Source organism: Phoca vitulina, unplaced genomic scaffold (genome assembly GCF_004348235.1).
Source record: "Phoca vitulina isolate PV1807 unplaced genomic scaffold, GSC_HSeal_1.0 scaffold10, whole genome shotgun sequence".
Classification (NCBI taxonomy): domain Eukaryota; kingdom Metazoa; phylum Chordata; class Mammalia; order Carnivora; family Phocidae; genus Phoca; species Phoca vitulina.
The window spans coordinates 19,908,767-20,126,150 of NW_022589713.1; the positions used below are offsets into that span (position 1 = coordinate 19,908,767).

General features: G+C 38.9%; 3 protein-coding genes, 1 non-coding gene and 1 pseudogene across 7 annotated transcripts; 1 reads left to right on the plus strand and 4 right to left on the minus strand.

Annotated features, from left to right (window-relative positions):
• Window positions 1–482: 482 nt before the first annotated feature.
• IL20RB (interleukin 20 receptor subunit beta) lies at window positions 483–41,937 on the minus strand. Its single transcript, XM_032409166.1, has 8 exons — window positions 41,929–41,937; window positions 38,973–39,054; window positions 18,356–18,482; window positions 16,446–16,636; window positions 11,697–11,821; window positions 9,816–9,966; window positions 6,217–6,359; window positions 483–894 (listed from the first exon to the last, which is right to left on the minus strand). The coding sequence occupies exons 1-8, from the start codon at window positions 41,935–41,937 to the stop codon at window positions 787–789; spliced, it is 936 nt and encodes a 311-aa protein (XP_032265057.1). The 3' UTR covers window positions 483–786.
• Window positions 41,938–47,515: 5,578 nt separating this feature from the next.
• Window positions 47,516–123,833, minus strand: NCK1 (NCK adaptor protein 1). Of its 3 annotated transcripts, none has more exons than XM_032408635.1 (4): window positions 123,687–123,833; window positions 67,969–68,215; window positions 53,110–53,822; window positions 47,516–50,389 (listed from the first exon to the last, which is right to left on the minus strand). In XM_032408635.1, the coding sequence occupies exons 2-4, from the start codon at window positions 68,192–68,194 to the stop codon at window positions 50,195–50,197; spliced, it is 1,134 nt and encodes a 377-aa protein (XP_032264526.1). In that variant the 5' UTR covers window positions 68,195–68,215; window positions 123,687–123,833; the 3' UTR covers window positions 47,516–50,194. The 3 variants fall into 3 exon arrangements, with proteins under 3 accessions (XP_032264526.1, XP_032264527.1, XP_032264528.1); XM_032408636.1 differs by having other exon boundaries at window positions 49,453–50,389; window positions 123,722–123,820; XM_032408637.1 differs by lacking the exons at window positions 67,969–68,215; window positions 123,687–123,833 and adding an exon at window positions 65,657–67,955 and having other exon boundaries at window positions 49,453–50,389.
• Window positions 78,974–79,127, minus strand: LOC116635373. The gene has a single exon (XR_004300155.1). It is a non-coding gene; the product is annotated as a small nucleolar RNA SNORA62/SNORA6 family (small nucleolar RNA).
• Window positions 107,989–114,731, plus strand: LOC116635233 (annotated as a pseudogene).
• A 5,682-nt stretch (window positions 123,834–129,515) lies between the features above and the next one.
• Window positions 129,516–170,311, minus strand: SLC35G2 (solute carrier family 35 member G2). 2 transcript variants are annotated; one of them, XM_032408638.1, is made up of 2 exons: window positions 170,094–170,311; window positions 129,516–132,888 (listed from the first exon to the last, which is right to left on the minus strand). In XM_032408638.1, exon 2 carries the CDS (start codon window positions 132,868–132,870, stop codon window positions 131,632–131,634), a length of 1,239 nt encoding a protein of 412 aa, XP_032264529.1. In that variant the 5' UTR covers window positions 132,871–132,888; window positions 170,094–170,311; the 3' UTR covers window positions 129,516–131,631. The 2 variants fall into 2 exon arrangements, with proteins under 2 accessions (XP_032264529.1, XP_032264530.1); XM_032408639.1 differs by lacking the exon at window positions 170,094–170,311 and adding an exon at window positions 134,034–134,820.
• Between the last annotated feature and the right edge of the window lie 47,073 nt (window positions 170,312–217,384).

The following is a 217,384-nucleotide window of genomic DNA, read 5'->3' on the forward strand; positions in this document are numbered from 1 at the left end:
ATTCTATACTTTAACAACTCTACAGGTGAAAGGAACACAGCAAACACCACTTTTATTATCGACATCCCTCTGTATTCTCCTCTCCTCGAACACACACGTTCTACCTGCTGCCTTCAGTGGGCATATGTTATTTACCCTTTACGGTATCTCATGTATGCACAGCACGTCCCATTTTCCACGGGCCTGTGGCCTCCTTCTAGGTCATGTATTGTAGAGCTGGCTGAGCCATTAACCCCTGCACAGGCATTTGGCTTGAAGTGAAGTCAACACTGTTGTACCCAGCCTTCCTTTCCTCATCAAGGTTTCCTCTAGGAAAGTGGGCTCTCCAAGCCAACTGGTGTAAAGAGTTTTTATCATTCTTGTTACAATTTATATCCTGCTCTGCAGAAAAGTTGAACCAATCACAATGTACAGTACTGCCAGTTTCCCAAAGCTCTGCAAGTGCCGGATATATATAGTGGTTTCACAGTTGTATGGTTAATTCCCCCATTTTACAGATGAGAAAACTGAGGACCAGAGAAACCAAGCTACTTTCTCCAGGGTCATTCAGTCAGTGAAGAGCAGACAGACCTAGTTCTAGAGGTCACATCTCCTGACCCCCCTCAGTGCTGTGTCTGCCAAACCAGTCTGCCTCTGACAGTTGCCTCTAGACATGGACACAGCAGGCTCTTCTTGCTTTTCTTGTCCTTTGCTGGTGGTGGAAAACAGCTACAGGGCCTTTCCCCTCATGGCTCCTGTGCCGTGCCAATCAGATTCTCAATTTCAACGGAGACCTTCCCCAGCCTGCTAGAGCCAGGCCCTGAAGGGTTCCTCAGAAGACAGCACGGCGGTGGCACAGGCTTCCACCTCTTCCCTTCTGCAGCTGATTAACTTCTGGGGTGAATTGGTGATTTTCTGGAAAAAAAAATAATTTTCATCACTATTCATTAGAGGAATGGTAGCAGCAGTAGAGTAGTAGTCACAATTACAGAGAATGTCACAGAAATCCCAGCTACTTGGTTAACTTTCAAGCAGCAAAAAACCCCAAAGACAGTTCTAATCCCTGGTTCAGGGGCTTCCAACATTGACTTTGCTCATCCCCCAGTTCAGTGACCGGCAGATCTCTTGGGGCCCTGCTATGTCAGTGCTCCTCTCTCTGGGACGCTGCCCCACAAAAGCCCAGAAGGTAATTCTGGTCAAAAAAATCTAACCTTCTTCCAGCAGAGAACTCTGAAAATAATGACCTGGGGTGAGATGCTCAATGTACAGCACATGGCAGTGTGCCCAGTCCAGAGATGGGACTCCATGAACAGGAGTCCCTTCCCACTCATATTCATGTTCCTACCATCTTCTCTCAGCAACCCCAATAAAAGGCAGGTGTCAACATTTCAGAGAGACTCTCCCCACTGTTGCTAGCCTGCTCACCCCCACCAAATTCATTAGGTTCTTCTACAGTTCTTTCCCATGGCCCTTCCCATCATCACTCCAAAGAGGGGCACATGGACACAGCAAATAGGCACAACAGGTTCCTCAACCTCTGTCCTGGGAAACATTAGCTTCATGGAGCCAGGGGCCCTTGATCCTTGTTTGTAAAGAGGCGGCTGTGGAGCTCAGGCCTAGTGTTCATGAGCAAATAACAGGGAAGGACCACGTACACACAGGCTTCACTGAGGGGGAGTGTCAGTGTGGAGAGCATAACTCACTGCTGCTGGTCCAGTCAGATCCTTAGGATACCAGCCACCTAAATCTGCAGTGATTCTATTTGATTATTTTTTTTTAACTTTAGAGAAGTACTGTCCAATGGAAACATAATTTGAGCGATATAAACAATTTAAAATTCTCCAGTAGCACATTTTAAAAAAGTAAAAAGAAACAGGTGAAATTAATTTTAATAATGCATTTTATTATTAAAATATTATTTTAACTTATGATCTATATAAAAACATTAATGCTTTTTTTTAAATCCATGTGTACTTTACAGTACATCTCGATTTGGACTAGTTACATTTCAAGTGCTTAAGAGTCACCTATGGATAGTGGCTACCATATTGGACAGTGTAGTTCTAGAACATGAAAGTAAGACACATAATCTCAGAAGTTCCGAAGATGTAAAACTATTGTCCCATAGGTTAGAATAAACTTTCAAGCAAGGTTCAGTTGATTTTTTTATTTGAATTACTTTTCAACATTTAAAAAATCAGGAGATCTCTCATAAATGTTTGGATTTCTGGCTTCTCATTTAAAACTTGGAGATCTGGTGGGGTGCCTGGGTGGCTCAGTCAGTTGGGCATCTGACTCTTGATTTCGGCTCAGGTCATGATCTCGGGGTCATGAGATCAAACCCTGCATCAGGCTCTGCACTCAGTGGGGAGTCTGTTTGGGATTCTCTCCCTCTCCCTCTGCCCCTCCCCAACACACACACATTCTCTCTCTCTCTTTCTCTCTATAAAATAAATAAATAAATCTTAAAAAAAAAAAACAACCTTGGAGATCTGGTAGCATTGGCTCACATTTCCTATTAGCAACAACATGCTAGAGCTGAAAAACAGCTGCCTTCTTCAGCTGAAACATGTTTGTCATGGTCCCTACCATCTTCCCCTATCCAATTATGTTCACTGCGGTGCACACTTTGTGTGTGTGTGTGTGTGTGTGTGTATACCTCTCTGGGCCTCAGAGGCATCAGAGCTCACAAACTCTACTTCCTATGAAGTACACAAAGCCAAACTTGGGATGACCCACTGAAGAATGACTAACTTGGAGCCATCTTTATACTTGCTCCCTACATTATAGTGGAATGTGACAGCAAAAAGAGAAAGAATAAAGTGAGCCACAGCAAGGAAAGGGAGACCCTTCAGTACCAACGCCTCCATCCCCATAAAGAAATTATGGATGAAAGACAATGAAAAGAAATAATACTTTAAAATAGGGACTATACACTGAGCATTCTTGATGTAATTTTCTTTGCATATATATCTTTGCTTTAGACTATTACTTGGTAATATAAATTTGAATGGAAAGAAAATCTTAATGGTGTATTTCAGAGTGTAACCATCACCAACCGTGAAATTATAGATGTGGACATAAAATGTTTAATCCAAACAGATAAATTAAACACACACTCAATAGGGATTTTTGAAGAATTGTCAAGGATTTCCACTTGGTAATTTCCCATGGTTTAATTGGAAAGATGCATGGGTTTTGCAAGGATGGCTGGAAGTTACTTTTTAATACTTTGGAGGATTATCTATAACTAAGGTAAATGTTGCAGTGCAGCTACGCTATGCTAAAGTCAAGGCTGAGGCAGAGCAGGAGTAGTGGTGACATACAGCTCCAGAATCTGTTTGGGATTTAATGGACGCTAGTGATCAATTTCTCATACAGCATTGTGGGAAATACATATACTCAGAGAAATTGTCCACTTAAAAAATTGAGGGAGAAACAATAAAAATTAAAAATCTTATGGAAAGAAATGCACATAGAACAGACACTAGAACAATGTAGGGAGGATGGTAAGGAGAACAGAGAAGCAAAAGGTAGTCAAGGGTAGTGGTATCTATCTCCAATGGATGAAAGTGGTCACACACTCTTATAGAATATCCCTGTTTCTGGTCTCCTCTAAAATTGTTAGGTTTTCTCCAAAAGCTATGTATAGGGTGTGGCTCATAATGTATTCGGATCCCTAGGAGCTCTTGCCATTTAAGGGCTCTTCTTGTGTACCTGAAATTCTATAAGCAACTGACCCTTTACATGGTTCTCTCCCTGGCCCTTTGCTCTGTCACTCACTATGGGTCCTGGAAGGATTCTACTGCCCCTGACCCTGAGGTAGGGAGGAACTTCTGCTGAGCTGCTGAATGTAGACCCAGAAGAAGAAAAATGAGAGAGGGTGTTAGGAATGGAATACCCTGTGAATAGAGGGTAAGCATGAGGAAGAGAGTTGAGAGGAAAACCATAAAAGGTGACTAATTGATGGAGTTCAGCTAAGGAAGGCTGAATTTTTTTTTGCCACATGTGGAAAAGAAGAGCTGTGACCACCTCAGCCAGGGATGCTCCCCTCCCATTATCATTTTGGGTTGGTCCAGGACCTCTTCTTTGACTCCAGGGTGCTGCTTCTACTTACAGTGGAGGAGCACCAATCAGACCAATCCTCCTACAGATAATAACTTTAAAAGCTGATCAAGGGGTGCCTGGGTGGCTCAGTTGGTTAAGCGTCTGCCTTCGGCTCAGGCCATGATCCCAGGGTCCTGGGATCAAGCCCCTCATTGGGCTCCTTGCTCAGTGGGGAGCCTGCTTCTCCCCATCCTCTGGCTTGTGCTCTCTCTCGCTATCTCCGTCTCTCTCAAATAAATAAAGAAAATATTTTTTTAAATAAAAATAAATAAAATAAAAACTGATCAGAATATAAAATTAACTTCCTTAAGTCGCTGGCAAGCAACCAAAAGTTGCCACTTGGTAGGAGGTAACATCACTGGGTGAGTTTCACAGTTCCTTGTCTGAGGGCAAGTCTGAGGTGCCACAAACAGTGACAGATACAGGTACAAACACAAAAGTTAGAAAGTGAGAGGACCGGGGTTAAGTGTTAATGAACCAAACATTCCAATTAAATGGCAGAGATTATTGGAATGGATTTATTTAAAAAAAAAATTTTAAGACCAACATATGCTGCTACAAGAGACATACTTTAAATATGAGGACACAGATACGTGTAGAGTAAAGATGTGGAAAGAAGATATGCCACACAAACAGTAAACAGTGGAGAGCAATATTGATAACAGGATAAGGAATATTGCCAGAGATAAAGAGGAACATTTCGTGATGATAAAAGACTCAATTACTGAAGAAGACATGTCAACAATGTACGCAACCAAAACAGAGCATCAAAATACATGAAGGAAAAGTTGACAAACGTAGAAACAGACACATCCACACTCCTAGTTGGAGATTTTGTTGTCTCCCTCGCAATGACTAATAGAACCATACCAAAATATCTGAACGGGATTATCAAACACTTTGACCCAACTGATATTTATAAAACACTACTCCAACAAGTGCAGAATACACATCCTTTAATGGTCCTGGCAATTTTTAGCCCTGGGGTTCTTGCTGAAGGGGAAAAGGCCTGCCCTGCCCCCCTGTGTTCACCACACCATGGTGCCTTCATGGTTAACAGTGAACCATTTAATCATTCAGAGTGGCTGGCAGGGCGCTGATGAAATGCACATTGGTAAGCAATTATGGAAGAGGAAAAATGAAATGAGTCAATGTACGTAAAGCCTTAGAACAATGCCTGGTGCTTAACTCTGCCCTAGCGTCGGCTAAAGTTACGACTACATAGAAGCGCTGGAAAGAAACAGAGAGATGACGTTAGGATAACAAGGTGAAGGGGTGTCCTGGAGAATGGGTCACAGGGAGGATTACTCCCCCGTGCAGCGAGACCATGGCACTCACTCTCAGGGCCATGCGGATATCACAAGAGTGACTCCTTCCAGCGTGACTCCAGGCTGATAAGGAACTACAGGCAGTTCTGAGTCTAGTTGCCTCTGAGAAGCCGACTGCTACCTCCCTCTTCCCAGGAGAGAACTGTGAGAAATCCCTGAGGTGACAGGGATGGGTTTGTTTTTGTTTTTGCTCAGTTTTGTTTTGTGCTGCTTTATGTGTTGCGGTCTGGGGGTGGGTGGAGGGCACAGGAGGTAGGAAAATGGAACAAAGGGAGCTGCTGGAGGCCTGCTTTTGCTTTTCTCCCACCCTGGGGTGGGCACAGGACCTACCTGCACTGGAGACTCAAACCTGTGGCCCAGTGCCCACAGTGCATGCTTCACACAATGCACTTTGCCCTGGGAACCGATGAGGCTCTTGGCGTATGAACTGAATATGCTGGGTTGGAACATACTGGATGTAGCTGCTGTTTTAATTATGGCAAGGGACCAAGAATCCTTGCAGGCCAGTCTAGAAGAGTAAGGCTGCGCGTGACTCTTGAAATGCCGAGCATCCCGGCTGGTGTAACACACCTGCTCTCCTGGCTGTGCCAGGTCCTAAGGGCAAGCATCAGTGGCCTGACGGGAGCCTGAGGACAGTCACCACTCCCTGGAGAAAGGGGTTCTCTCCCAGCCCCACTGATTAGAAGTGAATTTCTATAAATCCTCTTCTCTTCTCTTCATGCAAATGCTTGTAAAGCCACAGACTAAGGCTCAAACTGCATCTGGTCAGCGTCATGCCAAAAGGAAAAAAGAATACCATTACCAAGGTGTCGGGGAGCACCACCACGGGGCAACAGGAGTTCCGGAGCAGCCGCCCCATTTTCCAGACGGAAAGGGGCACAACCACAAGGATCAGCATGAAGCCAACAAATGCAAACAGGGCCAGCGCCAGGGGGAGGGTCTCTCCTAGAGATGAAAAGATGAGGGCAATCTTAGGAGACAACAGTGAAGAGGAACTCACCAATCCTGGCCTCTCTCACTTTCCTGGAGCTGGCTCTGCACGTCGGCTGAGATGGCAGATGCCAACATCCTGAGATTTGATATATGCCTTAGTGACTAAAATTACCACCATTAAAGCCATTTTTTTTTTAGAATCCAGAGGAAGGCATTGTTTCCAGAAAGCCCCAGGGGAGATTGAACTCTTGTTCTTGGGAAGGGAAAGGGAGTTAAGCCACTGGCTGTGTTAGCACGAACCTCGGCGCAGCTGCCAGGAGGAAGGCAGAGGGCCAGGGCCCCGGCAGGATGAGGGGGAGGGGCCGGAAGAGAACAGCACCGAAGGGAGCTGGGCGGTAACTGAAAACAAAGTGTGTTTCACAATTTGCTCTTGGCATTGACTCACATTGTGGAGGAAAATCCTGACTTCAGAAAACAGTCACGTGGTAACTGCGATCCAGCGAGCCCCTGCTAATTGTCATGTGACTTACCCCAGGTCACACAGGTAGCCCTGGCTCCAAAGCCCAGGGTCATTCTACTAAGTAAATGTATCGGAAAGTGCCAAGTGTGAGCATCTGGAGATGCAGAAGGGGTGACCGGTTACGTCCCCATCTTTCTGTTCTATGTAACGTGGAGCAATCCTGCAGCCCCTCTAGGTCAGACTACTCACCCACCATGTGAAGGGCGCACAGCCAAGGAGGCCGCGGAGAAGATGGTGGTATCACATAGGTGGCCGGGGGCACTGTACTTTCTCTCAATGCTTTTGGAAAATACTTCGGCAGTACACGTCAAGAGATAAACAAACGTTCGCACCCTTTCATTTACTCCTCTGAGTGGCTTCCAAAAAATAATTTCAAGGAAGGAAACAATTATATGCATAAAGCAGTTCCTAGCAACATCTGGATTAGGGCAACAGCCTCACAACCAGTCTCTGTCCACCCACAGCGGCATACCTCCACCTCCAGGCATGCTCTGGTGTGTTTTGTTCATAGCACGTCCCACCAAGTGAAACCATCTCATTTGTTTACTTGTTTGTAGCCTGTCTCCCCAGCTAGAGGATCAGCTCCTATGAGGGCAAGGACTTCCCTGCTGCATCCCAGTGACCAGGCCAGCATTTGGCACACAGTCAATGCTCAATAAGTAGTCACTGAATGAATGAATCAATCAATCAATCAAGGAACATCATCATCATGACCTAAAACATAGAAATGATCTAAATACCCCCAAATAGGAGATGATTTAATATATTATAAGACATCAGCATGGTAGCTCAGGAAGTCAGCTATTAAAATGGGAATTGGGATATAAACCAATTTGTTCACCACGGCATGATATAGTGGCAAGACTGGAAAGCACAGAATATATCTATTAGTAGGAGGATGGTTACATCTATTTTGGCACATCGATAAATTCACTTATTATGCATCTTCTTTAAAAAATGAGGTAGATCCACATGTACTGATATGAAAAGATGATCCCAATATACTTCTAAGTGAAAACAAGTAAGGTGCAGAATGGTAAGCACAGTACAGTCCCATCTGTGCCTGTGAGCATTGGTATCACACAATGACGGGAGGATTAAATGTCAAACCTGCCAGAGGAAACCTCCTGCGTGGTGTGGGGGAGAATGGAGAACATGCACCTCTCACTTTACATACTTCTGTGTTGTTTGAATTATTTTTTTAAGATTTTGTTTATTTATTTATTTGATAGAGAGAAAGCACAAGCAGGGGGAGCAGCAGGCAGAGGGAGAAGGAGAAACAGGCTCCCTGCTGCACCCCTGTGTTGTTTGAATTCGCTAACAAACTTGACCTAAATGATTTTTAAAAGTAGCATAAAATAGTAATCAGAAAATCCATGTGGAAATATGATGGATGTGATATTTGTGAAAAAGCAAGCACAGAGTGTGTGTGCAACACGACTACAGTGTGTGTCTATACATGGACGGTGATGGAACAATCACACCACCTTGTAGAGCAGTCTGGGAACAGCGGTCCAAATTCAAATGTGCATGCCTCTGACCAAGCAGCTCTACTTCCAGGAATTTATCCTTCAAATATATACACACCAGCAAAATGATCCATATACAAGGTAATTAATTAAAGCATTGGCTGTAAGAGCAAAATATTGGGAAAAAAAGAAACGCCCACCAATGAAAGACTAGTTAAATTTGTTATCCATCCATACAACTATATACTGTGAGGTTGTAAGGAAGGATGAGAAAGTTCTTTATCAATATGGAAAAATCTATAAGATATATAAAGCAAAAAGGACAAGATCCAGAACAATGCATAGAATATGGTACCATTTGTGCTAAAAAGAAGGGAAATATATATATTCTCTCATTTATTTCTTATGCATTTAAAAAGCTTTAGAAGGATGGGGCACCTGGGTGGCTCAGTCAGTTAAGCATCTGCCTTCAGCTCAGGTCATGATCTCAGGGTCCTGGGATTGAGCCCCACATCAAATCCCACATCGGGCTCCCAGGGAGTCTGCTTCTCCCACTCCCTCTGCAGCAGCCCCTGCTTGTGCTCTCTTGTTCTCTCTCAAATAAATAAATAAAATCTTTTAAAAAAATAAAAATAAAAATCTTTAGAAGGATATACAAGAAGCTAATACCTATGGGGGAGGGGCTGGAATTGCAAGGATTGGGGAAGAATAGAAAGGAGTTTCCACATGTATCTTGTATTTTTTGAATCATATGAAAGTACTAAATTTTTTAAATAATAATTCTTTAAAGGTGAAAAAGTTATACACAAAAATGTCAGTGGTATTTGAGTAGCAAAATCGTGGGATGTGGGGTTTTGTTTTGTTTCTTTTCAAAGGAATTTTTAACACTGTAGGGTTTCAGACTATAAAAAATTCAAGGGATGTGGTGCCTGGGTGGCTCAGTCGGTTGAGCGTCTGACTCTTGGTTTCAGCTCAGGTCATGATCTTGGGGTCCTGGGATCGATCCTGTGTCAGGCTCAGCTCTGAGCGCGGAGTCTGCTTAGGATTCTCTTTCCCTCTCCCTCTGCCCCTCCTGCTCATGCTCTCTCTCTCTAAAATAAATAAATCAAATAAATAAGTAAATATTAAAAATTGAAGGAAGAAAAATTAAGTCAAACAGAACTCTGTAGACTTTCCACCAGGTCCCTTCCAGCGGAAAGCAGCGATGATATAGAGCGGGGGGCCTCCTTGCAAGGTCTGACTCTCATACCCCAGGCTGCTTCTCTGGCACCTCCAGCCCACTCTGGTTCCCAGGCCGTTGCCATCGGGGTAAACCAGACTTTCACCACACTTTCACCACAGACACCCACTCGGCTGGGGGGCAGGTCAGTGAACCCTAGGGGAAACTCAGAACCAAAGGACCCCAGCAGGCAGCCAAGCATCCACCAGGAGGGGCTGTGGCCTGTGCAGGACTCCAGGGAACAGGCAGGCCATCCATACCTTGCACCTTGACACACTCTGCCTGGCTGAAAGGACTGTGCCTCCTGATGGCCTTCACGAACGTCTGGACCTTCACACAGTATGCAGCCCCTGGTTCCATGGTTTCCAGGTGCACCGGAATGCCCCTGCTCCTCACCACTTTGACATGTTCCTTTAGGAGACCAGAAAACAATTACAGCCTGGGGGGAGCAGAACAGGAAAGGGCAAGAAGAGCCAAGGAAGGAAAGTTCTAGATATTTCCTTTCTGGGATGCATCGAGAATGTTCCCTCTCATTCATTTATTCATTCATTCTTATTTATTTATTTATTAAGCACCTCCTACATGCCAGTTTCTATTATAGGCCCTGAGGTATATAGCACTGAACAAAAAAAGTGCCTGTTCTTGTGGAGCTGATGTGGCGGGAGACAGACAATGTGTGACACATGTCAGGGGGTGATGGGGCTGTGAAACAAAAGGAAGCAGGGCAAGGAGGTAGGAAGAGGAGGAGGCACTCAGCAGAGTGGTTAGGGAAGTCCTCTCTGATAGGGTCACATTTGCACAAACACCTGAAGGTCAGAAACCTGATGAGCTGGGGGCTTGGCATGGCCAGTGCTGCCTCGGGGACCGGTGCATAGGAGCAGTGGAGCTGGCGGGCTATGTCTCCTCCCGCGTTCATCCATCTACCCACCTGTCCATCCATCTGTATTCCCCTCCATCTCCACCCGCCCACGGAAGCCTGGGCTCCACGTTTGAACCTGTGGAGGCTTATCTGGGCCAAGCCCCTGTGACTCAGGGTACATGCTCCTCTCCCGGCCCTGGCCCTGCCTGTTACCGAGGCTGAGGAGTGGGCTCCATCCCAAAGAATCTGAGGGGGCTGCATGCTTCCTCCTGCCCAGGTCCTGATCTGTCCCCCATACTACTCCATCTGCCTGGCTGGCAATGTCCTGTCCTACCGCTGGGCCCTGACCCAGCAGGAGTAAGTACCGGAAACCATTGTTATTGCTTGCCCTACCTACACATATCACCTTTCAGGGGATCATCCCTGTCGAGTAGGTGGGAGGACATGTGCTTTGCACCCCAGATACTGCTATGAGGTCAGGGGTAGCCTAGGCCAGCTCTGTTCATAGATTCCGTGAAAGCCCCTTACTGCATCCTATCCAGACTTATAATAAAGCCCGTTTTCCTTGTGCTGGCAGGAATAGCCTTTGCAAATCATCTCGGACAGGGTCTCCAACAGGTCTGACTATCCCTCAGTTCCTGCTCAAGCTCTAGCCCTTCTGTTTGTTTGGCCAATCACTCTGGGAGTGCGGACATCCCACCCAACCCAGTCGGCAGCCAACTATCCCAAAGGAGGATGGGCAGTGCCCCACCTAGGCATTCCGGGTGGCCAATTAGCTGATAATCAGACAGGTTTATTCACAAGCCAGCTCCTGGCTCTCTGCCCCGACTTCTGCACCCTACCCAGATACACACCCTCGAGAGGCTTGTGCCAGTTTCATACACTTTTGAAATCATCTAGATGATCTGGAACATCCTGGTCTGCTCCACCTAAACCTGCCAGGGAGAATGGCTGAGAAGCCAGGCTGAGGAGGGAGAAGAAATGCACTGAGAGGTACTGTAAATCGTACTATGTTCGAGTTTAGGGCAAAGAGGCAACCCCCATACTTCAGCAAATCTGACCTGAGCCTGCGGTGGACCAACACAATTCTTTGAAGAGGAGGCTCTAGGATTGTCAGTGTACTCACATCTCTCCTTTCCCACCCCCTGCACCCAGGCCTGCTCGTGCTCAGGCCACCCCTAGACAGTGAGCACTTCAGGGGACAGCTTTCCTCACCCACCTCTCAGAGGTCTGTGTCTCCTTCCCTGAGGCCTGACTCCAAGGCCAAGGCTGGAAGTCTCACCTTGGCACCAGGCTCCCTCCTCCAGTAAGCCACAAGGAACTCAAACTGGGGCCCCAGGTCTTCCAGCTTAATAACCAGGTGGAAGCCATCCTTGGTGACCTCCATCACAGGCGGTGTGAGGGTGGCTGTTGGCAAGACAGGGGGAGAATCAAAGCCAGTTCCAGACAGGGCTGGTTTCTGTCCTGAGAGACCAGAACCAAGTCATCAATAGAAACATGCTGGGGTTGTAAGGAAGGGGGCGGGGTATGGATGGAACTCCCCAGCATGCAGAAGCTATACCATCATCCCCCTTATCTGAGATCTTGCTTGCTGGGGTTTCAGTTACCTGTGATCCGGAGGGAAGCCCATGGTCCTCCTTCTGATATATGATCAGAAGGTCAATACACAGTGCCTGCGTCATTCCCTTCACTCCTCCCCTAGGCATTTTAGCATCTCACATTATCACAAGAAGGAGGAGGGCCAGTCCAGCACAATAAGATAACTTTGAGACAGGAGACCACATTCACATAACTTTTATTACAGTGTATTGTTATAATTGTTCTTCTATTATTAGTTATTGTTGTTAATCTCTTACTGTGACCAATTTATAAATTCGACTTTATCATAAGTATGTATGTACAGGAAAAAACATAGTATATATAGGATTTGATACTATTCTCAATTTCAGGCATCCACTGGGGGTCTTGGAATGTATCCCCTGCAAATAAGGGGGATACCGTATACCAATACTCTCTTGTATTTAGCAGGTACTCAGTAAATGCTTTTTGAATGATGAGCAAATTTTTTTTAAGTGACAAAGACTTAAAATACAATTCTCTTTTTTCACTCCTCTCCTCGACCATAGTAAAGTCTTCTGCTCCTTCAGGAGGCACACATACTCAAGAAAAGTGACTGAATACTCAGGTAAACATCTCTTTCTGTTTTAAAATTTTATAACCCGCGCTCCTCTTTTTACTTTTTTGGCAGAAACTGTTCCTCACCCTGACCCATCTAAGTGAGCAGATGCTATTTCTTAATGCTTGCCAAACACCTGCATGAGCTGAGGTCTATATTGAACAGTTGGGTCCTTTCTTTGCCCCTTAGGAATGAACATTACCTGCAGGGACATGTGTATCTCTGTAGCTCAGAGAGATCAGTAATATATACCGGCTGCTGATGACTTTCAAGCATTAGGAAATCAGCAGCCTGTGGATGGGTGGGCCATTCTATTCTCAGTCCAAGAATTCTTCACTTCATATTTCTAAGGGGGATGTTAGAAAGTCAGAGGGCTTTACAAATTCCAATAATCAACTCTAGAAATTACAGCTTAAGCACAAACACCCATATTTCACATTGTTGGATCCCAAACAGGGAGGCCAGCAGCCGCTGTGGATTCTTTCCCGTCAGCAGACCAAGAACAGAAGGGCACACACAGGCAGCCTCCAGTCCCTGGCTACTGATGACGGATCCATACTGGCCTGTCAGATCTAAGCACTGCGGGACCAGAAGGGCTACCCCAATGGTTGGCCTTGGCTTGGGAAGTGCAGTGGGGTGTGTTCTGGGTTAAATCCCCCTGCACTGGGGTCAGGGGGGAATTTAGAGGAAAAGCAGTTCCCGGAGGGAGTTTTTGGAGAGCAGAGCATTTCCTGGCATTTGAAGAGCTGCCTGGATAGGAGACAGGAGAACTGGGGAAGTCAGAGACCAACTGTGCAAAACATAACCAGTTCAGTTCAGAAGCTTCAGTTTTAAGTAAACATGATTAAAACTGGATCCTCTCTTCTCCAAATTTATTGAGAGTAGAATTAGAGAAAAGGGCCTAACATCATTTCAGTTCAGAGGAAAATTTCTGATGGCATTGTGGCAGGAACCTCTGTCCTGTGACTCTACATACTTATTTCATCCATCCAGCAGGCTTGGGAAGGCACACACTATTCCTGTTGTTCAGATGACGTAACTGAGCCTCAGAGAAGTTATGTGACTTGCCCAGAGTCACACAGTGAACAGCCAGAATTTGAGCCCATGTCTTTCCACACTTGTAGACTCTGCTGTCTGGGGGTATTTAGCCTCCATAGGAGTGGATCTCAAATCCAGCTATATATGAGAACAACCTGAGGAAATTGTAAACTCCCAGTAACAGAATGCACACAGATCACTTAAATTAGACTCCCTGGGGATGGGCCCCAGACAGGTGGTTCTAAAGCTCTGCGGTAACTGGGGAATGTGTAATCAAGGTGAAGAACCTCTGCTCTCAACAAGGCTTCCCCTGAAGAGGAGAGCCTTTTCAGAAGAGCCTTAAAACAAGATTTTTCACATGCCTGCGGAGAAGTTGGGGTGGCCTTTTTCAAAGACAAAAGAACAGATGTATTGCCCCTATAGGAGTCAGGACTCCATCCTCACTCCATAGCTAACTCTGCCTGCACACGGATCACATAGGATGACATCTTCTACCTTCTGGTGCAGATCCAGAGGCTCTTTCCTGTTCCTCAGCTTCTCCTGCAGTAAGACCCTGTTTATACTGGTCTTCTCAGGCACGAATTGTTACTGCACACCCCTACCCATGTAGTTTTATAAGCACTTTAGCTCCATCTGACCTGTACCTTCCTTTCCAATGATAGCTGCCAGTTCCCAGCAATGGTCTTGACTAGAGCCCCAGGCTCCTAGGAGCTGAAGAGAGGTGGTGCTGGGTGCTGCCTGGGCACTGCACCCTCCAGTGCCCCTCAGCCTCCCCCAGTGCCTTGCACTGGGATCCCACTGCCTCTGCTGTATCCTCTCAGTGACTGGGGAGAGAGGCCTGGGCAGAGAAACCCACATTTTGCACCAAAATTCCTATCGGTATCCCATTCTGGTGGTCCCACTCTGCCCCCACCTCTTCCCTCCTCTGCTCTCTGGCTCTCGGCTCCAAGCATTCGTTGGGCAATAATAATAGAACACTCACCAATAGCTGAGTGCTATGATAGGACAGCACTGCCCTGAACATTTACACATCTCACCTTATATAGTCCCCAAAACCACCCAGCGAGGCCCTACCTACAGGTGAGGAGGCAGCGAGTCAGCTATCGAGTGGCTGAGCTGGGATTTGAATTATACCTGTCTGACTCTAGAGGGCCAACTGCCCCTTCAAATCTGTCTTCACCTTCCTCAGCCCCTTCCAGCTTGGGCTCCCTGACCTGCTGAATCCTCCTGATTTCTACCCAATCTTATATACTCCTCAGTAACGTTTGACTCATCCTATTACTATAGATGCTGCCCCAAACCTTTCTTTGTCCTCACTCACAGCAGAGGATCTTCAGCTACATCAAGAAAACAGAGATCACCAAAGGCCTTTTCCCTTGCCTTTCCCCCAGCTCCAACCTGGTCACATTATTGCCTGTGCCTCTCAGAGGAGGAGCTACCTTCTCCTTGCCCCCTCCACCCAATCCTCCACCTAGCAGCCCCACCGCCATCCCTAATATTCCATGAAGCCATTTTCCCAAAGACCCATTTAGGGCCCTCCTTCAGACCTATCAGCAGCCCTTCTTCCCTCCATGATGCTACCTGCCATTCCCTCCATTCACTTTTTAAGCCCCGAGGTTTCCCAGGATCCTGTCCTGGGTTCTCTTTGTCCTCATATCTTCTCCCTGGACAATGTCATCTGTTCCCAAGCCTTTAGCTATTAATTTTGTGTTGTATCTGATCTTGGCCTGTCTGAGCCCCAGGGCCTGATTTCTAGCTGCCAATCAGACATCTGTGGCATCTGTCTTGTAGGAGCCTCGATCTCAAAGAGCCCAAGGCCAGGAGTGTCTCCTATTCCTCCTGGGTTTTCTGTCTTGGATGACGTTCTCACCAACCACAACTGGAAGCTGGACAGCATCATCGTCTCTCCCCACTCCATCTCCCAATAACTGGTTCCCAAGCTCTGTCCTTTCTAACTCAGCCACGTCTCTCGAATGTGTCCTCTCCTTCCTGTCCTGTCCCTCACTTCTAGGATCAGGACCAGCCTTGGCTCAGCTGGAATGACAGTGCCCTCCTCACTCTTCCCCTGCCCTGCAGACTTGTCCTACTTCAGTCCACTTTCCACACAGCATTCAGAGAGATTGGTGTAGAAAACAGACCTGGCCTAAACCCCCTCTTCTTCCATGACTCCCCTCTACTGATTTTGATAAGTTTCATGTCAAAGCCCTTCACCACGTGACCAGCCCTTGCTCCTGCTCTTCCCCAAACAAACACACCCTTTTATACACTGGCCATTACTTGCACTCTTGCCATATTTGGCCACGCATCTGGATTCTTCCCATAGTTTTTTCTCACTCATTTTCCAGGTACTATTACTGTAGAAAAGTTATTCATTTCCCAGTGACGGTTTCTGGTGAGTCTGATAAATGTATAGATCCTATTGCACGAAGAAGCTGTTCACACAGGCAACAAAGACAAGGTTAAGGAGGCACCAGATGGGAGGCAATGTAAGATGTACTGAGGCACGATCAAGGTAGGAAGAAGCAGTGCTAGCTCTACCTCCCCACTTCAGAACAGCTTTCTTTCCGTGTTCCCCACCACCTGCCGACCCCGACAGAGACAGTCAGGAATGACTTCCAAAGTCTCTTTCAAAATGAGAGGGTGTGTGGGAAGAAGTTGGTAATTTTTTAAATGGACCCATTAGGACTGTGTGTGTTCATGGTACTCTGGCTTTGCAAGGCCAGTTTGAGGCTAACAAGAATCCTGACAGTCTCAGCGAATTTGGTTCCTGAAGATGAGGCCAATGGGAGTGGGAGAGTAAGAAGAGAAGCGCCTTACTTGAGTTTCGGTTAAAGGGATGCTGCAGGGTGCTCCAGGCTGAGGTCTGTGAGCCCAGGGTGGCCCTGACACGGAGCTTGTACGGCACAGTGGCAGTGATGTCATCAGTGATGTCACACTCAGGACCTTCAGTGGGTGAGCACCAGCTGCTGGGGATCCAGATGTGGCTCATGTACAGGCTCTCATACTCTCTGGCCAAGAAGGGGAGGGCACAGCGTCACACCAGCCCCTTTTACCCAGGCTCAATGACAGGTGCAAGTAACTGCTTCATTCACCTACTTTTTATGGGTCAGCAAAACAAGCATTTGCTCCACACTCCAGTTCCTCCACTCTCATCCCTCACCAACCATCCATTCTTTCTTAGTCCTTTTATCACCAAACAAGGGAAACGTAGGCATAAACCCCAGGCTGTCCTGGCTTCTCCATCTCTGCAGCATCCCCTCAATCTCAGCTGCTGTCATCCCTGGCCTTGCTATGGTCTCCTGACTGATCTTCCAGCTTCGACTCCTGCCATTCTTTAAACCATTCATCACTCAACAGACCGTGACATTTCTCTCCTTAATGGCTTCCAAAGCACTCAAAATGGAATCCAAACTCTTTCCTGTGGCCTGGAAGACTCTCTGGCCTTCTCTCTCACTCTGCCCCTAAACATGATGTTCCCTCTACACTGGCCTCCTTGCCATTCCTCCCACATGCCGAGCTCTTGTTACCGTAGGACCTTTGACTGCCTGTTCACTGTCTCAAATGTTCCATCCCTGCTGTTCATTGGTTGGCTCCTCCTGTCCTTCAGATACCAGCTTAAACATCACCTCCTCAGAAAACATCACCTCCTACCTTCCCTGACCACCTAATTTTTTTAAATTTAAATTCAATTAGCCAAGGTATAGTACATCATTAGTTTTTGATATAATGTTCAATGATTCATTAGTTCAGTATAACATCCAGTGCTCATCACACCTGAACCTAATTAAAAGGAGCCTCAGAGTCGACTCTCTATTGCATCAGCCTTTTAGCTTCCTCTAGCACGGAATACTATCTGAGGCCACCTCGAGCAGTGCTGCCCAATAGAACACGTTCTATATCAGTGTTGTTCACTATGGTAGTCACTAGCCATGTGTGGCTATCAAGAACTTGAAATGTGACTGGTATGACTGAAAAACAGACACTTTAATTTAATGTAATTTTAATAAATTTAAATTTAAATAGCTCTCTGTGTCTAGTGCTACCACACTGGACAGTGCAGATCTAGTGTATATATTTCTTTACCCTTTTACTGTCTGTCTCCTCTTCTAAATATAAGCTCCCCATATCTAGAAACCTTGTCAACTGTACCCCTGAGTCTAGAGGAATGTCTACACACATAAGTGCTCAGTTTGTATTTACTGTTCATGAAACAGATTGAGCGCCTTCTGTGTCCCTGTCCCTCCTCAACAGCTCTCAGAGCCTGGACACCTGGAGAAGAGCAGAGTCCTGCTTGGCCCCAGGTCCAGCTGACCTTTAGGGTCATGATTTATTTTGGTTCCTACGGACATGCTCTAAGTCAGGAAAACTGAGGTCTCCTCCCACTTCCAAAGGATCTGCATCTCCAATGATTTATCCACCTCAAGTCAGAGTCAAACTCATTTCTCAAGATTTTCTTTAGCATTGGACAGTTGGCTCACTGTTGAAAAGAAGCTCTACCAAAATGTGTTTATACACACTTATATTCCCAGAGAGTTCATGGTCAAATCCACAGGACAATTTTCCTTGCTTCTTCAACTGTCCTAATGCCCATGCAGAGGAGGAGACAGTTCATGGGAAATAACCTATCTCTGGGCTCACAAAGTCTCCTTGAGCTCTGGAATGAGGACTGTACCTCCAGGAATCAACTACTCTTTAAAGGGAGAAAAATTAGAAGCAAAAAAACTCACCCCTGGTACTCGACAAAATAGTATATTATTTCTCCAGGCACAATCACTGGGCTCCACGTCAAGAGATGCTTCATGTTGGTTGATTGTACAGAGAGGTTCTGAGGGGCAGGCAGGACGGTCACTCCATCTGGGTTTGAGGCATTTAGACAGGCTGACATGTGGGTTCGTATCAGAGGAATGTCACAGCTTCAAATTAGTTTCTAATGAAAGGCCTCACATGTTAATGAATGAGAAACAATTCTAATTTCATCATACTTGTGTTGATGTTAAATGTTTGCTATCGTCATTGTAATTCTGCCTTTGGTGATAAATGGCATATTAACATTAATAATAATAATGGCTAATATTATGAGTACTTACTATGTTCTATCTAGGCCACATGGTAGATTGTTACATGATTATCTCATTTAATCTTCATGATCATAATCTTCATGAGGTAAGGACCATTGGTTTCTCCATTGTACAAATGAGAAAACTGAAGCACATTATTTGCAACTTTTCTGTCAGATCCACCTAGATGCAGGCCTTGGCTCTGCCACTTATGAACCATGTGACCAAACCAATGCAGGCTCCTGCCACTTTCTCATTACCTCCTTCTCCGCTACTGCCATCCTCGGGGACGAAAACACATCCCTTCACATCCCCCAAGAAGCCAAATGGGGCATCAGCTGCCAGCTGGGAAGTGCAGGTTCAGGTCTGCTGTGGAAGGAGTCCAATCCAGAAGGGCACCAAGCCAGATCAGAGGCTCCACCAGGCAGACCACAGGACCCTAAGCCAGGTGGGACCCACACATCTCCTCACACAGGTGTGTGTGGTGTGCCCAGAGTGTGCCCAGAGTGGGTCTGCAGTTTTCACGCAGAATCAAAGAGACCTGTGGAAATGAACCTGCACTCCTAAGGAGGTGGGCAGTCCTGGGGTCCATCCTTGCATGCAGCCCAGGGTGCAGTCTGGATCTTCTGTTATGGCCCTTCTCCTCCCACTTTTACACACTTCTCTTTTAATGCCTAACACCTGCCTCCCTTTGCTGTTACAACTGCAGTGATAACATCGATAACAGTGTGGGAGGAATGGGGGCCCTCACCCGGGGTCTTTTCATCTCTGTGCCTGTCTCCAGATTGGCACCTGTTGTTCGTTATCAAGCCCTGTGACCACGAGGGGATGGGGAGCTGCTGGGGACATCCCGCCTGATGCCCTTTCTTCTCTGATGTAGGACCCTGGTGATACACCTCCATCTCAGTCACAGCATCCATAGCCTGCCCTGCAAGGAAACACCTGGGGTACCCATAGGGAGGCTTTCTACCCTCCCCACTCAACTTTGCAATCACCCAAGGGGTGAAAAGGAAAAGAGCCAGCTGCAGTGGGATGGCACAGGAGGGTGGAGCATGGTCCTCTCCAACATCCTTCCTCTGGTAAAGTATACAACACATTTCTCTAGTCAGATATATGGGTATTATATAGCTATGTCAATATACAACTATAATTAGTGATTTTTAAACTCTCAAAAATTAAATCTCCAGGCCCAGATGCTTTCACTGGAGAATGCCACCAATTATTAAAAAATAAATAAATAAATAAACATCAATATTATACAACCTCTTAAAAAAAAATAGAAGAGAAAAACTTTCCAACTTATTTTATGAAGCAAGCATTACCCTGAAACCATAATCAGACAAAGATAGTGTGTGTTTTTAAAAACAAAAACAAAACCCAACAGAACAATATATCTCATGCACTTAGATGCAAAAATCTTCAACAAAATACCAGCAATACAAATTCAATAATGTATAAAAAGATCATACACCATGACCAAGTGGGATTTATTCCAGGTATGCAAGGTTAGTTCAACATTTGAAAATCAATTAATGTAATCCACCATATCAATAAACTAAAGAAGAAAAATCACAGTCAATAAAATCTAACACTCATTCATGAAGTAAAAAAGAAAACATCTCTCTTCAAGTTAAGAACAGCAGGGAGTTATCTCAATTTGATAAAGATCATCTATAAAAAACCTACAGCTAGTATCTTACTTAATGGCGAAAGACTAAACGCTTTCCCCCTAAAATCAGGAACAAGGTAAGGATGTTTACTCTCATCACTTTTATTCAACATAGTACTGAAAGTTGTAGCAACTGCCATAAGGCAAACAAAAGATGTAAAAGGCTTTACAGATTGGAAATGAAGCAATGAAACTCCTCCTGTCTGCAGTAACATGATAGGCTATATAGAAAATCCCAGGGAATTGGGGTACCTGGCTGGCTCAGTCAGTAGATCATGCAACTTTGGATCTCAGGATTGTGAGTTTGAACCCCACACTGGGTGTTAGGAATACTTAAAAAAAATAAAAGCAGAAAGAAAGAAAGAGAGAGAGAAAGAAAGAGAGAGAGAAAGAAAGAAAAAAGAAAGAAAACCCCACGTAATCTACAAAAAACAAGACAAAACAAAAACTTCCTAAAACTAATAACTGAGTTCAGCAAATTCATAGGATACAAGATAAACAAAAAATTAATTGTACTTCTACATATTAACAATGAACACTTACACACCAAAGTTAGAAATACTATTGACAATCACTCAAAAAAAAAGAAAAAAGAAAAAAGAAAAAGAAATACTTAGGTATAAACCTAGCAAAACATATCTAGGATTTGTATGGAAAAAACTCCACAATGCTGGTGAAAGATTTCAAAGAAAATCTAAATAAATGGAGAGACATACTGTGTTGATGGATGGGGCAATTCAACATAATTAAAATGGTAATTTCCCCCAAATTGATATACAGGTTTAATGTAATTCCTATCGAAACCCATCAAGGGTTTTTGTAGATATATAGACAAGTTTTTTCTAAAATACATAAAAGGTAAAGGAACTAGAATAATTAAGACAATTTTGAAAAATAATAAAACGAGAGGAATAAATCTACCCAATTTCAAGACTTACAGTAATTGAGACTATATGGTTTGGCAAAAAAAAAAAAAAAAAAAAAAATAGACACTTAGATCAATGAAACACAATAGAGGTCCCAGAAATAGACCTACATAAATATGCTCAAATGATTTTTGGCAAAGGTACAAAAGTAATTCAGTAGAAGAAGGATAGCTTTTTCAACAAACAATACTAGAGCAATACGACATCTGTAAGACAAATAATAATTCTAATAAATCCCAGCCTAAATTCCACACCTTATTTAAAAATGAACTCAAAATGGATCATAGACTTAATGTAAAATGTAAAACTCTAAAACTTTTAAGAAAAAACATTAAGAAAATTTTCAGGGCCAAGCAAAGAGTTGATACCAAAAGCAAGATTCATAAAAGGAAAAATTTATAATTTAACATTATCAAAATTAAAACCCTTTGCTCTGCAAAAGAACCTATTAAAAGAATGAGAAGAGAGGCTACAGAGTGGGAGAAAATCTTTGCAAGCTACGTAGCTCACAAAGGACTCATGTCTAGAACATATAAAGAACTCTCAAAATTCAATAGTATAAAAGCAAATAATAATTAGAAAATGGGCAAAAGACATGAAGAGACATTCCACTGAAGAGTACATACAGATGGCAAAAAAGTACATGAACAGATGTTCAACATCCTTAGCTATTAGGAAAATGCAAATTAAAACCACAATAAAATAGCACTATACAGCTATCAGAATGGCTAAAATTTAAAAAAAAAAGCCTGGTGAGGATGCAGAGAAACTGGATCACTTACACATTGCTGGTAGGAATGTAAAATGGTATTAGCCACTCTGGAAAATATGTTAGCAGTTTCTTATAAAACTAAACTTGTGATTATTATATAACCCAGCAATTTCACTCTTGGGCATTTATTCCAAAGAAATGAAAACTTATATCACAAAAGATCTGCACATAAATGTCCATAGACAAACTGGAATTAGCTCATACGTCCTTCAAGAGCTAAATAGTTAAACAAACTATAGTATATCCATCCATGGAATACTATTCAGCAATAAAAAGGAACAAACTAATGATACACAAAACAACTTAGGGAATCTCCAAGGAATTTTGCTGAATGAAAAAAGCTAATCCCAAAAGTTACATACTATATGATTCTATTTATATAACATTTTTGAAATGATAAAATTTTAGAAATTGAGAATAGATTAGTGGTTACCAGGGGTTAGTAACAGTGGGGAAGGGAAAGCGGTAAGAGGGAGGTGGGTATAGTTATAAAAGGCAACAGAAGTTATCATTGTGATGTTGGAAAAGTTCAGTATGTTAACTGTGGTGGTAAATACACAAAGCTATATACACAAATGAGTACAAGTCAAACTGGAGAAATCAGAATAAGATGGGATTATATCAATGATGTCAAAATCCTGGTTGTGATATTGTGCTATCATTTTGCAAAATACCACTGGGGGAACCTGAGCTCCCTGTATTATTTCTTATAATTTCATATGAATCCAGATTTTCCTCAACAAATTTTCAATTAAAAAATACAACTATGAAGTCATCACACCTAAAAAAATTGTATTAATTATGATTATCTGAATGACAGGATATATTTTAAAAGATCATGATGGGATAAACTCAATATGAAATGTACCTAGGAAAAACAAATAAATAAAGTTCTACAATTCGATCCAGTCAATTAAATCAGTGACGGCGACCTGTTTAGGGAGAGTGACCTGATGATTAGGGCACTCAAGGATTTAAGCAACACACCCTGAGGTTGAATTACTGGGTATGTCTTTCTTCATGTGGGGGCGCCCAGGCGGGAAAACAGCAAAAGATGTTCCAACTTTTAGGTGGCCCCATTATGTTAATGCAATAATTTGCACTTGCGTTACTCTCTTCTACTTGTGAATTTCCAAATCTAACTTGATTATGGGCAAAATACTCAGTGTCATTCCTGTATCAAAATGAAAACTGCTGCTTCTTGAGGCACCTGGGTGGCTCAGTTGGTTAAGCATCTGCCTTCAGCTCAGGTCATGATCTCAGGGTCCTGGGATCGCAGGTCCACTTATACACAGATCTCTTTTGATAAATACAGTACAATACTATAATGTATTCTCTCTTATGGCTTTCTTAATGACATTTTCTTTTTTCTAGTTTACTTCATTATAGAATAGAGGATATAATACATATAGCATTCAAAATATGTGTTAATCAACGGTTTATGATAAGACTTGGTAAGACTTCTGGTCAATAGCAGCCTATTAGTAATTAAGTTTTGGAGAATTCAAAAGCTATATGGGAGGGCACCTGGGTGGCTCATTGGTTAAGCATCCGACTCTTGATTCCGGCTTAGGTCATGATCTCAGGGTGGTGAGATCAAGCCCCAAGTGGGGCTCCATGCTCAGCAGGGAGTCTGCTTCTCTCTCTCTCTATCTCTCTCTCTCTGCTCCTACCTTTGCTCGTGTGCTCTCTCTCTAAAATAAATAAATAAAATCTTTTTTAAAAATCTAAAAAAAAAGTTACAATGGATTTTTTATTGCACCAGGATTGGTGTGTTGTTCAAGGCTCCACTGTATAGGCAAGGGGAAAGAGGAGAGTAAACTTCAAGTGTGAGCAGGAAGGACAGACTAGCCACAGCAAGGAGGGTAACAAACCTGGAAGAATTACATCTTCAGCCACGTTGGATGAGGGTTCTCACCAGAGTTGGAGAGAGATGCTGGAACCCTCTGTATAATCTTTTGGTTCCTTGTAAATATTTGTGCTTTTGTTCCTATAGAACATTGTCCTTTTCTCATTCTAGCAGTCTGACTCAAGTATCTTAAGAAAGATCACTGGGTGGAGCTCCTTTGGGTGTTTCCAACAGGGACTTGAGCCTGGTGACAGTGACCTATTAAGATTCAGTGTGGGCAAAACTAAGCAACATATTTTGCACAGAGCTTCATTCACAGTGCTGATCTCTCTCTCTTGCAGCTTATTAAGTGTTCTATTGCTGTTGTAACAAATTACCACAAATTTAGCATCTTGTAAAACAACACAGATTTATTATATTACAGTTCTGTAGGTCAGAAGTCTGACACAGGTCTCCAGGAGCCTGTGAGTTGGCAGGACTGCATTTCTTTTAGAAGCTCCGGGGAAGAATCTGTTTCTTTGACATTCCAGCTTCTAGAGGCCGCCTACATTCCTGCTCAAGGCCCCCGTCCTCCATCTTCAAAGTCAACAATGGCTGATTGAATCCCTTTCATGCTTCAAATTTCTCCTGCCTTCTCTTCTGTCTTCCCATCTCTCTCTCACTGCATCCAGAAAAGGTTCTCAGTTTTTAAGGACCCATGTATTAGATTGGGCCCACCCTGATAATCCAGGATAATCTCCCCATCTCAAGATCCCATACTTAATATTAGTCACATCTTTAAAATTCCTCTTTCCAGGGGCACCTGGGTGGCTCAGTCGGTTAAGTGTCTGCCTTTGGCTCAGGTCATGATCCCAGGGTCCTGGGATCAAGTCCTGCGTCAGGCTCCCTGCTCAGTGGGGCCTGCTTTTCCCTTTCCCCCTGCCCCACCCTCCCCCCCCTCATGCTCTCTATTTCTCTCTCTCAATAAAATTCCTTTTTCTGGGGCGCCTGGGTGGCTCAGTTGTTAAGTGTCTGTCTTTGGCTCAGGTCATGATCCCAGGGTCCTGAGATCAAGCCCCACATGGGGCTCCCCACTCCCCAGGAAGCCTGCTTCTCCCTCCCCCACTCCCCCTGCTTGTGTTCCCTCTCTCGCTGTGTCTCTCTCTGTCAAATAAATAAATAAAATCTTTTAAAAAAAAATTCCTTTTTCCATGGAAGGTGACATAGCACAGGTTCCAGTAATTAGAGCATGCACATCTTTGGAGAACCATTTTTCTGCCTACAACATGGGGCTTGCACTATAGAGGATATTGGTACTATAAACTGACACTATGTGCTCAAATTTCTTCCTCAAACATAGTCAATTATTGCAAGAGAATTACTTTGTATGTGACCAGAAGAAGAAAAGACCAATGCTGAACTAGGACATGGCTGCTAAGCAGGCTGCTGGTACCACTTGCTGCTTGAGTAATTAATGCCTACATCCCAGCTTCAAAAGGTGTGTAAATTCATGCTTCAGGAAAGTGATAGAATACTTCATGGTCTTAAAGTACAGTCTTTGGATCAGCAGCATCACATTACCCAGAAGTTTATTAGAAATACAGACTCTCAGGGTGCTTGGGTGTCTCAGTTAGTTAAGCATCAGACTCTTAATTTCAGCTAAGGTCATGATCTCAGGGTTGGGAGGTCAAGCCCTGCGTCCAGTCCCCCAAGTCGGGCTCCATGCTCAACGGAGAGTCTTCTTCTCTCCCTTTCCCTCTGCCCCTCCCACCATCCTCAAATAAATAAATAAATATTAAAAAAAAAAAAAGAAAGAAAGAAATATAGACTCTGAGGCGCAACCTATGCATTACTGAACCAGAATCTGCATTTTAACAAGATCCCCAGGTAATTCATATGCACATTAAAGTTTGAGAAACATGGGTCCAGAAGCCATTCTCAAACTTGGCTGCCCATTAGAATCACTAGAGAAATAGTTTTGTTTTGTTCCTTAAGTCTTATTTTATTTTTTAAAAGATTTTATGTATTTATTTTGAGAGAGAGAGAGCACGGGGGGAGTGGCAGGGGCAGAGGGAGAGGGAGAATCTCAAGCTGACTCCACACTGAGCGCAGAGCCTGATGCAGGGCTCGATTCCAGGACCCTAAGATAATGACCTGAGCCGAAATCAAGAGTCCAATGCTAACTGACTGAGCCATGCAGGCTCCCCTGTTAAGTTTTATTTTTAAATAATTTCAGACTTAGGGGCACCTGGGTGGCTCAGTCGGTTGGGCATCTGGCTCTTGGTTTCAGCTAGGGTCATGATCTCAGGGTCATGGCATTGAGCCTCCCAGTGGGCTCCCTGTTCAGCGGGTAGTCAGCTTGAAAGATTCTCTCCCTCTGCCCCTCCCCCCACTTGTTCACGTGCTCTCGCTCTCTCTCAAATAAATAAATCTTAAAAAAATAATTTCAGACTTAGAGAAGAGTTGCAAAAATAGTACAGAGAACTCCCATATACCCTCTACTTCAGCCTTCCATGTATACATAATCATAACATAATATGAAAATTAAGATATTAACATTGGTACACTATCATTAATGAAGCTTCAGTCTTCATTTAAATGTGACCAGTTTTCCCCCTAATGTCCTTTCTTTTTTCCTAGGAACCAATCCAGGATCCCACATTTGGTTATCATATCTAGTTAGTCTCCTCCAATCTGTTCTCAGTCTTTGTCTTTGTGATCTTACCTTTAAGAGTACTAGTCACAGGGGCACCTGGGTGGCTCAGTCGTTAAGCGTCTGCCTTCGGCTCAGGTCATGATCCCAGGGTCCTGGGATCGAGCCCCGCATCGGGCTCCCTGCTCGGCGGGAAGCCTGCTTCTCCCTCTCCCACTCCCCCTGCTTGTGTTCCCTCTCTCAGTCTCTCTTTCTGTCAAAATAATAAAAATCTTAAAAAAAAAAAAAAAAGAGTACTAGTCAGGGAGAAGAATCCAAAATCTCGGAGGAGGAGGAGACCTTAATTTCGTCTGGTCCCAGGGAATTCAGCTAGATAGCTATCAAATCATTCTGAACACCTGCTAACTCAATCGGAGATCAAAGAAAAGAACAGCAGAAATTCTATGAACAGAAAAGCGACCACTTTCTGGAAGGTAAGACGTTCAGAGAAGTGAATCTGAGGTGATATTTGGGAAGATAGACCGATGGGGGAGGGAGCCAGCTACTGGCAAGTGATAGAGCAGCAGAGCACAAAATCGGAACTTTGAGAAGTCTGCTCCAGTTTGGGACATCACTCAGGCAGCTAAGGGTGGGGGGGGGGGGCTCGCTGGGACAGTGGGTCTCAGGATCCTCAGGGTCACAGAAAGACCAGGGGTGCCTGAGGTGTGGCAGAGCTCCCAGGTATCAGAGCAGGGAAGCTGGCTGCAAAGAGTGAGCCCAGGAGTGGGCTCTCAGTTCACCATAGCCATAAACCTAGATCATGGCAGAACCGAGGAGACCCTACTTCCTCCCCTGGGAGGAGCAGCCTGGGAGTGCGCTGCAGGAATCTGCTGGGTTTGGAAACTCCAAGGGGTCACGTGCCTGAGATAGAAATGCTTGGTCACAGGCCAGAGAAGCACAGAGTGCGGCGGGAGACCAGGGAGAGAGAGAAAACTGAGGGCTCACTGAGGGGTGGGGCCCCGGGCTCTTGGCTCCTCCAGGGCCAGAGACTGGGAAGCCACCGTTTTCATTCTTGTCCTCTAAAGCTGCACGGAGAAAGCCTTCAGGGAACAAAAGCCACATAGAGCAAACCAGAGAAGCTTACTTAGCCTAGCCCCTGGCAAGGGTGGTTCAGTTCCGCCCAGGGCAAAGACATTTGAGAATCACTGCAATAGGCCCCTCCCCCAGAAGATCAGCAAGAACAGCCAGCCAAGACCAAGTTTACCAATCAATGAGAACGGCAGAACTCCAGCACTAGGGGAATACTGCACATAGAAATCATAGCTTTTTTCCCATGATTCTTTAATCTTTCAACTTTAATTTTTTTAATTTTCTTTATTTTTTAATTTTTCTTCTCCCCTTTTCAATGAGCTTATTTTATCAACTCCTTTTTAAAATCTCTTTTAATTTTCATTTTTGCATTTACATTCTATCCCTTCATTGTATTTAATCTTATTTAAGTTTTTCTTTCTTTAAAATTTTGGGATGCAGTTTCTTCTAACAGACCAAAATACACCAAAAATCTAGTATATGGCTCTGTTCTATTCACCCACCTGATCATATTCTCTTTTTTTTTCTTCTTCCTTTTTTTTTTTTTGTTCAATTCTTTTTAATTTTCATCTTTACAGTTACATTCTATCCTTTCAATGTATTTAATTTTATTTTTGTATATAGAAGTGTTTCTTTCTTTACAATTTTGAGATGTAGTTTCCTCTAACAAACTGACCAAAATACACTCAGGAGTTAGTGTATTGCTCTGTTCTGTTCACCTGTCTGTTTATATCCTTTCTTTTTTTTATTATTGTTGTTGTTCTTTTTCTCTTTTGATTTTCTTGTCTTTTAATTTCCATTTTTACAGTTACATTCTATCCTTTCATTGTATTTAATTTTATTTTTGTACATATATAAGTTTTTCTTTCTTTATAACTTTGGGATCTGTTTTCTAAAAAACAGACCAAAATATACAGAATCCAGTGTATTGCTCTATTCTGCTCACCTGTCTGATTAAATTCTTCTTTTTCCTCCCAGTTTTGGGTCTCTTCTGATTTGTTTAGTGCATATTTCTCTGGGGTCGCTGTTGCCATTTTAGTATTTTGTTCTCTTGTTCATCTATTCTTCTCTGGACAGAATGACAAGATGGACAAACTCAACTCAAAAAAGAGAAGAAGAGGCAGTACTGACTGCCAGGGACCTAATCAGTATGGACATTAGTAAGATGTCGGAACCAGAGTTCAGAATAATGATTATAAAGATACTAGGTGGGCTTGAAAAAAGCATAGAAGACACTAGAGAATCCCCTTCTGGAGAAATAAAAGAACTAAAATCTAAACAAGTCAAAATCAAAAAGGCTATTAATGAGGTGCAATCAAAAATGGAGGCTCTAACTGCTAGGATAAATGAGGCAGAAGAGAAAATTAGTGATATAGAACACCAAATGATGGAAAATAAAGAAGCTGAGAAAAAGAGAGATAAACAACTACTGGATCACGAGGGCAGAATTCGAGAGATAAGTGATACCATAAGATAAAACAATATTAGAATAATTGGGATCCCCAAAGAAGAAGAAAGAGAGAGAGGGGCAGAAGGTATATTGGAGCAAATTATAGCAGAGAACTTCCCTAATTTGGGGAAGGAAACAGGCATCAAAATCCAGGAGGCACAGAGAACCCCCCCAAAATCAATAAAAATAGGTCAACACCCCGACATCTAATAGTAAAACTTACGAGTCTCAGAGACAAAGAGAAAATCCTGAAAGCAGCTTGGGAGAAGAGATCTGCAACCTACAATGGTAGGTTTATTAGATTGGCAACAGACCTATCCACAGAGACTAGTAGGCCAGAAAGGACTGGCATGATATATTCAGGGTGCTAAATGAGAAAAATATGCAGCCAAGAATACTTTATCCAGCTAGGATGCCATTCAAAATAGGAGTGATAAAAAGCTTTCAGGACAAACAGAAACTAAAAGAATTTGTGATCACCAGACCACAAATACAATAAATATTGAAAGGGGTCCTCTAAGCAAAGACAGAGACCAAAACTAACATAGACCAGAAAGGAACAGAGACAATATACAGTAACAGTCACCTTACAGGCAATACAATGGCACTAAATTCATATCTCTTAATAGTTACTCTGAATGTAAATGGGCTAAATGTCACAATCAAAAGACGAAGGGTATCAGACTGGATAAAAAAGCAAGACCCATCGATATGCTCTCTGCAAAAGACTCATTTTAGACCCAAAGACACCTCCAGATTTAAAGTGAGGGGGTGGAAAATCATTTACCATGCTAACAGACTTTATCAAAAGAAAGCTGGGGTGGCAATCCTTATATTAGACAAATTAGATTTTAAACCAAAGACTGTAATAAGAGATGAGGAAGGACAGTATATCATAATTAAAGTGTCTATCCAATAAGAGGATCTAACAATTGTAAATATTTATGCCCCTAACATGGGTGCAGCCAATTATTTAAGCCAATTAATAACAAAATCAAAGAAACATATTGATAATAATACAATAATAGTAGGGGACTTTAACACCCCAATCACTGCAATGGACAGATCATTTAAGCAGAAGATCAAGGAAATAAGGGCTTTGAATGACACACTGGACCAGATGGACTTCAAAGATATATACAGAGCATTCCATCCTAAAGCAACAGAATACCCATTCTTCTCGAGGGTAAATGGAACATTCTCCAGAATAGATAACATCCTGGGTCATAAATCAGGTCTCAACCAGTATCAAAAGATTGGGATCATTCCCTGCATATTTTTGGATCACAGTGCTTTGAAACTGGAACTCAAGTCACAAGAGGAAAGTTGGAAAAAACTCAAATACATGGAGACTAAAGAGCATCTTACTAAAGAATGAATGGGCCAACCAGGAAATTAAAGAAGAGTTAAAAAAAATTCATGGAAACAAATGAAAATGAAAACACAACTGTTCAAAATCTTTGGGATGCAGCAAAGGCAGTCCTAAGAGGAAAGTATATAGCACTACAAGCCTTTCTCAAGAAACAAGAAAGGTCTCAAATACACAACCTAACCCTACACCTAAAGGAGCTGGCGAAAGAACAGCAAATAAAGCCTAAACCCAGCAGAAGAGAAATAATAAAGATTAGAGCAGAAATCAATGAAATAGAAACCAAAAGAACAGTACAACAGATCAACAAAACTAGGAGCTGGTTCTTTGAAAGAATTAATAAGATTGATAAACCTCTGGCCAGACTTATCAAAAAGAAGAGAAAGGACCCAAATAAATAAAACCATGAATGAAAGAGGAGCGATCACAACAAACACTGAAGAAATACAAACAATTATAAGAACATATTATGAGCAACCGTATGCCAACAAATTAGGCAATCTGGAAGAAATGAATGCATTCCTAGAGACATATAAACTACCAAAACTGAACCAGGAAGAAATAGAAAACCTGAACAGAACCATAACCATCAAGGAAATTGAAGCAATCATCAAAAATGTCCCAACAAACAAGAGTCCAGGGCCAGATGGCATCCCAGGGGAATTCTACCAAACATTTAAAGAAGAATTAATACCTATTCTTCTAAAGCTGTTTCCAAAAACAGAAATGGAAGGAAAACTTGCAAACTCTTTTTATGAGGCCAGCATTACCTTGATCCCCAACCCAGCTAAAGACCCCATCAAAAAGGAGAATTACAGACCAATATCCCTGATGAACATGGATGCAAGATACTACCCAATAGGATCCAACAGTACATTACAAGGATTATTCACCCTACCAAGTGGGATTTATTCCTGGGCTGCAAAGCTGGTTCAACATCCGCAAATCAATCAATGTGATACACTACATAAATAAAAGGACAAGAATCGTATGATCCTCTCAATAGATGCAGTAAAAGCATTTGACAAAGTACAGCATCCTTTCTTGATTAAAACTCTTCACAGTGTACATACCTCAATATAAAAGCCATCTATGAAAATCATTCACAATAGGGAAAAGCTGAGAGCTTTTCCCCTAAGGTCAGGAACGTGGCAGGGATGTCCAGTATCACCACTGCTGTTCAACATAGTACTAGAAGTCCTAACTTCAGCAATCAGACAACAAAAAGAAATAAAAGGCATCCGAATTGGCAAAGAAGAAGTCAAACTCTTACTCTTTGCAGATGCCATGATACTCTATGTGGAAACTCAAAAGACTCCACCCCAAAATTGCTAAAACTCATACAGGAATTCAGTAAAGTGGCAGGATATAAAAATCAATGCACAGAAATCAGTTGCATTTCTATATACCAACGAGACAGAAGAAAGAGAAACTAAAGAGTCAATCCCATTTACAATTGCACCCAAAACCATAAGATACCTAGGAATAAACCTAACCAAAGAGGGAAAGGATCTGTACTCAGAAAACTATAGGACACTCATGAAAGAAATTGAGGAAGACACAAAGAAATGGAAAAACATTCAATGCTCATGGATTGGAAGACAAATATTGTTAAAATGTCTAATGCTACCTAGAGCAATCTACATATTCAAAATACCATCAACTTTTTTCAAAAAAATGGAACAAATAATCCTAAAATTTGTATGGAACCAGAAAAGACCCCGGATAACCAGAGGAATGTTGAAAAAGATGGTGGCATCACAATTCCGGATTTCAAGCTCTATTACAAAGCTGTAATCATCAAAACAGTATGGTACTGGCACAAAAACAGACACATAGATCAATGGAACAGATTAGAGAACCCAGAAATGGACCCTCAAGCTCTACAGTCAACTAATTTTTGACAAAGCAGGAAAGAATGTCCAATGGAAAAAAGACAGTCTCTTCAATAAATGATGTTGGGAAAACTGGACAGCCACATGCAGAAGAATGAAACTGGACCATTTTCCTACACCATACACAAAAATAGACTCAAAATGGATGAAAGACCAAAATGTGGGACAGGAATCCATCAAAATCCTTGAGGAGAACACTGGCAGCAACCTCTGTGACATTGGCCGCAGCAACTTCTTGCAAGACACGTCTCCAAAGGCAAGCGAAACAAAAGCAAAAATGAACTATTGGGACTTCATCAAGATAAAAGCTTTTGCAAAGCAAAGGAAACAGTCAACAAAACCAAAAGACAACTGACAGAATGGGAGAAGATATTTGCAAATGACATATCAGATAAAGGGCTAGTATCCAAAATCTATAAAGAACTTATCAAACTCAACACCCAAAGAACAAATAATCCAATCAAGATGACATGAACAGACATTTCTGCAAAGAAGACTTCCAAATGGCCAAGAGACACATGAAAAAGTGCTCAACATCACTCGGCAACAGGGAAATCCAAATCAAAACCTCAATGAGATACCACCTCACACCAGTCAGAATGGGTAAAATTAACAAGTCAGGAACTGACAGATGTTGGCGAGGATGCGGAGAAAGGGGAACCCTCCTACACTGTTGGTGGGAATGCAAGCTGGTGCAGCCACTCTGGAAAACAGTATGGAGGTTCCTCAAAAAGTTGAAAGTAGAGCTACCCTACGACCCAGCAATCGCACGACTGGGTATTTACCCCAAAGATACAAATGTTGTGATCCGAAGGGGCATGTGTAGCCCAGTGTTTATAGCAGCAATGTCCACAATAGCCAAACTACAGAAAGAACCCAGATGTCCAACAACAGATGAGTGGATAAAGAAGACACACACACACACACACACACACACACACACACACACACACACACAGGAATATTATGCAGCCATCAAAAATGAAATCTCAGGCGCCTGGGTGGCTCAGTTGTAAAGCGTCTGCCTTCAGCTCAGGTCATGATCCCAGGCTCCTGGGATCAAGTCCCACATCGGGCTCCCTGCTCGGCAGAAAGCCTGCTTCTCCCTCTCCCACTCCCCCTGCTTGTGTTCCTGCTCTTGCTATCTCTCTCTCTGTCAGATAAATAAATAAAATCTTTAAAAAAAAAAAAATGAAATCTCACCATTTGCAACAACATGGATGGAACTCGAGGGTATTATGCTAAGTGAAATAAATCAGTCAGAGAAAGACAATTATCATATGATCTCACTCATGTGAGGATCATAGGGGAAGAGAGGAAAAAATAAAACAAGACAAAATCAGAGAGGGAGACAAACCGTAAGAGACTCTTAATTTCAGGAAACAAGCTGAAGGTTGCTGGAGGGGAGGGGGGTAGGGGAATGGGGTAACTGGGTGATGGACGTTGGGGAGGGCACATGATATAATGAGCACTGGGTATTATATAAGACTGATGAATCACAGGCCTGAACCCCTGAAACAAATAATACATTATATGTTAATTTTAAAAGAGTAGTAGTCAGTTGTTTTGTAGAATATTCCTCAGTTTGAGTTTGTCTGATATTTTCCCATAATTTGACTGAGGTAATACATTTTTAGCATGTATTCACAGGGAGTACATGACGTTAATGTCTTATTGCAGGTGATGTTAACCTTGGTCACTTGGTTAAGGTGGTGTCTCTACTATAAAAGTTACCATTTTCCCCCTTTATAATTAATAAATAACTTAGGGGACATACTTTGACACTGTGTGAATATTCTGCTTCTCAAACTTTTATCCATTAATTTTAGCACTTACTAGTGGCTATTATTGCAACAATTATTGCTGTGATGTTCTAATTAACCATGATTTACTATTTATTAATTGGAATTCTGTAAGGAAGAGCTGTTCCTTCTCCACTATTTATTCACTCATTTATTGATTCATTCATTCATTCAACTACTTATATTAGTATGGGGTCATGAATATTTATTTTATTCTATTGTTACTTTGTTAAATTATTCCAGCTTTGGCCATTGGGAGCTCTTTCAGATTGTTTTTTTGTTTGTTTTGTTTTGTTTTTTAAGATTTTATTTATTTATTGGACAGAGAGAGAGCACAAGCAGGGTGAGTGGCAGAGGGAGAGGGAGAAGCAGGCTACCCGCTGAGCAGGAAACCCGATATGGAGCTCTATCCCAGGACCCTGGGATCATGACCCGAGCCGAAGGCAGATGCTTAATGGACTGAGCCACGTAGGTGCCCCTTCAGATTGGTTCTTGTGTCCTTTTTATTTACTCCCACTCCTCAATCTCTTTTTACATGTTATTTTTATTAATAGAATTTTTATTTTTGGAATAATTTTAGATTTACAGAAAAAACTTCAGACAGTACACACAGAGTTTCTACATATCCTCACCCAGCTTCCCCTAATACTAACATCTTACATAACCATGATGTATTTGTCAAAACTAAGAAACCAACATTGGTACATTACCATTAACCAAACTCTACACTTATTTGAATTTCGTCTCTTTTTCCACTAATGTTCTTTTTTCCAATCCAGGATCCAATCCAGAATACTCATTTCATTTAGGACTCCATCCTTTTTTGAGTACTTTCTTACTTACCACAAATGCTCCAGACTTGTCCTGTATTTTCTCTGCCCAGTCCTGGAATAAACCACTTCTCTAAGGAGCCCCAGCCAGGAGTTTTGAAAAATTCCAATGCCCAGGAAGCACCCTAGATTAATTAAGTCAGAATCTCTGGCTGTGAAACCCAGGCATTCATAGTTTTAAAAGCTCCCCAGGTGATTACAATGTGCATTTGAGACTGAGTACCACTAATGCAGACCTTACCTCTCATTGCCAAAGAATAGCTGAAACTATAATGTTAGGTTCCCAAATGTCAAAGACTTAAATGTATTTCCCAGCAGGCTCTATGTTCCCTGAAGACAAGGGACTCCAATTTGTTCTTCTATAATCAGCCCCTAGCCCAGAATCCAGCACACAGAAGGTACCAGAAATACCAAATGAATGAAAACTAAGTAAGTGAATCAGGTCTTGGCTCCCTTAGTGAATTTAGCCTCAGCCTGACTTCCTTTTTCCTAATCCCCTATCTATCTTACATTAGACAGTTTTGCTGCTAAGTAAAGGCTACCCACCTCAAAGCCCTTGGGCAAATTTTCCAGGCAGAAATCCTTGTATCTCCTCCCTAGAATGATGCCAATGCTGGCTTCCTCCCACTGGGTCTACTATCAGCTCCTTCATTTGGGTCCCCTTCTGCCACTTCTACTTCTAATAGCCCTTATAGCAAATGCTCAGAAAAGGTAGCAGCATCTTTATTCCCTGTACTTTGTCTGTCCTCCCTTTTCCTAGCCTGCTTCAGTGTCTCAGCTTCTGCAGAGAGCACAGGCTCTGGAACCAGCCAAACCAGAGTCAAATCTCAATTCTCCCACTTACTAGATGTATACATTTGGGCAAATTACTGAACCTCTCTGAATCTCTGTTTCATAGTATGTAAAATGGGGATAATACCACGTACTTTGCAGGATTGTGAGAAGTCAAGAGAACATTTTTGCTAAACTAGAGCACAGTGTGAGCTCAGAAATGGCCACTGTGATTGTTGTTGCTGCTACTGTTATTGATGTTGTCGGTAGTAGTAGTAGTGGAAATACTAGTAGTGGGAGTGGTGGTGGTGGTGGTGGTGGTAGCAGGGATCAGTTTCCTGAATCACACACTATCATTTGGAAGGGTCAGGGCAAGGCAAATGAATTCTATAAAGGTGAGCAAGAACTTCTACCCATCTGTCCAGGGATCTAGAGTAACTAACAGAAGTTCATTTAGAATTTGCAGAATTCATTGCAATCACCTACACCATCCAGAGGAAATAGTCAAAATTGCACAAAGGCAACCTCAGCTAAAGCAATTATTTGCTGAGAACACCATCTGTTTACGTAACCCACAGATAATAATAATTAACATGGGGGGGTGGCACACATTGACATCTTCGGAGTGCTTTTGTTTGCATCATCTCATTTAATTAAAACACCTCCCAATTTCAAGGTGGCTTTTTTTTTTTAACCATTTCATTGATGAAGAAAATGAAGTTGTATGATATAGTCACTGAGCTAGCGAGCGATGGAGTCAAAACTCACACAGGCCTCTCTGGCTCTAACATCCTTGTGGTTTCCTCTACTGGTTTGTTTTTGTTTTTTCTGTATAGGTTTATAGGTGGCAGAAGAGCACACTCATTTCCAGGTCTGTTTGAAACAGGAGTTTCAGGAAAGGCTTAAAAGACTGGACTGCCTCACTGAAGAAAATGTCAAATTTAAAAATGGATGAAGGGAGTCAAAATGTAAAAATTTCCAGTTTTAAGTGAAATCGGTTAAGTGCTAGGGATGTAATGCACAGCATGGTGACTAAATAATACTGTATTGCATATTTTGAAGTATTTAAATAGTACTGTATTGCATCACAAGAAAAAAAAATGTGTAACTGTCACCAGCAAGACTCCAAGACCTGCCATTTACTGCCCACCTGCTTATATAACTCACTAACCTTCGTCTTGTATTTTTCCTTAAGCTTTCTTTTTGGCTTACCTCTTAACTCAGGCAAATGAAACCCAAAACCACACCCAGGGGATGGCGACTGCCCTGACAACACCTTCCACTGCCCCAGACCACCCAGACTGTTTGAGCTAAACCCCAGGCTAGTGCCTACGCAGATGGACCATGGAGTGACCTCTGGAATGACCGGCAATTACCTTTACTTCATTGTAATACTAAAATCTCCGCCCAAGGAGGAGCACTTGCCTCATTTATATAACATACAATGTGGGCCTAGGCATGTTTCCTTAAGGCACATGTGCAACCTTATGCCCACCTCTATATACCATGACAGGGCTTTCCTATCTAAAATATTCATTCTAACTCTAAACAAAGAGAACCCATTCACCCTGGGAGAGTAACCGCTTTGGAAGCCATTCACCATGATCTCCTTATTTGCTGCAAATAAAAGTTTTCTTTGTGCAACAAATTAACTTGGTGCAGTTTCTGACTCGTCAGGAGCCAACTCACATTGGTTCGGTTACATAACTATGTATGATGGATGTTAACTAGATTTATTATGGTCATCATTTTGCAATATATACAAATACCAAATCATTATGGTGTATACCTGAAAGTAATATAATGTTATATGTCAATTACACCTCAATAAAAGAAAAAGAATCCGGGAAAAAAATGTTGAGCCTTCCCCTTCTCATTTAGCCTCCCCATATTCTCCCTCTGGCTTAGTGGGGGTGTGTTTTTCTGGCAACTTGTTTCACCAATAGTCAGTCAGCTAACTAACCAAATAACCAACATGATTAGCCTATGCTAGCAGCTGTGAGGACACCAGAAAAGATGTCCAGGCCTTTCCCTCAGGCCAGTGCAGGAAACAGAAGTAACCCACCTAAGCAGAGTATGTGGGGTCAAGGGTCAAAGGAGAGAGAAGTCTGGGAAGAGTCTAAAGGGGGAGGGAATGATGATGGGAGTATGGGCTCGAGATGGGGAAAGGAACTGGAGATGGTGCTTTGGTAGGGAATAACAATCATAAAGCTGGGAGGAGGAAATGAGGGTGTTACAGGTCAATTGTAAAGACAGCAGCTACCTGTGGTTCCTATTTGTTGTCAAAGAACAGTGGGGAATAGAGTTGAGGCCTGAATAGGCTGGGTCATGAAACAAACAGCAGACTTGAATGCCATGTGCTGAACAATTGGGAACTGCAAAGTTTTTGAGCTAAGAAGGGACATTATAAATTTGATGTTAAAGCCATTCTAAACATTTGCAAATCGCTTTAGACTAATTTGTTGCCTGATTTAAACTAAAACAATTAGTCCTCAGTGTTGAAAGAAAGAAAGAAAAAAGAGAAGACAGAAAGTACTCAAGGCTCCCACCAACACTGCAAAGCGCCCAGTAACTTGGAGCATTAAAATTAGAAATTTCTCTTGAAAGTGTTTTGACATGAAGAAACATCAAAGACTAAGGAGCTTCAGTTTTGGAACAACAAAGCATGTAGGTACGCAGCCAGGAATGGAGCAGAGAAAATTATGTAATCTTACTGGTAGGGAAAATACCCCAAACCAAATTTTTAAAAATGCTATGGAGTACCTAACCGCTACTTTTTCTGCAGTGACCAGGAGAAATCCAATTTTTGTAAGTCTTATACCCAATATTAAGGTTGCCAATTAAGCCTTTTATTCATGTATATTTTGTTAGAATCTTTATTTTACTTTAACCTGTCCTTACAGTTAACATCTCCAAGGCACACACAGAAAAACCAAGATAACCATGTTGTACTTTTAAAACCAGATGAGATAAATAATAAAATGCATGAAGCTCTGCTAATCTTTAGACTATCTGTTTTGATACTTTATCTTTCCAAATTGTTCTGTGATCATTAGGAATGAGATTTCCGAACAGAAGGCAGGCTTTTGCTTTGTGAGTGGGGATGAAGGTTTAAGATGTGAGAAACATTCTTAAAAACAGACATAAGATGTTCTACACATATATTGAAACTCCAAACTCTGCTAAAGTATTTTTCACCTTCTTAACCTATATTTGAATCCCAAGCTATTGGCTATATTCTAATTCATACTTACCTATGAGTAAACAAGGTATCAAGGCGTAGAAAAACCACATGATAAGACTTGTCAAGATTTCTTCTAAAACCACAGAGAGGGTCTGTGTTTGGTAGATTCAGCTCGACCTGGGACATTGTTTCCTTCCAGAATGAAGCATTCTGCCCATCTCAGCCATCCTTGCTTCAGAATGCAGATGTTGGAGCTGAGGTCTGAGTTGCCGTGAAGACTGAATTGTTCTAGAAAGAGGAGCCAGCCCAGACAGCTCAGAAAAGAGGAGCCAGCCCAGACAGCTCCCTCCTTTCTGTCCAAACCCAGATATTACATCAGAGGGAGTGGCCTAGGAGAGTTTCAGAGAAAGGGTAACTCTGAGGAGCTTGAGAATCTGCCTAGGAGAGATAGCTGACCAAGGCTCTGTCCTGGGGGACCCTGGATGTCCCTAGAAGCCTCACTTGCGGTGAGCAAGCAAGATTATTTTACCCTCTCCTCAAATAGCTATCCTATCTTCTTCCAAGTCTCCATCTTGTGAGTTCATTCAAACTGGGTACTTACTAGCTCCTTTGCTACATACTCCAGAAAAAGTAAAGAAGTTAAAAAAAAATATCTTTTAAAAAGTCAGAAGGTGAATATTATAGCTTTATATTTGTTTATATTTGCAAAAAGAAAACCTGGAAGGAGATACAGAAACTAACAAGATTGGTTACCTTGGAGCAGAGAGTGGGAATCAGCAAGATGGAGGAGAAAAATGGGACCAAGACTCCTTGCAGTATATCTTTGTTTGTTTAGGGATTTTTTTGAAATTTGTTTTTTATTTTGGTAAAATACACATAACATAAAATTTACCTTCTTAACTATTTAAAAAAATTTATTTAAATTCAATTTAATTAACATACACTGTATTACTAGTTTCAGAGGTAGAATTTAGTGATTCATCAGTTGCATATAACACCCAGTGCTCACTACTTCAAGTGTCCTCCTTAATATCCATCACCCAGTTACCCCATCCCCCACCCATCCCCCCTCCAGCAACCCTCAGTTTATTTCCTAGAGTTAAGAGTCTCTTATGGTTTGCTTCCCTTTCTGTTTTCATCTTATTTTATTTTTCCTTCCCTTCCCCTATGTTCATCTGTTTTGTTTCTTAAATTCTACGTATGAGTGAAATCATATGATATTTGTCTTTCTGACTTCCTTCTTAACCATTTTTAAGTGGTATTAATATATTCAAATTGTTGTGCAACCATCACCACCATCCGTCCCTATAAATCTTTTCATCTTGTGAAACTGAAACTCCATACCAATTAAACAGTAACTCCCCATTCTCCCCTCCCCTTAGCCCCTGGCAACCACCATTATACTCTCTGCCTTTATGATTTTGACTACACTAAGTATCTCATATAAATGGAATCATGCAATTACTTGTCTTTTTCTATGACTGATTTATTTTGCTTAGCATAATGTCCTCAAGATTCACCCACGTTGTAGCATATTACAGAATTTCCTTCCTTTCTAAAGCTAAATAATATTCCATTGTATGTACATACCACATTTTGCTTATCCATTCATTCATCCATCAATGGACATTTGAGTTGCTTCCACTTTTTAGCTATTGTGAATAATGCTGCTGTGAACATGGGTGTACAAACATCTCTTCAAGACCTACTTTCAATTCTTTTGGGTGCTGCATATCTTTTTGTACTGTTTGATGTAAGCATTAGTGGGGTGCATTAGTGGGAGAACATGGGCTTTAGAGTGCCACAGATTTTGGTTCCAGTTTCAGAATTTATTTGCATTATACCCTTTGGGAAAGTTATTTATTCATTCAACAAATATTCACTAAGGGCCTACTGTGTACTAGAATCTGGGAATTCAATAGACCCTGTCCTAAACCAATAACTTTTCAACTGGTGATGAATATAGGTATGGGAATAATCATAAATCAATACTGAAGATAAAATGACAGAAATATCCACAAAGAAATATAGGAGCATTAAGGAGAAATACCTAACCTAGCCTGGAGGATTAGAGAAGGCTTCCTGAAAGAGGTGACTTTTAACCTGAGTGTTAAATGCTGAAAAAAATTAGCCAGGCATGGTGTACTTAGGAAACCACAAGAAGTTTCGTTCAACTGAAGAGCAAGATTGGGTGGCAAGAAATGAGGCTCAAAGGCAGACAGATCCAGGATTCCAGACAGCTTTGAATGCTTTGTTGAAGAGGTTAAGAGTTTATCCTGAGAGCAATGAAGGTCAAAAGAGGGGTTAAAACCTCAAATCTCATCATGTTATTCCCTGAATTGGAGGTTTAAAAAGTTTATGACTAGAGTGGAGAAAACAGTGGAAGGGACAAAACTGGAGGGAGGAGGGCAAGGAATAAACTATGCTGGTCAGTGAGGTGAGAGATACTGTTGGCTTCCACTAGGCTTTCCCAGGTCTGTAGAGAGAAGTGACTAAATTCAAAAGATGAAGGAGGTAGAATTGATAGCTCTTAGATATAGAGTGGATTAGGAGGGTGGAGGAGGAAAACATGACTTTCAGGTTCTAGGTTTGAGTAACTGGGTGGATGGCAGCACCTCAATCAAAATAATGGAAAGGACGGGTGCCTGGGTGGCTCAGTCGTTAAGCGTCTGCCTTCGGCTCAGGTCATGATCCTAGGGTCCTGGGATCGAGCCCCGCATCAGGCTCTCTGCTCCGCGGGAAGCCTGCTTCTCCCTCTCCCACTCCCCTTGCTTGTGTTCCCTCTCTTGCTGTGTGTCTCTGTCAAATAAATAAATAAAATCTTTAAAAAAAAAATAATGGAAAGGAGGAGGGAGAGGTGAGGTCAGGCTAGGTAGGGTTGGGGGTGGTACAGAAGAAGGTTTCATGTGTTCACCTTGATACACTTCAATTTGACACGCTTCTATGGGCAGCAGCAGTCTCTAGTATGTTAATGATCTTTGCCTCAACTCTTATGTGTGTCAAGGATATGGCACCATTTCCCCTACCTTCAGCATTCCAGCGGTAGCAGAGACCAGGAAGTGGGTGAAAACATGCAAGGAGAGTATGTAGATTAAGGAGACACGTGAACGTGCTCTTGGAGAAGACCTACATATAAGGACCAGCACAGGAAAAAAGATATGGAGATATAGGGAGAAAAAATAGGTCAGAGAGGTAGCCCTGGAGCAAACTGTGGTCCTGGAAATGATGAAGGATGGGGAAATCATCAAGGAGGAGTGCAGAAGAGTCATTGAGTTGATCACTGAAAAATGTCCCCTCGATTTAGCCCCTGGAAGGCCATTTGTAATCTCAGTAAGAAGAGTTTCAGTGGAGAGCTTGGCTCATGGGATAGTTGTAGGTTGAGGAGTGAATAGGAAAAGTAGTACTCCTTTGATGTGAATGGGAAGAAAGCAACTCCATGAGCCTCATTTTTTCATTTACAAAATAGATAATGTCTTACATAATAGTTGTGGGATTAAAGAATACAGGCAAAGCACAATTAGCCCAGTGCCAGGAACACAGTAGTCTTCACAAATGCTGTATTAACCATGTTAACAATAGGGGCGCCTGGGTGGCTCAGTCGTTCGTTAAGCGTCTGCCTTCAGATCATGGCTCAGGTCATGATCCCAGGGTTCTGGGATCGAGCCCCGCATTGGACTCCCAGCTCGGTGGGAAGCATGCTTCTCCCTCCCCCGCTCCCCCTGCTTGTGTTCCTGCTCTCGCTATCTGTAAAATAAATTAATAAAATCTTAAAAAAAAAATGTTAACAATAAATACACGGGCCCCTGGCTGGCTCAGTCAGTGGAGCATGCAACCTTGATCTCGGGGTTGTGGGTTCGAGTCCCACACTCGGTGTAGAGATCACTTAAAAATAAAATCTTAAAAAAAAAAAACACAATATATACATTGGGTATTATTCACTTTGGCTGGTCCTTTGCAGGCTCCCCATCTTACGGTTCGGCCCCTGGATCAGCAAAGAAAGGCTTCCAGTTGAAGATAACTATTAGAGGGTAGTTAAAAGAAGGCTCTGTAGACAACTGTCTGGGTTGGCATCTAGGCTCTGCCACTTACTAGTTGTATTTTTTAGGAAAGTCATTTAAACAGTCTGTTTTAGTGTCTTCATCTGTAAATTGGAGACCATAGTACCTAATTCATAGGGCTGTTGTGAGGACTAAATAGGATGGTATACTTAGAATGGGATCTGGCAAAGTAAGTGTACAGTAAATATTACCTGTATATTTTTTACTACATCATGGTCAAGAACACTTGGTGCATGTTCTCCCTGATCCCAGCACTGAGTCAGTGGCCACATCCGTGCCTTGACCTCTGGTCACCAGCTGCTTGTACACAGTCTCTCACTGCTCTCCTAGCTTCTGATCCTGGCCCCCTCTGCCTTTGGGTCTGGACACGCCCCAATTTGGGAGTGCTTCATACATACTGGCGTTAACACCTGTCCCCACTTTTACTTTTCTTCTCCCACTCCTGGCTTCCTGATTCCTCTATCCTAAGTCCATTTCTGCCCACAATTTCCACATGTTAAAAGCTAACAATAAAAGTCAATGAGTACTGGGTATCTACTACCTGCCAGGAATTGTCCCTGAAGGTTTTCCATAATTATAAAGACATTATACAAGAGACAAGGTAAGATTTGATTTCCAACTTTTCAGATGAGGACACAGAGCTCAGAGAAATTTATTTATTGTAGATCACAGAGCTAATCAGGGATGGAGACAGGAATTCCAACTGAGGTTTGCCTAACTCCAAGTCCTTTACACTCACCTTACTGCCCCACAATGTGTCTGAGGAGCACAGTGGGGTAAGTGATCCCGGAAATTAGCAAAGGTTTTAGGGAATAGACAAATCTCAATATGGAATCCTAAGGATCTACCAATTTAGATTTGGGTAGGAGAGATGCACTCAGTTTAGCCACTGGGCCAGTGGCATGAGCCAGGCTCAGGACCGAAAAGTTAAAGGGAATACAGACTGAGGATGGAAAGGAAAAGGTCCATAAACAGAAAATGACAGACAGAACAACACTCATTTACTTATGCTGTAGGGGAAGCAGGAGAGTTGTTCAACAGAACTTGGGTCTTAGGATAGTTAGCTCTACTTGGGCATGGGTTCCTGTCAAGATGCCCATCTGCCATGCTGAGCAGGGAGCCCGATGCGGGGCTCGATGCAGGGCTCGATTCCAGGACCCTGGGATCATGACCTGAGCCGAAGGCAGACACTTAACGACTGAGCCACCCAGGAGCCCCTGTCTTATACTCTTCTAACTCCTGCTTCCACTGAGTCTGCTCCGGATGTAATTTCCACTTTCAAGCTCTGGTTTTCAGGGTTCTTGTAGCCCTTTTTCACCTCCTCTGAATATACTTTTCAATTTCCTAAGTTTATTGTCTGGCCACCAGCGCAGAGAACCAGGAATTTAACCTTCCTTAACCTCAATTCTTTCCTTCGGGTGTGATCAATTAAAAACCTTGTCTGTCAAATGGTTCTTCTTCCTGTAGTTAGAACTGATTTTTTTTTTCAATGTGACATCCCCCAACAACTCCTCTTAAGATGGAGAATCAAGCTTTATTTAGAACAGCCCTTTGAGTTAAAAGTTCTATACTTAAATGCCATTTTACTCAATTTTAAAAAATTGAAAACCAGAAACAATGCTCTGCAATAGTGAAGATTGTACTATAATTTTTAAATGGCTATGGTTGCTGTATTTTCACTCAACCACCGGTTTAATCCTGGTCAGTCATCAGTGATTCTATTAAGTGGAGCACACAATATGCTCAAAGGTCAATTTTTTTTATTAGAGGCGTCCTTTGATCACCCTATATATATTAACACCCCACTTCTCACTCTCAGCCTCCTCAACCTGCTGCTCTATTCTTTCTTTAGAGCACTTCACTGTTAGGCATCTCATCACTAGCAATATAAATTTTATGACAGCTTTTAGACAGATTTGTCTATTTTCTTCAGTATCATATTGCTAGCTCAAAACTCTGACACCTGAGCATTCAAATATTTGAGGTGAGTTGGTTGGATGGCTGGATGATGGATAAATATCTCCAAAAGCTAAACACTGACATATAATCATACATATAGATATAATAGTTCAAATAATATTCTTTTCATCTTGGCACCAAGTGATTAGCATATACCCTGAGGAAATCAGTATTTGTTTTCTATAACATTCCTCTTATCTATAGTCTAGAAAACATATCAAAACAAGTAAAATTTGGCATTACATACTCCTAGAAACAACGTGCTTATTCAGGGACTACAAATTTCTTCCATAAGAGCCCAAGAAAATCAATTCAATAATCGTTCTTCTAAAACAGGTAACACTTCAGTCTCATTCTGGAACCCAACTATCTCCATAATTATCCAAAGGCTATCTGCAACTTCTCTATATAGTCTCAGATACAAATCTTCTTAGAGTCAGCCCAGAGATTTATTTAAAGCAACTAGGTATCTTTACCTTAGGTGTCTATTTTTAATTGTCTACTTATATTTTCCTGCTTGAAAGTCATTATTATTCCAAAAGGTACCAAAAAACATGGACAAAAGGAAATTGACTACTCTGTCTTCTGTAGTTATAACTACAAATGAAATTTACATTATTCCAAAATACTGAGCCCAGTTTTACCTAGCCTTAAAAGCTAATTTGAGTGAAACATTTAAAAATCAGCCAGACCAGTAGATAAATTAAATGTTTGTGCTAAGCCACTGTGAGCAACAGACCAATTCTGAAATATTCGATAATAAAAGTACTCTGGCCAGCAAACATAATCTTAAAAAGACACTTTGGTTTAAAAATTTACCTCTATGAACATGGCCAATTGTAACTGAAACTTCTCCCGTTCTTCAAAACCTCACACACTCAATTTAGGTTCTACTCATTAAACAAAAAAGTCTCAGCAAACTGTATACTTTCAGATCAAAAAACACCTCAGTGGTAAACTAGAAAAATATATTTTGGTTCCTTTCGGTTACATGACTTGGTTTAGGTCATGTAACAGCAAGAAATTAGGGTGTGGAGTATGCATAGTATGCTGGTCTGCATGTGTTTAAAAGATGACAGAGTTGAGTCATATAAACTCGCTAAACCAATAGAACCAGCTTATCAGAAGAGAGGAGCTTCCTACCTTTCTTCACAGTAGAATCAAATAATGGTTTTCCCCAGCAATGTTGCATTTTTTAAAAAGTCCACTGGATGCTGTTCAGAACATAAAATGAAGATGTCATCTCTTATATCAAATGTCCTTTAAAGAAGTGACTACAGTTGTGAAGCCATTTGGAAACAGTTAAAAGATCTATCTAATCTATCTATCTATATACACAATACAAAGGGCCCCCTTATTGTGGAGGAAAATATTAAAGTGGAAAGGCTAAATCATGTTGTAATGCTACATTCCTAATTTGTTGATTTGGACATTGCATCTGAGGTGTTTCTGAAAAATAAGTTTCCAGATTCTAAACCAAAAACTCCATTTACAGGAAAGATAGGGCCTAACAACGACTGCATTTGGAGATGTGAACTAGGGAGATAAGGGTTGGAAAGGAGACTTTTACGCTTTTTTTTAAACCATGTACATTAATAAACATAAAGGGACCATTCACATTAGGTTCCATCCAATAGTCACCTTGTGGGAATTCAATTCCAGGACTGTCAGCTTATTACTCAGGGGAAACCAAAACTAAATTTTATGTTAAATTCCCCAATTTTTAAGTGTGAACAATTCCTTTTTTTGTACTGTGTGGGCTGAACTGTATTCCTATTTGGTTGTACCCTGAACAGGGCACCTGGCCAAGATGTGGGAGGGGGCAGTGGTGAAATTTGGACTTTTCTACAAGGAAAAAGGCTGGTCGTGCGTTTGGGCAGGCGGTGAAGGGTAAGAGGTGCCTTTTCCTAATTCTCACAAGTTACACTGACAGTAGTGCCCCTGCTTCTTTGCAATCTCTGGAGTAGAAGACAGGATGGGAGCATTAAAGCTGGAGATAATTTATGTACCTGTATCTGTAAGGATGGCCTTTTTCTACCAACCCAAGTTGCTCATCTGCCAGCAATAGCAATGGATTAGTTAGCCTTCCTGTTTTTAGTGATATATCTGTGACACTGTCTTTAATTGTGCTACGTACCTGTGTTACTGTGTATAGTAAAAGATACATTGTATGTGTTCATACACATTCAGCTGAATCCTAAGTACCTATGACCAATTAATAGATACTGCAACAATAGCCTTTCATTACTGAACTTATATAAAGTTCTCAAATAACTTCTTCCAAGATTTTGGAGAAGTTATTTATAGAAGTGGGTTAGGCAGGGTTAAGTGTGTTATCTGTGTTCAAATTGATAGCTAAGTGTCTCCTCGTATGTAAAAGAAAATTTCTGTAAATCTGCTCTTCCCAGAACTCTCTACCTGTTTTTTTTAATATAAGACTTAATTTATTTTAGAGAGAGAGAAAGAGAGAACGAGAGCACAAGAGGGAGAGAATCTCAAGCAGAATCCCCGCTGAGCAGAGCCCAATGCAAGGCTTGAGCCCATGACCCTGAGCTTATGACCTGAGCCGAAACCAAGAGTTGGACACTCAACTGAGCCACCCAGGCTACCCCCAGAACCCTGAGTCTAAAACAAGCAGACAGATGGCAGTGTGTCCACCAAACAGAATGTTATCAGGCTGGGAATAAGGAAACCTGGTTTCTAATACAAGCCCTGCTACTCGCTAGCTATATAGATGTTTTTTAAGGTTGTTCTAATTCTTAAGAAAATTGCTTCAAGTAAAATTTGGGTTTATAAAAACAGTCATTGATGTAAGGGTTGGTTCAAGACTTTTAAAAAATCGATAAAAAGTTTAAGTACAAAATTCCGTAGTTCCCAGTGAGGTTTTTGTCCCAGTATAATAACAGCACACAATAGGTATTACTGGTTCATCAACTCCCTGGCATTTTGCAGCCCACCTGTGCATGCACAGGAGAGGGACTAAAGAAGGACTTGAGAAACTACAGGATACCTGAAAGAAGAAAAATGTGGCAACAGAAAAAGAAGAGTGATGACACCTTTTATATCTATGTGGAATACATTTTCTCTTGCCTGATTTAACAAATGTTAAAGTTCTACAGCCTGGTTTGCCTGCCTCACGTCCTGGATGCTGTTCAAGCTCTGTTTTGTTGAACAACCAGATGGCCAACTTGTGGAAGATTAGTAAATGCAGTGCTTGTTAAAATGGTCATGTGGGCTATCTGGGAACTCTCTAGTTATTATGAATCTAATTATGGCACAGAAATGTGCAATCTACTTCCAGTGCTACTCCATTCCTAGCTGCTTTCTCAAAATCCTTAACATAAGCTCAGTGGGGTTTGCTATAAATACAGTTCATGTCTGTGATACAAAAGATTAATTGCTTTTTTTTTAAACAAACCTCTTAAAAAAAAAAAAGGAAGACTGGGGGAAAAACAAAAAAAATGGAGAAAAAGAAAGCATCATCAAATGTTTGTTTAAATAAAAAGATGCTTACTACCTAGTCATATTTTAACACTTTGAAACTATTTTCTTCAACTTATATTCAAGTGATTTTACAGCAAAAAAGTAAGCACACGACTTTTATTTCTATTACACTGTCTACTAATAATCATTTCAATAAACAAAGGGAGACTGACAAAGATAATGAAATATGAACTAAAAGGCTTTAAAAGCGGATGTAATGAAAATGAAAAATTGTACATCAAAGTCTTAATTACATTTGCTAACTCCTGTTGCTTAGTGGGAGAAGCCAGGGCTGCCACCCAGTGGCAATGTCAGTCTTAAATGATTTTAAGATTTAAAGAACTAAATATTTAATATTAAAAAAAAAACCCAAACTAAAAACCTCAGGAATTAGACAACTTCAATTTTAACATCAGTAATATTGGTATATTAAATACTTATCTATAACATATTAAAGAACAGAAAACATTCATTTGCTTAGGCAGCACTGGGGAAATTTTTGAAAATACCATATGATTTCCTACTAAGTTATATGATTTTAGTAAGTATTTTAATTAAAATATTGAAGGTTACTTTGCTTAAATTTAAATTCCAGAATTAATAATGGGGGGGGCTCACAAAATACAGTTGTTTTCTTCTACAACCTGCAGAAGTAGATTCAATACTCCATAAAAGCCTCTCATCCATACACCCAAACTTCTGCTTAGTAAACAAAAACATAACAGAAACCCTCCAAAAAGTAAGATTTTAAAAATAACTTTCTCTAACCATTTGGCACATCCCATCTTTTCCTCAGGTATAATCCATTTTAGTGTCTTAGTCAACAAAACCCAAAGCTGAAAGGAGGAAATGAAAATAGTAGAAATACTATGCCTGATAATTACTGATGTTTAGAGGTGGGAGGGAAACCAAGTATCTCACTGCCTCCTATTTCCCCAATATCTGGCCACAGCTTTTTTCACACTGACACAGATATACCCCAATACAAGATGCTTTGGTAAAATAACACTAGGGGAAAAAGTAATATATAACACTAGAGCATCCATTTACAGTTTGAAAAGCTAAATATCTCAGAGACTGCTTTATTCTCTTGAATAACCAGAAAAGAAGCACCCCCCAAAAAATCTTAGAAATTTAGAGATTTTTGTTTCCAACAGCTGTAAATTAAAAGTGTACAAGATACGTTTTCAAACGTATGTCCTATTTGTTTTGCTTTACAATGAAGACAATGAATAAATTTTTTAAAATGGCAGACACAACATACTTGATATTTACAATGGCTTACAACAAATACCTGAAAATAATTTCTAATTTTCCATTTATTATTGCTATTTAGTCACAGAAAAAAACATTGTCCAAGAAATTTATTTTAGCATATGCCATATACTGATATAATAATTTTATATGAAGAGAAACCATTGCAGAAGTGACTAATATGGTGCCCGTACAAGGAAATAAAGAAAATAAACCAATAAATTCTTCCATGTAAAGACCTTTGATCTGCATTATTTTTTTCAAAATATAAAACCTTAATATTAGAAGCAAAGAGAAAAACAGCAAAGAAAACAATAAAACAGAAGACCAAGGATAAGGAACTGCTTTGTGCAGATGCTTTGCATACGTAGTATATATGTATGGGCTGAGTCATAATAAAAATACTTATGTATTATAGTCAATTCTCATGTAGGGTCAGAAAGCGATTTCCAATCAAACATGACTGGACTGACATTTTCTCAGTCTTTAATTACATGACGAATTATAGCTGTGAGGCAGTCACTTCTGGTCAGCATTATCATGACAAATGCTTGATAAGATACAGTTTTTCTCCTTGTTCACTTGTGAAAATTGGTGCCTTTTTGTAATGTTCTACAAGTTCTTCCATGGTGCTGAATTTACGCTGCCCAATGCAGTAGACAGTCTCTTTTAGTTGCACTTTAAAATGCTTGTTTTTCCCTTGTGCTTTTAGTGATACAGAGAAATCATTTGGCTAAAAGAGAAAAAAAACACATAGGGTAAACATTTTTTTTTTTTTTTTAAGATTTCATTCATTTATTTAGCAGAGAGAGATAGCGAGAGCAGGAACACAAGCAGGGGGAGTGGGAGAGGGAGAAGCAGGCTTCCCACCAAGCAGGGAGCCCGATGCAGGACTCGATCCCAGGACCCCGGGATCAAGACCCAAGCCGAAGGCAGACGCTTAACGACTGAGCCACCCAGGCGCCCCAGGGTAAACATTTTGAAAGACATCCATTTTATATTAGACTAATAACAGTAAGTGCTCAAATTTTAGCTAAGTACTAGGCACTATGCTAAATTATTTACATAGATTATCTCCTTTATACCTCCAACCAACCCCTTTCAGAGATGAGAAAATCCAGGCCAAGAGAAGCTAAATTCCTCAAAATCATCCATCTAGTTAACAAGAGAGCCAGAATTCAAACTCAAGCAGTCAGACTCCAAAGTCTCTTTTTTTTTTTTTTTAAAGATTTTATTTATTTATTTGACAGAGAGAGAGAGACAGCGAGAGAGGGAACACAAGCAGGGGGAGTGGGAGAGGGAGAAGCAGGCTTCCCACTGAGCAGGGAGCCCAATGAGGGGCTCGATCTCAGGACCCTGGGATCATGCCTGAGCCGAAGGCAGATGCTTAACAACTGAGCCACCCAGGCGCCCCAACTCCAGAGTCTCTTAAATAATATGCTCTAACACCCACAGCAAATCCTTTAGTTTAAAGTTTAACATCTGAAGCACAACAGCTATCTTCTCTCCTGCCAGACAACTGGAGAAACACATGAGAAAACATGAGCTAATGTGAGCTAATAGTAGCTATCTTACAGACTAGCTGAGACAATGTTCTGAATTCTCAAAGATGACAGACACTAATGAGAGGTCATAAACTCAAATGCCTATAAGGGTAAAAAGACATGTAAACAAGTGACAGTGTGGATAGAGAGAAGGAACAGTGCATGGCCAATCTAAAGGAGGTGGCCACTTAGCTGTGATTGTTGTCTTGTAGGAATAGGGGTAATGCTGGCAGGCCTTCCAATTTTAAAAGGAAGTCTGTCATCTGAATTTTTATAATAAATCTCTCAGTATTTAAATACTGGTAACAAATTCAAATGTTTAAAAAACATTGCTCAGGTCAAACACAATATGCCTGTTTGAGACCTTTACTTTAAAAATTCTACTGCTAAAAATAATGGTGTATTTTGGATAATATCTATGCTCAATTACCCACCACAAGAAAATACAGTGTTCTGTAATGAAGCTACTTTCTTAGGTTTTTTGTTTTGTTTTGTTTTAAGCTAATACTTTTCTGAACAGTCTAAAAAAGTCTCCTTTTATATAATTACTGACAAAGTTTCAAACAGTGGGCTTCTTGGAAACATCCTATACCTATGGTTACTCTTACCACCTGCTCTGAGGTCACTCACTTCCTAACCCCTCTTGCCCATTGCTTGTCCTGGAAAGCAGGGTTAAGTCAGGCATCTAACAGAAAACAAATCCCACCACTCTTCCCTATCATCGATCATGCTCTTCCTTAGGGGGTATGTATAGGCCCCATTTCCTGAACTTCATATCAAGCAGTTCAATTAGCCTTGGTTTCTCCTTCTCTACTTTCTTCCCTCCCTCTTATAAACATATATACACCATATGCATGTGCACACACACACACACCAAACAGATAGGTTTTCTTCCGACTTTCAACCTTTTACACAATCACACGTTCACTTTTGTACAACTCATACACAGAAACAAAACCAGTACTAATGTTTTGAAAAGTGGAAAAGTAGTGGTATCCTTTTAAAAGGAAAAATAAAGACCATTTTAAAGGGAAATAAATATCATCAAATTCTAATATCCTAAACATTAACCAAAAGAGCCCATATAATTATTATTCAATTTTATGGTTTTATACTTTTACTGTTTTACTAGTATTGGAAAAAATGTATCTTTTATTGCAAATGCATTTCAAATACAGTGAGTATTAAAATAGGTTTTTGAGGTAAATAATTTAAGGGTTTCCAACTTCCAAACAACCAATCTATGAAGAAAGTTAAAACTTAATTTTTTTTAATTTAGGGATTTCCTTTACTAAGCATGACAGCACATCCAATATGCAATTTAAGAAATGTTTTCCCAGGTGTGCCTGGGTGGCTCAGTCAGTTAAGCATCCGACTTACGATTTCATCTCAGGTCATGACCTCGTCTCAGGTCATGATCTCAGGGTTGTGATATCAAGCCCCACATTATGCTCTGCACTGAGCATGAAGCCTGCTTGAGATTCTCTCTCTCTCTCCCTCTGCCCTTCCCCCCACTCATGCTCTCTCTCTCTCTCTCTCTCTCTCTCTCTCTTTTTCTCAAAAAAAAGTATTTTCCCAGTTTAGTTCATTGTGTTGTTTTACTCTGAAGAAGCCATGGTTCAGTTTTCTCCATTTTTCAGTTTAACGCAAGAGAAGATATTTCAGAAAGGCAAGACAAACAGAATTAAACAAGGCCAAATAATCCAGTGTAGTTATCACTGCTAGGGCTATATTTTATCCAAAATAAATACAACTGTGAAGAACACTGATTTTAGGTTCAGAACATCTAAATTTATGTCCCAACTTATCACCTGGTTAATTTTAGGGAAGAAACTTAACCCTTCCAATCTTCTATTTATTTTTTTTAATACTCAGAGCTCTATTTCCATTTATTTGAAAACCAACTTACCGAAGATTCACTATCACGAATGAGGAAATCACCTTCATGCCCTCTTTCATTTAATGCCATTTCTGCTTGATGCCTGGTGACTTTCCCATAATACCATGGATTGCCAGCAAACTTTCCAGTGAGTGAAGGCCTAATGTAATCACACTGCGGAGGTGATGGTTCCAAACCTGAGGTTAATGGATTATTCTGCATAATGGTAACATAGTTTTTTGGCACCAGACCAACCATTCCATTGATCTTCCTGCATTTCCACCATTCAGGGTCATTTTCAGGCTTTTCAATAACATCCATTACATCTCCTTTCTCAAAATTAAGTTCTTCATCATTGGACGAACTGAATGGGTAAAGAGCCTGTACCACATGCAACACTTGCCCAGTATTCAGGTTATTGACAACTGCTGCTAATTTCTCTGACAGAGAACCCACATGGTCACCCAAAGGACTGTCACCTTCCTCAGTTACATAGTTTGAAGGGAACCATCCAACTTGTCCATTGTAGCTACCCCGCCACCACCCATCACTGCATTTCTCCATGACGATCACCTTTGTCCCTTTTATCAATGATAATTCATCCTCTCTCTCTGCCATGTAGTTAAATTTCACATAAGCAGGCATGTTGAGGTCATAGAGACGTTCCCCTGGGTCAACAAAGCTATCATCAGCAGGAGATGCAGAATCTGGCACACTATGTTTTCTTTTCACTTTTCCAATGCCTGTTCACATAAAAAAAGAGTAATAAGAAGAGAATATAAGATAATGAAAACCAAAAAACCCAATTTATTCATTCTTTAAAAAGGATCTTCACCTCTGTAGCTCTTTCAGCCTTTAAACTTAATAGATAACAAATTTCTTTTTTTCCTTTATTTTACATCTTCATGACTTATTTTATAATTGGAAGTTGTACCTTTTGACTTCCTTCACAAATTCTTTTCATAACCAAACATGTAAATGCAGTTATTAAATGACAGTTTACCTTCTCACTTTTCTCTCAAAGGTGCTGAAATAATTGTATAACATAATGACAGTTTTCCTAAATTTAAAAAAATTTCTTCCAAATGTAAATATAGATTATTTCTCTCATATCCACAATCTAAGTACATATTCTTGTCTTACTTTTATCAACCTAATTTTGCAATTAGCTGTATGGAAATAGAACAATAAATTACAACTTGATATGTAATATAAGATTGTAGTTATGTCTGGGTAATCCTTCCATTTGCTTTCTTAGTTCCCAGGTCCATGTTGCTCTATTTTCCTCATTATGTTTATTTTAAAATAATACATTATTTCCTTGTTTGTATACCCTCACCCTGTTCACATGCAAGCTACAGAAGAGCAGGGATTTTTGTTTACTTTGTTCACAGATATAACACCAAAGATCTCAGACAGTGCTTAGTATACAGTAGATGCTTAATATATATTTGTTGAAAGAAATGAGAAAAGCACCACATGGTACTACCATCATAAATGTATGCTACGTCAATTTTTGTCATGTGTTTTCACTACTGATCATTTCTTAGCACATGATTTTGTGTTCTGCTTTTACTGAGAAAACAGAGGCATTCCTAGATAAAACTTCTTGTACCTTCCCACAATCTCAAAACTTTCTTATTACCCTCACTCTTTTTCTTCATGCAAGTTTCCAATCTCTGATCCTCCTGGGTTTTTAAATATCACCTTTCCTGCCTCTTTTGGGACTCTTGGCCATCCTTGTTTCCCTCCTACTCAGTCCCTTCTACTGTCTAAAATCATACTCACAGATCACTTCTATTCCAAAATAAAGTTACTTCAATTCTGCTACTCCTTTTGAATTACACCATTCTTTAAAAAGCTGCCTCTTTTTTTCCTTCAACTTCTTCACCATTCATTCACTCCTAACTCCTTATGATCTGGTCCTTTAATCTCTACCATTCTACCAAACTACTCAATTAAACCATTCTTATAAAAACTGTGTCATCTCTTTACTGCCAAATCAGTACTTTTAGAGCCCTCATTCTTTTTAAACTCTCTATGCAGCAACCAAGATCATAGATTATTCTATTGTTTTCTCCTTTAACTCCCTTGAGAGTCTCCTGTCTTACCTTTTTAGATATTCTTGTGTATCTCTGTCTGGGCTTCTCTAAACCTTGTTACAAAATTGTATTGTACTTATTTTCTTGCCTTCCTTAATATGAGAGTGAGTTTCCTGGCAGAAAATTGGATCTTAATACCTTTCTTATCTCCAGCGCCCACACAATAGGAACAAGTGAATGTTTGCTGAATGAAAAAGTGAATAGATTCCTCAGTTGAAAGTGTTTCCCAAGATATGATGCCTGGACTTCCTTTCTACTTCAAGGATATCTTATACTTTTATTTTCTGTAACTTCTGTATAGAAGGTTCCAAGGTCTCTTTGCAGGTCTAAGCTCTTTCTGGAATTCAAGCACTACAATTCCAACTGTCACTAGACATCTACAGATTGTACTATTAGCACCTCAAATACAACACTCATGTTCAAATAAAAATAACCTCTCCCATGCCCATAAATCAATTCCCTGCCTCCCAACTTCCTTACTAGTGGTTAATGATATCCTGAAAAATCCCCACATCAGGGATTTCTGGCAGAGTAGGGAATTCTAGGGCTCCATCCATCCAAAAAAAAACAATTAATATGAGCTGGCAGATAATGTCAGAATCAACTTTTACAGAACTCTGGAATCTAATAAAAAAAAACAACCTTACAAAAACTAGGGCAAGGATTAGTGGGAAAAGAAGTTGCTGCTTTGTAGTAAGAGAATGCTGTGGCATTTTAAATTGCCTGTCTACCATCTCTTACATCCCAAATCAGTAGTGGCTTTGAGGACAGCAACTGGCACTCCTAATGCCAGAGAAAGCAACACAGATCTTATTCTCAAAGAATTGTGATGCTGGGTTTCACAACCTATCTGGCAGCCACGTGAAGGATTGGCACAAAGGCTTGCCTTGGTTTCACTGGACCTGGAACATTCTCATTCTTTTACTGAAATCATTTAATTGATGCAGCAGCCTGGGGCAAGGGACAACAACTGGGACAAGGAACAGACAGAATGAAAACGCTGGAAAGGAAAAGACAGAACACCCAACTTCAGAGGCCACACATGACAAAGAATACAGACTTTACAAAAATAGCTTAGAAAACTCACTAAACAAGCAAACAACAACCTATAATAAAAAGCAACAAACCCTAGGAAGGGGGCAGAATCTGATGATAGAAGAAAAAACTGTCAACCAAGAATTCTATACCCAGCAAAACTGTCCTTCAAAACCAAAGGAAAAATTAAGACACTCCTAAACAAAAACTGAAGGAGCAAGAAATGCTAAAGAAAGTTCTCCATGCTAAAATGAAAAGACATGGGAGCCTGGGTGGCTCAGTTGGTTAAGCAACTGCCTTCGGCTCAGGTCATGACCCTGTAGTCCCAGGATCGAGTCCCACATCGGGCTCCCTGTTCAGCAGGGAGTCTGCTTCTCTCTCTGCCCCCTTCCCCCTCTCATGCTCTCTCTCTCTCTCTCATTCTCACTCTCTCGAATAAATAAAATCTTTAAAAAAAATAAATAAAATAAAATGAAAAGACACTAAACAGTAACTTGAAGCCATATGAAGAAATAAAGAACAATAGTAAAGGTAGCTTCATTCATAAATATAAGAGCCAGTAATATTACATTTTTGGCTTATAAATCCTTTTTTCCTATATGATTTAAGATACAAACGTATAAAACAGTAATTTTAAATCTAGGTTAATGGGCATACAATGTATAAAGATGGAATTCTAGGGGGAGCCTGGGTGGTGCAGTTGGTTAAGCATCACCCTTGTTCAACATCAGCTGGCAACATGTGCATCAGGCAACTCAAGATTTTTGCCACTCTGTACATGTCCACAAAAGCACCACAATTATCAATTTGGGCTTAGAAATAAATTTTAGCAAGTAGGCAAATTCACAAATATGGAACCTGCAAAAAATAGGGATCATCTAAACATTTTTTTTTTTAAGATTTTATTTATTTATGTGACAGAGAGAGAGAGATAGCGAGAGCAGGAACACAAGTAGGGGGAGTGGGAGAAGGAGAAGCAGGCTTCCCGCTGAGCAGGGAGCCCGATGCAGGGCTCGATCCCAGGACCCTGGGATCATGACCTAAGCCAAAGGCAGACGCTTAACGACTGAGCCACCCAGGTGCCCCCAAAATAGGGATCATCTATACTAACAAACAATATAGCAGCATATTCATAGGAATGTATATCATGACAAAGGGATATTTGTCCTGGGAATGGAAGAGTAGTTCATCTATTCAACAATATGAAAATCAATATTATATACCACATTAATATAAGGAAGGAAAAAAACACACGTGACCATTTCAAATGATGTAGAAAAGCATTGGATAAAATCTAACATCCTTTCATGATAAAAAGTATCAGCCAACTAGGAATACAAGGGAATTTCCTCAACATCATAAAGGGCATTTATTTAAAAAAAAAAAAAAAAGTTACCATCACACTCAATAGTAAAAGACTGAAAGCTAAGATCAGGAATAAGACATGGATACCCTTTCAGCCGCTTCTATTCAACAGTGTACTGGAAGTGCTAGCCAGGGCAAGTAAGCAAGAAAAAGAAATAAAAGAGATCCAAACAAGAAAGGAAGAAGTAAAATAATCTTTATTTGCAGATGACATGATCATATATACAGAAAATCCTAAAAAAACCCACACCAAAAGAATGTTAGAGGAAACAAATTTATCAAGGTTGCAAGATACAAAATCAACACACAAAAAACAGTTGCATTTCTATACACTAGCAGTGAACAATTTGAAGAGGAAATTGAGAAAACAATTCCATTTATAATAGCATTAATAATAAAATACACAGGTTAAGTTTTTTAATCAAGGAGGTACAAGACCAGTATACTGAACACTACAAAATATTGCTGAAATTAAAGTATACCTAAATAAATGAAAAGACATTGTGTTTATGGATTTGAGGGTTCAATATTTTTAGATGGCAATACTACCCAAAGTGATCCATAGATTCCATGTAATCCTTATCAAAGTTCCAATACTCCTTTTTTGCAGAAATGGAAATGCTGATTCTAAAATTCATATGGAATTGCAAGGCACACCAAATAACCAAAACAATCCTACGAAATGAAAACAATGGGGCACCTGGGTGGCTTAGTTGGTTAAGCAATGACTCTCGATTTCAGCTAGGGCACAATCTTAGGGTTGTGAGATCGAGCCTCGTGTTGGGCTCCATACTGGGCATGGAGCCTGCTTAAGATTCTCTCGCTCTCTCCCTCTCCCTTTGCCCCCAACCCCCGAAAATGAAAAAATGAAAACAAAACTGGAGGATTCACACTTCCCAATTTCAAAACTCACTTCTAAGCCACAAAGTAATCAAAACAGTATGGTACTAGCACAAAAGGACAGACATATAGACCAAAAGAATAGAGCTGAGAGTCCTGAGATAAACTCATACATCCACGGTCCATTGATTTCAACAAGGGTGCCAAGACCATTTAATGGAGGAAACAACAGGCTCTTCAACAAATGGTGCTGGAAGAAATGGATATCCATGTACAAAAGAATGAAGCTATACTCCTACCTCGCATGACAAAAAAAAATTAACTCAAAATGGATCAATTACTCAAATGTAAGAGTTAAAATTTTAAAACTATCAGGGAAAATCTTTATGACCTGGGAGTTAGCAATGAATTCTTGTGACCCCTAAAGCACAAGCAATAATAATTTAAAAAAGATTACAGTCTAAGGTCTATATCCAGAACATATAAAGAACTCTTAGAACCCAGAAGCAAAAAGAACCTACTTTAACAACAGGCAAAGGACTTGAACAAACATTTCCCCAACAAAGATATACAAATGCCCCCAAAACACATGAAAAGATGTTCACCATCTTTGTTAAAATGCAAATCAAAACACAATGAAATACCACTTTACACCTATCAGGATATCTATAACAAAACAAAACCAAACAAAAAAAAAAGAAAATAACAAGTGTTGATGGGGATATGGATAAAACTGGAACCCTTCCTACCCTGTTGACTAAAATGTAAAATGGTACAACTGCTGTGGAAAACAATTTAATGGTCCCTTCAAAATGTTAAAAAACGTAATTACCACATGATCCATTAATTCCACTCCTAGGTATATACTCAAAAGAACCAAAAATACATATTCAAACACTTGTACACAAATGTTCATAGCTTCACTATACACAGTAACAAAAAGGTAGAAACAACCCAAATGCCCATCAACAGACTAATGGATAAACAAAATGTGGTATATATATATCCATATAATGGAGTATTATTCAGCCATAAAAGGGATGAAGTACTGACACATGCTACAACATAGATGAACCTCAAAAACAGGATGCCAACTGAAAGAAACCTGACACAAGAGATCACATATTGTATAATTCCATTTACATGAAATAGCCAGAATAGGTAAATTCATATATACAGAGAGCAGATTAGCAATTGCCAGGGGATGAAGGGAGGGTATAATGGGGAGTGACTGCTTAATTGGAATAGGGTTTTCTTGGGTGATGAAAATGGTTTGGAATTAGACAGATGTGATGGTTGCACAACACTGTTAGTATACTAAATACCACTGAAATGTACACTTTAAAATGATTTTGTTATATGAATTTTACCTCATAAAAATTTTTTCTTAAAAGATTCCCACATAAAATCCGTACTTCCTTTCTGCCAACACTTTCCATTCCCACTATTCCCATGCTATTTCAGGCCCATTTTGTTGTGTTTGAGTCTTCAATAACCCTCTAAACTAGTTTCCTTACTAATCCAATCCATCCCACTCCAACCCATCATCCATAAATACAGTTGCAATCACATGACATTATTGCTCAGAAGTCAACAGTGGCTCTTTATTGACTATCAAATTAAGAGAAATACTCTTCCTAGAATCTATAGCCCTCTCCAGAATGTCCTCACTCTTCCTTTCTAGGCTTATGGTATAGAGTACTGAAAAGAGCAAAGACTTTGTAATTTTTTTTTAAAAGATTTTATTTATTTGACAGAGAGAGAGAGCACACACAAGGAGGGGGAGCGGCAGGCAGAGGGAGAAGCAGGCTCCCCGCTGAGCAGGGAGCACGATGCAGGACTTGATCCCAGGACCCCAGGATCACAACTCAAGCCAAAGGCAGACGCTTAACCGAATGAGCCGCCCAGGCGTCCCAAAAAACAGCATAGACTTTGAATGAGCCTTTGGGTTCAAATCCCAGCTATACCACTTACTGTGGAAACCTGAGCAAACTATTTCACTTTTCTGAGCTTAGAAATGGAGAAAACACCACTTACTGTCACAGTGTTATAAGAAGTAAATAAATTTTTAAAAAGTGAATAATGTAAAATAATAGCATATTACATATAGTAATTGTTAAATAAAATATTCTTTCCGTAATAACCTGCAATGAAACTATCCTAAATCTCAATAAAAATGGGCCACTTAAAAACCCAGGAATAAATAATATTTCAACCTTCAGTATTTCGTTTGCCTTGTTTGCTAGTTTCTTTCCAAAACCTATTAAAACTTCTGCCTATTGGGGTACCTGGGTGGCTTGGTTGGGTAAGCATCTGCCTTAGGCTCAGGTCATGGGATCCCCGGGTCCTGGGATTGACCCCCCGCATCAGGCTCCCTGCTCAAAAGGGAGCCTGCTTCTCCCTCTCCCTCCCCTCTATTGCTCCCCCTGCTTGTGTTCTCTCTGTCACATACATACATACATAAAATCTAAAAAAAAAAAACAAAAAAAACTTTTCCTATCAAAAATCTACCCATTCAAGAAGCGCCACTTCAAATAACAATTTTATTTTATTCACTTCCCATTTTGTGTTTTCCAACATCCTTCATTTCCCACCATCATCTCCCAATAATGTAAGCTCTCCTTTTTAAAGCACTCTAGTACTTTGTACTTGTGAGGTACTTGTATTGTAACATTTCTTGTGTTTGTCTTTTAAGCTTATCTACTATAGCCAGCAGCTTCCAGAAAGGAAGAGCATTCCATGTCTCACTGATCTTTTTCATTTCCTATACTATTTAGAACTGTGCATATACCAGATGCTCAATAAATGTTAGGTTGATTAAAACTGAAGAGTGATATAAGCAAATACAAATTTAAACTTGAAGCTAACGGCTAGTTCCAAAATGGTTTTTTTTTAATTCTGAAAAAGATGCCTAAGACTAATTATATATTGTCAAAAAAAAGAATGAAGAATTTTTGGACAGACCCACCCATTAAACTTCCAAGTGGAAAAACACCAAAAACAACCTATTTTAATTGCAGAGGCCAGAAATATTTCAGGGAAAAAAACAAAAGCTTAGAATATTTGTTTCCTATGCAGCACAAAGCCCTCTGTGATCTCATGAGCATTTCTTTAACCTCATACTAATGCTAAGACATATAAGCTCCTCAGTACCCCAAAGCCCCAGATCTTTTCAAGACTCTGAGTCTTTGCCTATGACGTTTTTTTTTTTCACCTCAAACACATGCCCCCTCATTCTTCAAGACTCAAACAAGGTATCTTCTTCTCACTGGAGATTTCCCTCTCTCCCCAAACAGAACGGATGTATTTCTCTTTTGTGCCATTACTATTCTTTGTAAATATTTTTAATGTACTGTTTGATCCTCTGTATACCAATATTTACTTCTTTGAGAACAAACACGTGTTTAATCACTGCTCCATCCCCAATGCCTAGCCCATATTAAGTGTTCCATTAGTGTTTATCATGTGACTGACTGACAAATACATGCATAATCAATAGGCTGCTTTTCTCTCCCCTACTTACAATTCTTTGAGAAGAACCTGTTTATTGCCCTTTTGTCTCTACTGCTAAAAAATGGTCTTTCCAATTTCCTGGTACCAATGAGAGAATCCATGGAAAAGTACTTTACAAAATTATGCAAATGTAAAATATCAGTATCTCTTAATTTCTCAATCAGCAACAATGAGATCATCCACAACAAGCAGGCGCCCCCCCACCCAGATCAAGGTATTAACTTTTCTAAATTCTTCTCAACTTCATAGTTAGTTCACAATCCTCCTAATCTTAGTCCCCCTTGCATCAAATCTTTCTAATCCATTGCTTATCTGATTCTAATTCTTTCTCTACTCTTTAGTTGTAATGGGTACACTAGGAAAACTCTAACAAAATTTTAGTCCTGCTACTTACTGGTTCATCTGATCTTCGTTGAGTTATTTAATCTTCATTTTAACTCCAGTTTTCAGGTTTGTGAAATGGTGGTGTGTAGAAGTACCTACCTTCCAACATTTGTTTAAAGAAGTTTATACGTAAAGTCCCCAGCACAGTACATAGCACAGAGCAGGCACTCTGTTAATCAATGGTAGTTATTACTCCTAGTGCTTCTGGCATTTAATTTTTCAAAAACACTTAAAATCTTTATTATTCCATTTTATAGCTAGACTTGGCCAGGGTTGGGAGGGAATGCTCAGGTCTGAGCACTGAAGATGTGCTCATTCAACAATGAGGTAGTCATTTTTATCATTAGCTTTGTTCAAAGAAAAACCAAGTGTTAGTATAGCTTCCAATCTGCCCCTCACCCCTACCCACTGATCTTATTTCTCTCCTCCTATAGCACTGTTTCTTGACCAAAACAATGTATTATTAACTCCTCCAAGTTTTTAAGAATCTGTTTAAGCATTGTGAATATTCCACTCACATGACAGTTGTCTTTTTCCTAAGGCAAATCTTTTTACACATAACTACTTTTATATAACCTGGTTTCCAAATCCTTGATATGCTGGATGCCAGTATTTGGAAGCATCCAAGTTTCTCAATACCACTGTTAAGGTATACCTATCCAAAGTGGATAAACTATGTCATGTCTCATTTGGCCAGCACACACAAAAAGTAGCTATTTGCATCCTTTCACTTGAACGACATAGATCTATCATGCACTGCATTGAAATTCTTTAGCACCCACAATATCATAGCAGTCTTTCTTTTGTTTAATTTTTAGAGCAGGGAGAAGGGCAGAGGGAGAGGGAGAGAGAATCTTAAGCAGGCTCCACACCTAGTGTGGAGCCCAATGCAGGGTCAATCCCACGACCCCGAGATCATGACCTCATAGCAGCTCTTACTCATATAAAATCCTGCCAGGCCAGGTTCTCAGTAATCTTTTCAATTCCCTTTAAAAACTTAATGTAGAGGGGCGCCTGGGTGGCTCAGTCGTTAAGCACCTGCCTTCGGCTCAGGTCATGATCCCAGGGTCCTGGGATCAAGCCCCACAACAGGCTCCCTGCTCTGTGGGAAGCCTGCTTCTCCCTCTCTCACTCCCCCTGCATGTGTTCCCTCTCTTGCTGTGTCTCTCTCTGTCAAATAAATAAATAAAATCTTTAAAAAAAAAAAAAACCTTAATGTAGAATTTTACATTATAACGTCTGTCCCTATTCACCTTATTTATTTCTATCTCAGTTTTTACCTTTCAAATATATATCTGAACTAAATTTATTAGTTATTCTTTTGGCCTCAGTCTTCTTTTCTTTAAGCATGTCATCTTCCCTCCATCTAAATCACTGACTAAATAAATGTTCAACAGAATGAGGCCAAAGAAAGTATTACTGATTCTAATTCTTTAAGGAACTGTAGTTCTGGTTTTTACATTCCTACTTCTTCAAAACCAGCTTCTCCCTCATGGATTTTCCCTTGATTTCTATCACATGTAAGACTTATCAGTTGTTTTACCAGGACTGTAAGACTTTTAGAGTTGGAAGGGACATTCCATGATCATCTAGTCTTGCCCAACTCTCCTTCACAAATAATAAGAAATCAGGAAAGTTTAGTTATATACCCCTTGCCACATGGTTAAATAAGTGGTACATCTGGGAGCAAAACTAGGGAATTCTAAATACAAATATATGGTATTCTTTCCATTACAAGTTTTTATTTAAATTTTTGTATTTTTATCTGTTCATTTCATCTACATGAAATAAGATAAATTATTATTTTTTATTATTCTCTGTTTTATCTAAAATACTGTACCCTCTTTGTTTACTCTAGCCACCACACAAGGAGCACATTTACTGTATCTTCTACTGCAAAGCAAAATAAATACAAATTTTGGGTTGCTGCAGGTAACGAAAAAAGGAGTATCTTGGTTGCAAATCTCAAACCCTGACCCTCAGGTCTACAAATGTATGTAAGATTATCGACTTTCTGAGACAACAGAGAGAATGATAATTTTATCACTGTACTGATGGTATATAATGAATCACTGTATCAATGATTCTTTTTACACCATTTCTGGTTGATTTATGGTCACTTATGACCACCAAGTGACCATCACTTATGACCAAACCAAGATATGAAATCCACTGTATTAATATTAAATAACAACCTCCATCTACCTCCTCACCATGTAAATTCTATGCAAGTTAGTCTTAGTTTTTCATTCTATGATTTTTGTCTGGCTTGCAGTAGGTTCTCAAGAAAAATATGTTGATAAAACAAATGAATAAATTAATAACTTTCCAAAAGGAAAACTAACCCAAAAAGTGGATCTAAAAATGTATTAACTTTCCAAAAAGTAAACAAAAGAGAGATATTCCAGGATTCACTTGGCCACCAAAGTTAACTAAAGAAACAAATGAATCTTAATATTACAATTACATATTCTTTCTCAACAAAGTACTTGCTCCTTTTCCATTCTGACTGAAAATGAAATCTCAACAGGTTACTCTTTGTTTCCTTAGATTCCTTATGCATGAGACTTCTACAACAACTCCTCTATTCATTCTTCTAGAAACACCAAACAAATGTTCAAAGAGATCAAATCAAGTTCATTATCATAAGATCATAAAAAGGCCATTAGCAAATATACACATTAGGCTCTGGTAAGTTAGTATCAGTATTACATTATGACCTGGACTCAAAACAATCCCAATAATTCACTAGTTTCTTTCAGTGCTTTCATTTTCTTTGTATGCAGCTGCTCTCAAGACTCATTTCAAAATATCAAATCTCACAATTACCAAAAGAGCCATTTCTAGCAATCCTACATTGATTAAATCAAAACATTCTCTTTACTGCTTTATTAAATGTTATCGTCTATATTGTTCCTCTAAAATCTAAGTAAAAAGTACTAAAACAATGTTAATTTAAATACTGAGGATGAAGGAACTTGGCTCACCTAATACTTTCTTTCCTCATATTTTTAATGTTATAATTTAATTCACTTCAAACGTCTATGCTAAGTTCAAAGTTACCAAATTAAAACTGCAAACTCATTTATATCCTTTTTCTCTTTATTTTTAAACACTGATACTAAAACATTTTAAAACCATATTACTTATCAAGTCAAAACTAATATTATTTGAAGTATCACCAATCATTTAACTTATGTTTCATAAACAGTATAAAGCACCAGTCTATTATATAAACATACCAGGTTCCATACAGTTTTTCTTTAAATTCTTTAAAGTGAAAAATCGAATTCAAAAACTACAAGAAAACTATGGATTTAATAAACAAATGAACTTACTGAAAAAATCTTTAAAGACGTTTAACCAATCCATTTTGAATAAAAATCCCGTGTTCTCTTTTGTCAGTTTGTTAACACAGCTCAGGATAATTCTCAGTGAGCTTCCTGGTCTGTTCTGCAACACTGAAACTCCCCACACCCAATCCATGTGACTTGGCCTACACCCAGGCAATAGAAAGTTTTTCTGAGGCTTCTCTCTTTCTAAAACTTTCCCCCCACTGAACTATAACAGAACCTGTAAAACAAGTATATCATCATGGCCACAAATGTTACCTTATTATTCAAACTTATTTTGGAAGACGTTTTAAACCATATATTTTCAATAGTTGAAAATATATTCATACATTCACTCTCTCCTTTGTTTTCTCCTTTTCTTTCTTATTTTTCAAACAATGTCTCCACCAGCACAATCATTGTGAAACAAATCCATTAACCACATAGGACATTTAAGTTATCAAAAAGGGGTTCAGAAATTCTGAGAAAAAGAAGGCTATCTGATACAAAAGCTGGAATTACATCATTATATAGGAGAACTAAAAGATCATTAACTTAAAACAATGTTTTCAAGTATCCTGCAATATAGGCAGCAATAACTATAATATAGTAATAAAGTTAACAGAGATATTCTAGGACTTAAATGGATATAGTCTTTCCAAAATCGTCTCAATAATATCAGAAAATAGTATGGAAGGTTTCCCAGGCGTATTAACAAATAATAAAAATTCTATCCAGTTGGGCTTTTTAAGTTTATATGCAGTAATATCTAAAACTGGGATATATTTCCATTTTGCTCTATGATATTACGTTTTTCATGATCTTCTGTTTAAACATTTGCTCTAGTCCCAGGAAACTAGTATCCTTTTAAAAAGGAACAAAAAAGTCTACCTAGGGTAGCCCTAATCCTTTTTGTGCCTTCATCACTATGAGGCATAGTTCCTTCATAGAAGTTACCTTAATTTTCCCTAATATCTCTGATCTACATGCTTTAAATAAGTGTCCAATATTTACAAAATCAGAAGTTCCTGGCTCTAACTATGGTCTCTTCAGCTTGTCAAGGATAATCTCTTTCTGATTTGTCCTTCACTTAAAAACTAATAATAATGGTCTTATTTGCTAATTATTAAAATCTTAATAAAAGGTAACCTCAAATACAGCAGTTAAAACTCATGGTGAAAATCCAGATTAATAACTCCCTTTATTAAACTACCTTTAGAATACTAGAAATGTTATTCACTCACAAACCAATATTAAAATATTTTATATTTGAGTCGTACTATATTTTGGTTTTGGCTATTTTACAGTGTTAAAAATAAAAGATTTGTCATCTATTGCTGGTATCTGAAAGAACACTCTAGAATAACAATAATGCTGAATAAAAAATAAAGCTAATATAAAGCAGTTGGTCAATAATATTTCATATTTGTCAATCATGCCACATTACTCCCAAACTATTTCTGCAAAGAGAAATTTTACTTTCTCATCCACATATATACAAAGAACCATTAAGTAACAGCATGTTTGCCTGAATACCAAAAATGAAATTCTGTCCCTCCTATTCCTTCCTGTCAGCCAAGTAGGAGTTTAATTAAAAGAAAAAAGAAAGAGGCCAGTCCTCATCTGTGCATATTTCCTTCCTATCAGCTCAGCCAAGCCCACTGTGAAGCGGGTTCCATTATCTCTGGCCCTAATGGAGAGCTAGTAAAAACAAACAAACTTTACAGTTAGAGGAAGAAAAAGGGGGAAAAAAGAAAAACAAAATAAGAAATCAGCTTTGTAGATGGTAATCTACAGTAATAATCCACAATTTAAAACTCTCTTATCAAATGCAAAAACAAAATGATGGTTTGTTTTTAAAAGCAAAATTCAAAATGTAAGCTATTAAAGGTTAAAATACAGCAATGTGCCATGTTAAAAAAAACTGCCTTAATGCCAAGGAGGCAATTCTGAATCTCCCTCATTTATCCCGGTCTCAATTAGATGCAGAATTTACCTAAACCCCAACAGGCACTCACAGTTCAAGGGGTCCCGGCTAGAGGATCAGATTCAGTCCGCTCATGGGCACCACCCTGGTCTGGCCCTTGAACACCAGCTAGATTTATAGAAACTGCCCACTAACACTTATGGCCTTTACTGCTCTTCTGACTTGGCTGAATCCCTGCTATGAGCAAACCTACCTGGCCTAGCTGAAATTCTAGTCTTGGCCTTTTCTAGTCAATTCTGCCCAATGCTGCCAAAATTCTATACAAAGAACCAAGCTCTAGCATCCATTTAAAAGAAAGTATTATTGGTGTTTTAATACAAAAATAACTTACCTAAGGTATCCTTTAGATTTTTTACAATAGATGCTTTCCGAGCACTGTTTTTCCTCTCCACATAGTTAGAAGGCACAAAACCCGTTTTATTCATGGAGTTTCGAACTCGCCACCAGGACTTAGAGTCATCCAGAAGCCATAATCTCTCATTCTTCTTGATGTCCAGCTCTTGTTCTTGCTGGGCCACATAATCAAATTTGGCTACTACCACCACTTCTTCTGCCATCTTTCAGCAGCTTCAGCTACACTGCAACCACATATAAAACATTTTTATAAGGTCTAGGAGTAGTCTACATGCTTTTCAAAAAAGATACACGTAAAAACCTAAGAGAACTGAAAGGTTGAAAGGAAAAAATATGAAAAAAAATAAACAAAAACAGGCAATACTAATAACTAATCAAGACAAAACTGGTGTAGCTATATTAATAATACACAAAAAGAGCAAACCATTTAGGCAAACCATTACCAGTAATAAAGAAGTTCACTACACAATTGAAGGTTTTATTAAATATACATAACAGCCAAACTTATATGTACCTATTAACATAGTTCCAAAATAGACTGACAGAACCACAAAAAAAATGTGACAAATCCATTGTCACAGAGGACAATTTTTAACCTTATCTCAGTAATAAGGATACAAAAAAATTAATAAGACTAGATAAGAACTGACATCAAAACCATTGAGTCTGATCTAATAAATAGACACCAATATTACTTCTAAGCAGAATACATATAATGGAACATATATAAAAATTACCAATGTGAGGTGATAAAGTCTCAATAACTTTCATGTACTTGATATCCTACAACCATATTCTCTGACAATCATTATAAAAAGAGCTTGTTAAAAACCTCCTGTTTGGGAACTTCTAAAACTTCATGTGTCAAAGAAGAAATTATAATAGCATTGTGAAAATACTCAGAGGACTAAAATAATAAAAGACTTTATATAATCAAACTTGTCGGATGCAGCAAAAGGAATATATAGAAAGAGATTCTAGTTGTAAATAGTTACATCAGAAAAGAAAACCTTGAAATAAATTAATGAACTGGATGTCTTAAGCAGTTAGAAACACAGAATAATATAAAGTAGAAAAAATGAAATAATACAAATAAAAGTAGAATTTTATGAAACAAACCGATATAGAAGAAAGGCTCAACAGAACAAAAAGGTAATTCTTTGTCATGACTAACAAAATGGACATAGTTCTGGCAAGACTTATAAATGAGAAAAGGAAAAAACACACCCAAATACTAGTAATAAAAAGGGAGTCATAATTACAGATGCTGCAGATATTCAAATCACCTGGCAATATTAAAAATAACTTTATCAATAAATCTGAAACTAAAATATACAAATTCATAGAAAAATAAAAATTAAAAAAGTAGTAATATTTAATCAGTCATTAAGAAATCTTCCCATAATGAACATCTGGACCACTCGGTTTACATGCAAGTTCTATTAAAATTCAAAGAACAAGTAATTCCAATTTATACAAACTCTTTCAGAAGAAAGAAAGGAAAATTACAAGCCTAACTCACTCTTGAATTTATAAGATGAGCTCCCTGCTTTCTTCAGAGAGATTATTTTACATAAACAGCTACCCCGGCTTAACAAGCAAATCAAATAGTTTTGGATCTTGAATTGCATTCTCTTTTCTTTCTTTCTTTTTAAGATTTTATTTATTTATTTGTCAGAGAGAGAGAGAGCACACACGCACAAGTAGGGCGAGCGGTGGGCAGAGGGAGAAGAAGGCTCCCCCCTGAACAGAGAGCCTGATATGGGACTCAATCCCAGGATCCTGGGATCATGACCTGAGCTGAAGGCAGAAGCTTAACCAACTGAGCCACCCAGGTGTCCCAGCATTCTCTTTTCTCAACAACGAAGCAAGTTGTTCAATATTCTCAAAGAAATGCATTTTAATCTACAATTCAACATCCACTAGTATTAAAGCGTAGATACTTTGTGTTTATAAGGTAGATGCTTTTTGGGTGGCATTGCAAGGCCTCAAAAACTACCACACATTCTTCTGAAAGAATGGCTCAAGTATGTACAGCAGTGAAATTAACTAATGCTAAAATAAGAGGATGATGTGGTATTCAAAAAAAATGAACAGAGAAACCAGAAAAATCAATTTGTATTCTTGCATTTTTTTCTGTTTGAAATTACTTGCAAATAAAAAGTTATAATCAAGTCTTAATTATTACTAGCACATGATGCAAAAAATTTACAACAATGAATGATGACTTTCTGAGGCAATAGAAAGCAGAGAGGGTTTTTTTCCAGGCATACTTGAACACTGACTCTGATTCCTTCCCTGTGGGAACCTGCACACACACACCCTTATAATTAATCTATAAATTTAATCCTAGGCCCCAAAGGAATTTATTTTGAAACTTGACAAACTGACTTTAAAATTTATCTAAAAGAGTAATCACATAAAACCGGCAAATGACATTCTATAGAAAATTAGAGTTGATAGGACACTGAAGGTTGTATACCCAGAATTTTCTAGTTTCCTATCAACATCCCAATGATCCTTCCAGTTGTCACCTTACTATTATTATATTAGCCATGCAACTTGTGGGGACTGACCCTAGTTTCTAAGCTGTATTTGGGTTAGTCAAAGCTGTCTCCTCCAATCAAAAGGATAATAAGGGAATGCTACAAATAATCCACACACACGAATTCAACAACTTAGAGGAAATGGACCAATTCTTCAAAAAACACAAAGTACCAAAACACACTCAATATGAAATAGATAATTTGAATAGCCTTGTCACTATGCAGGAAATTAAATTCATAACTTGAAAACTCCAAGTTTTCCCCGCAAAAGAAATCTCCAGGTCTAGATGGCTTCTCAAGAATTCTACCAATTATTTAAAGAATTTACACCAATTCTACATAATCCCTTCTAGAAAATAGCAGAGGGGAAATACTGCCCAATTTATCTTTGAAACTGATATTAACTTATGTCAAAACTACACAACAGTATAAAAAGAGGAAACTAACAATCAATATCCCTCATTAAAACAGATGCAAAAATCCTTAACAAAATACTAGCAAATAGAATTCAGCAGTATATAAAAAGAATTAATACTCCATGACCAAGTAGGGTTTTTTCCAGGGATGCAAAGCTGGTTCAATATATAAAATTAATCAGTATAATTCACCACATTAACAAGCTAAGAAAAATCATATGAGCATATTACTCAATGCAGAAAAAGCATCTGACAAAATTTAACCCCCATGATAAAAGTTCTCAGAAAAACAGAAATAGAAGGGAACTTCCTCAACCTGGTAAATAGGATCTACAAAAAACCTACAGCTAACAACATACTTAATGGTAAAAGACAGATGCCTTCCTCCTACAATCAAGAACAAGGCAGATACCCACTCTCACTATTCTCACTCAACAAAGTGCTGCAAGTTTTAGCAAATTCAGCAAGGCAAGAAAAGGATATAAATGGCATACAGATCAGAAAAGAAGAAATAAAACTCTCCTTATTTGCAGATGACATGACTGATTACAGAGAAGATTCTAAAAGCTACAAAAAAACCCCCAAAAAACAACCCCCCCAAAACCCTCCTAGTACTAACTAGTGAATTCAGCAAGGTCGCAAGACACAAGATGAACATGCAAAAATAAATTGTATTTCTATATACTATCAATGAACACATGGACACCAAAATTTAAAATGCAATACCATTTATAATTACTAAAATAAAAAAGGAAAAAAAATGAAAGAGGTGCAGGGGCGCCTGGGTGGCTCAGTCAGTTAAGCATCTGCCTTTGGCTCAGGTCATGATCCCAGGATCCTGGGATCAAGTCCCACATCAAGCTCTCTGTCCACCTTTTTCTCCCTCTGCCTGCCGCTCCCCCTGCTTGTGCGTGCGTGCTCTCTCTCTCTCTCTGACAAACTCTTAAAAAAAAAAAAAAGAAAGAAAGAAAGAAAAAAGATAATGCTATTCAATATCCAAAACTAAAAGCTGAATTTATTTGCTCCCTGCTCTGTGGGGAGCCTGCTTCTCCCTCTGTTTGTGTTCTCTCTGTCAGATAAATGAATAAAATCTTAAAAAAAAAAAAAAATGAAAGAGTTGCAAACCTAACAAAACATGAAGGAGACTGTACGTTGAAAACTATACAATGCAGATGAAAGAAATTAAAGAAGATCTAAATAAAAGTGTTTTTGAAATGGAAGACTCATAAGGATGCTATTTTTTCCCAAATTGATACATAGGTTTACATAATTCTTATCAAAGTCCCAGCAAAAGTTTTTTGTATATATAGACACTACTATTCTATAATTTAGATGTAAAGGCAAAATAACTAGAATAGCTAAAACATTTTAAAGTCAAAATAAAATGGGGGGAAACTTATTATATAGCTAGAGTAGTCAAGATTGCATGGTATCAGCAAAGAAACAGACATGTATATCAATGGAAAAGAGAACCCAAGGGGCGCCTGGGTGGCTCAGTCAGTTAAGCGTCTACCTTCAGCTCAGGTCATGATCCCAGGGTCCTGGGATTGAATTCTGCATCAGGCTCCTTGCTCAGCAGGGCGCTTGCTTCTCCCTCTGCCTGCCACTCTCCCTGCATGTGCATCCTCTCTCTGGCCCTCTCTCTGATTAAGGTACAAAAAGTAATTCAGTGGGGTGGGGGGAAGCTTTCTCAACAAATGTTGCTAAAGTAAAACGACATCAATAACCCCTGCCCCTGCAAAAAAAGTACAAGACCTAATCTCACACCTTATACAAACACAAACTCAACATGAATGACAACCTTAAATGTAAAATTATGAAACTTTAAGAAAAATATATAGGAGAAAATCTTCAGGATACAGAGCCAGAAAAAGAGTTCTTAAACGTGACACCAAGAGCAAGATCCATAAAGGAAAAACTCAACAGTAGAAAAACAAATTCAGTTAGAAAACGAGCAAAAGACATGCAGACATTCACTGAAGAAGATAAAATAGAGATGGCAAACAAACACATAAAAAGATGTTCATCAGGGCGCCTGGGTGGCTCAGTCATTAAGCGTCTGCCTTCGGCTCAGGTCATGATCCCAGGGTCCTGGGATCGAGCCCCGCATCAGGCTCCCTGCTCCGCGGGAAGCCTGCTTCTCCCTCTCCCACTCCCCCTGCTTGTGTTCCCTCTCTTGCTGTGTCTCTGTCAAATAAGTAAATAAAATCTTTAAAAAAAAAAAAAAAAAAGATGTTCATCATCAGCAGCTATTAAGAAAATGCAAATTAAAACCATGTTGAAATGTCACTACACACCTATCAAAATGGCTAAAATAAAAGAGTAATAATACCAAATGCTGATAAAGATATGCTGAAACTGGATCACTCATACACTGCTGATGAGAATATGTTAAATGACACTGATGCTCTAAAAAGTTTGGCAGCTTCTTATAAAATTAAACATGCAACTACCATACCAAACCAACTGTATTCCTGGCATTTATCCCAGAGAAATGAAGACTTTTACTCACACAAAAACTTTTACATAAATGTTTATATCAACTTTATTTGTAATAACCAAAAACGGTAAACCACTCAGAAGTCCTTCAACAAGAGAATGGTTAAACATACTGTGGTATATTCCATACCAAGGAATATCACTCAGCATTAAAAGGGAAAAAATGATAGATACACACAATAACCTGAATGTATCTCCAAGGAATTACGCTGAGTGACAAAAAAACAAAAACAAAAACAAAACCCCGAAATAATAAAAATACAAAAACAAAACACCAATCCCAAAGTTTATATACTGTGTAACTCCATTTATATGACATTCTTGAAATGACAAAATTATTTTGATTGCCTGGGGTTAAGGAGGGAGTTGGAGTTGGAGGGAAGAGGGGGTGGTTATAAAAGGGCAACATCAGGGATTCTTGTGGTGATGAAAATGTTCTGTCTCTTGACTGTATAAATATTAATATCCTGGTTATTATACTGTACTATACCTTTGCCAGATGTCACCACTGGGAGAAACTAAGTAAGGGAGACACTGGATCTTTTAGTTAAGTTGTAAGATTTCTTATGACTGCATGTAGATCTATAATTATCTCAAAATTAAAAGTTTAAAATAAAATACACTGATTCAAGATAAAAAAGCAAAACAAAAAATAAAATACAGAAATAATATGTTCACATTCCTGAAGTAAGGAAGTCTTTTAATACCATGATTTCAGTGTTAGAAACTATAAAATGAAAAATGTTTAACTTTTATACAGCAAAGGACATTAGTACCTACTGCTGCTGTTAACAAATTATCACAAACTTAGTGACTTAAAACAACACAAATTATCTTACAGCTCTGGAGGTTATAGAGGTATGAAATGGGTCTTATGGGCTAAAATCAAAGTGTCAGCAGTGTTGTGTTGCTTCCGGTGGCTACAGGGGAAAACCTAATCCTTGCCATTTCCAGGTTCTAGAAGCTGCCTACATTCCTTGGCTCATGATTACATCACCCTGACCTTTAGTGTGATCCTCACATCTATTTTGCTCACTTTAACCCTTCTGCCTCCCCCTCATAAGGACCTTTATAATTTACAGTGGGTCCATAACAATAATACAAAATAATCTCCCCATTTCAAAATCCTTAACATATGCAAAGTCTCTTGAACTATGTAAGGTAACATATTCACAGGTTCTGGACAATAGGATGTGTACATCTTTGGGGGAGCCTTTATCATACCTATCACCAACATCAACAAACAATGAGACTAAGTTTAAAAATTGACAAAGAACAAAGAGCAATTATGTAAGAGAAAGGACAAAGATCCTGAATGTTCTTATATAATTAAAGAAATGAAAACGAAAATCAAGGTTTTATTCTTTGTCAGAGTAACAGAAAAAAACCCAAGGCTTATTTTGTAAGAATGTACAAAATAAGCCTTCCACTACATACAATATTGGCATTATTAAACTAAAAATTGATATAAAGCTTAACTTTTTTAATTATGTAAATTTTCAACACATACAAAGTAAGGAATAGTATAATGAACCCCATATCTATCACCCAACTTCAATTATCAATAATCTGACTTTGCAATTCACTGGAATCCTATGATTTCACCTATAAATACAAACAGATAAGAACACATACCCCACAAAAATTGACAAATCAAGGGGTCTTTTACCTTTTTTGCCATGGGCCCCCTCCCCATAGCAAAAAGGTTAAGTCTGGTAAAACCTATAAATCCTCCTCAGAATGAGGTTTTAAATGCATAAAAATATATGACATTGCAAATAAACTATACTGAAATTCAGTTAACATATTTTTTAAAAACTTGTACTGTTAAAAATATTAAGTACTTCTTTATTAAGAGCACCTGCAACAATTCTTTCATTTCATCTGAGTGTATTTAAATAAAAAGTCTTTTATAGTTGGTCTGAACTAGGATCTAAACTAAGTCTGTATATTAATGTTTTATATCTCCTTAATCTATATAACACAGTTCTCTTTCCCCACTATTTTCATGCCATTTATTTGTTGAAGAACCTGGCTTCATTTGTCCTGTAGCACTTCCCACACTGTGCATTGATTGAGGTACATCCTCATGGTATTCCTTTATCTCCCCTATTTCCTGTAAATTGGTAATTTTATCTAGAGGCTTTACTGCCCCACTCCCACCCCAGATTCTTTTGTTGCTGTTCACTGCCCAGATCTACCATTTCCAAAATGATTTGCTAGCTATACCTGCTTTTAGAAATTGCGAATGTTTTACTAAGAACATTTTGATTACACTAATACACAGACCCTACAAGAAAGGCAGAATATATGTTTCTGTGTTTAGAACACCAACTAACTAGATAAACAGTTAGATTCATTTGTTTCCACCTTTTGGAGCTCACTTTATTTTTCCTTTTAAAAATTTAATTATTTTTAAAGTTTATTAATTTATTTAAGTAATCTCTACACCCAGTGTTGATCTCACAAACCCAAGATCAGAAGTTGCATGCTTTTCTGAATGAGCCAGTCAGGTGTCCCTAAAATTTAATTTTATTTCATTATTATATAAAGCATTTAGATGGTTCTAAAAGTATATCAATCAAACAAGGTACATTCAGAGAGTTCTGCTTCCATACTCACCTTCTCTCTCTTTTCTCTCCCTCTCCCTACAGGATAACCATTTTTTATTGGTTTTGGTTTATTGTTGCTTTTCAAAGATGTAAAAGAAAACACATGTAAATTGGAAATTCTAATTTTCACACCCCCTCACAACAAAACATGTACACACACAAAGGGAGGGGCACACTATGTACTGTCTGAACCTTGCGTTAGGCTTAACAATATATCCTGAACATCATTCCACAGCAGTATGAGTTCTTTTCTAATATAACTACTGCACAGTACTTTATCATTATGGAAGAATCTCAGTTCCCTCAACTAGACCTTACTGATGGACAATGAGTTGTTTCCAGCCTTCTGATAAAAACCAGTGCTGCAATGAATAGTCTAATATACATGTCATTTTGTTTTTCTGTTAGTGTACCTTTGGGTTAGAGTCATAGAAGTAAGAATGCTGAATTAAAGCTTAAGGTTTACATACTTTTGTGAGATAGTGCCCAATACCCTGTCCATAGGTTCTTTAACCTTTTATATTTTCCACAATATATGGGAGTGATTATTTCCTCACAGCATTACCAACAAACTATAGATTTTGGATTTCTGCCAGATAAGGAAGAAATGATATTTCAAAGCAGTTTTTAATTGTATTTCTCCATCACAGTGAAATTAAGCACCTTTTCCCAATTTAAGGGACATTTTCTTTTGTTTTTCTGTGTGGACTACCTGTTTACATCTTTTGCCCATTTTCCCAAGGTATGGCTTTTCTTTTCCAATTTTTAGAAGCTCTTTATATAGTAGGAATACTTGCCCTTTGTCTTTGATATAAATTTTTTTCAGTCATGTGTCTTTTTAACTTGGGTTATTATATTTTACGTACAAAATTTTTGAAGACCAACTTGACAGTAATTGTCAAAATCTTACATGCACATTTCTTTGAATCAGCAATCTACATACTACAGGAAAAAATAATGCAAGTATCCAAAGTCATGTGTGTAAGAATGTTCGCTATGGCAATGCTCATAACTGTGAAAAATAAGGAATAAAATGTACACCAAGAGTGTCTAAATTGTAAGTACTGGCATGGTAAAATGACCAATAAATACTAAGCAAAAATGCAAATTCTAAAGCAACAGGATTATAATTCTATTTTTAAAAAAAACTCCCATTCATGTATTTGTTATGTGCATTAAAAAGTTCTGGGAGGATATACATCAAATTGTAAAAGTTGCAGCCTCAGTGAGTGGTAAGACTGGTAAAACTTAGTCCATACTCCACAGATATGTGTGGTTTGAATATTTTACAAAAATATTACTCTACTTTTAAAAAAAAAATTACTATAAAAAGAGAAAACCAACTGAAAACTATAACTAATAGGAACTGGAAGCCAAAACACAAAGTAGGTGTGAGGAAACATGGAGAAAGTATGAGGAAAAAGAAATGAGAGGGAACGGAGGGAAAAAGAAATGAGAGAGAAATAAGGATATAAAGTAAATCTGTTTTATCATAGAATCACAACTAAAACCTATACAATTAGAACCTAAAGCAAAAAAAAAAAAAAAACAACCCACAAGAAACAAAAACATACAAAAACAAAACAAAAAACACTAATAAATTAACTTTCCTTTGATGACTATTTCTTCAGTTAAGTAGCAGATAAAAGAGCTAACTTGAATTCAGAGTCCAGATAATAGAGAAAACTATCTTTAAACAAAGAAATAGGGATATGACAGGCTTACACTACAAGAGAAGCAGCAACTGAGGCCAAATTATTTTAACAGCCATTTCCCTACTGATCTTTTAGTCAAGCTTAGTTCAAATTATATAAATTGAATATGGTATAACTGCACTATTCTTTGATCCAGCCAAGAGGCCTGGTTGTAAAGGTGGTCACTTAACATTCTATATTCTCCTACAAAAGTTTCAGCTCCATGTTTTCAACTACACTCATGAAATTTATAGTTGGACGCTCCTGGACCCTACTCTTGCTTTCAAGAACTGGATTCCTGGCCTTTTGTTTGTGTCCTTGTACCTGGCACCTGAACCCAGGAGCCTTACCAACCAGTGCCCAATTCCTGCCTGATATCAAGTATCAGCTTTCTTTGATAGAACGTGAACTGCCTATTTTGATCCCCACTGATTGCCTGCCCTGCTCTGATAATACAAGTATCATGGACCCTGGAATTGACATCAGTCCCTTTACAGTACTCACATCCTGCTTGCCTTTTCTTCCTGGGATTATTTCCTGATCTCAGTTTGTTTTTCAAATTCACTTCCAATCTCATTCCCAAACTAGACCTATACACACTTGCTGATCATACTCCTGGCCTTTCCTGATCTGGATATTACAAGAATAGGACCAAACTGAAAGTAAAGAACTCAATTATTTCAGTGTCACTAAGGACAATACAGATTTTACTATTCTAGAGACCTGCATAAATTATCACTCTTTATTATTGGAAAGGGATCAGCAGATTAAATTGCAGAATACCTACTGGTTTACAATCAGAGGTCTTTATAACCTTTCACAAAGGCTGGGAGTTGTTAAAAATATGTAACTCTACACCAACGAATGTTTACTGAATGTACATAATTCAGGTATTAACCTAGCATTTCCCTCACAATAATCCTTTGAAGTATTATCCTCACTTTACAAAATATGATATAAAGAAGTTAAATGACTTTTAAACCTTAGAAAATAAGTGGTAGAAACTGGGAGAAAATGCATGTTCTTTTCACCTCCCCAAAATTCATATTTTTTTTTTTTTAATTTTAATTCCAGTACAGATAACACAGTGCTACATTAGTTTCAGGTGTACAATATAGTGATTCAACAGTTCTATTCATTACTCAGTGCTCATCATGATAACTGTACAAGTCGGTGTACTTTTGATTACCATGCTGCTTTTTTCTTTTTTTAAATACTTGTAGCAAGAATTACTATCAAACTCCACTCACTGGGCCAGAGACCCTTGTGGTGTTAGTGAAAGACTTACCTCTCATGTAGCACAATACCTACACTCATGAGTTCACTGGCCAGCCAGTGGCCTCAACTCTAAGCTCTAACAATGTGTAGCACCATGCTGCCTCTTAAAGACCAGAAAATAAGGGTACAGGTTATAAATGCATGGAAACCAACTGCCTACTAAATCAGAAATTCTCAATCTATTTAGTCTCAAAACCCCTTTACATACTTACAAATTGAAGACCCAAAAAGGTTTTGTTTATGTTGGTTACATCGATCAATATTTACCACACTGGGAATTAAAAGTGAAAAAATGTTTGGATATTTTTAAATTCAATTAAATATAATCATATTTAATGCAATACAGAACATTTTTATGAAAATTATATTTTCCCAAACAAAAACATTAGTGAAAAGAGTGCTGCTATATTTTACATTTTTGCAAATCTTTTTAATGCCTGATTTAATAGATTCTCGTATGTTTCTGCATTTAATGTACTGCAACATACTATTCTGGTTGAAAAGAAAACTTGGTGTCACACAAATGTGTAGTTGGAAAAAGAAGAATAGTTTTAAGAGTCTTTTCAGATAATTGTGGATATTCTACACGAAAACTTGACAAGTGGTACAGTTTCTTAAACACTAGTTTGTAATGTGGAATCTAAAACTTTACCAAGTAAACTTTCCCACACAGTTATGTTAAAATTCATTGGCCTAAGTATTTTTAGTTCCAGGGGAAATGGGTGTAAGCCCACTGCAGCCTCTCTCTCCAACTGATTACAACTAAAATCTCCAGAAAAAATACAAAGAATCAGCTCCTGAGGACTCTGAAAGGTAAATAATAACAGGCAGATTGGGAAGGGAAATCAATCTGAAAAAAGACCAATACATCAACAATAAATTTCCTTTTGGTTCTCCCCTTCTGTTTTATTTTCTGGCTTTGACCCAAAGGTAGGCATAACAGGAAATTTAATAGCAGGTACAGTCAGGAAAAAGCTCAAGAGAAGCTCATTAGGCCAAAAAACAGGGGGGAAAGGCTCTTGAAAGTCAGAAGACTGTGGGTTAAATCCTTGAGGTTTTATTTCTTCTTTTTTCCCCCTCTCCCAGTGCTGTCCCCAGGCTAGCCTCAGTTATGGATCTGCACCACTGCCACAATGGTGGAGATGTCACATACAATAAGACCCCAAGAGAAAACCTGTCTTTCTGGATAAAGGAAGATTAAAAGTAACCAGCTGGTAGTGGGAAATAACCACTATCTCACCAATTCACCCTGAAGTTGAGCACAGCCATACCCAGAATTGAGTAACAACATGAAAGACTAAAACTCATAATAAGAAAACCCAACCTTTCTGGTAAAAGGAACCAGGAAGAGGATTGCTGAGGATAGGTAAATATGGGGAAAACTGCCATGAGAAAAGAGCTGGTGAAGGTAATCTATGACAAAGACTCTCTTCTCGAATAGTCAGGCTCCTCTAAGCCCTCTTCTTGGCTAGGCCTCAATCTTGGCCTATAAAAACTGCGGGCTCTTAGCATAAAGACTTTGTCCACACTCCCACACTAAGAGACTTGAACAAACACTAGCATCGTTTCTAATGGGTTAAGGCCACATGCCTTGGATGACAACTCCAGTCCATAAGTCCCTGCATGAGGAAGCTCGATATTGCAAGAATTTACTGTTTGCTCCAGCCCAAACTTGGTGATAGGAAGAGAGGTACCTATAACCCCCTTAGAGCAGTTACTTTAGAAAGCTTGAAATTATAAATATTTCCACTGCCCCTTTGAAATATAAATCTTCTACCACCTAAAGGTGTCTTCTCAGAACTGAGAGCCATCTCTTTAAAATGTAAACATTCAACGGGGCACCTGGGTGGCTCAGCTGGTTAGGTATCTGACTCTTGGTTTTGGTTCAGGTCATGATTTCAGGGCTGTGCGATCAAGCCCCACATTGGGCTCCACGCTGGGTGTGGAGCCTTCTTGGGGTTCTCTCTCTCCCTCTCCACACACACTCCCTCAAATAAATAAATAAATAAACAAATAAATAAAATGTAATAAATAATTAGATAAATAAATAAAATGTAAACATTCAATGAGATATGACTCATTCTTGCTCCCAGTCCCTGTAGAGGGTAGGGGCCCAACTTTGGTGGACACCTTGCTCTAATTTGTACCACATCTCTTGTCATAAAGATAAGTTTGTTTCTCCTCTGGGTAAGTGTCAATTACAAATCCAGATGGCCTAGTCAGGTAGACTAATTAAAAAAGCACTGAAAACTTAAGTACAAAATAACTACCACCCAAGTTCCAGACCATCCCTGACTATTATAGATAACATACAGACTCAAACATTACAGCAAAGGTTTAGAAAATGAAACTGATGCTGGCACTATTGCCCACAAAAAGCAAAAAGATTGGTTTGAATCTAATAAGATTGATGCCTGTTAAAACAACAGCAAAATAAAAATTCTCCAAAGGATTTTAACAGGATCCAAAGTCTCACAAAATTGTATTTAAAATGTCCAGTATACAATCTAAAATTATCCAAAATACAAAGAAGCAGGAAAATCTGGCCAACAAGAGTGGAAGAAAAAGACAACCAACAGATGCCAACCAAGAAATACCCCAGATGTTGGAATTATCAAAAGACTTAAAAGCAGCTGTTATAAAACAAACAACAACAACAACAAAAGCAGCTGTTATAACCATGTTCCATAAGGTAAAGTGAACACTCTTGAAACAGAAAGATAAATCTCATCTGAGAAGGAGAAGCTATTAAACAAAAACAAATGGAAATTTAGAACTAAAAATCACAATATTTGAAATAAAAACTTCACTGGAGAGGCTGAATAGCAGGGTCAAGACAACAGATGTATTAATTTCCTACAGCTGGTGGTTTAAAATAACAAATTAATTGTGATAGATCTAAAGGTATCAATCAAGGACTCAATCAAGGAATCTGAAATCAAGGTGTTAACAGGGCTGTACTACCTCTGAAGGCTCTAGGGAAGAATGTGCACCTTACCTCTTCCAGCTTCTGGTGGCTGTGAGCATTCCCTGTAGCTACATCACTCTAACTCTGCCTCTGTGGCCACACTGCCTCTTCCTCCTCTTCTATTAAATCTCCCCCTGCCTCATTAGGCCACATGTCACTAGATTTGGGGCTCAACAGATAATCCAGGATATTCCCTACCTTTCAAAATCCTTAACATCATTAATCACACCTTTTGCCATGTGAAGTAATATTCATAAATTCCAGGGATTAAGAAATGAATATATCTTTTTGGAGGTTGCCATTCAGCATACTACAACAGAAGAAAGATGATATGAACCTGAAGACAGATCAATACCAATTATCCAAGCTGAAGAACAGAGTAGGGAGAATATTTGGAAAAGGAACAGGGCTTCAAGGACCAAAGGGACAATATCAAAAGAGCTACTATTCATTCTGTGAAGTCCCTAAAGAAAAGATAATGGTACAGAAAAAAATACTTGAAGAAACAGTGGTGGAAATTTCCTGAAAGTCTGCGAAGGACTTAAATTTATAAATTTAAGAAACTAAGCAAACTCCAAACAGGACAAACTGAGACCATGTCCAGGCACATCATAATCTAACTGCTAAAAACCAAAGGTAAAAGGAAAAATCTTGAAAGCAGCCACAGAAGAACAACATAGTATATACATGGCAGTGGTTCTTAATTGGGGATTATGTCACATCCAAGGAGATATTTAACAATGTCTGGAATCAATTTTCATTGTCACAACTATAGAGAAGGGGACAGGATGGTGCTACCAGGGGAGGCCAGGAATACTGCTAAACATCCTATAATAAACAGGACAGCCCTCCACAATAAGGAATAATCCAGTCCAATGTGCTAAGGTTAAGAAAACCTAATATAGGAGCAATTTGAATGACTAAGGATTTTTCATCAGAAACCATGAACTATATCTGAAAAATGCTCAAAGCAAGCAACCAACAACCCAGAATTCTATATGCAGTGAAAATATCCTTCAGGAATGAAATGACATAAAGACATTCTCAGATGAAGAAAAACTAAGCCATTCTGTTGCCCAGTGGACTGCCTCTAATAGAAATGTAAAGGAAGGTCTTAAGGCTAAAAGAAAAGTGATTATCAGAGGGAAACATGAAACTTCAGCAATGAAGGAAAAGCAAAAAAATGGTCAATATCTGGGTGAATATAATAAGATTCTTTTTCATCTCTTAAATTCTTTAAGACACACAAAGCTCTTAAAAGGGAATATTATAATACTAACACGGGGGTTTCACAAATGTAGAATTCATATGACAATTATCATATAAAGTGGGGAGGGCAATGGGACCTATATGGCTGTAAGGTTTTATGTTCTATTTTAAGTGGTAAAATATAAATTCTAGATATACTGTGAAAAGTATATTATAATCTTTAGGGCAATCACTAAAAAAAAAAAAAAAAAAAGGTAGGACAAAGAGATATAACCAAAAACCAGTAGATACAATAAAATGGATACTAAAAAAAAGTGCTCAAATAATCCAAAAGAAGACAAGAAAAGACCAGAGGAACAAAAAAACCCACAAGAAATAGATAACACATAATTAAGCTCAAATATATCAATAATTACATTAAATAAATGATCTTACATTAATTAAAAGACAGAGAGGTGATCAGACAAATTAACAAAGACTCAACTGTCATCAGAAACCTATTTTGAATATAATGATACATAGCATAAAAGTAAAAGGATCATACAAACAGGAATCAAAAGAAAGCTGGAGCTGCTATATAAATATAGACAAAGTAGATTTCTGAACAAGGAAAATTACCGGGTAGAGACACATGAGATAATGGTAAAAAAAGTCAATTCATCAAGATGACATAACAATTCTGAATGTATATATACTTAATAGAGCTGCAAAATATATAAAGCAAAAATGATCAATATGGAAAGAAGTAAATCCACTATTCTTGAAAACTGCAACTACTTTCAGTAATCCATAGAACAAGTAGAAAAGCAGCAAAAAAAATAGATTTAAACATCATCATCAACCAACTGAATCTAACTGACCTTTATACAACACTGAACTCTACGGCAGCATAAATGTCTTTTCAAGTGCACATGGAATATTCACCAAGACAGATATATTCTGGACCATAAAATAAACTTTAATAAATGTGAAAGAATTGATATTGCACAGCATACGTTCTCTTGACTGTGATGGAATTAAACTAGGAAGTCAGTATCAGAAAGATAACTAGAAAATCTTTAAGTATTTGGAAATCAGACAACACACTTCTAAACGACTCATGTATCAAAAAGGAAAACTCAAGAGAAATTAGAAAATATTTTGAACTAAGTAAAAATGAAAACACAACATACAAAAATTTGTTAGATGCAACTAAAGTAGTACTTATAAGGAAATTTATGGTATTAATTGCCATTAATAAAATGTTAGAAAACAAGTCCCAAATCAATAATGTTAAGTTTCTAAGGGGGCACCTGGGTGACTGTCGGTCAAGCATCCAACTCTTGATTTCAGCTCAGGTCTTGATCTCAGGGTCATGAGTTCAAGCCCCACACTGGGCTCCAAAATAAGTAAATAATAACAATAACAATAATAACGTAAGCTTCTGTTGTAAGAAACTAGAAGAAGAGCACATTAAACCCAGAGGAAACAGAAGGAAGGACATAATAAAGATCAGAGATCAGTGAGACTGAAACAAAAATTAGAGAAAACCATTGAAACCAAAGACGTTCTCTGAAAAGACCAAGAAAATTGATAACTCCGTAGCAAGAATGACTAAAAAGACAAATTTACCAATGTCTGAAGTGAAAGAAACATAAAACATAAAAACATACTAAGAGAATACTACTGGTATGGTCTGAATGTGTCTCCCCAAAATTAATGTTGAAACCTTAATCCCCATAAGGTGATAGTTATTAGGAAGTAGGGCCTTTGGGAATGCATTAGTCCCTAAACTGGAGCTCTGAACAATGGGATTAGTACTTTTGTAAAAGAAATCCCACACAGATCCCTAGCCCCTTCCACCATGTGAGGATATAAGAAGCCTGCAACATGGAGGAGGGAGGGGCTCACATGACCATGCTGGCACCCTGATCTCAGACTTCCAGCTTCCAGACCTGTTTTCTGTTCCAGAAATAAGTTTCTGCTATTTATAAGCCACCCAGCCTACAGTATTTTGTTTTACTAGCTCAAACATAGTAAGACAGAAAATTGGTACCAAGAATTGAGGGTGTGGTTGTTAAGAGATACGTAAAAATGTGGGAGTGGCTTTCAACTAGATAATGGGCAGAACCTGGAAGTACACACTAGAAAAATTCTACACTGCCAAGAACAGACTGTTAGGTGCAAATTCTTCTGAAGGCTCAGAAGTGGAGAGCTATAGGGAAAGCCTCAATCCTCTTTTTTTTTAAGATTGTATTTATTTGAGAGAGAGAGGGAGTGCACACACACACAAGTCAGGGGAGGGGCAAAGGGAAAGGGAGAAGCAGACTCCCCACTGAGCGTGGAGCCTGACGCAGGGTTCGATCCCGGGACCCTGAGATCATGACCTGAGTTGCAGTCAGATGCTTAACTAACTGAGCCACACCCAGGTGCCCCAAGCCTCAATCCTCTTAAGAGAATACCTAAGTGCTCATGAACAGAATGTTAGCTGAAATACAGACAGTGTTAAAAAAGGACATCAGGGGGCGCCTGGGTGGCTCAGTCGTTAAGTGTCTGCCTTTGGCTCAGGTCATGATCCCAGGGTCCTGGGATCAAGCCCCGCATCGGGCTCCCTGCTCGGCGGGAAGCCTGCTTCTCCCTCTCCCACTCTCCCTGCTTGTGCTCTCTCTCTTGCTGTGTCTCTCTCTGTCAAATAAATAAATAAAATCTTTATTAAAAAAATAAATAAATAAAAAATAAAAAATAAAAAAGAGACATCAGGCCCAAATTGGAGTTGCTCCTGCTAAGCCCCACAACAACAAACTAAGACTAAGGCTCAATACTTAACATAATTGCAGTTTCAGTCTCTCCCAGATATGTAACCTTTAACCAGTCAATCTGGAATTACCTGGTCAGCACCAGTGAGGTAATCCACCCAACAGACTCTGCCATCCTCCAAAAGGAAGGTGACCTTATCTGAAACAATCCACTCTTTGCTAGAAACTTCCTTCTCCTGCCTCTCTCTGCCTATAAAAATCTTTAATTTTGTATAGCTCTTTGGAACTCCTTTCTATCTGCTAGATGAGATGCTGTCCAATTCATGAATCGTCAAATAAAGCCAGTAAGATCTTTAAATTTACTCAGTTGAATTTTGTTTTTTAACAACAATAAAGGCCAATCTGATGTCTCAGACAGAAATGAGGTACATGTTATTGGAAACGGAAGGAAAAGTGATCCTTGTTATAAGATGGCAAGGCGCTTGGCTGAACTTTAGTCATGTCCTAGTGTTTTGTGGAAGGGTAGAACTTGTAAGGATGAAATGACTGAGGCCATTTCTAAGCAAAGTATTGAAACTGTGGCTTGGCTTCTCTTGAATGCTTATAGTAAACATGGAAAAAAAAATACCTTAAAGATGGAATTGTTAATCAAAAGGGAAATTAATTTAAAAGGTAGAAAATTCTCAGCCTGCTATAGTGCAGAAAAAATGAGAAACACATTCAGAACCAAACACTAAGAGTGTTCTAAGAGGCAAGATCCTTTGACAGAGATTAGTATGGGTATGAACATCAGATTCAATCAACCGCCCCAGCAGGAAGCAGCCAATCTGAACTCGAAAGAGACAAGAAGGAATTAAGAAAGATTGTCAAGTTTTCTTGATTGTACAGGATGCAACCACAGAACTATTCCACTGCAAACATGAGCTATTCTTCAAGACAAGGGAAGAAGGACCCAAAAGGTGGCTCAGAGATCATTAAGGCTGCTTCCCCCATTTCAAAAGAGGAGGCTATCACCCGGGTTTCAACAGGCCGGATGACTCCCCGCCCAAAGCTGTGGAGGCCAGGCCAGTAGAGCGACTGGTATATTATTCCGCCCTAAGGAGCACTGCCTCAAGCTGTGCTCAGAAAAGCCATGGAACAAAAATATTTAAATATTTAACATTTTTAAACTGTCAAATACTTGAACAGATACTTCACCAAAGAAGACAGAGGTTTCTCCCACTATCTGAAAGTAGAGCATTCCTATGAAACCTTCCAGAAGCCAAAATGACATGAAGTGAAGCATATCCCCTGCTTTCTTAAAGTTCAAGTCACACCACTTTGCTTTTACTAAAGACCTACATTAGTACCTGTTTTCACCAAACAAAAGAAATCTGAAGAGGATTTTCACTTTTACCAAAAAAAAAAAAAAGCTGTTACCATACTAATATAGGTCTTAAGTGGCATAATGTGAACTTTTGGAAAGAGGGAATACTGTACAAGGATGAAATACAAGCACATGTGAAGATCTTCAACATCATTAGTCATTATAGAAATGCAAATTAAAACCACAAAGTGATATCACAACACAGCAAATTAAATAGCTTCAAAAGATAAGAGAGGTAGTAAAGAAAGAAGAGAAGGGAGGGAGGGGAAAGAGGTAAAGGAGGAGAGAGAGAGGTAACACAAACAGTACCAGGTGCCAGTGAGGATGCAAAACAATGGGGGAACTCATACATTGCTAGTGGGGATGCAAAACAGTATAGCTACTGTTTTATATAGTTACTAAGGGTAACAGTTTAGCAGCTTCTTATAAAGTTAAACATACATTACCATATATGATCTCATCGAACCAGACTCAAAAGGCTATGTATGACATTCTGGACTACAAAGCATGAGGGGTGAAGAACTGTTCTGAATTTAGATGTGGTGATTACATAACTGTGTCAAATCTCAATCACACTCCAAAAAGTGTCAATCTTACTGAATGTAAACTAAAATATATAGCAAAAATATTCACTGCTCAGTCTTGTACTTTAAATGGACCTGTTTATACTCACTTATGATTTTGTATCATCATGCAATATACATTCACTAAGTTTTGCAGATCTTCAAATGTTGACATCTAATTTATTATAAAATATTGCATTCATACAGCCTCTGGAAACTCCAGAGTGAAAATGGAAATTAATATTTCAGTATAATGAAAATAGTCTGGCCTTGTAGACTCCTTAAAAGGTACTTTAAGAACCTCTAGAGAATTGCTAATCTAAATACAGAAATCATAACATCAGGCCAAACACCTAAAAACATATTCTTCCCCAACCTACTTTTACAAATTCATTGGGCATATCTATATATTAAATGACACTAAGTTTGTCAAATCATTTTACCAAATCATATTATGTATGATACGTAAACTATAAGGAAAGATATAGTTTGCTATGTATATAGGCCATGATAAATATGACCATTTTTGGCAAGCCAGTTGTTACATTGGAAAAGTAAGGAAGCAGCTAGTGACAGAAAAAAATTCTAAAGAGAAATCTCTCATGCTAACACAAAGGCAATTTTAGATTCTTTTATAGTTTAACACATAACTTGACAATTTCCTGTTTCTGATAAAAATCAGCAGAGTGACAATACCCAAGTGACTAACTCCGGAAGTTTGGTTGGGTTACAGATCTTTCGGTAAACAATGAAGGGGGAAAAAAATCCCCAAATAACTAACTTCAATGTACTGTAAGTAATGCAAAAAAGACAGGCAATTCATAAGATGATTTTATTCTATTCAATGTTTTAAACCCTACTATCTTATCAAGTAATTTTAATTGTTAAACACTCTTAGAATGAAACAACATGGGTAAGAATCCATCATGGGGAAAATAAAAAATTATAGGCTAGTCTGAAATAAAGGCTCCTTTAAAAATCAAGCTTTTTTTTTTTTTTTAAAGAATAGGTCAAATAAAATGCCATCTTATTCTATTTATTTTTGGAAATATCACTTTGAAAATCCAGTATAAGCAAACACAAAATACAACACAGGCAAAAGTCCCGTGCATATAAAAATTTATTCATTTATTCATTCGACAAAATGTTTACTGAGTAGTTATAGACTAGGAGGACACAGAGCTAAGGCCTGAAAGTAAAAAAAGGCATATCAAGCAAAACATGCTCTCAAAAAATATCAACCGTAGGGGCGCCTGGGTGGCTCAGTTGGTTAAGCGGTTGGCTCTTGATTTCAGCTAAGGTCATAATCTCAGGATCCTGGGATCGAGCCCTTTGTAGGACTCCCCACTGAGTGGGGAGTCTGCTTCAGGATTCTCTCTCCCTCTGCCCCTCCCCCCTAAAATAAATAAATCTTTAAAAAATATCAACTTTAATTCTATTTTTCAACAACTTATTAATGCCTTACATACATAAAGCATTACTCCCTATATGATTATTTTGTCAGGTACCACAAAATTTTACTTATTACTCTGAATTATAGTAAGCTGTACCAAGATCACCTTAAGAACATATCACCATTCTATAATCTGAAGAATATTACATTTTATATAATCTAAAGAAGAAGCCATTATATGTTACCACTGAAGTAAAAGGAATGAAATAATCTTGCTAAAATTGCTAAATGATGAGCAATTATTGTATAATCCACCAACTATGAAAAAATAACATAATAAAGAATTTAATGTCATAATTAATACAACAAATATAAACCATTAACTGATTTAACCCTTACTGTACTACATGGCATTTAAACATAAATGGATGGATGACTGACTGTACTCACTTTTTTTTTCTTAAAGATTTTATTTATTTATTTGAGAGTGAAAGTGAGAGAATGGGCAGGGAAAGCAGCAGAGGGAGAGGGAGAAGCAGACTCCCTGATGAGCCTGGGATCATGACCTGAGTCAAAGGCAGACGCTTAAACGACTGGGCTACCCAGGCGCCCCTGTACTCAGGTTCTTAATGTATATTTTTACAACTGTGGTACATGTGATGGGCTGAACTTTTTCCCGTCCAAAATCCAGATGCTGACATCCTATCCTCTAGTACCTCAGAATGTGACTCTATTTGGAGATAGGGTCTTTAAAGAGCTAATTAAGTAAAATGAGGTCATTAGGGTAGGCCCTTATCCAGTATGACTGGTGTTATTATAAGAAAAGCTGATTAGAATACAGACACACTCTGTGGGAAGACCATATGAAGACACTGGGAGAAGACAACCATCTACAAGTTAGAGAGAGAGGCCCTCAGAAGAAACCAACCCAGATAACAACTTGATCTTAGACTCTAGCAACCACAATTTTGAGACAATAAATTTCTGTTGTTTAAGCCACCCAGTCCATGATACTTTGTTATGGCAGCCCAAGCTAACTAATACACTACAAATAAAATTTACCATCTGAACCATTTTCAAGTGTCCAGTTCAGTGGCATTAAGTACATTCACAATGTTGTACAACCACTATCACTATCCATCTCATGAATAACTTTCATCTTGCAAAACTGAAACTCAATACACTTTAAATGATAACTTTCCAATACAGCCAAACTACCAATTAAAATTAAGTGTAAGAGATGAATAGCCGTTTTTGGGCAGGCATCCTCAAAATATTTAATTCCAATTCACTTTGACTTAAGAAACAACCAGAGGATATGTTCCAGCAAATCAAAGGAGTAAAACAAGAAAAAAGAAGACAAAGGATCTAAGAAGCAGGAAAACCAATGAAGAAAAGCAAAAGGAATTTTCAGAATGCTAGCAAAAGTAAATTAAGATCTGAAGCAGATTAGAATAAATAGTCCAACCTGGAGTAAGATTCCGGAAAAAAAAAAGAAAAAAAAATGGTAAGATTATCTGACAGGACTATGTGAAAAATTATATACAAATACAAATTTTATAGAACTGCTGGAGAGTGTGGGAAGACTTAGATATAAATTCAAAAACAATGAAGAAAATTCTAAATGTGAACCATATAAATTTCTTATAAATTTCAGAAAAACTAAATTACACAAGAAAGACAATTTAATAATAGGAGGTGGGTCAGCTATAAACAATATGTTTCTGTAGTCATAATGATAAAAATTCTGAATATGAATATATAATTTTATTAAGACAATGGGGCTAAGAAAGATTAAGAAAATAAATGGGGGCACCTGGCTGGCTCAGTAGGTAGAGCATGTGACTCCCAATCTCAGGGTTGTGAGTTCAAGCCCACGTTGGGTGTAGAGATTATTTAATAAATACATACATGCATACAAACCCTTATTTATCTTAACAGAAAATCAGTAGATGTCTAAAATTAACGAATCTGGAGATAATACTAACAATTATATGCTTTTTATTTATCAAAGTAATACATGAACGTAGTTTAAAATGTCAAATAATGCTATAAGGCCTATAACAAAAGTAACAGTCCTTTGTTCTCCTCCCGCTTTTTCTTCCTGCTTGTCTCAAGAAGTAATCACTTTCAACTTTTTAAGCTATTGCTTCTGGAACAGCTCAAAAAAGTTTAAAGTGATTACTTCTTGAGGCAAGGGGGTAGAAAAAGGAGAGCAAAGGACTGCTGTTTTTGTTACTAGGCCTTTTAGCACTATTTGAAACTTTAATCTGCATTCATATATTACTTTGATAATTTAAAAAATTAATTTAGAAAACCTCACTGATCCCTTAAAAATCAAAATTAAATCAAAATGTTAAATAGCTAGCTGACTTTTAAGCTGTACCAGTATCTATTTTCTCTTCTTTTCATAATAGTGTCTCAACTTCGTTCTCAGAAACTATCCTCTCCATCCCCACCCCCAATTCTATTTTGACATTCTTTAAGTGGAGTTCCAAGACCTCAGGGGTACTATATGCAATTCATACATGGCCAATCAGAATATTAAATTCCCTTAATTCCTGAGACTAGTGACAAATGGGCTTAAAACTCAAGTTGTTCATTCAGAAAGACTCCTGGGATGTATACAGGGGTTACCGGTAAGATACTCTCTCTTTTCCCAACAGACTTAAACCTGAAAGCAGAGTAAATGTCACCATACAGAACCTGACAATGAAGGTGAGAGGTGCACAGAGATTAGATTCCATTTTTTAAGCCTCCGAATCTAATTATTCCTCAACCTAGAACCTATCTCTGGATATTTCATTTCATAAGCCAAAATTACTTTTCTGTTAAAACAAACAAATAGGGCCAATATATGATAACAGGTACCTGAACAGACTATCAAATTTATTTTTTTGAAGTTTATTTAAGTAAGCTCTACACCCAGCATGGGGCTCCAACTCACAATCCTGAGATCAAGAGTTGCATGCTCTTCCAACTGAGTCAGCCAGGTGCCCCTAGAGTATCAAATTTAAAAGAAAAAAGAAAACTGTATAAGGAAGATTTCAGACAGGGGCGCCTGGGTGGCTCAGTCGGTTAGGCGTCTGCCATCGGCTCAGGTCATGATCCCAGGGTCCTGGGATCAAGCCCTGCATCGGGCTCCCTGCTCAGCGGGAAGCCTGCTTCTCCCTCTCCCTCTGCTGTTCCCCCTGCTTGTGTGCTCTCTTTCTCTCACTCTCTCTGTCAAATAAATAAATAAAATCTAAAAAAAAAAAAAAAGACTTCAGACATAAGAAAAATGCAAAAACAAGAATAAAAAAAATGATGGAGATTAAGGAAACCCAAATACTAGCAAGTATAAATATTCCCAAATTTAACAACTGTGTGTGTGTGTGTGTGTGTGTGTGTGTGTAAACACTCTGGAACAGGTTTAATGTAAGCTGATACTGAACACTATGCGGAGCTTATAAACAACCAAATAACTGATTTTACCAAGCTTTCAACTTGTTTATTATTCATCTTCGGGCCCTACTATGTGCGAGGCACAGTATGAGCTATCCAGCTTACAAAGCTAAATCTTACCCCTAACCCTCACAAACAAACATGTCCTTTACTTAAGAGGAATGGAGCTCAACTAGGTGACTGCACCCTCAAAAACAAAATGGAAGTCAGAAACTAGAGAAAAAGGCCATGACAGTAAATGCAGAAGATTTGGGTTAATCTCTTAGGTCTTTGTTACTATTACCTCTAAAGTGTTTCCATATTTGGCTGTGTGAGCTATAAAAGAGAAGGAATGAGAGGTATGTCTAGATTCTCTAACTAGCCAGCCAAGTTGAAAGAACCCCCAAGGGGTTGTGGATGAAAACAGCTTTAAAAGCACAGAGGAAACTACAGCCTCTGAGATCTGATTGAAGGAAAAAAAGGAGTACAGGAACCAATCCAGGCCTGAAGACAGAACACCCCACACTGTTCTCACAAAACATGAGGTAATGCTCCACAGGTACTTGCAAACCGTTAGATTACCACATACCGAGGGCTAGGTCTTAAGGGATAATTCTCTTCTACATCACTCCATCTAGCTTCCTCAGGCTATCCTTAATCTGCAGGGCTACCACTGCCTTAGTAGTAACGAAAGCAATTGCCTCCTTAAGGGGTCTCTCCATTTCCATTCTCACACTGTTCCCAGTTGGAAGCATTTAGTTTTCTTCTTAGGGGGAAAAAAAAGAGGATCAGAAACAAGAATTCCTCCTTTAAGTGTCTGCTATCTAAACTTGAAGGTCTCAAATGTATTTGCTTTGAGGTATAATCTGGAAAACAAGGGGAAAAAGATTAAGAACTCTTTGAAACTATAATGAAACTTTCTTTTGTAAAGTTATGAGAAGATTCTGGGAAGATGGTGGAGTAGGAAGCACCAAGAATACATCTCCCCACCTAGACAACAATGTACTAGCAGAATCTGTCTGATTTAATGATTTTAGAACTCTGGAGTCTACTCCAAGGCTTGAAACTTCCAGAGGAAGTTATGGGCTGTAAATTTTGGTTAATTTCAGCTCTTAGCTCAGCAATGGCTACACATCTTCCACTCCCCAGGCACATATAAGGTAGCTGTGCATTAGTTCGAAGAACAGCTTGCAGGAACTAAGGTGAGCAGTAAGGATCCTGTCATCCAAATATCAGGGATCTATGTTCTGACAGCTGCATGATGCATCTGATCACTGAGGTGCTGACAAAGAGGCAGTCACTGATGTGTCTGTGTGCACACACATACACACACACACACACCCCAATTATGTAAGCCCTTCTCCCTCAGGCTGAGGGAAATCTAAAGGGCTGGTGCCTTTTTTAACTTTCTCCTTTCAGGAGCTAGACAATAAAGAACTAGTATTAGGGGAATTAAGAAAATCACCACACATATCCCGAAAAAGGCGCAAGTTCTGTGAAGATCTGAGGAAAGTTTAAGTTTATACCTCAAAGTGATTCCTGGCACAGAGACCGCCTACGACAATAAAAACAAAACCCCAGCAAAACCTGGGGAAGAGAGACAATCTGATTTTCAGATTTACCACATAATACTAGATTCAAGCATCCAGTTTTCAACACACACACACACACACACACACACACACACACACACACACACACGGGATTCAAAGAAACAGGAACATATGGCCCATTCAAAGGGAAAAACCAACAGTAACTATCCTGGAGAAAGACCAGCTAACAAACCCACTAAACAAAGACTTTAAACAAACATCTTAAAGATACTCTTTGGTTAAAGAAAGATGTGGAGAAAATAAAGAAAATGATCTAAAGAAATAGAAAACCTAAGAAATTCTCCACCTGAAAGGTACAATTACAAAAATGAAAAATTCACCAGAGGGATTTAAAGGCAGATTTGAACAGGTGAAAGAACGAATCAGAGCATGGAGACACGGAGAAAATGACTTAAGAAAAGTAAACAGAGAATAAAGGATCTGTGGGATACCAGGAAAAGAACCAACAGATTGTTGTGGGAGTATGAGAAGAAAAAGAGGGAGACTAAAGGGCCAAAAAGATTATTTGAAGAAACAATGGCTGAAAATGTCCCAAATTTGATAAAGTACATGCATTTAAACATCCAAGAAGCTAGGGGCGCCTGGCTGGCAAGGTCAGTGGAGCATGAGACTCTAGATCTCCGGGCTGTGAGCTTGAGCCCCACATTCAGTGTGGAGATTACTGAAAAAAATAAAATTTTTAAAAAAACAAACAAAACATCCCAGAAGCTCAACAAACTCAAAGTAGAATAAACTCAGAGATCTATACTGAGATACACTATGAATGAAAATACTGAAAGACAAAGAGAGAATCTTTTTTATTTTTTAAAGGTTTTATTTATTTATTTGAGAGAGAGAATGGGATAGAGAGAGCATGAGAGGGGGGAGGGAGAATGGGATAGAGAGAGCATGAGAGGGAGAAGCAGACTCCCTGCTGAGCAGGGAGCCTGATGTGGGACTCGATCCCGGGACTCCAGGATCATGACCTGAGCCAAAGGCAGTCGCTTAACCAACTGAGCCACCCAGGAGCCCAACAAAGAGAGAATCTTGAAAGCAACAAGAGTGAAGTGAATCATTACACAAAAGGGATCCTCAATAAGATCACCAAGAAATTTCTCATCAGAAACCTTGGAGAATAGAAGACAGTCCGGGTGACCCTTGAACAACTCAGGGATTGGGGCCCTGACCCGTGCACAGTCAAAAACTTCTGACTCCCCCAAAATTTAACAACTAATAATCTATTGCTGACCAGAAGCCTCAATGATAACATAACAGTTAACACATATTTTGTATATTATATGTATTATATACTGTATTCTTAAAGCAAACTAGATGAAACAAAATGTTATTAAAAAATCTAAGGGGGGCGCCTGGGTACCTCAGTCTGTTAAACGTCCGACTCTTGATTTTGTCTTAGGTCATTATCTCAGGGTTGTGAGGTCGAACCCTGTGTCGGGCTCCATGGCCAGGTTATGATTCTCTCTCTCCCTCTGCTCTTCCCCCACTTTTTCTTTCTTTAAAAAAAAAAAAAAAAATTCGTAAGAGAAAATACATTTACAGTACTGTACTATAAAATATCTGCATATAAGTTGACCCACATGGTTCAAAACCATGCTGTTCGAGGGTCAACTGTAGGTTGACATATTCAAAATACTGAAAGAAAAACTGTCAACTAAAATCCAATGTTCAACAAAACTGTCCTTCAAAAGTGAGGGAAGAAATTAGGATATTCCCAGATAAACAAAAGCAAAGCAAGTCTGTTACTATTAGACCCGCCCTACAAAAAATGTAAAGGAAGTACTTCCTGAGTTGAAATGAAAGGATACTAGACAATAATTCGAAGTCATATTAAGAAATACAGATCTCAATAAAGGTAAATATATGAGCAATTATAGAAGATGGAATTACTGAAAATTCAGTTTGTAACTCTATTTTTTGTTTTCTCTATGACTTAAGACACTAATAACTTTTAAAAACACTTATTAGTCTAAAGGTACTATTATTGTAACTTTGGTTTATAACTCTACATTTTGCTTTCTACACAATGCATTAAAAAAAACAATTATTGGGTGGCCTGGGTGGCTCAGTCGGTTGAGCATCTGACTCTTGATTTTGGCTCAGGTCATGATCTCAGGGCTGTGAGATCAAGCCCCGCGTCAGGCTTCGTGCTCGGCGCAGAGTCTACTTGTCCCTCTGCCTCTGCTCACCCCCCACCCCTGCTTGCACATGCACACTCTCTCTCTCTCTCAAATAAATAATTAAATAAATAAAATCTTTTAAAAGACCACACAATTATTAGTCTATGTGTTTGGACACATAAATGTTTAAAGATGTATTTCTGTGACATCAATAACTGAAAGAGGGTGAGAATGGAGCTGTATAGGAGCAAAGTTTTTCTGTTATCTAAATTAAGCTGGTGTAAATTCAGCAAAAGTAGCAGGATATAAAATCACACAAAAATTAGTTGCATTTTTAACACTAACAATGTTGGTAAACACTGTCAATGAATAATCTGAAAAGGAAATTAATTAAACTACTTGACCATTTACAAGAGCATCAGAAAGGATAAAATACTTAGGAATAACCTTAATTAAGGAAGGGAAAGATCTGTACAATGAAAACTACAAAGCACTGCTGAAACAAATTAAAGAAGACCTAAGTATACAATACCAAGAGTGAACCATAATGTAAACTATGGACTTTGGGTATTATGATATGTTAACATAGGTTCATCAATTGTAACAAACGTACCACTCTGGTGGGGAATGTTGATAATGGAAGAAGCTATGCATGTAAGGGGTAGGGAGTATCTGGGAAATCTCTATCTTCCCCTCAATGTTGCTGTGAAACTAAAACTGATCTAAAAACAAACAAACCTCAATTAAAAAAAAAAAAAGGAAAGAAAAGACATAACTAAATGGAAAAACATCCCACGTTCATAGATTGGAAGACTTAAAATTGTTAGGATGTTAAGACGTCAATACTATCCAAAGCAATCTACAGATTCAATACAATCCCTAAATTTACAAGAAAAACATTAATCTTCAACCACCACATGAGTCTCTAATTTAGTTATATTAAAAACTGACAGATCAAGAAGTCAAAACATCAATAAGGATATAGAATACTTGACCAGCAAAATTAATAAGTTTAATCTGACAGTTACATAGAGAACCTTCCAACAAACAAACAAAAGGATATAATTATTTTCAAGTACACTTGGAACATTTTCAAAAATTGATAATGACAAAGAAAGACACAAAATAATTTCAAACAACTTATACCTAGGACTGCACTCTCTGCCCATAATATAATGTTGAAATCCCCAATAAAACATGTTTAAATGTTTAGAAACTTAAAAAGACTCCTAAACAAACAAAAAGAAAATCACAATAGAAATCATAAAGAAGTGAGTGACAATAAAAGTACAACACTATCTAAATGTGGAGTTCAGCTCAAATAATAGCCTCGTTGCATTTGTAACTAAACATTAAGAATGAATATGCTTAACACATTTTTTAAAGATTTATTTATTTGAGATGGAGACAGCAAGCACATATGCAAGCGAGGGGGGGCAGCAGAGGAAGAAGGAGACAGAGAATCTCAAGCAGACTCCCCACGAAGCCCGACGCAGGGCTTGACCTCACGGCCCCGAGATCATGACCTGAGCCGAAATCAAGAGTTGGACCTTTAACTGACTGAGCCACCCAGGCACCCCTTAATTAACACTTTTAATCAAGAAACTAGAAAAAAGCAACCAAGTTAACCAAAAGAAAGCATAAGTGTATTAATCATGTTTTTAAATTTCTTCTATATTTATGAAAGTCTGACATGGCAGGGCCCTTTGAACCCAAGGAGGAACTGTCCTTCCCAGGGTTACCTAATTCCTAGAGAAAGAAAAACAACTTGCCTGAGAACACATCTCTGATGCACAATCAACCTATCCAAAGCCTATACCCCCTAACCAACATCTCCTTTCAAAAAAATTCTCACATACCAAACTGGTATGCCCACTAACTCATCCTGCGGCCAGGTACTAGAAAACTAAAGACCACCCGTATCACCCAGAACTATAAATTATTCAAACTATCCAAACCTCAACTTGCTCAGGCTTGCCTGTCCTTCCTCAATTCCTTCCCACTTAACCATAATCAAAGCTCTGTACATGCTTTTCCCTTGCTCCTTCTGCTTCCTCACCAACCCTGGTGCTTCCCCAAGGCAACTGTGAGTAAAACCTTTTTCCTTCTGACAGTCATTCCCATTCTGTGTGTCTTACTCTCCCTAATTAAAACAAATCCTGGATATATTTCAAGACAATAAGGGAAATAAAGAACAGAAATTAATAAAATGGGAAAAATCAGAAAAAAAAAAATCCCAGAGAAGGGAAGAAGAGTTTCTCAAACCTAGAAATCAAAAATTAACTATAAAGGAAAAAAACTAATATGGAAAAGGTTAACAAATGAGTACATTAAATCCTCTTCTTTCCTTGAATTAAGTTATGAGATGTAATCTATACGTAACTGATTTTAAGTGTAGAGTTTAATGAGTCTTGGCAAATGTATAAAATTGTGTAACCTATACCACAATCAAGCTCCAAAACACTTTTTATCACCCCAAAAAGTTCCCTTGTACCCCTTTACAGCCAATTCCCTCCCCACTGGCAATTACTGATGAGCTTTCTGTCACTATAGTTTGCCTTTTCTTGAATTCCTTATAAATGAAATATTAGCTGACCATATTAAAATTTAAAACTCCTGTTCATCAGATTCCCCATTATCAAAAACATCAACTTACTTTTGAAAAATGTAATTAAAAAGTCTTACTAAAATTGACTGATTTCTAGCAGGATTAGGATCATTACAGAATACCAATAGCAACTTATCAGACATAGAGCTGAACAGGTGGCATGATGGGATTGGGACTCTTGCATTCTGAAAGGCAGCAGAATTTACACTCACTTAAATGGGACTGCATTCTCTGTCCAAAGTGTCCCTCAACATTCATAGTACCTCTGCCCAGCACCATCATCCAACAGCTTCAAAATGCTTACCAAAATCCATCACGACATCACCCCAAACCAAAAGATCTATTTAGTGGTGAAGTATTTGATCATGGCATCCACTGGTCCTACACATATCACATCACCAGGACACTGACTAAAAGAATGATGGAATGTTATACTAAAAGTTCAGCTAAACAGTCACCTTATTGGTCCCCTAGGATGCAGTATATGCACTGAAACAATGGCTATAGTGTTATATCCCTAATATCTAGAATGCATGAGTCCAGAAACCAAGGCACAGAAGTTGGACTGACTCTTCACCATCAATCCCAGTAACTCACTTGTGGAATTTGGGTTACTCATTCCAATGATTTAAAATCTCTCCTGTATTAGAGGTCCTGAAGGTAATGCTTCCACCAGAAGACACACTGATGGTTCCACTGAGCCTGAAAGGTATGACCACTACTTGGTCACTTTGGGTTCCTCGTGCTGACAGACAAGCAAGCATAAGGGAAATCTAGAATGGGTGGTGAAAGAAGGAAATGATTAATATTTATTCCTGCTTCAATACCAGTTGCAGCACAGGCAGCACTAGTTTGCACCTTAACCCTGTTAAGAGCCTGCAGTGACTCAATGATGGATTAGAATTAATGCAGGGTCCAAGCAGATCTGAGCAGAGCAAGAAGTAGATTTGTGGTAACTTGCTAAATAGCAGTAGGAAGCTAATACAGATAGAATCAAAGAAGAGGCCAACAGCAAGAGGTAGATTCTATCAGAAATCTCTTACATTTCATCTTCATGCTGTCCACCTGTCCTTTGATGCTAGCTGTAACAGTAGTTTCCTACTGCTGGGTAACAAATTGCCACATATTTAATGGTTTAGAACAACACAAATCTGTTACCTTAAAGTTCTAGAGATAAGAATTTCAAAACAGGCTTTACAGAACTAAAATCAAAGCCTGCATTCCTTCAGGAGCTGTAGGGGAAAATCCATTCCTTATCTATTCCAACCTCTAGAGGCTGCCTGTATTCCTTGGCCCCGTGCCACATCATGACTTCTGCTTCCATTATCACAGCTCCTTCTTGGACTGACATTCCTGCCTACCTCTTATTAAAAAAAAGAAGCTCTTTGTGATTACACTGGGCCCACCCAGATAACCCAAGAAAATCTCACTATCTACAAAATCCCTTTTGTGATGCAAGGTAACATATTAACAGGTTTAGAGGATTAGGATCTTTGAGAGACCATTATTCTCACCCCCACACTTGTCATAAGCTAAAGCTATTGCTTCCGGGTAAGTTTTGCCTTATTTCCCAGGCAGAATTCACTGTGATTCATTTGCTTTCTGCCCTGTGCTTTTCTGAGGCCATGAAGTAAGACACCACAGGGAACCAATGCACTTGTCTGGCTCTTATGTGGAGTCTTGAAGTGTTAAAGGGAAGGTGAAAGAATTTACATGCCACTAGGGCAACGTGAACTGATGGAGAACAAAAGCAGACAACAGTTTCTCCTGTCCATACATAAGCAGACAATTGGAGGAGCATCTAGATCCTCAGAAGTTCCCACTAGGATGGAGCCCTAGTTGCCATAGCAGTGAGTAACTCAATAATATATTCTTGTACTGGCTTTTCTTCTTTTCCTGTTTCCCATTTACTCTGGCCCCTTATTCTTGTTCCCTAGGATCACCTGCCAAATAAATTGCCTACACACAACTCCTTGCTTTTAGACTAATTTAGGGTAGATGTTGGGGAGGAGACATAGTTAACACAGATAAAGAGTTTTAGACACATAAACGAGGAACACGATGATTTAATAAAGTGAAAGCTACATTCAGAGTAGGGTATCTAGTGTTGACAATGTCACTCTATAACTGGGTCAAATCTCTTCCTCAAATTTTATTTATCAACTGAAAAATGAATGGCTTAACTTCCATGATTATAGTTCCTTTCATCTCAAATCTCTTATGACACAATGAACAGTATTAAGAATTGGTGCAAGAGGACTGGAGAAAGACAGAGTTGTGAGATTATCACCAAAGAGGCCTGCCAAGGAAATTTTTAAAATAAGTCAGTCAGAAGGTAATGTGGTCTAGATTCAAAAAGCAATAGAGAAACCAGAACCCTCATACATTGTTGGTGGAATGTAAAATGGTAGAGCCACTTTGGAAAACAGTTCAGCAGTTCTTGAAAGGCGAAACATAAGTTACCCTATAGCCCAGGAATTCCACTCCTAGTTATACGACCAAAATAAATGAAAACATATATTCACATAAAAACTTATAAAATGAAGTTGACCCTTACCTTACACTATATCCAAAAATAACTTAAAATGCATCAAAGACCCAAATAAGCTACAATCATAAAACAGAAGAAAACGAGGCAAAAGCATTTTGCCATTGGATTTGGCAATAATTTCTTGGATCCGACTACAAAAGCACAGGCAACAGAAGAAAAAACAGATAAACTGGACATCATCAAAACTAAACTCTTTTGTGCATCAAAAGACACTATCATGGAATGGGAAATAATATTTGCAAGTCATATAACTGATGGGGGACTGATATCCAGAATATATAAAGAACTCTTACAACTCAAAAACAAAAAAACCAAACAATCCAATTAAAAAATAGACAAAGGACCTGAACAGACATTTCTCCAAGGAAGATACACAAATGACCAATAAGCACAAAAAAAGATGTTCAACATCACTAATCATTTAGAAAATGCAAATCAAAACCACAATGAGATAACACCTCACACACAATAGGACAGCTATTATCAACTATTGTCAACTATTACCAAAACACAGAAAATAAGTATTAGAAGACATGGGGAAATTAGAACCCTTGTGTATTGCTGGTAGGAATGTAAAATGGTGCAGCCACTGTGGAAAACAGTTTAGCCTTTCCCCAAAAAATAAAAAGCAGAATTATCATATGATCCAGCCAAAAAAAAAAAAATGAAAGCAGGGTCTTGAATAGGTATTTACACACCCATATTCAGAACACCATTATTCACAATAGCGAAAAAGCAGAAGCAACCAAGCGTCCACCAACAGATGTATGGGTAAATAAAATGTGATATATACGATCAGTGGGATGTTACCAGCCTTTAAAAAGAAGGAAATTTTGACACATTACAACATGTGTATGTCTGTGAAGACATTACATTAAGTTAAATAAGCCAATTAATAAAGGACAAATATTGTATGACTCTATTTATGTAGGGTTCCTAGAGTAGTCAAATACATAGAGACTGAAAACAGAATGGTCGTTGCCAGGGGGACTGGAGGAATGAAATAGGAACTTAGTGTTTAATGGATAGAGTTTCACTGAGGAAGATGAAAAAGTTCTGGAAATATATGGTGGTGATGGTTGCACAACAGTGTGAACGGACTTAAAGCCACAGAACTATACACTTTAAAAAGGTTAAAACGGTTAATTTTATGTTATGTATATTCTACCACAATAATAAAAAAAAACATAAATGTTCATATCAGTATTAGTCTTAATAGTCAAAAGGGAGAACCCAACCCAAATGTTCATCAAATGATGAATGAATAAATAAAATGTGGTATATCCATACAATGGAATATTATTCAGCAATAACAAGGAATGAAGTATTGATGCATGCTTTAACATAGATGAACCTTAAAAACATACGGTAAGGGATAGAAGCCAGTCACAAAGGACCACATATTGTAGGATTCCATTTATGTAAAATGTCCAGAATGAGCAAACCCATAGAGACAGAAAATAGATTAATGGTTGCCTAGGGCTGGGAATAGGAGAGGCTAGAGGGTGATGACTAACAGGAAGGGGATTTCTTTAGGGGGTGATGTAAATGTTCTAAATAGTGATGACGGTTGCAAAACTCTGAAAATACTAAAAGGCACTGAATCATATACTTTAAATGGGTGAATTGTATAGTATGTGAAATGTAACTCAATAGAGCTTTTTTTTTTCCTTTAAGCCAACAAGCCAACAAGTGACTGAATGGAGTTGTAAAATAAAGCAAAGGGATTAATAAAAGGTAACTACGAGAGGATAGAAACAGCAGTTTAAATTCTTGCTCTGAAAAAAATAAATATATAAATTCTTGCTCTGCCATTTATTATCTGTGTGACACTGAGCAAGGTACTTAACCTTTCTGTGCTTTAGTAACACCTACCTACAGGGTGGCTGAGAAAATTAAACAAAATAATACATAAAACACTTCCCACCCTTACCCTCCTACCTAATGCTAAAAATTCCACCACCAGTTGTATGGATATAAATTCAGTGATAATTATATCTGAATTTTACAATCAGGAATTTATGTTTCTCCCAGGTAGCAAATAACCTAAAAGTCACAAATTATATGCTATTGACAAAGCAATTTATTTTAATTTTAATTCCAGTATAGTTAACATACAGTGTAATATTAGTTTCAGGTATACAATATAGTGATTCAACAATTCTATACATCGCCCAGTGCTCATCACTACAAGTGTACTCCTTAATCCCCAACAACTATTTCACCCGTCTCCCCCCCCACCCCCCCTCTGGTAAACATCAATTTGTTCTCAAGAGTGAGGAGTCTATTTCTTGGCTTGTCTGTTTTTTTTTCCCTTGCTGGTTTATTTTGTTTCTTAAATTCCACATGTAAGTGAAATCATATGGTATTTGTCTTTCTCTTTTTTTCACTTAGCATTATACTCTCTAGCTCCATCGATGTTACTACGAATGGCAAGATTTCCCTCTTTTTTATGGCTGGATAATATTCCATTGTGTATATATATATATATATATATATATATATATATATATATACCACATCTTCTTTATCCATTTATCTATCGATGGACATTTGGGTGACAAAGCAATTTTCAACTGTTAATTCACTGCCAGCTGAAACCTGATACAAGGGAAAGATAAACTTAAGTAGCTCTTTTCACCAATTATCTCTCAACTTTTTCTCTCCCCTTGCGTCTTCTTTCCTTACCTACCTGCCTTTTTACCTTATCCTTTATTCCAAAGTTATATTCTTACTTAGACTGCTAATGATCATGAGAAAGGCAGCAATAACTTATTTTTTCCATTATAATAGATGTTTAGAAAAAAAATTATCATACAAGATACGAACCGCTACCAAACTCTACTCAGCTAACCCACCAAAGTTCCGTAAACAAAAAGATGAGCAAACTTTAAAAGATGAGAATAAAAAGGAATGCAACAAGCTCCCACTTTCCCTTGTGTAAATGACTCTCATACTTCTTTACCTGGAGATAGAAGCCTGTGGCAACTGGAATTTCTCCATACTACCCAAAACCAAGTTCCACTACCAAAAAAAAGATTCTTTAAGTTGGTGTTAATGCAATTTGACATATTAAACTATGCTTCCAATTTAAATATATTCTCATTTCATTTCAATGCTAAATAATAATTTAATCATAATTTACTATTAATTATTATTAATATTAATAATAATTTACTATTAATTATTATTAAAATTAATAATTTACTATTTTGAAGGACAATCACTTTCAAAAGGGCACGTGCATTATAAATGCTTCCGGAATAAGATTCAGTAGGATATGGTTAAGAAGCATAAACAGATGAACTGCCATTGTTTTGCTATGATTCTGCATACTTTCAGATCAGAAAATTCCTACTAAAAACACTTCAATAAAAATTCATAAATGTTATCTCTATATAAGCTTTTAGTACAATTCTTACTGTAACATTTAAAAAGAACATACCTCTAAAGAAAGTTGCTACAGAAGCCCAGAAGCCTTTTCTCCAACCACAAACTTAATACCTCCTTAATCCCTAACTGTATTGTCTCATTGCATTTCACTTCAGAAGTGTTTACGGGACACAGTACAATAAGTATGTTAAGTGCTTTTAATATGTTAATAATTCTCATAACAATCTTACGAAGCAGATATTAATATCACCATTTTATAACCTCCATGAAAGGTAACACTTCAGAACCTTCAAATACATATCACAAGGAATAGCCATACTAGAAGCAGCCAAGCTAACCATCCCTCTTTCCTAAAATTCTTTCTGGTTTCCTTAACCTATACTCAACAGGTTCACTTCCTTCTTCTCCACCCACTCCTCCTGGTCTCCATTTGTGGCTCCTCTTTTTTCTCCCCTTAAGTCATCTGTTCTTCTCAATGTATACCCTTTCTCTCAACAGATCATCCATTTTTATGGCTTCATCTTATCACTGTTGGCCGGCTGACTTCCAAATCTATAATTCCAAGTGTGTCCTCTAATTCAAAGTACTATTCCTCAACATTTCTACACTGAATACCACAAATTCAACATGCATCCACCCTAACCAATCATTATCTCCAAAAAGCCAACTCTTCTAACCTCCTTACTAATCCCGGTTAATTACAGACCACTATCATCCCATTCTCCCAGACTCCCTGCTTAAGTCACACAGCAATTTGTGTTGGATTTTCCTTTGAAATGTCCCTCGTTCATTCTTTTCTGTTCCACTGATACTGCATCCACTAAAACCCAAACCCTCAACAATTCATCCAAATTACTGTAAGAGCTCTTGGTTATTATCCACTCCAGTCTCTTTACTTCAGTTTGTGTATAATAGTCTTTCATTCATACAACACATTTACAAAATGACCAGCATATGCTAAAGTACTGACTGGGTGCAGCAGGGATAGAAAAGTGACAAAAAGAGACATCTCCTTCTAGGACACAGCAAAGGCAAACAAAATGTTCAAATAAAAAAATTATATATTGTGATAAACACAGTGCTTTCAAAAAAGAGAATAGGAGGGCTATTTTAGATACTTGAGTTAGAGATGGACTTTAAGCTGACATTTTAAGATGAAAACGAGGCAGTCATGTAAATATTTAGAGTGGTCCAAGCAAAGGAAACCACAAAACACATAGGTTCTAGGAAGGAAAAAGCTTGGCATGTTTTGGGAAATGACCTAGTCTAATGTAGCTTAATAATAATGGAGAAAGTAATACAAGAGAAGGATGAAACAGACACAGGCCAATTTTATTCCATGTATTAAAAAGAAGTTATTAAAGAGTTTTAAGCAGGGGAGTTCTAATCCAGTAAACACTGTGAGAGACTGCTAGTGCTCCTTAAGGTCTCTGTTCTCCTCTCCTTTATTAGCACACGGCTAATATTATTAGCCACCTGTGTAGTTAGGTGGGATCATGTGACTCAGTTCTAATCAATGGAATGTGGGTGAAGGTGATATATGCCACTTCCAGCCTGGGGCTAAAAGCTTCTTCCATAACATCTTCTCTTTTCAAAACAACCCCAAAAGCCATATGGTGATAACAGTGATGACTTAAAAAAGAAAGAGGAGGGGCGCCTGGGTGGCTCAATTGGTTAAGTGTCCAATTCTTGATCTCGGCTCAGGTCTTGATCTCAGGGTTTTAAGTTCAAGCCCCACAATGGCCTCCGCACTCGACATGGAGCCTACTAAAAAAAAAAAGAAAAAGAAAAAAAAAGGATAAAGAGCCTGTGTCCCTGAATGACTGCATGGAACAGAGGTATCCCAACTCCTACTCCATCACACACATACACTGGGCTGTAATGTGAGAAAGTATTATAAACTTCCATTGTGTAAACCACTAAGATTTGTTAATTAGGGCTGTTAGCATACCATCACTAATACAGAAATCTTAATTTCTCTGCCTGCTCTATCAAGGAGTCAAAAGGAAAGAGAAAAACAACAGAAATTTAAAAATCAGTTAAGACTCAACAATCACCCAATGAAAAAACAAAGAACTTAAGTAGACATTTCTCCAAAGATATACAAATGGCCAACATAGTAGAGGATGCTCAACATCACTAATCATTAAAAAAATGCAAATAAAAACCACAATGAGTTAGTGCCCTATATCCATCCATTAGGATGACTACTATCAGAAAGAGAGAGAAAAAAAATAACAAGGGTTGGTAAGGATTTGGAGAAACTGGAATCTTTGTGCACTACTGGTAGGAATGTAATGGTAGAGAGATCATTCCTAGAGACATGAATTTGTGAAGAATCCACCTATCAATACTATTTAAAATCACAGGACTGAATGGGATCACCTATGAGAGAGTACAAGAGAGAAATAATTTCAGGACAAAGTTCTAAAATGCCAATATAAAAAACTAAGCAAATGAAAGATAACACTAATTCAACTCCAATTTTTCTGCCAATTGCCTAAATTAGATATACAGCCACCAGGTATTCTATTGATTTCACTGTCCTAGAACTGGCAACACCTTCTCACCTGCTCAAATCTGGACTCATTGCTCTTTTATCAGATAATCAGCATTTGGGGAGTCCTTTTTACTATGACCTTAGGGATGCCCTTTATCTCTCTAGAATGTGATTTCCGGTTTTCTGTATCTTTCACCTTCTCTTTTATGGAGGTTTTCTCCTTCCTTTTGTGGGTGGAGCAAATCACACAATAGCTTTCTGAAGAAGTAAGGAAGAGAAATTTTTGGAGACCTTGCATGTCTGAAAACGTCTACACTCTAAACTTATGCTTAAAAATTTGGCTGGGGGTGCCTGGGTGGCTCAGTCAGTTAAGCGTCTGCTTTCAGCTCAGGTCATGATCTCGGAGACCTGGGATCAAGCCCCATGTCAGGCTCCCTGCTCAGCAGGGAGTCTGCTTCTCCCTCTCCCTCTGCTCCTTCTCTCTCTCTCAAATAAATCTTAAAAAAATAAAAATTAAAAAATTAAAATTAAAATATTTGGCTAGGAACAGAATTCTAGCTTGGAAATCATTTTACCAGATTTTGAGAGCACTGCTCACTATCTTCTGGCTTGTGAGGCTGCAGCTGAAAATACTCAATCTCTGTATTATGACCCATTTCCCCCACCTCCGGAAGTTTACAGGATCTTCTTTGTCTTATGTATTTCAGACTTTCAGGAGGACATACCTCAGCGTCTATACGTACTAGTTAGTTATTGCCCCTGGCTTCAAACCTACTTCTCTACTCTGCTTTGTAACGCTGAGGGGCTGGAACCCTCTAAATCACATTTCTCCTTTGCTAGCTGACTCCCTATTAGACTTGGAGAATCATGTAAGGGTCACAAGAAAGACATTAGAAGACTAAAGAGGGAACAGGAGAGATACTCCTTCAGTTCAGCATCAACCATCAACAACCTTCACTCTGGCAACAGCGAAGATTCCAGCAGCAGCAGTTGGCCCCAGTTAGCAATTTTTTGCTTTTGTGTTTTTCCTGCCATTCACAGAGCAGCCTCATCAAGGCAGAAGTTGGAGTTTCAGCTCCTTGGGGCCACTCTTCATGTTTCTAAATTAATCTCAGTATCTTTCTTTGCTCTCCTAGCCCTATGGGGCTAGTAATTACTTCCTATAGTTACTATCTCTATGAGACCTGAGTGCTCCCTTATTGCATTTTCAGTTTCCAATTATCCAGTGTATTGGTTTCTGAGGGCTGCTATAACAAAGAAACACAAACTGTGTTGGCTTAGCACAAAAATCCATCTCACAGTTATGGAAGCCAGAAGTCCAAAATCAAAGCACTGGCAATGCCCTCTCTAAGGCACTAGGGAAGGATCTGTTCCAGGCCTCTCTCCTAGCTTCTCATAGCCTCAGGTATTCCTTGGCTTGTAGATGGCCATCTTCTCTCTATACTTGTGTCTAAATTCCTCTACTGTTATTTAAGAATACCAGTCACATTGGATTAGGGCACACTCTACTGAGCTCACTTTAACTTGATTACCTCTGTAACGACTCTATTTCCAAATAAGGTCACATTCTGAGGTGCTGGAGGGCTAGAACTTCAACACATCTTTTTGGGGTAACACAATTCAATCCGTAAGATGGCTAAACAATTCTTTGTATTAAATTCTGTTATAATAGGTTGTGTGATCTCCATTTTCCTGACTAGTCCCAGATTGATAGTATACATTTATTTTCATCCATTTTCCTGAGTACCCAAAGGCCTCTCAATCTGCAAAATGATGTTCTTCAACTCTGAGGATTTTTCTTGTTTCGCTAAATATTTCTTCTCTTTTCTCTGTTCTCACTGGCACTTCTGTTAGGTGAAGCTGACCTCCTGGACTGACCTTTTATCTTTTTATAACCTATTTTCCATATTTTCCTCTACTTCAACTTCCTTTCTTCTACGGAGTGTTTTTTCTTACTATTATGCTCTAATTTTCAAGAATTCTTTTTTATTCTGAAAAAAAAAAATTTTTTTTTTGGTCTCTTATATTAAAAGTTTTCTTCATGAACCCTGATGATCCTTGATTGTCTGCTAATATTTAAAAGTAGGGCCCTAGGGGCAGCCTAGCTGGCTGTTGGTAGAGCATGTGACTTTTGATCTCAGGATGGTGAGTTCAAGCCCCACGTTTGGCATAGAGATTACTTAAAACAAAATAAAAGGTCCTGGGCTAGAATGGCTGCAAGCACAGAAATCATCATTCAGATCATGATCTAAGGCCAAAAATCAAAACAAAACAAACAAACAAAAAAACAAACAAAAACTTGCTTGGATTGAATTACAATTATCAAAAGTAATTATGGAAAATGAACCAGACCACAAAAATGTGGAACAGAGCCTCTGTGCCAAGACTGTTGAAGAAGAGCTAAATAAGTCTTTCAATCTTGAAGTTTTGCTTTCAAAATTCTCTTACATAGATCTAGACAATGAACTGGAGTTCAAAAATGATCTGATTGATGACACGGACTTTGATATTCCTCAAGATGATACTCCTCCAACACTGGAAAGCATACTCAGACTGATGATGAAGAGGAGTCTTTTGTTCTTGAGGATCCTACATTGTTAAACATTGATACTATTGATTCTCACTCCTATGATACTTTGTCTATGGCAACTTCAGATAGTGGAGATAGTACCAACTTAAAAAGGAAGAAAAAATTACCAGATTCTTTCTCATCCCATCAGTCAGTTACGTGACATTCATTTTTGAAGGGAAATTCTGACCAGGTAGTGTCTGCAGCTGACAAAGTGGATGCTGGCTTGCCTACTGAAATTGCAGTGTCCAGTCTGATAGCAGTGGGTACATCTCCTGGACTGGCTTTAATATGTGATCAGAATCAACCTTTGCAACTGTCTGGGTAACACTAGTGTTGGAGGTCAGTATGGACCCATTTCTGCCTTGAGTATCAGCAATGACTACTCAAGACTTCTCTGTGGCTTTGCTAAAGGACATATCATGATGTGGGATTTGGCCAATGGAAAACTTCTTCTAAGATCAATAAGAGATGTTCATCCCCCAGGAACAGCAATATTGCATATTAAGTTTACAGATTATACAACTCTTACAATTTGCAATGACAGCAGAAGCTCTGTTTTTAAATTGACGTTTAAAGACATATTATTATTTGAGAGAGAGAGAGAGAATGAGCAAGTGAGAGAGAGCAGGAGAAGAGGGAGGGGCAGAGGGAGAGGGAGAAGCAGACTCCCCGCTGAGCAGGGAACCCAACTCAGGGCTTGATCCCGAGACTCCGAGATCATGACCTGAGCCAAAGGCAGATGCTTAACAGACTGAGCCACCCAGGCACCCTTTGAATTGACATTTAAGAAAGTGATGGGAGTGAGAACATGTGAATGTAGGATCTGTTCAGTGGTTCCAAGGGTGAAGTTCGCTGTATTGAGCCTCTCCCCTCTAAGCCTAAGTTGAAAGATCATCCCATCACACAGTTTTCCTTGGTCATGGCATTCTTAACAAAGATACTGATCATTGGATTGAAACAATCCTTGAAAGTGTAGGTGACTTTTCCCTATGGACAGATTCTCCATGTTCCACTGCTGGCCTGGCACTTCATGGCAGTGCATAATTACGTGAATCCCATGCTTGACTTTTGCAGAGATGTTATTCATCTGCTACTGGTTAAAAGATGAATCTGGAGCAATATATCTTACTTATAAACAAAAGCATCTTCACCTATACCATGACCTCATCAACTTTACTTGAATAAACTCACGTACAGTTGTGCTCTTGGACAGTGTGAAGAAGTTCCATGTGATTGATCAGCAGACTCAAGAGGAACTGGAAACAGTGGAGATCTCAGAAGTTCAGTTGGTCTATAACAGCAGCCATTTCAAATCACTAGCCACCAGAGGAAATGTTAACTAGGCATTGCCTGTGGTTGGAAAGAAGGCTTATCAATCCACTAGTAGCTATGACTGTCAAATCTTTTCTTTAGGGACAAAATCTGTTTATGTGATGATGCCGAGAAGGTGGAGAGAGTGGATCATCTCCTGAAACAAGATTGTCTTACAGAAGCCCTGGCTCTTGCATAGTCTTTCCATGAAGGAAAAGCAAAAGCAGTAGTGGGATTATCAGGGGATGCCAGTAAGCAAAAGCTGTGGTTACAGATCAGATGGTAGAAATCCTATTCCAGTATGCAGATCAAGCTCTGAAAAAGTGTCCAGACCAGGGAAAAATCTAAGCGATGGAGCAGCATTTTTAGGACAGGGTGCCTGTCATAGTTGATTACTGCCTGCTACTACAGCAAAAGAATCTTTTATTTAGCTAGATGTAAGACAAATTGAGAATTCAGTGTCCAAAGGAGTGTTTCTGGAGTGCCCTGAGCCATGTATTTTAAGTGACAAATTGGTGGGGATGACTCCCCAGGTAACAAAAGACTTGACTGTTAATTTCCAAGATACAAAGTTAATGGAAAATGTGGAAGCCCTCATTGTACATATGGATATCATCAGCCTATTCAGCAAGTGAATTTATAAAAAATTTACTAATATACAGAATATCATTTCTTTATTGATTATACTTACCTCACTTGCCTTCCATCAACCCCAATTATTTACTGAGCACTCTTGGTAAGACATCTCTTAAATCTGTTTTTGTGAATATATTTCTTAGGACTGTTCTTTAATGAATGCTAGATTATGAACTCCTGCAAAACAAGAGTCTTCTATTTCTTTGGTATCCCCCACAGCACTAAGCATAAGGTTTACATTTGGTAGTTGCTCAATAAATGCTTATTGGTTAAAAAAATAAAATAAAGTAGAACAAAAGTAGGGCCCTAAAAGCTGATTGTGAATAACTTACAACTTATCCCCTTGGGCTGGTTAAGAGAAGCATCTTCTAAGTTGTTACTTGATTGCCAGAATCCTGGGAGCAATATAGGAGAAGAGGCCTTGGTAAAAGTCCCAATATTGAGTACATTTACTTAATTCAGATGTTTTCTATAGGACACCTGGTCTTCGATTATGTCTAGTGCCCACCCCTCTCTCAGAAACACTCTGTTTTGTCCTCTCAGAGGATAAATCTTCAGTCTTCTGCTGGGACAATAAAGAAGGCAAGCACTTAGCTATACAAATTGATGAAGAGATCTAGGTTTGAGCGCCTTTTTTGCCTTTTTTTTTTTTTTTGCTTGAGATACAACTCACTATACAACTGACCCATTTAAAGCATACAATTCAATGGTTTTACTATATTCACAGAGTTGTGCCACAATCACAATAGATTTTAGAACATCTTTATTCCACCAAAAAGAAGCCCATACCCTTGAGCAGTCATTTCCCATTTCCTTCTAATCTCCCCTACTCCAATCCCCAGGCAACCATTAATTTACTCTCTGTCTCTATATATTTGCTTTTTCTGGACATTTCATACAAATGGAATCCTAAATCTGTGGTCTTCTGTGATTGGCTTCTTTCACTTCGCATGCCTTCAAGGTTCATTCATGTTAAAATATGTATCAAAACTTCATTCTATTTATTCCAAACAGTATTCCATTATGTGGATTTGCATTTTATTCATACATTTATCAGTTGCTGGACATTTGGTTTCTTTCTACCTTTCGGTTATTATGACTGAGCTGCTACTTAAACAGACTTTCAAGCAATCTTTCTATTTTTAGCAACACTCTCACCCCCTCTTCAACAAAAGTACCTGATGCTGCCAATTCATGAACCTGAGTATTCTTTTCCATTTTTTCTATTTCCAGTTTAGGACTGAACATTTTTAAGCCTACTAGGAAGTTTCTATCAGTCTGTTTGCTTTCCAGCTTCCAAATTTTATTGTTTCTTCCATTCTCTTTACCTGTGTAGTTCAAATCTTTTAAAGTAAACTTTATGGGGTGCCTGGGTGGCTCAGTCATTAAGCATCTGCCTTCGGCTCAGGTCATGGTCCCAGGGTCCTGGGATCAAGCCCCACATCGGGCTCCCTGCTCGGCGGGAAGCCTGCTTCTCCCCCTCCCACTCCCCCTGCTTGTGTTCCTTCTCTCGATGTCTCTCTCTGTCAAATAAATAAATAAAATCTTTAAAAAAAAAAATAACCTTTATTATCACCTTGGTGGGCTTTGGAGGGGAGTAAATGCATCTTTCACTTATCCATCTTTACCCAGAAGTCCTTTCAATTATTTTTATCCTTTATTCTTACACATACATTTTAAGGCTCTGCACTTTGCTTTAACTATGACTTACCTATATATCCCTTAAGTTATATCATATTTTCATCACTCAGTTCAAAACAGTTGCATATTATTTCTTTAATTCCTGGGTTACTTAGAAGTATATTGTTTAGTTTCCAAATAGCTGACAATCTTCTAGTTATTTTTTGTAATTAATTTCTGGCTTAATTCCAACATGTCAGAGCACATACTCTAGAATTAATTATTTCCATGTTTTTTTATGGTCCAGCATATGTCAATTTGGGGAAAATTTCCACAGGCACTGGAAAAAAATCTGTAATCTGCAAGTGCTGGGTGAAATGTTATATGCATATCAGTTAGACTCATTTGTTACTGATGTTGTTCAAATCTGATTTTTTTTTTTTGCCTTAGTGTTCTACTAATTACACAGAAGAGGGTATGCTAAAATATCTCATATGTTGCTTATGGATTTATTGAATTCTTTTAGTTCTGTCAGTTTTTTGCCTACATGGTTGGCAAAAATTAGAATAATAATGCTGTTAAGGAACACTATTTGTCGGGCGCCTGGGTGGCTCAGTTGGTTAAGCGACTGCCTTCGGCTCAGGTCATGATCCTGGAGTCCCGGGATCGAGTCCCACATCAGGCTCCCTGCTCGGCAGGGAGTCTGCTCCTCCCTCTGACCCTCCCCCCTCTCATGCTCTCTCTATCTCATTCTCTCTCTCAAATAAATAAATAAAATAAAATAAAATAAAAAAAAAAAAAGGAACACTATTTGTCGTTAAATGTGTAAATTGATGTTTTTCTGAAGAGCAGTCTGGCAACGGCAACATCAAAAACATATTCTGAAACCAGTTATTTTACCTCTAAAAAATGATTCTAAAGCCCTTAATGTGCACCAAACACTACTTAGCAGCCAAATGGATTTATGAATCTTCATTTAAATCTTATAATAATCCTTTGATTAGGTATCATCCCCATATTACAGAGGAGAAAAATGAGGCTTATAAAGGCCTATGCCCAAAAAATAGTGATGAAGCCTATACTGGAATTTAAGCTGATTCCAGAATCTCTAAAGTAGAAAACAAGATGTAGCATATGATCCTATTTTTTTAAAGTGAGCATGAGTCTGTATATTCCCTGAAAATTCTGAAATACACATATTAAAAAATAAGTGATAAATACCTGTGAAGAGACTGCTCATACAATTAAGACTAAACATAACTGAGTTTTTTGGCAGCCAGAAATTAAGAAGACATTTTATTTTTTTTCCTATAACAATGTAATCCTGTTTCTCCCACTATGACATGTGGCTTACATTAATTCTCCCTCTCATTTCTGACATCAGGTAGAAAAATACAATTTTACATATATCTGCATATATGTATAAAAACACACACTTATACATGTATGTGTATGTGTATTACTGCCTAGAACAGCTTCCTGCCTAGAACCAAAATTATTCTGCCAGTTATGATTTACCAACTACAGTGAGGGCTCATGAAAATGACTCATTTAAAGTATGACTTGAGTCTGCTGTCAATGTAACAACTGCCCCTTTCCCCATTCTTCACAATATACATGCCTAAGTTCTGCACTTACATGACAAGACAAAGAACAATGCATCCATAAATATATATATTCTATGTTCCATGACTCATTTCTTCAACATTTTGCTTATCCTACTCTTTGAGATTTTTTTTTTAAGATTTTATTTATTTGACAGAGAGAGACACAGCGAGGGAACACAAGCAGGGGGAGTGGGAGAGGGAGAAGCAGGCTTCCGGCGTAGCAGGGAGCCCAATGCGGGGCTCGATCCCAGGACCCAGAGATCATGACCTGAGCCAAAGGCAGACGCCCCTCAACTCTTTGAGATTTTACTTTAAAAATCTCCTATCTCTGATAATTGAGTATAACCTACCAATTCTTAGTCATAACTTCCACAATATGCACTAGGCTAAATTAAAACAAAGAGCTTCAGGGGCACCTGGGTGGCTCAGTCAGTTAAGCGTCTGCCTTTGGCTCAGGTCATGATCCTGGAGTCCTGGGATTGAGCCCTGCATCAGGATTCCCACTCAGCAGGGAGTCTGCTTCTCCCTCTGCCCTCACCTTGCTTGTGCTCTCTCTCTCAAATAAATAAATAAAATCTTTAAAAAAACAAACAAACAAAAAACCCAAAGAGCTTCAGGAAGTTCCAAGATTACAAACTGAAGCCTGAGTGGGAGTAAAGTAGTAGTCTAGAAACAGCCTTATTAAAGGAAATCAGAAACTTTGTAACAAGGACAGGGTAAGGCAACTTTTTCTCTAAAGGGCCAGACAGTAAATATTTTAGGCTTTGTGGGCCACACACAGTCTCTGTCACATATTCTTCTTTTCTTACAACCCTTAAAAAATGTAAAATCATTCCTGGCTTTGGGCAGTACAAATAAGGTTTTTGAGAGGTTCCAATTAAAATAGTGGATTTAACAGATAAGTTTTCTTTCTTTTTTTTAAAGGAAATTAACACAGTAGGCAAAATATACAGGAAAGCAAGCAATAGCAACAAATTTTTGTAACCTAAAAAGACAGATGGACAACTAGTTACTACCTCAGTGAATTCCAGAAAGGTGAAGCCTAACCCAGGAGTTGAAAAACCCAACTTACACCCTGGAATCCTCAAGAGTTAGGAATTGGCAGCACCTACTACTGCTTAAACTGAGAAAAGAGGGGTTTAAATAAGGAAGACCGGGTGAAAGCTAAGAAGTGGTTAAATCCTTAGAAGTTTCCTCCCCAAATATACCTAATGGTAGGCTACACAACTCTGAACTGGGATCACCAGATAGAACTAAAAATCTTTGTACCCTACCAAAAGTGGGGAATGAGAAATCCAGTCCCTCACACATATACCTATACACACACACACACACACACACACACACACAAAGGGGGCAGTCAAACCTTCAGCCCTCAAGAAAATTGTTTTCCCTCAAGAGGAAATACCTCCCAGACATCAGGGTTTTCTCAAAAAAAAAAGGCTCACTTGGACCACCATGCAATGACGTTTAAGACCCCATCAATTCAAGCTTTCAATCTCAAGATAACATCCAAGGATTACTGACACCTCAAGCAACATAAAAGTTAGAAACCAATTTAGAAGAGAGTCCCCAAGAAGAAACAAGGGCAAAAAATAAGTCATTTTTATACCCTCGGAAATTAGAGAAGAAAATGTATCCATGAAACTAGCAAAGGATACTCTCTATAAAAAAAGAATTTTTAAAGAATAAAGAGTTCTTGGGAAATCAAAATCTTGCTGGAAAAAATGAAAAATTCAGCAGAAGGCTTAGGAAATAAAGTTAACGAAACCTCTCATATAATATAGAGTAAAAACACTAGGAGATGAAAACTAAAGAAGAAAAACAAATACCAAAGGACTAGTCGGAGATACAAACAGAACTAGCAGAAATAACAAAATTATCAGAGAGAGAAACAAAAGGAAGGAAACTATTATTATAGACTGAATTGTGTCATCTCCCTGCCCCCCCCATTCATGTTGAAGCCTCAACCCCCAAAGGGGAGGAGGAGGAAGAGAGAGGTAACTCCCTATACAGAAAGGCTTTGTAAGGACACAGTGAAAAAGCAGCTGTCTAGAAGCCAGATAGCACCTTGATCTTGGACTTCTTAGCATTCAGAACTGTCAGAAAATAAGTTTCTGTTGTTTAAACCACCCAGTCTGTGTTATTTTGTTATGGCAGCCCTAGGTGACTAATATAATCATCAATGAAATAATTCAAGAAAATTTCCCAGAACTGACTAACATAATTTTGCAGGTTTGAGGGGCACAATGAGTATCCAAGAAAACGCACAAAAACAGATGTACGCCAAGTCACACCATCATGAAATTTCAGAATACAAGAGATACAAAATTCCAAAAAAGCAAAAAAACATTAGGATCAGGAATCAGAATGTTTTCAAAATTCTCAAAAGGATCACAAGCCAGAAAACAATGGAGAGATGCCTTGCGAATTCTGAAAGTAAATTATTTCTGAAAGTAAATTATTTCTAACCCAGAATTCATTACCCAGCAAAATCCCATGGGAAGACCAAAAAAAAGAGGGCATTTTATTAATACAAGATCTCAGTCTTTCACAGGAATCTACTATGGGATATATTCCACCAAAGGAGGGGTCAAACCAAAAAAAGAACTACATGATTCACAGGAAATAAGAGATTTAACACAGAAGAAAGGCAAGGGGAGTCACTAGTCTTATGGTGAAGGGAGAAAGTCCAGAAAACTACTATGGAGACAGAAAGCTGCTCCCAGCAGGTTCAAAAACTGGTAAACAAGAAAAGAGTAACTATACTCATAGGTATACATACACAAAAGAAATGACTGTGTATGTCCAGTGGAAGACTTGTAAGTAAATGTATATATAACAGCTTTATTCACAATAGCTTAAAAACTAGAAACAAACCAAATATCTATTAATGGTGAATTTTTTTTAATTGTATATTTCATCCAGCAGAAAACTACTATCAGTAAAAAAGACCAACTACTGCTATACCCAACATCATAGGTGAATCTCACAAACACAATTATTAAGCAAAAGTAGTCACCCACAAGAGTGTATATTCTATGGTTCCATTAAGTTCAAGAACAGACAAAAATGATACAGGTCAGAACAATGATTAACTTTTGGGGATAGGAAATGGTGAATGAGAGGACACATGAGAGAGCTTTCTGGAGCACTGGAAATGTTCTATACCTTGATCTGGGTGATGGATAGGTGTCTACAAATACAATGAAATTTGTGTACTTTGCTATTTTAAAAAATTTAAATGATACTTTAACAAGTTTTTAAAGAAATCAATGACATTTTCAATTGCATCATCCCACAACAAGAATTAATCAAAGGGAAAAAAAAAATCTAAGGCTTTATATACAAAGATCTTTATTTCAGAATTATTTTTACTAAAGAAAAAAACACCTGGAAATATTATTTAAATAAATGAGTGCAACGCAAACCCTGGGTTTTTCTGGTGTGAGAAATTATCTGGCCTTTATTACCAGCAGCCAAAAGGGAGCCATCTGCCCAGTAGGAAGAGCATGTTCACAGGTTCTAAGGCAAAAAAATCTTGGCTACTGAAGGGAAAAGGGGGGGAAAGGGAGAATGGCAAGAGTTGCAGCTAGAAGCAGCCAAATCATGGAAGGTCTTATAGGCCTTTTTAAGAATACGGAGGGGTGGGGCGCCTGGGTGGCTCAGTCGGTTAAGCGTCTGCCTTCGGCTCAGGTCATGATCCCAGGGTCCTGGGATCGAGTCCCGCATCGGGCTCCCTGCTCCGCGGGGAGCCTGCTTCTCCCTCTGCCTCTGCTTCTAGGGGAAGGGGCTGTACACAAAGTATTCTAAATGTTTCTAAAAATAAAAAATGTTATCATGCAAGAACATTTAGTACCTGGAAGCGATCAAGAATTTCTAAGGAAAATTTTCCAAAGTTTCATTTAATTAATAGAATGTTTTTGTGGTAAATATAAATTTTTGTTTTGCTGGAATGCTCAAAAAATACAGGGCATATTAAATTCTTTGTTATATCAATTATTTGAGTTTATCTAAATACAACATGATTTGGAAATACGTACTGAAATTTTTGGAAGGCTGATTGTTAAAAAGCAACAAAAAAAGCTCTTTAGATGCAACCGTTTTTTAAAAGCCATAATCTCACTGCTTTATTCGATTGGTCTGTTTCAAGAAAAGCAGAATTATCCATACCATACTTACGTCCAATTCAGCAATCCTTAAATACAATTTCAGGAATAAAGAATGAGAGAATCAGTGTTTCAACAGTTTATTTTAGCAGATTATTTATTTAAACAAAAAACAAGCCATTATAAACAACCAAAAAATAGAAAAACAGCTTCTAACCTGTTTAAAACCCAAAGGGTAAAACATTCCTTCCAGAAATATTTCACCTGATAGTTTTCTGTGCTATCTTACACTACTCAACTCTTGCTACATAAGTGTAAAAAAACAACAACAAAAACCAAGGCAACCCTATGCTGCCACTATAACAGAAACTTCCGAGTTAAGAGGAAAAAAAGGTCAAGAGCAAATATATAAAAGCTCTCTGACTTCCCAAAAGAACAAATGTTTTCAGAATATTTTGCTCAATAAACAGATTGCTCAATAATCAGGTTTCTGACAGATGAACAAGAGGACAAAGTAGCAAAATGTAAAAGTGTTGCTGTTCTAAGAATCTAAAAGAGAAAAAGAACATTTGGCTGGATCATTAAATTTAGTTATGTGATAAACCCTGCAGGTTTCCTCCAAACCACTGCAATGTTCACATCTACTTTGAAAGTACCCAAATATCCAGTCTCTTTGAACTAAGAGATTCAAACAAACTAAACTCCAGGAGTAAAAATTCTAAGAGATCCATTCACTTTTTAATGAATCACGGACTCAACTATAGAGATGAGAATATTATTTTTGTTAATGCTGTTAATACATCTAACAAGCAAAGAAAAAGACTTTAAATCAGTTTTAATTATTTAAACAATCCAAGTTATGAAGATCCCACTGCCCTCACATACAAGTTTTGAATCTATGGAAGGTGTAAAGATACAGAATGTAAAATAATGTGAAGCAAACAATAAAAAAACTGCATTGCAAGAGATGAAAAATAGTATAGGGGCGCCTGGGTGGCTCAGTGGGTTAAGCGTCTGCCTTCGGCTCAGGTCATGATCCCAGGGTCCTGGGATCGAGCCCCGCATTGGGCTCCCTCCTCAGCGGAAAGCCTATTTCTCCCTCTCCCACTCCCCCTGCTTGTCTTCCCTCTCTCGCTGTGTCTCTCTCTGCCAAATAAATAAATAAAATCTTAAAAAAAAAAAAAAGAAAAATAGTATAGCTTCTTTGGAAATACATAGAAAAAAAAAGTTTTTTAAAGAATACACAGACCAAGGGGCACCTGGGTGTTTCAGTCAGTTAAGCGTCTGCCTTCAGCTCAGGTCATGATCCTGGAGTCCCAGGATGGAGCCCGTATTCGGCTCCCTGCTCAGCAGGGAGTGTGCTTCTCCCTCTGCCCCTCACCCTGCTTGTGCGCTCACTCTCTCTCGAATAAATAAAATCTTAAAAAAAAAAAAAAGAATACACAGACCTTGAGTTAGGAAATCAAGCTTTGAGTTTCAGCTCTGCCACCATCATTAGATGTGTGAATTTTTGTGTAGTTATTCTGTATGGCTTTCATTTTCCTTACCTATAAAACGAAAGGTTGTAATTCCAATGTTCCCACAGTATTGTTCCATGATATTATGACACAAGTCCACATAAGCTTAAAAAAAAAAACCAACGGAATGATAAAACAGTAAGGGCAACAGGTTCAAAGGAAAGTAACAATACAGAGAACAGAAAGATCTGGAAGGCTGCACTGAATTCAGGACCAAAAATGAAACTTCAACAAAATATGACTTCATTTGCTACTTTGGAAACTTGGTGGGGGGGGGGGAAGGGATTTCTTTTAAAGAATAGGCAGGCTATGCATAGGCAATCAAATTCTCAACAGACAAAGGTAGAAAAACACAAACTCTAAATGAGAATGATAGAGTGGTTTAGGATGGTCAGCTCTCATAGAGAAACAGTGCTGTCATAAGAAAAAAATAGGTATTGAGCAGACTTTTAGAAGACTAGGAATTCTGAGGTATACTCTATAAATAACAGGGAGTTATCGCTGGTTTCACAGTGAGGGACATGGGGAAACATAATTTTAAGATTAAGGTGGAAGGCAGGACATAATGAGTAGAGAGAAAAGGTAGGCAGAAAACCTGATTACAAGCTAGTGGAAAGGAATATATCTCAAAGAAATTTCCAAAAAATGGCTGACAAAAATTAGCCAATGCTATGTGGATAGAGGATGTCAAAGACAAAACCAAGGTTTGTGTCTGGGTAGCTGCAAGTGTAATGTTACCAAAACAAAGTCAGCCTATGGAATCAGTAAAATGAGGATCATCCAGATAGAATTACTGCCTTAATTAAATAATCTTTAAATATCAGTTGTCTTCCTGAGGCGCCTGGGTGGCTCAGTCAGTTGAGTGACCAACTCTTGGTTTTGGCTCAGGTCAAGATCTCAGGGTCATGAGACCCAGCCCTAATGCCCAAATCACACACTGTACTCAGCAGGGAGTCTGCTTGAGATTCTCTCCCTTTCACTCTCCCTCTGCCACTCCCTCCCCCTCACCCAAGTGAGCAGGCCAGCACTCTCTAAATAAATAAATTTTTAAAATAAGTATCAGTTGTCTTCCTAAAACAGCACACCCAAGTATTTATGAAGAATTTCTTAAATGCTTAGTGATTTCACGAGTTTCCTCCAATTTTACTTATTGACTAAATAACAAATCATTCAGTTTTCTGACGTAGGTAGAGAATATTTGGTATTTTTCCATATTATAAAGGTAAGTAAACTGTAAAAGTTATTAAAGTATGATACTATGATAAAAAATGGACGCATTCTGTATTTATTAAATGAAGTCCTCCTGACAAGTGATTTATAACAATAATCACATTAAATCTACCTTGAGCTTTGGCAAGGAAGTCCTCAACGGTCCAAAAGAAAAATAAACCCAGAAGCATAAAGTACCATTCAGTATCTAACAAAACATTCTGTGTATGCTTCAAATTTTATTTATATGGACCTGAAAACACTGGTAAAATCTGCACTAAAAGATAATGCACAGAAAAATAAAGTGAACAATTTAAAATTTAATATGTGAACAAGCACAGCTGAGTCTCCAGCACTCTGCGAATAGGGTTTAACTGATATTATAGCTAATTCCTCCAAATCACAATTTTCCCAAAAAAGAAAATTCCACAGTCCATGATCAAGATGGAATGAAAACTACTATTAATCAACCAATGCATATTCCTTGTAACTATCAAACTGTGAATGGTATTCCTTGTTACTATCAAACTGTGAATGGGAGCCTACTTAAGAACTAAATATAACTGACAATTATCAAACAAACAAAACCTTCTTGGATTATTTCCCCATTCCACCTCGCTGAAGATTAAGATTTTAGGAACAGTGCTTCCAGATGCTTAGTAAATTATATAGTTCGTTTTTCATCCATCTACCAAAGTAAGACTTTTAAAAATGAATACCTCTTGCAACATTTACCCGTTTTGACCAGACACTGAGCTTCTTTGCTCACCACCCAAGATGGGATTCGAAATTCTCAACTTTTCTTTCCTAACTCCTATGTTTTCTTACCAAATCTAACGGGTGAAATTATTTTTAGGTGACCAGCTCATCCGTTCGACAATAACTAAGCGCCTATAATGTTACAGTTCTCAGCCCTAAAAAAATCCAGCTTCCCGAGCTTCTAACGGCAAATTTAACTTTTATGAAAACACCACAGAACGTCACAAAACCAATTACTTAGTTTTTTTTTTTTTTTTTTTTTACCGGATATATTACACTTAAGTCAAAAGCTCACAGCCGAAGCAACAAGCAAGCGTACGAAACTACAGCAGGTCCATATGATTAAAATAACCTCGATTTCCCGAGAACGGGGGAAACTGCTGGGGCTGGGGGGAGGGGCACAGGGCGCATCCCAAGGATGTCCACCCTCAGCACAGGTTACGGCCCCCTCCCCTCCTGTAGGGCTGGAGGTGAGTGCGCCCGTCCCCTCCTCTACCACGTCCCTACCTTCCCCCGCCTCGGATTACGCCACAACAGACAACAGGACTTTTTAGGGAGAGAAAGAAAGAGGGGAGCGCGAGCGCCGCACACTCGACCTCCCAGCCTCGCAGGAGCGGCCGGCCGGAGCGAGGCCTGGGGCTGCGCGGTCCCGGGCACTGGCCAGAGGATCGCGCGGAGCCGCGATGCAAACGCCCAGGCCCGGCCAAGCGGCCTCCCCGCCCCCTCCGGCTCAGCTCAGGGCCGGCAGACGGCGCCCGGGGGGCTAACTTCGCCGGAGAAGAGGAAGCAACGCAGCGAGTAACAGGCTGTGTGGACGCACGGGGAAAGGAAAGGCTGTCTGTGCGTCTGCCTACCGGCAGGACCGTCTCACCTTCCCTCTGCCGGGTCCGTGCGGCCCCAGCTCACCTGAGGAGGGCACCGGGAGACCGCCGCGGCCGCCGCGATGGCCGTTACGGCACGAGGCCTCCGCTCAGCCGCCGCGTAGCTCTCGGGAGAGGGGCGGGACGCGCGCGGCGGGCGGGCGGGGCTCCGGCGCCGACTGGCCGGGAGGCCGTGGGCGGATCCGCGCGGGCAGGAAACCCCCTCCCGGCACAATCCGATAGGTTCAGTCGCTCCTTTCTCTCCTATCCCTGAAGCGAGAGCTGTCTGCGCCGCGCTCGGATTGGGCCGGCCCGCCTGTCAATCAAGTGCTGTGCTGGGCGTGGATCAAACTGAGGCTGTCCAGCAGAGAGTGAGCGAGAGGGTGAAAAGTGCCTGGCCTGACCTGGCTCTTGTCGTTTTTGCCTCTCCGGTTGCTGTAGCCGATTACTTTGGGCCTTCCTCCTCAGCGCCACATTAGAGACTCCGCAGCAGAAATTACTGCTTCCCAAGTTCAGCCCCAGCTGTTCTGGGAGTTTCTTCCTGGTTTCTGCATTAAAGAGGGTCTTGCCCAACAGAAGGTTTTTAGGGGCAGGGAGAGAAAATGAAAAACAAACCAAAAGGCCTGGAAATGGGAACCTGAGAGAAAAATGTAAGATGTACGGTTAATTTGAGCCACAAACCGAAATAAGATGAGTCTAAGGGCCTTCCAGGTGCCCTGGTGCGTGGATAGCTTCCAGTCTCAGCTGTGGTAGCCATGCTGTGAGGAGGACAATGACCTTCAGTGCCAAGGGTGCCCATTCTTAGCGGCCCAGTCCCAGCCACCTGCCCGGTGATCAGTAAGTTGGTTCTCCCCACTCCAGTACTGCAGCCCCCCACCTCAACCTGCCTCATGCCTTCTGAACCATCTTTGTGGCTCGGCTCCGCTTAGGCGTCGCCTCCTCAGGGAAACCTGCTGGGTTAGATACTTTTCATGGAGCACAGGTATTTTCCCCAAACAAACTGTTGAGTTTGTCCGTATCCCCACGTAGATGGTAAACTCATTAAGTCAGGAACCATGTCAGTATTTTTCCCTCCTGCCAACTACATAGATGGTAAGTAAATATTGTTTAAGGCGTTAATACAGCTTCCTTTCCCTTCTTTAATCCTGGCCTAACTGTAAGTCCCAAGGGTTCACATTCTTCTGCATTTAACTTCGAAATTATTCATTTGAGTTCTGATGTATGTGGTTTGGTTGCCATTATTTAGGACCACAAGGTCAAGCACAATCACCTTCCACCCCTTCCTGGCTTCAAGTTGGCTCTGGCAAGTAAACCATGAAACTCTGGGCAACAGCTACTGTATGTCTATATCCCATTATTAGCATCCAAAGTGAATAATGTAAGTGAACTTCAAATTTATTCTAATGGTCTAAATTCCGTTGCATATTTATAATGGCTACTATGGACTGAGTTTGTCCCCTCACAAAATTCATATGTTGAAGCCCTAACCCCTAATGTGACTGTATTTGAAGACAGGGCCTTTAGGAGGTACTTAAGATTGACTGATATAAGAGTGGGGCCCTACAACTATAGGATTAGTGTTCCTGTAAAAAGAGACAGCAGAGAGCTTGCTCTCTATCTCCACCATGAGAGGAGTGAGAAAGGGCCATGTGCAAGCCTGGAAGAGAGCTCTCACCTGTAATTGACCATGATGGCACACTGATGTGGGACTTCAGCTTCTAGAACCAGGAGAAATTAAATTTCTGTTGCTGGTATTTTGTTATTGGCAGCTCAAGCTAATACAATAGTTTTATTTGTTGACACATCTTATAAAGTTTATGGATTGAGATGCTATTATATTCATTTTTTAAGCTGGAGAAATGATTGTCCAGAGGTGAAAACTGTTTCTGCAAAATCATACAACAAACTGTTAGCAAAACCTGGCTCAGTTCAATTCTACTTACATAATTAACATGTGATGGGTTGGGGGTGTTTATACAAATACAACAGGTAAAGTGGTTCCTGCCATCAGGTAGCTTATACCACTGCCATAAGTGGGGAAAATAAACCCAGAAAAATATGCTGAAGTTGTAAGTTTAGATTTTATTTTGTAAGGGAATACGTATTTTGAATGAACCAGTGGTCTGAACAGAACCTTCACAAGATTTTGATCTAGATCTCTTGACTACTGTGTGCCACCTATTTAAGCAATAGAAGAAATAAGGGAAAGAGCTTTCTTTTAAAAGGGTTTTTAGTTCCCTGTAAACATGTTTTTTCCTTTTAGTTTTCCTTCTCTAAGTTTCCTCATCACCCATTCTTACCAGGAAATTAAAAAAAAAAAGAAAGAAAAGAAAGGGGTGCCTGGGTGGCTCAGTCTTTAAGCATCTACCTTCGGCTCAGGTCATGATCCCAGGGTCCTGGGATCGAGCCCTGTGTCAGGTTCCCTGCTCAGTGGGGAGCCTGCGTCTCCCTCTCCCACTCCCACTGTTTGTGTTCCCTCTCTCGCTGTGTCTCTCTCTGTCAAATAAATAAATAAAATCTTTTAGAAAGAAAGAAAGAGAGAAAGAAAAGAAAAGCTCAAAAAACATATGAAGAGGAGAAGGAATTGAAGGAAAAAAAGAAATAGCGATGAAACAAGAAAGCATTGGGTAGAAAGTAGATAGGCAAAAGCCACATATGAAATTGCAGTATGGTAACTTAGAAGGAATGGAGTTACATGTTCTTATGGGGTGGAAGTTGTCCCAGAGACTTCCTTCCATACACCCTGTCTCCCCAACTTCCAAATATGAACATTCACATGGCTTCTTCTTCCTCTCTTTTAGCAGAACTCAAACCAAAAATGGGAATCACCCCTGCTAATTAGTGCTGAGTGGACCAGGGACTAGCCAGAATCATGTGACGATAACATTTAGACCAAAACTTATGACCTATGGACTGGAAACAGGGCTTTGGATAGGGATAGCTAATCTGTCTAGGATAAAAACATGTAGGCAGCTCACTTTATTAATCCTGAAGGAAAGGATTTGGGAAGACAGGAAGGGGAAAATGAGCCTCCATGTCTCAAGATCTTTCCCAGGAAACTTGATAGCTTATAGTTAGAAATGATTAGAGGATGATCTGGTTTAGCATCACTGCCAGGTAGGACTGTTTAGGGCAACAACAACAAAAAAGCCCTACTTACTAATCAACAAGAAGTAACTAATCACAAGCTTGACTGTGAAGTATAGAAATTAGTGGACCCTGGTAACTAAATTTAATTTCTGGACTGAGTATTGTTATGCTTTTATGGGAATTAATTCAACAAAAATTTATTGAGTCCACTCTGTGGTAGGCACTATAATAGGTGCTGGAAATCTAAAGATCAGTCTTAACTGAAAGGAGTTCAATCCAGTGTCAGAGAATGAGATTTAAATATATTTATTATTAATATAGTTAATACAGCTATAGAAATGTATAGGGGGACATTAAACCACAGGGGGAGTTGTATGGTCAGGCTAGTCAGGCAAATAAGTAGGCAAAGAAGAGATGGGTTTTCCACATAGAGGGGCCTGCATTTAAAAAGGTATTACACAATTGAAAAGGTATTACACAATATTGCTGGAGCAGAAGATGACTAGAAAAGTAAGCAATAGCAGGTTATAGGAGTTAAGGACCTTAGCCTTTATCCTATAGGGGATAAGAAGCCATCAGAGTGGTATTCTTCACCACTTTAAAATGTCATTCTATTCTTTTCTGGCTTCCAGTCTTTCTTCTTTTTTTTTTTTAATTTTATTTTATTATGTTATGTTAGTTGCCATACAATACATCATTAGTTTTTGATGTGGTGATCCACGATTCATTGTTTGCGTATAACACCCAGTGCTCCATGCAGTACGTGCCCTTCTTAATACCCATCACCAGGCTAACATCCCCCCCACCCCCCTCCCCTCTAAAACCCTCAGTTTGTTTCTCAGAGTCCATAGTCTCTCATGGTTCATCTCTCCCTCTGATTTCCCCCTTTCATTTTTCCCTTCCTTCTCCTAATGTCCTCCATGCTATTCCTTATGTTCCACAAATAAGTGAAACCATATGATAATTGACTTTCTCTGCTTGACTTATTTCACCTAGCATAATCTCCTCCAGTCCCGTCCATATTGATGTACAAGTTGGGTATTCATCTTTTCTGATGGCTGAGTAATATTCCATTGTATATACGGACCACATCTTCTTTATCCATTCATCTGTTGAAGGGCATCTCAGCTCTTTCCACAGTTTGGCTATTGCGGACATTGCTGCTATGAACATTGGGGTGCATATGGCCCTTCTTTTCACTACATGTCTTTGGGGTAAAGACAAAGACACTACGTGTCTTTGGGGTAAATACCCAGTAGTGCAATTGCTGGGTCATAGGGTAGCTCTATTTTTAATTTTCTGAGGCACCTCCACACTGTTTTCCAAAGTGGCTGTACCAACTTGCATTCCCATCAAGAGTGTAAGAGGGTTCCCCTTTTTCCACAATTTCTCCAACATTTGTTGTTTCTTGCCTTGTCCATTTTTGCCATTCTAACTGGTGTAAGGTGGTATCTCAGTGTGGTTTTGATTTGAATTTCCCTGATGGCTAATGATGATGACCATTTTTTCATGTGTCTGTTAGCCATTCGTATGTCTTCTTTGGACAAGTGTCCGTTCATGTCTTCTGCCCATTTTTTGACTTGATTATTTGTTTTTTGGGTGTTGAGTTTGAGAAGTTCTTTATAGATCATGGATACCAGCCCTTTATCTGTAGTGTCATTTGCAAATATCTTCTCCCATTCTGTGGGTTGCCTCTTTGTTTTGTTGACTGTTTCCTTTGCTGTGCAGAAGCTTTTTATCTTGATGAAGTCCCAAAAGTTCATTTTTGCTTTTGTTTCACTAGCCTTTGGAGATGTATCTTGAAAGAAGTTGCTGTGGCCGATGTTGAAGAGGTTACTGCCTATGTTCTCCTCTAGGATTTTGATGGATTCCTGTCTCACATTGAGGTCTTTCATCCATTTTGAGTTTATCTTTGTGTATGGTCTTAGAGAATGGTCAAGTTTCATTCTTCTGCATGTAGCTGTCCAATTTTCCCAGCACCATTTATTGAAGAGACTGTCCTTTTTTCCTTTGCATATTTTTTCCTGCTTTGTCGAAGATTATTTGACCATAGAGTTAAGGGCCCATATCTGGGCTCTCTATTCTGTTCCATTGGTCTATATGTCTGTTTTTGTGCGAGTACCATGCTGTCTTGTGATCACTGCTGTGTAATATAGCTTGAAATCGGGCAACATGATGCCCCCAGCTTTGTTTTTCTTTTTTCAACATTTCCTTGGCAATTCAGGGTCTTTTCTGATTCCATACAAATTTTAGGATTGTTTGTTCCAGCACTTTGAAAAATGTCTTTGGAATTTTGATCGGGACGGCATTGAAGGTATAGATTGCTCTGGGTAGCATAGACATTTTAACAATGTTTATTCTTCCAATCCATGAGCATGGAATGTTTTTCCATTTTTTTGTGTCTTCTTCAATTTCTTTCATGAGTGTTCTGTAGTTCCTAGAGTATAGACCCTTAACCTCTTTGGTTAGGTTTATTCTGAGGGTCTTATGGGTTTTGGTGCTATTGTAAATGGAATCGTTTCTCTAATTTCTCTTTCTACAGTTGCATTGTTAGTGTATAAGAAAGCAACTGATTTCTGTGCATTGATTTTGTATCCTGCCACATTACTGAATTGCTGTATGAGTTCTAGTTAATTTGGGGGTGGAGTCTTTTGGGTTTTCCACATAAAGTATCATGTCATCTGCGAAAGGAGAGAGTTTGACTTCTTCTTTACCAATTTGAATACCTTTTATTTCTTTTTGTTGTCTGATTGCTGTTGCTAGGACTTCTAGTACTATGTTGAACAATAGTGGCGAGAGTGAGGCCTCCAGTGTTTCTGATGAGAAGCTGTCTTACTGTTTTCCTGTATGTCATATGTCTTTTTTTCTTCTGCTTTTAAAGTTTTGTTTCTTTATCTTTGTTTATCAGCAGTTGCACTATGTTTCTAGGTGTGGTTTTCTTTGTATTTATGCTGCTTGGGGTTCACTTATTTCCCTGGATCTGTGGATTACTGGCTCATATTGTTGTTTCCTTTTATCAAATTTAGAAATCTTTTGGCCAGTATTTCTCCAAATATTTTTTTCTGCCCCTTTCCCTCTCTGTCCTTTTCTGAGACTACATTTACACTTATGCTAGACTTCTTAATCCTTAGTACAGGTCATTCCAGGCTCTGTTCATTTTTTTTCAAAACTTTTTCTTTCTATGCTTCAATTTGGATAATTTCTTCAGTTTGGATAGTTGAGAGCCAGTGTCTGGTAATTCCTGGAAAATCTGAACATTAACATCTTCCCAAAAGCACAGATACCCTACTAATGATTGTGGGCTATTTGGGGAAAGGTTTAGAGACATATTAGTCAAGAAGACAGAAATCACAAGATATTATAACAGAAAGAATCTAGTATTGGGTATTGATGGACTGAAAAAGCAAAAAGGGAGCACTGCAGTAGCCCAGAGGTGATAACTGTACAGAGCAGCTACCACCCTTAGGGCAAGTGAAAAAGAGGGGTCAAGGTTGGACTATAAGCTGTCCGAAGCTCAGAGGAATGACCCAGCTGAGCTATAGCTCAGATCCCAGAAAGGATGCTGTTTATCTGGTCCTCCTCCTACTAAGAGGGATATGATGAGGCTGCTGGGGGATGGAGAAGCTCAAGGCTGAGATCAGTTGCTGCTGCTGGAGCAAAGGGATATTGCTTATTGCTGGGGTAACAATGACAGAAACTGCAAACAAATGGAAAGGAGGAAATCCTTTCTCCCCTTCTCCTGTCTTCTAGTCTCCCTCTAATGCCCTTTATTGATGGAACCTAGTGAGACACCAGCCAGTGTAGGAAAAATATAATTTGCAAGGTCTGAGCCATAGCATCACAGAGGTTAGCACAGAAGAGTGAATTTGGAGTTAAAATAACTCAATAACAATAACAATAGCTTAATAACCATATCAACACTTGTTGTGCTAAATTAGTAAAATTGCCCAAATTAGACCCAGATTAATGCTACCTTATATGCTTTTACTGACTTTTATGCCCTTTTGAAAAGAATTTCAAGTTACCATGTTGTATCAATTTTCTGCTATACCGTGATTCCTGTTAGTGTCTTTTTTCAGGGGTAAGGATTACCTTTACTGCAGCTCACACATATATTTGCTACAAAATCATAAACAAGGGCAGTTTTGGAAAAGATCTGTAAAACTGAGGGTAAGTAGACCCTGCCCCAACATTAAGTCTCCCACCATCAGGCACAAAATGGCATGGACCGTCTAGAATCCAATCTTCTCCCTACTTCCATTTCCTATGCATTACCTAAGGTAGCCATAGCAAAGGGAAGAGCAATTTCCTGTTTGAAAGTAGGACAACCACTATGGTCATTGAAAAACCAGCTGTTTTCCTTTGTTCCCTTTTTCTTGCCTCAACTCAGGCTCCCTTACCCAACCTAGTCACCTCTAGTTTCTAATGTAAATAGATGACAAATCAGGGCTTGGTATTAAGCATTTCACCCTATTGTGTCCTTTTCACCAATGAAGATTTTTGAATATTGAAAGATTTTTATTAAACATTTGTAGAACATTGTGCATGAACATTTTTTTAAGGCCACAGAAGTTCCATTGGAAAGGGGTCATTTCCTCAAGTATTATGTTTTTTAGTGATGAAAGTTAACATTATCCTACCACAATTACCTTTTGTTAATAACAGTAGAGACACTGGGTTCATGGTGTTTCACATATTTAATATTTGTTTTTTAACATATTAGACTAGAATAAATTTTCTACATCTGCATATATTAATTTTATGTACCACTCTGTCAGTTATACAACACAAGACATTTACAGGTAAACATTAAAATGGCAGTGTACCTATTAATAACTAAATGTTAACAAGATAATAATCAAGTATTCATTTAATGGGAGAGTCTAAAATTTCCTCATAATCCTGCCTTCTTAAATTCCTCCAATAAAGTTTATAACCAGCAAGGACAAAAACACTAATCATAATGATTACCCCTCCAAAAACATCATAGACACTAGGAAATATGTGTAACACTAGAAGCTGCAAGACCATAGCTACTACAATCTCCAGATGTTGTACTGTGCTGACCAAAGCTGGATGGAATTTGTCCAAAGCATAATAAACTCCTAAGAATGCTGCAGTGGAACAGACGCATATGGCAATGAGATAACTCCAGGTTTCTCCATCTAATGGGATGATGGGTTCTTGAAGAACAAACATAGTAGATATTCCCCAGATTGTCCCAGTCCAACCAAAGGTAAACAGTGCAGTCCACATGCTGATCTTCTCCTTAATAGATCTGTATACTATCATGGAAAGAGCAGTGGTCAGTCCAGCCATCACGGTCATAGTGTACCCAAAGGCTTCTTTCCAGGCATTTAACAAAGAATTGTCTTCATCAACAATGTTGGGGATCATGACAAGACAAACACCTAAGATGCTGCAAACAACTGTAGCCATGTCAACATAAGCCATTTTCTCATCTACAAGTAAAAAAGCCAGAATGGCACTGAAGACTGTGGTTGTGGCTCTCCACATAGTGGTCCCATTGCTGGGAGGAACTATTGAAAATGATGTATAAGCACAGGTGATAGAAATGACATTGCATACGCCATAAAAGAAGAGTCGTAATCTGTATCCACTGGGTCCAAAGGGGGCCTCTTGGTAGTAACATACAACTAACACAGATAAGACCTGCAAGACAGAACGGATAAAAATCAGCTCTAGAGACGGAACTTTAGAACGATCAGAAACAAGCCTAGTGATAAGAGCTACACATCCATGAGCCAAAGCAGATCCAAACAGCACTATCCACATTTTTCTGGATTGAAAAATATTTTTTTCTGCAAAGCTCTGGAATTGTCCAAAATCATTGGTCATTGGGTCTTCTGTTGGCGGAGGTCGAGTATCCATGGTTCCAAAGAAAGTTCTTCCTTTTCTTTTCATTTCACTCAGCAGGCCTTTCTTTGGATTTTCTTCCATAAAATTTCCATAGTCTTCATTGATTTCTTCATATCCATCATCCCCAGGCTGGGGATAATGGGAAGTATACTTCACCATCACCGTGTTGGGATGTATTTTCACCCGTTTTTTAACTGGATATTTTTTGGAGGGAGAAGTATCCATTTCTTCAGATAATCAATTCTATTTAAGAAAAAAAGAAGAGATAAATGTACATATTCAGTTGAAATTTAGTTTTGATTTCTATTACAATCATACGCACCAATTTAATCATAGAAAGTAGAGGTTGTAAAAAACCTGCATTTTTCACTCTCATCTGACACCTGCCCCTACTTCTCCTTCTGCTTATTCTTTGTCTCATTCAGCTGTTACTTATCTTTGCACTACAAACAACTGAAATTTTTCATTCATCTTTTCATTCCTACCTGTTTCCCCACTCATCCAGTAAGAAAAACACAGAAAACAACTTATCTAACAACTTAGATAAAACCTTTCCTTTTCATTGTGTTCCTCTATCTATATTATAAATTTTAAACAGGTAAGTCCAAAGTTTTTTGTATAATCACTTCTGTATAATATCACAGTTAGCTTTATAGTACAAATTACAGTCTTTTTAACATTTATTCTGGACTCCTCATACATATTTAGATATACAGATAGATCAAAATAAGAAAATAAGTAAAATGGATTTAGTGACAGTCATGCATTGTTGGTGTGTACTACCTTTCTGATAAGCAATTGGTCAATATATTTTAGGATTTTAACTGAAACTACCCTTTAATTTAGCAATATCACTTCTAAGATTTTATCCTAAAGATATGATCACTTGTGTGTTTTAAAAAAAGGAAAAAATAATATATTTTTATATATGCCTATATAACATAAAGGAATTATGGAAAGATACAAAATAAACTAATAATTGTTAGGGTGGAACAGGGAACAAGAGTGGAAGAAAACATTTATACTATATACATTTTTGTATTTTTATTTTTGAATCACAATATTGTTCAAAAAATGAAATTACAAACTAAAACAAGATGTTCATCTGTTAAGAAAAAGAGCATACAAAAAAGTGTAGAAAAAATGAGTAAGAGGGTTCACTGTAGCTTACCACAATGACCCTTCATACAATGGAATACTATGCTGTACTAATCCATTAAAAATGACGATGCAGATCTTTATTGACACAAATGTCCATGACATTTTGTTAAGTGGGAAAAAAGCTTGTTGTAAGGATTAAATGAGATAATGCATATAAAGAATTTGCCACAGTACTGGCATATCATGAACTCTCAGTAAAAACAAGAATTCAGCTTCCTTTCTTTCACCTTTCACCTTTCTTGAAACACTGGGTATCTTCTACGTTGTTATTCTTTCTCCAAGACTTGTATTTGTTCACTCAGTTCTCTTTCCTGTTTGTTCTTTTTTTCTAAGAACAATTTCTTCTTTGATTCTTCCCCTCCCCTCTGAAAAAAAAATTTAAAAAAGTAAACCTTTTTTTTTTTGTCCTTATGACATACTTCCTGTCCTTGCCAAAAACTCACCAGTTCCAGGATCTTAAACCATGGTCTAGAAATCAAATCCTATTTAGTTCTTTGACACCATCTGGGTAGCCAACTGTTTCATTCCTCTTTACTCTTTTTTCTTCTAAATGACACTATCTTCAGGTGGAAGAAATCATTTTTAAAAAACACCACCTGTGCCTCCAAGTTCTTCATTTTCCTAACCTGGACCTCCCCCTTGCAGTCCTTCCTACATATTACTATCAAGCTAGTCTGATGTTTTTTTATTCCAATTTGTATCAAATTGTGACTTCAGCTTCAATAATCCCAAATTGAATGTCTTGGTCTCCCAAATAGATTTTCCTTCCCTAACTTAAAGTGATTTTCTCCTCAATACCTCACTGAATTTATGTTTGCAATACCACCATTTCTCCAGTTCCCCAAGTTAGAAACCAAGGAATACTCTGAATTATCCTTTCTGCTGTCACACTTCTATTTGGTCATCAATCTTATTGTTCTTGTCTTTGAAATATTTCTCAGATTTTCCTTCTCCAATTCCATTTTACCTTTGTAATTCTGGATCAGGTTATTGTTAATTCCTATTTAGAATATTTCAATAGCATCCTAACTAGCCCCAATCTTTCTCTCTTAAAGTCCATCTATGTTATACCACTATCACTTTAATCTGTCTTTTAAAGATTCAAAACAAAAAACTTCCCTTAAGCTTCCCCATTTATTTTTTTTCTTCCTTGTCTAACATCTGCAGTAGTTCTAATTTTGTAATCTAATCATTTTTTTAATTGTTTAAAGATTTTATTTATCCATTTCACAGAGGGAGAGAGAGAGAGCGCAAGCAGGTGGAGCGGGAGGGAAAGGGAGTAGCAGGCTCCCCGCTGATCAGGGAGCCCAATGCAGGGCTTGATCCCAGGACCCCGGCATCATGACCTGAGCCAAAGGCAGACACTTAACTGAGTGAGCTACCCAGGCGCCTCTAATCATTTTGTTATTTAGGTGTCTCAACTCAGTGCTGAGTTTCGTCTCTAGTCATTGTACCCAAATTTACTATGTTAAATCTCCTTTCCTTGCTAGTCAGAGTCTTGCTGACATCTCTGTTAGAACCTATAACTTCTGATGTGCTATCCATTGTTAAAATTTTGTCTTATATCCATTCAAAGCTTTCCCATTTCCAATTGCAGGCCAGATTTGTAGCTCCAGGGACATGGATAGGGAGAGGATGTGGTCTGCCATTTTACTCCTCTCGTTCCCTCCCTTTGGAGTCTGTGGGAGGGCGATGTAGTCTGCCTCTGGGACACCTCCTCCATCTCTCTATTCTAGGCTCCAGCTCCCCTGGTGTATTGGCACAGGGAAGAAGGAAAAGGAAAGGGATGCATGTTTTATATTTGCTGTTGTTGCGTGATGGCTTTTTGATGTAGAAACTTGGCTGGGCTGAACTACATTCCCCAGTTATTTAATCAAACATTAATATAGGTGTTGCTGTGGAGGCATTTTGCAGATGTGATAAAAGTCCTCAATCAGAGGCATCTGTGTGGCTCAGTTGGTTAAGCCTCCAACTCTTGATTTCAGCTCAAGTCATGATCTCAGGGTCATGAGATTGAGCCAGCGTCCAGCTCTACACTGGGCATGGAGCCTACTTAAGAGTCTCTCTCCTGCTCCCTCTGCCCCACCCCCCAACCCCCACCACTCACACATGCCCTCTCTCTCTCTAAAAAAAAAAAAAAAAAGTCCCTAATCAGTTGGCTTTAGGTTAATCAAAATAAAGTCTATTCTGTATGGGCCTGACCTGATTGGGTAAGCCCTTTGAAAGAGGGCTTAGGCCTGGGGCGCCAGGGTGGCTCAGTCTTTAAACTCAGGTCATGGTCCCAGGTTCCTGGGATAGAGCCCCGCATCGGGCTCCCTGCTCAGCGGGAAGCCTGCTTCTCCCTCTCCCTCTCCCTCTCCCCCTGCTTCTGTTCCCTCTCTTGCTGTGTCTCTCTCTGTCAAATAAATAAATAAAATCTTAAAAAAATAAAAATAAAAGAGGGCTTAGGCCTTTCTTGAGCTTGGAGATTCCAAACAGTTGATGCCCTTGGAGTTCCAGCCTGCTCATGATCTTCTCCTTACCGCTTGTGGGCAAGAAGCTTCAACCTGTGCTTATGGGGTTCCAACATGCTCTTGATCCTCTCTTCCTGGCTGCCTGCCCTAAATACTTCAGACTCTTTTATCTAGCCCCCACAATTATATTAGCCAATTCCTTGTAATAAATCTCTTACTGGTTCTGGACCTCACTCTGATAACATGTTGGAAATCACTCCTTCATTGTTGTCTTTGTTTCTCTGTTAACTCTGATAGATCACTGATACTCTCTAGGTTGTCGGTATCCAAATGCAGGCTATCTTGGGTAAATTTTGTAGGGCCCCCCTAGTGCATAAATCCCTGATGTGAGAGCACCTCCTGCCATAGGGCTTATGGCCCACAGATTTTTGTTGTTCGGTCCTCTTCCTTGTTGGACAGCTCTCTTGGGCAGGCACCAACAGTATCCACTTGGTCCCAGGAAACTCACATATCCTTACCACTCCAGTGAGTGTACGGACCATTTGCCGCTGCCCCCTTCTCTCCAATTTTATTTCTCTTTGTTCAGGCAAGCAAAGGGCAAATTAAAATGTGTGTCTAAACAGACTTCCAAATGGAGAATGAGAAGGCACACTCAATCATTGCACATAATGATCTGGTAATCTTCACAGCTAGAAGGGGGGACTTGCCTCTCCTTTCTCCCATCAGGAAAAAGCGTAACATTTTTCTTAAACCAACGACCCATAACAGATAATATGATTGCTGTAACAGACTGTATTTTCCAAAGAGAACCACAAATCTAGTATCTCCCATACTTCATGTTTGGGATTTTTTTAAATGTGAATTTAACGTTATTAAATAGAGAGGTGGAGTCTATATTCCCTCACATTAAAAGTAGGTAGGCTTTTGTGACGGTTTCAACCAATAGAGTATGACAGAAGTGACATATTGTGACTTCTGAGGCTAGGTCATAAAAAGTGATGTAGCTATGCCTTCCTAGCTGCAATACTTTTGCTTGGAGCTCTGAGCCAACAGATAAGCAGTCTGACTGCTCTGAGGCTACCAAGGTATGAGGAAGCTCAAACTAGCCCATGTAGAGAAACCACATGGTAGTCCTTATGTAGTCCTGAGACTATATAAAGAGAGAAATTCCCGGCCAACCCCCTCCAACTGCTCCAACTGTAGCCACCCAGCTGACTTCAAGTATATAAGAGACCCTGAGTCAGAATCTCCCCGCCAAGTCCTTCCCAAATTCCTGATCTACAGAAACTACGATAGATAATAAAATAATTGTTGTTTTAAGCTACTCAGCTTTAGAATGATTTGTTACCTACAGTAGATAACTAGAATACCCCACTGTGTTTCCCAGTATTTTAAGGAATGGGAAGGAATAGTGATCTCAGTGATAGTTAAAGTGAAAGGCCTCTTATTTCTGGCCCTAATTGATGGGCTTTAGAAAGTGGAACATTTTGGGGCACCAGGGCGGCTCAGTCAGTTCAATGATCTCTACTGGGGTCTCCATCTCAGGGTCATGAGTTCAAGCCCTGTGTTGGGCTCCACACTGGGCGTGGAGCCTACTTAATAAAAAAGAAAGGAAGGAAGGAGGGAAGGGAAGGGAAGAAGGAGGAAGGGGGGGAAGGAAGGAGGGCAGGAAGGAAAGGAAAGGGAAGGGAAAGGAAGGGGAAAGGAGAAAGGAAAGGAAAGGGGTACATTTTGCCCTTCATTTTAGAATCATGGATGCTCATTCCAAAGTAAGAGAAAAGTTTTATTCTACATCCTGTTAGGCATACATTAGTATATTTAATCCTAGTCCAACTGCATACTTTAAACTATTATTTGCACTGTGCAATTTCTGTTCTTTTCTGTCAATGGATTAGTCTATGACAGATATATTCCAGGTATTTCTAAGCACTATTAATATTATATTGTGCCCCACTGATTCAAAAATAATCTTATACTAAAGAGATACATAAAAATCTTCTTCAGTCTCTCTAGTTTTCATTTAATTTCAGGTTTCATGAATACAGTTCTTAAACAGAACCTGAAATCCTAACTAGTTCTTACATTTTTGCACGTGTAAGTCAATGTATGTTCATTTCAATAAATATTAATTGAGGTACCATAAGCCCAGCACCACGCTAGGCTCTATAAATATGAAGATAAAACAGGCATGGTCCCTGCACTCATAGAGCTCACAAACTATGGAAGAGACAAAGTCAAAATTTAATATTTTAATAAGTTTATAATGCAATCTACATGAAATTCAAGGAGTTGCTCGAGCACATACAAAGGGCATCTAACCCAAACATGGGGGAGTCTTAGCAAGTTTCCAGGTGAAAAGGATACCTGAATTAACTGTATGCATATGTAACAATTTATCAAGTATAGAGGAGAAAAAAATTTTTTTCTAGAGATAATAAATTTAAAAGTCAGGAATGTTGGTTTTGAGTTCTGGCTCTGCCACCAACGAGAGTAATAATCATGTCTATTTTAAGAGTTTTAAATGGTAATTATTGGGATCCTTTGATTCAGCTCTCTTCAAAATCAGTTTGTCTTTTTAATGATTTCACACTTTTAGTATTTTGATATATCCCATGCAAGACCACTGTGCAGTTCAGTGATCACAACTTTCTACCCCCTGTTCAGAGTTGTTCTGACCAATGCACCAATTCTACTTCTTCCTCACAGAGACAAAGAGTCTAAACTAATCTCACGGATCCAAGCTCCTCTAACAAAGATTTATGTGAGAAGGTGCCCTCCAAGGCAGAAGTGTACATTTCAGTTGTGTAGAACAACTCAGCTGAGTAGAGGGAATATGAAACAATAGGACCAGAGGACCAGCCTGCCTGGCTACAAATGTACCAACCTGAAATGCTCAACACAAATGGATTAAAAGGACACATAATTTGGTGTCTGCTTGAACAATGGGGACAATTCAGTGTGGCAAGCCTGAAAACAATATTTTTGTCCAAAAGAGGCACTGTTTCCTAAGCTACATTCTACAACACGAAGCCCATGATCAATTCTCTCCTAAGGCTGAGAAACTTAACACTGACTAGCCTACTGTCTTGGTAGGAATCCATGGGACAATCCCCTCATGATACCTAAAGCAAATGCTACTTGATAGTGAGTTTCTTTCTTTAGTTACCAGAATGATCCCTATAGTGGTGAAAAGTCTTAGCTATAGGGGTGACTGGGTGGCTCAGTCAGTTAGGCATCTGACTTCAGCTCAGGTCATGATCTCGGGGTCCTGGAATTGAGCCCTGCATCAGGCTCCCCACTCATTGGGGAGTCTGCTTGTCCCTCTCCTTCTGCCCCTCCCCCTTCCCACTGGTGCTCTCTCTGTCTCTCTTTCTCAAATAAATAAATAAAATCTTTTTTTAAAAAAAGTCTTAGCTATAAATCTGGCTACTACAATTTGATTATAATATAGTGGTTTAAATGTAAGTACTAACGTGATAATTAAAACTTATAAATAAAATTGGCTTTTAAATAAATATAAAGAACTGATAGGTTACTACCTTATACCCGAGCAGTCTAGCCCTAAGATACCTTATTACCCCAATTTGCTTGGACAGTCTTGTCCCTGAGTGAAAATGAAAAGACTTCACCTAATTGATCACCTAAAAGGGAGGACACAACAACCACCTTTCCAGGATATCATGAGACATCAGGACATGCACAGGGTCTGTACTGTTAAATATACCTCCTGAGACCTGCTGAGAGAAGCCATTCTTCCCTCCAAGTTGATGAAAAGGGGCCCACATTCTAACGCTCCAAAGGCTATCAGCATGATTCTACCCACCTTTAGGCTAAGCCCTGGCTGGCATAACCCTCGACACTCCTCTTTGAATAGGGATTCTTCTTTCTTCCCCACTGCAACTCCTAAAGATCAGGAAGGACTAAAGGCAGCATTTAAGTTTGCTTGTACTTTATTAATATTCTTTGAGCCTGTATCTTTGTGTAAAGGTACACTGCTTTAGAGGAAAAAGAACTTGCTTCTAAACTCTCACCTCTCTAACTAGAAAATCACTTCTTAAGTAAACTAATAGAGTTTGAAAGACAGGAATATTGATAATAAGTGAGAAATAACAGAGTAGAAGGTAAAGGACATGTCCTATCTTGTATCAGGCACACTTAGGAAGTGAAGAATTTATCATGAGGAATTAAATGTTTCCCTTTCTTAGAAGGTGTGATAATATTCATGTTGCATCTAAGTGGCAAATAATCAAAATGAACCAAGTATATAATCAAATCATGAAACTGAACAGTTGATGAAGATAATAAAAGAGGGACTACAGGAAAAGCTAATGGCACTTCAATCAAATACTTAGATTATGTATATATAGGAACCCGTCATAGGCAAATTTGACAGAAAAATAAATAATAAAAGAGGAGACATACAGTCTAGTAGTCTCCTACGGTAAGCCAACTGAATATGATATGACCTCTATAAAAATAAAAAATGAAATTTCAGAGCAAATTCTGGACAGAATCATTCTAAGTCAGATGTATTACTTAGGACATATATACCATATGTAATCGCAGAACTTTCAATAAAAATATCACTCATATTGCATCAGATTATTGCTTGACAAAGAACAGTCCATTTACATCTCTCTTAGGAAAAAAATATAAGGCAAATAATCATTTCCCCTTTTGTAACACTTAGATTAAAGCATTCTTGCAATGAGCTATCAGAAAGAGACTAAGGAGACAAAGAAGACCTTGATTTAGCCAGACATCATGACAATATTTTCAGCACTCTAACAGAAACAATCAGAAATAGGATAAAAAGCAAGAATAGGAAATCAAATAGAATAAAGAAAGGCAAAACTAATAGCTCTAAAATCCAGTGAAAACAGAAGGAAAGATGAAGAAAATAGTAGCAATACCATCAATAGCCGGACATATTGATATTTACATTTTACAGATAATGTGCTAAGCACTAAATATGGGCCAACTCAGCTTTGTGAGGAAGTGAAACCTTAGGAGGCTTAGGAGTAGGGGAGCACTAGGGAGGGGTGGAACATTCAAAATTTGGAGAAAGCCAATTGCCTACCTCACTTTAAACTGACAGAACTTAAAAGGAGATAAAAGAAAGTATTCACTTTAGGAAATTAATTTGATAGACATTATTGAACACACTCTATGTGAAGGGCATCAGGTAGGCAATGTGGAGCAGGTCAGTAGGTTCTATTGTTGAAAAGAATTTCTTCCAGGGGTTGTCTAGAACTTTGTAACACAGTACCCTAAATTAATCTCTCCGCCCTACTTTTCTTTCCTTTCCTCTTCCCAATCCCCTCCCTCTTTCCCTACTTTACCTTCTCAACTTTACTCCCATCCCCCACAGGAGCTCTGACATTCTAGCCCAGGAGTAGCTACCACTTACTCATGCAAATGATCACAAAAAATATTTATTTCATTGCCTTAAACGAAGCATTATCACTGTCAGAATCACATTCTGCTTTCAGAATAGCCAAAACTATTTTCATTTTCCTGAAATCATAAGTTCTCTGACAGGTAATAGGGGTGATGATGACAAAATACCTGTATAGGAAGTAGGAGAAAAATCTCAATCACATGACCACTCCTGCCACTGAGAATCTCACCCTAAAACCTGGCTTCCTGCCATCCAAACTAATTGTACACATTTTCACTCCTCTGGGACTTTTCCCTGTGCCACTTGGTACTCAGCCTCTGCCTCCTCTTGTCATTTAATCTCTTTGTGTATGACAGCATTAAGTTTTAGAAAGTAGTGGTTCCTGGGTGCCTGGGTGGCTCAATTGGTTAAGCGTCCAACTCTTGATTTCAGCTCAGGCTCAGGTCATGATCTCAGGGTTGTGAGATGAGCCCTACATCATGCTCCATGCTGGGTATGAAACCTGCTTGGGATTCTCTCTGTCCCTCTCCCTCTCCCCCCTCCTCCTTTCTTTCTCACTCTCTCTACCCCTCTCTAAAGAAAAAGTAGTGGTTCCTCCAGTATGTGTTTGGTGAGCAGGGGTTGGGAGTAGGGGAGGACAACCTATGTGCCTCAACAGATGAATGAATAAAGAAAATGTGGTATATTCATACAATCAAATATTATTCAGCCATAAAAACAAATGAAGTTCCAATATATACTACAACATGGACAAACCTTGAAGGCATTATGCTAATTAAATAAACCAGACACAAAAGGACAGCTGTTGTATAACTCCACTTAAATGAGGTATTTAGAATAGGCAAATTCATAAAAAGAGGAAATAGATTAGAACTTACCAGGTACTGGGAGGAGAGGAGATGGGAAATTATGCTTAATAGTTATAGAGTTTCTGTTTGGGGTAAGGAAAATGGTTTGGAAATAGTAGTAATGGTTGCACAACATTGTGAATGTAATTAATGGCATTGAATTATACACTTAAACAAGGCTAATATGGTAATTTTTGTGTTATGCATATTTTACCACAAGTTTTAAGTTTTAAAAAGGGGTGGGAGGGGCACCTGGGTGGCTCAGTTGGTTAAGCGACTGCCTTCGGCTCAGGTCATGATCCCGGAGTCCCAGGATCGAGTCCCGCATCGGGCTCCCTGCTGTCAGCAGGGAGTCTGCTTCTCCTCTGACCCTCCCCCCTCTCATGCTCTCTCTCTCTATCTCATTCTCTCTCTCAAATAAATAAATAAAATCTTTAAAAAAATAAATAAAAATAAAAAAGGGTGGGGGGCAGAGTTGTGGTTTCTCCTGCGTGGCTTGGGGGAGAGGGGGAGGCAATGCTAGGCACTGGTATTTTTTAAAACCTCCCTAGTAATCCTAATGTATAATTTTCTTGTGTAAGAACCACCTAACAGATTATCTAAGGGCCCTTCCGGCTTTAAGATTTAACAATTCCATGCACTGCTGCATGACTGAAGAAGACAGAGTAGCACAGAGCTGGAAATTTAAAACAAAACAAAACAAAACAAAATGAATACTGAAGCCAGACTGCCTGGATTTGAATCTTAGCTACAGAACTTATTAAATTTGTGTAACTTCTTTGCCTATTTCCTCTTCTATAAAATTGCGATAATGATAATATTACCTCATAGGGTAGAATGAGACTACTAAATCAGTTAAAACAGGGGTGCCTGGGTGGCTCAGTTGGTTGGGTGTCCGACTCTTGGTTTCAGCTCGGGTCGTGATCTCAGGGTTGTGGGATTGAGCCCCACGTCAGGCTCCATGCTCAGTACCGGGTCTGCTTGAGATTCTCTGCCTTTCCCTCTTCATCTGCCCCTCCCCCTGCTGGCTGTCTCTCTCTCTCTGTCTCTCTCTCTCTCTCAAATAAACAAATAAAATCTTTTAAAATAAATAAATAAATAAATAAATAAATCAGTTAATACACACAAAACATTTCGTATCTGGCATCTAGCAAGTGCTCAATATATTTTAGTTTTTCTTTCACATTATTCTATCTGTCTGGAATGACCTGGTCCTCCCCCTTTTTGTCCTTGTCTCTCTGTTGAGCTCACATTTGTGCTTTAGTGGTGTGCTCAAGCATTACTTCCTCCTTTGCACTCTTCCTTGGCCTCTCCCATCTTTGTGCCCCCACTGTCCCTGAATTCATTTGTTTATATCCTGTCTTTCACACCAGATGGCACACTTCTTGATAGGAGACTTTCTCACCATTTTATCCTCAGCCCCTAACACAGTACCTGGAACATACTGGCACTCAATAAATGTTTGTGGACAGAATATTTCAAAACCAAGAGGGAGACATGGAAAAGAATAGGGAATGATGTTAAGACTACTGACATCCCGGGAATGCCTAGGTGGCTCAGTCGGTTAAGCATCTGCCTTCGGCTCAGGTCATGATCCCAGGGCCCTGGGATCGAGTCCCACATTGGGCTCCCTGCTCAGCAGGGAGCCTGCTTCTCCTTCTGCCTGTCGTTCCATCTGTTTGTGCTCTCACTCGCTCTGACAAATTAATTAATTAATTAAAAAAAAAAAAACTACTGATATCTCAAATAGCAAAAGCAAACTTGAGAAAGAAGAACAAAGTTGGGGGTGTCATGCTCCCTTCCAGCTATAAAATAAGTAAGTCATGAGGATGAAGAATACAGCATAGGGAATATAGTCAATAATATTGTAATAACTTTGTATGGTGACAGATGGTAACTAGATGTGAGGATCAATTTGTAATGTTTAAACTATCAAACCACTATGGTGTACACCTGAAACTAATATGATATTGTATGTCAATTATACTTCAATAAAAAAGAAAAAGAAAAAAGAATACTGACATCTCTATAGGATCTTATAGGCCCAGATAGTATCTCTTAGTATCTCTCTTAGTATCTGCTCAGTCATTGGTAGTCTTAGGTAACTGAAAACCTTGTTTCCCTTGATAATTAAAACTACAGAAATGTTCAGAAGAATTTTCCCTATTTTCTGCCTTTATCCTCTGTTTTAGTGAAACTTCTCCAGAGAAACAGAATCAATAGGATATGCATATACAGGCATACCTCAGAGAAATTGCGGGTTCAGTTCCAGACCACCACAATAAAGCAAATACCGCTATAAAGCAAGTCAAATGAATTTTTTGGTTTCCTGGTGCATATAAAAGTTATGTTTACACTGTACTGTAGTCTATTAAGTATGCAATAGTGTTATGTCTTTAAAAATGTACATTCCATTAATTTTAAAATATTTTATTGTCAAGAAATTCTTATCATCATGTGAGCTTTCAGCAAGTCATAATCTTTTTACTGGTGGAGGGTTTTGTCTCGAAGTTGAGGGCTGCTGATAGATCAGATGGTGGTTGTTGAAGTTTGGGTTGGCTGGGGCAATTTCTTAAAATTAGACAATGAAGTTTGCCACATCGGTTGGCTCTTCCTTTCACAAATGATTTCTCTGTAGCATGTGATGCTGTCTGATAAGCATTTTATCCACAGTAGAACTTCTTTCAAAATTGGAGTCAAGGCGCACTGGGTGGCTCAGTCATTTAAGCGTCTGCCTTCGGCTCAGGTAATGATCACAGGGTCCTGGGATCGAGCCCCACATTAGGCTCCCTGCTCAGTGGGGAGCATGCTTCTCTCCCTCCCTCTGCTGCTCCGCCTACTTGTACTCTTTCTGTCAAATAAATAAATAAAATCTTTTAAAAAAAAAACTTGAAACCCCAAAAAACAAAATTGGAGTCAATCCCCTCAAACCCTGCCACTGTTTTATCAGCTAAGTTTATACAATACTCTAAATCCTTTGTCGCCATTTCAACAATCTTCACAACATCTTCATCAGTAGTAGATGCCATTTCAAGAAACCACTACTTTGCTCATCCTTATAAAGCAACTCCTCATCCATTAGTTTTATCATGAGATTGCAGTAATTCCATCACATCTTTAGGCTCCACTTCTAATTCTAGTTCTCTTGCTATTTCTACACATTTGTAGTTAACTTCCTCCACTGAAGTCTTGAACCCCTCAAAGTCATCCATGGGGGTTAGAATCAACTTCTTCCAAACTCCTGTAAATGTTGTTATTTTAACCCTTTCCCATGAATCACAAATGTTCTTAATGGCATCTAAAATGGCAAATCTCAGGGCACCTGGGTGGCTCAGTTGGTTAAGCATCTGTCTTCGGCTCAGGTCATGGTCCCAGGGTCCTGGGATCCAGCCTTGCATTGGGCTCCCTGCTTAGCAGGGAGCCTGCTTCTCCCTCTCCTTCCCACTCGTGCTCTCTCTCGCTATCTCTCTTTCTCAAATAATAAATAAAATCTTTTTAAAAAAATTAATAAATAATAAAATAGCAAATCCTCTGAAGCACTTCAATTTACTTGCCCAGAGAAATCACTATGTATGTCACCTATAGCCCTATGAAATGTATTTCTTTTTTTTTTAAGATTTTTTAAATTTATTTGAGAGAGAGCTCGAGTGGGGGGGGGGGAGCAGAGGGAGAGGGAGAAGCACACTCCCTGCTGAGCAGGGAGCCCAATGCGGGCTCAATCCCACGACCCTGAGATCATGACCTGAGCTGAAGGCAGATGTTTAACTGACTGAACCACCCAGGTGCTCCTTGAAATGTATTTCTTAAATAGTAAGACTTGAAAGTTGAAATTACTCCTTGATCCATGGGCTTCAAAATGGATGTTGTGTTAGCAGGCATGAAAACAACATTAATCTTATACATCTTCATCAGAGCTCTTGGGTGACTAGGTACATTGTCAATGAGCAGTAATATTTTGAAGGGAATCTTTTTTTCTGAGCAGTAGCTCTCAATAGTGGACTTAAAATATTCCATAAACCATGTTGTAAACAGATGTACTGTTGTCCAGGCTTTGCTGTTCCATTTAGAGGACACAGGCAGAATAAATTTAGCATAATTCTTAAGGGCTCTAGGATTTTTGGAGTGGTAAATGAGCATCGGCTTCAACTTAAAGTCACCAGCTGCATTGGCCCCTAACAAGAGGGTCACTCTGTCCTTTGAAGCTCTGAAGCCAGGCATTGACTTCTCCTCTCTAGCTATGAAAGTCCTAGATGGAATCTTCTTCCAATAGAAGGCTGTTTTTATCTACAATGAAAATCTGTTGTTTAGTGCAGCCACCTCATTAAGATCTTCTGGATAATTTGCTGCAGCTTCTATAACAGCACTTGCTGCTTCACCTTGCACTTTTATGTTATGGAGATGGCTTCTTTCCTTAAACCTCATTAACCCACTTCTGCTAGTTTCAAGATTTTCTTTTGAAAGTAGCTTCCTCACCTCTCTCAGCCTTCACAGAATTGAGGAGAGTCAGGGCTTTGCTCTGGATAGGCTTTGGCTTAAGGGAATGTTATGACTGGTTTGGATCTTCTATCAAGACCACTAAAACATTATCCCATATCAGCAATAAGGCTGTCTTGCTTTGTTATCATTTGTGTGTTCCCTGGAATATCTCTTTTAATTTCCTTCAAGAACTTTTCCTCGGCATTCATCATTTGGCTAACTTTTTGGCACAAGGGGCCTAGCTTACAACCTATCTTGGCTTTCAACAGGCCTTCCTCATTAAGCTTAATCACTTATAGCCTTTAATTTAAAGTAAGAGACATGTGACTCTTCCTTTCACATGAACACTTACAGGCCATTGTGGGGTTATTAATTAGCCTAATTTTAATATTGTATCTCAGGGAATAAGGAGGCCTGAGGAGAGAGAGAAAGATGGGGGAACGGCTAGTCAATGGAGCAATCAGAACCCATACAATATTTATTGATTAAGTTTGCCATCTTCTATGGACATGGTTCATGGAACCCCAAAACTGTTACAATAGTAACATCAAAAATCACTGATCACAGATCATCATAACAAATATATCAATAATGAAAAAGTCTGAAATATTGTGAAAATTACCAAAATGTGACACAGACATGAAATGAGCAAATGTTGTGGGAAAAAATGACACCAATAAACACAAGGTTGCCACAAACCCTCAATTAGTAAAAAATGCACTATCTGTGAAGCACACTAAAGCAATGTGCAATAAATGAAGTATGCCTATATACATATTCAGAGATTTATTTTAAGGAATTGATTCATGTGACTGTGGTGCCTGACAAAACCAATATCTTCAGTGTAGGCCAGCAGGCTGGAAGCCTAGGGAAGAGCTGCGGTTCAAACTCAAAACATCTGAATTCCCTTCTTCTCAGCAGATATTAGTCTTTTCTTTTAAGGCCTTCATCTGATTTGTTGAGGCCCACCCACATTATGGAAAGCAATCTGTTTTACTCAATTCCAGGGATTTAAGTGTAAATCTCATCCAAAGACCCCTTCACAGAAACATGTAGAATAGTCTTCAACCAGCCAAGTTGACACATAAAATGAATTATCACAGCCTCATCCTCTTCTTGTCCTCCACATGCACAAAAGTTCTGGCTATTTCAAACTATAGGAAACTCTTCCAAAATGTCATGGTATTGCATGCCTCTGGGTTTTTACATATGCTATTCCTGCTTTATGGAATACTCTTTTCCTGCTTTTTCACCTCGTAAATTCCTGCGCATTCTTCAAGGCTCAGATTAAATATCACCTTCTCTGGAAAATTTCCCTAGGCCTACCTCTTATCTCCATCTAAGTTAGATGCCCACCCTCATTCTTTCATTATACCTTCGATCATAGAATTTATTGCTTTGAACTATAACTGTGTTTTTGTCTTTCTCTCCCTCTAAACCTGTGAGAGTTTTCACCCCACAGGTATTAAAATTAGGTATTATCAATTTTTATATCTTCAGCACCTAGCACAGTGTTTGGCATGAGACAGGTGTTCAGTAAGTGTTTGTTGAATGAATGAATGGACTATTTTTTTAATGAAGCAAATTTTGTTAGGAACAAAATTAAGTAATAATATAAACGAATTTAAATGGCTCAAATAACTCAAGTAAGGAAACTTATCCACTAAAACACTTTAAAGTCCTTAATAATATTTCAATAATAAAACATTATAGTGTGCAGATTGGCTATTAAGAGAATTTGTTTAGAGACGATGGGCTCTGAGAGACTGAGGGTTCTAGAGGGGAGGGGGGTGGGGGGATGGGTTAGCCTGGTGATGGGTGTTAAGGAGGGCACGTTCTGCATGGAGCACTGGGTGTTATGCACGAACAATGAATCATGGAACACTACATCAAAAACTAATGATGTAATGTATGGTGATTAACATAACAATAAAAAATTTTTTAAAAAAGAGAATTTGTTTATTTAGCATCTCTACCTCTGGCTCTATTTCTGCTGATAGATCTCCCATATTTCTTTTAATACTAAATTTCTCAGACTTAACTGGAGGTGTTCCTTAAGTAATGTGTATCTCCTTTTCTTAATTAAACCACTGTCAATCAAAGAGGAAGGGTGCTGGAGATACATATCTCAGCATTTCCAGGCTGAACTTAACTGCTATGTCCCTGCTTCCCAGTGCACGCCTCACAAATTGGCCAAGTCAGGTGAACCCCACCACCACAAAGTCACAGCAGTCCCTTATCAAGTTTCCCTAGGCCTGCTCAGAATAAGCTTCTGACTCAGGAGCTATCTACCACCATCAGATCTCTACATAAAAAATTATTTTTTGTTTATTCCTGGTACAAAAGCAATATATTTTTATTATAGAAAAATTCAGAAATGTGGGAAAGCAAACAAATAAAATAAAAACCATTCATAATTCTACCACCCAGAGATAACTACTGATCCTTCCAAGCCTTTTTCTATTTGTGAATATTTTTTCCAAAAATGGCATCAAACACCATATCCCAGTTTATAACTTCCCCATTCTATTTATCAATACATTGCAAATATTTTTCCATGTCACTAAATATTCTATAACATCATCTTTAATGGCTAGTTAATAAGGGCTTTGAACACAATAGGTCACTCATTAGCTTTCTGAGAGCTAAAACACAAATGGGATGACCAGCTGCCACTGATCCTTTGTGCAGGGATAGATCCATAACCATCATGGGAAAAGCCACATATGTGAAAATGAACAGATAAAAATTTTGAAGTTTTCCCACTGAATATAAATGAAGAAATGGGTTTTGGTGGCCAGGGGAAAATTGTAAAAAAAAAAAAAAAAATAGGAGATAAATCAAGACTATTCATGTTTGTCTCTTTGTTCTCCATTCAGAACATCACTTATGGAGAGAAACTAGCTGAGACTAAAAGTAAAATAAAGTGCGTCTTCATTCATATTTTGTGTGTTTATTTAGGATCGATACACTGTTTGGTTTTGAAAGGATTTTAGGCAACCATCAATTAGAGTTAAAGGAAAAATGAAACCACAGGAAATACCAAGCACAGATGCTTCCATGCACCTGGGACATACTCTTTTGGATTATTTGGCCCTGAATATGGCTCTAGATTCTCTAATTATAATGATAGCTATATTTATTTAGCCCCATCTCTGTGCCAGGCATGACTAAGAACTTTGTTTCCTCATTTAAAGGTAGAAAAGAACTCTGTGCAGTAGGTATTATAATCTCCATTTTACATATGAGGAAATAGGTTCTGAGAGTTTGGGTGACTTGCCAGTTAGTGAGTGACATAACCAGTTGATGGTATGGACAAAATTCAGATCCAGGTCTGCCTTCCCAAGCCCTTTCTTCTATACTACAATGCAAAGTAATCATTCATGGTAGGCAGAATAATGCCTCCCCCATACACCCCCACCAAAATATCCACATCCTAATTCCCAGAAGCGGTCAATACATTACCTTATATGACTAAGGGGAATTAAGGTTGCAAATGGAATTAAGCTTCAAATCAAATGACCTTAAAATAGGGAGACTTTCCTGGATTATCTGATTGGGCCTAATGTAATCACAAGTGATTAAAAGTGGAAGACAGAGACAGAAAAGTCAGAGGAGATGTGACAACAGAAGCAAGGTCAGAGTGATGCAATGTGAGAACTCAACCTGCTGTTGCTAGTATTGAAGACAGAAGGGGATCATAAACCCAGGAAGGTGGACAGCCTCTGAAAGGCAAGGAAATGGATCCTTCCCTAGAGTCTGCAGAAAAGAATACACCCTGCCAACACCATGTGATATCTATACTGGACCTCTGACTTACAGAATTGTAACATAATACTCCTGTTGTTTTAAGCCATCAAGTTTGTGGTAATTTGTTATAGCAGCGAACAGAAAACTCATACGCCATCATTCTGTGAATGTCTAAAGATCAGATTTGTATTCTTAGAAGACCCACATGCTTAGTACAAATATGGACAAAAGAACTGCCTGCATGTAAAACCATGAGTGTTCCTAGAAAATAATTTTTGATCTTCTTAAGGTCTAGAAAAATGTTGGATAAGACTACAAAGTTCAAGTGACATGGACAAGAGTATTTTTGCCTAAGATAGAAACTACTTGCTGGCTTGCCTGCCTCTGAAATACTGTTTGAAATGTCTGCTTTTAAGAACCACATCCTCATGGATCATCTAGAAAAAAAGTGAATTATAAAGCATCTCTTAATGGCTGAGCTAACTGGCCTGGTGGATATAGTTATTAAATATTGAATCAGAACTTTGGTTGGATGCCATCAAATAGGATTTTGGATTAATAACCAATACTGGACAATAAATTTAACCAATTCAGGAGGCAGCAGATCTGAATTTTAATTCTGCCTCCATCATTTTCTACCTGTGCATACATCACTTAGCCTTTCTAAACCTTAGTTTCTCCATCTGCAATATCGGTTGATATTACCAACTTGAAAGGGTTATTAACATGGATTTAATGAAAATACAGATCAAAAGTACATAGCAGGTGCTCAATAAATACTAGCTTGCTTTCTTCCTATTGGTCAAATACTGTGGAGATTTTGACATTAGCATAGAAGAAAGACTTCTTTTCCTCTCTGCTGTGTCTATAGCAAGAAGGTTATTATACACAGTTTATGAATTGCTAGATTAGGAATTTTTTAAAGGATAAAAAATTCATGCATTCAAGGAAGTATGCCTGGAGGCCCAACTTGAAATCTGTTCCTCCAGCTCTTCTTATGATTTTGGAAACTTCTGATTTCTTGTATTATATCTTTCTGATTCAAAGAGGTAGAGTGATTTTTGTTATCTGTAACTAAACCTTGTCTGATACACAGATACATTAGTGTACCATGTAATATTTAAAATTGAATCCCACCAATCAAGGAACCTTTCCTGCCTACTCTGCTTGTCACAATATTATTTTAATACAGATTCTAATAAGGCATTAATATTTTGAAATTTATGGAAAAGTATTCATACAATGCTGGTCTAATGAATCAAAAACTGAAGATAATTCCTTAAGTTGCTCTTAATTCTTTTATTGATGGGATAGGATGGTGTATAACAGTAATTCATAGCAGACAATTTGCCTACATTTTGCTCCTCGTGTAGTTGTTGTTTGGGGAAAATAGCCTACAATTTATCAAGAAAACTAGAGTAGACTTTTGAAAGAATCAACCAGAATTGGTTGGCAGTCTAGGGTAATAATAACATAAGATTTCCTTAAAGATGAGTAGACAGCACTTTGAGCTCATACTGAAGAAATACATGTCAATTGTGGTAAACGAGGACTTAGGGCTGCTAATTAGAATAGAATCTGAATAATTCCTTCAAGCCATTTTCTACTGGGGACCTTTTAAATTTTATGTGATTACTTAGATAGCTCTCTGGAAATGCAATTATCAAGGCAATTTGTTTTCTTATAACTCCCTTGCACACTCTGTCTACTCTCCCAAACACTTCTACTCAAATCTTCATCTAGGCCCAGCTAGCAAATTCCAGGACAAAGGACAAGTATTAAAAATCACTGAGACCTCTAATTTTTAAAGTGCTTTTTCTGAGAAGACTCAGAGCCACGGAGAATTGGGGAGCTGCCACAGTATGACTCCACCTCCTCACACATTCATGCTGGGCAGGACTTGTCAACACATCCCAAGTTTTCTGGTTTGTGCACAGCCTAAGGTGGCTCCTTTAATCTGCGATGTCCACTCCTTCAATAGACTCAGACACCATCTAAAGGGTCACGCCAAAGTCAGAATCTCCCTTGTGGCCTGTGAGTTCCATGAAGACAAGAGAGTTCTCATTCATATTTATGTTCCTGGCACATAAAACACATTTAATAAATGTTGATAGAACAAAACAAAGCTCAGTCCTGAACTGCATTCTACAGCTGCTCCTTGAACTTTTTCCCATCATGCTATCAGTTCTCATAAGTTATGCTGTTCATTCTCCTATTTCTGTTCTGATTTCACCTTTGAGATGGTTCTTAGACCGTTATCTTTGTCACTCAGCTGCAATTTTGACTCTCTGAGCTGGGGACACTGGTTCCAGATCCCTGAGGAACCCATCCTGATGTGGGCTGCCCCTGAAGTCTCTGTTGGCCCCATGCTGGCCCAGAATTGTCAGAATAAACCAGCAAGTATTCACCTGCAACAGGGGTCAGCATCTCTGCAAATTTCTTGGGTTGAGAGAACTTTCATTTGTGTTACATCATCAAAGAATTTTCAATCTAAAAATAGCCCTTGAACCTCATTTTTCATATCTCCTTGTCATTTGAAGCTGATCCTGAACTCTCCAGCAAGAAAGAGATAAGAAAATGGCAATAAAATCAGACTGAATGAATGGAGTGAGGGTATTTACTGAAGGGTGGCATTGAGTATTTGGAATATAAAAGACAAAAAATTATTGGTGTTACCATTTTTTCCATTCTCAAAATGTTTTGGTGGCTAGAATAAGCTATACTTTGAATTCTCTTAAGAGTAATAAATACTGGGCGCCTGGGTGGCTCAGATGGTTAAGCGTCTGCCTTCGGCTCAGGTCATGATCCCAGAGTCCTGGGATCGAGTCCCGCATCGGGCTCCCTGCTCTGCGGGAAGCCTACTTCTCTCTCTGCCTCTCTCTCTCTCTCTCTGTCTCTCATGAATAAATAAAAATAAAGAGTAATAAATATTAATATATTAGACATAGCTTTATGAAATAAGGGTTCTATCTTCATTTATTTCAAAACACTTCAAAGTCATCATCCGAATATTTACCAGAGTATTATGACATTTTATTAAATGGTGTTAAATATGATTGCTTAATTACTTAGTACTTTTCATTTATACTAGCCAAAAGAGATTATCTTCCACAATTTTGATTTTTTGGAGTCAAAGAATACAATTTTATTTTTTATAATGTTTTAAGTTTTTATTTAAAAATAGTTACTTAACATATAGTGTAATATTAGTTTCAGGAGTAGAATTTAGTGATTCATCACTTACATATAACACCCAGTGCCCATCACAATAAGTGCCCTCCTTAATACCCATCACCCATTTAGCCCATCCCCTGCCCACATCCCTTCCAGCAACCCTGTTATAATTTTAGAATGGACTTTAAATTGGCTATAAACTTGAGTTTTACCCCCATGATTTGTAGACATGATTGTAGGTGGAAACTCTTGGGTATTTACCCTGAAAATGTTATTTGGGGGGTTGCTAGGGATGAATTCTGACTTTTATGTTCACATTACTGACCAGTAAGAAACATCTCGGCTCAAAAATTAGTAGGATATGAAGTCTTTCACCCTATTCATAAGCATCTTGTTCTTGAGGGAAAATAATTTACGCCAAGTCTAAAATCTGGTATTGGTGCTCTGACCCTGTTAGTCCAGCCCTGGGATAGGGTTCAATTCTGTATTACTGTAGCAATAGCTAGCTTTCATTTCTATAGCCATTGACTGCACCTCCTGACCCTGCTAACCATCTCACAAATTCATCTTCTTGCTTAGAAAAATCAAGGGAGGAATGTGGAAGAATAAGTCCAAATCCACCATCATCACTGTACTTTGCTGATGACAGGTCAATGAGGTAACATCCTCTGTGAGGGTCATTGCCTGCAGTGCTAATAAATGCACAACAGCACCGGAACTGCACGACAGCTCGCCCATTCCAGGCTAGAAGAGATTTGGGGCACATAGGCTGAATGATAAGCTCCTCAGCATGTTAGCTAACATAAGCTTAAAAGAGGGATACTTAGGTGAGAAAGAATCCTTATTCTGGGCTGAAAAGCAGAAGCTGCCCAAGAGGGTGTGGGTCAGGGCTGCTCTGATAGGGCTGAGCCAGGCTGCAGCCTGCGGCACAGCAGGCTGGGCTGGGGATGAAGGCTGCTTAGTTGATCTAAGAAAGGCAGTGAATATCGGATGCTGAGTAGGCCAGGCTGCGAGGAGCAAGGGAGCTGGGAAGAGTTGAGCTAAGCTGGGATACAAGAGAATAGGAGAGAGACCTGAGGATTTTGCTGGGCTATGCCAGATTGGGTTATAGGAGAGGAGAAAATTGCGGCTAAGAGACGTGGAGATGAGGTGAAGTAAGGAGACAGATTTGATGGGATGGACGTGGGGTGAGGGGAGAGGTAGGAAGGAGAAATGGGCAAGATGCACCAAACAGGAGGCTTAGCCCAAGTGTGAGCTGGAGACTCAGCTGACAGTTCTACAGCGAAAAGTTAGTGAAAGGATAGTCGGCAGTTATCAGCTGTTTTGAGAGCCGCTAGGAATCAACAGCTAGCTGTGGGAGGGACAAAGACTGAAGGAAAAAAAAAAAAAGAACTAAATGAAAGGAAAAAGTGGAAAAGGGAAAGTGGTGGAAAAGGGCAAGTTGGGAAGGGAGTTATCAGTCTGGTTAGAGCTAGGCTGAACATTCTCTCCTGCCATCCCCTTGGGGTCAACTGCGCCTGTTGCTGTGTAGGCAAAATCAAGGTGAGGAGCCTGGCTCCCCTGTACTCAATTGTGGTTGATGACTTTGGTGGACTGTAATGAACCATGCACACCAGGAAAGGAAAAAGTTAACTGAGGTTGAAAGAAAGCCTTATTTGGCCGTTTTCAAACAAGCAGGTTGATTTGGCTTGTGTGAAGGCAATGATGCCTGATTTGGAGCAAAGCAATTTATGTTGTACCGTTTTAAAATCCATTCTGGCACACTGTGATGAATATGTCAGCTGGCAGCTAAGAACTTGCTGGAATGTAAGAGTCTTTCACCATTTATAATAGACATTTCCCTTTCCAGGAAAGAGCTTTTCTAATCTCTGAAGCAGTGGACCTATCAATTTGCATAAACTATGACATTCTCAGTGAACACATATTTATCATCTACCACTTACTTTCCTACTGTCTTTAAAAAAAAAGGCAGAATCAGTCAGCAGTGAATCAGCACCTTTAAAATCAGTTGTGCTGAGTGAATCTGTTAAGAGTGGCTGGGGGCCATTGTTAGAAGGGGGAGGGGCAGGAATAAAATGATCCTTTTCTATTTCCATGATCTTTTTTATATGTACATAAATGGTTAAGCCACCAATTAGGTTAGATGCTAATTAAATGTAATGTAAAACAGATTATAGGGCTGTTCTGATATGCTTGTTAAAGTATGATTGGTTGCTTATTCCTTACCTAATTCTCATGAGAAAGGATCAAACAGCCCAGGTGAGTTCAAAGAAGCCTACCAACCCCCACCCCCAGGACTTGCACCAGTCCCTGAACAAAAAAAGGAACACTGAGGATCAATAGAGTCTACTCTCAAATCCCTGAAACGCTACATGCACCACCTGCTCACATTTACCCTGTTCTTGCTGCTGTTTATCCATGAGAAAGCCAAGCCTGAAATCCCTCTTGAGGCTAAGACTTATGGAAATGCCAAATGAATTAGATCAAAATTTTACAAATTTGGTTTCATTTAATCATAACTGAGTCTTCATACTATAGACATCACTCAGTGAAATTACAACTCAGTCACATATACCATATACTATAATTCATTAAACTCAAATGAGAAAAAACAAGAAATGGACCAAATGTCATCTTGCTTCAAACCAAACCATAAATCATATTTTGAGTAAAACGTGACAACACCTGGTTGGTTAAGGTGCATACCTAGATTTATTAAAATCACTCCCTTAAAATTAGAGAATATACACACATATATATAATGCTACTACAAAGTTGAAAAGAGACTTTGCAAAGTCCCATCATTGGCAGGGACATTGTATATGAAGGACAAGCATTGTATATATAATCCATCTTATTAAGAGTTACTTTTACCAGCAACATGTATCAAAATGTTAAATGTGTGAACTGTTTGACCCAGCAATGCCATTTCCAGGAGGAATATATCCCAAGGAGATCACTAGTAAAGCACATAAAGATAGCATGCAAGGATATTCATCATGGCTTTCTTCACACAATAAAAAAATTGAAAATAGCCTCATTACCCTCTAATAGGGGACTGGTAAAATGAAAACATCAATGCAATATTATGCAGTCATCCAAAAAGATAATATATACGTAGACATGATGACATAAAAAAACTTCATGTCACATTGTTAAGTAAAAAGAAAGGTATAAAAGAGTATTCGTGGTATGATTTTTTAAATATAAAACAATTTATACTGTGGATGGCAGAATTTCCGTTTTTCAGTACTTTCTTCTTAATTACTTTTTGTTTCATTTTCTACCTAAGTATGTGTTTATTTCATATACTGGGGGGTGTGGCGGGGGGAAATCAAGCTATTTTCATCAGAGGGAAAAAAAAAACCACATTACACTGTATTTCAGTCAGACTGGAATAGTCACCCAGGAAGCCAAATATAGCTCTTGTATGTCTGTCTGTACCTTCTGTTGGAAGCAAAACTGTGGATAAACAGTATCATGGAGAGAATTTGGATGGATGATGTCTAGAATGCAAACCAAAACAGAGGTGAAATACTACGTAAACTAAGGAGGATTCCTTTATCACACTTGGTGTTTGAATTAATTCATTGTGCACATGTGTGTTTATTACTATATTTTCATGGCTAACAAAAAAATAATGTCAATTCAAACGGCAGCAAATAATATAACTACGATTGGTTTTTCTTACATAAGTTTACCACTCCATAAATCTTTGTGTTAATGTGGGAAAATGTGACCTGAACAGATGGACCTCATGCTGTTTTCTAAAATACAAACAGATTTCTGATCTTCTGGACCAGGAAATGAAGTCAGCACTAAAACAACAGACAGTATCATCCATCTCCTAGAATTTCAATTTAAGAAGCTGCTAATAAAAGCAGTATTTCCCTCTTTACAAATACAGCACAGTGATAAATTTCTGTCTTAATGGAATGTGTTCTAGACATAGTAACAAAACACAGTGGGATATTAGTGGTGCTGGAGAAGGCAGTTGACTGAACCCTGAACCACACCAATTTCGGAGAATTCCTTCACTGTGGGTCTTGGCAGGTGGCAGCATCTGGTTCCCTCCAACCTTCATTCTCCAAGTTTCTCACAGAAGGGACATCCCTGAGGACTGCTACTCAGCCTGCTTAAATCTTCATCTCATTAGCCCAAGGGCCCCTTTTCCTTGTGCCTCTTCACAGGAGCATTTTCACAAATAGATTCCCTTAGGCTTGAAGACCCAATAAAAGGCTCTCTGTCAAATAACTGGCAGGGTTTTTTTTTTTTTTTTTCCTGCTCTACCACTTTCTAGCTGTGTGACTTAAGGCTGGGAGGAGGCTGATGGGGCCAGCAGGACTGGGTGTGAGGAGGAGTTGGGGCCAAGGAGGTGGCCCATGAGGCCAGGGTATTAGTTATATAAAGGGAGAATGAGCTGATAATTAAATATTGAGGATAATGGGGGGCCAAATTTCTCATCATCAGAAAGGAAATTTCAAATAGAAAAAGAGTGAAGACTAGAAGGAGCCTTGTGGTATTGTAGGGGAAGTGAAGATATTAAACTCATGGGTTTTAATATGAATAGATGACTAGGTATAGAAATAGATATAGATGTATGTGCATATGTGTTTGTGAGTTTCCTGGCTCTGTCTGCTAAAATGGTCTAAAAGCAATGACATCCCATTATTAATAACCACACCTAGCACCCAGATCTTGCATTGTCTACTAAAAGGAACCATGGCTCCCTGGAGAACTGCTTTTGAAATGACTGAAATGGTTGGGTAAGAATAAGAGAAACAAGATAAGCCTGAAACATCTTACACCAGAAAGTACTCCAAGAATAAAATAGAGATGTCAGAAGAACACAAGAACCGGCTTGAATGGGATTTGAACAGCCAAATCTCTGACAATTTTAGCATCAAAATCAATAATGACAGTGGGTTAAAATCCAATGAATAAAACAGAAATCTACAAGTCCATGCTTATGTAAATAAATGAATTAACAAAAAATAAAAAGAGAAAACTCTTCCTTATAATAAAATACCAACTAATAAATGTAAAATAAATGTGGAACTGGAAAAATTGCCATTTGGCAATCATCATAGTAATAATTTTTTCAAGCAAGAATCATAAAATAAGTGACTGAAAGTTTGTTGAAGAACAGGATGTTTACATAACCTCAAAGAATCTTCCCACAAAATGCTTATTAATTACCAAGGGAAAATTAATAACTTTACAGTGAAGAAGTTATCACCTTAACCAGGTCATCAAAATTAACATCAACTGCAAATCTTTATTAATTAGATACACTGAGAACACAAAATCTCTATCATATTCCTGCCAAAATTGCATAACTTGCATCTAATCATGAAGAAACATAGACAAACCTAAAGTGAGGGACATTCTACAAAATGGCCTGAACTTTGTTTTGTTTTGTTTTAAAGATTTTATTTATTTGAGAGAAAGAGCAAGGGAGAGAGAGAGTACACCGAGCACAAGCGGGGGTGGGGGGTGGGGTGGGGGAAGAAGCAATCTGCCCACCGAGCAGGGAGCCCAATGCTGGGCTCTATCCCAGGACCCTGGGATCATGACCTGAGCTGAACAAAATGGCCTGAACTTTAAAAAATGTCAAGATTATTAAAGACAAGGAAGGAATCAGGAACTGTCACAAATTAAAGATTAAAGATACATGACAATTAATGAAACTCATAATCCTGGATTTGATTCTAGACCAGAAATAAAAAATATTTTTCCAAAGAGTAAACTATTGGAGGGGCGCCTGGGTGGCTCAGTCAGTTAAGCGTCAGACTCTTGATTTCGGCTCAGGTCATGATCTCAGTGTCTTGGGATGAAGTCCCGGCAGACTCCACGCTAAGCAGGGAGTCAGCTTGAGACTTCTCTCTTTCCCTCTGCCCTGCTGTTCCTGCCCCCCCCCCCACACCGCAACACACACACTCTCCCCCTCTTCTCTAAAATGAATAAATAAATTAATTAATTAATTAAATCTTTTTAAAAAGGTAAATTATTAGAACAAATGGAAAATTCTCAATAAGGTCTGTGGATTTGATGGTAGAATTTTAACGGTTAAATTCCTCATTTTCGTTATAATACTGTGGTTATACAGAAGAGTGTCTTGTCTTTAGGGAAAATACTTAAGTATTGAGGGTTAATTAGGAATCACATCTGCAACTTTCAGTCAGTTCAGAAAAAAAGAGAAAGAGAATATGAATGAATGAAAAAACAAATGTTGTAAAATACTTACAAGTGGAGAAAATGGGGTGAAGGATATATGGGAGTTATCCTTCACCCAGAAGTTCCTTGGGCTACACGTGCAACTTCCTTATAAGTTTGAAATTATTTCAAAGTAAAATGTAAAAAAATAAATTGGGGATTACAGTATCTATCTCATAGATAAATAGTTGTTGGGAGAAGTACATGAGGTAATACATGTGGTATGCTTAAAACAGCTAGGTACATAGAAAATGCTAAATAAATGTTAGTAATGATGGTGGTGGTGATAGTGGTGATGTAGTCCTGAACTCACAACTCATCTGAATCAGGACAAGTTGACTCTGGGTCACTTACTTCTTTCCTCTTTTTAGATTTAATTTAGAAACTGATATAATATTTATTTGCTTTTGAGATGCTAACAACATTTTTTTTTAAGATTTATTTATTCAGGGTGCCTGGGTGGCTCAGTCGTTAAGCGGCTGCCTTCGGCTCAGGTCATGATCCCAGCGTCCTGGGATCAAGCCCCGCATCGGGCTCCCTGCTCCGCGGGAAGCCTGCTTCTCCCTCTCCCTCTCCCTCTGCTTGTGTTCCTTCTCTCTCTCTGTCTCTCTGTCAAATAAATAAAAATTAAAAAATCTTTTAAAAAAAAAAGATTTATTTATTCATTCGAGAGAGAGAGCGCGCACAAGGGGGAGGAGCAAAGGAAGAGGGAGAGAGAATCTCCAGCAAATTCTGCACTGAGCATCTGCACTGAGCATGGAGCTCCATGCGGGGCTCGATCTCACAACCCTAAGATCATGACCTGAGCTGAAACCAAGAGTAGGATGCTTAACCGATTGCACCATCCTAGTGCCCCGAGATGCTAACAACATTATTAAACTTGTTTATTGCGTTTAAGTACATAGTGTTCATGCAGAATAATATTTTACAAATTGGTGTCCTCAAGCAAAAAACATGTTAGTAATATTTTTTAAGTAATCAAGATCAAGTTTTTGAAAAGTCATTTTCACCCTTCACTAATTTAGGCACTATTGTGATAATGAGAATATATATCTTTATATATCTACATATACAATGTATCCATTAACGTATATATTTAATATAGGGTAACCATATACAATACTATAATAATATACATAGAAGTAAAGACCATGAGACTTGAAAAAGATTTGGGGAGTCATCTACTCCAATTCCTTTGCAGGTACATCTTTCTCCACTTATGACGGTGTTACATCCTGATAAACCCATCATAAGTTGAAAATATTGGAAGGCAAAAATGCACTTAATACACCTAACCTACAGAACATCATAGCTTAGCCTAGCCTACCTTAAATGTCCCTGCATTAGCCTACAGTTGAGCAAAATCATCTAACACAAAATCTATTTTATAATCAAGTATTGAATATCTCATGTAATTTACTGAATACTGTACTGAAAGTGAAAAACAGAATAGTTGTAAGTATCAGTTGTTCACTTTCATGATCATGTGGCTGACTGGGAGCTGTGACTCGCTGCTGCCGCCCAGCATCACCAGAGAGAACCATACTACATATTGCTAGCCCGGGAAAAGATCAAAATTCGAATTGGAAGTATGGTTTCTAATGAATGCATATGGCTTTGCACCATCATACAGTTGAAAAAATAGTAAGTCAAATCTGTATATCCTCTACAGCATCCCCAACAGATAGCACCGAATCTGTGTGAACACCTACAATGGCAGGAAGCTCACTCCCTTTCAAGGCAGCCACCTGAGAGTCATTCTAATTGTTAGAAAATTATTTTTTAACATTGTGTCAGAATCTTTCTCCATATAATTTCCAGAGGTTGTTCCTATGTATTTCCTCTGGGGTCACTAATTAATTCCCTCTTCCACATGACAACATTTCAATATCAGAACTATTTCCTACCTTCTACATTGCAGGTCCCCCATTATAAGTTTTTTTCTTCTCCAAACTGAAAACCTTCTCTTTTTTTCAATTATTCCATGTGTAATCGTGGTTTTCCATCTTTTCACCATCTTAACCACTCTTCTCTGAACATACACCAGGTTTTATAATCTCTCCTATTCTAGAGATTGTTTCTATGGGAGCAGCCTAGATCACAGCATCTATTCTGGAAGCTTCATGCATCCACATTTATTCCTTCATTCAGTCAATATTAACTGAGTGCCCATGATGTGGAAGGGACTATCTAAGACATTATGAGAGATAAGATTAGGAAGACATAAGCTTTCTCCTAAAAAATGTACATGTTCAGTGCACCTGGGTGGCACAGTCGGTTAAGTGTCCGACTCTTGGTTTCGGCTCAGGTCATGATCTCAGGGTTGTGAGATCGAGCCCCGTGTCGGGCTCTGCACTCAGCCCAGAGTCTGCTTAAGACTCTCTCTCTCCCTCCACTCCTCCCCCCACGCATGTACACATGCTCTCTCTCTCAAATAATAAATAAATAAATAAATGTTTTTTTAAAAATAAAAAAATAAATAATGTACATGTTCCTTTGGGAGAAATAATATATGGTTACAAGTGCCACAAAACAGACACAACAAGTTCTATACACATAAGAGGAAGGAAATTATACAATTAAATATGTATTTGCTTTAACATCAGAGTACTAAAGAACAAAGTTACAGTCATGACAATGCCAGACTGGGCCTATTTTGTTTGTGGATAGTATGAGAATTGGTAAAAAACAGAAGGTTGGGATTTAAACTGTATTAAAAGAGAAAATTCCAAATTAGGAGAATTATCATACAGATTCAGAAGACAGAGAGTTTATATAGTCCATTTACCACTGAAAGCTCTGACAATAGAATGAATAATCATTTGTCCAGAGTGATTTACATGCAACTCTAGAAAGGCAAAATAAACAAACTAGACTATTATACACTAGGCTTATACCAAGGACTTTACATGTAATGTTTTACTTAATCCCACAATAACCCTAACAAGGTAGGCACTAATATTATTCACTCTTAAAATAAGAATTCATGAGATGCCTGGGTGGCTCAGTCGGTTAAGCGTCTGCCTTCGGTTTAGGTCATGATCCCCGGGTCCTGGGATCGAGCCCCGCATTGGGCTCTTTGCTCAGTGGGAAGCCTGCTTCTCCCTCTCCCTCTGCCTGCCGCTCCTCCTGCTTGTGCTCGCTCGCTCTCTCTCTCTCTCTCTCTGACAAATAAATAAATAAAATCTTAAAAAAAAATTCAGTGAAACTCAGCCAGGTACAGTGACTTGCCCAAGTTTACAAGGGTGCTAAACATGGCAGCCAGGCTTCAAATCCAAACCCTCAGCTTCCAGCCCAACTTGAGGCCATCAACTACCCCACAAAGAAATCTCTGGCAAATCTCCAAACACATCCTCACAATGTTCCTAGTGACTTATTTGGAGAAGCCTCTCACTGAACAATCTGTTCCTCCTTTGGCTTTAAGAACACTTTCTACAGGATTCTGTTATAGTCCTTGACATATGGTATCACTCTGAGTTGTATACGTAACACTAACCCCTGAAAAAGTGTTACATTCCAAGAACAGAGATATGTCCTTATCTTTTTCTCCGTGTCCCCAGGTCCTAGGGGCAATACCGGACTCAACAAACGCTACAAGTCCTCTGGCATAGCTGGCCTGCTTTGGAGAAAGTCACCCTCTTAACCAGAGACCACTAATTCCGGGTCTAATTAGTTGTGGTGCTGAGCTCTGGTTATCACATTTCTGCAACCTGACTCTCTCTTCTATCTCCTAATCTTAAATTTAAGGGAATCCAAGAAATAATTTGAGTATCTGGCTTTGGTTCACCACTAGCTTCAGAAGCCTTATTCACCATTGGGATTCTCTCCCCTATTTAGAGCAATGGCTCAGCCAGAGTTACAGAGAGACCAGGGCGAAATAAATGGGAAATTACCTAATATTTCTACTTTCCTTCATCAAGTTCTTAAAGTCAAAGTCAGAGTTCAGTAAAGCTGCTGCTATTTTGGGTCTTAAATAAAAGGAAAAAGATACAAACCAAATGATTTTGATACAGTCAGGAAATGATTAAATGAACTTTAGTAAAGATAGGCATGTGAATTGAGTTCCTATATAACTATCAAATAGTGTTAAGTGCACATAAAGTGCTATATATGTCTACTGGTCACATATAATTCTATTACAGCAATGACTATAAGAGAAACAATGAATAAACAATTTAACCTGTGGTAATGTTATATAAGCCAAAATTTTAAAATTACATATGTATATTAAAATTTATAGGGCAAAATAAAGTTTTAGTCCACAGAAGAAAATAAAAAACTCTGTGACCTCAGCTCATCTTTGACATTTCCTACCAAGTAGAAGGCTATTTCCTGTGTCTAGACTAGAAGGCAGATGGATGAAAAGTGAGAAAGGAGAGATACTGGAGTGATTATCATTCTCCTACCCACACCCAAAACAGTGACCAGCAGACACTGACTGTTGGTGTAACACTTTAGTTACTTGGAGAATCATTGCTAAGTGCAGAATGGCAGAAAAAAATATGTGTGGTGATAACAAGGGTACTTTGCCTGATTCTACAATCAAAATTATTCAGGAGGAATATGAAATAAGAAGGAAGATATAGTGGTGGCCCACAACATCCTGGAACTGTGATTTATCAGAGTGTTTAAGAAATATCATCCATAGTGCAGGTGGCCTTAGCAAGGAAAATGAAATAAAACTCTCCTCACCAATGAAATGTTTAAAAGTGCTCAGAAAAAAAAAAGGCCTGGTTAATGCCAACATCTTTTTCCTCACCAAAAAATTCTAATGCCAAACTGGAAAATTATATTTCTACTCAGGTCACCAGGAGGCAAAAACTCTTCAAGCATCTAATAATTGGGGGGGGGGCGGTGAGAGGGGTGTCTAATCCTCATGATAACCACAGACTGTCAGATTGCTAGATAAGTCAAAAACTGCTGAGATCAGCTAGGAAGTCTGAAGCATGGATAGCAACGCTATCCAAGTTAAAAGGTAATTGGGGGATTCAGCTATCCATTTGAATTAAAAATATTGTGAAAATTAACTTTACAAGCTCCAATTAAACTTATATTTAATAACTGGATTATTTACATCTTCACATATTCTTATTAATTTTGTCTTTGAAAAGACTCTAATTTATGTAAAAGTATGAAAAAAAGGTATGATTAATCAGTCAATCTCCCTTCCAATCTCCCAAATACTATTTTCTCTTGTGACTGAATTTACTAACTCCCATTTCTAATAGGTAAAACAAAAATGTTAGACATATTAATTAAATGAAACCAGTGTGATCATTGCCCCTCTTCAGTTCCTTCAGCCCCTCTACTTACAACGACCCACCCCCTGCTGGAGCTGATTGATAGATCTACCAACACAAATAGACAAAACCTATTAGATCCTATTAGAAGCAGAATTGGTGACTATCGAAATACAATATGGTTCTAAGTTCTACTCCTTAGTAAATTTAATTGTGCTCTCTCACTAGAGAATATTTTTATAATCTTGGGATGGGGAACTAGGGTAGTGTTCTAAATGTAATATCAAGGTGAAAAATCACAAAGATGGACAGATTTGTCTCCATGAAAATTTAAATCTTCTGTGCAGAAAAAAGAAACCGTAAAAAAATTTGTGACTAAAAACAACAGCAACAAAGGGTCAACAACTTCCATATAAAAATGGACTCTTAAAAACTCAAAAAAAATTGGGCAAAGGCCATGAATAGGTGATTCACAAAAAAAGAAATATAAATAACCAACAGACATATGGAAAGATGCACAATTTCTATAAAAATCACAGAAACAAGAATTTTAAAAAGAGTGAGATATCTGTTTTGCCCCTTAAGTGAGGAAAATGGAAAAGTTTGATTATCTCTAGCATGAATGAAGAATCATGCGCTATTTTCTGCAGGGAAAATTTTTACAGGAATTTTGGAGAACACACAACATGCACCAAAATGCAAAGTGTGCATTCTCCTTAATCTACCAATTTCGTTTAGGACTTTATTCTAAGGAAATAATACCATTACACAGAGGTATATTAAAAGAATGTTCAATACGGCATTGTTTTTATTATTAAAGAGTTGTAAAGAATCTGTACTTAAGTGGGATGTTGATTAATTCAATACTTCCATGTGTCAGATGGGAAGATAGTTATGTCTTCTGTGGAAAAAATAACAGAAAAATAGATACAATATGATTCTATTTATGATACACCAAATTTAAGATGCACAATTTTTCACATTTCTAAACTTAAAATGTATCTTACAATTGAAAACATCTTACATTCAATGAAATGTGTCTTTATTTATGAATTTAATAATCTGGAAGGTTTTTTTTAAAAGATTGTATTTATTTGAGAGAGAGAGAAAGAGAAAGCGTGTGCATGAGGGGTGAGGGGGCAGAGGAAGAGGGAGAAGCAGACTCCCTGATGAGCAGAAAACCCCAGGCAGGGCTTGATCCCAGAACCTAGAGATCATGACCTGGGCTAAGGGCAGATGCTTAACTAACTGAGCCACCCAGGTGCCCCAATAATCTGAAAGTGTTTATTCCAAACTAATATTCATGGTTACCTGTGGAGAATAGCCTACTAGAGGGTTTTATTTTCTACTCTGGTATTGACCCCATTTTTTTATAATCAGCTATATTTTAGAATTTATTATATAAAAACAATAAAATTATTCCCATTTGGCTGTTCTAAAATGTTTTTAAACCCCAGGAAGAAAATAATATAGGATAGCTCATCAATACCCCAATAATCATTCTTTTATTTTTGTGGAAAAAGTTACTTTGATCCATAACGGATACAAAAAAATAGTATGTGGGTTTTTTTGTTCTCTTTAAGGTATTTGACCAACCTTATGTGTGCACATTCTTATGAACTTCAATGACATGAATTCCTAATTTGGCTAAAAAGTGGACTTTTGTCATATTTTCTCTATACAAAAAAATACTCTACAAAAAGAATAGCTCCTTTTTAAAAAGATTACATACTAACTAGTTTAAAAATGCTACAGACTACACAGCATTTTAAGAAAAAACACATTCATTAAGTATTTAGAAATTAAATATATCATGTTAAAGGGTTCAAACTGAGTAATGTGTTACCTCTCATAGAGGACAAGCCTCTGTAAATCTGAGTTAAAAATAAATAACTACTTCTTACAACACGATCTTCAATGGAATGTTACATCTAGCAATGAATTTACTAAAAAAGGAAGATGGGAGTATAACCTAGAGTTTAAAATATAATCTTTTATAAAACCATAAAATATGGTAGATTATCTTTCAATATAGAGGGGTGAAATACTGAAATAAATGCCAGAAACTAAAGAAAAAAATACATATATATATTTGACTACATAAAAATTGAAATTTTCTATACAGCATAAAATACCATAAAGTTTAAAAATAATAAAATCAAGAAAAAATTGCAACATATGTAACGAAGTCCTTACTATACAAAGAGCTCCTACAAATAAGAAACAATATAAGCACACCAAAAGAAAATAAGGCTGGAAACTCACAAAAGAAGAGATAAGTATGACCAATACATATATGAAAACATGTTCTTTTTTGCCTATCCAATTGGAAAATACTTTTAAAAGACTGATAGAATCTAATAACCTAATTTTGGTGATAGTATAAGGACATTGACATTCTAATTCAGTATTTATAGTGGTATATATTGGTATACATTTTCTGTAGCACAATCTGGAAATAGTGTTCTTCCAATAAATATTTCATTAATACTTATGTTTAAAATGTACCTACCCATTGAACTGACAATTTCAATTCTAGGAATTTGTTCTAAGAATACAATGAAACAAGTGCACAAATGTTTGTTCAAATATGTTATTTGCAGAATTATCTGTAATAGCAAAAAACTGGAAATACATAAATGTTCATTATTATGGTATTGTTTAAATAAATTATGTTCTATCCATGTAGTGCAATATTATGCAACCCTTAATAATGACATTAATGATAAATTATATAATGCAAATGCAAGATCAATCCACTTAAAATGCATGTATGTTCCCCTAAAAGAAAATCTGTTTACAATGGTTTTCTCTGGTTTTATACATTCCTCTATTACCTAAATTTCTTACGATGAGCATACACTTTATGAGAGAAAAGCCATAGATATTAATGTTTTGAAAAATACATATGTAATCTTTAAGGAGTCCACAAACCATATACCACCAGTATATTTGAAACTACCGGCATTATGATATATCTTAGTCATATTTTCTTCAGATTATAACTTGCTATAAGATTGTTATCTACATATTGTTCTCTTTAAATTTTTCATTAATTCTTTCTGTTGAAACTTCCTTTAAGAACATTTTTTCGTATCAATATAAATTTTACCTCTTTCTAAACTATCTTTGTCTGGAATTAAAATATGTATAAACACTTAATTGCTCAGCATAATACCAAACACTTTAATCCACAGGTTCTGTGGCTTTGGAACAGATGATTGTGAAAATGAATGGTTCTGAAGAGTTCAGAAAAACCAGAGGTGTCCCCCCCCCAAAAAAAAGATGAATTACAAAAAAGTTCTGGAAAAAAGTGTAACTTGTAGCACATGATGGTGTTGAAAACGGATGAGTGTATTTACATGTAAATTATATTTGTGTGCATATACACATACATGTATCCTACAGATGTATACGTGAGAGTTCATATTTCTCACCGTGAGTACTTGCATGTAGGTAATCAAACCTGTTATATACATGCTTTATTTGCACCCCCAAGGGGAGCTACATTTTCCTTCACCTTATCTTCAGTAAACTAGCACCTAACCCATCTACAAAGGTTTTCAGTGTCTGGCAGGCTCCATTCTGGCACCTGCTTTGGAGATGGGCCATTTTTGGCAAAGGTTCAGAGTAGAAGGGCAAGGCAGGCCCCAGCCGGGGAAGTGAACCTACGAAGGCGCTTTAGGCACTTAACTTCAGCACCAAGGACACGGGCAACCCCAATCAAAATCATTTCAGGCGGAATTGCCCTCGGAAACTGCCTCTCTCATGCCGCCCCCAGCCCTCTCCACCCAGTGCTATCTCCAGACCCTCAGTCGTTACTCGGACGCAATCTTTCCATCTCGCTCTTCGCCAAGCCCGGCGAAAGAATGGACGGAGATGCAGGGCCCCACTCGCCCCAACACGAGTCTCCTTCCAGCTGGCCCGCGCGACCCTTCCACCCCCTTCCTCCTCCCATAAGAGGCCAAAGGGGAGCACACAATGTAGAAACTCTTCAGCGCCCAGAGACCGGTCAGGGAGAGTTCCTGTTTCCCTCCCCAGGCCTGGGGAAGCTGAGCGGACTTGCCCTGCGCCTCTAGCCAACACACCTGGCAATAACCGGCCCTTCCACCACTACTCCTTGCCCTCGGCTTTCGTCGGGGAAAAATTTCTACAAAGCATTTATTCTCCATGAAAATCTCAACCCATATAGACGGGCGTACAAGAGTCATAGACATAAGAAAGAAAAATACTAACTCTCGGCTGTTTCTAAAACCAGCAATTTTTAAAGTTTGGATTTGAAACCGTTCTCATGACGCTGCAGGGACTCACCCTTGTTTGGGTGGGCTCCTGGGCCAGAGGAAAGCAACAACCCTAGCCTTTATTATGGAGGCTGGGAAAGGCCTATAGGTGCTATGGTGGCAGAAAACGGGGGCGCAGGGGCCGTAGTTGATGCTAACCCTGCTGACCCAGTGTCCCGGTTCTCCAGGAAAGCAGTGCAGGGAACTGCGGGGACCGCGGCCCTTCTGACGTCCAACAGAGCCCCCTACGAAGGTTTGTGAAGGGGGCGGGGTGCTTCGCCCCGGGCCCCACCCAACCCCAAAAGAGGGGCTCTGCCCCTTAGGTGCCACGGCTAAAAGTGGCTATGTGGGGTTCGGGGTCGGCTCTCACTCCTTTCGGGTGGGGCGGCCCGGCAGGCAGCGTCAAGGTGCCAGTCTGCCGCTGCCGCCTGACTCCGGGGCCCTGTTACCTGTGTGTCACGGCAGGAAGGTGCGCGCGGCGCTCCGCGGCAGGGAATGCCCGCTACCGCGCGCCTAGTCCAGCCTCTACGGCGACGGTGGCCGCCGTGCGCTTCGCCAGGAAAAACGCGGCCAGGGCTGCTGAGGCCGCCAGGCGGGGCGTGGAGGGGGCGCAGCGGGTGCGGACACTGCGCCTGCGCTCGCTGTTGCCCGCCCCCCCAGCGTTGCCCCGGCCAGCGTCGAAGACCGCCAGGGACGCCCAGGATTTGTGCCTGAGCTGAGCGACTTCCCCCTACCCGCGCGATGGGAGGGTCTAACGCTCCAGGAAACTGCCTGCCCCAGACCCCTTTAGCCTACGCCCTTGGAGACAGCAGGATTGAGGCAATCGATTGTCAGCCAGGGTGACGTGGTCTTCTGGAAGGGGGCAGGGAGGCAGCTTCAGTCCATTTCAAGCGGTCTGTTTGTGTTTAAAAGTCGCAAGTCGATGCCTCGATATTTTTTTTTAATATTTTTATTTATTTATTTGAGAGAGAGAATGAGAGACAGAGAGCATGAGAGGGGGGAGGGTCAGAGGGAGAAGCAGACTACCTGCCGAGCAGGGAGCCCGATGTGGGACTCGATCCTGGGACTCCGGGATCATGACCTGAGCCGAAGGCAGTTGCTTAACCAACTGAGCCACCCAGGCGTCCCGATGCCTCGATATTTAAAAATATGTCTAGCGTCCGTAAATCGTGGTTGGGGAAGGGCTTTGGGCATCCCCAAGTCCACCTGACATTTTACCGAGGAAGTCTCTGACGGAGGGGTCTTGACATTGCAGAGCTGGTTCCTGGACTCAGGTTTATATACTGCAATCCCCTACTGAATGAATATAGTCTCTTGGAAACAGAACTGGTCATAAAAGCAATGGTCTAGATAGGTCAAGAGGACAGGCAGGGAGGCTGTTACTTCCCTAGGCCAGGTAAGAAAGAGCGAGGCCTGAACCAAGGTGCTAGCTGTGGGAAAAGATAGAATGTGACTGCTGGTTTTTCTTCTGTCTCTCCAGATCCACTCTCCACCTTGCTCTGACTCAGGGCTGACCTTTATGGACTACATCAGTTGTTCTATGACTTTCACTTGGTTTTGGCCAATGGGAGGCATCTGCAGGAGATCGCAAGGCAGGATAGTATTCAGGACCTCCCCCTGTGTCCACCGAGGGCCAGCTCTGTTAGCAGTGGCTATATTCTTTATCTGGAAGCCATTACTCCAATCCTGCGGTCCTCTCCTATAGTTCTCTCTGGTTCTGTACCACTCATACTGCCCTTGCCCCTTCAGGAATGGGGCTGGTAATGGCTCACAGAAGTTTCCTTTAACCCTTCCCACTTCTTTTAAAAAGTACCTTCCTTAAATTCTCCTCAACCACCCCCTGGGTGTACCATGACATCTTTTCCCTACCATCTTTTTCCTACCATTCCAGGACACTGTAATAGATTTTACTTCACTGTGGTTGGGAAAATTCATGAGAAAACAAAACAAAAAATGTAAAAGAAAAATGGGGCTTTTAAAAGGTGAGATGTCTCCCAAAGTCATCTTGACAGTTCCCTGGGCTCTAGGCAGCCAATCATACAAGGTGGTCTCCCCAATGGGTTCCCCAGTGTGAGTGACAGTTTGAATAGACTCAAGAAAGGAATTCAGACCCCCTGTAACCAGTGTGTTCACAAAGGAGCTAGAGATCATCTGAGTGTCCAGCATAATAGAACTTTTGGATGCCTCTTGATGTAAAGAGACAATCTAGATCTTTATGGAGCAAGTGCTGGTGCTTTCCCAACTGCAGCTGGGCTGCTTTTGAATGAGTCAATATTCTTAGGACACTTAAAAGAGCCCTGGGCACAGTGTCTGAAAAATGTGTTTATGAAGGAGTTGCTGAGTGAAGCAGTTGTCGATGAGAGTCTCTGGCTGTTTCTGTAGAAAACCCAAAGAATATTCCCAAAGCGGGCGGGGGGGCGGGGGGGGAGATATAAATGGCAATAGAGTAACATCATTACATCAATAGAGTAACCCTAGCACTCCATATCAGCTTGGACCTGACCGTTTCTCTGGCTTGTAAAAACAATCAGATTGGTTTAACTAGTTTCTTTCCCCACTCCCCTTCAAAAAACAAACAGACAAAGCAAAACAAGGCACTATTGTAGCAAAACTTAACCAAAGGGAACCCTAGGAGTAGCTGTTGGCAAACAGAATTAACATTCAAGCAAACACACTATTTGTACTGAATACAAATGACACCAGAACAGAAAATTTAACGTGTATTTTCAGTCTTTCACCCTTTTGAAGAGAAAGGTTCCTTTGTTGTTCAGAAAACAGCCTTGGCATTAATTGCACTGATCTAGATAAGGAAAAGAGGTACAGAAGCAGAGGAGCCTCAGAAGGCTACAAAACTCAGCCAGATTTTATGTTTCTCTCGGAAGAAGGGGTTGGGGGAAGAGAGCCAGAAAAGTTTTGAGTCTGGAAGTGAGAAAAACAAAGATGTAGAGTGAGCCAAGTTTAGGAGAGAAGGTTTCTGAGAGATTTGAGAGAGTAAGACTAGGGAGTTAGCATAGCTGCCATTCTGAATGACACTGAGAGACACTGAGAAACAGGGGAAAGGATTTTTAGATGTTTTGTTATAGCTAATAAATGGAATTCTTTTGTTCATTGAGGGATTTTTCTTGCAAGTGTCAAAAACTCAAACTCAAACTGACTTAAGAAAAGGAATATTTGGGGCGCCTGGGTGGCTCAGTTGGTTAAGCGACTGCCTTCGGCTCAGGTCATGATCCTGGAGTCCCGGGATCGAGTCCCGCATCGGGCTCCCTGCTCGGCAGGGAGTCTGCTTCTCCCTCTGACCCTCCCTCCTCTCATGTGCTTGCTCTCTCATTCTCTCTCTCTCAAATAAATAAATAAATAAATCTTTAAAAAAAAAAAAAAAAAAAGAAAAGGAATATTTGTAGCTTAATAATTGAAAAATCCAAATCTGGATAGATGCTTCAGGTATGGCTGGATCCAAAGTACAAACAATGTCATCAGGATATGGTCTCTATTCACTTTGACTTCAAAGAGTTTATTCTCATTTAGTGATTTCTGCCCACCTTTCTCCAGTGTTCAATTTATGCCATCCTTATAGCTGACCATTCCAGTAGAAAAAGAGCATTTACTTCCATGTAGTTCCAATAAAATCTTGGGATTATGTCTCATTAGCAAATTCTGGATCATACACCAACCATATGCCTTAGTCTGGGGACAAAGAATGTGGGACAGCTCATTCTCCAAAGGAAAATCAAGGTTCTGTTATCAGAAGAAATCATATAGTGATGAGCAGGTGAAAAAATGACATGTATACTACAGATATCTCTCAAAGAAACTTCAGTTAAGATTCATATTGTTTTTCAATTTTTTTTATATTAGACAAGTGCTTCTTTTGAAAATGACATCATGTTGACAGAGGAAAGCAGCTGAAATGTTCTTTCAACCTAAAAAATAAAGTGTAATGTCTTGCTGTTCCTATAGAAAGAGGTACCAGAAAAGATTTTTTTTTTAAAGATTTTATTTATTTATTTGACAGAGAGAGACACAGCAAGAGAGGGAACACAAGCGGGGGGAGTGGGAGAGGGAGAAGCAGGCTCTCCGCTGAGCAAGGAGCCTGACGCAGGGCTTGATCCCAGGACTGTGGGATCATGACCTGAGCCGAAGGCAGCTGCTTAACCGACTGAGCCACCCAGGCGCCCCAGAAAAGATTTTTTAATGTATTTTGTTCTGAGTTTCCATATACACACAGCTTTTATGTAAGTAAAAAGGCCCATTTTCTAATCCTAGAAAACAATTCAGATCCCTCAAAGCCCAAAGAAGTTACTAGAGTTTCTGATTACCATTGTGGAAATACTTGCTTCTCCCATCAGCACCACTACAACTTAACTCTCGTAATCAGACATAAAGCTCAGTACTTGTAGCACTTTGGCCTAAACAACTAAGATTTAGTTTGTATACCCATACAGGAAGGCACAGAGTAACACCCTATTTTAGGAGCTTCAGACTTTTATCAGCCTCAAGTACCTGGCACATCACCACATATCTTGAAATAAGTGAGGCAACTTGCTATCACAAAGTATAAGCACTTGCCTTGGTCTTCAAATTATGTATAAAATGAAAGGCACCAACCATTAAGCACAGCTATCTGTTTTTCCCCAATCAATTCTTTGTTCTACCATTTACTACTCTAGTACCACATTTGTTCACTTCACCACTTACTAGCTCTGTGTTTTAGATTTTTATCAGGTAAGGGGATAATAATTACTACACAGGGCTATTGTATGGATTAAATTCATTAATACATGCAAAAGGCTTAGGACAGTGTCAGGCACCAATAAGCACTAAATGAATGTTTGCTCTTATGATAACAGAGGTCAAAAAGTAAATCCTTCTAGATATGTAAAATGAGTGGAAAAGTCTAGATGGTGAGTAAGTCTGAAGAACATGCTGTATAGGAGAAGAGTTGCTAATTCAGCTTCAGAGACCATAAGGAAATGTAAATTCAGTGTTAAAAGATTTTAAGATTTTTTAAATGGGGGTAGAAATCTTGATTTTTTTTGTGTTAAAATTTCTGATTATTAAAAATGCAAAATTGTAGGGGCGCCTGGGTGGCTCAGTCATTAAGTGTCTGCCTTCGGCTCAGGTCATGATCCCAGGGTCCTGGGATCAAGCCCCACATTGGGCTCCCTGCTCGGCGGGGAGTCTGCTTCTCCCTCTGCTTCTCCCCCTGCTTGTGTTCCCTCTTTCACTGTCTCTCTCTCTGTCAAATAAATAAATAAAATCTTTTTAAAAAATGCAAAATTACATTCATGATAAAAAAAAAAAAAACACCCAACAAACTAGGAATAGGAGGAAACTATCTCAACATAATAAGGGCCATATATGAAAACCCACAGTTAACATTATACTCAATGGTAAAAGACTGAAAGCTTTCCCTCAGGAATAAGACAAGGATGCCCACTGTCACCACTTCTTTTCAGCATAATACTACAAGTTTTAGCCAGAGCAATTAGGCAAGAAAAAGAAACAGTATCCAAATTGGAAAGGAAGAAGTAAAATGATTTCTGGTCACAGACAACATGAGTTTATATGTATAAAACCTTAAATACTCTACCAAAGAAAACTGTTAGAACTCATAAATGAATCTGGCAAAATTGAAGGATGCAGAACGAATGTTTAAAAATCAGTTCATTTCTATATACTAACAACGAACAATCTAAAAAAGGAAGTTAAGAAAACAACTCTACTTACAATAGCTTCAAAAAGAATAAAATCGTTAAGACTAAACTTAACAACAGTTAAGACAAAAGATTTATACACTAAAAATTATAAAACATTGCTGAAAGAAATTAAAGACGCAAATAAATGGAAAGACATCCCATGTCCGTGGACTATAAGACTTAAATTTACTAAGATGTCAATACAACCCAAAGCGATCTACAAATTCAATGCAATCCCTACCAAAATCTCAATGATGTTTTTGCAGAAATAGAAAAATCCATCCTAAAATTCATATGGAAACTTAAGGAATCCTGAATAACCAAAACAATCTTGAAAATGAAGAACAAAGTTGGAGGTCTCATATATCCTAATTTCAAAACTTACCACAAAGCTACAGTAATCAAAACAGTGTGGTAGTAGCACAAGGAAGGAAATTCTGATCCTTGCTACAACATGGAAGAACCCTAAGGACATTAGGCTAAGTAAAACAAACCAGTCACAAAGGACAAATACAGCATGAATCTACTTACATGAGGTACCTAGGGTAGTCGAATTTATAGAGACTGAAAATAGAGTGGCAGTACCAGGGGCAGGGTAGGTGGGAGAATGGGGACTTAATATTTAAGGGGTACAGAATTTCAGTTGGGGAAGATAAAAAGTTCTGGAAATGGAGTGTTGATGGTTGCACAACAATGTGAGTATACTTAATGCCAAACCAAAAATAAAAAATCACAGGAGGAATCACCAATAGGGAGAGCAAGCAGATGCAACAGGGAAGATTATCTTTGGCCCTACTTGGTTCTCACCGGCACTATGGATCCCCATGATGTCTCACTATGATCCCCAGAGAACACCCAACCAGGTAATTTGCCTGAAGCTTTCGGCTACAAGGTTACTTTGCTGCTACCATGACAACCCTCTAGCCGGACCAACTAGCACCATCAGCTACTTTCTGTATCCCTCACAGTGCTTGCAGGAACCTCTGGATCCCTTCCATACCTTATAGGAGTATCAATAAAGTCACAGTGTCAACTTAGCTCTCTCTCTATCTTGTCTATGTCACACTGTATTTGGATTTCACTCTGTTTTCATCATCCTATGTTGGTGCAGAGCCACCCTGTGAGGCCTTCTGCTCCCACATTTTGAAATAGAGTGTAGAACCCAAGCCCCTCTACTTTCAGCTTTCTCCACAGTCTATTTAATAATAGCCATACTGGAATTTCTGCCAGGAAGGTTAAAGTCACAATACAAGAGTCTGCCTGCTTACTCCCACTCTCTCTCTCTCTTTCTTCTCTTTTGTCCACTCAAGTAGAAAATCGAACTTTGACTCTTTTTTTTTTCTCATTAAATTCCTTTTTTAAGAGTCCTAATCTTCCCCACCCTCATAGTTGGTAGATACCTTTGGCTGACTGGAGAGGTCATAAACATAGAAATGCAAAAAAAAAAAAAAAAAATTAAAAGAGCATTTGGGTATATTCTTTTAAATTAAGTAAAACAGATGATTTGGGCAAAAGGGAATATAATTGCTCATGTAACTGAACAGTCTGGAGTTTCAGGCCAGACTTAATCCAAATGCTGAAATGATGGAGTCAGGTCCCAGTTTCTCACTGTTTCTCAAATCCACTTCTTTATCATTGGCTCTATATTTGACAGGCTTCTCCCCTTGAAGTTTCAAGATGACCAGCAGAGATGCCAGGACCCATATGGTTCCCTGTTCACGTGAAAGGAGGAAGAGCACTTTCCTTGTCCAACTTGCTGAACCAAAGTTCACATCTTAGTCTGATTGCACCTGTGTTTATTACCTTAAGATAAACACCATATCCCATATCTTATATCCCATTCCTAAAGCAGAAAAGCGATGCGTCAAGCTCCCCTGAAGCCTGTGGACCATAGGAATAAACATTAGATTCTATTACCAAGAAAAGGGGGAATGTGTGTTGAGTGGCCAAAGACAGCAATGTCCACTACCACTGATGTCTTCCAGATCTGATTCAACCTGCTGCTCAACAAGTACTTATTGAACAAAATATTTTTTTAAATGCAGAACAGAAATATCTTAATCTTAGCAACTCTTCCTCTCAGTACAGATCATTTCTGACTCCTGATTCTTGTTCTGGGAAATTTCTTTCTAAATAATATCCTAGGGTCTGCACTTCATACACCCAAACCCACCTGTCTCCTGGGAGTCCTGGGCCACTTCTCCCATCAGTTTCTGTTCTTGCCCTAGGCCTTGGTCTGAAACCTGGGTGGTTCCTAATCAGGAGCCAGCACCCAGCACCACCTGTCGTGTGTGCAGGCTGCCAGTCTGTGTGTCCACATCTCTTTAATGATCATTAAAGTGGTTCATAAACCACCTTACAGCCCAAACAGAGGTTACTCTAATTTTTATCACATTGATTATTATTACATATAAAAATATATGTAATATATTATTATAATATATAATATATATTATTTATTTTATATATTAATGTATAATAAACATATATTTATTGATATATGTAACATATTAATAAAAATATATATTGTATGGGTCTGTGCTTAGATTTGACTGTGCAAACCCTCACAAACAAAAGGAGTGGGTCTGCTGGGAGGAGGGAGTCACCAAGGCTAGACCCCATGGAAGTACTGAGGGTATAGGTGGGTCGTCTGGCTTCCCACTGATCGTTATCACATATATTTTAAATACCTGTTGTAAGCAATCACATCTCAAGTTTTAAAATGAAAAATTCTTTGAGGATTAATGAAGAGAGAAAAGAAATATATTTTGCATATATTTCTCACAAGAGAGAAAAGGAAGTGTAGTGGCAGTTTGCTGTTGTTCTTTGTGTTTAGAGAGGGACTAGAGGGGTGAGCTGGCAGAGGGGCAAAAGTAGGAAGCCAGGGTAAGCCACCTCTACCCCTAGTATTTCCACTGGGCCTAGCCTTGGTGACCCTCACCTTCCAGCAGACCCCCCTCCTCCTTTTGTTTGTGAGTGTTTTCACAATCAAATCTAAGCAGAGAGACCCATATATTACATATTATGTGTAGAAATAATCAATGTGATAAAAATTAGAGCAAACTCTGCTTCAGCTGTAAGGTGGTTTATGAACCACTTTAATGATCTTTAAGGAGATGTGGATGCACAGACTGGCCACCTGCCCACACAGCAGGTGGTGCTGGGCAGGACTCCTGACTAGAGGATGGTAGACTTGAATTCTATTGTTAGCTCTGCTCCTCGGCAGCTGTTTGCTTGAACAAATCAATTAACCCCTCTGGACCTACCAGTTCCTCAACTCTAAAATAGCAGGGTTAAACTTGACGTTCTCTAAACTCTTTTCACCTCCAGCATTCTAAAATTTTCTAAGAAATCCATTTTGTTTTTAACAGTTCCTGAATGAGAAGTTATCAGCTCCCGCTTTTCTAGAGCAGGAAAGATCACAAAGAAATACTCATTCAGGCTGAATGGGATTAAGGAAGAGATGTAGTGCAGATAGGGGGCTGCAGAGTGATCAGGATCATGAAGGACAAGTTTCCTATAGTGGGTCCTGACTCTCCTCTAAGGAGTCTCCATGTACAGCCTCAAGAAGCTATGTGGACTGAACTACAAGAATCCCCATGCTCTTTGGCTGAGGAGAGGTTGCATTTTCCAGGTTCATGGGATTCCCTTCTTCCGAAGTTCCTCCAAGGATCTAGGCCTCACTCCCACAACCTCTGTTTTCTGGAGGAGAGCTCTAACTAGGGTGAAGCATCCAAGGTTTTCTCCTATGACATCTAAATTAAGATGACAAATAGAAAGCATGAAGTAACCTCCACTCTCTCTCAAAATCTCATGAAAACAAGTAGGAAGGGATTTTTTAAAAAGGCATAAATCCACAAAGACAAAGAGAAAAGGAGACAAAAACAACTACATTTTGGAAGTTAGAAAACCCTTGAACAAGCCACAACTGGCTTAACAGCCTCTAGTAAAATAAATCCTAAATCAATGATGAAAGATAAGAAGCAGTCTGATTTACACTGTAAAACCCAAGGGGCTCGTGAATTGACAGCTCCAGGTACCTCTGGAAGTGGGGCTGAAGTAAGGAGTTGAGATAAAAGAGATTGACTGAAAGTTCTTTTAAGAAGCTCTTAGCCCTCAGATGCCTTTCCCAATCCACACAGCAGGAAAACTACCTCTCTCCAGCCCTAGTGGGAGGCTGGAGGCCTTTCCTCCAAGAGTGAAGAGGAATGTTCTCTGGAGAAGGAAAATCTAAGGGTCTACACTGGCAGAATCAGGCACAACTGAGGATAGGGTAATCCATATGGAAAACAGGAGGATATGAACATTTACATACTGAATAGTGAAACTACCGGGCCTCTTCTCCCTCTCGGCTCCCAGAATACTGGCAGCCAGGCCTGTACTGTCCAGGAGACTGGAAGATCTTCCTCTGATCATTTTGAAAAGCTCAAGAGAAAGACTTCAAAATTCTGACATAGGGATTTACTAACCAATTGGCCCTGCTAGCCTGTTTAACAGTGAAATCCACCATTGACAAGCCCCAAACCATGTTCTCAGAGGCTCCAGTCAGCTTTTTATGCCCCATCTTAAATATGAGCAGAGGCCAAGGATCACCACACATCTAAAGAAAACCTCAGAGAGACCAAAACAAACAGATAAAGATAACTTTGAAGAAACAGAGCCTATTCAGGGGAGGAAAAAAGTTTTTTGATTATCAAAGTTCTCAGGTGGATATTACATCATTGAAAGAAGAAAAGAATGTATTTATCAAAAGGGATTTAGGGGCACCTGGCTGGCTCAGTTGGTTAAGCGTCTCACTTAGTTTTGGTTTTTTTAAGAATTATTTATTTATATGAGAGAGAAACAGAGAGACAGAGAGAACAGAAGCAGGGTGAGGGCAGAGGGAGAAGCAGACTCCCCACTTAGCCGGGAGCTCAATGCAGGGCTTGATCCCGTGACTCCAGGATCATGACCTGAGCCGAAGCCAGACACTTAACTGACTGAGCCACTCAGGCGCCCCTTAATTTTAGATTTTAATTGATTTCGGCTCAGGTCATGTTCTCAGGGTCCTGGGATTGAGACCCGCGCCCTGCTCCACACTCAGTGGGGAGTCTGCTTGAGGATTCTCTCCCTCTCTCTCCCCTCGCTCACATGTTCTCTTGCTCTCTCTCCCTCTCTCTCTAAATAAATAAATATTTTTAAAAGGGGATTTATCAAAAGGAAAAGGGTGTACTTATACAAAGGGAGCCTTAAAATTTTAAATGTGATAGTAGAAATTTTTTTAAAACTTAATAAAAAGACTGAAAGAGCCAGTCCCCCACGATATGGAAACAAAAGGACAAAAGATGGAATACTGGTAAGAAAAGATAGGAAAATTAGAAGGCAAGACAATCTGAAAAGGTAAGAAAATTAGAAGACCTGCTCAGGAAGTCCAATATCCAAATAAAGAGTCCAGAAAGAGAGAACAGAGAGCACAGAGGGAAGGGAATAATTCTTGAAATAATTCAGGACAATATTCTAGTTTACAGATTTAAAGGGCCTATAGAGTACCCAGCACAGTACTCTAAAATAGGCTCTCATCAAGGGATATCTTAGTGAAAGTTCAAAACCCTGGGAACAAACAGAACATCTTCTAGCTTCTAGAAAGAAATGAATAAAAAAATTTAAATAGGCCATATTAAAAAAATCAGGAATCAGAATTTTTGAGCTTCTTAACAAAGCAGCTCTGATGTGTTCAGAGCTTCCAACCAAATTTTCAATATTCCACTCTTAAATATGAGTTAAAGACAGAAGCCAAAGAAAAATTGTAAATGATGATAGCAGAAGACTGATCCCAATCTAAAAGTCTAAAACTCCCTCCCCTCTCCACCACTCCCTGAGCAGCCACTGGGATCTTAGATGGATCCAGAGCCAAAGACCTGCCTGGGAGCCTTCCCTTTATTCTTCCCTTAGGCTCCATCTCTGCAATAACCACCCTTCTGTATTTGTTGTCCCATTCTCTCTCTCTCTCTCTCTCTCTCTCTCCCCCTCCCCCCCTCCCTCTCTTTCTCTCTCTCTCTCTCCCTCTTTCTTTCTCTCTCTCTCTCTCACTAGCTTGATTTGAGGGGTTCAATCATGCTGCTTTTCTTGATAGCAAACATTATTAATTATGGCTCTATCTAGGAAATGGGCAAAGATCCCAAGAGCTCAGGCTTTGACAGTAGGGAGCTGCACTTCTTTGTGGACAAAGAATCAGACTGGATTTAATGACAAGTTCTAAATTGGTATAAGACTTTCCCATTTCCTTGAAACATAATGCTCCATTGATTGCAAGCTGAGTCATATATTGAGCCTGCTTCTCACAGTCAGCGGCAAGTGTAATTCCTGAATGACTCCCAGAAGACATTTATAGATTTTTCAGTCTGTTGAGTTATAAAAAATACCCAAAGTCTTTTTTTTTGCCTGAAGACCTTTAAATAAATTTTGATCTCAACAGCTAAGTCATTGAACATAATTATATGCAACACACTGGGAGTAATCTGCATAGAAGCAAGAGTTGAGGTAATGAGGTCAGAAGAAATATCAAGTGTGAAAGAAATAAAGAACAGAAGACTGAGGACTAGAGTTTCACCTTCCAGTTTGCTCTTATTTAAGAGACAGAAGAAAGAACCATTCACAGAAAGAGAGAGGGCAAAGATGGGAATAAGAACTTGGTTAGCATACCAGGACAGAAATTAAAGAGATTACATGAAGAAAGGGTGGAGGGCAGAGCAAAATATGGTGAGGAGGCCAAAGAAAAGGGATGTGGCAGACCCAGTCAGTGCTCTATCCAGATAGCCTCAGGTCTTACAGGATAGGATGCCTGACTCCAATTGTCTAAGGGCCTTTGGCTGCCCCAGCAGTGTCTAACCAGAAACACTGGGGAATTGATGCTTCCCTGTCCTCACACCAATGCAGCAACCCCCAACCAATGACTGACTAGAGTTTATGTATAAACACCCCCATCCCACACCCCTTAGGATAACTCTGAGCCCATGCTCTATGCTGAGTCTCAGAGTGCCCAGGCAAGATTAAGTTCTAGTTACAGTGGTAACTGACTTGAGAGGGCACCATTTATTGACTTCCTTCCTTTTTCTTTCTTACTTCCCTACACTCCTACTGGTCCTTCCTGGCATCATCTCCAAAAGACTGGAATGAGAAGAGGCCATTGATAAGATAGCATAAGGGTCCTTGAAAGATCAAGGTCGGTAGAATGGAACAGGCAGAAGTCATACTACTGGATTCTAAGGGGACAGTTGGAAATGAGGAATTGGAGACAGAAATAGAAAATAACTCCTTCCTGAAGTGTAACATTTAGGTGAGGGAAGGAGAAATTATTAATGGGGCAATGGGTTTGGGCCAAAAAAAAAAATTGGCGTTTGCATCTATCTAGGAGAGATCCAATGCATATTTCTTAGACGTTTAACTCTAGGGCCATTTATGTCTTCCTGGAAGCTTCCCTCCCTTTCTAGTTTCACTTTCCACCTCTCTTCTATTTTTATCATCTCTTTGGCTAGCTTCTCTTCTTTGCCCAGACTTAAGTGTTTGTTTTCCTAAGGATTCTGCACTTGGCCCTCTCCTCATCTCTTTCTACACTGTCTCTTTGGTAATCTCACCCTCTACCATGATTTGAATGTCCACCTATACAGTACTGATTTCCTAAATTTGTATCTTTAACCCAGACCCCTTTCCTGGGCTTCAGACCCATGTACTCAACAGCCTACTTTATAATTATTCCTATCTATCCAGCAGGCACATCAGATTAATCATGCAAAAATTGAACTTGCCATCTTCTCAATTTCATTTTTTCTTTGCATTTGATTGGTAGAGGTACTACCATTTATCCAGTTAGGCATATCAATCAAATGCAAAGTGGGACTCATCCTGAACCTGACTCTCTCTCTCTCATCACCTTAATCCAATCAATCATTAAGTTGAATAAGTCCTTTCCTTTTCTTTAACATCTCCCAAGACTACCCATTCCTTCCATCTCCACTGTTCTTGCCTGAGTTCAGGCCATTATCATCTCTTGCATGGACCATAAAGGTCTCCTAAATGGTCTCACTGCTTTTAGTCTTAACTCCTTCAGTACATTCTTCACACTCCTGCCAAATAGATTTCCTGCCACATAAATCATTTCCAGGCCTTCATGTTGTGTGTGCGTGCGTGCGTGTGTGTGTGTGAGAGAGAGAGAGAGCCTCTTCAGAGGGGTGAGAGATGTTCATGGTCAGAGTTAGGGAAAATTGTGCTAAGGACCCAGTCTGAAAAATATCAGACTTCTGGGTCCATTTGCATTTCCCTTGCAGTAAGTTCAAAACAAGAATCTGCCGACTATCACTAAAGATAATGACTCCATTGGAATTTTTCCCTGGGATCAGCCCCTGTGAATCAGGATAGAGATAGGAAAGACATCCCCTGGTATTTTTCATCTATTGGTGATAGCCACCAGCAGAGGGCCCAAGGTTAAGAAGTAGAGCTGAATGAGGGTCATGATATAAACACAGAAAGTTCAAGGTACAAGAGCCCTTCTAAGACAAACATCTTCAAGTTTAAGGCAAAGGCCAACGTGGCAAGCCACAAGAAGGGCATTTCTTTCTCTTAGAAAATTCTTACCTAGAAAGTTTGTTCTGGACTAGGGAGGGAGACATTCTCATCCCAGCTCCCACACAGGTCAGCAATTACATCTCCTAAGACAGTGGTCTTCAACTTGAGGCATGTGCAGCCCTAAAAGCCCATGAAGACTTTACAAGGGGTTCAAAGTCAAGATAATTCTAAGAGAATCAATTTTCAGATCCTCAACTTCTTATTTCTTTTGTTCTAAATGATTGCTGTGGGTTAGTATCTTGCAGGTTCTCTTTTCCTACCTACTGTTTTACAGTTATCCTTCTCCCTCTTTCCAAAAGAAAGGCACATTCCTCACCCATCTTGGATCTCACAGTGGTGCACCAAAAAAGAGTGTGCATGTGTTGTGGAGGATTTGATGTTTTGGTTTTGGAGCTGAGAAAGTGAACCACTGGATAACAAAACTTTCTGTCAGCCAGATGTTTCCTATTCTTCCTTCAACAAAATTCAAGTTATCAGCTGATCATCTCAACAAAGAATAATTTTGTATATTATACTGTTAGTTTTGGGCCTATAACTTAAGAGGGCTTTGAAGCACTGAGTGATATTTGCTTATAACAAATGCCTTCCATTTCCATCATCTTATTTATATAAATAAGATTTCCCAATGCTTACTTATATATAAACAAAGAATATGATTGATGCTGAATGCTGTCTTATTCTAGCAATAAGTAATTTGCAGCCATGCATTTCTGAACCAATTTTTTAAATAGCCCTCCACCTCATTAATAAACTTATTCTGATAAATTTTAATTCTATGTTTAATATTACTTATCAAAGTTTGTGATATATTTTTGTTGTTTTGATCAATTATGTACTTATATTAATTGTAGTGATAACTCAATCCAAAAGAAATGTTTAAATAATTAAAGTCTAATGGTCATAGCAAATGTTTTTAAATTCCACTTCAACTTATATACATGACTTTTGTCACAGGGAAGTATAAAATTGTGATCAATAAAAGCCTTTCAAGAATAAAATATATTAGAATAAAATTCTGTGGAGGAAGTAAAATGGAATATAAGTTAAAGGAGGAGAAAAAGAATGATGTAAAATTTCCTGCTGAAAAAGAGGTGAATCATATATTTTAAGTGGATATTGGTTGAAGGAGGGTATTGCTTTGGTATTTAGATTCCACTGGATTCATTTTTAAAAATTATGTGACAGTTTATTTTAAAATGCCAATATTTACAAAGTACCAGAAAACATATCCTTTGCAATGATTAAACTTACGATAAACATTTTAAAGATCAACTTAAAAATATGCAAGGGGATACACAGTTTTCAAATTCTTTGGGGGAACTTACGAGCAAAATTGTTTGAAGACCACTGAGTTAGGATTCTGCAACTCAAGCCAATTTTGGTCTGTTTTGTCCTAAATTAACCGAGACCACAAAGGCACCACGGTAAAAGGGCTCCTGGTCCTGATAACTGCTCATTAGTCCTGAGGATAAACTTCTTAGCATTGAGCCAGGCTCATAAAGCTCTATCTGCCTATTTCACATGCCATCGGCTTCATATTTGGCCAGCCACCTCTCTTCCCCCTTACTTTTCACTCCGCCTCCTCCGTGAAGTCCAAACCAGAGCTATATACAGGATCCTTGCAATTCCCCAAAACCTCCGTCACATTTTATACCTCAGGGCTTTGCTCAAGCTGCTCCCTCTGCCTGGAATGCCCTTCACCTCTCCCCTCACTTCCTCATCTCCATCCAACAGTAAATTTCTCCCACAAACTGTCATCCATAACTGACCCTTAATTTAGGATGACCTACCATCCAGTTTGCTCAGGACTGAGAGATTTTCTTGGAACGAGGGACTTTCAGTGCTGAAACCAGGAAAGTCCCATCCTGGTTGGCCACTCTACTATTTTATGTGCAAGGGACTCACAGTTGGGGTTGGGCAAAGTGACCCCAACTTTAGGTTGTTAATTTATGTCTTCTCCCTTCTGACCGATTTCTCACCTGGGGAAGACAATCACTCTTCCATATTCCAAGAGCACTTTCTCAGGACAATACAATTCAGATGCTGTAAGCATTTAAGTTACTCGATTCCCAATTACCAACTCACACTTCAAAAAGCAGTTATTTTGCGATCTTAAATTAATTAATTGAACTCTTTAAACTTGCATATTCAATTCCTACCAGTGCATGCCTTAGATCATCACTTCAAAATAATTTATCTACAAAGATTGGGGCTCCTAATCTCCTAAAAATAAGTTCAAGAGAAGCATTGTAAATTTTCTGTGAATATATGAATGTGTGTTTGGGGATGTGGAAGATAGAAGTTTGAGTCTGACCCTCAGGAGAGTTTCCAGAATTCCCCCAGATCAGAATGTGGTCAGGAGAGGAGAAGCCATAGAGACATGTTACCTAACTGAGCCTCAGTATCCAATCTGTACAGTAACCATAATAACACCTATTTCATTGAATTATTGAAAGGATTAAGAGAGGCAGTGTAACAACGTGGTTAGGAGCACAGATTCGGGAGCTAGGCAGCCTGGGTTTGAATTTTGTCTTTATGGCTTACTGGCTGTGTGACCTTGAACAAGTCACTTAACATCTCTGTACCTCAATTTATTTATCTGTAAAATGGGAATAACAATAGAAGCTGCTTCCTAGGCTTGTTATGAGGATTAAATGAATGAATGTGTGTGAAGTGCTTAGAACAGTGCCTGGCACATAGTAAGTGATCCATAAGTGTTTGTCAAATCGGTGCGTGGTAAGTGCCTGGAACATTAATAGGCACCGAGGAAATGGAAGCTATTATTGTATTTATAGGCATTCTTTCCTAGAATAACTGGATTCAACAGAAGTTCAACAGATTACTGAACCGTGAGAATAGATTTTCTAACTCTCCACTGAGAGTCCTTTGTTCAAATTATTTAGGGCTCACTGAGAAAAGACTTTGAGAGGACAGTTGTGTTTTGTTTTCATTTTTGTTTTTTTGCATCAATAAGAAAATCTGACAATTGACAGCAGAATTATTTTAAATAAATTGTTTTATATTTACAAGGCTATTCCTGAAGTTTTCACTGCAAGTGTTTTATTTCCGTCAATGTTCTGCTTGCCCAGGAAGGAAAGCCAGCACAGGCAGCAGGTGCAGGGTCCAGGTCAGCGGCAGTCTTCCCCAGCAGGGCTCCCCTTGGTACACAGGACTGTGAAACCAATTTTGGATTACCATGGCAACTAAGGGAGCGTCTAGAAAATTTTCCAAATGAAACATTCATTCAGGGCATCAACAGGCATGGTCCCGGGGTGGGGAGGGGGAGCGGGGAGGGGTGGGAAGACAAAAATGTAGTGTCCCTGACCCAACCAAGTTCACAAGTCTGTGGGAGAGAAAGAGCGCAAAATAATCATTACCTTGTTTTCCTTGATTTAAAGATGCTTTTCTTCCCCCCTTCACATTTTAAAGCTTCTGAAATTATGTGTTGTTGAATGAGTTCATTTAATGTTATGAGGTCCCCTGACCTAGATATCTATTATTAACTTAATAGAATCAAAGACATCTTACAATCTGTAACTTTTTGGAACTGAAAAAATGTGGTATACTAGTGTGCCATGTGCTATAACTGAAGCTCATACAAAGGACAGAAGGGGCCAAGCAGTCGGGGGGAGGAGGGAAGCTGCCTGAGTGGAGTGGAACTCTCTAGGAAGCTTTTTGCAAGCTTCTCTCTTGGTTCTGAATTATTTGGTTGCAGAAAAAGATACAGGATTCTATCAGCAGGATGCAAATCAAATTGCCTTCTCTTCCTCTCTGTGTCCCCTTCTCTATTAAGTAAACATGGCACACCAGCCTCACCTTATAACACACAGATGACAGAAAGACGGGAGAATCAGGACTTGGTGGTGGCAAGGGAGCACTGCCAACTTTTCAAGAGAAGGCAGAAGTTTGGAGTTCTATGAAGCATCTCTTGATTTGGGGGTGCTGGCATTTAAGTGAAACTTTAAAACCGTTGAGCAGGCCAAACAAAGCTCACTTGTGGGCCAGATTTGGCCCAGCAGCTAACAATTTGCAGCCTCTGCTCAGAAACTTGGGCATTAAGCTCTGAGTTTCAACAAGACCTAGAACAGGAAAAAAGGTGTGGGGCTATTAGGAACCTGAAAATAGGCAAATGGTTCATCAGACTTAGGGGTCATTCATCTTCCTAATTGTACAGATGGGGAAACTGAGTCTTGAGAAGAGAAGTGCCCAAGGGCACACAGTTTCGGGCAACAGGTGGCACTTGCAGCAAGAACAAGGAGACTCTTGAAAAGCAGCACTCACCAGCAGGCCTGCCGGGCACTCACTCCTCTCCCCTAGGTCTCCCTTCTGCTTCTATGTTTCTGTCCTCTAGTTTGCCACTGTGACTGATTGGTATGTCCTCTACTGAACTCTGGATGCTCCCCATTGGATCCCTGGGGACTGTCCTGGGCTTCATCTGGAGTCTCTGCACTGACTTCTTGGCCAGGAGCTGGTGCTATTTCTGAGCCTGCTGGCACTGTCGTCCCAAGGCTTCCCGTTGGGGCTGTCTCAAGCCCCACCTGCGCCGGCTGTGACACGCAGGGAGGAAGGGCCACAAATAGGGCTTGATCTCAATCTGCCTGAGTCCCGTGCTCCATCCACTCAGATACACTACTTCCCAGGATTAGTATTTCCCTGTGGAAAGAAAAGGTGAATTTGAATGTCATTTTGTGTCTGTGAACTATAAAGTGAATTTGCGAGCATTTCGATTTTTGCTCTTTTTTTGCCATCTCATAGTCAGGGCCAATCCTGGCCTTACCATTAGGCCCAGCAGGTAGAGCGCATAGGGTCCATGATACTTTTTAGAGTCCATGAAAGTTTTAATTTTAATTTTCTTTTACACTTGATCTTAGCCAAAAGGCCGAGAAGCGATTTTTTAAAATTTTCTTTTAAAACCAGAATAAAAATAAATATAATAATAATGATTTATACAAACATACATAGTGCCATTGAACTGTATACTTAAAAACAACTAAAATGGTAAATTTCATGTTATGTATATTTTACCACAACAAAAAAAAAAGTGAATCCAGCCTGGATTATATTAACCTTTTCACCAACACAGTTGTTTTTTGAAGTATAGTTGACGCACAATGTTAAGTTTCAGGTATACAACATGGTGATCGGACACCTCTATATGCTGTGCTGCGCTCACAAGTGTAGCCACCATCTGTCACCCCACAAGGCTATTACAATACCATTGACTATAGTCCCTATGCTGTACCTTTCATCCCTGTGGCTTATTAATTCCATGACTGAAAGCCTGCACCTCCCCCTTTCCCCTGGCAACCACCAGTTTGTTCTCTGTATTTATGTGTCTGTTTCTGTAATTTGACAACACAGTCTTAAAATACAATTTTTGATAGTTTTTAAGGGAGGAAGGGGTCCCAAAATTCAGAAGTGCCCAGGGCCCATGACAGTCATAAGTCAATCCTGCTAGTAGTGAGTAGTTGGCTAATTCATATCAATGATAAATTTAGTATTTAAGGACCAAATCATGTGGACTGAACTTTCACTGGCTCATGGTTTCGAGGGCCTAATCACGAAGGTTACACACCATGACCCAGGTTCCCAACATCTGCTCCCTGGTGACAGCTACAGAGCTTGTTCAGGTGAAATGCTGAATACCGTGGCTCTGAGAGCCCGATTCGTTCCAGTCTCCAAAGTATAGTTCTCCCACATCTTAGCACAGCCAAGACAGACAGTTGGAGGCGGTCAGTTTTACTCCAAATGGCATTTTTGACACTTTTTAAAAATTAACAGTCTCTCTCTTGGACCAGCAAAACAGTCTTTGGTGGCTATTCCTGACTTGACTTTGCTCCTATCCAACCCAGTGTGACCTTTGTAAATACGAATCTCCCTGGAATAAGATTATTCAGTGACTCCCAAAATTTTCACTATGTCATAAGGCTTGATGGAAATCCCACTTTTACTCAGGGCAAGTAAAATAAACTAACTAAAACCTGCTTTACTTTGGGCTGGAATTGTACCAACATGCTTAGTACAATTAATATATTTTGAGGAAACAAGTGGGTTTTTCTTCCAGATGCATAGTTTGTGTTGCAGTGAGGTCGTTCACACAGTCCCTTGGGGGAGAAATCATGAATATGCACCTGGAAAGCATGGGTGGGGGGGGGGGGTCCCTGGAAGTGTCTCGGCAGAGTTTGTCTGATCCTTCTGGAAGGGCAATGTCACTCCAGCCCCAGAGAAATTACTGACTGGCTGAGAGCAGGAGAAGGGGTGGGGGACAATGAAGAAACATCACATTAAAATTCAATGCAAAGTGAAAGCTTGTCTTGAGCACGGGTGAATGACTCAGCAAGAAACCTCTTTCCTGGATTTTAGTTACTGCTCTCTGCAATTCCTATATTAAATAAAAAAGCAGATTCTCATTATCCACTTGAAGTAATTCCACCACTCACCAGATGGCAAATAAGCAACAAACACATTTCTTAGAATATTTTTTAAATCCCAAAATGAAAGCACTGCTTAGGATTACAAATACTTGGCAGATTTGGTCATTGAGAGGAAATTGGCCTTTGGCAGAGTGAAAGAGGTTTTGGTTCTGATGTCTAGTTCTACTTGTTTGTTCATCTCTGTAGTGCATAGTTATCATTTCACATTCCTACACTCAATCCCCTTTCCTCTGGTAACAGTTACCAACAACCACCCTCACCCCCAATTTTTCTTGGGAAATAATAAATACACACACAGTCCACTCAATTTATTTATAGGCTGTGCTATTCTGGACATAGGGGTTTACAGCAGTGAACAAATCAAAGTCCTTGATGAAACATCTTCAGGAATTCAGGTTTACGTGGTATAGGTGGGCATGTGGTCTGGATTATCCCTTAGCATAATCTCTCCCCTTAAGCATTCATTCGGTAACTGGTTCAGAAATGTGCATGTGTCTTAGATGGGGTTCCCTAGAAGCAGAACCTGAGGCAAGGATTCAGACATAAGAAAGACAGAGAGTGCTCTCAGGACAAACATGCAGGGGTCTGAGGGAAGCAAGGTAGAGAAGATAAAGGAGCCAGGCAGAGAGCTGATTTCAGGTAAAGCCCATATTTAGCCTGATTTTGTATATGGAAGGGGAAGCTTGCCTCTGGAACACAAATTGTGTTAGAGTTGTTTCTGCCTTGAGGCAAGGGAGCTGCCCCTTTATAACTTGTTATCTGTTAGTAGTTGGTCTAGAGATAGAGGCTGTGTAACCTTCCAGGCATCCCTGGGCTAAGAGGTTCTTATCAGCCTAGGGCAACTCTCATTAAGTCAAGGTCACAGGTTTAAACTGCCGGCCACAGCTTTGAAACAGCTGTAGGTGGTGGGAAGAGGGGTAAGGAAGGGAAGAGGTACACCAGCTGACAGAGTGATCTGGGTGGAGCACCAAAAGCCTCTCCTACTGCATGTGTCCCAACCAGGCTAATCTTAGACAGTGAGAGTCTGTTCTGGAACTTCTGTTGGAACCATTGGGAAAATAATCTCTCCTTTTGCTCGTTGTGAAATCAGTAGGATGCATGCCTGCAGCTGCTTAAGCCCACAAAGAGTCAACTGAGAGGAAACAAGTTTAGAGAAATAGAGACAGGATTCTGATAACATTGTTTGAACCTCACAACCAGCTATACAATCAGGCACACGGCCTTGGCTGCAATGTCCGGTTAGGCAGAGTGTGAAAGGTGATGAGTCCCAGGAGCACAAATATTTGAAGGAAGAGCCAAGACGCTCTTATGGAGGATGCTGAGAGGTCAGAGGAGTAGGAGCCAAATACAAAAAGAGGTTTTGAGCCTGTGTCCGTAAGACTTGCATAAATTCCTTTGCAGGATTAGTTTTGTGAAATAATTCCAGGTGGCACATTCCCCCTTTTTCTAGATCTTTGGGACTGTGAAATGGACACGTGTGTACTTTTGCCTCCATGCTAATACCCCCTACTTGGAGATTCTGATTGTATAGCTCCTGCTCATCCTGTAATCCCACCTCCTCTGGCCACATTTTCTTAGAACCAATGAAAACTAGGGGACGCCTGGGTGGCTCAGTCAGTTAAGCATCTGCCTTCAGCTCAGGTCATGATCTCAGGGTCCTGGGATCGAGCCCTGCTCTGTGGCGTGCCTGCTTCTCCCTCTACCTCTGCCCCCACCCTTCCCACTCGTGATCTGTCTCACACTCTCTATTGCAAATGGATAAATATAATCTTAAAAAGAAAAAAAAGAACCAATGAAAACTAACCTAAAGGCAACCAAATTCTCTGGATAATTTAAGCTGAAAAGCCCAATGATTGTCTCTGATGGACATTTTAACTAAAAAAGCCATAGAGTGTGGGCCTAAATCAGCACAGGGAAAAGGCAGCACCACAGCCAGTAGGAAGGTAAAATAATGGGAGAAGAGGCACCTTGGAAAGACAGAAGAAACGGTCCTCACAGAGAAACAGGTTAATAAAGCAAATACAAAAGAAGCAGAAACCAAGACTCATGCAACTTCATGTGAACTAGAAGGGTAGCTTTGTGTCCTTTCTATTTTCAATCCTGTGTCACCGGCACAGCCTCATTTCCTGCCCCCAGATGCATAAGACATTGTCCACTGGCCTCTTAGAATAATGCATCCTTCTCAGAAAATACCTCAAGTGGCCTTCTGTTCTATTACAAGTCCTGTCTGAAATATGAGACAGAATGCTTATCGCATCTATGTGGCCTGTTAAATGGATGTGTATTACATTTAGACAGTATCATAGATTGATTTATTGGCAACAATTCTTCACCTTCGCCTGCATCCACACCCTTTGACGTGTGACTTTGACGTCCCTCTCATTAGAAGCAGAGTGTATTTCTCCTTACTGTATGACTTGCTTTGATCAAAAAGATATTAGCAGACATTATGCAAGCAGAAGCTTCAAATATGCTTATGCTGTTGGCCTGCCCTCTTATTACCTCCGCCATCACCATGAGAAAAACTGTCCCCCGGTAGCTATTGGTCCATCAGCCTGAGCCCCAGAGTGAGCACATATGCAGCATATCTGAACCTGACTCTCGATGAGCAGCCAAGCACAGGTGAACCCACAGCTTGAAGCAGAGCCAGCCAACTAAATCCAGTCTTGATCAGTCAACTCCGAGACACACAAGCAAGAATAAACGAGTTCGGGATGATTTGCTACACAGAATTACTGTGACTATAGCCCACTGATAGGTACACTGACAATTCCTGGAATATCCCAGCCCAGCACTGCTATTATACCTTTCCTAGACATACTGAAATTTCCGTGGCCTTCCCCCTCAGTTCACTGGGGTACCTGTGTGGTGGGCTCAGGTTTGTGCATCAGGCCTCATAATATCCCAGCTGTCATGAAGCTCTCCTGGACACATGAACGTTGGTTCTCCTCAGGGCTCACTCTAAAAACATCATTCTTGGGGTGCTTGGGTGGCTCAGTTGGTTAAGCGTCCAACTCTTGGTTTCAGCTCCAGTCGTGATCTCAGAGTCATGGGATCGGGCCCCACATCCAGTTCCATACTCAGCGCAGAGTGCTTATCCTTCTCCTTCTGCTCCTCCCCCTACTCTCTCTCTCTCTCTCTCTCTCAAATAAATAAATAAATAAAATCTTTAAAAACAAAACAAACAAAACCCCACATCATTCTTCAAGCTCGCAGCTGAACTCTAACAAGCCCTCATCTATAGCTGGTGCTGAATTTTGGAGCCTAACAGTAAAGCAGTGCCAACTACCTTCTTTCTGCCACAGCCAGGCCAAGAAAGAGTTAAGAAAACCACCAGATACTCATAGGTAATTTACATAAACTATTTCATTTAATCCTCATAGTAAGTCTTAAAATATATATTTAAAAATGTTATATTGTCGGGGTGCCTGGGTGGCTCAGTTGGTTAAGCGACTGCCTTCGGCTAGGTCATGATCCTGCAGTCCCAGGATCGAGTCCCACATCGGGCTCCCCGCTCAGCAGGGAGTCTGCTTCTCCCTCTGACCCTCCCCCTTCTCATGCTCTCTCTCTCTATCTCATTCTCTCTCTCAAATAAATAAATAATCTTTAAAAAAAAATGTTATATTGTCTCCATTTTCCATTAGAGGTTGAGAGAACTTGAGTGGTGTGGCCACGGTCATCCAGCTGGTTAATGGAAGAATGAATCAGGACTCAGTTGGTGTTCTTTCCTCTGTATAGGTCCTAAATCCCAAAGTGTCCAGTGCCCTTCAGGACATATCAACTTAACCTAGCTTAGATTTTCTTACTTCAGAGGAAAGATTAAGTGAGATTAAGGTGGCAGAAGATTGGGGATTAGAATCCAAACTTCATGACTGAAATTGAGGACATGTTCAGGGCACCGGGCTGCCCCAGCTCTTGGAAGGGACTAAAATTCTTTGGCCAAGGAAAGAGTATTTATTTAACAAGGTCAGCCACACTGTAAGAGAAACACAAAACCTGCCTGGTGATTGTCCAGTGCATCCCAGTTTATGGAGCATTTTCACATCTAAGATACTCTTCAAGACTCACACCACCCCTGGAGGCCACCAATTCCTGTGCCCTCTGCCAATTCTCCCTGGACTCTCAGAGTGACTGAGTGTCCATTCAAAACAGAATTGAGACGGGAAGAGGGCCAGTTTCCGGGCTGACCTGTCAGTTTTGCCTCTTGGCTACATGCAAGCCGAGAGAGGCCCTTCTCAGAGGCTGCAGCCGTATTCTGCATGCCGGCTAGGCTGCACTCAGCCTCTGTGGGCTCTGAGTGCCTTGCATTTCAAGGAGCTGCCAGCAGGCTGAGGGCCAGAAGATCCCATTAAGGAATATGAAACATATGCTTCACGGCTTCTTTGTTGCTGTTAAGAAGACTAAAGAATTAACCATAAGTTAGTTTCTAGAAGTGAACAAAGATGGTACCAGAATCAAGAGCGCAAGAGAAAACACCAATTAAAAAAACTTACAAAATCCAAACTTGAAGAGATTGTAAAGTTTCAAGCTGTTGGCCAACTGGCAACCTTACAATGACTTTTCTCTCCCTTCTTCATACTCCAAAGTTTGGAAATGTTATTTTTGAGACATATCTTCCAAGCATTAGCAATATTTTTGCAAGACTAGTTAGTGATGCATGAGAAATTCCAATAGAACTTTAAAAAATTGAAGTTAGGATTCCCCAACTGTATTTTTACTTTACTTTCTTTTTTTTTATTAGTTTCAGAGGTAGAATTTAGCGACAGATCAGTTGCATATAATACCTAGTGCTCATTTAATCAAGTGCCCTCCTCAGTGTCCATCACCCAGTTACCCTAATCCTTCCACCCCTCTCCCCTCCAGCAGCCCTCAGTTTGTTCCTTAGAGTTGAGCATCTCTTATGGTTTGCTCTTCTTAAATACAATGTCAAAGGCTACCTCCTTTCATCTGGACAGCTGGGCCATTCAGCTCTGGTGAGTTTCCCCTTTGTTAACGTCATGGATATGCCATGGTGAGCACTACTCAGATCCCCTTCAATGCAGGGTTGCTGCCCCAACTGCCAGATGTGCTGTTGGTAGACAGTCTTAGACAGTCTTTAGCCATCAATCCCTTCAGGGATGGTCTCATCTGTAGAGATTAGCCTCAACCAGGGTCAGTTTTTTAGGGCTGGCCATACCCAGTGAATAAAGATGCAGAAAATAAAATTCTGGCCCCTTCAACCTAACTTTGGCAAACTTTGAAGGGCCATTCTCACTCTGCAACTGCCTTCGAGGGAGCCAAGGCAACAGTTGGGCTTGCATCACAGGTTGATTTCTCCCTCTGTCAGCTTCCTTCCCTTTCCTTCAGCAGGAACTGATCTCAAGGGCACTTCCTGGTAAACACCCAGCACACTAAACTCCCCCTCAGATCTGCTTCCTAGAAAATATAATTTGAGATAGTAAACTGGTTCCATATTTTTTCAACTTTTAAATAGACAATTTTTTTAGAGCAGGTATAGGTTCACAGCAAAATTGAGCAGGAGGAATAAGGGTTTCCTCTATACTCTCAGCCTACCACACACATTGCCTCTCCCACTATCAAAATCGCACAGAAGCATGGTTCATTTGCTGCAGATGATAAGCCTACACTGACATCATTATCACTCAAAGTCCATAGTTTACATAGGGTTCTATAGGTTTTGACAAATGTTTAATGACAGTATCCACAATTACATTGTCATACAAAACAGTTTTATTGCCTTAAAAATCGTTTGTGCTTGCCTATTCATCCCTCCCTCCATCCTTTATCCCTGGCAACCACTGGTCTTTTACTGCCTCCATAGTTTTGCCTTTTCCATAATGTCATATGGTTGGAATCATGCAGTATATAGCCTTTCAGATTGGCTTCTTTCACTCAGTAATATGCTTTAAGCTTCCTCCATGTCTTTTCATGGCTTGATTGTTCATGGATTTTTTAGTGCTGAGTAATAATCCATTGTCCAAATGTACCACAGTTTATTTATCCATTCATCTACTGAGGGATATCTCGGTTGCTTCCAAGTTTTGGAAATTCTGAATAAAGCTGCTGTCAACATTCCTATGTAGATTTTTTGTGAAGATAGGTTTTCAACTCATTTGGATAAATACCAAGGAGTGTGATTGCTGGATCATATGGTAAGAGTATATTTAGTTTTGTAAGAAACTGCCAAATTGTCTTCCAAAGTGGCTGAACCATTTGCATTCTAACAAGCAATGTACGAGGGTTCCTGTTGCTCCACATCCTTGTCAGCATTTGGTATTGTCAGTGTTCCAGATTTTGGCCATTCTACTAGGTATGTAGTGGTATCTCATTGTTGTTTCAGTTTGAATTTCCCTGGTGACATATGATGTAGAGCATCTTTTCATATGCTTGTTTGCCACTATATATTTTCTTTGGTGAGATATCTGTTAAGGTCTTTGGCCCATTTTTTTATTTGGGTTGTTTGTTTACTTACCTTTGCATTTTAAGAATTCTTTGTATATTTTGGATAATAGTCCTTTATCAGATGTGTCTTTTGCAAGTATTTTCCCCCAGTCTGTGGCTTGTCTTCTAATTCTTTTGACATTGTCTTTTGCAAAGCAGAAGTTTTTAATCTTAATGAAGTCCAACTTATCAATTATTTCTTTCTTGGATTATATCTTTGGTGTTGAATCTAAAAAGACATCGCTATACCCAAGGTCATCTGGGTTTTCTCCTCTGTTAACATCTAGGAGTTCTGTAGTTTTGCATTTCACATTTAGGTCTGTGATCCATGTTGAGTTAATTATTTGTGAAAGATGTAAGATCTATGTCCAGTTGTTCCAGAACCATTTACTGAAAAGACTATATTTTGTTTATTATACCACCTTTGCTTCACGTCAAAGATCATTTGACGATATGAGAGTCTATTTCTGACCTCTCTATTCTGACCTATTTGTCTTTCTTTTGCCAATATCACATTGTCTTGATTACTGTAGCTTTACTCTTAGGTCTTGAGGTTGGGTAATGTCAGTCCTCTTTGTTCTACTCCTTCAATATTATATTGGCTACTCTGGGTTTTTGCCTTTCCACATAAACTTTGTTTATGGTTTTAAATTCTTAATTGTATTTTTTCCACCTTTATTGAGATTTAATTGACATAAAATATTGTTTAAATTTAAGGTGTACTATTTGATGATTTGATATACGTGTATATTGCATATTCTGTGCCACAATAATACACCCTTTGCCTCATATATTTACTGTTTTTGTTGTTGTTTGTTGAAATATAGTTGACACACAATATCACATTAATTTCAAGTGTACAACATAGTGATGTGACAAGTTTATACATTATGCTATGCTCCCAAGTGTAGCTACCATCTGTCACTATACAGTGCTATTACAATATCATTGACTGTATTCTCTATGCTGTATGTTTTATTCCCATGATTTATTCATTCCATAACTGAAAGCCTGTATCTCCCAGTCTCCTTCACCCATTTTGCCCATCCCCAACTCCCTCCCCTCTGGCAACCATTAGTTTGTTCATTTTGTTCTCTGTATTTAAGGGTCTGTTTCTGCTTTTGTTTTGTTTTTTAGATTCACATATAAGTGAAATCATATGGTATTTGTTTTTCTCTGTCTGGCCTATTTTACTTAGCATAATACTGTCTAGATCCATCTATGTTGTCACACATGGCAAGATCTCATCCTTTTTATGGCTGAGTAATATTCCAGTGTGTGTGTGTGTGTGTGTGTGTGTGTGTGTGTATCTTCTTTATCCATTCATCTATCCATGGATGCTTGGGTTCCTTCCATATCTTGGCTCTTGTAAATAATGCTGCAATAAACATACAGGTGCGTATATCTTTTTGAATTAGTGTTTTTGTTTTCTTTGGGTAAATACCCAGTAGCAGAATTACTGGATTATATGGTATTTCTATTTTTAATTTTTTGAGGAATCTTTATAATGTTTTCCACAGTGGCTGTACCAATTTACATTCCCACCAACAGTGCATGAGGGTTCCCTTTTCTCCACATCCTCACCAACACTTGTTATTTCTTGTCTTTTTTATTCTAGCCATTCTGACAGGCATAAGGTGATATTTCATTGCGGTTTTGATTTGCATTTCCCTGATAATTAATGATGTTAAGCATCTTTTCATGTGTCCGTTGGCCATTTGTATGTCCCCTTTGGAAAAATGTCTATTCAGGTCCTCTGCCCATTTTTTAATTGGATTATTTGTTATTTTGGTGATAAGTTGTATAAGTTCTTTACATGTTTTGAATATTAACCCCTTATTGGGTATATCATTTGCAACTATCTTGTCCCATTCAGCAGTTTGCCTTTTCATTTTATCTATGGTTTTGTGTTGTTGTTCTTTTGATGAGAACATTTAAGATTTATTCTCACTGCACCTTTCAAGTATACAATGCAGTATTGTTAACTATGGTCACCAGGTCCCTGGAACTAATTCATCTTACAATTATAAATTTGTACCCTTTGCAGGATGCGTGGGTTGCTCAGTCGGTTAGGCGTCTGCCTTCGGCTTAGGTCATGATCCACAGGTCCTGGGATCAAGTTCCACATCGGGCTCCTTGCTCAGCAGGGAGCCTGCTTCTCCCTCTGCCTCCCATTTTTTAGAGTACCTTTTCATTTTATTGATTGATTCTTTTGCTGTACAAAGCTTTTTCTTTTTTTTTTAAGATTTTATTTTTAAGGAATCTACACCAAACGTGGGGCTCAAACTCACAACCCAGAGATCAAGAGTCACACACTCAACCAACTAAGCCAGCCAGGTGCTCCTGCAGACGTTTTCTCATTTGATATAGTCCCACTTGTTTATTTTTGCTTTTGTTCCTTTTGCTTTTGGTGTCATAGCCAAAAAATTGGTGCCAAGACTGACTCCAAGAAGATTTTCTCTATGTTCTAGGAGTTCTTCTAGGATTTTTATGGTTTCAAGGCTTATGTGTAAATCTTTAATCCATTGTAAAGCAGTTTTTGTGAGTGATGTAAGATAGGGATCCAATTTCATTCTTTTTTTATGTGAATATCCAGTTTTCCTCACATCTTTTATTGAAGAGATTATCCTTTTGCCATTGCATATTCTTGGCTCTCTTGTCAAATAGTAGTTGACAGTATATGTGTGGGTTTATTTCTGGACTTTGAATTCTGTTCCACTGGCTCATGTGTCTGTTTCTATGCCAACCATATTGTTTTGATTACTATAGCTTTGTATTATAGTTTGAAATCAGGAATTGTGATTCCTTAATCACAATTAAAGATTAATTGTGATTCCCAAAGGATTGCCTTCGCTATTATGGAGTCTTTAATGCTTTCAAATTAATTTTATGGTTGTTTTTTTATTTCTGTGAAAATACCATTGGAATTTTGATAGGGATTGCTTTGAATCTATAGATGGCTTTGGATAGTATGGACATCTTAATAACTCTTTCAATCCATGAACATAAGAGATCTTTCCATTTGTTTGTATCTTCTTCAATTTCTCTCATCAATATCTTATAGTTTTTGGTGTACAGAACTCTTACTTCCTTGGCTAAATTTATTCTTAAGTAGTTTATTGTTTTTGATACTATTGTAAATGGGACTGTTTTCTTTATTTCTTTTTCAGATAGTTCATTGTTAGTGTATAGAAATGCAACTGATTTTTTTGTATGTTGACTTTTGAGATTTTAGTGAATTCGTTTATTAGTTCTAACAGGTTTTGGTGAAATCCTTACGGTTTTCTATATATAAGATTATATCATCAGCAAATAATGACAGGTTTAATCCCTCCCTTCCAATCTGGATTCCTATTATTTCTTTTGTTTGCCTGATTGCTCTGGCTAGTACTTCCAGGACAGTGTTGAATAAAAATGGTAAGAGTGGACACCCTTGTCTTGTTCCTGATCTTAGAGGGAAAGCTTCAACCTTTTACCATTGCGTTTGTTGTTAGCTGTGGGTTTGTCATTTACAACTTTTACATTGTTGAGATGTTTCTGCTATACCCAATTTTCTGGGAGTTTTTATCATAAAAAGTATGCTGAATTTTGCCAAGTGCTTTTTCTGCATCTCTTGAGATCATTGTAAAATTATTGTCTTTCATTCTATTAATGTGGAGTATCATATTTTTGACTTGTGTATGTTGAACATTCCTTGCATCTAGGGATAAATCCCCCTTGATCATGATGTATGATCTTTTTAATGTGCTGCTGAATTTAGTTTGCTGGTGTTTTGCTGAGAATTTTTACATCTATATACATCAGGGATATTGACCTGTAGTTTTCTTTTCTTGTAGTGTTTTTATCTGGCTGTGGTATCAGAGTAATGCTGGTCTTGTAAAATGAATTTGAGAGTATTCCTTCCTCTTCAATTTTTTTGGAAGAATTTGAAAAGCATTGATATTAATTCTTCCTTAAATATTTGGTCGTATTCACTCATGAAGCCGTCTGATCCTGGGCTTTTCTTTGTTGGGAGGATTTGATTATGGATTCAATCCCTTTTTAGTCTGCTCAGATTTTCTATTTCTTCATGATTCAATCTTGGTAGGTTAAATGTTTTTAGGAATGTGTCCATTTTTTCTTGGTTGTCCAATTTGTTGATGTAATTTTTCATAGTAGTCTCTTTTGATTCTTTGTATTTCTTTGATATCAGTTTTAATGTCTCCTCTTTCATTTATAATTTTATTTGAGTCCTCTCTTTTTTTCTTGGTAAATCTAGCTAAGGTTTGTCGATTTTGGTTATTTTTTCAAAAACCAACTCTTAGTTTTATTGATCTCTTCTATTATTTTTCTGCTCTCTATTTCATTTGTATCTGTCCTGATCTTTGTTATGTCTTTCATTCTGCTGACTTTGGGCTTAGTTTGTGCTTCTTTTTCTAGTTCCTTTAGATGTAAAATTATGTTGTTTATTGGAGATCTTTCTTTTTTTTTAATGTAAGCATTTATTACTATAAACTTCCTTCTTGTCACAACTTTTGCTATATGCCATAAATTTTGGTATATTGTGTTTCCATTTTCATTTGTCTCAAGGTAACTTTTTACTTCCCTTTTGATTTCATCTTTGACCCATTAGTTGTTCAGGAGTGTGTTGTTTAATTTTCACATATTTGTGAATTTTCCAGTTTTCCTCTTGTTATTGATTTCTAGCTTCATACCATTATGGTCAGAAAAGATATTTGGTATGATTTCAGTCTTTTTAAATTTGGTAAGACTTGTTTTATTTTTATTTTGTATTTTTTTAAGTTTTTTTTTTTTTTTTTAGGATTTTTATTTATTTGAGAGCGAGAGAGAGAGCAGAAGCAGGGGTAGTGGCAGAAACAGGCTCCCCGCTGAGTAGGGAGCCTGACGCAGGGCTCGATCCCAGGACCCTGGGATCTTGACCTGAGCTGAAGGCAGAATTTTAACTGACTGAGCCATCCCAGTGCCCTGCTAAGACATGTTTTATGACCTAACATATGATCTCTCCTGGAGAATGTTCTATGTGCTCTTGAGAAGAATGTGTATTCTACTGCTATTAGGTGGAATGTTTTGTATATGCCTGTTAGATACATTTGGTCTAAATTAGAGTTCAAGTCCAATGTTTCCTTATTATTTTTCTGTTTGGATGATCTTTCTATTGCTGAAAATGGGGTACTGGAGTTTCCTATCACTATTGTATCATTATCTATTTCTCTCTTCATGTCTGTTAGCAATTGCTTAGTATATTTAGGTGCTCCAATATTGGATATAGAGTGAATGAGTGGGAGGGACAGAGGGAGAGAGAGAATCTGAAGCAGGCTCCATGTCCAGCATGGAGTCCTAAGAGGGGCTTGATCTCATGACCTCGATATCATGACCTGAGCCAAAAGCAAGTTGGACAGTTAACCAACTGAGCCGTCCAGGTGCCATTCTTGTTACAGTTTTGGATTTATCAGTACAGCTATCCCTGCTCTCTTTTGGTTTCCATTTGCATGGAACATCTCTTTCCATCCCTTCACTTTGAGCTTACATGTGACCTTGAAGCTGAAGTGAGTCTTTTGTGGGCTGCATATAATTGGTTTTTTAAAATCTATTCAGGGGCACTTGGGTGGCTCAGTCAGTTCAGCGTCCGCCTTCAGCTCAGGTCATGATCCCTGGCTCGAGCCCCACGTCAGGCTCACAGTCTGCTTCACCGTCTCCCTCTGCTCCTCCCTGCCCCACTCGTACCCTCTCTCTCTTTTTCTCAGAAAAATAAATAAAATCTTTAAAAATCTATTCAGCCATTCCATGCCTTTTGATTAGAGAATTTTATTTGTTTCCATTTAAAGTAACTACTGATAGGCAAGGACTAACCATTCCCATCTTATTAGCTGTTTTTTGTAGTTCCTTTGTTCTTTCTTCCCTTTTTGCTGCCTTCTTTTGTGAATTGATGATTTTCCATAGTGGTATACTTTGATTCCCTTGTCTTTATCTCATGTGTATCTGCTATAGGTTTTTGTTTTGTGGTTACTCTGAGGCTTACTTGAAATATCTTATATCTATAATAATCTATTTTAAGTTGGTGACAACTTCAACCATATACAAAATCTCTACCTTTTTACTATCCCCCTCCATTTTATGTTTTTGATGTCACAATTTACATCTTTTTATATTGTGTATCCATTAATAAATTATTGTAGCTATAGCTATTTACAATACTTTTGTTCTCTAGCCTTTATTCTAGACTTAAGTGGTTAACAAACCACCACAGTACAGTATTAAAGTATTCTGAATCTGACTATATACTTACCTACCTCTGCTGGTGTGTTATATATTTTCATGCTAATAATTAGAATCCTTTTGTATCAGTTTCAAGAACTCCTTTAATCACTTCTTGCAGGTCTAGTGGGGATAAACCTTCTCAGTTTTCGTTTTGGGAAAGCCTTTATCTTGTTTTCATTTCTGAAAGACAACTTTGCCAAGTAAAGTATTCTTGGTAGCAAGTTTTTTTTCCCCCCCCCACACTTTGAATATATCATCCTGCTCTCTTGGCCTGCAAGGTTTCTGCTGAGAAATCCATCTATAGCTTTATGGGGTTTCTCTTATATGAGAGAATTATTTTTTTCTTTTGCTGCTTTAAAAATCTTTTCTTTGTCTTTGATTTTAAGCAGTTTTATTATAATGTGTCTTTGAGAAGGTTGTTTTGGATTGAAATTTTGGGATGACCTATTAGCTTCATAAACTTGGATGTCCAAATTTCTCTCTAGGTGTGGGAAGTTCTCAGACATTATTTCTTTGAATAAGCTTTTCACCCCTTTTTCTTTCTCTTCTCCTCCTGGGATTCCACTAATGCATAGATTGTTTATTTTAATGATGTCCCATGGGACCCATAGGCTTTCTATAGTCCCTTTTTTATTGTTGTTTTCTTCTAACAGGATAATTTCAGATGATCTGTCTTTGAGAACACTGATTTTTTTTCTTCTGTTTGGTCCAGTCTTCTGCTGAAGATTTCTATTGAATTTTTCAGTTCAGTCATTGTTTTCTTCAACTCCAAAATTTGTGAGAATTTTTTATGTTTTTTATCTCTTTGTTGAAACTTCTTATTTTGTATTGTTTCCCTGATTTCATTAAATTGTTTACTGTGCTCTCTTGTAGCTCTCTGAGCATCTTTAGAAAATTATTTTGAATTATTCGTCAGGCAATTCATGTATCTCTATTTCTTTGTGGTCAGTTACTAAGAGTTTATTTTATTTATATATTTTTTTATTTTTTTGGATGTAGTGTTCCATTATTCATTGTTTGTGTATAATACCCAGAGTTCCATTCCACATGTGCCCTCTTTAATACCCCAAACCAGGCTAACCCATCCCCCCACCCCCTCCCCTCTAGAACACTCAGTTTGTTTCTCAGAGTCCATAGTCTCTCATGGTTCGTCTCACCCTCTGATTTCCCCCTCTTCATTTTTCCCTTCCTACTATCTTCTTTTTTTTTTTTTTTTAATATATAATGTATTGTTTGTTTCAGAGGTACAGGTCTGTGATTCATCGGTCTTACACAATTCACAGCGCTCACCATAGCACATACCCTCCCCAATGTCTATCACCCAGCCACCCCATCCCTCCCACCCCCCCACCACTCCAGCAACCCTCAGTTTGTTTCCTGAGATTAAGAATTCCTCATATCAGTGAGATCACATGATACATGTTTTTCTCTGATTGACTTACTTTGCTTAGCATAATACCCTCCAGTTCCATCCACATCGGCAAGATTTCATTCCTTTTGATGGCTGCATAATATTCGACTGTGTGTGTGTGTGTGTGTGTGTGCGCGCGCGCACGCGTGTGTGTGTGTGTGTGTGCGTATACCACATCTTCTTTATCCATTCATCTGTCGATGGACATCTTGGCTCTTTCCACAGTTTGGCCATTGTGCACATTGCTGCTATAAACATTGGGGTGCATGTACCCCTTCGGATCACTACATTTGTATCTTTGGGGTAAATACCCAGTAGTGCAATTGCTGGGTCATTGGGTAGCTCTATTTTCAACTTTTTGAGGAACCTCCATACTGTTTTCCAGAGCGGCTGCCCCAGCTTGCATTCCCACCAACAGTGTAGGAGGGTTCCTCTTTCTCCATATCCTTGCCAACATCTGTTGTTTACTGACTTGTTAATTTTAGCCATTCTGATTGGTGTGGGGTGGTATCTCATTGAGGTTTTGATTTGGATTTCCCTGATGCTTAGTGATGTTGAGCACATTTCATGTGTCTGTTGGCCATTTGGATGTCTTCTTTGGAAAAATGTCTGTTCATGTCTTCTGCCCATTTCTTGATTGGATTCTTTGTTCTTTGGGTGTTGAGTTTGATAAGTTCTTATAGATTTTGGCTACTAGCCCTTTATCTGATATGTCATTTGCAAATATCTTCTCCCATTCTTTCGGCTGTCGTTTGGTTTTGTTGACTGTTTCTTTTGCTGTGCAAAAGCTTTTTATCTTGATGAAGTCCCAATAGTTCATTTTTGCCTTTGCTTCCCTTGCCTTTGGCGATGTTTCTAGGAAGAAGTTGCTGCGGCTGAGGTCGAAGAGGTTGCTGCCTGTGTTTTCCTTTATGTGAGATAGGATTTTGATGGACTCCTATCTCACATTTAGGTCTTTCATCCATTTTGAGTCTATTTTTGTGTGTGGTGTAAGGAAATGGTCTAGTTTCATTCTTCTGCATGTGGCTGTCCAATTTTCCCAACACCATTTGTTGAAGAGACTGTCTTTTTTCCATTGGACATTCTTTCCTGCTTTGTCAAAGATTACTTGACCATAGAGTTGAAGGTCCATTTCTGGGCTCTCTATTCTGTTCCATTGATCTATGTGTCTGTTTTTGTGCCAGTACCCTACTGTCGTGATGATTACAGCTTTGTAATAGAGCTTGAAGTCCGGAATTGTGATGCCACCAGCTTTGCTTTTCTTTTTCAACATTCTTCTGGCTATTCGGGGTCTTTTCTGGTTCCATACAAATTTTAGGATTAATTGTTACATTTCTTTGAAAAAAGTTGATGGTATTTTGATAGGGATTTCATTAAATGTGTAGATTGCTCTAGGTAGCATAGACATTTTAACAATATTTGTTCTTCCAATCCATGAGCATGGATCGTTTTTCCATTTCTTTGTGTCTTCCTCAATTTCTTTTGTGAGTATTTTAGTTTTCTGAGTATGGATTCTTTTCCTCTTTGGTTAGATTTATTCCTAGGTATCTTATGGTTTTGGGTGCAATTGTAAATGGGATCAACTCCTTAATTTCTCTTTCTTCTGTCTTGTTGTTGGTGTATAGAAATGCCACTGATTTCTGTGCATTGATTTTATATCCTGCCACTTTACTGAATTCCTGTATGAGTTCTAGCAGTTTTGGGGTGGAGTCTTTTGGGTTTTCCACATAAAGTATCATACCATCTGCAAAGAGTGAGAGTTTGACTTCTTCTTTGCCGATTTGGATGCCTTTTATTTCTTTTTGTTGTCTGATTGCTGTGGCTAGGACGTCTAGTACTATGTTGAATAGCAGTGGTGATAGTGGACATCCCTGCCGTGTTCCTGACCTTAGGGGGAAAGCTCTCAGTTTTTCCCCATTGAGAATGATATTCGCTGTGGGTTTTTCATAGATGGCTTTTATGATATTGAGGTATGTACCCTCTATCCCTACATTCTGAAGAGTTTTGATCAAGAAAGGATGCTGTACTTTGTCAAATGCTTTTTCTGCATCTATTGGGAGGATCATATGGTTCTTGTTCTTTCTTTTATTAATGTATTGTATCACACTGATTGATTTACAGATGCTGAACCAACCTTGCAGCCCAGGAATAAATCCCACTTGGTTGTGGTGAATAATCCTTTTAATGTACTGTTGGATCCTATTGGCTAGTATTTTGGCGAGAATTTTTGCATCCATGTTCATCAGGGATATTGGTCGGTAATTCTCCTTTTTGATGGGGTCTTTGTCTGATTTTGGGATCAAGGTAATGCTGGCCTCATAAAATGAGTTTGGGAGTTTTCCCTCCATTTCTATTTTTTGGAACAGTTTCAGAAGAGCAGGTATTAATTCTTCTTTAAATGTTTGGTAGAATTCCCCTGGGAAGCCATCTGGCCCTGGGCTTTTGTTTGTCGGGAGATTTTTGATGACTGCTTCAATTTCCTTAGTGGTTAAAAGTCTGTTCAGGTTTTCTATTTCTTCCTGGTTCAGTTTTGGTAGTTGATACATCTCTAGGAATGCATCCATTTCTTCCAGATTATCTAATTTGCTGGCATAGAGTTGCTCACAATATGTTCTTATAATTGTTTATATTTCTTTGGTGTTGGTTGTGATCTCTCCTCTTTCATTCATGATTTTGTTGATTTGGGTCATTTCTCTTTTCTTTTTGATAAGTCTGGCCAGGAGTTTATCAATCTTATATATCTTTCAAAGAACCAGCTCCTAGTTTCGTTGATCTGTTCTACTGTTCTTTTGGTTTCTATTTCATTGATTTCTTCTGTGATCTTTATTATTTCTCTTCTGCTGGGTTTAGGCATTATTTGCTGTTCTTTCTCCAGCTCCTTTAGGTGTAGGGTTAGTTTGTGTATTTGAGACATTTCTTGTTTCTTGAGAAAGGCTTGTATTGCTATATACTTTCTGCTTAGGACTGCCTTAGCTGCATCCCAAAGATTTTGAACAGTTGTATTTTCATTTTCATTTGTTTCCATGAATTTTTTTAATTCTTCTTTAATTTCCTGGTTGACCCATTCATTCTTTAGTAGGATGCTCTTTAGCCTCCATGTATTTGAGTTCTTTCTGACTTTTGTCTTGTGATTGAGTTCTAGTTTCAAAGCATTGTGGTCCAAAAATATGCAGGGAATGATCCCAATCTTTTGGTCCCAGTTGAGACCTGATTTGTGACCTAGGATGTGATCTATTCTGGAGAACGTTCCATGGGCACTAGAGAAGAATGTGTATTCTGTTGCCTTGGGGTGGAATGTTCTGAATATATCTGTGAAGTCCATTTGGTCCAGTGTGTCATTTAAAGTCTTTATTTCCTTGATCTTTTGCCTAGATGATCTGTCCATTTCAGTGAGGGGGGTGTTAAAGTCCCCTACTATTACTGTATTGTTGTCGATGTGTTTCTTTGCTTTTGTTATTAATTGGCTTAAATAATTGGCTGCACCCATGTTGGGGGCATAAATATTTACAATTGTTAGATCTTCTTATTGGATAGACCCTTTAAGTAGGATATAGTGTCCTTCCTCATTTCTTATTACAGTCTTTGGTTTAAAATCTAATTTGTCTGATACAAGGATTGCCACCCCAGCTTTCTTTTGATGTTCATAAGCGAGGTTTTTCCACCCCCTCACTTTCAATCTGGAGGTGTCTTTGCGTCTAAAATGGGTCTCTTGCAGACAGCATATTGATGGGTCTTGGTTTTTTATCCAATCTGATACCCTGTGTCTTTTGACTGGGGCATTTAGCCCATTTACATTCAGGGTAACTATTGAAAGATATGAATTTAGTGCCATTGTATTGCCTGTAAGGTGACCGTTACTGTATAATGTCTGTGTTTCTTTCTGGTCTATGTTACTTTTAGGCTCTCTCTTTGCTTAGAGGACCCCTTTCAATATTTCTTGTAGGGCTGGTTTCGTGTTTCCAAATTCTTTTAGTTTTTGTTTGTTCTGGGAGCTTTTTATCTCTCCTTCTATTTTCAATGACAGCCTAGCTGGATATAGTATTCTTGGCTGCATATTCTTCTCATTTAGTGCTCTATTAAATATATCATGCCAGTCCTTTCTGGCCTGCCAGGTCTCTGTGGATAGGTCTGCTACCAATCTAATATTTCTACCATTGTAGGTGACAGAACTCTTGTCCCAAGCCGCTTTCAGGATTTTCTGTTTTTCTCTGAGACTCGTAAGTTTTACTATTTGGTGTCGGGGTGTTGACCTATTTCTATTGATTTTGAGGGGAGTTCTCTGTGTCTCCTGGATTTTGATGCTTGTTTCCTTCCCCAGATTAGGGAAGTTCTCTGCTATAATTTTCTCCAATATACCTTCTGCCCCTCTCTCTCTTTCTTCTTCTTCTGGGATCCCAATTATTCTAATATTGTTTCATCTTATGGTATCACTTATCTCTCAAATTCTGCCCTCATGATACAGTAGTTGTTTATCTCTTTTTCTCAGCTTCTTTATTTTCCATCATTTTGTCTTCTATATCACTAATTCTCTCTTCTGCCTCATTTATCCTAGCAGTTAGAGCCTCCATTTTTTATCGCATCTCATTAGTAGCTTTTTTGATTTTGAATTGGTTAGATTTTATTTCTTTTATTTCTCCAGAAAGGAATTCTCTGGTATCTTCCATGCTTTTTTCAAGCCCAGCTAGTATCTTTATAATCGTCATTCTGAAATCTAGTTCCAACATCTTACTAATGTCCATATTGATTAGGTCCCTGGCAGTTGGTACTGCCCCTTGTTCTTTTTTTTGAGGTGAGTTTTTCCATCTCGTCATTTTGTCCAGAGGAGAATAGATGAATGAGAGAACAAAATGCTAACAGGGTAACAATGACCCCAGAAAAATATACACTAAATAAATCAGAAGAGATCTGAAACCAGGGGGAAAAGAAAGGCAAAGAAAGAAAAAAAAAAGAAGAATATGTTCAAATATGATCAGACTGGTGAATAAATCAGTGCTGCACACTAGATTATGGGTGTATTTTTGTCTGTTAGAAGACACAGCCTCCCAAAATTTTAAAGAAAGAGAAACTTGTATATGTACAAAAATAAGGGTAAATATGATGAAGGGATGGAATATGACTGTAAAGTAGAAAATTATAAAAGATTTTATAAAAGGAATTGATAAGAAGTTGGTTGAAAAAAGAAAGAAGAGAAATTAAAAAAAAAAGGGGGGAGAGAATGTGATCAGGCAGGAGACTAGAACAAAGCCATACACTAGAGATTCAGAGTATATTTTAGCCTGTTACAAAAAACTGTATTCCAAAATTTTAAAGGGATAACAATGTATATATATATATATATATATACACCAAAAATAAGGTTAACTAAAATGAAGGGATAGAATATGACTCTAAAAATGAAAAATAAAAAAGATTTTTAAAAAAGGGATTGATAAGATGTTGGTTGAAAAAGGGAAAAAGAGTAATTAAAAAAAAAAGAAAATTAAAAAATTAACTTTGAAAGACTAAAGAATCATGGGGAAAAAAGCCGTGAATTCTATGTGCTGTATTCCCCTAGTGCTGGAGTTCTGTCATTCTCATTGATTGGTAAACTTGGTCTTGGCTGGCTGTTCTTGCTGGTCTTCTGAGGGATGGGCCTGTTGCCTTGGTTCTCAAATGTCTTTGCTCGAGGTGGAATTGCCTCGCCCTTGCTGGGTCCTGGCTAAGTAATTGGCTTGGGTTTGCTCTCTGGAGCTTTTGTTCCCTGCAAGCTTTCTGTACAACTTTGGAGGATGAGTGTGAAAATGGCGGCCTCCCAATTTCCACCTTGGAGGAGCCGAGAACTTGGGGCCCCACTCCTCAGTGAGCCCCAGAGAAAAGCAGTCAATCACTCGCTTCTCCACGGTCTCCAGCTGCACTCTGTGCTCACCTGGCCTGTGACCGGGTGAGCGTAATAAATGTCTCCATAAGTGTCATTGACAAGATATTTGTAGTCATTGATTGCTTACATTGATTCAGAAAGAAAAATATGCAATTCTGACCCTGATAGCTTGCTATTAAAATTTTATCCCTAGAAATTCCATATTACTCAGATTAAAGAGAACATCCAAAAGCTTCTGGAAATGGGTAACTGTGGCTGCCTCTGGAAAGGAGAAATAAGATGTCAAGGGAAAAGGAAAGGCACATAAGTTTTACTTTTTTAATTGGTTGCATGCCTGTAATATTTCTCTTAAAAAGTTCTTTTTTAGAAATAACTTGGTTATAAAAAACATGCACTGAAAGATTATAGGAAGTGATTTGAATATGTTTTCATTATATATATAATGCCTCCCAGTTACCAGCTGGCAAAAGAAAGAGAATCTCTGTAAAAGAGTAGAAAAGATGAAAAATTTTTATGTGATAAATTAGGTATAATACACAGTGGGGGGGAAAAAGGCATTTTGAAACTCTAGGAAAAACAAAGCCATATAAGTAGTTGATGGCCCAAATATGAAGCATAAATATTTGGGCAATTGATAGTAAGGGAAGAGAATCCATTTGATCTTCATGTTCTGCACATTTTCCTTTGAGTGACTTTCTAGTGGTTCTGACAGAAGTTTGTGGAGAAGAAAGTGTAATCTTGGCACTCTTCTTAGCCTGGAAGTTGGCTGTTAACTTTGCGTTACCTAGAGGACAGAATAGAAAAGACTTATTGACTATGTTTAAGGGAGGTGAGTGGAAGGTGAGAAGGAAGAATGGCAGTAGTAAAATTGGAGAGTTGAAATACTTTCTACCTACGGTTGAAATATTATCTAGAGTTTCACAGTATATTATTAAAAGTTTCAAAGATAACCAACAAAAAAGCTAAAATGAATGTAACTGTTAAACTTTGAAGTGGATGTTAGCATAATCCTTACCTTTTATAGCTAGGAGTCATTAGATATTGTGTAAAGCTGATATGAGCATATTTAGAAATACTTAAGTAATCACAAACAAACAAAAACATGTAAAAGAGGTTGGCCCTGGGGATTGATCCTAGAAGTAGAAAGGGTTATAATATTTGTTGCTTTTCATCATAAATTCTTTTGTGCTAATGTTCTGTTACAATTTAATTTGTTTCCTTTTATTTATTGCCATGTGTGCATTTCTTTGGGAAAAAAATAGATGCTGGTTTTTTCTGTTTATATAGAAACAATATTTTTTTTGTAGCTATCTTATTGAGGATGACTCCCTAAAGTGGGTCAGGCTTCATTTCAGATCTTTTAAAATAAGCAATGATTTGGAAATTCCAAGTACACCAAGAAACTTGGAGTAAGCAATTGGTTGTTCTACTGATATTTTATTCTCTACCTTAAGGATTATATAAGAATCCTTAGCTCCTATCCACATTAGCTTTAGCCCTCTGCTTATGAGATTTCTTTTTTAAGTGTCTGAGTAGTTCTGATCCTCCATTTTGGGGGGATAAGATTTTGCCTGCAACCAGGTTATTGATTCTGAAAGGGGAGGTATTCTGGTCCCTCTTTTTTTTAAATTTTATTTTATTATTTTATTTATTTATTTATTTTAAAGATTTTATTTATTTATTTGTCAGAGAGAAAGACACAGCAAGAGAGGGAACACAAGTAGGGGGAGTGGGAGAGGGAGAAGCAGGCCTCCTGCTGAGCAGGGAGCCCAATGCGGGGCTTGATCCCAGGACACCGGGATCATGACCTGTGCCAAAGGCAGATGCTTAACGACTGAGCCACCCAGGCACCTCTATTCTGGTCCCTCATATTACCAGCCTTGGTAATTGAGTGCTCATGTTTAGAAGGAATTGTGTTTTTAGTATTAAAAAAGGAATGGAAGGGGTGCCTGGGTGGCTCAGTTGGTTTAGTGTCCGACTCCTGATCTCAGCTCAGGTCTTGATCTCAGGGTTGTGAGTTTAAGCCCCGTGTTGGTCTCCATGCTGTGTGTGGAGCCTACTTAAAAAAAAAAAAAAAAAAAAAGGAATGGGAAAACCACAGGTTAATCTGATAGTTAGGCCTTACATATTATTACCACCAGTTGGTAGCACACCTTAATTGCAAGAGTAGGAAAGAAAGGAAAACCATTTCTGATTTTTGCAAAGGTCTAGCAATACAAGTAACAGCAAATGTCCTGTAGCCAAGTGAAAATGTGAAGGAAGAATACTTCATTTTGGGAGAATAAAATGAGGCAGTGATCATGATCCCTAAAATACTATGTTACAAATATTCATGTGGTTTGTAAAAGTAGTGAAAGTGAAGAGTGAGAAAGCATAATCAGGAGACCTCTCTTTGGTCTAAATATCTAATAGCTGCACCTAGAACTCTGTAAAAGGGTTGGAGAAGGGAAGAATCATGAATAAAACGTTACTTTGAAAAGTCTTTCTTATAAGATCTATATGAGGGGGGTGCCTGGGTGGCTCAGTCAGTTAAGCGTCTGCCTTCAGCTTAGGTCATGATCCTGGAGTCCTGGGATCGAGCCCCACATTGGGCTCCCTGATCAGTGGGGAGTCTACTTCTCCCTCTACCCCTCACCCTGCTTGTGTTCTCTCTCTCACTCTCTCTCAAATAAATAAATAAAATCTTAAAAAAAAATCTATATGAGGAAAACTATAAAACTCTGATGAAAGCAATCAGAGAAGAACCACATAAATGGAGAGATAGTCCATGTTCATGGATAGGAAAATACAATATCATCAAGATGTCAGTTCTTCCCAACTCGATCTATAGATTCAATGCAATTCAAAAAAAATCCCAGCAAGTTATTTTATGGATATCAGCAAACTGATTCTAAAGTTTATATGGAGAAAAAAAAGACCCTGAATAGCCCGCACAATATTAAAGGAGAAGAACAAAGTTGGAAGACTGATGCTACCTGACTTCAAGACTTACCATTAAGCTACAGTAATCAAGACAGTATGATATTGGCAAAAGAATAGACAGGTCAATGGAATAGGGAGTCCAGAAATAAACTCCCATAAATATAGTCAACTGGTCTTTGACAAAGGAGCAAAGGTAGTAAAATAGAAGAAAAGATAGTCTTTTCAGTAAATGGTTCTGGAACAACTGGACATCCACAGGCAAAAAAAAAAAAAAAAAAAATCTAGACATAGATCTTACATCTTTCACAAATAATTAACCCAACACACATCACAGCATCACAGACCTAAATGTGAAATGCAAAACTACAGAACTCCTAGATATTAACAGAGGAGAAAACCTAGGTGGCCTTGGGTATAGCGATGTCTTTTTAGATACAACACCAAAGATATAATCCAAGAAAGAAATAATTGATAAGTTGGACTTCATTAAGATTAAAAACTTCTGCTTTGCAAAAGACAACGTCAAAAGAATTAGAAGACAAGCCACAGACTGGGGGAAAATACTTGCAAAAGACACATCTGATAAAGGACTATTATCCAAAATATACAAAGAATTCTTAAAATGCAACAGTAAGTAAACAAACAACCCAAATAAAAAAATGGGCCAAAGACCTTAACAGATATCTCACCAAAGAAAATATATAGTGGCAAACAAGCATATGAAAAGATGCTCTACATCATATGTCACCAGGGAAATTCAAACTGAAACAACAATGAGATACCACTACATACCTAGTAGAATGGCCAAAATCTGGAACACTGACAATACCAAATGCTGACAAGGATGTGGAGCAATAGGAACCCTCGTACATTGCTTGTTAGAATGCAAAATGGTTCAGCCACTTTGAAGACAATTTGGCAGTTTCTTACAAAACTAAATATACTCTTACCATATGATCCAGCAATCACACTCCTTGGTATTTATCCGAGTGAGTTGAAAACTTATGTTCACAAAAAAAACCTACATAGGAATGCTGATAGCAACTTTATGCATAATTTGCAAAACTTGGAAGCAACCAAGATATCTCTCAGTAGTTGAATGGATAAATAAATAGTGATACATCTGGACAATGGATTATTACTCAGCACTAAAAAATCCATGAACAATCAAGCCATGAAAAGACATGGAGGAAGCTTAAAGCATATTATTGAGTGAAAGAAGCCAATCTGAAAGGCTACATACTGCATGATTACAATTACATGACATTCTGGAAAAGACAAAACTATGGAGACAGTAAGATCAGTGGTTGCCAGAGGTCAGGGAGAAGGAAGGATGAATATACAGAGCACAGATTTTTTGGGCAATGAAAATACTAGTATGTTACTATAATGATGGATGTATATCATTACGCATTTGTCCAAACCCACAGAATATACATCACCAAGAGTGAACCCTAAGGTAAACTACATACATTGGGTGATTATGATGTGTCAATATAGGTTCATCTTTGGTAACAAATGTATCATTCTGGTGAGTAATGTTGATAATAGGGAAGGAGGCCATTCGCGTGTGGGCAGGGGGTATAGGGGAAATCTCCATTCTTTCCTCCTTCCATACCTTCCTTTATTGTACCTAAAACTGCTCTAAAACCATAAAGTCATTAAAATAAAAAAAGACTTTCGTGAAAGCAATACCATCATTATCATCATGAAAACAAGTTGGCTGAACATCTTTCACTTTAAGCAGAACTCTAAGGTCAACAGAATAATTTGGAAATCTTCATGCTAAAATTATCCAAAGTGGAAAAAGACAAATTTTAACGTTACTCTGCCATCTAAATAGTCACAAACTAGGGGTGCCTGGCGGGCTGTCAGTAGAGCATGCGACTCTTGAACTTCATCATGAGTTTGAGCCCACATTGGGTGTAGAGATTACTTAAATAAATAAATAAATAAATAAATCTTTTATAAATAAATAAATAGTCACCAACTAGCTCTTTGTATTAAAAGGCAAAGTTCTTCATGGTATTCATTAATAAATGTTAACCATTTATTCTGCGATGCATTTATATTACACTTACAATACATTGATGTGTAATTCTATAAATGCAATTTTTAAATATATAATATTAAGTATCTACTTTTGTACCAGGTTGGCTAAGAATTGAGTTGAAATAAAACTAATGGGTATGTGTCTTCCTTTTTAGACATCTAACCTACCAAGGATGAAACTTCAAAGTGGGCCCGGGCTCATTTCAGATCATTTGAAATGAGCAATGAGGTAGAATTCCAAGGTCACCAAGAAATATGGACTAAGCAAATGGTTGCTCTACCAATACTTTATTCCCAACTCTAAATAATTTTTTAAAAAGTTTTTTTTTTTTTTAAAGTAGGCTCCATGCCCAGTGTGGAGCCAACATGGGGCTTGAATTCACAAGACCTGACATGAGATCAAGAGCCAGAAGCTTAACCGACTGAGCCACCCAGGCACCCCTACCCTAAATAATATTTAAGACTCTTTAGCTACTTTTCACACTAGTTTCAGATATCCCTTTTGATATTTTGTTCATACATATAGCTTGAAGCTGTTCATGAAAATTGTGGTATTTGAAAATCTTTGCCAAGAATTTTGGAATCTTGATTAAGAATTTCACAAAAGCACGGGGCGCCTGGGTGGCTCAGTTGGTTAAGCGACTGCCTTCGGCTCAGGTCATGATCCTGGAGTCCCTGGATCGAGTCCCGCATCGGGCTCCCTGCTCGGCAGGGAGTCTGCTTCTCCCTCTGACCCTCCCCCCTCTCATGTACTCGCTCTCTCATTCTCTCTCTCTCAAATAAAAATAAATAAAATCTTTAAAAAAAAAAAAAAAAAAAAAGAATTTCACAAAAGCAGAGGCTCCTGGGAGATGTGTGATTCCGTAACAAAGTCAACACATTATGATAACCATTACTTTACCAAATAGCTAAACTTTAAATGTACCTATTGTTTGCTTGCATTTATGATTTTTCAGACTAAATCAACTAATATGAAGAATTTGTGAAGAAAGAGACAGAAATTGGAAAAAGATCAAGTCATTTCTTGCATACCATTAAGTATTTCTGATTATATTTTGTAAACCATAGGAATCACAGAAAGCTTTTGTGCATTTTTAAAAGGGTGGTGAATGAAAGACAAAGACTTTTTAGAAGGCTATTTTACTTGTTATGGTATAAGATAATGGGATTTGGTGGTGGTGGGGGGTAGTAACAGCCTTGAATGAGATTAAAGCAGTGGGAGAAAAAGCAAGAAATCTGAATGAGGATATCATGGGAGTTGGGCTATTTTGAAGGAAAAGAATCAAGTCTAGCCCTACAATTTAGAACCTAGGAGACTAGGTAATTATTTATAAACACCAGCTCAACTATTGAGTTAAGTGAGAGGGCAAAATAAAGAAAATTTTAGATTTCTCTAAACTCAGAAAGTTGACTACCCATGCCCTTGGATATTTTTTTAAAAATTGCTAAAAAGTTCTTAGCAAGATAAAAACAACACGACAATAATACCAATGACATTTCTATATAATTCTTAATTTGTTTAGTACTCATAGCAACTCTATGAGATAGGTACTATTGTTTTTTCCAACAACTGAGGAAACTGAGGCACAGAGAGATTTGTCCAAGGTCACACAGCTTTCTAGAGCAGTACAGTTCCAAAGTCCTTGTTCTTAATTATTACACTGAGATTACAATGTTATTAAGAGAAATTAGGAAATTTGAATTTAAAAAAAGCATTATTTTAAATGTTTAAATTTTGAGCTGGAGCTTCCTGGCAAGTAAGCTGAACATGAGGAATCTTAGTTGAGGAAAAATCAGAAACAGTAATTTTGGGAGACTTTTGAAGTGAAAGAATGTAGTAGAGGACAGAGAGTTAGGAGTTGAACCGTGGGATGGAAGAAAGGAGGAGGAGCTAGCAAAGGAATAAGACCAGTAAACCAGGTAGGTTGTAGGTACCAGGAATTGTCTTAAAATAAAGGGAAATAGGATTTTAAGGAGGGGCTAGGGATTGGGTATGTCAAGAAAATGAGGAATGAGAAAATGGTCGGAAACTAGAACTCTGTTGATCTTTTTTTTTTTTAATTTAAAG

What these genes read in the sequence shown, in the direction of transcription:
- IL20RB (XM_032409166.1), bottom strand. An exon ending in GGAGGGAGCCTGGTGCCAAG is followed by an intron (nt 9,967 to 11,696) that starts GTGAGACTTCCA and finishes GGTCTCCTAAAG; the next exon opens with GAACATGTCAAAGTGGTGAG. An exon ending in TGGTGCTCCCCGACACCTTG is followed by an intron (nt 895 to 6,216) that starts GTAATGGTATTC and finishes TTTTTTTTCCAG; the next exon opens with AAAATCACCAATTCACCCCA.
- NCK1 (XM_032408635.1), bottom strand. Translation starts at nt 68,194, where the DNA reads ATGGCAGAAGAAGTGGTGGTAGTAGCCAAATTTGATTATGTGGCCCAG. An exon ending in AAATCTAAAGGATACCTTAG is followed by an intron (nt 53,823 to 67,968) that starts GTAAGTTATTTT and finishes TTATGTGAACAG; the next exon opens with GCATTGGAAAAGTGAAAAGA. An exon ending in TTCGTGATAGTGAATCTTCG is followed by an intron (nt 50,390 to 53,109) that starts GTAAGTTGGTTT and finishes TTTCTCTTTTAG; the next exon opens with CCAAATGATTTCTCTGTATC.
- SLC35G2 (XM_032408638.1), bottom strand. Translation starts at nt 132,870, where the DNA reads ATGGATACTTCTCCCTCCAAAAAATATCCAGTTAAAAAACGGGTGAAA.